Genomic DNA, 283,799 nt, shown 5'->3' with positions numbered 1-283,799 from the left:
TTCCTGATGCTGTGTGTGGACCCCCTCCCATTCTTCTCAGCTGACCCTCTGTGCCTTCTGCCCACACTGGGATCTTAATTGGCCAACTTCCCTTGGCTTTGCTCCTGAATGGAACTCAGGATGGTCTGAATCTTGCTGCCACTGAAACTGTGGCCGGGTCTTCATAGCTAGTGGTTGGGTCAGGACACAGCTGACACACCCTCCCATCTTGGAACCCTGCTGCCTCCCCGTATGGATGCAGGAGGCTGATTCTCTTGTGTCCTCTCCATCCCCAAAGAGACTAACATCGGCCCTCCCAGAATTCAGCAGTAGCTAGGTTACCATGGCAATGCCCATTATCCTTGCCTAACAGAAGATGAATCAGGAGCTAAAAATAGGCCTCCAGAGTGGGTGGGTGGATGGGTGGATGGACGGATGGATAGATGGATGGACGGATGGACGGGTGGATGGATGGATGGATGATTGGATGGACAGGTGAATGGAGGGAGGGAGGGAAGGAGGGAGGGAGGATGGGTGGATGGATGGAAACGTGGATGGGTAGATGGATGTTGGGTGGATAGATGGAGGGCTGGATGGGGAGAGGGAAGTGTGGATGGATGAATGGAAGAGTGGATGGATGGATGGGTGGATGGATAGAATTGTGGATGGATGGATACATTGGTGGATAGAGGGATGGAGGGATGGAGGATGAGCAAGTGGATGGGAGGGACTAGATTCAGGGTCAGAACAGCTTGTTTTTCCCAGACAAGATATTTCCAGGAAAATCTCAATAAGAAGCCCCCCCTTCAACACACACACACACACACCCCACAGGGCTGGGAGGCTTTGGAAGTGTGGTACTTCCTCCCCTGACAGTGTGTAGCATGGTAGGTCCTTGCAAAGCCGAGTTGCAGGCTAAAGGCACCTGCGTCCCTGCCTGGCAGCCTCTCCCCACTGGAGCCTGGCCGATGCTGATTACAGGCAGTGGGTCACAGAAGGCCAAGGGGAGGCCACTCAGGGTGGGGGCAGCCACGGCACCCTCTGGCCCTTCCTTCCATGGAGCACTGCCTCCTGGCACCCTTACATTCCTGAGAGGATCCTTCCTTCAGTCCAGGAAGGACCCTGAGGGCCTGAGGCTAAGAGGCTCCCTGTCCCAGTGTGGGGGATGGGAAGGGGCAAGCTTGCCTTCTCCAGCCCTCCAGAGGGTGCAGTCCTGTGCTGCAGGGGTGGGGAGGCCAGTGTGGGCACAGTAAAGGCTCAAACTGCTTTGAGGATGGACATGACACTTTATTCTGCTTCAGCCCCACCTGCGGACTCCACAGGCCTGGGTGCTGAGTTTGGAGGGAGCAGAGACCTGGGGAGGAAGGCAGGGGGCACAGAGGGATCTTGACCAGGGGCGAGGGCATCTAGGGGCATCTCAGGGTTTCCTCCATAACTGGAACGCAGGACCCTCCTCAGTGAAGATCAGGTGCAAAGCAGGAATACCCCACGCCGAAAGCTTCCCCTCGTTTTGGGGGCTGAGCTGCCAGGCCTCCCCACTCCACCATTCTACACCGCCTGGCTGGAGCAGAGCCAGGCATGGGGGCCATCGTGACACTCCACACCGTCAGCTCCTGTTTCGGGGATCTCCAGGCCTGGATCTGTCCAACCTTCAGCCTTGAGGGTCCCGGAGGCTAGCCCAAGCAACAGGGTCACAGGGGGTCAGAGGTGGGTCCAGGTGGGCACAGGAGGACTCTGGAAGATGGGGTGTCTAAGGGACCTCCAGGGTGCTGGACACAGAGACTGGCTGCACTCCCGGCTGCCCCAGCCTCTGGGGGCAGGCCTCGTGGGTGTGGGTGCTGATGCCTCTCGGAGGTAGCTCCTTGTGGCTGTAGTACTCCACCACCTGCCTGGGCACCTCGGCCAGCACACACTTGGCCAGCGCTGCTGGGGATGCCTGCAGAGCGGGGACAACATGGTTACAGCTGGGGGCTCTCTCGACCCTCTTGCCCCCCAGGTGATTGCATCCCAGCCTCATCCCTGGAGCTGTGGTCACCACCGCCTAGCAGAGCTGGAACCTGTCCCTCAGCTGACCAGCAAGTCTCCTGGTGGCCAGGTGAGACTTTGTAAGGGATATGGACCTAAGAACACGAGGCTGCAGTGCCCCACACCTGTGGGCATGGGGTGGGGGCCTCGCTGGGCTCCAGGCACTGTCCCAAGTGGCACCTGCACCCACGTGGTCGTCGTGCCACCCCTCGGGCACCCAGGGCAAGCCTAAGACAGGAAGGAGGTGGGTTGCCCCCTCCCCTGGCCCCATAAAGCCCCACGAGTATGTCCACAGGCCATGAACGTCCTTTGTGTGTCTCACAGAGGGTCTGAAATTGCCTGGAGAGCCTCGGGGGAGCCCACCAGCTGCCTCCTCTCCTGTGAGTAGGTTCGATATTTTCAAAATGGGCGGGTTCGTAGATGCTGGAAAGCAGCTGAAGTCCTGCTCCTGCCTGGGAGCCTGAGTGGAGGCCCTGACCCCCACTTTCCCCAGCACTCACACTCTTGAGCTCCCGGAAGGGCACAAACTGCACGATGTCACGGAGCGCGGGCTCGCCCCGGGGGGAGCGCAGGACACCATCGTCCCCGTCCAGGGTCTGCATATCCGTGAAGTCAGCATTGCCCACCCCCACGATGATGATGGACATGGGCAGGTGGGAGGCGCGCACGATGGCCTCCCGCGTATCAGCCATGTCGGTCACCACTCCGTCGGTCAGGACCAGCAGAATGTAGTATTGCTGGGGGAACAGGGAGAGAGTGTGCACGGGACCCCACCCCTTCCTCGGGCCCTTAGGGGCTGCCTGGGGGCCCTTCAGGGCCGTACCCACCCCCCAGGCAGCCTCCAGGCCCCAACCAGCTCCCCTCCCCCAGACAGCCTGGGACCCACTGCAGACATCTCTAGCTGGTGGTTTTCAGGCTTTTCTGAAATTGTGTTTTGTTAAAGTGTAATATATCACAACCGTGATACATCAGGAGCTCACGTACTGTGGCACACTCTGTGCTGGGTGCTGAGCTTCCGTCTCCCAACCTGTCCCGCCTCTGCCTCTTAGAGATGGACAGGCTGATGCTGGTGGAGCCTGGGTCTGAAGCCAGGCCTGAGGCCAGAGGACGAACCTGTGGGCTCTTGGTGGACATGGCCTCCCGTACCCCAAAGGGACCCTGGGATCCAAGGAACAATTTAGAGAGGACACACTCTGGTCCAGCCTGGCCAAGTGCTCAGGACATCAGCACAAAGACACATTGGGACTTGTTTCAAAGAAGAGTCCATTTCCTTTGTTGAAAAAAAAAAGAACAGGGGCACCTGGGTGGCTCAGAGGTTGTCTGCCTTCGGCTCAGGGTATGATCCTGGGGTCCTGGGATTGAGTCCTGCATAGGGCTCCCCTCAGGGAGCCTGCTTCTCCCTCTGCCTATGTCTCTGCCTGTCTCTTTGTGTCTCTCATAAATAAATAAATAAATAAATAAATAAATAAATAAATAAATAAATAAAATCTTAAAAAAAAAAAACAATGAGTTTGGGGCTCAGTTGGTTAAGCATCTAACTCTTGATTTTGGGCAGCCCGGGTGGCTCAGTGGTTTGGCGCCGCCTTCGGCCCAGGGCGTAATCCTAGAGACCTGGGATCAAGTCCCACGTCAGGCTCCCTGCATGGAGTCTGCTTCTCCCTCTGCCTGTGTCTCTGCCTCTCTCTCGGTCTCTCATGAATAAATAAATAAAATCTTTAAAAAAAAAAACAAAAACTCTTGATTTTGACTCAGGTCATGACCTGAGATTCAGCCCCATGTTGGGCTCCGCAGTTAGAGTGGAATCTGCTAAAGATTCTCTCTCTTAAAAAAAAAAAAAAAAAAAAAAAAGATTCTCTCTCTTCCTCTGCCCAGCCCCAATGCATTCTCTCTCTCTCTCTCTCTCTCTCTCAAAACACCTTGGGTGGCTGGTTTGGTCGATGGGGCATGCAACTCTTGATCTCAGGGTCGTGAGTCTAAGCCCCACACTGGGTGTAGATTACTTAAAAAATAAAATCTTTACAAAACAAAGCAAGCAACCCCCTCATAAAAACAGAACTACTAAAAATCAGTACTGAAAATCTGGACAAGAGAAAACAAAGAGGAGAAAAAAGAAGCCCCTGGCCCAGTGGGCACCAGCACTGCAACAGCATCTGAGGGCAAGGAGCCAGGGGCAGTCCAGCAGGGTCACCTCTGCCAAGAGGCCCCTGCCACCCCAACCCCACCTCCCCCTTGAGCCCCAGACCCACAGGAGGACTGACAGTCTGGGGACCTCTGGCTGGACCTAGCCCAGCTCTTGGACCTCCTCCTGCCACCCAGACTAGTTCCAGTGCCACGGATACCTCACAGCCCGGAGCTGTGCCCAATATTCAAACACTGGGCTCCCAGACAGAGCATAGGCCTCCCAGGGTCAGGGAGCAGTGGACTGTGGTCCAGTCCCAGGAAGTCACACTGCTTCCCCTCAGGACGGAGAGAGACGGGCAGTGGGTCCCAGGTCACCCAGCACCTCCCCACAGTACCAACGCTGCTCCGGGGGATGTTATTGGACAGCCCACAAAAACCTCCCCAAAAGTGTCTCGGTTAAGACAGAGGCTCCAGGAGGCAGGAAGGACTGAGAGGGACCGGGGGACACGCCCACCACCTCCTGGGAAGTTGGCCCCTGTTTGCAGGAATCAGACCAGAGGGCGCTGAATGCCACTGAAGGGCAGGGTCAGCCAACTCCAGACCAGGAGACCCGATAGGACACACAGCCCAGGTTCCCCTGCGGCTATACACCAATCCCATTGGGGGCCATTTACCCCAGTTCTGCCCGTAAGGACCATCAGCTGGACATGTGCATGCTACCTAAATATTTCATACTCATATTTAAATGCCTCAGAGTTACTGTGGTCTTTCAGGTGTGCTCATGGCGCTGGGGCTTGATTTCACCTCTTCTAGAGTCTTACGGTGATATTCAGAGATGGTTATGTGTCTGGGACTTGCTTCAAAGTCATATGGGAAGGTGCCTGCTATTTCTGATCCTGACTGGATCCTGTGCCAGAAATAATAGTGCTACGGAACTGGGGCACCTGGTGGCTCAGTGGTTGAGGATCTGCCTTTGGCTCAGGTCATGATCCCGGAGTCCAGGGATCTAGTCTCACTTCAGACTCTTTGTGTGGAGCCTGCTTCTCCCTCTGCCTGTGTCTCTGCCTTTCTCTCTGTGTTTGTCATGAATAAATAAAATCTTAAAAAAAATTTTTTTAAATAGTGCTATGGAGTTATTACTGGGAAGGTAATGATATTGGAATATATCCTATAGATTAAAGTACTCTATCTAAATTAAATTTCCTGGGGCAGCCCGGGGGACTCAGCAGTTTAGCACTGTCTTTAGCCCAGGGCCTGATCCTGGAGACCTGGGATCAAGTCCCACATCAGGCTCCCTGCATGGAACCTGCTTTTCTCTCTCTCTGCTTGTGTCTCTGCCTCTCTCTCTCTCTCTCTCTCTCTGCCTCTCATGAATAAATAAATAAAATATTTAAAAAATAATAAAAATAAATTAAATTTCCTGAAATTGGTATTTGTACTATGATTATATAAGAGAACACACAGAAATCAGGAAACACACAGCAAAGCATTAAAGGTCACAGGGCAGGAGGCTGCAACCCTCGGATTCTGGGCCTTCTGGGCCTGGGAGAGAAAGTGAGGATGTATGGCAGCCCCAACACGGGGTGAGAGCCAGTTCAAGCCATGGGAGGATGGTTGGCTGGTGTCTGGCCAATGGCAAGTCACAAGGACAGAGTAAGGCTGAGGGACAGTGTGGGTCAAGAGCCCAGGACCCCAGGCGGATCCAGGGCCACGGGCAAACATGGACACATGGGAAGGGCGAGATAAGAAGGGGTGCCTTCAAGGCCCTGGGCTTGAAAGCAGAGCTGTGCTTGTGCACAGAATGTCCCCGCTGTGGCAAGAGGAGTGTCAGGAGGCCAGCTCCAACTCTCAAATGGTTCAGAAGGAAGTAATGTAGTAACAAACACACATGAAGAGAGGGAGGGACCAGGAGGGAGAAGAGGGGAGGAAGCTTCAGGGCCCTCCTGCATCCCCAGGGCTCCCCAGCTCTGCACCTCAGCCTCCCTGACCTCCCTGCCCCAGCCCACACACCACGGCCCCCATGCCCTGGTCCCCCAGCGGCACACACCACCTTCTGGTACACTGGCTCCCACTGCACCACCTGCCCCAGGTACCTACGGAGGCCTCCCCAGTGTGCTCCTCGGCCGCTGCCATGCGGGCCACCTTGGAGATGATGGGAGCCACATTGGTGGGGCCATAGAGCTGTACCCTGGGCAGGCAGTTCTGGTAGGCTTCCACCACACCCTGGATTCCTGTGGGGGAAGGAGCGTGAGCCGGGTGTGGGTTCACTACCCCACCCCCCCAGGCCCACCTCAGGCCCCTACCTTCACACTCATCGTCTTCGGGATTGAAGTTGATGGCAAAGTCGTGGGACACCTGGGTGGGTACAGACGGGCTTCAGCTAGGCTACCCCTCCAGGACGCCCACCCCATACCTACTGAGGTAGGTAGGTTTGCAGCCCCTGGAGCCCCCGTGTGGACAGAGTCTCATGGAGGGAGTCACCTGGAACAGAGGGCAGGCTGACCTGTCCCTCAGCCCCTGCAGGCCTGAGGCTTCTGAGTAGCACTAAACCAACAGATCCCTCCTGCCACTATGTTTTTCCACTTGAGCCAGTTGAACTGCTCTTTGCAACTGGAAGATTCCAGACTCCTTCCCCTTCTCCTGACAGGGACACAGTTTCTTTTCAGCTCTCCAGGGCCACTAGTGCTAGGTGAGCAAGGTCAGCCTCTCTGGCAGGAAGCACAGAGTCCCTGCAACCTGCCCACTGCCCGTTACATAGGAACCAGTTCCCAGCAGCCAAGGGGTCCCAGGACCCAGGACAGCCTCTGCTGGGGAGAAGCTGCGTGGCCCTGGAGGCCCCAGCAGGTACAAGGGGCTGGGGTCCCACTCCCCAGGCTCTCCTACCTCATACTTGGGAGGGATTCGAGCTCCAAACCCCAAAGCAGAAAATCTCTTGTCGCTGGAAGAGAGGTGGCCCCATCACACAGGGGTCCCTGATTTCCCGGGGGTAGGGACGGGGGTGCTTTGGGGAGGTATCCACCAGGACCAAGAGAGTGGGGCTCGATTCCACCCCTGTGTGACCAGGCCCACCCTGACACTTTCCTGGGCGCCCAGTCCCACTTCGCACCACATGGGGGACACTTAGGCAGTGCACGAAGAAGACAGTGGCCTCCAGTGGTGGGGAGAGCCGCCGCCTCCTTCTCCAAGCCTGTGCTCTGGGACCACAGCCTGACCCTGGAAAGGACCGGCCTCCTGCCTTTGGTACCTCAGCTCTCTGCCACCCACCCTCTCACAGAGGGGTCTACCCCACCATGATCTTAGTTTACCCAACTGTAAAGTGGGCCACAGACCGCTCCCCATGTTTGTGTGAAGGAGAACACGTGAGGGGCAGCCCCACCGTAGCACATGGGGGTTCTGACTCATGCTTCACCTCAGGGGATGGACTACCCATGGGGAGGAGCCACACAAGGACACCAGGGTCCAGCCCATGGAATGAGCCCCACCCACTGTGGCCCAGGCACTGCCAGCCGTCCTTGGGCAGCTTCCTCTGGTCGGTGGATACAGTCATGGTGCCCACCCCCTGGGCTGAAGCCTGTGCTGGAGGCCAGGGAGGCAGGAAGGGGAAGGGGAGAGGCGGGTGGTGGGGGACAAGGAGGGTGGGGGGTACAGAGCAGGTCAGGAGAGAGGGAAGATGGAGGGGGACAGGGCAGGTGGGGGGCACAGGGTGGGTCGGGGGGGACAGGGAGGGTCAGAGGGGAAAGGTGGGTCAGGTGGACGGGATGGGTCAGGGGGACAGGTCAGGTCAGGGGGGCAGGGCAAGGCAGAGGGTAGAGGGCAGGTTGGGGACTGAGGGACAGGCCCCACCTGTCATAGTCCTGGCAGATCTCTCCCACGGCCACCAGGGCCTGCAGGTACTCGTTGGGTTGGAAGGGGTTGATATAGTGCAGGGAGCAGCTGTTGCGGGGGTCACCATTGGAGGCTGTGAAGTCGATGGCCACCTGCAGAGACCCGGGCTCATGAGCTGGGGGCCCCTCTCTCACCTGGGCTGGACTAGGCACCCAGAACCCCCTTCGGCAAGTAGGGGAATGAGCCGTGGGGAGCTGCTTGCCAAGGGGTGCAAACGAGAGCAGTTCCAGGGCCTTCCGAGGGCCCAGCTCTGCTGGGGTGGAGGACAGAGGGGAACCTGGGGACAGCGGGCATCCGTCAGTGCTGACCAATGACCCTGAAGCCTGTATCCTCAGGCAGAAACAAGCACCTCTCCAGGGAACGCCAGCCCATGGCCCACAGTGCCATCACACTGAGCCCTGGGCTCATCCAGCAGTGTCCTGGGCCCGGGGCAGGGGTGGCCAGAAGGGACCCAAGGCCATGACCAGGTCCATCCCGTCTCTGCGGCCACGCTGCCCAGGCAGGGTCTGAGAATACAAGCCCTGGGCTGGGGTCCCCAAGGACTTCCCCTGCTGGGCCACTTCCCTCAGACCATGGTGGCTGCTGCTCAGGGGAGTGACATGACCCCATGCGTCCATGAATGAGCAAAGAGGTGACACACAGGCAGGGACACCAGGCTCTCTAGCTACAGGCCAGCCCCACACCAGCAGGGGCCTGTGGCTTCTGGTGCTGTCCCTGGCAGCAACAGGGGCCACTCTGTTCTCTCCTCACCTGGGTTTCTGTGACTGTGTCTGTCCTGGCTACATCCCCTCCCGAGGGAGACCCTCTGTGCCTGTTTCATCTGCATCGGAAAAGTCGCCCCCTGAAGAACCCAGAGCCTGGGCAGGGGGTGTGCAGGACCTCCAGACCCTGCAGAAGTGCCTACTGTACCCATTTATGCTTGTCCGCCCCATCCAGGATGGGGAGGGCCCCAGGTTCTGCCGGCAGGGCGGGGAGCAGGGTCCTGTGCACTCACTGTGAAGTGGATCTGACAGCCGCCCATGATGTAGTCCAGGAAAGAGTAAACCCTGTAGAACTTCCAGGCAGGGGCGTCAGCAGGGCCCACCCGGGGCACCCCACACCCAGGCACTGAGGCTGGAGCCCCAGGGAGCTGCCCTCTCCCCAGGGTCACCCGACCCCCAGCACCCCCCCACTTCCCTTCTCTGACACCTCCTCTCCTCCATCCCTCCTCACCTCCCTCCCCATTACTGGGGACCACTGGACCTCTGGGATGGGAGGCCTTTGAGGGTCCGTCTGACAATGGGGAGACTTGCAGGGAGGGGCGGTTTCGGTGGGAGCCAGCCCCCAGCCCACTGAGGGTGCGTGGGGTGTCTGCAGGCAGGGGGCGCAGCTCACCTTCAGATCTGCCAGGATGACCACCCCGGAGTTCTTGTAATGACGCTTCTTCTGCTTGTATTTGGCGTTCACGCAGTCCCACTGGGCCTGGGGGGCAGGGATAGGCAGACACCCCCACCCCAGAGTGCCAGGGCCCAACACCCACCCCAAGGGGGCAGGGAGGCCTCAAACCCCAGCCCAGGGGCACCTGGGGGGCTCCGTCGGTGAAGCGTCTGCCTTCAGCTCAGGTCGTGATCCCGGGGTCCTGGGATGGAGCCCTGCTCAGTGGGGAGGGGAGCCTGCCTCTCCCTCTCCCCCTGCCCCTCCCCCTGCTCCTGCTTTATCTCCCTCTCTCTCAAATAAATCGATAAAATCTTTAAAAAAACAAAACCCAAAACCCCCAGCCCTGAACTGCATTTCTGCTGCTGTACCGAGCGGACTACTGTCCCTGCTCTGGCCCCTGGCAGGCGTGGTCACCACCTATCTTCTTTGGGTTTTCCCAGTAGTAAGAGTTTCCAGAGCAAATCCTGCTCCGGCAGGTGCCCTACCTGCCTCCTTGTGGCTCCTCCCAGGGAACCCTTTGCAGAAGGACCAGAGCTAGGCTTTCACCCCGTTTCCACCCTGTTTTCGGGGGAAGGGGGAGAGGGGCCCCAGCTCACCTGGTCCTCCCCGAAAGCTTTTTGCATCTCCTCATAGGTGGTGGAGAACTCCCCGATGAAGTCGTGCTTTCCACGGGAGTCGTAATCCCAGACGAGGCACTGGGGAGCCCAGGCCCCCTCAGCCCGCCTGCCCCTCTGGGACCCCCACCTGGAGTCCCCATCCCCGCCCCCACCGGCCCCCCATGCTGCCCCACCTTCAGAGGCCGTGTCTCTTGGCCGCTGCACAGACTGCTCAGGGTGACCTTGAAAGGCTCCCACGCAGGGCTGAGGTTGTTCTTCACTACCTGGGGGCCAGGAGTAGAGGGGGGTAGTAGGGGGTGGGGGAGTGCTGGCTTGGGCTCCAGGCAGGACCAGGCTTCCGCCCCATTCCTGGACCACTTGGACCCTCTTTCTTTAAATAGCCTTTTTGTTTATTCAGATTAATGCATCTGAAAAGGAAACAGTCTCTCAGTGCTCTCCCTGAGTGTCACCTGCAGTCAGGGACAACAGAACACAGTGGTGGGTTCTAGCGGGTGGACGCAGGGCACCAGGGCTGCTGGATCCTGTGGAAAGGGAGATGGATCCTTTCCCTGTCTTCTCATTCCTGTCCCCAAAGCCCTGTGGGAAATGTCAGGCGCTAGGCAGGGACCCCTCACCTCTGTGCGGTACACCAGCTGTTCACTCTGGTCATCGTTGACGCGGTACAGCTCCAGGAAGGGGTCCGACTTGCTGAAGAGGTCCTGTAGGAGGAGCAGAGGCCATGTTTAGCTAAGTGGAGTGGGAGCAGCCCGCCCAGTTCTGCTGGGTTCAGCCTCCATCTCCTTAGTTATGAAATGAGGGCAAGAGCCTCTTAGAGTGATGCAAGGCCCTGCCCTCCCCTCTAGAGACTTCACTGGCTCCCCAGTACCCTTGTAACTTGCATCCCCAGGCCCACCCTCTCTCCAGCTGTGTCTGCACGCCCTCAGCTAGCACCACTTGCCGACCTCCCAGGCTTCCATCCCCCTGGCCAGGGGGTCAGATCCCTGCTCTCGGTGTCCCCACCCTGTGTGAGGAGCCACAGAACCAGGCTCAGAGTCAGGTCCTCCGCTGTCTGGATGGCCACCTCCCTGAGCACATGTCCCCATCATAAAATGCGGCCGCAAGCACCTCTGCCATAGGGAGCATGACCATCAACAGGTGTTTCAGGAAGGGGCCCAGCACACGGGTCATGGCAGAGGGCAGTGACAGGAGCAGCAGTGACAGGAGCAGCCTGCCTGGGGCACATGGCTCCACGCGCTTCTCACTCAGCCTATCACTTGTCTCCCTGCGGCCAGTCCTGTCTGCGGCCTCAGAGTGGAAGGCTCCAGGGGGAAAGGGCTGCTGTCACTGTCACTGTCAGCACCTTCCCCCCACCCACCCCCCTGCAGACACTGCCCTCACCTTATCATCCAGCTTCTGGGCCCTGAAGGAGAGCTCCACGTAGCCGTTGTTCCCGGAGATGTCCTCGGCTATCACCTGGAGGGGAAGCCACGGCTCCGAGCTCCGCAGGCCGGGCCCAGGGGAGGCACCTGGACGCCCGAAGGCAGCCCCTCTGTCCTCCAGGACGCATGGAGGAAGGGGCGGGGGTCCGCAGGGCGGAGGGGCTGGGCAGGAGGGCAGGCGGCCTCACCGTGATGGTGGACTTGCCGGCGTTCCTGCCAAACTTGAGCAGCAGCGCCCGGGTCATCTTCTTCTGGGCCACGATCTGGGAGTGACAACCGTCAGGGAGGGTCAGCCCCTGTCCCCAGGGACCCCGCCCCTGTCCTCAGTCACCCTGGGCAGCCTGGCTCCTCCAAACCTAGGACCCAGGGCCCCACGGCCTCTCCCTGTCCAGTGCGCTCAGCTCCACAGCCTCCTGGAGCTGCCTGCCCCATGTGTCAGGAGAAGAAACGTCAGAGAGGAAGTGACGCCCGGGGCGGGAGGCAGAGCAGTGCCACAGCCAGGCAGGAGCGAACATGCGGCCAGGTCCCTCAGCAGCCCAGGGCAGCCCCGGCCTAGCCCCAGGGCAGCCAGGTGCCTCGAGCAGCGCCTGCCAGCGTGAGGCCAGCGGTTCTGGGCCCTAGCCTGGACTCCCGGGAGGTGCTGCCGGAGGCAGAGGGGTTGAGACAAGACTGGAGTCACCCGCCCACAGCTGTCCACCGGGCCGTGCAGCCTACGGACCATCATTCACTATACTCACGGGTGCTGCACCCTGCCTGTGCCTCCGTCCTGTTCCCCCACCCACCCCCCGCCTGGCCCCACGGGGATGCTGCCCTCATCTGGCCACAAACCCCTAACTGAGGCCCATGAGTTGACACAGAGAAGCTGTGTGCAGCCAGTGGCCCCTGTTCACCAGAGGGCAGGACTGAGGTGGGGGGCACCTGGTCTATAGAAGAGATGGATGATGACAGTCCCTCACCACTACCAGAGGTTCAATGCCTTCGTAGGGGGACACCTCCCGCTGCTGGCCAAGGAAGACACACACTATTACCATGGAGACAGCAACACTGATGCTCATAAGCACTCACCTAGCCCCACCTCCTCCCAGCTCCTGGAGCTGGGGTGACCATGAGAGGAAGCCAAGTCCACACAGCAGACAGGACATTCCCAACCCACACACCCAGCAGGGGCTGCCTCGCTGACAGAGTCCAAGCACATGGGAACATTCCCTGGTGTCCAGACAGACAGCCCAGGGGTGGGAAAGCTCTCTGCAGGGTGTGAGTGCGAGGGGAGGGAGGCTATGGCCCAAGCCTCCCCAGGTTCCCCCAGCCATAGGCTCCATTTCCGGGGCTCTCCTATCAGGACAAATGGGGTAGCTGGTTTGTGAACCAGTTACAGTCGATAGGTGCTTTCTTCTCTCGATCCCCAGAACCATCCACTGAGGTGGCTGATGCTTGGAGGTTCAGGCAGAGGTGAGGGACTTCTCCATGTCACACGACGGGGATTGGCAGCCAGTGTCCATACCTTGAGCTCTGTCCACAGTTCCCCTGATGGCCACGCAGGCCTGGTGAGCAGCTTAGAGCACGCTTATTGATGGAACTTTTCATTGTCTAAAGTTTCCATGCCTACCTCGACATGCGTGTGCCCATACGTGTTTCTGTAGGTGTCCATGTATCTACACACGCCAGGGACTTGTGCCCATGTGTGCATGTGGGTCTGTGCATGCAGGTCAATACATGTGTGTCTGTGGATTTCTCCATGTGTGTCTACACGTGTGTCCATGGTGCATGCTATCCTTCCAGGCTCGAGATGGGCAGGTGGGAAGCCACCTGGGTGGAATCCTGCTCTGCGCTGTGCCCCTACTTAATCTCAGTGCTGTCATCTGTAAAATGGGGATGACAGAGGGATCCACCCTCCACCAGCTCCAAACCAGACGGCAATGGGGATGAGTCATGCAGACATCATGTCGGGTAAGAGAAACCGGACACAAATGAGAACACACTGTGTGATTCGTGAACAGGAACTTCTAGAACAGGCGAAACTAGCAGGAATTGGCTGGAGAGGAGGGGATATATGGGGTGATAAAATGTTCTGTGTGAGCCGGGAGATGGTCAGGTAGACAGGTACCTAAACTCATCAATATCCACCCTTAAGGTCTACACGTTCTACTGTAAGTAAATTATGTCTCAGTAAATAAGAAGCCCTCCCCTGACATGCTGGGAGGGAAATACGCAGCGTGAACACTCAGCACACCACCTGGCACTGGGCTGTCTGGGTGGCAGTGGGCAAGCGCTCTTGCTATGCTGTGAATGGAAGACCTAATGGACAGGACATCACCTGAGGACCGCAGCCTGGGACGGGGTGGTCAGTCTGCCGCAGGGGAAGCAAGGACACCTCTATGTGCCTAGGTGGAACAGCTCTCTTATGCCATGAAAGTGAAGAAAGCAAGTTGCAGAACAGTGTATGTAGTTTGTGTTTTAAAATATATACACGGAGAAAAAAATATACACTCATTTCATCACATGAGAACACAAAGTCCAGGAAAAGGCCAGAGGCAGACATTCCATGACATGCCTTTCATACTCTCCAAACGCTGAATTATATGAACGCACTACCCCATTCAAAATCACATCTTTTTAAAACTAATAGGAAATTTTTAAGAGAAGTCACTATGGAGACAGACAGAGCAGGATGCTCGTCCCAGAGGGACCTCTGAGGCACTTCTCCATCAGGCCATCCCCACGCCACCCAGGCCATCATGCCAGCACTCAGCGTTAGCCCAGGGGTGCTCTCCTGACCCCTCCCTCCCCAGGGGACCAGATGCCCACCTGCCCCAAGGTACACTCCATGCCCCCGAGGAAGTCATCATCCTGACAGCCGAGGTTGCTGGGTCCATGGGTGTCATATACCTCGAAACGCAGCTTCTGTGCCTCCTCAAAGTAGTAGTCAAGTGTGAAGACCTTGGAGAACACGGGGTGCAGGCTGCTCCGGACCACTTCTGTTCTGTCCACCTGCAAGCAGCCCAGGGTGAGAGGCCCATGGGACAGCAGCTTCCACACTGATGCCCCCCAGGGCCCTGTGCCCTCAGCTCTGGCCCGCAGAGTCCATGCACCTGCCCTCAGGTGCTCCTGGAGGGCTTGCTCCAGGCCGCACCCTGGGAAGGCCCCCCACCTCCCCACCAATCCACATTCCAGGCCTCAGGATTCCAGCTCCCTCCTGCTGCTGGGGGCTTCCAGGAGCCTTGGGCACCTGCCCCCCTGGAGAGAAAGGCCCACAGCCCAGGCTAGCCATAGGCTGCAGCTTCTCTTGTCATGCCCAGAACAGCCCGCTCTATCCCCATCACAACCGGGGAGGCTTGGAGAACAGCGGGGTCCTGTGCAGAAGCAGTCCAAGTCAGGGCAGAGCCAGGTCAGAATTCTGGGCTGGGCAAAGCCAAGTGGAGATCTCCCTGCAGCCAGACAGGCAGGGAGACTGGGTAGGGGTCCAGATTCCTCCTGGGTTCAGCTCTTCCTCCAACATAGGCCAACCCGTGCCCCTAAAGCACAGTCCAGCCTAGGCAGGCAGGTCTGCCACCCTCCAAAGTCCACAAACCCCACATCCTCAGATGGAGGGTCTGTTCCCCCTCGAGGGACATCTGCACCAGACAGAGCTCAGGCCAAGCAGCAGAAGCTAATGGCGGCTTACGGTACAGAGAGCCCTGCTCCAGATCCTCCCAGTGTCCCCACCACCACGCAGACACTGGGCTGCAGTGTCCCCTTTGCCTCTGCGGTCCGTGACCGACAGGGTTCGGCAGCCCAGGAGGCTGGAGGTCAAGAGACCACAAGGAACAGCATGAGGTTGCAACCTGGGGGAGCAGAGCCAGGCTGAAGAAGCTGGAGACTGGGGCTGCCAAGACAGCCCCACAAAGGTCGGGGCCAACGTGTCTGCCTCCCCCGTGTCCTGCCCAACTCCCCAACCCGGGTCCCCAGCAGAGAACATGGTGCAGGGGGGGTTGTCCTCCCCCCACCCACTGCCCCACCCAGAACCCTGCACTGCCACCAAAGCCAGGGGGCGTGCCAGAGCGTGGGGAGGGACCCCTCAATGCCACCATGGCCCCAACCCTAACCTCACTGGCCCACACCAGGCGTTTCTTGGTCTTGCGAGGTGAAGCACACATCTCACAGGAGACAAAGTGCTTTGTCGATGCACAGCCCTCTGAGCTGTCACCCAACTGGCCCACAGGGAGGGTTGGGCCGGGGGTGACAAGGGGCAGCAGGCCACACAGGTACCCCAGTGACCACCCCCCACCAGACCAGAGGGTGTCAAAGGGAGAAACAGGTCCGTGGAGCTGACCCAGCCCAGCCCGGTCACTCTGGCTTGCTGGGGACTCCCAGTGCCACGGCAGAAGAGCAGGCGACAGGCTGGGAGCCCTCCAGGGGGGTTGGGGCCAAATCTCTAGCTCCTCCAGCGCACCGGCCTCACTCAGCCGCTTCCCACTCCCCCGGCAGCCCCACCAGCCCCTTCCTGCTCCCTGCCCGGGATCTCAGGTCTGGTGCCTCTGCCCTCTGGATGAGGACTTGGCAGGCCAGCGGGGGACCCCCAGGCCAGGCCAGCTCTGCATTCCCCCCGGCCACACCACTCTCTCCTGCACCCCCCACTCCCTTCTGCGCTCTTGCCAGCACGGTCAAGCCTGGGTGCCTCACGCAGGCATCGAACCCCCACGTGGGACCCTTCTCGTGCCCCCACTCTGGTGCTCCCTCTCTCTCCCTGGGGCTCTGGTCACCCCCCTTTCTGGACACGGATTCTCTAGACTTGGTCACCCCAGCCTTGAGCCTGCCCTGCACCCTACCCACCTCGGTCTGGGGGTCCTCGTCGCCCCCCTACCTGCACCCACTGGCCCTGGGACTGTAGCAGCAGCACCACGCTGGGGTCGGACTTGGTGAGCGGGTCGCGGTCCAGCAGGTGCCGGCAGCTCAGCCGCAGCTCCACCTTGGAGGCGCAGGGCGCGGGCAGCACTCCGGGGGGCGCCGCCGCCCCGCGCTCCCAGCTCGAGCTCATGCTCCCGGCGCCAGCGCTCGGGGACTCGGCTGGGCACACCACCGGGGGGCCGCTCCCGTGGGCACCGGCACCGCCGCCGCTCGGGAATGATGGCCGGGCCAGGCGTGGCCGCGCTTCCCTGCACGCCCGCCGGGCGCCGACACACGTGGCTCCCGCGGCCGCCACCACGCGGGGAATGCAGAAGGGTGGCCGGGGAGGGGGACCGAGGAGGGGACGGGGAAGGGGCGATGGGGGGAGGGTAGAGGAGGGGGAATCATGCAGGGGCAGGGAGGGGTCTGCGGGAGGCCTGAGCCAGCTCTGCTCCCGCGTCCCCCTGGGGCTCCCAGGGTTCAAGCTCCCTCCTGGGAGGCCAGAGCCCAGAGGTTTGGCGCCCTCCAGACTGGGTGCACTCCCGTGGGCTGTGGGGGCGGCATCCTCTCCTGGCTGTCTCAGGGCCTGGCAGTAAGGGTCCAGAACTTCCAGGTCCCTTGGTGAGGTGAGGGGGGCAGCTGGACCCCCAGTTCAGCGCCACATCCCCATGATCCTCCCCACATCTTGGACCCCATGTCGAGGGCACATGGTGATGCAGCATCTCAATCAACAGGCATTTCACAGGCACCTAATGTGTGCTGGGCGCCCCCACCCCAGGCTGGCGCTGGAAATGAAGGGACAGGTCCCCGCTTCCCCAGAACTTGTAGTCCAAGAGCAGGGATAGCCCCTCGCTGCCCTGGGTGTCAGAACCCAACCTGGCAGTGCATGGGGACCCTGCCACCCATACCTCTGCCCTTCAGCCAGATGGGAGCAGCCCTGAGCTCTGTGGAGACGGGGGGGGGGAACACTCTACTCTGCCCTGGAACACCTGACGGAAGCTCTGCAGAAGAGGAGGTGTTAACAGATGCAGAAACTGCCTCCCAACCCATTCTCTTTGCCAATTTTTTCCTAAAAATAGGGCACAGACCTGGCCAGAAGCCATAGGGGGCAGGGGACAAGAAGAGAGCTCAGGGAGGGCCTGAGGACCAGGGGAGCAGAGACTGGATCTCTGGTGTGCTAGGTTCTGTGTCCTCGGGCTGATCAGGGCTCAGCCTTGGCCTCCAGGACCACAGAAGATTATGGGGTCAGAGGGCCCAATAAGGACCCGACAGGTATACTCCGGGATGGGTCAGGCTGCCTCCGCCAGGGAGTCCCCGTGAGCGGACAGCATCCCTGGCGGTGAGATGGCGGGATTGCAGCCCCGGCACATCTGGAAGGCACAGACCAGGTGCCCAGTTTGCAGAAGGAAAATCCTTGCCGCCTGGCTGAGTGAGCTGGACTCCAGCGCAGGGGCTCACGGTCCAGGCATCTGGCTCCAGAGGCAAGGGACAGTGAGACACAGAGGGATGTGAGGCCAGTCGGCGGCCCCTTATTCTGCTTCCTCCAGCCTCTGTGACACTCCTCAGAAGCTGGCCCAGGTGCACACAGCTGTGGAAAACAGCTGACCAGGGCCAGCTGCTCTGTTGGGACCAGTCTGGAGCTCCTGTGGGCCCTCTAGCCCTGCATCGATCCCAGCCCCAGCCTCCCAGAACTGAGAGGGGTCAAAGGGTTGAGCCTCCCAGCCATGCATGTGGCTTGTGGTGGTGGCTCCCGGGCTTACAGGGCCCCAGGCCTCCCAGCACCCGCTTCTCCAGGACACCTGCCCCAACTGCACCCTGGGAGAGGCTCCTTGGCCTCTGTGAACTTCCATGGGGATAAGGGTGCGAAATAAGGGCAAGGAGCTGGGCTCAGCTGGGCACCTGGCGCCACACAGGAAGGCTCCTTGGTCTCCTCGGGAGGCTTTGCCCAGACGACTGGCTCCCCCAGGCTCAACTTCCAGGCTTGACCACTGCAACTGATGCAAATAGATCTGCCACCGCTGTGCACACTGCATGCTGATTGCAGGGTGTGATGGCACGTGATGCTCACAACAGCCCCATTTCACAGATGAGTAAAAGGCACACCCCGAAACTCAGTGACTTGCCCTAGGGCACACGGCTTGCAGGTGTGGGTGCAGTCCCTACACACGCTACTCCACAGGAAGTAACAGGCAACATTTCCACTGACAGAGAGAGAGGAAAGAGAATTCAGAGTTTGGGAGTTCAAGTATCTGAGGTCCAGAGATTTTTCACGGACCCACTGGGTCTCCAGTTGGAGACTCCCAGGATGTGGCTGCCTCTGCAGTGTGATCCAGGGCAGACGGCGTGCATGGCAAGGAACCGCAGAAAAGCAGATTCCCTGTAACCCTGGTCTGTGATGCCTAGGCCCGTGTGGCCTTCCCAAGTCCCCAGAACAGGCAGCAGGGTGGTAGAGCCATCTATCTCCTCGCTGTTAGCCCACATGGGTCCTGGGATTGATGAGTGGAGCGGGGGGGGGGGGGGGGGGGGGCGGCTCCCGTGGCCAGCCTTGGGAACGAGACCCTCGCTCATACATTTTGTTATTATTGTTCGGCAAAGAAGAGTACAGGTCCTTGTTGGAGTCACACAATGTGGAGGGGCCCGTGGGCAGGAAAGTTCTAGCGCCCAGCCACAGACACGGCTGCTGTGCGGGTAGGTGGCCTTCTATCCCCGTTTCTGTGAGCATCTGTTCGTGAGCCTTCTCCACCATTGCCTCCAGCATCTGAGCCACAGCTTGTTCATTAGGCGGCCCATCCCAGCCGTGTCTGCTGCCCCAGGGCTGTGCCTGGCATCTGGCCCCTGGCACCTGCTCAGGACGCGTTTGCGGGACGAGTAGGGGGTACAAAGTCTTTGCGCTGTGTAACCACTTGCTTTCTTGTGTCATGAGCAAGCCTGTATGGCCTTCTTTCATGCCGACGATGGAATACTTGTGCCCTCTCCAGTCCACATGTGGAGATCCTGCCCCGCACTGTGGAATCATTGCCCTGACCCAGGAGAGCCCCCAGAGCTCCCGTGCCCCTTCCACCTGAGGATGCCGCAGCAGGGTAGGGAGAGGCTCCTGCAGGCACCCTGGTCCTCGGCGTGCAGCCTCCTGGACCGTGAGGAACCAATGTTTGCTGCCGGGAGCCCTATCTAGGGTGTCCTGGTGCTCAGAAGCCCAAGCACACTGACTTTCTACCTCAATAAAAGTAGGCCTACAGTGGGGTGCCAGGGAGCTTCAGCCCTCCAGGCCCCAAGTCTGGCAACTGCCTGTTTGTAAATAAAGTTTAATTGGAACACACCTGGCCATCCATCATGTCCCTCACATATCATCTGCAGTTGGTTTTGCCCCGAGGACAGAGCTCAGTGGCTGGGACACGGAGTCCACATGACTAGGAGGCCTGAAATACTCACTAGCTGTTCCTTTAAGATGTTTGACACGGCCTGGTCTCGCCATCAGTGAGGGGCACCCCACACCCACTGCTTCACCCCTGCAGCTGTTTACCCTGAACCTGCCAGCCCAGGTCACCTGAGGGACGAGCTGACTGAACCAACCATTCCTAATGTGTCAAACTAACTCCCATGTGTCTCTTGCGATGCTTCCAAATCGTGAAGTTTTAGAGCAACAAGGAGGCAGTCTTGCTTCGAACAGCTAGTGTTTCTAGCCACGGGGGGCTCCACCAGCCTCCAGCATCCCTCCGGGAGCTCCTGGGCTCTAGCCTCACAGCACTGGCCTCAAGTAACTTCCAGAACCACTCTGCACCTCTGTCCCGTACCTGGAAAGTGAGGCAAGGCCTGTGCATGAGTGACATGCTGCAGGCCCAGGGCAAGTCCCCGTGTGTGGGCCTCGGGGGTGGGGAGGGTCCACCTGCCACACACCCCACCCCTTGGTCTTGCTCCTCATCGGGACCGAGGATGCAGTTCACCTCCCAGCAAGCCAGGAGGTTGACACTGTAGAAGCAGGGCTGGGGCAGGTGGTGCCAACAGGATTTTCAGGAAGGGAATATGTTCCATATGTCTGGCTAGTGCTTCCTTTTATAAGCTGGTTGCAAACCTACCTTCCTCTTTTATTTCTTTCCTCCCAAGAAAAAGATGAAAAATTTCATCTCAGAACATCTGCAACCTTCTCGATTGTTTTCCTGTAAGATTTGGCATTTATCTTGCTTCAGAAATCAGATAGTCACACCTAGAAGGGCCACCCTGACTGGAGAAGCACACAGGCCTGCGGTCCTGGCTAGGCCTTGGATCTTGGGCCACTCCTTATTTCAGCATTGAGAGCTGGGCCTGAGGCAGGGGTTGGTGGGACATTTCTACACACACCCCCCAAAGACACACACAGGACGTGGACACACAGGCAGACGTGCATGAGCACTAGCATGTTCATGCTCAAGGAGCCCTGACCTCCAAGGGCACCATGGCCCTTACCTTGGTGCCATCTCCTGTTCAGTCCCTGGCTGCTGGAGTCCCTGCCAGGCAGGTGATGTCAACGAGGTGACCACAGCTCAGAGAGGGTGATGGTTTGCCTGAGGTCACACAGTGGGAACAGAGCTAGGATTCTACTTAGATGCCACTCCTGCACTCAGAACGCAGAACTCAAGCCTTCCTGGGCCCGTCCTGACCCCCAGTGTGTCTCAGTGGCTTTGCTATTGCCTCACCCCCTGAAAAGTCACAGCCAACTCGGAGGGCACAGAGCACTTGCTGTGGGCAGGGCCACCTGAGCCCCTTTGCCATCAGTCTGATGGGGCAGCCAGGACACCTGCCCAGGGCCACAGTCCAGGTGCTGTCCAGAACCAGCTGTCCCCCTCCTGAGTTCCCCAGACCCAGGAGACCTTCTGTGTTCAGCGCTTGTCCTGCTTCCCCAGGGCTGGGGAGCTGAAGGCGCGGGAGGACATTGGGAGACGGAGAACCCAGAAGGAGCTATGACAATCTAATGTCTGTGTGACCTAACCTCAGCCTGATGTCCTTCGCTCTGTCCAAGTGGAAGCAAGCACATGTCAGGGGCAGCATTTGACCAGTACATGAGGTCAGCAGTCAGGGACCATAGGGCCAGAGTAGGAGCAGGGGGCCATGAGGACACAGCTGCCCGCAGGTCCCTGAGGCAGTGACGGCAGTGTGGGTCAGGGTGGGAGCAGGGTCCACAGGGCTGATGTCTCCAACTGATGGACGTCCTGGTTTTCTTCCCACCTGACTGATCCGGGGGCTTTTGATGATATTCTTGGTAAGGGCCACCTGGACGGTGCTTTGACACTGCCTCTGTATCCTGTCCCTTTCATCACTGACCCAGTTCTGGGGAACTTTTCAGCAGGGCAGGACTAACCAGGTGCTCAGCTGCCTTCTATCTGTCCCCCAACACTCTGGAATCTGGGGTCCCCCTGCAACAGTGAAAACAGGCATGGAAAGGAGGGGCCAACCACAGCCCTGCAGCTGAGTACTAGGGAGCCGGGTCTGACACACACCTACTTGCTGCCCCACGTGGCCCCCTGGCAGCAGTCGAGTGCCTGTGACCAGGTCCTTCAGAAGTGGACCTCAGCACTCTGGAGGGGCAGCCCCGAGGAGGTGGGTGGAGGCATAGGGGCCTCCACTCCCAGGACAGTGGGTCTGAGACTCTGGAAGGCCAGTCCACTCTTCCAATGCCCATGGCCCTTCTCCAGGGCCTGGACGGCCAGACAGTGCTCCTGTAGCCTGGCAACAGGTCCTTGCTGGCAGCCCTGGGCTGGGCCCTCTATGGCTGTCTGGCCAGCACTCGCTCCCTGCCCCCATCAGCCCTTCCCCATCCCATGGGCTTTGAATCTGCTGTGTTCTGGTTCTAGTTTACCTAAGGGCACCTCCAGGGCCTAGCATGCAGTAGGTGTTCAATAGGTACTCTGTACCCCCTGCTCTACCCTGTCCTAGAACCACATGGAGAAGACACACTTAGGGGAGAGAGAGGAGCTGTTGGCACTGCTGGCAGGCACTGCTGGCAAGGGATTCTGTGCCTGGCCCCTTTCTTTTTTTTTAGACTTTATTTGAGAGAGAGAGGGAGAGAGAGAATGAACTGGGGGAAGGGCAGTCAGAGGGAGAAGCAGAACCTCCCCTCCACCATGCTGAGCAGGGAGCCCAAAGTGCGACTCCATCCCAGGACCCCAGGATCCTGACCTGAGCCCAAGGCAGACTTTCACCCACGGAGACCTGAGGCACCCCCTTATTTTCATTATTGATGTCCCCTCCCAGAGCCCCATGAGGCAGACATGTGTGCAGGACACTACAGCAGGGGATGAGGGGTCCGCCAGAGCCTGTATCTGGGACCCTCTTGAATGAAAGCCCTGTGAAGGCAGGGCTGTGCTATGGCCGGCTTTGCCCTGCAGCCAGGGATCATGCCTGGTGCACAGTAGGAGCTAGATATACTTGAGGGAATGTTCGCCCTTCATGTCACCTTCTGCCTCCCCTGGCGTGCTGCCCATCTGTCTGCCCCATCATCAGGCTCTGCTACCTTTGGGGCCCAACACCCTCCCCCCACTTGGTTGGCACTTGCTGCTTGTTGAAAGTCCCTTGGTCGGTGCCAGGCAGCCCAGATCCAAACCTGGGCCAGCATGCTCATATGTCTGGTCAGTCTGAGCAACTGAAGACTGATTGTGGCTGATGGAGCCACAAATGACCAAACACTGGGAAAGCCCTGGAACTGGTGGGGATGATGCCCACCCCCATGGAGCAGATGCTGAGGCTGCGGCACTAAGGAGACCCGGCCTGCTACAGGAAGTGGAGCAGAGAGTAAGGTGCCTTCAGCTCCTACAAAAGCATGGAATTCTGCTTCTCCCAAGACTAAAAAAAAATTCACAATGTGAATTCTGATGCCAAAGAGTCAAAAGAATAACTAATGTCCGCTACAGGGGCCAAGCAGTGGTCTTCCTACTATACCACATTGTCTCTTAAAAGAGAGCACCTCATTTCAGCTCCAGCCCACATGTTCAAGATACAAGCAAGGCTCAGGGAGCCTGGTTGTCTCAGTTGGCAGAGCATCTGACTCTTCATCAATCACCAGGTCATGAGCTCGAGCCCTATGTTGGGTGCAGAGACTACTTTTCAAAAGAGATTTTTAAAAAGATATAAGCAAGACTCAAAAGGAAAAGAATAAACTGGAAAAAAAATCTGTCAACATATGACAACAGGCAAATTTCCTTAATATGCAAAGAGCTGGTGCAATTCAAGAAAATGACAAACATCACAATAGAAAAATGAACATGACAGATGAACCAAAAAAAAAAAAAAAAAAAGATAATTTAGGGACGCCTGGGTGGCTCAGCAGTTGAGTGTCTGCCTTTGGCTCGGGGCCGGGATCGAGTCCCGCATCAGGCTCCCTGCATGGAGCCTGCTTCTCCCTCTGCCTGTGTCTCTGCCTCTCTGTGTGTCTCTCATGAATAAATAAGATCTTTTAAAAAAAGATAATTTGCCAACAAATATGACATGATAGCCTTAGCTTCTAAACAAATAAAAAAATACAAGTTTAAACAGAGCATTCCAGGGGCACCAGGGTGGCTCAGTCAGTAAAGCGTCTGCCTGCGGTTCTGGTCATGATCTCGGGACCCTGGAATCAAGCCTGGTGTTGAGCTCTCTACTAAGCGGGCAGTCTGCTTCTCCCTTTGCTTGTGTTCTTTCTCTTGTTCACCGTCTCTCTCAAATAAATAAAATCTTTAAAAAATCACATACTCTTCTGACTGAGCCTGCCAGGTGCACCTCCATTTGCTTTCATAAGAACAAAAGGCTCCCCCAAAAAACAACACAAAATACCCCGATGTTTCGTTTTTTTTTTTTTTTTTTTTTTTTTTTTTTAATTTTTATTTATTCATGATAGGCACACAGTGAGAGAGAGAGAGGCAGAGACACAGGCAGAGGGAGAAGCAGGCTCCATGCACCGGGAGCCTGACGTGGGATTCGATCCAGGATCGCGCCCTGGGCCAAAGGCAGGCGCCAAACCGCTGTGCCACCCAGGGATCCCTCATTTGTTCTTTAAAGATTTATTTACTTAGAAAAGGATCCCTGGGTGGCTCAGCAGTTGAGCGTCTGCCTTTGGCTCAGGGCCAGGATCAAGTCCCACATCGGGCTCCCTGCATGGAGCCTGCTTCTCCCTCTGCCTGTATCTCTGCCTCTCTCTCTGTATCTCTCATGAATAAATAAAAACCTTTAAAAACATATATAAAGATTTATTTACGTAGAGCGAGAGCACAAGAGCACATAAAGGGGGGCAGAGGGAGAGAGAATCCCAAGTCTGATGCAGGGCTCGATCTCACAACCCTGAGATTAAAAAAAAAACAAAAAACAAAAAAAAAAACAAAAAAAAACCAAAAAAACCCACAAAAAAGCCCAAAACCAAACACTGAGATTCACTGACAGCATCACCCAGCCACCCCAAGACCCAGGTATCTATATGAGAACATAACTTTATGTAACCTATCATGGTCAGAAGTCATTCTAGGGGTGTGGAAGGTGGGTGGAGGCGGAAAGGGACAACTTTCTCTTCTGTTTATGCTCTTCTCTCTTCTCCGTTTTAAACAAAGAGGACTTTTCTAACTTAGAAAAAATAAAAAATGGGCAGCCCTGCTGGCCCAGCAGTTTGGCACCACCTTCGGCCTGGGGTGTGATCCTGGACACCCAGGATCGAGTCCCACATCAGGCTCCTTGCATGGAGCCTGCTTCTCTCCCTCTGTGTCTCTGGCTCTCTCTCTGTCATGAATAAATAAAATCTTTTAAAAATGTAAAAAAGGAAAGAAAAAATGTAACTAAGTGAACACCTAGAAACCATAGGAGAAAACACGATGGGTACAACTACCTACAAATGAAAATACAAACGTGAGACACAAGAAAGGAACCCTTAGCCCTTTACACGGACCTCTACCTTCTCTCTGGCTCCAACTGAGGTTAAGTGGGAAAAAGCCTAAATAATGTCAAACAATTGAAGTTTTCCTTTAAATTACAACGGTTTCTGTTTTTTTTTTTTTTTTACAACGGTTTCAAGCAAATGGAAATTAATGTTAATTCTTCCTTTAAAAAATACAATTTTATCTATTTTAACAGAGAAATGTGCCCCATGAGCCATCTTGTGGGCAGCGCAAGCCCAAGCACCCCTGCTGGCCGCTGAGGGCATTGCTGGCAACACCCGCGTACCCACTTTGGGAATCTGGCCCCAGAAGGCACCTGTAACCCAGAATATGGTGCTAACAAGTGGAACCACCTGTGTGTCAGATCCTGCCTGCTTCTCCACATAGGAAGCCCACGCCTGTTAATGGACTTCCACCCAGGGGCAGACAGGGATAAAGGGATCGGGGCCTGTATTCATTTTCCAGTCACCGTACACTAGTGCTAAAATCATACTCCCTATCAAAGCAGACCACAGCTGGGCTCCCTGCTCAGGGGCTTCTCAGAGGCCGCCTCGGAACTCAGCTCCTCACCCAGATGGCATAGGGGCCCATCCTCTCACTGCTGTGTCCCTCACAAGTGGCTGCTCCCTCAAGGCTGGCCAAGTTTCTGCCGCCTCAGGAGACACATGGCGGGGTCAGGAGCCACCTCTCCCAGAAACGGTTCTGCCCAGACTCAAGGGGAAATCTTCCAGGAGCCCGAATCCTAATGCCAGGGAATGGCAAGTGGGCAAAGGAACGCCTCCTCCTGGTGGTGCTGCCACGGAGCTGCCACACACACAGAGCAATGCTGGCAGGGCCGGGGACGGCTCCAGCCCCCTAGGGTACCTGAATCCCTACCAGGTGTGGAGTTCACTCTCAATCTGTCTCTAGTGTGGTTCATGGCCCAGGTGCATGGGATCAGGCCTACTTCCTGCCTGGCTTCATCAGATGGCACATCCAGTTCACCTGCTGGGTGCAGGCCCGTCTTGCTTCCCAAACACCCAGGGTGCCGAGCTGAGTGGAAGGAACTCAGGGGATCAGACTAGTCAAGATGATCTAGCACAGCTGCCACCGCCACCGACAACCCAATGAACAGAGTCCTAAAACAGGGGTCCCCCACCCCGCCTTTCTCCAGCACACTCGCACTCACCAACAGCAGGTGCCTGGCCTGTTCCTGATGCTCCGCACACCTGCAGAGGCCTTTTGTCCTGGTGGCACAATGCCAGAAGACGTACAGCGAAGGTGAAGCAACATCTAAGGGCCCCCCGTGTTTCTTCCCTTCACTCCAAGGCTGGAGCACAGGGGCCACTGCCCCAGAGGTGTGGGCTTCCCAGCCCATGTCCAGCTTAGTCGAGCTCACCAGGTTTCTCAACACAAACCAGGCAGGATGGCCACCACTAGCCATCCAGATGCAGCACCAGTTCATTCCCTCTGCACAGGACTGTCAGGGACAGAGCTTAGGCTCCTCAACTCAAATCTCCACCTCTGCTGACCCTCACACAAGAGCGTGGAAGTAAGCAGCTCAACTGTTCGCTTTGGATGTACAAGAAATGAAGAGCCTTTCAAATCATCTATTAGATGAAAACCTACTCCGGCTTTGGTTCCAAACAAGCCCAAGTGACAGCACAGGTCCTGGGTCAGGACACCAGTGATGTGGCTGCTGGGTACAAAGTCACGTCATTCATTAGTGGTCAGGTCAGTGAAGACCTGTACTTGCACAGCTGAAGCATCCAGACACCCTCCCAACTCCTCATCACAGCAGGCCCTGCTGGGAGCTCCCACCTTAGTGTCATTTGTGGAGAAACCAGCTTTGGTTTCAAAGGATCTTGGGCACCATGTGCCACAAGGGATCCAGCTCAAGCCCTGCTCCAGTGCCAGCCTTCCCCTGGGATGGGCACTGAAGCTACCCTGGCTCTGCCTAGCCGCCACGCAGGCACAGTGGCTTGAGGATGGGTTCGGGGCAGCCTGCATGCCTTGCAAACCTGGATGAAGGGACTGCTATTCAGAACAGCAGACGTGCACACCAGTCTGGGAAGATGTAGCCCCAAGTCCTGAGATAGGTAACTGGAAACTACTCTGGTTAACAAGGACTCCTTGCAACACCTGCACGAGATAGGTACTGATGTTATTCAGTCACTGTGCTGCCCTGCAAAGGTGCCATCACCCCTGCCAGGTCTCAGGTCCCCTCAGAGGAGAACGCCATCACATGGAGACAGCAAGCAGCAGGAGTTGCCAATAGCACTTTATTTTTTCTTTTCAACATCCTGTTCTGCAGCTTCCTTGGCCCTTTTTGCCCTGATGCCAAAAAGCCGGGCATTGGCACGGGCCATGCGGAGGCTGGCAAATGCCTTGAAGTTCTTCTCCTCTTCTGTGATGACTCTGGCCTTCTCCTTCTTGTAGACCTGGAGGGGAACACAGGGTGTGTCAAACCTTTGTCTGCAGGAGGATCCATGACTGTCAGCAAAACCTCTGACAAGAGGAGGTAAAGACTACACATGCCCACCCTCAGCTTCAAGACCATTATGAATCCACCAAGGAGACATGACAGTGAGGCTCCCTAGGACATAACCCCACAACCACCTCAGGTGTTTGCAGAAAGTGGAGGCTGGATACCAGGTCACACCACAGAGACCTTGGACAGAGGGAGCCCACCTCCCTTGCCACAGGAACCTCAGGGGCCCAATCAATTGCTGGATCCCCGGACACGTCCAAACAATGCCCCGTGGCCTGGCCTTTCAGAATAGCAGCAGGAGTGAGTATGAGACAATGAAGTCCCCAGAGATAAAAGCAAGACCCTCCCTCCAGGAGCCCATGAAGAAGGAAAGATGCTCCCTCCAGAGTTACAGCAAGGTTCCCACAAACCCAGACATCTCCACACAGCCTGGCTGCCACCCTGCAACCAAGCCCCCCAACCCAAGCATTCATGGTGGATCCCTACTTACATTCCGTATGGGCATGACTGGTCCTGTCAGCTGTGTTGCCAGTTTGAGTTCTTCAGCCTGTTTGTTAAGGGGAAGGGAGTCGGCTGAGTTCAGCTCAAAGGCCCTGGGGCTGCAAGCATGTAACCTAGGACTCCAGTCCCACTTCCTGCTGGGGCCCTGTTCCATCAGCTGACAGCAGATGCACAGGCCTGTGCCACAGCCGCCCATACATGAACCCTAGGTGCAGGCAGGCCCCCAGGCTACTGACCTAGCTCCGAACCATCTATCTCTCTCTGAAATCTTCCCCTAGGAATGCATACTTCATATACAGCATTTTAGAAAACGCTTTCGGTAACAAATGCTTAACTTCTAACTAAACTGAAATGATAGCTCCTGTTAAGACACAAAAGAGGAGTTTCCAGGAGCAGCAGTGCACTTCCTGCCACTCTAGACACTGAGGGAGTGAATTCTCAGGGTCTTTCTCCGCCTCCCGCCCTGCCTGTGACCTCTGGATGTTTGGGGGCACTCACTGAGCTGTCGCCCTTCTTGGGGGCTGAAGGCTTCCTGGGGAAGAGGATGAGCTTGGAGCGGTATTCCTTGAGCCGCTGCACGTTGGCCTGCAGGGACTCCGTGGACTTGTTTCGCCGCCGCGGGTCCACCGAGATGCCAATGGTCCGCGCCACCTTCTTGTGAATGCCGGCCACCTAACCGATAGAGAGGCCCATGAAGCCCCCCCACCCCGCCCCGCCCCGCCCCGAGCCGCCCGCCCCTGCCGCGCTTGGCCGTCAGATGGAAAAGGGTTCGAGTGTACTTTCATCACGTGAGTACAGCGATTCCGGAGACTGTCATCATTGGCCCGCGGGCCCCCCCCACAGCCCCCCGAGCCCCCGCACTCACCCGGAGCTCCTCCAGGCTGAAGCCCCTGCCGGCCCGCACCTTCGTGTGGTACCTCACCGTGGGGCAGCGGACGATCGGCCGGATGGGCCCTGACGCAGGCCGCGGGGCGATGCGGCGGGCCTTGGCCTGGCGGGCCTTGCGTCTGCGCGGGGACAGGGGTGCGGGGGTCAGGGGTGCGGAGTGCGGGGTCAGGGGGCGCCCCTCCCACACCCCGCACGGCCGCTCACCTGCGGATTTTCCGCGCCGGCTGGTTGAACCACGTGGCCACGCGCCGCTGCCAGTCCTTGTGGAAGTGGGGCTTGAGGATCATGCCATTCCGGCTGGGCGCCATGGCGGCTACCTACGGGCCTGCGGGCGCGGGGAGCGAGTCAGGGTCGGGGCTCCGGCCGGCCCGCTCGCCCCCAGAGCCCGGACCACGGCCCTCTCCTGTCGGCAGCGCGGGCCCGAAGCCCCTCTGCGGCCGGGCCTGGAGCAGCCCGACACCGATGGCAGCGGATGGCAGCGGAGGCCGCGGGATAGCACACTCACCTCCTCCTAGGGAGACAGGCCAGCGGAAAAGAACTGGCGGCGCGAAGCATGCTGGGATGGTACTGGGTCCGGCCAATCACAAAAGCGCCAACCGTTCTGGCCAATCAGAATCGGGGATCGCGGAAGTGACGCGCACACCCTCCCAGCCACCCCCGCGGCCCCGCGCAGATATGGCGTTCTCCGGCAGCCGCGCTCTGGTCGCCGGGCCCTGCTGGCGGACGGCGGGCTGTTGTAGGACTCAGTGGCCCTAAGTCAGGACGCCGGGGCCGGAGGAGAGCAGCAGCGCCTTAGCTCCCGCACGCCACGGGACTCGGTACGTGCGCCTAACTCTAGGGCGTCGCCTCCGCGTCCCGTGCGTCCACACAGAGTGGACTACTCCGGAGTGTTAGCTGTACGCGGGGCGTGAGGACTTGACCGGCGTGTTTGCGCAGCTCCGCGCAGCTGCCTTCGCTGGGCGGAGGCGTCGGGAGCCTTCCCCGAGGTCGGGTGCCTTCCCCCGGGGTCGGGAGCCCTGCCCTGCTACCTGGGCGGAGACGAGCGCCCTAACACGTACCGAGAAGCCACATGGACCTCTGTGACCTGGGCGCTGTGCTCCTCTCTACTGCGGGCAGGTCTACACCCAAGTAACCCTGCCGCCTTCCCACCGGCGCCCTAAACACGAGGCTTCTCGCTAATACAATGTAACCGACGTTGGAAGACCGTCGTGACCCAGGATGAGAAGTTTGAAGGCCCGTGTGCTTCCCTGAGTGAATAGCTGCGGACTGAGTTTTCTGCTCTTTTGAGACATCCTGGGATGTTAGAAAAATCGGGTTGAGATTCACTGAGGACTTTAGGGTCTGGCTGGGGACGCAGAACCGTGTAATACAAGGGGCTAGCGGTCTGCACAGGCAGACGCACTGAGCCTGCCTGTTCGGAAGCTAGGACAGGGTAGCCCCTCTGTGGACAGCATCAGCACGTGCAGGCTGGGCCTGAAGGCCCCTCTTGGACTTGGAAGTGGTACCTGTCTGTGAACCTCTCTGGTCTGCCGCTTTCACACACACAGGGGCTAAGCTTGGGGGGGGGGGTCAGCGACAAGCCCCCAAGAACGTGGCTGTGGAGTTGCCTTGGGCTCTACCTTTGTACTAGTTTTGGGATGTTGGGCACCTTATTTGCACTTTTCCCTCTGTGAAATGGAAGGATGGACTGTTGGGGCCACAGAACACAGCTCTACTTCCAGGTATGTGCTTGGAGCCCGGAAAGTAGCAGTGCGGGAGAGGAGGAGGGAGGAGAGTAGATGAACCCTCCTTGAGCCGTCACGCAAACTGTGAGGGATTTTCTAGTGAAACTGGAGCTTGAGCCCACACTCGCTCTATCGCAGCAGCATAACTGCAGCAGAGTGATGCTGGAGAAAACAGTTGTTGTATAAACACTTGCCTTGACCTGCACGGTGTCTTTGTTCTCCTGTCAGATGTTAGGCTGCACCTCCCATGTCTCTCTCAGACACCCTTCACTGGATCATTGTGGATCAGGTAACTTGTTCCTTCTAATCTCACACATTCCTATCCCTGCCCCCAATTTCTCTTTCTGGACAGACCCCCAGACTTGCGCACTTCCATCTGCCCTGACCCACATTTCCACTTAAGTTCCAGCCATGGGTCACTGGTTGGGGGAGAGAGGTCTGAAAATAGAAACGCTGCTCAGAACCAAGTTAGCGGTAAGAAAGTGACGATGTAATTCAAGCATCTTGGTCTCCTGCGCACAGCATTGCAGATGCAGACTCCAGTATCCCATACTTGAATAGTCAACACACTGTTTTCCTTAGAAAAGGGTGCAAAAGGGAACCCTGGGTGGCTCAGCGGTTTAGCTCTGCCTTTGGCACAGGGCGAGATCTTGGAGTCCTGGGATCAAGTCCCACATTGGGCTCCCTGCATGGGTGGTAGAAAAGGGTGCAGAATGATAAGGTCACACTGGTTCTGATGACAAATCCTTCAGGCGACAGGCTCGGCTTTCTTGTTGGGAAAGTCAGAATGAACTGTTGGCAACTATTAAGCAAGAGTCCTTTTTTTTTTTTTTTTTTTTTTTTTTAAGATTTTACTTATTTATTCATGAGAGACAGAGTCAGAGACAGGCAGAGAAGCAGGCTCCCCGTGGGAAGCCCGATGTGGGACTTGACCCTAGAACCCCGGCATCACGCCATGAACTGAAGGTAGACGCTCAACAACTGAGCCACCCAGGCGTCCCAAGCAGGAGTCCTTCTAATACAAAAATGTGTCTGGCTCAAGCATTTTAATAATTGGTAGCATAGGGACAGGCCTTGTCCTCCTGGGCACAGAATTCCACAGCTTGCTCCAGGGCTTTTGTACCAGACTTGGGCATGCCAGGGCCATAGAAGTAGCTAGCTCATGCCTCTGGGAACTGCACTCAAGGTGGCCGGCAATTCCTGGATGAACACCCCCGAAGGTATGGGAGAATGCTCCACACAGCCTCCCAGAATTTCCTTGCAAGACTGAGCCCCAGTTACTCAGCAGAACCTGCGCATTCAGTACCTGGACCTTACTGGTGACCCCTAGCTGCTGCTGTAGGTTTTGGTTTCAAAGAAATTCCACTTAAGACAGTCAACAAGTGTTTGGAGGCCTCTCAGACATACAGTCTTGATTTTGTAAATCAGTTTCATAGCAAAGTGATTTTTATTTTTTTAAAGATTTATGTATTTATTCATGAGAGAGAGAGAAGCAGACTCCTTACAGAGAGCCCGATGCAGGACTCGATCCCAGATCCCAGGATCAGATCCTGAGCCGAAGTCAGACACTCAACCCTGAGATACCCAGGCGTCCCTACAAAGTAATTTTTATAATGGTTTTTGGGGTGTGTGTGTGTGGGGGGGTTATATCCGAAAACACTGTAGAAATGAGTGTGCTATGTCATAAAAATATGGGCTGATGGTTGAATTTGGAAAAGCAGTAGCCCAGTAACAGGACAGGATACGTCATATTCACTACTTAATCACAGAACTCCTAACTTTCTAGTGTCTCAGCTTTCCAGAATCATGGCCTACACAAAAATCAGCTGTAGGATAACTCAGGAGATTCCTATAACCTGAAGGAACACTTGACATCTGTGAAACGTGGCAGAAAGATTAGCATTATAATCATAAATTTTTTATTTAAAAGTTGCTAAGAGGGGATCCCTGGGTGGCGCAGCAGTTTAGCACCTGCCTTTGGCCCAGGGCGCGATCCTGGAGACTCGGGATCGAATCCCACATCAGGCTCCCGGTGCATGGAGCCTGCTTCTCCCTCTGCCTATGTCTCTGCCTCTCTCTCTCTGTGTGACTATCATAAATAAAAAATTAAAAAAAAAATAAAAAAAATAAAAGTTGCATCACAGAAAATATCTGCATGACAGATGTTAACTAGGCTCATTTTGATCGTTTTGCAACACATTCAAACGTTCAATCATATTGTAAATCTGAAACTAATATGCGTATCAGACCAAAACAAACTTTTCATAAGCATAACAATCATGTTGATGAATGTAGATTACAGTGGAGAACAATTTGTATTACTTAAAAACATGGTAATTTTTTAACTTTTCACTCTTCTGTGATGATTGCGTTAAACATACCTGTTTACTTTTAAAAAGCAAAAAGTGTGTCGTTCACTGGGCTCCCAGTTGGCTCAATCAGAAGAGCATGTGACTCTTGATCTCCAGGTCATGAATTCGAGCCCCAAGTTGGGTGTGGAGCTTACTAACAAAACTCTTAGGGAGTTCCAGAAGCTACATTTAGCCCTCTTATACCCACTGTGCTGAGGGGAGGGCAGAGGGTTGAGTACACAGGTGGCCCAGTGTGGTCTGGCTGCTCCACGCTGCAGTTGGAGAAGGCTCTTTAGGGGCAGAGTGAGAGGCAGCCTCAGGCCCTGATGAGGTAGCAAGAGGAGGTTTAACTTCTGGCACTCTTCTTGAGTACCAGATACTCGATCTGGAGGGGATGTCACTTATGACGAGTTGGAGAACCAAAGTTTGCAAACAACTTGCTTCTATAAATCAGCACAGTGAGACTCCCTCACTGCATGGCGGAGCCTGCTCCCATTAGTGAGTGCTAGGGTCGGGCTCCACCTGTCTCCACCATAGTGAGGGGCCACTTTTCCTGCCATTTACATTCGATTCCTAAGTATCTTCTGGTGAACAGCAAACAATTTTCCAAAGGCCACTTTAATGGTAAAGTATATGGGGGATGAGCTTGACCACATTTACAGTCCAGGACAGAGGGTGCCACCCTGGGGCAGAGACCAGAACCCTCCTAACCACATGCTCATCTGTGGAAGTGAACTTGGGGAACTGGGGCAAAGGCAAGAGTGCCCTCTCAGAGCTGCAACCTGTACCTGCCCACATCCTGCCATTTCCTCAGGGCACAGATTGTGGAATGGGCAACAGAACAACCCATTATGTCAGGATGTGCCCATAATCAAACCATGGCTCCCAATGTCAGTGCACAGGATGTGTGTGCTGCATGCCCCTGGGGACAAGGAGCCGAATTCACTGCACTTGTTGCAAGGAGGGTGTGTCCTAGGGCCTTTACCCACCAGATTCCTACAAAAGGGACTCTTCAACAGATTATCATGTGGATGAAATTATAAACTGAAACATGTGACCCTGTGTTGAGATAGAGCTGGCCATGTGGTACAAAGATGGACTCTCCGCCCACAGAATTTACTAGAAAGTACCATAGCAGGTCTCAGAGGTGTCTGTCTCCCCACTACCCATGCCGGGGTGCTGGGGGCCAGAGCAGCAAGGAAAGGCTCTCATGCTCATGTCCACAAAGCAGCAGGTGGCAGTGCTTTAATGCTGTAGAGCCCAGTGCCTGTCCCCAGTGCTGCCCCTGTGGGGGTGTGAGCACGAGAGCAGGGCCCAGCAAGGGAGGACAAGCCAGTCAGCTCAGAGGGGCCTTTCATTGCCAATCCTGTCAGCATTCTGATGAGGCCAGAGGAGCTGAGGACAGAACAAGCTATTGGGAGCCTGAACGCAGTGCTGCCTCTGGTCTGCCCAGCACCCCCAAAATAACAGTGTCACAGACCTGGGACCTGCACACTGGTACCCTCCCCATGGGTGGGGGAAGGCTTTACAAAAAAGCTAAATTGCCTGAAGAAACATTTACTATTCACAAGCAGGGAAACCAATAAATAGATCCCAGAAGCCTTTCAGAGACCAGTGGGGGCTGGGAGAAACGGGCATGGTGGGGTGGGTGGTGGCACTAAGTAAGGAGTTCCTTCCTGCGGCTGGCAGGAACATCACATTCCCGCAGACACAGTTGAGGAGGTCCAACTATTTGGGCCAAGATGGCTCATCCCCTCGAAGTGGGGGCTGCTGAGGTGCCTCCTCCTCCCCAGCGTCTTGCTTCTCCCTCTCGGCCTCACTCCACCTCTGAGGTGCGATCATCTTCTTGGGGCCGTGAGGTGGCGGACCGATGAGGGCCTCGATATCCTCATAGTTGATCACTTCCTTCTCCAACAGAGCATTCGCCAGCTAAGGGAACAAACAGGGCAGTGTATGAGTCCCAGACAGGGACACAGAAGAGCCTTCTGAAAGCAGAGCACCCGGGAGGGGGTGGGTGTCTGTGAGCGGACGCCCGGGGCAGCCCACTTTCCCAGGAAGCTATGAACACAGGCAGCTCGAACACAGAATCCCTCCCTGTCTCAACCTTGGAGATGGTCTCCCAGCTGCCAGCCTCATTAATTCTTCTGCTTCCCTTCCAAATCTGTTTTCTGAGGCAACTTCGATTTCCTTTCCCAAACAAGGTGTATGTGTGCGTGTGTCTGTACACGGGAGAGCGAGTGGAGGCTGGAATATGTGTGTGTGTGTGTGTGGGGGGGTGCTTGTGCTGAAGTGTGAGGAGGGAGCCTCTGCCATCCTGGATGTGGTCGTGTGTGTGTGCGCGCGCGTGCACGCATGCACCCAGCACCGGCAGCCCATCCATCTCTGATGGCTCCATCATGGCCACAAGGAACACTGTCCCAGGCACCTCTGACTAGGGCCACTGCATCCTCCGTGGGGCAGTTCCGGTGCACTGCTAAGCCCTGTAACCTCCCAATAGGGCAAAGGCAGGATGTTCTGGGCCCCACACAGGGAGCCTGAGTCCTGCCAAGCAGCAGCCACAGTGTGGTACCAGGATCTTATTAACAGCAGATTCTGGCTCAGCTCTGCACTGCTCACAAGCCCCAGGAAGCAGGTGCTGCTGGCCTGGGGGCAACATGCTTAATTCCCTGCCTGGTGGAGCAGCTGCCTCCCATGACTGGAGTAAGAGGCAGTGGGGAAACGATGAGCTGCCCAGTTCTACGGGGGACATGGGAAGTGCCCACTTCAGGAGTCCTCTTCCCAGTCTGTCTATGAGAACCACAAATCTCAAGTGTAAGACCTTCTACACACACCAAACCATTGGTCCTACAGCTGACAGAGTGGTCAGCAACAGGTAACAAAGTCCAAGCCCAGGGAAACCTAACAAGAAATCACAAGGAAACATAATATGGGGTCCTGGAACAGGAAAGGACATTGAGTATAAACAGTGTGGGCTTGAGTTAACGAGGTATCAACACTGGTTCAGGAACACCTGAGTGTCTCAGTGGTTAAGCGTCTGCCTTTGGCTCAGATCCCAGAGTCCTAGGATCGAGTCCCTCACTGGGCTCTCTGCATGGAGCCTGCTTCTCCTTCTGCCTGTGTCTCTGCCTCTCCTTCCCTCTCTCTCTCTGCATCTCTCATGAATAAATAAAAAATCTAAAAACAAAACAAAACAAATACTAATTCACTAGGTCGTGGAAAACGCACCATGTTGACAGAAGATTTTAACAATACAGAAAACTGGCATAGGGTAGAAGGAGCTCCGTGCTATGTCTGCAGCTTTGTCTATAAATCTAAAATGATTGTAAACTTTAAAATAATTCAGTTTAAAAATTCCAGGAAAGGGGCACTGGACTGGCTTAGTTGACAGACCGTGCGACTGTTGATCTCAGGGTTGAGAGTTCAAGCCCCACATTTGGCACAGAGATTATTTAAAAATAAAAAATAAATAAATAAAATAAAATTCCAAGGAAAACTTAAGAGCTGGGAAACAGTAAGGGAAGCTGACCACATAGTGATAACCACTGAAACCTGATGTTCCTCTGCCCACATAGAACGGACTGGCTGGTCGTGTTCATAAGCTAAAAAGGAGATATGAGAAATGTCAGAGTTCACTTGTACTGGGTTAGACACAGTGGCCCTGTTCTCTATGGCTCTGTGTATTCCTGTGAGGAGCACTGTGTAGTGATGGCTGCCTGCCCTCTGGGGGGACAGGCTGGTACCCAGAGCCTCACCGCCTGCAGCTTGTCCAGGTTGTCCTGCAGCACCTTCTCTGTGTGCCTATAGGCCTTTGCCACAAGCAGTTTTGCTTCCTGCCAAAGAAAGACAACAGATCTGTAATGGGGAAGGTAGCCAACAAACACAACATCCCCTGTGGCCGACTCTGGCACCAGAGCACATGAGAGAGCCTCAGGGTCAGGGACACAGCCTTTATCTCACCGTGGCCAGGAGGGCTCAGCTGCCAATAACATTTTCTGCCCCTACCCTGTCCCCTGGGAATGCCCCTGCTCAAGGTGCCAGCCCACCAGCTCCTGAAGCTGGGAAGCCTATGTCTGTGCTCCCTGCCTGCAGCCACCTCACACATGCGCCAGCCCAAACACTGCCCTGGTCCAGTCTCATGGGGAGCATGCAGCGTGTCCTGCAGGTGCAGCGACCACTGGGCACTGGCTGTATCATTTGAGGTATTTGTTCTATCTCCTTTCTGGTTTCACATCGCAGACAATGTCACCAAGAGCCATACAAGTCCTCCCCTAAGAACAGACACTCAGCAGGTGAGGATTGGAATGCCTTTGATGTGGACCACACAGCTGGGCCCTCAGCTCAGTGTGGCAGTGGGCATGGCGCCAGCATGTGAGAGACCCACCTCCTAACCCTAGCATACGACAGGATGGAGCTGATGCCCAACACATTGTATAGACTCACATGATCCATCATCTGCTGCAGGCCCTGGCTGAAGGGGCGCCGTCCAATGCCTGTGAGGCCCTCCTGCACCTCAGGAAAGGAGATGGGTCCAATGCTTGGTGCCATCCCAAACTGCTTCACCATAGAGTAGGCAATGCGTGTGACCTTCCTCAGGTCGTCCTGAGCCCCTGGAGCGTGGGGTCAAGAAAGGGGTTGCTTTCCTGACAGTGCTAAATCAGGGCACACTGGGGCCCCCACTGGCGCAGGCCTGGGCCTGACAGCGAGGACCCAGGGTACAGCTGTATCCTGTTACTGTTCCTTGAAAGTCTTCAAACTCTAAGTTACTACCGGGATGCACATCTGGGTTCACTTCCCCAGCAGTTTTGCAGAGGTTCACGTATCACGCTGAACCACAATGTCACTGGGAATGAGAAAGGCACATCTCCACTTCCTGTCTGGGCATCCCAGGGAAGTAATAGCTTGAGAACACTTGTTGACATTCAGAAATACATTTGTATCCTACTATTCAGATTCCCTCTCCCACTACCATGCAAAAGGCACAGTGGGTGTGAAAGTGCTTCGAAAATTCCTGCAGGGGCCAGATTCTCACCAGAAGTGACTTTGTTGAAGGAGATGGTCTCTGACACACGGCCACCCAAGGCCATGCACATGCGCTCAAACAGCTGCTCCTTGGTGAAGAGGTGCTGGTCTCTTGGAAGCATTTGAGCAAAGCCCAGTGCTGCATTTGTCCGTGGTGCAATGGAGACCTGTAGAATGTCATGTGGCTGAGTTAGCAGGCAGGATTCACACTTTAAAGATGCAGGTGGGGGGCAGCCCCGGTGGCGCAGCGGTTTGGCGCTGCCTGCAGCCTGGGGTGTGATCCTGGAGACCCAGGATCGAGTCCCACATCGGGCTCCCTGCATGGAGCCTGCATCTCCCTCTCCCTCTGAATAAATAAATAAAATCTTTAAAAGAAAAAAAAATAAAGATGCAGGTGGGGAAAGGTCAGACACATATTTAACTGGAGGGTTTCAAAGCAGTCAAAGCAAATCGGCACTGGCCCTATTTTGTTAACAGAGACCCTGTCCTTGAGGGAGAATGGCTCATGCATGCTGTTGGGCTATGTCTTCCTTGTGCATCCCTAAAGTACAATAGCAAAGACAGGGCCTCTTGGGTAAAGCCAACCAAGAAGGAGTCGGGGGACAAACATGCCCCCTCCCCATCCTCCTGTCACCCCCTGCTGCTGTGGGTGCATCGCATGGCTTGGGTCCCTTGAGATCCTGGCTTGGGGACACCAAGGACAAGGGGGACTCCCCTTGCCTCCCCACTGGCCCAACACCAAGGTGTGCACACAGGGGTAGGGGGCTGCCCTGGCAGAACAGGACCTGCCCCACGAGCAGCAAGTGGGGCCTCAGGGGCAGCAGGAGGACCAGCTCCCAGCGCCCTGGGCATCTGAGAGGAAACTTCAAATCTAACACTGTAGCAAGTCACAACATAAATGCCTGTCAACAACTGTGGGCCCGGTAAATGGAACTGCCCCATCTTCCCTGCTGAGCAGCAGGTTCTCATCCTGACAGATGTGTCTTTTGGACACTAAATGAAGTGATAATCTTAAGGAAATTTAAAGTTATGACATAAACTTCACTTGGAATTTTTCTATATTAATTTTTATTTTACTTTTTGAGATACTGCATTAAAGCATTTGTCTTGAACCCTGCCTTCTTCAGCCTTGGCTTGACCCAGATCACCAGACCCTGGACTTCCAGCCCTCTGGGGAGTATAGAAAAGGGACTGGCCTGATCAACTGGGTGTCGTCAGATGCAAGCAGACTAACCACCTACATGGCTGCACCTAATTCTCCTGAAAAGAAGTTAAGGACAGGAAACGCTAACATGCAGGCCGGCAATCACCATGTGTCCCCATGTTTGGTGCTGGGGACGTGCGGTGCTGTAGCTCCCCCCCACACTGTGGAACCAGAGCACCTGTGGGGCTCTTCTCCAGGCAGTATGTCAGGTCTGTGTGGAGGGCACAATTACGTCTGCACCCACATCCCGGGGGTAGTTGTTTATGATATTAGCAGTGGGTACAAATAAATTTCCAAGTTCACAAATGCCTACAAGAGTGCTGTCTTTTTATTCATTCATTCATTCATTCATTTATTTATTTATAAGATTTTTATTTATTCATGAGAGACAGAGAGAGAGAGGCAGAGACATAGGCAGAGGGAGAAGCAGGCTCCACACAGGGAGCCCAATGTGGGACTCGATCCTGGGTCTCCAGGATCAGGCCTTGGGAAGAAGGCGGCGCTAAACCGCTGAGCCACCTGGGCTGCCCAAGACTGCTGTTTTTAATGTGAACCAAGCTCACTTATTTTTAAGGTTAGGAGTCATTACATCAACCCTTTTAAAGATGGCAATAAACTTGGCAATTCTTAATTCCAAGATTACCTGTAGATGGCAGAGGGAGACCTCAAGTCATCCAGTGACTTTGCAATGGTCATGCCCCAAACTAGAGCCCACTTAAGATCTCCTGCACTTTGCTTCTGGGCAAAGAGATCCTGTACCATCACCTCCTGTCCACGTCTACCTCACACTGTGCTTTCTCTTCAAGCAAAAACAGGCAGGCAGTCAGCTTTGTGCAAGGGCCAGTAGGGCTCAGAGCTACCGAGACCCCAGACCCTCCTAACACGGACAACCTACCTTCATGACGGCCTCAGTGTGCTCCAGCAACCAGCCCACCAGGGCATGGCCTGACTCATGAAATGCAACCACCTTCTGTTCTTCCTTTGACAGGATCTTGCTCTTTTTGGCAGTCCCTGAAAGAATGCACGAGGATCTGAGTTTGGGCACACAGCTGATCCTTTGTAAGCATGCCAGGTACTCTCTGTGGCCCCACGGAGGTCTACCCTATGTCATCAAAACAGTGTTGTCCCTGATATTCACCTCTTGCATCTCCGCCCCGAGCCAACACCCAGAACTGATCCCCATTAGGGGGAGAGGTGCTGGAGGGCCTCTGTTTGTTTCTACTTCTGTGAATGCTAGGGTGAGCAAACTAGTCCCTGCAGGCTTTACAAGTACCCACCCTCAGGGGCCCACAGGGCCACTGTGTTCACATGAGGTCTCCACTGAGGTCCAGGCTTCGCAGCAGCTTCTCCCCCGACTAGCTGGAAGCTGCAGCCCCCTGCTAGGTGACCGCTTCCCCCTTGTGACTCAATTGTACACTTACCTTGTCTGTGCTACTCGGGAGGCTTCACTCAGCACCCCAGGTTCCCCACACCTCCCCAAATCCCCATTTCATACAGCCTGGATCAGCTCTGGGTTTGGGTGTGTGCTACTAGTCATCTACCTCCATTTACTGCAAGGTTATAAATCAGACCAGAGCTGGTTACGTGAGCATCTAGACATGAGGCCACAGCCCTGCACGGTGGGCTTCACTTGAGCTCAATGTGCTCTAGCTCAGGGAAGCCTGGGTGGCTCAGCGGTTAACCACCTGCCTTCAGCCCAGGGTGTGATCCTGGGGTCCTGGGATCGAGTTCCACATCAGGCTCCCTGCATGGAGGCTGCCTCTCTCTCTATCTCTGTGTCTCTCATGAATAAATAAATAAAAATCTTTTTTTTTTTTTTTTTTTTAATAAATAAAAATCTTAAAAAAAAATAAAAGTGCTCTAGCTCAGGCAGGACACACCAGCAGGGAACAGAAGGTCCCTGGGTCTAAGCACTGCTCTGGCCAGTGCAGCTTGGTCTATACTTTCTTCTTTCTTGCTTTGATTGTTAATGTGAGTTTATCAATTTCCACGTAAAACTCAGTGGCTTATATGAAACCAAATTTGTAGTAAGAAACAGCCACTTTAGTTTCTTCTGTCCACACAGACTCCTAAGCTGCAGCCTGGGTGCCTGGTGGCATCTGTACCAGATTTTAACTCAGCTAGACCATGACAGGGATAAGCCCCTTGCAGGGACGGCTCATGGCTGAGTGCTCCCCACCCACATGCGAGGCTAGTGCCTCTAGACATCTTTTTTGTTGTTGTTGTTAAAGATTTTTTATTTTATTTATTCATAGAGACACAGAGAGAGAGAGAGAGAGAGAGAGAGAGAGAGAGAGGCAGAGACACAGGCAGAGGGAGAAGCAAGCTCCATGCAGGGAGCCCAACGTGGGACTCGATCCTGGTTCTCCAGGATCACGCCCTGGGCTGCAGCCGGCGCTAAACCACTGCGCCACTGGGGCTGCCCTCTAGACATCTTTTAAAAAATTTTTCAGCATCTTGGGTGGAACCCAGCTCAAGGACAAGACATAAGGAGCCACAGAAACTTCTGGAGACTCTTAGTTTCAGTCCCGTTCTCCAGACAGAAACCCAGGGACCTGACTTTGAGTGGTGACAGTTAAACACTGCCAGAAACCCCTGCCCCACTGCCAGGACCCCTCCTGTTGCTGCACCGAGGGGAGCTCTCAGGAGATTGTCCCCAGGCAGCAGCGGCCTTGGCCCCTCAACGGGGATGGTGTGCTGTATGGCCTTCAGCCAGCTCCAAGGCCCTGCCCACGGCTGAGGGGCTGAGCGCCACTCACATCTGGGTGTGCAAGATCCTTCTGTATTTCTACTTGAAGAGTATGTCTGCTCTTCAGCACATTTCTGGTATTTAAACTAAGGAGAAGTCATGTTATAAGGACCTGACTTATAAAAACAGAAATACTTTACCTACTGTGCTCTTGTCCAATAATTCTTGCTGTCCACTTCTATCCTGTGACATGTAGCCCTGGCTCCCTCCACCCCACCGTCTATGTAGGTTCCCCGCTGAAAATATGCCCCTCATACCGGCAATGACCCGTTCCACAGCGTACTCGAAGTTAAATGTGTGGACCGACGTGTGGCCTTCTCTTGCAGCATGTAGCGCGGCCTCGTTACAGATGTTGGCAATGTCAGCACCTGTCCGCAGGGGAGGGGAGTGTGGGCAGGAGGCTGAAGGCACAAGGTGGTGCTTGTGTCCTGGGCTGAAGCCATGCACCCCGCGAACAGACACAAAGCATATCCTCTTTGCACTTTCTCGTCTTTCTGCCACCTCTAAGCTCTTTACTGACCAACTGTTATCAGCTTAGCAGCACCTGCTGTTTCATTCCATCCAGTAATTCATGTGCACTGATGCACAAGAAATTAGCTTCTCCTGTATCCACAGAATTCTAGTTAAGGGCATTAAAAAAAAAAAAAGTCCAAAGGGAAGAAATAATAATCATAAAAGGAATTTTGTTTATATTACCCTTTAAAATGAGAGCCATACAAAAAACATCTTGCTTTATGATGTCTCTACTCAATAATAACAGACTATGAGGAGGGCAGTGGTACACATGCGCAGCCACAAGGCCTCAGAAGGCATCACCTGGCAGGGAGCAGCAGGCACACTAAGCCCAATTTTGGGAAGGCACCAAACAGCCCGTGTGCAGAGTCCTGAAGGCAGCAGTGCCTGGAGTGCCCATGGGGGGCACAGGCACAGGGCCAGTGCAGAACCATGTTGGGTCTAGCAAAAGTTGGGCAGGAAAAGCAAATAGGGATCCCTGGGTGGCGCAGTGGTTTAGCGCCTGCCTTTGGCCCAGGGCGCGATCCTGGAGACCCGGGATCAAATCCCACTTCAGGCTCCCGGTGCATGGAGCCTGCTTCCCCCTCTGCCTATGTCTCTGCCTCTTTCTCTCTCTGTGTGACTATCATAAATAAATAAAAAAATTAAAAAAAAAAAAAAAAAAACCTGAAAAAAAAAAAAAAAAAAAAAAAAAGAAAAGCAAATAAACTCATGGTTACTTTTACTGCTGCTGGCTCTCTGTGCACAACCTCACGCCTACCCGGCTACACTGCTGTGCAGCCCAGAGCAAGGGGTAGAGGGCACTGTGGGGGTGGCCTGCATCCTCAGGACTGACAAAAACCAGCTTCCATACCACTGAATCCCGGCGTCAGCTCCGCCAGACGCTGGGAATAAAAGCTGCTGGCTTGGGTCAGCTTCAGGCTCTTCAGGTGATGCTCAAAAATTTCCCGCCTTTCCTGCAGGGAAAGGACACAGTGTGGGCTCACTCCTGCCCCACAAACAGGAGCCACTGGCTGTTAGATCCCTTTCTTTGTCGTCACTCCCGACCTACAAATAGGAGACCAGTATAGACCTCAAGCAGCATTTCACAAATGAAAGATAAAAGAAAGAAACAGAATGAAGTTCATGATGCATCTAAGGGTTATTCTGTAGAACATTTGCTTCAGATACATTCTCTATTTTCTAGACATTCCATTTCTAGAATGTTTCTTACACAGATAGAAAGCTGTTCCCCAAGCAGAGTCAGAGGGGAGCCCTGTTCTGCTGCTTAGAGAGCAGAAATGGTTTGAGTATCAGACCCAGGAACACTGCTGGCGGTGGCACAGGAACATGAACCATTACACTTAGGCTTCGAATTCTTTCCCCACTCATGTTGGGGTGCACATCACTGCCTGCTGGTTCCTGCTGCCTGGAGCACTACAAAGCCCTGGCCAGCAGAAGGTAGACATCCATTCTGAAGCCTGAGGAAGCTGGTGGTGCTCAGAGACCACCCACCCCATGGTAGCAGCATACCTCATGCTCCAAACCCATGGAGCATCTATAGACTCGAGGGGGTCAGGACGAGAATTCTGAGGTTCTCCAAGGATTCTGCTATAAAACTCAGCCCCAACGTTTAGGGATAAAGAGAAAAATACAGGTGAACAAAACAAGCTGCAAAACCACAGGAAGAGTGGTAAGCCAAAGAAAGTATGGCCAGACAAGTGCCAGAAGGACCATCTCCCAGGAGCACAGACCTGCAGTGTGGGAAGGTCAATGAAGACATGTCGATCCAGTCGGCCAGGCCTCAGCAGAGCATTGTCCAAAATGTCAGCTCGGTTGGTAGATGCCAGGACAATGACATGGTCCGTGGTACCCATTCCTGGAGGGACAGACAGCTTTTCAGGTAGAGCGCCCCTTTCAGGACACAAATGGGACTGAACCCACTGAGATCCGTGAGAAAGGGATAGACAGGTCACTCTGAATGAGTTGTGGACTGACCTAGGACCAAATTCTCCACAAGAGCAAGAATTTGCCTGTCCTCCCCAGGCTGTCAGCCCAGAGGCAGTGACACAGATGGAGGCTCGTACTGCCATCCACACAGCACCCTAGGGGACTGCATTTCTCCTAGGTAACTGCCCAGCAGGCCTGGGGGGTGCACTGCTCTGGGCAAAAGTGATGCGGCAAGAATGTGGCCTGGGTTTGTGGCCCTGGGTTTTTTACAGGAATTTTTTTTTTAAAGATTTTATTTTATTTATTCATGAGAGACACAGAGAGAAAGAGAGGCAGAGACATAGAGGGAGAAGCAGACTCCATGCAGGCGCTAAATTGCCGAGCCACCCAGGCTGCCCATCTTACAGGAATTTAAAAGCAAGTACAAGGGGCACCTGGGTGGCCTGGTGATTGAGCAACTGCCTTCAGCTCAGGGCATGATCCCAGGTTCCTGGGATCGAGTCTCACATCAGGCTCCCTGCAGGGATCCTCCTTCTCCCTCTGTCTGCATCTCTGACAAAGGAAAGGAAAGAGGAAAGGAAAGGAAGGGCAGCCCGGGTGGCTCAGTGGTTTAGCGCCGCCTTCAGTCCAGGGCCTGATCCTGGAGACCTGGGATTGAGTCACCTGGCTGGCTTGGTTGATAGAGCATGCAATGCTCAATCTCAGGGTCTTGAGTTCAAAGCCCCATGTTGGGTGTGAAGCCCACTTAATTAAACAAAGAAAAATGCCACGATCTATCCTTTGCTAATAAAAAAAATTCCCTAGTGAGCTGATGTTGACAAGTACAATTTAAAACTACCTGTAGGGCAGCCCGGGTGGCTCAGTGGTTTGGCGCCGCCTTCAGCCTAGGGTGTGATCCTGGGGACCCCGGATCGAGTCCCACGTCGGGTTCCCTGCGTGGAGCCTGCTTCTCCCTCTGCCTGTGTCTCTGCCTCTCTCTGTGTGTCTCTCTCATGAATAAATAAATAAAATCTTAATAAAATAAAAAAATAAAATAAAATAAAATAAAATAAAATAAAATAAAATAAAATAATAAGACTACCTGTAAAGTCTTAAGTGAAATTTAAAAGAAGTGTTACAGATTTAGGCTGACGGTGTGACCGCCACCTCCCAGCACTGCCATCTACTCCATCCCAGGACCCTGCGACGGCAGAGAGGGGCTTGGCTGAGCGCATACAGCGGTGGGGGGTGGGGATGGGGCACCCACCTCACCTGGGACATGACACCTGAGTTACCAAGCAGCAGTCCCTGGGACACTCAGGCCACACCCCACTCCCAAGGAGATCTTCAGGAACTCTCCTGTGCTTGTGTATTCTTGCTGGAATGTGACAAGCCAGGACACCATGACAGGTCCAGTCCCGTTCATGTGTCAAGTAGAGAGTATAGCAGATAATCCTGACTTTTACAATAACCTGGAAACAAAAACACGCAACATCCAGCACATGCAGTGCTTCTGCTGCTGTGCTCCATATGCCTGCAGTGTGGTTTTAGGAAAAGTCACACTCTGACACAGACACAAAAGGCTGCATGGAAGGAGGGTCCTGGGGTAGACGCAGCTTCACTCCTCTAATGAACCCTGGATGGGGGATGTGCTGAGACTGCCAGCTCAGACTTCCCAAGTGTCCTCCTTCCACATGCCAAGGCTGTGTAAATGCAGACTTCTGGTCACATACACTGAAACCATGTGGACAAAGTAGAAGCCGTGGCTGCAGGACAGCAGCCGGCGGACCAACAGTCTGTTCTCCATCTCTAGGATCTGGTCACTCTGATGGTCTTGTCTAAATGGCATCAGATGACATATAGCCATCTGAGGCTGGCCTTTTGGTCCACCACATCCCGAGACCCATCCAAACAGTTCTGTGTAAGTTGTTCACTGCTTTCCACTCTTTGATGGTAACCATAATAGGACATACCTGAGTTTAAAAACTGCACACACTGGGACATCTGATTGGCTCAGTGGTTGAGCGTCTACCTTTGTTTTTTTTTTTTTTTGTTTTTTTTTTTATTTTTTTAAATTTTTTTTAAAGATTTTATTTATTCATGATAGTCACAGAGAGAGAGAGAGAGAGAGAGAGGCAGAGACACAGGCAGAGGGAGAAGCAGGCTCCATGCACCGGGAGCCCGACGTGGGATTCGATCCCGGGTCTCCAGGATCGCGCCCTGGGCCAAAGGCAGGCGCCAAACCGCTGCGCCACCCAGGGATCCCGAGCGTCTACATTTGGCTTAGGTCGTGGTCCCGGGGTGCTGGGATTAAGTCTCGCATTGGGCTCCTCTCAGAGAGCCTGCTTCTCCCTCTGCCTGTGTGTCTGCCTGTCTCTCATGAATAAATAAATATAATCTTAAAAAAAAAAAAAAACTGCACAAACTGGAGGACTTCTGGTTTGTTTCCAGTTTTTACCTACCACAAATAAGTAAACGTTTTGTGTAAACATTTCTCCAGGATAAGCACGCAGGACTGCTAGGGCTGGGTCAGATGGGAGATGTGTTTGGTTTTGTCTCCCAGAGACACTCTCACCAGCAGTGTGTCTGCTCACATCTCCCTGGATGTTTTATTCAAATCAGAATCATCTAGGTTCTCAGGGAGACCTGGGTCTGACCTCTCCACGCTCTCACTAGCATCCAGCGGTGCCACCATTCTTCATTCTAGCTCTCCTGTGATGTATGTGTGCTTCAAGATATTTTGGTAGATGTGGACAAGCTTATTCTAAAAATTACATGAAAATGCAAAGAAAATGAATAAATAAATAAAATCTTTAAAAAAAAAAGTTGGGGGATGCCTGGGCGGTTCAGCGGTTGAGCGTCTGCCTTCAGCTCAGGGTATGATCCCAGACCAGGGATTAAGTCCCACTTCCGGCTCCCTGTGAGGAGCCTGCCTCTCCCCCTGTCTCTGTCGCCCTTTTTGTGTCTCATGAATAAATAAATAAAATCTTAAAAAAAAAAAAACGCAAAGAAAAATAAAGTATTAAAAAAAAAAAAAGGAATACGTAAAGAAAGCACAATTACTGCAACAGTTTTAGTTGAGAGGAACAAAGTGCAAGGAGCCACCCCACCTTCATCTAAGATTCTGTGCTGAGTGAGGAAGGCAGGGTGGTGTGGTAGAGGGGCAGCCTCGTCAGCCAGGGCAGCAGACCAGGGGGCCCAGACTCTCGGACATGCCCAGCCAAGCGCTGGCAGAGGCACAAAAGCAATTCAGTGCAGGAAGGAACAGCCTTTTCAACACATGGAGCTGGAGCAACCAGACACCCACAGGCAAAAAAATGAGCCATGACTAAACCCTCACATTTTCTACAAAAGTTAACTTAAGACAGATTACAGATTAAAATGGAAAAGGCCGTGTGGATGGCAGCTAGAACTTTCTAATGACTCCACGTGAGACTAGATCTCACGACCCCATAAATTCCTGCTAACACAGAAGCTCAGGTGAAGGCTTCCATCTCTAGGGGTACTTGGTGCAAAGCCTTCTTTTTGCTGCTGAAAATGGAGAAAGGTGACTGTCAATGGATAACTTGCCTGGGAGAACCCCAGCGCTCTCTGCACAGGTGCCCATCCCATGCGGCCTGGCTGTCTGCTAGCGCAGCTTCTCCCTGACCCATGAGTGGGGGGTTTCTCTTCCTGGTGAGCTTTTCCCACAACTGGCACAGTGTCTGCTCCGTGTTCCGCACTTCAATGAACAAGCAGTGCCCTTCCACAAGGACTAACAGAGACTCCTCAGACACATCTAAAGGGCTGAGAATGCCCGGCTGTGTCTGCACACAAAGGGACCTGTTCACTGCTGGCCCAGCCCAACAAGGGCCTTCAGTCAGAAGTTCTGGGGCCCTAGCTAGTGATGGGCCGGAAGCACCCCCATTCATGGCAGCGTGGAGCAGTCTGGCTCAGAGGAAGATGCCAATTAGTAAATGCTTCCTGGTCTCAAGTCTGCCCAAAAATACAGTCTCAGTCTTCAAGGGCAAACAACCAAAATAAGCAGAAGATACGTTACTTCCCGTGAGCTACATGTTCAGAGTGGGAGTGGTGTGGGACCTCCTTCATATCACCCAAGATAACGTGCTGTCACACGCAGAAGGCCACAGAGTTGCAGGTGAGGTCACATACTCTAACATCACTGCACATGTCAGAAAATCAGAGCTTGGAGAAACTGGGGCAGATGTGAACCCCACAGTGCCCTCCCAGTCCAGGAGCATGCCTGATGTCTAGTGCTCAGACTGGCATCGGCAGAAGCCAAAGGACAAATGTGAACTTGAGGACACTTCAAGCTTGGACAGCCAACTGGTCATCTGATGATCTCCAATAGCCTGTTCTCCCTAGCCTACTCAGTTATCACAGAGGCTAGCCATTCTTTTAAACAGACAACCAGAAGCCATCATTAAAATCTGGTATTTCTGATAGCAGAAGCTCATCAAACACACTGTACTGGTCTCAGTGGATGGATGGACCTCAAGCTTGGGCACCCATGGGCTATGAGACTTAGTGATCAGAATCTGAGGGGGGGGGGGCTTACAAATCTCTGCAGGACTCCAGAACCAACTCCAGAAGCAATCACCAAAGCCATAAGAGTGAAGGCACACCATTAAGAGATCGTCTAAAGGAATCCACACTGCCGTGTGGTTTCCTAGAAGTTGGAGACTCTAGAGGATAACTTTAAACCTATGGTACAGTACAGTGCCTGCCCCAGAAGCGGAGGGTGGGGTTGGTGGCTCCCTGGGATCTGGCCTGAAGGTGCTCCCATAGGCTTCTCTTGTGAGGGTCTCCACAGCTGTGTTCAGAACCGGGGCTTCACTCTATTCACATTTCTTTTTTTTTTTTTTTTTTTTTTTTTTTATATTTTTTTATTTATTTATGATAGTCACAGAGAGAGAGAGAGAGGCACAGAGACAGGCAGAGGGAGAAGCAGGCTCCATGCACCGGGAGCCCGATGTGGGATTCGATCCCGGGTCTCCAGGATCGCGCCCTGGGCCAAAGGCAGGCGCCAAACCGCTGCGCCACCCAGGGATCCCTCTATTCACATTTCTAATGACATGGAGTTCTGTGGAAGCTTCCTTCCCTGGAAACTTGCTCTTTACAACAATTCCTAAGCAAACAGTGATAGGCAACAGGGTCAGAGATGGGACAGAGAGGTCTGCAGGACAGCTCAAGAGGCACACTATTCTCCTTACAATGTTACAACACAGTCTTTTCTGCAGACTGATTAGACAAGACACTTTGATTTTAAATCTGTAGAGTTGGGCAGCCCCGGTGGCACAGCGGTTTAGCGCCGCCTGCAGCCCACGGCGTGATCCTGGAGACCCTGGATCAAGTCCCACGTCAGGCTCTCTGTATGATGCCTGCTTCTCCCTCTGCCTGTGTCTCTGCCTCTCTCTCTCGGTCTCTATGAATAAATAAATAAATAAAATCTTAAAAAAATAAATAAATAAATAAAATAAATCTGTAGAGTTTTCGGAGCTTACAAAATTTACCACTGCATCTGATCTGCACATGAAAGTTTGAGGACAGGCCTCGCCCTGCTGCCTGCAGCCACTCCAGTGCAAACCCCAGCACCAGAGATGAGGTGTGCCCATGCAGTACACCATGACAGGTGCGGGACTGCTGAACTCTTCCTGTGCTGGCCTCATGGTGGGGACATCCTCTAATGGGAAAGGCCTGTAAAAGTGTCCCAGTCCCAAAAACAAAGATGTAGAAACATTCTCAGCCTGAAGGACACCAAGGTGACAGGACAATTCAATAGGACGGAAGGCTGCACTGGACCTCAGAGCAGAAAAGGCATGTCTGTGGGACAAGAGGCAATCCTCAAGGACACCCACACCCTGGTCTTGGGCAAGCCAGCCTTCCTGGAAGCTTAGGGGAAGGTATGGAGGGACATATGGACTGCTTCTGCAATGCCTTCCTAAGTCTGAAATGATTTCAAAATGAGAGGTTCAAACAGAGTTCATCATTACTCACACACAATCCAACTCTGCATCTACACACTTGCCAAAAGACCCACCGTCCCAAATGGCAGGAGCACTTCAAAAAGGAAAACAAACACACCTATGTGGTTCTCTTAGAACCAGCAGTACTTTGAAAGAAAATTGTCTCCTTCATCTGCAATACTGAAAACAGAGATAGAATTCTGACTGAAGAAAAGTTAAAAGTGGATCTGACACCCTGGGCCCGCAGGGGACATCTGTGTGCCCACAGTTGAAGGCAGCATCATTCCAAGAGCCGAGGCACTGTTGGCGGGGAATGGAGAGACACAAGGGATCTGGCCACACAGTGGAGTATTATTCAGCCCTGAAAAGGAAGTCCTAGGATGCCTGGGTGGCTCAGTGGTTGAATATCTGCCTTTAGCCCAGGGCATAATCCTGGAGTCCTGGGATTGAGTCCCACATCAGGCTCCCTGCATGGAGCCTGCTTCTCTCTCTGCCTATGTCTCTGCCACTCTCTCTCTCTCTCATGAATAAATAAATAAAATCTTAAAAAAAAAAAAAGGAAGTCCTAACACGTGCTACTGTGTGGAGGAACCCAGAGGACGTTATGCTGCGTGAGGCAGAGAAGGACAAATGTGTAGGAGTCCACCCACATGAGGGTCCTAGAAGACGCAGACCCGGGGAGAGTGTGTGGCTGCCAGGGGCTGGGGAGTTCATGTTTAACGGGAACAGAGTTCCAGTCAGGGAAAATGAGAAGGTTCTAGAGATGGACAGCAGCAGCAGCTGTACAATGAGAATGTACTTAATGTCACCAAAGAGAACATTTACAAATGGTTAAAATGGTAAAATGTTATGTATATTTTACAATAAAAAACAGGGGCACCTGGTAGGCTCAGTCAGTCAAGTGTGGGACTCTTGATCTCAGGGTTGTGAGTTTAAGCCTCATGTTGGGTGCAGACATTACTTAAAGATAAAATCTTTAAAAAAATAAATAAATAGGGATACAGGGGTGGCTGAGTCGGTTAAGCATTGACTCTTAGTTTCAGCTCAGGTCCTGATCTTGGGGTTGTGAGACTGACCCCCGTGTCGGGTTCCATGCTCAGGAGGGAGTCTATTGGAGATTCTCTCTCCCTCTCCCTCTGCCCTCCATCCCTGCTTGTGCCCAATACGTAAATAAAATCTTTAAAATTAATTAATTAATTAAACATGCACTATTAAAAAAAAGATCTTACAAAAGTAAGTGAAAAGAGAAACCATTCAGGGCACCTGGGTGGCTCAGTGAGTTAAGTGTCTGACTCTTGGTTTCGGCTCAGATCATGATCTCAGGGTCCTGAGATCAAGCCATAGGTTGGGCTTTGTGCTCAGCGTGCAGTCTGTTGCAGATACTCTCTAACTCTGCTCCCATCCCACCCCCTCCTCCCATCATGCTCTCTCTCTCGCTAGCTCTATAAATCTTAAAGAAACCATTCCATGTCACTCACAACCCTAAGATCAGGAGTCCACCGACTAGGGCAGCCAGGTGCCCCATGTCACCTTTACTTCACTGTGCAGCAGACACACACACAATACAATCCCCTGGGTGTATCTAAGACTGAGAACAGTGTCATGATCTGCCCTGACCTTTGTGCTTCCAGGTTTTCCTTTCTTTGCTACTATTACCTTGACTCTTTAGCATTAAAACCTGTGTTTCTTGAGTGCAGCAAGGTAACACACACACCTCTGAAACTGGCCTGGTCTCATTACTACCTACTGGAGAGTGCAGAGAACACCCGTGCCTGTGACCAGTGGTATGGTGGAGAAACAGTGACTGTAGGAAAATGAAATGCCTGTGAGCATCACTGCAAGGTTCCAGAACAATACACACCAGTCACATGGTCTATCTAGAAGAAAACTTCCCCTGCCCAGGAGCAGGCTGGGAGTGTGGGGCACCCACCGTCCATTTCCACCAGAAGTTGGTTGAGTGTCTGCTCTTCCTCTGTGTTGGAGAAGCCAGACATGGTGGTAGAGCGCTTCTTGCCCACAGCATCAATCTCGTCAATGTATACAATACAGGGGGCCCGGGCCCGGGCTTCCTTGAAGAGGCTCCGCACACGGGCAGCGCCAAGGCCTAGGGCAACATAGAGGACCAGGAGTTGGACAAGTAATGGGAGATGAGCCCAACTCTTATTCCAGGGGCCAGAGCTGCCCACTGAGGATGACAAAGTCTCACAGGATCATCCTAGTGGATGCTCACCCCCCTGGACTCTCCAGGCAAAGCATGGAAGTGGTTTCAAAGAATATCACTACCCAATTCTCTCCATAAATGTGTCACAGATTTCACGTGTTCTTCTCTGTCCCCCATGTCTTCATCTATCTGGCCGCCTAAGGAAGGGTGTGTGATGACAGAGCCATCCTGCACAAATGGTCGGGCAAACCTGTCCACAGCCCCCCGGGCAATACCAACCTCCAATGACCTCCACAAACTCTGGGCCTGCCATCGCCAAGAAGGGCACCTGGGCCTCTGTTGCCACCGCCTTGGCCAGAAGTGTCTTTCCACAGCCAGGGGGCCCAAGCAATAGCGCACCTTTTGGGACTTTGGCACCAAGCTGAAGAAATCGCTCTGGGCTCTGGAAAAGCAGCAGATAATGACACAAGTCACAGGTGTTTCAGAGAGAATTTTTAAAACAGGACTCACATGGAGATCAGCTCATGTATTGTCATTAATCAGCTATGGTTTGTGTGGTTCTGAGAAAAGCAGGGAGCTACGGCAGTGACCAGGTGTCCCAGATGGCTCATGGTGCAGTCAGTGATGGGCTCTTGGCCCTTCTACTGGTTTAGCTGCACACTCAGCCTGCACTGCTGGCTTAGCAAGCACCATCACACATTGCCTGACTAGTGTAATTCTTCCCTCAAGAATGGAGCTCATGGGCAGCCCCTGTGGCGCAGCGGTTTAGCGCCGCCTGCAGCCTAGGGTGTGATCCTGAAGACCCTGGATTGAGTCCCACGTCAGGCTCTCTGCATGGTGCCTGCTTCTCCCTCTGCCTGTGTCTCTGCCTCTCTCTCTCTCTCTCTCTGTGTGTCTCTATGAACAAATAAATAAAAAATCTTAAAAAAAAAAAGATACATTTAAAAAAAAAAGAATGGAGCTCATGTCTGCCTCCTGCTTGGCACGTGCACCTACCTTCAGATAATCCACAAACTCTTTGACTTCTAGTTTGGCTTCATGCATTCCTGCTACATCTTTGAAGCTGACTCCTTTCCCCATCTTGCCGTCCACAATTGTGAAACGAGCCATTTTAAGCTGATTCTGGGCAGAAAGAACAAACGGCAGGGTGCTGTGCACTCCTAGCACAAAGGGGAAGAAAAGCACCCCCGGGCTGGGCCTGCATCCCTGGGGCCCCGCCTTCCCTTGGCCCAGGCTCTCATCTCCCACAGCTCCTCCCCTTATTCAGACAGATGGGACTTAACATCACCTTTCAGGCTTACAAGGGGAAATGTTTACTGTGCATCATTAACAGAAAATTATCTAGCATCTAGCAATTTGGCTTTAAAAAAAACCCACATAAACCACCCCCTATACAAACTATGTAATTTAACACCTCTTGCACATGAACTATATTTTTCTATACGACTTTTCCCAGTACTGTGGAACTCTGATTATAAAAGTAATGTAATAACACTGAGCTCTGGAAAGGTGTGGTAGAAATGTTAGATGGTAAATTTCTGGAGAGCCATCAGGCAAGATAAAGCGCTCAGTGAGGGGAGCAAACTTGAGCTGAACACTGCCTCAGGAAGCACACCAGGCAATGGTCGGGCACCCAAAGGATGCTTGTGCACTGGATTTATCACAGTACTATTTAAATACAACAATAAAAATAAATAGCCCCAAATATACAAGACTGGTGAAACTGGCTGAGTAAAATACAACACAGTCCCACAATGAAACACCATTAAAAGGGTGTGAGTCTTTAGCTACAGACAGGAAAACCCTCCTGGTCTCAGTAGAAACCTGTCTCGGTTCCCAGGGAGGTGACCTCTGCAGACTTGCTCCAACCAGATTTCAGGTCCCTCCCTGGCACCTCTGCTGATGGGCTAACTGGCCATATCCCACACGCCATGGAGGGAAAGTTCATGTGACAACAAAAGCCACAATAGGAGAATTTTTTTTCTAAGTAATCTGTACCTTCAACTCGAGTCCTGAACTCAAGACCCCAAAATCAAGCATCACATGTTCTTTTGACTGAGCCAGCCAGAAGCCCCAGGAGAATGCTTTTAAAGTATATTAATGTTTGGGGTGCCTGGCTGGCTCATTCAGTAGAGCATGCGATGCTTGGGTTTTGAGTTCAAGCCTCGCATGGGTGTAAAGATTACTTTAAAAAAATAATAAAATCTTTAAATAAAATAAAACATAAAGACAACCTTTAAAAATTTCTGTGTCTTAGCTAGTAGGAGAAACCAAAAAATAAGTCATGCTCAGCTCCTGAAAAACTGCAGAATAAACTGGCCTATACACTTGCTTGGCTCTGCTGTCCCAGGAGTCAGGGAGAGAGAGGCCTCAGGTACATCCCCCAGTTAGCCAAGCAGCCTAGCTGTCCAGGCCACAGCTCCAGGCTGGCCATCATGACAAGATAATTTTCACTGTACACTTACTCTGTGGTATATGTGAGGTGTATTCAGCAAGCACAAGCACAAACCTTAAAACCACAGGTTTGGTGAGACAGGATTTTCATAACTTACAAAAGCACTGAGTCCTCCTTCCCTTCCCGTCATTCCAGCGAGACGGAACACATACCACAGGATGGCCAGGCCCACTGCAGTCATCCCCAGGGCGTAGAGGGCACTAGCGGGAGAGAGAGGCAGTCATGGCAGCTCATAGATGCGACTCACAAAGTCAGGGGTTACCGATACTTCAAAGAGGAGAAAAGCAACTCCCACTCTGAGAAGTATGCAGAACTGGTTGTGAAATGGGTATCCTTATCCAATTCTTTTTTGTATCCTTTTTCCACATTGTCACATGGAGCATGTAAAGGCCAGAGACAGCAGCTCACCATGGTGGAGCCCACACACTGACCCTGTCACCTAGAGCCTTTTAATAATGCCCAACAAGAACGGATTTTCATGTTTGATATATTTTGTTTTCAAAAGTAGGCCATCAGGAACTCCTGGATGGCTCAGTTGGTGAAGCATCTGCCTTCAGCTCAGGTCATGACGCTGGGGTCCTGGGATCGAGTCCCATGTCTGTCTATATGCTCAGCAGGGAGCCTGCTTCTCCCTCTGCCTCTGCCTCTGCCCCTGCCTCTGCCCCTGCCCCTCCCCACCCCCTGCTCATGCAAGCATGCTCTCTCAGTCTCTTTCTCTCAAATACATGAATTAAATAATAATAATTATCATTATAAAGCAGGCCACCAGTTTTGGTTTGTAAGGCAAAATAAGCAGAGCAGTAAAAAAAGTAAACCCTAGGGCACCAGCCATACCTCCTGCCATTCCCTACAGTACACCAGCCCTGGAGCCCTGTGCCTTCAGGAGAGACCTGTCATTTTTCAGGAGTGCCTGCCAGTCACTGGCATCCCACATTTTCTGAGTGTGGGCATATCTCCATGAGTCAACAGTGAACCTCTGCCCATGAGTTCCAGCCAGTTGGCCCCAGCATGCTGTTAAATACCCCTGGGACTCTTGTGAATTACTGTGCTCCACTAAGGGAGACTGGCAGGTCCCAGGGGCCTAACCGGGTCCCCATTTCCATCTGCCACACAGAAGCAAGAATTTCTTTTCCTTTTTTTTATATTTATTTATTCATGAGGGGGGCAGGGCAGAGACACAGGCAGAGGGAGAAGCAGGCTCCATGCAGGGAACCCTATGCAGGACATGATCCCGGGTCTCCAGGATCACGCCCTGAGCTCAAGGTGGCGCTAAACCGCTGAGCCACGGGGGCTGCCCAGAAGCAAGAATTTCTATTGGACGTCCCTGCTACTCCCCTTTCTGTTTCCCCGTTTGTACAAGATGGCAGCCCCACAATGCGCTGAATTAAGAACTGTCAGAGACAACTAAACAAAGTGAAAGACTCACCAACAGGCCCACGGACGCCCCCTCCCCCACCATGTGTGGTCACTGGCTCACACACTTACACTCCCACACGAGGGCTGCTTTACTGTAGGCCAAGCCAGTGTGAGATGTTTGTGGTTTGTTATCACATTACAAAGACAAGCCTGGTTTAGTTCAAGAGCCAAAACAATGACCAACATACTTTCCAAAGAATCCTGTCCGCTTATAGGAAACCGGAATCCTGTCCTTGCCTTCAATATTTAGCATGTCTTCAGCAGCTCGGAGCTTCTCCTCAAATCTGTCGATGTTTGCCACCTGCATCCGGTACATCAAGGCCAGCCGCTGGGGGCAGAGAGCAGAGGCAGTGCAGGTGACAAACAGGTCAGCTGAGGACAGCCTTTAGACACAGTATTCACACCCTGCAGGGCTCCAGAGGGCAGCAACCTCTATCTGCCATTCAGAATCCTTTTCCAGATCACAATGACAACAAATTCTCAACACATGTGCTGGCTCTACTTTCACTAACAGGTGCATTTTAAGAAAATGGAGGGTGGGCCTTATGCTTTAAACTCATCACCCAGCCTCAGCTGTGCATGCAGAGCACAGAGACACATGACAGACATGAGGTACTTGCTGGGTTGTAGGCAACCCACCAAGACAAGAAACATAGGTTTGCTGCTTGACCGTTGGCTAAATCTAAAATTCAGCGGTGGATTTCTCTCTTTCTCAGTAAACCTTTCTCGGGTAGAGAAAGGGCTCAGGGAGAGTGAGCAGGTAAAGTATCTTGAAGTGACATCACTGCCTCCTCCAGGGGTACAGGCTTCACTGAGAGGAGGCTCCATAGCAAGCCAGACATCCACACTGGGTCCCCCAATCCCTTTTCTGTGAGCTGACCTGAGTCACCCAGCAAGGGGCCATTCTGATGATCTCCATTGGCCTGGACAGCATCATACCAGTCCTGTATCATTCTCCTAAGGACCTGGTCCAAATGCTTCTTAGAATTAAGCTGTCCCGGGATCCCTGGGTGGCGCAGCGGTTTGGCGCCCGCCTTTGGCCCAGGGCGCAATCCTGGAGACCCAGGATCGAGTCCCACATCGGGCTCCCGGTGCTTGGAGCCTGCTTCTCCCTCTGCCTGTGTCTCTGCCTCTCTCTCTCTCTCCGTGTGACTATCATGAATAAATAAATTTAAAAAGAAAAAATTAAAAAAAAAAAAAAAAGAATTAAGCTGTCCCATACTCAGCTTCTAAATACACTGTGCAATCTACATGGAGCAACCAGATACTCCTCTTGCTCTTAAGAGCCTCAGAAGATTCCTTGTGGAATGAGCGGCTGGCCAGGCTGCATGTCACAGGGTCACAGGCCAGATGGGAGAAGCAGATGGGGGTACCCACCAGCCAAAACACACTGATCGTAGTCTGCATGGGAACACCTGGTAGCCTCAGTTGCTTAAATAACCTAATAGACCTCTAAACGCCTGATCTGGACTTTACACATGCCTCTGTCACTCAAACACCTGCCTGGCCATGTAAATAGAACAGAAAAAACTAGCAATGATCTTTTTATGCCAGGTGCCAAGAGCAAAATGTCTGATTCCAGAAGCCAAATCAACTCCCATGTCTTTTCTTTGTTGGGGCCTGGACCATCCACTTGCTTCTGCAAGGTCACCCAGGTAACCTAGTACACAGGGCCGGGAGAAGCCTGTCATCCCCAACTAAGTTACAAGCTCTTGTAAACTGACAACCAGCTGCAAACAAGGTGCTTGGCACTCAGCCCTATCCAGAACCCAAGCAGGAGCTGGGGTATTAAAAGGGCATGCTCTGAAGCAACCCTGATGCTGTTGTAAGGGACAGAGCACTACACCCAAGAGTACACCCGTGCTCCACCAGAGCGGAGTAAGTCCACATTGGACATCATTAAAAAAGGAGTCTCCCATCATTTAAAAAAAGGAGACTACAGAAACATGACAACTAAATACAATTCATGGTCCTTGATGGGACCCTGGATTAAAAATACTAATAAGGGTGCCTGGGTGGCTCAGTGGATTAAGCATCCCACTCTTAATTTCAGGGTCATGAGTTCAAGTCCCACACTGGCCTCCACACTGGTGGAGCCTACTTAAAAAAATAATAAAATAAAATACTAATAAAACAGTTCTTAATGTCACTATAGAGATGACTAGGGAAAAGGATCAGGAAAAATGCTTCAAAAGATATTCTCGCATCACTATCTTTCCTGGGCCTCCTAGCAGTGTGGTTACAGGGTAAGGAGGACAGTTTAAAAATCCCACAGCAGGTTTTTAGTCAGCTTCTGGGGCCCAGTGCCCCTACTCCTGATGCCCAGCCCTCTTCCTGGGACCAAATCCTACCTTCCTGACCCCTCCTCTGGTGAGCATTCGGGAGCCTCCCGGGGGACCTGAGGTGGGGAGGTGAAGGGGTCCTGCTAACTTGCTCTTCCCTCCTCTTGAGGGACAGGCCTCTGACCCCACCTCTTAGCCACCCTCACCGTGCCCCAGAGAATCTCCTGGACACTCCCCAGCAGCTCCCAAAGCTGCACTGGGTGCTCATCTACAGCCAGCAACAGACCCAGGTGTCCTCAGGGCCACAGCTGCAGGCCCCCAAGACCCCCCCTCCAATTCCAGCTTGTCTCAGGGCAGTGGGGACAGAATAAAAAGGAGCTCTGCCCTGACTCACAGGCCGCCCGAACACCACAGCTCCAGGGTGCAGATACACTTCCACCACGTCGCTCTCCGGCACCACCTGCACGCGCTGTACCTCACCCTTGGCCAGCATCTCGTGGACAAAATCATTCCAGGAAATGTTGCCTCCGCTGGTGCTGAGTGCGTTCAGCAGGCTCATGACCACAGCGATGACAAACAAAGTGCGCAGCCGCTCGCGGTACATCTGGTCCTCTCTCTCCTTGCGTCTCCTCTCCTCTGCAAGCAGGGCAACCGGGGGAGCATCAGACACAGGCTGCAGGCAGGGCATCAGGACAGCCCAGCCACGAGAAGGCCAACCAAGCCTGCTGGCCAACTTCCAACAGGTGATTCGAGCCACACACCATTGCCTGAGGTCCCGTCTACTCAGAATCAAAAGCTTCCTATCTCCACAGTACGCCCCCCACCACAGGCACACTGGACCCCCTGACCTGGCAGGATCATGAAGGATGTATGTGGCACACATGCAAGTTATTAATAACAATGAAACACATTTTACCACAGTCTGCCATCCCCTGCCCAACAGCCACCTATCCTGAACCTGTTCATTTGAAAATAGTACATTTAAAAAGTTTAGTCTAAAAAAATAATCATAATAATAATAAAAAAATAAAAAGTTTAGTCTGTGGACCTATGGTGGGGACCACTTAATTCAAGATTGTTCCCAAAGACCAAGTGTTTATCCAAACCATTAGCTAAATTCCCACCCCCCCCATCACATTATTCAGTTACTCATGCCCTTCTTAGGGTATAGACTGCATCATGCCCAGTTCTTGGGGAGGGTGGCAGACAGACAGGAAACTCAGCCCCTGACCTTAGGGACAGACACCCAGGGAGGTAGTAGTGCATGGAGGCTGAAGGCTGACATTACAGGCGAGTAGCACCGGGCATACGGAACCGGGAGAAGCAGCAATCAGCATGGCCACCACTGGGAGGGCTGGGGGGACACTGAGGATCACAGGAGTCACCTCCCTCAGGGCCAGAGCACAGACGGGAGGGTCCTGCTTACAGCCACCAAAGGTTGGGCCACAGTCTTCCTCCCAAACCAGCCAGATAAGCCCCTGCCCTGCTGAGGATAGAGAGTGTTCTCTGCATCTCATTTACATGATGTGCCCTATCACCTCACTGACCTGCCCAGCCCAGTCCTTAGAAGCACCAGGTACCTGCAGTGACACACCAAGAGGCCTGGACTACTGTCAGGGCCATCCTCCCAACACTCCATCCAGACCTCATCAGATCTGTCATTATGTACAGTCCCTCACCAGTCCTGCCCAAGACAGCCCTGCCATATCTTAACAACCAAAGCTTCTACCATTTACTTCTCCTGCCTGCACAGACAGAAGCATCCACTCAGGGAAGAGCAGAGACCTGGTTACAGGAGCAGGAGGGCCCCACACAGACATGGGGCTCAGCTCAAGCTATACGTGTGATCACTTCTCCAAAGACAAGATCACAGCTGGAATTCAGTATCCACCCACTTCCCTCGGCCCTACCTACAGGTGTACCATCCACAAACACACTGGCTTCCTCTCTATCAGTTTAGAGGAACTGAAAAGCATTTTAAATCAGCTTAAAAATGCAAAATGAATCTTACAGAGAAACCTGTGTCAGCAATCATTCTGAAAACGTGAAAGCACATTTCACGTGTTACGTGATATGGTACCGGACTATAAGAGCAAATTTAATATTTATAGCACATAGTAACAACAAGCAACGAAATGAAGGTACCATTTGTCTTGGAAAGCAAATTTATGTTCTCAGGTGAGTAGGTAATTATTTAGAAACCATTTAATTTTCTATTAGTCTATTTAACCCTCAGTCTTGTGTTCTAATTAACAAAGTTGACAGTCATCAACTGTCAACTAAAACAAGTTGGCAAGCCACGTGACACTGGATCAGCAGGATGAAAGTCTCTCTGTCAGAAACTCTGCATGATAGATAGGATCCGAGACCCTGAAATTGTGCACACATCCCCAAGCTCCTGGCCAGTGGCTGCAGTCCACAAACCACTGGCAGGCTATGTGGCAACAATGAGTTTCCTCACTGCTCTGCCTGCCACAACATCACATCCATACAGAAAAGGGCTTGCAGCAATTCTACAACTCACACACATCTGTTTGCAGAATGTGAACCAGATCTATGATTTTTAAAAGATATGGCTTGGTTTCATTTATTTAAAAAACGTTTCATCTATTTTTTCAAGTAATCTCTATACCCAATGTGGGGCTTAAAGCCACAAACCTGAGATCAAGAGTCACATGTTCCACCACGTCAGCCAGGAACCCCAGATATGGATTGATTTTTTTTTTTTAAGATTTTATTTATTTGGGACGCCTGGGTGGTTCAGCAGTTAAGCGTCTGCCTTCAGCTCAGGGAGTGATCCTGGAGTCCCAGGATTGAGTCCCACATCAGGCTCCATGCATGGAACCTGCTTCTCCCTCTGCCTGTGTCTCTGCCCCCCGCTCTCTCTCTCTCTGTGTCTCTCATGAATAAATAAAATCTTAAAAAACTATATTTTATTTATTTATTCATGAGAGAGAGAGAGAGAGAGAGAGAGGCGTAGAGACATAGGCATAGAGAGAAGCAGGCTCCATGCAGGGAGCCCGACGTGGGACTCGATTCCAGGTCTCCAGGATCACGCCCTGAGCTGAAGGCAGACGCTCAACCACTGAGCCACCCAGGCGTCCCTGGCTTGGTTTTAAAATAATAGATAGCTCTGCACTTTTTTGTAAGAATTTCAAAATAAAACAACAGCTTGGATTTAGGTTACAATAAACACCTCTTCTTTCTTCACAAAAATCCAACCTTTTTTGGGGCACCTGGGTGGCTTAGTAGGTTAAGCATCTGCCTTTGGCTCAGATCATGATCCCGGGGTCCTGGGATCGAGCTCTCTCTCTCTCTCTCCTCTTTCTCTCTCAAATAAATAAAACCTTTAAAAAATAAATCCAACCCTTTTCAAATAAAAACCAGCCAGACAGGGATGCCTGGGTGGCTCAGTAACTGAGCGACAGCCTTTCAGCTCTGGGCGATCCCAGAGTTCCGGGATTGAGTCCCACATTGAGCTTCCTGCATGGAGCCTGCTTCTCCTCCCTCTGCCTATGTCTCTGCCTCTCTCTCTGTCTCTTGTGAATAAACAAATAAAATCTTAAAAAAAAAAAAAAAATACCAGCCAGATTTCTGACACACATGGAACTGGCCCTGTCGGCCTGTTTCAGGGAAAAGGGTCTGCCTGACCAGGCCCGGAGACTGCATACCTCATTATTAGAGGGCTCTCCAGGCTAAGGAGCAGGGAGGTCCCAACCCAGAGTGGAACCTACTCTGAAGCTCCAGGACGGTTCACTGAGGTCAGGTTATAACTGTTTGCATGTTTCAATATAACTCATATTCTGGCTTCTGAGCCCAAATCACCCTGGGTACCAGGGAGATGGAGCGGCACGCCCCCTCCAGATAGGACCTCACAGAGAGGGCTGTACCAGCAGCAGATATCTGGTCATGTGCTTTGTCCATTTGCGCTAACCCAGGCCCACAAGATGCAGAGAACTGGCCCTGCACACGCTGTCAAGGGGTATGAATGAATAAGCCCTCCTGAAAGCTATTTGGCTGAGTGTGTCAGAAGCCACAGAAAACACCGTTCCCTTAACTCACTAACTGTACTTCTGAAACTTCAGCCCAAGGAAATCCAATGTAAAAACACACCAGGCGGGCTCAGTCAGTGGAACCTGCAACTCTTCATCTCAGACTCATGGATTTGAGCCTCACATTGGGTGTAGAGGTTACTGAAAAACAAATCTTAAAAAAAAAAAGCAGACAAAAACCCCACATATCTGTGGCGTTGGTCAGGAATGAAATTATGAGGGCCAGTCTGAGAAAGACAAAAGAGGACCGGTAAAGGAAGATGCAGGTATGAGACAGAGGATTGGCTACATGAAAGTAAGATGTTTGAGGTCTGAGATAAAACAAAATCTGACCCTCAGATTCTAACCAGAAAATGGTCTCTCATCACTCTCGATGTAGAAGACCTCTCCTGTCCCTGGAAGACCCCCTTCCTCCACTGCATCCGACAGCATCTGTGAAGACAGCCCTCAGGTGCTTTGCTCCCTGTGGTGCACATCTACTTTGGCATCTGACACAAAGAACAGGCTTGGAGAGAGCCAAGGACTAAGCCCAGGAAACACTGCTGCCTCCTGGCCACCCGACTGTCCACCCACTGGACAGAACTCCCAGAAACTCTGGTGCCAAAAATCTCTCTTAGGGGGATGGCATCTATCACTACTAGGGTGCCTTGCATCACCCACCCGTAGATAGGTCAGTAACCAACACGCCTGAGTTCCAGGGAGACAGCTACCAGAGCTGCCCCAGGCTTTCAGTCCAGAAATCCTTCTAGGAGAACTTATTCCCACTAACCCTGAACATATGCACTGCAGTGAGAAGCTTCTAAGGATCACGGTGACAATCCAGTTCTATCCAACAGTCATCTGGTGCTGGTCCTGACCCAGATGGAGAGGCAACTCCACAGCATACTCAGGGTGTTCTCAATTCTCAGGGACATGAGGCACTAACATAAAAGTTGTCTGGAAATTCCAGCAACTGCTTTTTCAGCTAAACTTTTTATTTCGCGATACTGTAGATTTTATGCATATTCATAAGCAGTAATAAAAAACTGGGGGGATCCCTGGGTGGCGCAGCGGTTTGGCGCCTGCCTTTGGCCCAGGGCGCGATCCTGGAGACCCGGGATCGAGTCCCACGTCAGGCTCCCGGTGCATGGAGCCTGCTTCTCCCTCTGCCTATGTCTCTACCTCTCTCTCTCTCTCTGTGACTATCATAAATAAATTAAAAAAAAAAATTAAAAAAAAAAAAAACTATCCTTTGACCGGTTGCTTCCAGCAGTAACTTTTTTTTTTTTTTAAGATTTTATTTATTTATTCATGATAGACATAGAGAAAGAGAGAGAAAGAGAGAAAGAGAAAGAGAGAGAGGCAGAGACACAGGCAGAGGGAGAAGCAGGCTCCATGCCGGGAGCCCGACATGGGACTCGATCCCAGGACTCCAGGATCACACCCTGGACCAAAGGCAGGCGCCAAACCACTGAGCCACCCAGGGAGCCCCAGCAGTAACTTTTTACAAACCGGACAGTGACACAGCTCCTGGCCCTATGCAGACCACTCCAGCTGACACGTGCTCTTATGTGTGTGTTAGTTTTGTGCACTTTTTAAAAAGAGAGTAGGGTAAAATATTTCTTTTTTGTAAGTAACCTCCGACCCCCAGCATGGGGCTTGAACTCACAATCCCGAGATCAAGACTTGCCTGCTCCACAGACTGAGCCAGCCAGGCGCCCTATCCTGTGTACTTTTACCAGATATCCACTGCCAGTGAAGATATACAGGCGTTCCATCCCACGAGGGCTGCCCAGAGCCTAGGCCCTGCCAACATAATCTGCTTGCCACCTCTGCAACTGTCCCTGGAGAATGTTCTATAAATGGGAACCATATCGTAAACAATCTTTCGGGATTGGCTCTTTTCATTCAAGAGTGTCAGCAGGGGCACGTGGGTGGCTCAGTTGGTGAAGTGTCTGCCTTCTGCTCAAGTCATGATCCCAGGGTCCTGGGATGGAGCCCCATGTTGGGCTCCCTGCTCTGAGTCCCTCCCAGACTCCCTGAGGAGTCTGCTTCTGCTTCTGCTTCTCCCTCTCCTCTCCTCACCTCCCCCACTCATGCTTGCTCTCAAGTAAATAAATAAAAATCTTAAAAAAAAAAAAAAAAAAACTCTCAGCAGGTCTGAGGATAAGAAACTGAGCTGTGCCTCCTGTATGCAGTCAGGTTATAGGACCTTCCAGGCGAAACTAATAAATAGACAAATCACAAAAAGAAGGCAGAGGAGACACACACTAAATGTGTGCAACTGTGTGATGCAGCAAGGGAAGGATTGACATTGACTTTTGCTGCTATTATCCCTTGCACATTACTGGCTGATGGTGCTGTGACAGGGAGCACTTGGTAAGCACACAGTCCAGCATCTATGGTGTGCCAAGCAGCCAGTCATTCCTTCAGAAATCAGAATTATCAGCAGAACCAAGCACGTGCCTGAGTAACTGGGTCGCACATGCAAGGCAGGCTGCAAGCCCTCCCTCCACCCACTGCCTCTTCCTTCACAAAACCCTTCATCATTCTTTCTTTCACTTAGGAAGGCCTTTCCCATTTTGAGATACAAAATATTCCCCCAAGTTTTTCCATAATTCTTTTATAGTTCTGCTTTTTAGATTTAATGATTTAATCTATCCAGAATTTATTTTGGTACATGTGATGTAGTCTCTCCCCAAGTAACAGCAACTATTCCAAACCATTTCATACACAATCCTCTTTTCTGCTACTGCGTGAAATGCCACTATAGTGACATATGAATTCTAAGATAAACCACACTCTGCTTCTGGATTTTCTATTTTGTTCCATTAAACTACCTACCTATTACCAGACCAACACATTAATTTGGGGGGAGAAAAAAATTTAAAACAAAAATTTTTTTTAAGATTTAATTTATTTATTCATGAGAGACACTGAGAGAGGCAGAGACATAGGCAAGGGAAGAAGCAAGTTCCCTGCAGGGAGCCCGATGTGGGACTCAATCTCAGGACCCCATGATTACACCCTGAGCCAAAGGCACACGCTCAACCCCTGAGCCACCCAGGTGCCACAGGGGAGAAAAAAAATTTAATATCTATCACTATCACCCTCACTGGCATTTGTTTTTCAAAATCCTATAAATTTTTTGACGTGCCAAACCCTCATCCTCCACCCCTGAAAACCTTTGAACTCAGAAGCCTTCTGAGGAAGAGCCAAGCTCCCCAGGAGCTCTCTTGGCAAGATACGAGTGACTGCCAGAAGGGATGCCCTGTGAAGCCTGAAATCAGGAATGTCTAAACTGAACCCAAACAATGGCCACAGGTTTCCAGGAGCTAAGATCTGTTCCTAAAGAGCTGGAAATTGTGGGGGCACCTGGCTGGCTTAGGCGGTGGAATGTGCAACTCTCGATCTTAGGGTCATGAGTTTGAGCCCCCCTTTGGGCATAGAGATTACTTTAAAAATAATAATAATAAAAATAAAATAAGTAAAGCAAAACAAAATCAGCACCTAAATATGAGGGATTTCCTTGACAAGACAACCATATCTCTACCTGTGTGTCCTTCTGGAGACTCTGCACAGGACAGGCATCTGATATCCTCGTGTATAAAAAGGGGACAATACCAGGGCAATTATGGGGAGAGAATTAATTGAAAAGATGTATTAATCACTTAGTACAGGGGATCCCTGGGTGGCGCAGCAGTTTGGCGCCTGCCTTTGGCCCAGGGCGCGATCCTGGAGACCTGGGATCGAATCTCACGTCGGGCTCCCGGTGCATGGAGCCTGCCTCTCCCTCTGCCTATGTCTCTGCCTCTCTCTCTCTGTGTGACTATAATAAATTTTTAAAAAAAATTTTTAAAAATAAAAAAATAAAAATAAAAAATCACTTAGTACAGTGCTGAGCACACTCCGGACATTGCTGTAGTTGGCAGTTTCCATTGTCATTAGCTCCAAGCAGCCAGCTTTTACTTTAGGGTCAATTTGGTTGAAACTGACCTTTTTTCCCCATCACCCCTTTGCCTGATCAGAGTCCTAATTCTGTAGCAGATGAGACTCAGGATTTTTTTTAAGATTTTTATTTATTTATTCATGAGAGACACAGAAAGAGGCAGAGACAGGAGAAGCAGGCTCCGTGCAAGGAGCCCGATATGGGAGTCAATCCTGAGACTCCAGGATCAAGCCCTGAGCCAAAGGGAGATGCTCAACCACTGAGCCACTCAGGTGTCCCAAGACTCAAGATTTTCAAGTGAGGTTGTTGTGAACTGGGGCTATAGCAGGGGCCAACTGGCACAGAGTGGTCACTCACACAGGATAGCGACATGTCCCACTCCTTGCTCAAGACCACGCACTGAGGGATCCCTGGGTGGCTCAGCGGTTTAGCGCCTGCCTTTGGCCTGGGGTGTGATCCTGGAGTCCTGGGATCAAGTCCCACATCGGGCTCCCTGCATGGAGCCTGCTTCTCCTTCTGCCTGTATCTCTGCCTCTCTCTTTCTCTCTCTGTGTCTCTCAGGAATAAATAAATAAAATCTTAAAAAAAAAAAAAAAAAAAAAAAAAAAGACCATGCACCGTACCAGCCTTTCCTCTGGGGGCTGCTTCTCAAGTCAACACATAATCAGGAGTGTGTGTGGGGTGGGTTCAACTAAGGTGTCCTGGTGCCTTCATCCCAACCCCAGAACACTTGAGTACAACGCAGATGTGAGATTCACTCTTTCCATGCAGAGAACAGTAACTCTGCCTGCCTTTAGATGTCTGGACCTGACAAGGGACACAGGTGCTGATGGAAGCATCTCTAAAAGGACAGGCAGGAAAAGATCCAGTAATCACATTAAAGATTGAGGGTAGGTGTGCTTAGGGTAAGGGAGACACAGGTGCCAGGATTCACTCTACATTTTTAAAAAAATTTTTTGAGAGACAGCCAGGGCAGGGAGAAGGGGCAGAGGGAGAGAGAATCTTAAGCAGACTCCTCACTGAGCATGGAGACTGAAGTGGGGCTTGATCCCAGGACCCTGAGGTCATGACCTCAGCCAAAACCAAAATTTGGATGCCTAACTGAATGAGCCCCCCAGGCGCCCTTGGGTTCACCCTACTTCTTAGATAGATTTCCTGTTGCTGAGACCAGAATACACATGTGAAGACAGCCAAGGTAGCCATTATTTAAGAAAGTCAAATAGGTATACCTTCATCATCTTCAGGGGTCCTCCCCTTAGATTTATCATTGTCCTTAGTCTTTTGCTTCATCCTGGAGGTGTTAAAATAGCGAGTGCCACCTGTAAGGAATAGGGAACATGTCAACAAGATCTGCCACTACAGGGGAGCATCAGGAGAAGAGTGCATTCTTTAATAACCAAACCAAAACAGAAGCCATCTGAAACCTACATGCCTAAGATCTAGAAGTTTGTGGTAATCACTCTTAGTATAGTAACTGCTAATTATAGAATAATAAACTACTTCAACCTACAGAATACCTTTGTAATTCAAATTAGCAATGCAAAGGAAAAAAACTTATGACCATATACTGAGCAAGTCTCATGAGTTTGGTGGAGAACAACCCCTTCTATACACACAGTCACTTTATTTTTTTTTCAGTCACTTTAAATGAATTTAAACAAATGAGCAACATGGTGGTTTGACATGTGCAGCAGCAACAGCAACCCAGTGGCCACCATCACCAAGACACAACACTTCTCACATGAAAGGCTCTGTCTTGTCCACTGTCTAATTAAATTAATGTTTAAAAGGAGAGGAAAGAGGGCAGCCCTGGTGGCGCAGCGGTTTAGTGCCGCCTACAGCCCGGGGTGTGATCCTGGAGACGCGGGATCAAGTCCCACATCAGGGTCCTTGCATGGAGCCTGCTTCTCCCTCTGCCTGTGTCTCTGTCTCTTTCTGTGTGTGCGTGTGTGTCTCTCATGAATAAATAAATAAAATCTTTTAAAAACTAAATAAATAAATAAATAAAAATAAAAGGAGAGGAAAGAGGGACACCTGGGTAGCTCAGTGGTTGAGCATCTGCCTTCGGCTCAGGGCATGATCCTGTGTCCTTGGATCGAGTCCTGCATCAGGCTCCCTGTGAGGAGCCTGCTTCTCCTTCTATGTCTCTGCCTCTCTCTCTCTCTCTCCTGAATAAATAAAATCTTTAAAAACAAGGAAAAGAAAGTGTCTCACCAACTCTGAGAGCTGTAGGTTTCTTCACAACGTTAAAGGCACCACAAATGAGAACATTTTGATGCCCCTTGACAAGGGCTCAGGCTAGCTAAAGAGTGAAGCGTGTGCCACTGGGTGCCTTATGTGGGCAAACACAGAAGATGAGCGAGTTGATGCCGAGTGGCTCTTCCTGACCACATGTGGGCACCAAGCCACTTACCGTCCTCTAAGAGCTGGAAGACTACACTTCTCCCTATTCCAACTGGATAGAGGGGAAGTAAGATCACGGGTGTCAATCCTGAAGGTCCTAAGTCCTTTTGCCCTAAGATCTCTCCTAAGGATGTCATGGTATCTCACTGAATGATGAAACTGTTAAGAATGAATTACTTGTGACCTATTTGTAGTTGCCTACTGGATATAAACATACAGAGCCACTTTGAAGATCCTTACTAGACCTTCTTGCAGCTGGCTAGAGAACACGGAAACCCTTGTAAGCAGCCCAATTATTGCTATACGCCAGAATTTAAAATACAGGGAGGGGGATGACTCAAATAAGCACAAGTGGCCTATTCAGACTTTATCTTTGCAAACTTCACTTTAGAGCATCTAAAGTGCTCACATTACACAGAAGCCAAATTCCTCTGAGTGATTTTGTTTCTCAGTGTCAAACCAGCCATATCACCCTAATTTATTTATAGATGTCACAGGATGTGCCTATCACCTGTTTCAGAAGATACACACCTAAGAGTTTCCAGAGTCTGACTGGATTCTGGACTAGATGCTGTCTCAACAACAATCCAGTGAGCCCTTCAAAGGTAGGGGTTAGCAGGCACAGCTGCAAACTCTGAAAAGAAACAAAAAACACAGAGGATGGATCACACTAATACCACACCAGAGCAATGTGGACCGAAAATCTGGAGTCTGTAGCAAAATCTCCTCTGAGAACTCAAATATTTATAATGTTTACATTGCCCTGATATATGATCTAAGCATTATTTCAAACTTTCAACATCAAAACAAAAGTGATGCAAGGAAGCCAGTCAAAGAAACATAGAAGGAAAGGCAGGGAGTGCAGACTGCCATTCTGTGCCCTGAGGATCACAGCTCCCTGGAAGGGCTAAGTGGAAGAGAGGGCCCAGAGCCCTTACACCTGACCTCTCCAGACAATGCTCCTTGCAGAACATTTTCAGGAACTATAGGGGGTTACTAGTCTGTCTTTTTGAAGTTCTGCTTTCAAGATGAGCATTTTCCCACTTGTGTTTTATGCCAAGGTCAATGATCCAATTTAATTTTTTTATCTCTTTCTTGGCACTTTCTTCATTTGTTTTATTTCTTTGTTTTTAATTTTTTCCTTAGCTCATCTCTGCCCTGCTATCAAGGAAAGTAATACCCCGGGGTGCCTGAGTGGCTCATTCGGTAAAGTGTCTGCCTTCAGCTCAGATCAGGATCCTGGGGTCCTGGGATGGAGCCCCACATCAGGTTCCCTGCTCAGTGGGGAGGTTTCTCCCTATGCTCCCCGCTTGTGCTCGCTCTCACTCTAATAAACAAAATATTAAAAATAAAGTAATATCCTGCTCAATGTTTTTGGGTAGCAAGCACATTCCATGTAATTTCCTGTTAGCAACAGGAAGAACATTCCTCATCTATAGTTATTGTCCCACTTAATTAAAACTACTACACCTGGCTCAGTGATGACTGAGTTCAGGAGTCCTATAAGGAGTAGACACAGAATGTAGACTGGGCCTAATAAACGAGTATCATGAATTTGAAAGATATAAAAATTTAAAAATTGTCATTCTCTAAAGTCAGATCCAAACAGTTTGTTTAACCCAGGTTACTTAAGTTTACTTCTGTTACAGCCACTGGTGAGGGAGCCTGCGGAGATTCCACAATATGTGAATTTCCTACTTCAGCCTTTCCTTTCATAGAATAAGCATGGGGTCAGACTAAAGACAATATTAATTATGATTTTCCTTTTCAATAGAACTAAAAGTAGAAAGGAAAAAAGTGTAATACATCTATATGTCCCTCAGGTTCAGGCTCGGGAGGAACAACCAGTGATCTACAATAGAACTATAATACAGGGATCCCTGGGTGGCGCAGCGGTTTGGCGCCTGCCTTTGGCCCAGGGCGCGATCCTGGAGACCCGGGATCGAATCCCACGTCGGGCTCCCGGTGCATGGAGCCTGCTTCTCCCTCTGCCTGTGTCTCTGCCTCTCTCTCTCTCTGTATGACTATCATAAATAAACAAAAATAAAAATTTAAAAAAAAAAAAAAAAAAAAAAAAGAACTATAATACAAACGGGTCTTCAAGTTACGGTAAAAAAGAACAATAATAAATTATGACCTCAAGTATGTTAAGCTCCTAAGAAAGGACTGGAAGAAAAAGCAGCCAAGATGGCACTAGAGCTTGGGATCCTTGTTTCTAGGTAGAGGTCACTTGAGCAGATCCTGAAGCACAGCCCTCACTTAAGGGTGCTCAATTAGGGGGATCCCTGGGTGGCTCAGCGGTTTGGCGCCTGCCTTTGGCCCAGGGAGCCATCCTGGAGTCCCGGGATCGAGTCCCGAGTCGGGCTCCCGACATGGAGCCTGCTTCTCCCTCCTCCTGTGTCTCTGCCTCTCTCTATCATAATAAATATATCTTTAAAAAAAAAAAAAAGAGTGCTCAATTAATCCAGGTCCATAACGCCCTCCGCTAGGAGACAAACCTAAGACAGCTGAGGGAGATCTGCTCATACAAAACTGTCCTCCCACTTGAGCGATGGCTAGGTACCATCATCCTCACAACGTCTGTATGTGAGCCAATGGTCAAATAGTTCTCGGTCAAACTCTTACTGGATTCGGTTTTTAAACATTTTTTAAAACTTTATTTTTAAGTAATCTCTACAGCCCACGTGGATGGGGCTCGAACTCATAACCCGAGGATCTAGCCGCTTGCTCCACTGATTGGGCCAGGCATCCCTGGATTCAGTTTGAAGACGTTAGGAAAGTAAGCAAATGGGCAGAAAAAAATCAATACACGAGAAAAGGGCTGGAAAGATGCAGGCTGGGGCCTGTGCGGGGTCTCTTCCAGGGCTGCCCTGGGGTGGGGGGAATGGGGGGACCCGCGGCTAGGTGCTGGCTGGGGGTGAGGAGCTGAGGGGTGAGAGAATGAAGGGTGAGGGGATGCGAGCGTGAGGGGACGAGGGGTAAGGAAATGAAGGGGTGAGGGGATAGGGGGTGAGGGGATGGGGGGTGAGGGGTGAGAGGATGCCTGGGTGAGGGGATGGGGTGAGGGGATGAGGGGTAAGGGAATGAAGGGGTGACGAGATGGGGGTGAGGGGATGGGGGGCTGAGGGGTGAGAGAATGAGGGGTGAGGGGGATGCGTGGGTGAGGGGATGAGGGGTAAGGGAATGAAGGGATAAGGAAGGCATGAGGGAATGAAAGGGTGAGGGGAGGGGGGTGAGGGGATGGGGGCTGAGAGGTGAGAGAATGAGGGTGAGGGGATGCGTGGCTGAGGGGCTGAGGGGATGGGGTGAGGGGATAAGAGGTAAGGGAATGAAGGGATGAGGGAATGAAGGGGTGAGGGGATGCGTGGGTGAGGGGCTGAGGGGATGGGGGTGAGGGGTAAGGGAGTGGAGGGGTGAGGGGATGCGTGGGTGAGGGCATGGGAGAGGTGAGGGGATGGGGGGGACGTGAGGAGATGGGGGTGGTGAGGGGATGAGGGGTGAGGCTGCGGGAGGGCCCAGCAGCGTGTGGGGCAGGAATGGGCGGTCCCCGACCCCAGGTCGGCGGTTACCTGCTCGGCGTGGTCTCCGGTCCCCACGAGTCGGGTCGGAGGCCTGTGGACGAAGTGGAGGCACCTCCTTCCCGCCCCGGGGGAGAGGCCTAGGGTCCAGCCAGAGCAGGGGCCCCGCAGTCGCCCAGACCCCACAGCAGGGCCCGGGCGAAGAGCTCGCAGCAGCAGGAGAGCGGCCGCCATGTTGGCCCGGAAGCGGCGCCTGCGCAGTGGAGGCCGCGCGAAAGGCGCCTGCGCAGTCGGGGCTGCCCAAGCCGGTTGCCCGCCGTCCACCCGCTGCCGCGCTCCGCCCGTGTTTCCTAGCCGCCTCCGAGGTGCAGCCAGGTCGCAGGGTCACGGGGCGGAGCGGGAGAGCCCGAGGAAACGAGCCCAGAGAGCCGGGGTTCAGACCCCGACCTCAGACCCCGACCGCCACCGGGGTCCGGGACCCCGGCCTCAGCCACCACCCGGGATCCAAACCCCGGACTCAACCCGGACCCCAGCCTCAGTCTCCATCCCGGACTCGGACTCCGACCCCACGGCCTCAGCCTCCACCGGGGATCCGGACCCCGACCATCTGGGGACCGGGGACCCTGGTCCATCTGTCCGTGTCTTGACCGCAGGGCTTCGCCCTTGCAAGTGCAGCGGTCGGGCCTGGGGTCCAGCCTGGGGCTTAGCGGAGGGAGGGTGGCCTGGAACCCTCGGGTGCCGGGGTCCTTGTCCTAAGAGTGTTTCCTTTCGGATAATCATGGTAACTAGTGACTTTCTGCCAACGGCACGACGAAGTCTGGAAGTGGTGCCCAGCCCCGGTGACTAGGATGGCAGCCTGGAGTCAGTGTGTCGGCGCCCCCGCCCCTCTGCTCCACCTGTGCACCCTTTCCCTGCGGCCTGAGGCCCAGCGCCTGAGGGCTCCGCCTTGACGCTGCTGAAGAGCTGCTGACTGCCAGCCGGAAAGCTCCTTTCCTAGAAAACTGAAAGGTTAGGTGGATGTTCCAGAGTAGGGTTATGGTAACGTTGTATTCCACAAATTCCTACAGGCATCTTAGTAAGAGCTGGTGCCCGGCTCCATAGCAGATACTCTTAAGATTTTAAGAGAGAAAGAGAGAGAGCGCGTGCGCAAGCAAGGCCTGGGTAGGGAGAGAGGGAGCAGCAGACTCCACCCCCACCCCCACCCCCGCCTTAGCGGGAGAGATGGGACTGGATCCCAGGACCCTGGGGTTGTGAAGCGAACCAAGGCAGACGCTTCACCAGGTGCCCCATATCAGGTACCCTTATAGTCACAACTCTGAAGTACTTATTTTTTTAGATTTATTATTTATTTATTTATTCATGAGAGAGGCAGAGATTTAGGCAGAAGGAGAAGCAGGCTCCTTAAGGGGCCCCAATGTGGGACTCCATCCTGGATCACACCCTAAGCTGAAGGCAGACGCTCAACCACTGAGCCAGCCAGGTGTCCCCTCTGAGGTACTTTAATACTTATTTTATGGATGAGGACACAGCCTCAGAAATTAAAAGTAACGCATCGAGGGGCGGCCTGTGTGGCTCAGCGGTTTAGTAACGCATTGAAGGTCGCAGCTAAGAAGTGATGGCACAGAGTCTCTGAGCTGGTCTGACTGGTTTCTGGGCCTGCACCCTCCACCATGATTCCTTTCGTCTTACACAAGTACTGTGATTTGTGTGTCCTTCCTTCCTTTGCTGCAGAAACTGGAAAAGTTTCGGGACATTTTTTACCGTCAGTAACTTGATTACGAGTGTTGAGCTCTTCAGTGGCTGGTGCTTTTGCAGAGGTGGTTACTGGAAGTTGGTTTGCAGAGAGAGTGACCCCTAGGCCCCAGGCTGCCAGTGGCTCACACACCTGGACTCACTGCCTTTCCTCTGTTTCTCCTGTCCTCGTACCATCTTCCTCTTCTCCAGCCCCCCAGCCCCCTCCATACGCTGCTGGTTAAGTCGTCCCATTCACTTTGTGCCTTCCAGCTAGAGCTGTCCTGCCCTCACTCTACCCAGACCAGTCCTGTGACTGTGACCAGACTTCTGAGAGCGTGGTTTCTTGCACCTTATCGAAGCTTGTGCAATGTGCCCTGACAGGAAACAGCCTAGCCCCCCATCCTCAGGCCTATGCCCTCATCATCCAGTCCAGAGGATTTGTGATTCAAAGCCTCCTCGAGGAAATGTGAACATGTTTGGGAAGAGTGTAAGATACTATCCCACTAACACTTGAAGTAAAATTGTTACTGTGGTCTGACTTCTTGGCAACAACTCAGAAGCAGTGCAGTGGCAAAGGGCCAGCCTCTGGTGGAAGAACACTGGCTTCTGCCCTCAGCCTGTGACCTTGAGCAAGTTACTGGGTTCCCAAGCCTCAATTTTCTTGACAGTAAAATGGGGTTATAATTATCTGCAAAATAAGGCTAATAGCAGCCTTGAGTTTCCCACGGGGCTGTCATAACAATAACATGCAATAAAAGAACCTGAGAACAGCCCATGAGGCCAGAACTCTTTTCATCCAGGACTTTCTTCCTGGGATGTCATGGCAAATGAGATTGTGGGAGAAGAGATTATGGATGCATTATTTAGATGCATCTAACAACTGTTCTGGAGCTTGGCTGTGTCCAGGCCCTCAGGTGACTCTGCACCTGCCCTGCTTCAGTCCCCTGGACAATAGGGATCTAGTTTAGGCCTCCAGGTGCCCTGTGACCCAGACCCTAGAAACATCAGGCCTAGGCAGGCTGGTTCACAGGACCTTCCTCAGCCCTCAGCCCTTACCTCAGAGGCGTTCCCCGCCACCACATCCATCCCTGGCAAGATTTCTTCTTTCTCTGAACTCAGTGTACCTCAGGACAGTTCCATGTGGCTTCCCTTAACCATCTGTGGACATCTCCCCATGAACTAAGCAATCCTGAGGAGGTGCATGTGCTCGAGCCTGCGCTATGGGAAGACCCCTGCCCACTCCCACCCCTGGGGTCCTGGCGCTCAGAATCCTGACAAGTCCTCCTTGTCTCTAAAGTAGGAATGACATGCTAGCAGTTGACACAGGAGTTGATCTTTTGGGCCCTTTTTGGTTTTAATGTCTATATTTTCTTTCTTTTTTTAAGATTTTATTTATTTATTAATGAGAGACAGAGAGAGGCAGAGACACAGGCAGAGGGAGAAGCAGGCTCCATGCAGGGAGCCCAATGCGGGACTCGATCCTGGGTATCCAGGATCACACCCTGGGCCAAAGGCAGGCGCTAAACTGCTGAGCCATCCAGGGATCCCCCAGCAACTAAACTTCTAAACTCTTTTCTTTTCTCAAGCACAGTTGCTTCCACACTTAGCCTGTGTTTTGAGGGCCTCAGGTGGCTGTGCCATGTAATTGTGGCTTCCGTAATCCTGCCGGGCAGCTAGCTCATCCTGCTGAGGCCACGTCGCATAGCTTGGAATGACCTGATCCACAATAAGGTAGTTGGCTAATATTAGGACATCTTCTATAAGATATACTCCCTTATAGGACGTCTCAGTAAATTCATTCATTTCTTTGAGTTTGGGTACATTTTGTTTCTGAACTAGAGATCTTTCTTAGGAAATTATTTCTTCTCATATCACTTGTTAGCTGGCTTTCAGTCATCATATGTACAAGATTTTGTAATCATAGATTTTGTTCTTGAAAGGATAAAAAGTCCATTTCTACTAGCAAAATCCTGTACAGAAATTTGTGTGTGACTAAATGTCTGTATCCTCAGTGTTTCTCAAGACAGCCGTGTGTGAGATTTTTTTTTAAGATTTATTTATTCATGAGACACACACACACATACACACACACACAGAGGCAGAGACACAGGCAGAGGGAGAAGCAGGCTCCACACAGAAGCCCAATGCGTAGGGGATCCCTGGGTGGCGCAGCAGTTTGGTACCTGCCTTTGGCCCAGGGCGCAATCCTGGAGACTCGGGATCGAATCCCACGTCGGGCTCCCGGTGCATGGAGCCTGCTTCTCCCTCTGCCTGTGTCTCTGCCTCTCTCTCTCTCTCTCTCTCTCTCTCTCTCTGTGACTATCATAAATTAAAAAAAAAAAAAAGCCCAATGTGGAACTCGATCCCAGGACTCCACGATCATGCCCTGGGCAGACGCCAAACCACTGAGCCACCCAGGGATTCCCAATGTGTGTGAGATTTTTGACTGATGTCCAGGGGGCATCCCGAAAGGGCAGGGGCTGCTTCTCTACATATTAACTCCCATAGCTCTGGAGAGCACATATCAAGTTCATTCATTTAATCTGTTCTGTTGATAGTATCAGCTATCTGTTGATATGGAGCAAATGACCCTAACACTTGGCAAGTTAAAACAATATTCATTGTGTCGCGCAGTTTTCTGGATCGGGAATCTGGGTGTGGTTGACCAGGTGGCTCAGGCTCAGTTTTCCTCAGTTCATCAATGGCTGGGGCTGCAGTCTTTTGAAGCTTTCCTGGTGCTAGTGGCTGGGTTTCCAAGGTGATGCCTTCGCATGGCTATTGGTGGGAGATGTCAGCTCCTCACCACATGGAGTCTCAATGGGGTTTCTCAGGTGACATGGTACCTTTTGGCAGAAACAGCTCAAGAGTGTGGATACCAGGGGGCAGGGGTCATTGAGGGTTTCCTTGGAGGCTACTGACCACAGTGATGATTATGGAAGATGTCAGTTGTTCACATCTGCTTAGCAAAACCCAACCCTTGGATCCTGACTCCCCCTGGCCACATGACCCCAGACGTTCCTAGTGCTGCATTCATCCCAAAATTAATTGGTTCAGAAACAGAGTCAGCCTATGAGGTCCTTCCTTAGAGCTCCTATTTGAAGGTGAAGAAGGGACTCTGCCCCAGTCTGCGCCCTGCACGGGATGGCTGGTGGGGACCCCAGCCTCTGATCGCTGCCCCATGCCAGGGTACCCTGGGAGGAGGAGCTGGACTTCTCACCTGTCCTGCATCCCCTCTTGCATCCCCTCTTCCCACTGCCCTCAAAGAGTTTCTCTCCCAAGAAGAAACTCTATTTCTCTTTCTCTATCCATCTCCATTGTGTCTCTGGAGTCTTCTGTGGGTCTACACAGCAGCCTCTCCGATTGTCTCTCTATCTCTCTTTTATTGTGCTTTCTGATATCTCTCCACATCTCAGTTTCTGTCTCTGGGCTTTCTCAGTATCTCTGTGCCATTTCCACTTTGACATCCCCACACCAGGGCCTGTCAGGCCACCACACACCACACTGCTGGACTCTGGGTAAAAAAAAAAAGAAGAAGAAGAAGAAGAAGGAGGAGGAGGAGGAAGAGGAGGAGGAAGAAGAGGAGGAAGAAGAAGAGGAGGAGGAAGAAGAAAAGAAGAAGAAAAGAAGAAGGAGAAGGAGAAGAAGAAGAAGAAGAAGAAAGAAGAAAGAAGAAAGAAGAAGAAGAGGGATCCCTGGGTGGCGCAGCGGTTTGGTGCCTGCCTTTGGCCCAGGGCGCGATCCTGGAGACCCGGGATCGAATCCCACGTCGGGCTCCTGGTACATGGAGCCTGCTTCTCCCTCTGCCTATGTCTCTGCCTCTCTCTCTCTCTCTCTCTGTGTGACTATCATAAATAAATAAAAATTTTAAAAAAGAGGAAGAAAGAAGAAGAAGGAAGAAGAAGAAAGAAGGGACTCTGCCTTTGGGATCATGGAGTAGAGGTATGGATTGAGTATCCTGTCAGCCCTTTCACACCATGTGGAGAAAGCTGACCATGGTTGGAGAGAAGTTGGCCCACAGATAAAGAAACAAGGGCTGCAGGTGAGGCTTGGGATAAGCCAATTTGTGTCCCTAGTTCCAGTCACAGTAGGTGGGATCCCCCACTTCATTCCTCATTATGAGCCAATCCCTTTCTTTAGATGCAAATGTACATTGGGATTTGGGGCTTTCATTGGTCCAAGTTGGGGTTCACCTGTCCAGGTTCACTAGCTAATGGGGAGTGGTCACTGGCCAGAGCCCTGGGGTTCCTCCTTGACCTTTCACTGTGGGTTCAGAAACCTTGTCTGGTTCAGCTCCCAGAAAAGAGGGACTATGTCTGGATGTTCCTGGAAGTTACTAGCTTGCTATCTCCCTGGCCCCAGGGGTTACTTGTTAGGTGAATGATAAGATGTTCAAAGGAAGAAGGCATTCACTTTTTGTATGTGGTCCCTCAGACAGGAGTGCCACGTAACCAATAGGATCCTCTGCTTGATTGTTTCTGGGATGTGGCTGTGATCAATCAGCTGTGTCTCCACTCTAATCTACAGCCAGCAATTGTCAGCAGGGTGATTCCATTTCTTGGGGTTGGACAGAGCATGTTGTCCCCCAGAAGGAGGACAGTACGAGGTCTCTGTGCCCTTCTGTCCCCACCAGCTGGTTGGGCCTGGACCCTAGAGGTCTGTGACTTTTACAGCCTTTCAGCAGATCAGGGGTGGACGTGTTCTGTAGAAGTTCCCATGAACTGCACTGAATTTGGACAAGGCACAGCGACAAGCAAATGTTCCCACACACCCCTGCCTCTTCTGCCAGCCTGCCTTTGTTCACTTAGAACTTCCAACTCCCTCTTCTCAGAGATTGCTAGCTCATTCCCGGAGGTTCTGTAACACAGAACAAAAAGAGAAAGGACAAAAACAGGTCAAAGAAAGGATGAGATAAAGAAGGGTGAGGGAAAGACCCCCTCAAAGCTGTTACTGGTCCCAAAGCAAAGATGAAGAAAAGAGGGGAGGAGGGGTGCCTTGGGCAGGTGGGGGTAGTTTCTGGGGGAGGTGGTGAGAGGCCCTCAAAGCAGTTGCAGAAAATGAAAGAACTGGAGAAAAAAGTAGATTTTTATGGGATAAAATGGAATTTCCCTTAAGAGACACTCTGGGTCTTTGGTGCTGAGGACACAGCAGTGAACAAATGGATGCTTGTCCTCAGTGAGCATCCATCCTAGTGAGAAACAAGAGTCAACCAAACCAGCAAAGCACATGGCATGTGAGAAGAGGAAAGCATGAGATGAGATGGTCAGGGCAGACTTCCGGGAGCTAAAGTGGAGGGACCAGCACCCTTGTGGGCAACAGTGTGCGGGGGGGGGGGGGGGGGGGGGGGGGGGGGGGGGGGGCGGGGCTGGGCTCTGCCCCTGCTGTGAGGACCCTGCCTCCATGCTCAAGTGGGAGGAGGGTGTAGAGGAGTTTGAGCTGGAGACTGATTGGTCTGTTTTATGAACATCCTTTTGACCAGAAGTGGGGAAGGGGGAGGGCAGGGCTTGTAAGAGCCCAACCAGGAGGATATGCTTGGATGCAGGGGGTGGGGGTGGGGGGTGGGGGGGAATGGGATAGACAGGTTGCAGGGAGCTCATTTCTCAGAGGCACAGGAAAGCTTGGGGTGGCCTCATGTTTATCTTGGTGGCCGAATGATCACGGGGTCAGCAGCACATGACTGCCCTTGCTTAGAGAAGGGCCGAGTACTCAACCAGCCCCCCTGTAGGACAAGCCAGCTGGGGTAGCAGCCACCAGGCACAGGTGTGAGAGGAACAGTTTCAGGCAGGGTCTGTTTCACTGTAATTTACAGGCTGATTTGACAGAGGGCAAGGTGACCACTTCTACAAAGAATTTGAACCGGGTCTCACTTCAGCCCCCTTCCCCCACGGATCATTGGATATTACAGACACATACCAGCAGATTGCAGCGAGGCGCCAGACCCTCCCTGTGGTACACTTAGCTGTTTTCCCCAGAGGATCCTGTGTTTCTGGAATTCACAGCCAGCCCTGGTTGGAGGAGGCCTTAGAGCTGGTCAGGTTAAGTTGGAAATTATCTGTAGAGAGGAGGGTGCTTTGGCTTTAAACTTTCCTGAAATCGAAGCATGCAATTTGGGTTTGGCCACATCTCTGTCCCTGCTGTTTTACGCATATTTTGTTTGACAGTTCATTTGTTACTTGGGCCCTAAGGCAATCCTACATGAGGTTACAGTTTCGTAAACAGAATAAACAAAATGAAACAGAGCCCATAGACTATGTTTATGATCCACCTCTGGGCAGAAGGAAGGGACTAAAGCGTTTCTCTGGGAGGTCTGGGGTGTGTGGGCTCAAGGAGCCATGCTTGCTGGACAGTATAGGTGCTATGTGCAGGCCCACTGCGGGGGGGGGGTGGTGGTGGCGGGGGGTACCTCCAGCATTCAGTGCTGAGACACAGGAGCCGCCCAGTAGCATTTCTTTATTTAACTCCTATGACATCTATCCTTTCATTTTCTGAATACTTTTTAAAGGTGCAAAGCTGAGTTTCAGTGACACAATTTGCTAATTCCTATAATACTGAACATCTCTGCTGTCCCCAGTATGTGTAATCATGTTTTGACAGGTATGTATACCCATAAAGCACCCTCTCCACCCAGAGAGCTGGTGAGGGAGAGTGAGTGAGCATTCCCAGGCTGCCTTCTGCAGGAAAGTGCCGAGTGACTGGCATCTGGGTTCCTGTGGCCTGGTCATACCGCAGAGCAAACCTACCTCCAGAAGTCTCTGTTGCTCACCACCAGGCAGGTGCGTAAGTGACCTGCAGGACAGCTCCAGGGGCCATCCGTTAGCTCCCAAGCTGCTAAAAAGCCTGGTGGTTCTCTCTCTTGGCTCACTGCTTTTCACCATTTGTCCACACTGTGTGCTACTACTCAATGGGACTACTTCTTTCTCCCTTGTTACCTTGTACACCTTCCTTTTTTAAAAATATTTTAAAAATTTTATTTATTTATTCATGAGAGACACACACACACACACAGAGGCAGAGGGAGAAGCAGGCTCCATGCAGGGAGCCCGACATGGGACTCGATCCAGGGTCTCCTGGGCCGAAGGCAGGCGCTAGACCACTGAGCCACCAGGGCTGCCCACCTTGTACACCTTCCAACGAGTCTAGGGACATGTAACTTAATCTTCCAGACCCCAGTGACTTTTATTGCCTTCTTTTTTTTTTTTTAAATCAAGGTTTGTATTTATTTATTTATTTATGAGAGAGAGGGAGAGAGAGAGAGAGAGAGAGAGAGGCAGAGGGAAAAGCAGACTCCATGCAGGGAGCCTGACACGGGACTAATCCTAGGTCTCCAGGATCAGGCCCTGGACTGAAGGCAGCGGTAAACCGCTGAGCCACCCGGGCTGCCCTCTTTATTGCCCTCTTGAGAACAGCTACCTCTGTCAACAGCCTGCAGCCATGCCCTCGAAACTGTCAGACTCTTTGCTGACCCCCACAGAGGGTCTTGGGGGACCCCTGGGGCTCCTGGACCACACTTGGTGAATGAACCCATGGTGTCAATCATGGCTATTCTAACATCATTAGAGTTATTTTAACAAAGATTTGTGAATTTGGGGCTCCTGGGTGGCTCAATCATTTGAGTAACCAACTCTTGATTTAAACTGTCACAATCACTGGGTCCTCTAATGGAGCCCGGTAGGGCATAGGGCTCCCAGTTTAGTGGAAAGTCAGCTTCAGGACTCTCCCTCTGCCCCTCCACCTGCTCAAGCACACATTCTTTCTCTGAAATAAATATTTAAAAAAAAAGATATATATGGGTTTCATTAAATTAAAAAGGGAACATGGGGGCACCTGGCTGACTCAGTTGGCAGTGTGACTCTTGATCTCAGGGTAATAAGTTCGAGTCCCACCTTGGGTATAGAGATTACTGAAAAAAATTTTTTTAAAAGGTTACTCAGATTAGTTTTTTTTTTTTTTAAAGATTTTATTTATTCATAGACACACAGAGAGAGAGGCAGAGACACAGGCAGAGGGAGAAGTAGGCTTCATGCAGAGAGCCCGATGTGGGACTTGATCCTGGGTCTCCAGGATCACACCCCAGGCTGCAGGCGGCGCCAAACTGCTGCACCACCGGGGCTGCCCTCAGATTAGTTTCAAGATTATCCTTTGTGAGTACCTTTTCAGCTAAAGACATCTTGAAGTCTCTGGGGACGACTTGGGGAATTTGTTAGGAAATCTTCACTGGATTCAGCATTAGTGAAAGGTTCTGAATGGACTATCGTGGTTACTCCCAGTGCTGGCACAGGCCAGAGGGCTGTTGTCCCAGGAAAGCTCAACTGTATTCCCAGGGGCTAGTTTCTAGGGATTTCCAAGGGCAAAGTCTCTATGGTAGTAAATCTGTGATTCCCTTCATAAACTGAGAGGGGCTGCAGATGGGTGTAGTGTCATTTACTGACCATGGCCACACACCAAAGCTTCTGGAATGTCATATGCCAGCTGCAGAACCACAGGACCATCTTTGAAATCCTGTCTGGGCCATGAAAGTGTTTCAGAGATTTGTGTTCTGTCCCTGCTGTGACACTGTCCAGAACACAGCAGGGACCCCAGCATTTGTTGAATGAGTACACAATCCACCTCCCAGCTGAGTAAGCTCCTTGCTTTCTGCAAGCTGACATTCATTACATAAAACACATTATGCAATATTATGACACCCTCACTAGGAAAAAGTCTTAGGAAGACTTATTTTTTACTCTCAACCTTTCTAGTTGGATTTGTGAGAAACTGATTGAAGAAAAGAATAGCTCATATATTTAGATTTTAAAATTACATAAAAATTGGTAGACTAGGGGCACCTGGGTGGCTCAGTTCAGTGACTGATGCTTGGTTTCTGCTCAGGTCATGACCTCATGGGCAGTGGGCTCCAAACTCAGTGGGGAGTCTGTCTACCTGGGGATTCTTTCTTCTGTCCCTCCCCTCACTTGCATGAGGGTACACATGATTTTTTTTATTATCATTTTTAAAGATTTTATTTATTCATGAGAGACACACAGAGAGAGGCAGAGACACAGGTAGAGGGAGAAGCAGGCTCTGGGCAGTGAGCCTGATGCTGAACTCAAACCCAGAACCCTAGTATCACCACCTGAGCTGAAGGCAGAAGCTCAACCACTGTGCCACCTAGGCGCCCCACATGCATGCTTTCTTAAAAACAAAACAAAACAAAACAACAACAAAAAACAAAAGAAAAAATCTTTAAAATAAAAGGAAACAAAACAAAACGACCTGGTAGACAATAAAAAGGTTAGGTATACAGTTAAATATTATGGGGTAGTTTTGGTGGTTCTGAGGTCAGGGGTCCAAGGAACATCTGAATCTTGCCTCCTTCCCTTGAGGTTTGGGAGAGCAGTGCATCACAAAGCTATGGTAACTGGAAAGCATGTCATGATTTATTGTAAAGCTGGCTGGGGTTCCAAATTCTAATGCTAAGAATGCTGGCCAGCTGGGGTTGACCACGGGCTGGGGGTGGGCTGGCTGGGCCTAAACCCGGATGAGTTATTTCCCCATCATAATGAGGAAAGAGACAGAGGGAAGGTGTCAGAATGTGGCCCTGCTCTGGCCACTTCTGCACTTGTATAGAAAAGGAAGTAGAAAGCAAACAAGGTGGCTGGGCTGACTCTCTTCTAGCAGTGACCTTTGGCAATTCTGTAAGGTAGAGAAGGGCCCCACCGGTGCCCCATCACTCTCCCAGGCCATAGCAGAAGGGTGGTGTCCAGGGGAGGGGGGAGAGTCATGTCGAGTACCTTGGGCTGGGAGCAAAACATAGGACACAGTATTTCTTCTCTGGGAGGGCATCAAGAATCACCTGGGCACTAGAGTTTTCCAGAGCCACATATGATGGCTCATTTTTTTTGACGGTTTATTTTTTTTTTTTTTTTTGGTATTTTATTGAATTCTGCATGATGGTTTATGTTTAATCAACAATTAGCTTCTTTTGATTTTAGGGGAACAGAGACATACTGCGATGTAACTGCTTTTGGCAGGAACTGGGTTTCCTGCATCAGAATCTCCTGGTGGTCCAGGTAACTGCGCTAAAACAAACAGGCTTCCCTGGGAAGCCCTGCAGAACTCCCTGTGGGAATCAAGAGGAGGAGTCTATGGATCTGATGTGCTTTGTTTGGCCACATGTTTGACAAATGGTTTTTATCGAAATGTCCCGTAAAAATTTAATTCCTAGTTTCCAGGGGAATACTGGAAGGTGTGGCCCTGCTGGCTGTTTGGCTGCCTGGCTCAGGCCACCCAGCCCCTGCTTTCCTAGTCTGCCATCTTTACCACATCCCCAGCCCCCTTCCTGTGTCTCTCTTCTCGGCAACTATTGCTACAGCTTCTCACTTGGCCTCTTGTCATGGTCTCACCCTCCATGCTGTTTTTTTTTTTTTTTTTTTAAGATTTATTTATTTATTCATGAGAGACACAGAGAGAGAGGCAGACACACAGGCCGAGGGAGAAGCAGGCTCCCTGCCAGGAGCCCGATGTGGGACTCGATCCTGGGACTCCAGGATCATGCCCTTGGCCAAAGGCAGGCGCTAAAACGCTGAGCCACCCAGGGATTCCCCCGTGCTGCTCTAAAATAGGATGTTGCTCCTGTGCCTCCTGATGGAAGCCCTGCACTGGCAGGTGTCGCCTGCAGGCTAAACGTCCTGTGTGCATGGGAGGCCCCACCTGCCCCAGTGATCTTTCCACGCTCTGTTGTGACCTGCTTGCCCCCACCTACCTGTCATCCACACTGAGGCCCAAGTATCTTGGACCTAACCGTACGAAACTGAACTCTCAGTATGTGAGCCCAAATGTCTACCTCCATTGGAGTCCTTCAGGCCAGTGCCTACTTCATCCTGGACCCTTCTCTTTCTCTTAGAGCCCACAGAATCTTGCCAACTCTATCTTCAAAACACGCCTCAGACCCAACTGTCTCACGATTGTGGATTGCACTGCTCCTTCACACCGCCCTCTCTGTGCTCTTGTCATCTCCACAGCAAGCCTTCGATGGGAGGCCAGGTCGTGCATGGTTCATCTTCCCGCGACAGTCTGGTGGCTTGCCTTTTCATTCAGTTGGGTGAGATCCCAACTCCACTTCAGGACCTCTGCTCAGGCACGTCCTTTATCTCATTTGCTTGGACTCTGCTCTCTGCTTGTAGGGCTCCTTCCCATCCCATCTGGGGTGCTCTTCCCCAAATCATGCCTTGCTTCTTCACTCCGTGGTTCTCTTCAAAAGTCATTATATCTGAGTTCTTCACCAATTAACTTAAACAGCACCTCCTCCTCTGCCACCATCACCCCATATATAATATAGTTCTTCAAACGGTGGAACTTAAGAGCCTTAGGTATGTGTGTTGAATGCTGGCTCTTGAGCCACCACACCTCTCTTTACCTTAATGACACCAGTTAGGTTGCCCCTTTGTCCAGGACTCAGCATGCAGCTGCGGCATCATTTAAAATTTTCTAGCAGGGGGGCACCTGGGTGGCTCTGCTGGTGAGGTCAGTGAAGCATCTGCCTTCAGCTCAGGTCATGATCTCAGGGTCCTGGGATGGAGCCCGCGGCTGATGGGGTCAGCTCCCTGCTCAGCAGGGAGTCTATTTCTTCCTCTGCCCCCACCCCCTCCCTACCTCGTGCATGCTCTCTCTCAAACTACATAAAATCTTGAAAAAACCTTCCTTGTAGCAATGATTACAAAGAGATAAAATTAATTCCCACACTATATTTAATGCCATTATCCAAACGACTATCCACATGTAATAAATACAAAAAGTACTCATCAGATATCCTATGTTCTCTTCTTCTTCATGCTAAGTCTTTGAAATCTGGTGTGTATTTTGGGGTGCCGGGGTGGCTCAGTGGGCAAGCGTCTGCCTTCGGCTGAGGTCAGGATCTCGGGCTCTCTGCTCTGGGGCGTCTGCTTTTCCCTCTGCACATCCCCCTGCTCGCTCTCTCTCGGATGCATAGGTAAAATGTTTTTTTTTTTTAATTTTTATTTTATTTATGATAGTCACAGAGAGAGAGAGAGAGAGAGGCAGAGACACAGGCAGAGAGAGAAGCAGGCTCCATGCACCGGGAGCCCGACGTGGGATTCAATCCCGGGTCTCCAGGATCGCGCCCTGGGCCAAAGGCAGGCACTAAACCGCTGCGCCACCCAGGAATCCCTGAATAGGTAAAATGTTAAAGGAAAAAAGGAACCTGGGACGCCTGGGTGGCTTAGCGGTTGGCAGGCCGTGATCCCGCATGGATTCCTGCATCGGGCTCCCTACAGGGAGCCTGCTTTTCCCTCTGCCTGTGACTCTGCCTCTCTCTGTGTGTCTCTTATGAATACATAAATAAAATCTTAAAAAAAAAAAAAGGAAAGAAAAAAGGAACCTGGCGTGTATTTTATACTCACAGCACCTGTCATTTCGGACTAGCCACATCTCTGGTGCTTCCTGTGTGGCCATAAGCTATCCTGGGCAGCAGACCTAGAATATTCTCCCACGACTTACTCGCCTCTTCCTCAAGCCACCTCCCCGGGCCCCCCCGGTCCTCGGATCCCGCCCGAGCTCCGCCAACCCGGGCCTTGTCCCCGGCGACACTTCCCCTCTCCCTGCACTTCTTTCCCCGCTGCAGTTCTCACTTGCAGCTGTTTTTGTTACACGGCTTCGTTTTCACCTCGTCCGACTGTTTCCCAGGCAAATTCCCTGTAGGGAGGATGTGACCGGCGAAGGTCAGTGGCTCTCAACCCTTCCCACGGAGGAGCGTGGTCACACTACGTGCTGACCCCTGACTCTCCCGTGCAGGTTGACACGAGCGTGGGGTCGCCAGCCTGCATTTTACCCACTTTGCAGGCCACCCTCCCGAGGAGGTGCCCGGCTCACCCAGGGAGCCACAGCCACTCGCGTCCCCCGGGGACGCGGCTCGGGGACCGTGCATGAGCGCCGCGGCCGCCCTCGGGACACCTCGTCTTCCCGCTCGGTGGATGCCAGACCCCGTCTTTCGGCCGTCCCCCTCGTCGCTTCCGGCATTTGGAGAGACCAATCGTCGCCTCCGAGAACAAAAGGCCCTCCCTCCCCTCGGCGCCAGCAGCCAATCCAGCTGCTCGTTGCCCCAGCGTGCCGTGCGCCCGGGACGCACGACCTTGACCAATCCGTCCCCGGACGTCCTCCTGGCCCCGCCCCCGGCCTGTCACCGCCGCGGCCCCTCTTGCCACCGCCCCTTCACCCCCGCCGGCGCACTTCCTCCCCGACGCCGTGACGTGCGCAGCCCTGTGCCCGGCCGCAGCGGGCCAATGGCGGAGGCGGATACGGCGGGCCAATGGGCGGCGGCGTCTCATGCGGCCGGCGCCCGCCGCAGCCGCCGCCGGGTCCCGGAGCCAGAGGCCGCGGAGCCGGAGCGCGATGGAGCGAGGGCCCCAGGCGGGGAGGCGCCGCCGCCGAGCGCGCGGCCCGACGTCCCTTCAGTGAGCGCCCGCGCCGCCGCGGCGCCGCCCGAGCCTGGCCGCGCCCGAGGGGCGGGCTCGCCTCCCGCCGGCCTCGCCGCTTCGCCGGCGCTCGGAGCCCGCCGCCGCCGCCTTCCCGCTCGGGCCGGGAGACGGGCCGGGGCTGCATGGCCTCGCCCGCGCGCCGCCGCTGAGCCCGCGGAGCCCGCGGAGCCCGCGGAGCAGTGCAGCCGGGAGCCGGTGAGAGCCGCCGCGGGCCGGGCCGGGGGTCGGGGCGGGGGCGGGGGCACGGGGCCGCCGTGCGGCCTGCAGGCCTCCGCTCCGGGCGGAGCAGCGCGACGGGCGCCGGCGGGCCCGGGGGCCTGAGGGGCCGACCTGGGGCTCCGGGGGGTCCGGGCCGCCGTGAGCGGCTGACGCGGGCTCCGGGGGCTCCTGGGGCGCCTGGGCCGCCTGGGCCGCCGTGAGGGCCCGACTGGCGGTTTCGGGCTGGCCTGGGGGGCCCGGGTGGCCGCGAGGGGGGCTCCCGGGGCTCCTGGGGGGCTCGGGGCCGCCGCGAGGGTCTCCCGATGGGCCGGGGGGCCCGGGGGCGGCCGCGAGGGGCTCCGGGTGGGGCTCCGGGTGGGGCTGGGCGCCGGGGGCCGCCGCGAGGGGACAGACGGGGGTCTCCGGGCGGGGCGGGGGGCCCGGCGGCCGTGCAGCGCGCCGGGGGGCCGGGGCGGCCCGGGGCTGCCGCGAGGGCTGGAGGCTGCGCTCGGGGGGCGGGGGCCCCGGGCGCCTGGGGTGCGGGTGCGCCGACCTCTGACCCGGGGCGGGGGCCTCCGCGCTGTGGGTTGTAGTTGTTATTCCCAGCGTCCCTATTATTATCACTGTTTTGAAACGGGAGCAGGCGGCTCTCGGGCTCCGAGCCGGAGGGGGCGGGCGAGCCCGAGTCGTGAAGGGAGAGTGGGGGCGCCGGGGGTGCAGGCGGCGCGCGTGGGCCCGCGGAGGGGCAGGAATGCGGGGCAGCGGCGCGGGGGTGTCGTCTCGGGGGGAGGGGAGGCGGGACCGGGGGGCGGGTGGGAGGGAAGCGGTGGCGGTGGCGGCTGCAACAGCAGTCCTTGGCCTCAAGGAACAATGTGAGACGTTGCCTGAAATGTTAATTTCCGTTCCTCATTTCATCATCCCCTGGCAGGGCGGTAGCTGTGAGTGCGAGTGCGAGTGTGTGTGCGTGCGTGTGTGTGTGTGTGTGTGTGTGGTTGGCCTTGCCACATGGATTCAGTCCCCTCTCAAAGAGGGATTGTGCTGTTGAATCTCTTGTCTTGGCTGTGCGGGGAGGTGGACGGGCCCTCGTTTTTCTTGAGGTCTGCTCTTTTCCTGGTGCCCCAACCAGGTTTTCTGCTTTTGTTGTTCTTTTGGAGAGCTCGTCTTGTCTCCCGGCTCCCAGGGTTTTTTTGGAAGGGACTTTGGAAGACGAAGCTGGCCCAGGAGGACCCTGTTCTTTGAAAACCAGTTAGTATGCAGTATGCCCGGATTTCGTGATTTCCACAGGTTATAGGAGGTTTTATATCCCATTCCAAGAACGGGATGGTTTTGCAGATTTCCCGGTAGAAAAATGAAATTCCGGGCTTTCTTGTAAGGTGAGAGTTTCTAAAGCGATTTGAGTAATACACTTAACATTCCATTTCAACCTAGGAGTGAAAGTGTGCACAGTTGTCGAATGGGAAAACTTAGAATATTTTGGTACCTATGGAGGATTGATGAGAGGCATTCAGCAAAAACGATGTAACATGATATTGCTGGTGGAAAAAGTGCCATTGACACAGTTGCTATTTTTGGTTTGTGCAAACCCAGTCAATGGCATAACTTGAATAGTTCTAAATCAGAGACCCTGAGACGATGTATTTGATGCCTTTGGGACCTTGATTTCTCTTACTAAATGTTGCTGTCTGGGAAGACTTGTTCTGTTTTATGTCTTTTGAGACTGATTGCACAAGTGCTGTGATACTACTTTGAAACTGTAGTTAAAAAAAGAAAAAGGAAAAACATCTTGCTCAACTTTGATTGTGACCCTTGAATTGGATCCCTATGGTGGTGTTTCCTCCCCCACCCTCCATTCAGCTGCTGGTCTCTCTGTAGTTTTGTGTTGAGGAGCCGGATCTCCTGTGATAGGCTGGCCCTCCTGAATGGGATGGGAGGAAACAAAGACCAAGGAACTATGACATTTTTCTGTCCTTTGTGCGTGTCTCTCAGCTGCCCCCAAATATTGCTGAATTTGATCTAAATCTGAAACGTTGAGAGGTTTTTAAATTCTAAATATATTTTTTAATGGCGAAAGAATATCGAGAAGTTTTACCAGAAGTTTGTTTTTAAAGATGTCACATAGTCTTGAGTTCATTTGCAGCTCTCACTTTGTGTCTGCTTTCTTACTTGTGTTGCCCTGTCAGATGTTCTTCTCTAGACCCTCTGTGGACTAGCCATGCTAATCACATTGCCCTGGCAGTGCCTTTCATCTCTCTAAACCAGATGGGCTGCTTATGACTAGTGGCTGTCATGTTAGCTGTAATTACAATGTGGATACTGTGACAAGTAGAACTTTCCACACATTGAGTTAAATTTGTATTGGAGAATATCTTTCAAGCACCTTTGTATGCCTTGGTTTTTTAAGTATATTTGATGTAGTAGGGTTATGTTTTATCTAATATAACAGGGGCGTTATTTTACATATGGGCAATGAGCCCATTATCAATTAAATAACATAATTAGACAGTGTCAGTAAATGCTGGTTCAGAGCATAATCTGCATTTGTTGCCAAAATAAGTGTTTTGATCTGTCCATTACCTCGTGTAAGTCCCTTCATCCCTCACGTGGTAAGTGTAATGGATGAGCTTTCTTTAATAGCAAGATATTTGTTAGTTAATAGGTGAAAATGAGGATGCATTGCTTGTCTGATTGCATGCTGTGTCAGTTTATTACTGCTGTTTAGTCAGTGCTCTGTGGGGGTTGAGCTTGGCCTGCTTGATAAACTTCCTAAAAAAGATTGAACTCAAATGCTAAAAGTTTTTGTCTTAAAAATTTTCAGTATGTGTTTTCTTGATTGTATTTCAAATGAAATTTTTGTGCATTTCACCTTTTCCAGTTTTATCTTAAAGCTATATGAAAGAGAGAGTATCAATCCTCAGCTCCTGGAACTCAGACATTTAGAAATAATCAGCACAGAAGGCCTAAAAGGCTTAGGAAATGATTCACTTTAAAGACAACTTTGTTAATTCTTATGAAGACGTTTCTGTTATGAAGTGGCTCCTTTTCTGTTGGATGGATCTTATTCTTGGTATCTTTTGAGCTAAGTCAGACAGAGCTGTGTTTCCATGTCTGTTTTTGTTATCCTTCTGTGCTTAACTCTGCTCTGCTCCTCCTCCACAGTTAATACTTTTTAAAAATAGTGTTTTATATATGTACCAGAACTACAGATGTTATTTTTATGGTAAGGTCCTAACCCTGGTTGTATGGTCCCTCCCCTGCCAAACCACCTCTGTGATCCACTGCCACTCTATAAACTCCTGATGTTCTGGGTACATTGGCCTACCATTTCCTAGATTGGGACATGGGTGGGCCTTATTCTCCTACGACCTCGACACATGCTGATCCTCTGGACCAGGGTCCTGCTGTGTGTCCATCATTGGTGCCTCTGCAGATCCTCCCCTCTCCAAATCTACAAGGCAATTCCCACTTAGCCTTTGGGTCTTAGTTAAATAATGCTTTCTCTTAACCTTCTTAATCATCATTTCCAAGGAATGTGCCATCCCACCTTGTTAAAGCCACATAGAACTTATAACAAGATTGATCAAATGGGTAACACTTGGTTTTCATCTGTCCCTGTGAAAGAAGGGACTGGATGCTTAATGAAAATAGGGATGGGGCAGCCCCGGTGGCTCAGCCGTTTAGTGCCGACTTCAGCCCAGGGCATGATCCTGGAGACCCGGGATCAACTCCCACATCAGGCTTCCTGCATGGACCCTGTTTCTCCCTCTGCCTGTGTATCTGCCATTCTCTCTCTCTCTCTCTCTCTCTCTTTGTATGTCTCATGAATAAATATATAAAATCTTAAAAAAAAAAAAAAAAAAGGATGGTCTGTGATCACTTAGGGGGCCAGTCTAGGGTATGACAGTAGTCATAGAATTGGCTCCAGAAATATCTGTTGAATTGTTTAAAGACTGTCTTTGGAAGTGTTTCAGTGATTTTGAAAGGATACACTTGGGATCATGAACTTTGATTTATTTGATTGACTAGGAATGATGCTAGGTGATGATTTCAGCCACATTCCCATTTGTCCTCAAAGTAAGGTTTTCTTTATAATCTAGGTCAAGGTGTGGGACATGGCTTTTACAGTTGGCACAAGAGATAAAGGAAAATAATTAATGGAATAGTTGTCTTTGTGGGAAGAAAAAAAAAAAACCTTCGAAGCACTTTAGTAGGACTGCTGCTTTTGGGGCCAAGATGAAGGCTTACTGAGTGTAGTTTTGCTGCTGCTGTATTTCATTTAGAACTTTAAGCACCTTCTGTCCCCTTGTAACATAAGCAGTGGTTTATTTTTTTATTTTTATTTTTTAAAGATTTTATTTATTTATGATAGACATAGAGAGAGGCAGAGACACAGGGAGAGGCAGGCTCCATGCCAGGAGCCCAATGTGGGACTCGATCCCGGGGCTCCAGGATCGCGCCCTGGGCCAAAGGGAGGTGTTAAACCACTGAGCCACCCAGGGATCCCCTAAGCAGTGGTTTATTATGATAGTGGAGTACTTGGAAAATTTAAGCATTTTATCCTACTTTTTTTTTTTTTATTTGAACCTCCCAAGCTATTGTAATAAAAAAGTTCCTGAGCTTTGAGGCCACAGATTCTGTTCAAATATAAATTCTCCAGAATGGAGGTGGCCTCTTAATATCCCTTGGACCCCAATTTTGTTTTTATTTTTATTTTTAGATTTTATTTATTTATTCATCAGAGAGAGAGAGAGGCAGAGACACAGGCAGAGGGAGAAGCAGGCTCCATGCAGGGAGCCCGATGTGGGACTCGATCCCGGGTCTCCAGGATCACACCCTGGGCTGAAGGCAGTGCTAAACCGCTGAGCCACCTGGGCTGCCCTGACCCCAATTTTAGAATTTAAAAATATTTCATTAATTTTGTTTTAGAGATTTTATTTATTTGTGATAGACACACAGAGAGAGAAAGGCAGAGGCACAAGCAGAAAGAGAAGCAGGCCCCATGCAGGAAACCCAATGTGGGACTCAATCCCAGGACTCTAGGATAACCCCTGGGCCGAAGGCAGACACTCTACTGCTGAACCACCCAGGGGTCCCTATTTATTTTATTTTGAGAGAGAATGAGAGATGGACAAGTGGGGGAAGAGGTTGAGAGAAAGGGAGAGAATCTCAAGCCGACTCCCTGCTGAACCCAGAGCCAGAAGAGGGGCTGGATCCCACTTTCCTGAGTTCATGACCTGAGCCCAGATCAAGAGTCGGCTGCCTTATGAAGAAAAAGGTAATCTCTCTGGAGGGAAATACACCAGAATGGAGTTGTGTGTTATTTTCCCCTGCTTATGTCTTGTAATGTTATGTAATTGGCAGAAAGGTTGCCTTTTTTTTTTTTTTTGTAAGATTTTATTCATTTATTCATGAAAGAGAAAGGCAGAGACATAGAGGGAGAAGCAGATTCCCTATGGGGAGCCTGATGTGGGACTTGATTCCAGAACCCCAGGATCATGACCTGAGCCAAAGGTAGACGCTCAACCACTGAGCCACCCAGGTGCCCCAGAAAGGTTGATTTTGAAAAGACTAATTATGGGTATAATTGAGTGATAGACACTTGAGTTTTTGGTTTGGATAGCTGCTGAATTTGTGTGGTTTTAACGTTTTAGGCAGTAAGGGGTAAGGGGAATTGATTGTGGTTGAAAATATTTAGAGACACCATTCTCAAACTTAAGAAATCCCACAGGTTTGAAGTTGGTTCAGTGACTAGAGAGTTAAGTGGGTTTTCAGTGTGAAAATAAAAGAAGTCTGTCCCATTAATACAGCTGAAGTTTTCAAGGGCTGAAAGGACTGGAAATTCTGTTGCTGGGCCGAGGCTTGTTGGACACCACCACCCCCAACCTAGGTTGAGGTGGTTGTGGGAATTACAGTGTCTTTACTGGCTGGCCGAGGGTAAGACCCAGGTTGCCAGCTCTGCCCTTGGCATCTGTGCGGTGAATTATTTATTATCCTGAAAATCTGTAGGCACTCTTTTTCCACTTGTAAAGAGACCAGTATGCATTGGTTCACTATATAAAAATGTTGGCCTTTTCTCAACATAAAACATTTTGAAAATCAGAATTTTTTTGTCAAGGTTAAATAAAAATGATGAAATCCCTCTGCCTTCCAGTTACTTGTTTAACTCTCTAAAACCTTTTTTTAAATTTTATATTTTTTATTTTTTTTTAATTTTATATTTTTTAAAGAATTTATTTATTCATGAGAGATAGAGAGAGAGAGAGAGAGAAGGGCAGAGATTCAGGTAGAGGGAGAAGCAGGCTCCCATGAGGAGTCTGATGTGGGACTCTGTCCCTGGACCCCGGGATCACAAACTGAGCCAAAGGCAGATGCTCAACTGCTGAGCCACCCAGGTGCCCTAAAATGTGACCTTTTAGAATGGCTAGAAGAAATTTAACCTGTAAATGCTTAATAACTTTGTGATATCAGAGGTTAGTTTTCATCTAACGTGTAGCAAATAGTTTTTCTCAGGGCATTGATAGAGAGTGCCCCTTTCCTCCCTCCTCCTGATGGCAGGCGCCAGAGCTAGAATGCTAATGTCCTGGAATAGTGAATATTTCTAAGTAATGAGAAGTTTGCCTAGGGTGCTTGATTTTTAAGTGTTTTTTTTTTTTTTTTTTTGGTAAAGATTCTGATTTATTCATGAGAGACACACAGAGAGGCAGAGACATAGGCAGAGGGAGAAGCAGGCTCCCTGCGGGGAGCCGGATGCAGGACTCAGTCTCAGGACCCCAGAGTCACTGAGCTGAAGGCTGGGATCGTCTGAGCTGAGCTGAAGGCAGACGCTCAACCACAGAGCCACCCAGGTGCCCCTGGTTTTTAAGGTTTTGGCCAGAGTTCTGATTGTTTTATTTTCTACTGCACTCATATGTAGCAAAGTAAGACTTTCACTTAATTCTGGGTGATGATGTCAACTTGAAATCATTATAGCTATAACTGAGTAAACTTATCTTAAATAGAGAAGGTGAGAGAAGTAGTGAAGAACCTTATTACTCTTGAGAGGTGAAGCCTTGCTGGCATGCACCACCGTTTCTAAATGTGGTTTTACATCCTGTAAAACAGGAAGTAAAAATAAAACAACAACAACAAGAAAATCCAAAGCAACACTCTTGAGGGATTTTTTTTTTTTTTTAAAGATTTCTTATTTATTCATGAGAGACACAGAGAGACAGAGATGCAGGCAGTGGGAGAAGCAGGCTCCATGCAGGGAGCCTGACATGGGACTCGATCCTGGGTCTCCAGGATCAAACCCTGGGGTGAAGGCGGTGCTAAACTGCTGAGCCACCCGGGCTTACCCCTTTTTAAAAAAAAAAAAACAAAAAAAACACAAAAATGCCTGGCTGATTATAGAACATGCAGACCACTGAAGAAGAAGAAGAAGAAGAAGAAGAAGAAGAAGAAGAAGAAAAAAAAAACACCTCACCTTTTGGATGATGAAAAAGAAAGCCCAGCCTTATGGGTCTAAACTGCCAAGAAGCTTCAGTGTCTTAAGTGTTCCGTAGTCCTTCAGGTGGTTCTCATTTCAAGGAGTGTGTAGGCTTTGTGAAAAAAAATTTTTTTTTAAGGTTTTACTTATTTACTTAGGAGAGACAGAGAGGGGCAGAGAGAGAGGTAGAGACAGGAGAAGCAGGCTCCATGCAAGGAGCCCAATAGGGGATTCGATCCCAGGACTCTGGGATCACGCTCTGATCTAAGGCAGATGCTCAACCAGAGCCACCCAGGGGTCCCAAGGCTTTGTGAATTTTTTTTCTTTGCTAGAGGTAGAGGATTTGGATTACCTTCATGGGTATTTCCATTACTTTGAGAATAGTTCATCTGAGATTTGAAGTTTCTTAGGTTAGCGATTAATACATTAAATATGCTAACACTTAAAACGTTTTCTTGTAGGAAAATTTTTCTCCAATGCTTGAGTAATCTTTGAATTGTGTCCTTTGTCTTTTAGTATGAAGCTTAGAAAAATGATATGTGCTTTCACTGATAGTTTAATTTTCAGCAGATGCAACCTTAATGGAATTTATGTGGGAACTTTCTCTTTAGTGAAGTGCTTACATCTGATTCTGCTAAACTTGGCTTCTCATCAGATGATTGACTTGTAAAAGACGACTGTGCTGAAGTAGTTTTAATGTTTTGAAAAGAGATATTTAAGTAGAGACGAATGGCACAGTGAAGTATTAGTTGGGGAAAGCATCTTTGTCCTATTTAACCTACTCCTTTCCCCTTTCCTAGGTAGTTTTCTCTGAAGTCCCCAAATGTGTTGGCTCCAGGGAGATGGGGAACAGAAGATGGTGGAAGGTATGTTATGTTAGAGAGGTGACACAAGAGGATGTGAAGGGTGGAGGAAGACAACATGCCCTCAGAATTTGGAGAAACGCTTGTGTTGCTGTATTTCAGTGGTGCCACTGCTCACTTTTACTACAAACTTAGTGCTTTAAAACAATACAGGTTTATTATTTTAAAGCTCTGTAGATTAGAAGCCTGATGTGAATTTCCCTGGGCTAAAATCAGGGTGTCCGCAGGGCTGGTTCCTCCTAAGGGCTCCAGGGGGGAGGCTGTTTCCTATCCTCTTTCATCTTTTAGAGGCTGTTCACATTCCTTGGCCTCTGGCCCCTTTCTCCATCAGCAGTGTTGCATCTCTGACCTTCCAGTGTGACATCTCCTTTTTATTTTTATTTATTTTTTTATTATTTATTTTTTTATTTTATTTATGATAGTCACGAGAGAGAGAGAGAGGCAGAGACATAGGCAGAGGGAGAAGCAGGCTCCATGCACCGGGAGCCCGACGTGGGATTCGATCCCGGGTCTTCAGGATTGTGCCCTGGGCCAAAAAAAGGCAGGCGCCAAACCGCTGCGCCACCCAGGGATCCCTGACATCTCCTTTATACTCTCCTGCACCCTCTTCCACTTTTGAGGACCCTTGTGATTACATTGGGCCCACCCTGATAATCCAGGATACACTCCCTGTCTGCTGATTAGACTACATAATTCCATCTGCAACCTTAATTCCCCTTTGCTGTGTGACCTAAAATACCCACAAGTTCCAGGGATTAGAATAGGGACTCTTTGGGAGCAGTGTTCAGCTGGCCACACTAGATTTTCCATGAATGTGGTCGTAACACCTGAGCTTGGATTAAGTTATTGTGCAGGTGGCTCTGGTGCACTTGCCTCAGTTCACCAGAACTGTCTTGGCCTTGGGAAGACTCTGCATTGATAGGAAGTTAGTGTGGTGGGAATACATGTCCTTCATGAGGTTTTGCTTTTTTTTATTTTATTTTATATTTTATTTTATTTTATTTTATTTTATTTTTTTATTTTATTTTATATTTTATTTTATTTTATTTTATATTTTATTTTATTTTATTTTATTTTTTTATTTTATTTTATTTTATTTTGGAATAACTATATTTACAGAAGTGGTGCACATGGTAGAAGTAATAGAATGGATGAATTCCATTCTATTCTTTATCCAGGTTCTTGAATGGTAAGATTTCACATAACAATGCTGAGGTTGTCAAAGCTGAGAAGTCCACATTGGTACATTATTATTGTTATTTTTAAAAGATTTTATTTATTTATTTTGGGAGAATAGAGAACGTACCAGGGTGTGGTGGGACAGAGGGAGAGGGAAAAGCAGACCCTCTTTGAGCAGGGAGCCTGATGTGGGACTTGATCCCAGGACCCTGAGAACATGACTGAGCTGAAGGCAGATGCCCAACTGAGCTATCCAGGTATCCCTGTACATTACTATTAATTAAATCCCAGTCTTCATTTGGATTTCACTCATTTTTCTTCTAACAGTCTTTTGCTGTTCTAGGATCCTATATTCCATTTAGTTATGTCTCTTTAGTCTCTTCCTGTCTGTAATAGTTTCTCAGGTCTTTCCTTGTTTTTCATGACTTTGGCAGTTTTGAAAAGTACAGTCTTTGTTTTTACATCTTTGTAACCATTCACCCATTTGGCACAGTTACAAAGGGCTGTACGTCTGATTACTTTTCCAGAGGTGGACTGCTGTGTAGTAGGAGAACAATTATGTATCTTTTTGCAAGTGGAGTGAATAACCTGGTTTATGGAGGAGACTTCCGGGACCAGGTGAACCTAGCTTTTCCCATGTTACACTGATGTAGTCACTGTTGCTCACGCTGCTAGGATGTGGCGTGGGATGCCAAGGAGCACTGAGATCTGGCCCTGCCCTGGGCCTGGGGAGGAAGAAGAGGTCCTTGGGTCAGGGGTGGAGGTGAGGGAGCACAGGGGAGAGAAAGCCTGTCAGATTTGGAAGTCTGGATGGGAGATGTCCTGGAGGAAGTGTTATTTAAGAATCAGTGAGCTATCGGTGTGTAGGAAGCAGGGTGAGGCCGTCATGGACTGTGGGAAGCACTGGGAGATAGGCTGTAATGTGGAAATGTCAGCTAGACCTGTTAGAACATGTAGCCCTTAAAAAAATAGTAGCAGATAAAGCTGGGAAAACGGACTGGACTCCAGTTGTGTAAGACTGGGCCTGCTGAGAAGGTGGTATTCCCTGCTCTGTGGCAGGAGGTGGTGTGTCCGAGTGTGACGCTGGTAGACAGGCCCGATGGAGGTCAGACTGGCTCTGGGAGAACCTGTGCCTGAATGTGGGAAGTCACGACACGAGGAAGGATGGTATCTAAGAGTGGGCAGTGCTCCTGGAGGCAGGTGAATGCTAGGTCACCCACGTGTCTTGTTTGTCCTTCACCCCACTGCCCTCCACTTTCGGACAAATAAGCAGGTTTAAAAGAATTCTCACCAGAGGCACTATTGCAGAAAGTAGGAACACTGTTTTCCAGGGAAAAATATAAAACAGCTAATTAGAAATGGATGATGGGATTTAAAATTTGTTGTAGGAATAAAGCTCAAGCTCAAAGGAGTGGCTGAAATGCCTATCACAGAAGTAACTAGGGAGTGAAGTGCAGTGAGGAGAGCCTGGCGGAAGGTCTGTCAATGAGGGGGGAGTGTTGTAGGCAAGAGAAGGAGGTTCTGTCAACAGAGAGGGGGTGGTGTGGTCCAAGACGTTCCTAAGAGGATCTGAGGAGCCTCGTAATGGAGGGGGCTCTTCAGGTGGGCTGGGTAAGCAAGTTGTGAAGACTTAGAGGAGGTGGTGGTTTGCTAATATGTGTTCGTATAGAAATGGTAGAAAATGAGAGATGAGTTGATTCAGAGCAGATGGAATGGGGCATACAAGTGATGGACAGTCTTGTGAAGAGACAGAGGTGATGGAAGAGAGGCAGGAGGGGGCTTGGGTATGGTCTTGTGCCTGTAGCATGGCACACTAGATGCGATGGGACCTCTGCACCTGTGAGAAACCTGTATGCTCCTGTTCTCATGGTGCAGTCTGACGGGCAGAGGCCAGGAGTCTGGACCTCTCATGTTCAAGACAGAGTCTTGGCTAAGACAGTATAAACTGCAGGCCAGGGATAGTAGCTTGGGGTTCATATATAGGAGGGGCCAGAGATTGGGAGGCTGAAGTAGCCTGCTGGTACAGTCAGCATAGAAGGAAGGTATTTGCTATCTTGTTACTTGCTCAAATACTTTGTTAGACTTTTCTTTTAAGATTATATTTTATTTTTTAAAAGGTTTTATTATTTGAGAGAAAGAGCACAAGGAGAGGGAGAGGGAGAAGCAGTCTCCATGCTGAGCATGACACGGGGCTCAATCCCAGGACCCTGAGATCATGACCTGAGCCAAAGTCACACGCTTAACTGATGGAGCCACCCAGGTGCCCCGATTTTATTTTTTGAGTAATCTCTACACCCAGAATGGTGTACAGGGGTTACAACCCTGTACTGTAACATGGGCAGGGTTAAAACCCTGAGGTCAAGAGTCACATGCTCCCCTGACTGAGCCAGCCAGGCACCCTGTACTTTGTTTTTGTTAGACTTATGTTGGACTTGTGTTTGTTTTGTATTTTACATATATCAATACACATATTAATAGGTATTTGATTAATATTTGCATGACAGCTCAATCTTTCAAGTTAATGACTTAAGAAAAGAGGCTTATGGCCAGAGAATAATACCTATCAGGAAATATATTCCATGTAAGAAATACTTAATATGTTAAACATGTGCCAAACATATTTAGTAGTGTGAGAGTATTCCTGAGTTACTTCGAGTCGGTAAAATGTAGGCTTTATCCTGCTCTGTTACAGCACTATTTACTATGTGCTGGGGTAGAAGAGCTTTGTCCTAGTGTCTGTCTTTGGTTTGAGCAATAGTGAATTTCAGGGCATCTGGCTTAGACAGCTTTCTGTTGGGTGGCTGTCTCTGTGGACTGTACTGTTTCTGTCAGGAGTCTAAATTGAATGTAGTTTGATTGCAGATGCAGAAATAAATGGAGAGCAAAAGTAAATGTTTTGGACAGCCTGACCATTGCAGGTGCCCTGGGCGGGGCGCTAATAAAGGGAGTTGCCTCAGGGCCAAGGGTGGCCTGCCTGTGTGTGGTGTGTTTACTTCCTTCTGTTTACTTTTAAACTTGCCTTAGTCCTGCTAAATCCCCTTGATACCAATCCCTCTGTAACTTTGCTGCATTTTACCTTTTCACTGGTTGACAGCTGGAGTTTCTTTGATGGAGAGAAATTTTTTTTTTTATAGTTAACACTGTCACAGAGCTAATTCTGCCACTGGTTCAGTTCTTTCACTCCTCTCCTCTCTTCCCTTCCCCTATTACCTCCCCTCCCCTCTTCTGTCCTCTCCTCTCCTTGGTCTTTCTTGCCACTCGTCCTTTCTTGATTAGCAGACTGCATTTAGAAGCTACAGAGCAATGCAGTCTGGATTTATAAATTACTGGTGTCCCTAGCTCCAGTGTTTGGTGACTGTGCCGGTCACAGCAGGGATGGGGGATGGGATGGAGCACTCTTGAGGTCATGGCTGTTCTTACCCTAGGTGAGGCTGACTTGTTATTGTTTGTCCATGGATACTTTTGAGGGCTATGATTTCAGGTGCATGGTGTAACTGAGTGGTTTTAAGTTTTCATTCCTGTATGGGCCTATTTCTCAAGTGTTATAATCTAATCAAGCAATAAAAATTACTCTTTGGGTTGTAAAATGTAAAAGTCTAGTTTGTTCCAGATGTTAGTGAGTTTATGTTAATGTTTTGTTAGCATCATGTTATATCGCTTGTGTCCTCTCTTGACTCATGGAGCTTTCTTTATTTTTAATTTTTATTTTTTAAAAGATTTTATTTATCCATTCATGAGAGACAGAGAGAGAGGCAGAGACACAGGCAGAGGGAGAAGCAGGCTCCATGCAGGGAGCCTGACGTGGGACTTGATCCCTGGTCTCCAGGTTCACGCCCTGGGCCAAAGGTAGGCGCTAAACTGCTGAGCCACCCAGGCTGCACAATGGAGCTTTCTTCAAAAGAAGTTCATGCACAGCTAAGGGAACCATCAACAAAATGAAAGGGCAGCTTATGGAAAGGGAGAAAATATTTGCAAAGTATATATTTGATGGTGGGTTAATATACAAAAAATAAAAATAAAAACTCCTGTAACTGCATAGCAAAAGAAAAGAAAACAAACTCAAATAATGCAGTTAAAAAATGGGCAAAGAACCTGAGTAGACATTTCTCCAAAGATCTATGAAAGGCCAACAGATACAGGGAAAGACAACAGGGAAATGCAAATCAAAACAATGAGATACTGCCTCGCATCTGCTAAAATGGCTATCATAAAAAAACGTGAGTGATAACACATATTGGTGTGGTTGGGGGGAAGAGAAGACCCTTGTGCACTGCTAGTGGGAATGTAAATTGGTTCAGCCATTATGGAAAATGGTATGGAGGGTCCTCCAAAAATAAAAATAGAATTGCCATATGATCTAGCAATCCCACTTCTAGGAACATATCCAAAGGAAGTGAAAATGCTAACGTGAAAAGATATCTGCACCCTACATGCATTGCAGAATTATTTACATTAGCCAAGAGGGGCAGACAACTTAAGTGTCCCATCGGCGGGTGAATGGATAAAGAAGTTGTGGTTTATATTGTATATGTACAATGAAATATTATCCGTAAAGCAGTTGAGGAAATCTTCCATTTATGGCAACACGGATGGACCTTGAAACCATTGTGCTCAGTGAAGTCAGGCAGAGAAAGAGAAATACTGTATAGTCTCACTTATGTTTGGAATCTAAAAAAACAAAAACAAAAACCAAACTCAGAAAAAGAGACCAGGCTTGTGGTTACCAGAGTACAGGAGGCAGAACTAGAAAAAGGTGGGCAAAAGGTACAAATTTCCAGTTATAAATAAGTTTTAGGGATGTGATGGATGACATGGTGAAGAGAGCAGACACTGCTCTGTGATCTGTAGCACAGTGGTTAAGAGTAAGTCCTGAGTTTTTTCTTTCTCTTTTTGTGATATCTACTTGAACCTCTCCTGTAATATCTCTAAACAAGCCACCATGCTGTATGCCTGAAACTTACACAGAGATGTAAGTCAATTATTTTTCAATAAAGCTGGGGGAAAAAAAAAGATCACTGCAAGACCTCACCAGTGCTTACTTAGTACTAGAAATGCCATCTAAAAACCTCCTAAACAGGGCGAGGCCAGTGGATTTTTCTGACACCTTTGGTTGGAGATCTCTAAAGTCCATATGGCTCACCACCTCTGACCACTTCTGCTTTTTGCCCTGTTGCTGGAGTGTTAGTATATCTGTACATGACTATGCTTTAGAAGGTAAACAGTCAGATATAGTCTGTAAACTGAATTTATACAAAACTGAGCATCAAGTGTTGATTAGGCTAAGGAAGTAGTTTTTTTCAGGCTGCTTAAAATAGTCCTCAGTTTTATGAAAAGTCATTTCTGAGTAGTGAGATATTTTTTATATCAAGTCACATTTGTTTTATACAGGAGACAGACCTGCCTGGTAATACTTGTTCTTCTAGGGACACTACTCTGTCCTGAGGTCAGTTACCTGATACCCAGAACTCCTAAGGACTATGGGAGCAGGTTAATACATTGTCCATATGTTTCTCAAAGATGGGATGTTTACCTGATTTGGGTCATTTCACATAGGGCCCATGTATGTCTGTGGAGGATGGCTCAGTTTGTGCACGTTTAGTTTTCCATCCTACCTCATTGCAGAAAACGTGACAACAATGAAGGTTTCCTTTCCTTGAGGTGTAGTTCTTTGATGTGAGAGTTATGAGAATAAGGATTTTCATTAAGCATAGAGATTCATTTATGAGAAATCCTGATGCAGATTTCCTAGGAAGAAACTGTTGGTTGTTGTTGATGGTGTTAGAAATGTGCTGAGAACTGTTATCCACCAGCCATCAGGTGTGAGGAGAGAGTGTAGTCCCAAGGGGGAAGCCTCCAGCTGGTGTGACTGTTGAGTACAGCAAGGATTCAAGGGTACACGGACACTACTTATGTGAGAAAGACCTCCAGGTTGCTTCTTGGGGGCAGTCTGTGAGGCCTGCCTGAGAGCTGGTCACTTTGGGACATTGTGTCTGCTGACTTGGTGGGCCAAGTGGGAATGTTTTCAGGTGGGATGGAGATGTCAGATTAATGGTGTATTGGTCTTTCTTTTCTGCTAAGATGTTTGGAATAGGATGTCTTAGTTTTATGTAGATTTGAGAGATTTCTTTCTTTCTTTTTTTTTTTTTTTAAACTTTATTTTTTTATTATTTATGATAGTCACAGAGAGAGAGAGAGAGAGGCAGAGACATAGGTAGAGCAAGAAGCAGGCTCCATGCACCGGGAGCCCGACGTGGGATTCGATCCCGGGTCTCCAGGATCGCGCCCTGGGCCAAAGGCAGGTGCTAAACCCGCTGCGCCACCCAGGGTTCCCAAGAGAGATTTCTTTCTTTTTAAAGATTTTATTTATTTACGAGAGGCAGAGAGAGAGGCAGAGACACAGGCAGAGGGAGAAGCAGGCTCCCTGTGGGGAACCTGATGTGGGACTCAATCCCAGGACCTGAGCTTGAGGGAGACGCTCAACCACTGAGCCACCAGGTCCCTGAGAGATTTCAGTAGAAAAATACATCCCAAGAATCTGGCTTTACTTATCCTCTCCTTTTTGTTTTTTTCTTTGTCGTTGTTGCATTCACACTGTTAGGGTGATGGTTCATAGGTGCACTCCTGTTTGTTGGACCCTGGCTATAGAAGCACAGCTCTTGAGTCATGGGGATGTTTCTTGGCTTGTGCCTGCCATCCCTGAGGGCCGCCCTGTGTGCTATTCCCCCACAGTCCCAAGTCCAAGCTGGCTGAGCAGGCCACTGAGCTGTGCCCACTGATGTTTTGTGTCCTGGCAAAGACTGGTTAGGAACCATTCCTGAGAAAGTTAAACTTGGGGTGCCTGAGTGGCTCAGGCAGTTGAGTATCTTGGTTTTGGCTCAGGTCGTGATGTCATGGTTTGTGGGCTGGAGCCCAGAGTTGAGCTCTGCACTCAGCAGGGAGTATGCTTGAAGATTCTGCCCCTCACCCTCTTTCAAATAAACAAACATATCTTTAAAAACAAAGTAAAACTCAAAACCAGCTTATTAAGCACTCTGTATGTTAAACCATTAAATTTTTTTTGAAGCCATAATAAATTGGATATTGCCGAATACATATCAAGAAACAAATGTAAGGTCTAATTTTTGACATTTAAAATGTATCTATTGGGACTCCTGGGTGGCTTAGCGGTTGAGTGTCTGTCTGCCTTTGCCTCTGGAATTCTGGGATCGAGTCCCACATTGGCCTCCTACATGGAAGCCTGCTTCTCCTCCCTCTGGCTATGTCTCTGCCTCTCTCTGTGTCTCTCATGAATAAATAAATAAAATGTTAAAAAAAATTAAAATGTATCTATTGTATTTAATAATTCTAAAACTTTTACTGTGAGCTCTTTTCCATGAAGCACAATTAATTATATCCAAAGGTGTGCAATCACCAGTACTCTGAAAACTGGAAGAAAGAAAGAAAACATGCACACTAGGGACAGAGAAAGGATGATTGGCTCCGTTCTGCCCATAACTTCTCTGCAGCTCTAACATCCAGTGAAGTCAGATTACGATGTGTTGAGAAAAAAGGGTAATGGCGTGACTTAAGTGTTCTAGGTCCGCGTTATCAAGATTTTGATATTTTTTGCTCATAGGTAGGCACTTGATATCCGGTGAGTCAGTTTAATGAAAAAGGTATCTTCAGATGTAGTAGAAATAAACTAGTTAAGAGAAGGGTTGTTCTGGGGGCACCTGGGTGGCTCAGTGGTTGAACATCTGCCTTTGGCTCAGGTCTGATCCCCAGGGTCCTGGGATGGAGTCCTGCATTGGGTTCCCCGCAGGGAGCCTGCTTCTCCCTCTGCCCATGTCTTTGCCTCTCTCTTTGTATCTCTCATGAATCAAAATCTTAAACAGAAAAACAAAAAGAGAAGATTATCCTCATCTTTTTTTTTTTTTTTTTTTAAGAGATTTATTTATTTGACAGCACAAGCAGGGGGCAGAGGGAGAGGGAGAAGCAGGCTGCCCCAGGAGCAAGGAGCCCAGTGTGGGGCCGAGAGCATGACCTGAGCTGAAGGTAGACTGACTGAAGCATCCCTCTTTTTTTTTTTTTAAGATTTATTTATTTATTTGAGAGAATGTGAGCTGGGGTAGGGGAAGAGAGAGAGGGAGAAGGAGACTCCCAGCTCAGCAGAGAGCCCATTGTGGTGGGGCTCAATCCCAGGATCGTGACCCTATCTGAAAACAGATGCTTAACCTACTGAGCCACCCAGACATCCCAAGCATGATCCTCATCTTAAATTCTGTAATACTTAGCCAGGTTTTCAGGGGATATTTCAGAAAGGTTCTGCATCATGGTGTTGATTTTTGCCTTTGACAAGTCTCCCCTCCTGTCTGAAAGCAGAATGCTCCTATGAAGTAAGCTGAAATGATGTAAAGGGAGGAAGTAGTTACCATTAACTTACATGGAAAAATTTTTGAGCATTCCCAGGCTCTGGGAGGCTTTTCTGATATTTCAGGATGCCTCTTGTTAATGGATACACAAAATAAATTGAGATAAAGCACAGATGCTAAAAGATACAGTTCAAAACTCTGAAGGCTTGCTGCTGAGATTTTTTTTTTTTAAAGATTTTATTTATTTATTCACGAGAGACACAGAAGGAGAGAGAGGCAGAGACAGAAGCAGGCTCCATGCAGGAAGCCCGATGTGGGACTTGATCCCGGGTCTCCAGGATCACACCTTAGGCTAACCTGCTGAGCCACCCGGCTGCCCACTGCTGAGATTCTGAGTGTAGTTCCTGGGGAAGGAGCTGGGTGGGGCCCTTCTTGTTTTCTGGGAGTGCTGCTGCTACCTTGGCTTGTGCAAAACCAACGCTGAATTCTGATTTTGCTTTTTGCTTTCTTTGATAAAAGTGAAAATCCTCTTTGGATTTCTTTTGGTTAGTGAAAACTAATACCACTGTAGGTCTTTTGTAAAAGCTGTGGCAGACGATACCTGTATCTGTTTTTAGCTAGAGCTCTCTTCAGGTGCTCTCTGGTGTAGAGTTAGGGGTTGTGACCTTCATCTGTATATTCATAAACTTTCCCCATCTTTCTTTGTATTTTTTTTTACTGTAATAAAATATACATTACATAAGATTTACCCTTTTAACTACTTTTCAGCATCTAATTCAGTGGCAGTGGGTACATTCACATTATTGTGAACCATCACCCCGTCTATGTCCAGAACTTCATCACTCCAAATGGAAACCCTGTCCCATTAAATAGTAACTCCCCATTTCCCCTTCCACCATTTCCTGGTAACCACCATTGTACTTTCTGTGAATTTGGTGACTCTAGGTTCTTGATGTAAGTGGAATCGTCAGTATTTGTCCATTTATGTCTGGCTTATTTCATTCAGCATCATGATTTATTTATTTTTATTTTTGTTTTAAGATTTTATTTATTTATTCATTCATGAGAGACACATGGAGAGAGGCAGAGACACAGGCAGAGGGAGAAGCAGGCTCCATGCGGGGAGCCCGACGTGGGACTCGATCCCAGGTCTCCAGGATCAGGCCCCTGGGCTGAAGGCAGGCGCTTAACCGCTGAGCCACCTGGGCTGCCCCAGCATCATGATTTAAAGGTTCAATGTTGTAGCAGAATTTTCTTCCTTTTTAAGGCCGAATTGTATTCCATTTTGTGTATGTACTGATTTTGTGTATCTGTTGATGAGCACTTGGGTTGTTACTATTGTAAATGGTGCTACCATGGACATGGGTATACAAATATCTCTTCAGGTTCCTGCTTTCAGTTCTTTTGGGGATATACCCAGAAGTGGAATTGCTGGATCATATGGTAATTCTATGTTTAACTTTTTGAGGAACTGCCAAAGTGTTTTCCACAGCAGCTGCACCACTAACACATTTTTTAAAAGGAGCATTCATTTTTGACTTTGTATTATAAAATACAGAAAAGTAGAATAGTAAAATGAACATCCTATGTATATCATTTAGACTTAACAATTAGCATTTCGCTCTATTTGCTTCATTATTATTTTTGTTAAAGTATTTTTTTAAAAGATTTTTAAATTCATTAGGGAGAAAAAATATGTGTGTGTGTGCCCACAGCAAGGAGGAGAGGCAGGAGAAGACTCCCTGCTGAGCAGAGGATCCATCCCAGAACCCCAGGATCATGACCTGAGCTGAAGGCAGATGCTTCACTGACTGAGTGACCCATGCACTGCATTATTATGTTGAAGGATTTTATTTTTTTTAAGGCTTTATTTATTTATGGTATTTTTTTAAGGTTTTATTTATTTATGAGAGAGAGCAGGAGGGGTGGGGAGACTGAGAAGCAGGCTCCCCACTGAGCAGTAGCCTGGCTCCAGGCTGGATCCCAGGACCCTGATACCATGTGAGCCAAATGTAGATGCTTCACCAGCTGAACCCACCTAGGTGCCCCTGTTGGAGTATTTTAAAGCAAACTACAGATCTGAAAAAACGTCATTTAGGCTAATTTCTTACACGATCATACTACCTTTGTCATATTTAACAAAATAAAAAATAATTTTCTATCATTTAATATCTAGCTTATGAAATACTTTTATTAATTGATTTTGTAAGCACCTATTAGTTCAGTAAACTTGAGCAACAAATCAGTGTTTTCTCTCCTGTCCTCACCCTTTTCAGAAATATGGAGAAGTAAAGAGAGTACTGTGAAGCATTTCAGGAATACGGAGAAGCAGTGAGAGTACCCAGTACCCCCATGTCCTATCATCTGGATTCAGGCTTTGTTAACATTTGCCATGTTTGCCTTGCATTCCCATGTGTCCTGTTGCCTGACAGTGAAAGTAAGATATAGGGGCACCTGAGGGGTTCACTGGGGAGTCTGCTTCTCCCTCTGATCCTCTGCCCTCGTGTGCTCGCTCTCTCAAAATAAAAAGTAAAATGTAGACCTCAGGACACTTAACTCTCATAGTCATGTCTATAAAATGACTGCCTCCTGCATACTGTAACACCACATTACACCTCAGAAGTCATTTTTATATTGTGCAGTCCACTAGCTCTGGAATCCTAGCTAACTTATACATGTCTTCTTGCCATTCATTTGCTTGCCTTTAGTGTTTTTAATGTCAAGTAACTCTCCTTGCTTTGTTTTTCTTCATGAGTCCAGACCAGTCATCTCTGTACACGGGAGGGCGTTCTTGAGTTGTCTGGCTTTTTCCTGCTTGTGTGGTTTCACTTATTCTTTGTCCTGTGTTTCCTGTAAACTGGAAGTTTGGTTGAAAGGCTTGATTAAAGTCAGATTAAACATTACCTACATAAGTAAAACTTTTGGATTGTTAATAGTGACGAAGGATCACCCCATAGATTATTTCTTGGTTGCAGAGGGTCATGGGTTTCTTTAGAAGTGGAAAGATTTGGTGGTCCCTACCTTATTAATCAGGTGATCCAACTCATCATTACTAATACTGATTCATAGCATCATCTGTATTCTTACCAAATGTTTAACCTGGGTCTATATTAATGATCAGATGCGATGAGGAAACCTTGCTTGGATCCTGGTTTGGAGGGAGGGAACACAATGGCTTTTAAAAACTGTTTTGGGGATCCCTGGGTGGCGCAGTGGTTTGGTGCCTGCCTTTGGCCCAGGGCGCGATCCTGGAGACCCGGGATCAAATCCCACATTGGGCTCCCGGTGCATGGAGCCTGCTTCTCCCTCTGCCTCTCTCTCTCTCTCTCTCTGTGACTATCATAAATAAATAAAAATTAAAAAAAAATAAAAAATAAAAACTGTTTTGGGTTGTATGTCAGTTATGCCTCAATTAAAAAATGGCAACACTTGTATAATTTTGAACTAGATACAAGATGATATTAGTAATTTAAAAAAAAATTAATGAGAGACACACAGAGAGAGGCAGAGACAGAGGCAGAGGGAGAAGCAGGCTCCATGCAGGGAGCCCAATGTGGGACTCGATCCTGGGATCCCAGGATCACGCCCTGAGCCAAAGGCAGGCGCTTAGCCACCGAGCCACCCAGGCGTCCCGATATTAGTAATTGTTAGTTTACATATGTGTGATAATGATTCTGTGGTTTTGTTGGACATAATTTTGCTTCACATAGATATGTGGATGGAGAGGAGAGGGAGTGTGAGCCCTTGAGTCTGTGTGTGGGCTGGCACATGTGCACTGTGGTAATTTCTCACCTTTTCTACAGTTCACATGTTCTTATAAAAAATATGGGAGAAATACTTTGCAGGTAATGCTTATGTGTTTCATATTGCATCCATTTGCTCAGGTGCATTTAGCAAGCTAAACTACGTCCTTCTAAGGGTAGGTAAGACCAAGCAAGACTAAAGAACTTTTTTCTCTTGGGGCACCTGGGTGGCTCAGTGGTTGAGCATCTGCCTTTGGCTCAGGACACGATCCCGGGATTCTGGGACTGAGTCCCACATTGGGCTCCCTATAGGGGGCCTTGCTTCTCCCTTTGTCTCTGCATGTCTCTCTCTCTCTCTCTCTCTCCTCTCATGAATAAATAAACAAAATCTTAAAATTAAAAAAAAACCCTTTCTCTCTCTCTCTCTCTCTCTCTCTCTCTCTCTCTCTCTTTTTAAGATTTTATTCATTTATTCACAACAACCACAGAGAGAGAGAGGCAGAGGGAGAAGCGGACTCCATGCAGGAAGCCTGACGCGGGACTCGATCCCGGGACTCCAGGATCACACTCTGGGCCGAAGGCAGGCTCTAAACCGCTGACCACCCAGGGATCCCCCTTCTTCTCACATTCCTAAGCTACTTGTTTTCATTAATAGATGCTCAAAGTAGACTTCCACCCATTTTTCCTATTTTACCCTTAATTAGCTCCAAGCTTAGTGAGGTCCTATACATTACATTGCCAGCCAGATCTTGTATGCTAGTCTGTGCATGTTGTGTGTTTCCTGTAGAGTAAGATGGGTCTGCAAAGAGACTCAGAGGTCAAGTCTGGTCTGTGCCCCAGCTTTTCTGATGCCTTTCTGAGTGCCAGATTCCTCGGGAAGTGAGGAGGGGACATGGTACGGGAGGAGGGAGAGGGTGTATTCTATGTCTACTTTCCAGCGAGTGCAATAAACATTAGGATTGTGGTTCTAGACAAAGAGTTCTAGAACCCTTCAAGATGTTTACATCTGGTGACTTAGGTCTGGCCCACTCTTGTTATATAGAGAAGTGTAAGTAACTTGAATAGTAAAAATCTTAAGTTTTGACAGAGGTTGGCTAGAATTTTCAGTAATAGGAGAAAACAGAAGTCTCTGTACCTAGGGTTGTTAATGACTCCATGGTGATGTATGGATTGATTCTGTTTTGAGAACTAAAATTATGCATTTTCTTATCTTAATGCCATTTAATTTTGTTCTGCTTATATCTTTATGCTTACGTTTTCCATTGGGAATAGTGGTTTTCTTTGTGTTGGCTGGCATGGGGAGTTTTGGCCTCAGGTCCCCAGCCTTCGAGCGCTAGCCCAGAGGCAGCTTCTGCACACCTTGGTCATCCTTGCATGTGCATACCTGTGAGTGTATAGAAAGTGGTTGGTGCACCGGACTAGGCGTGTTCTTCTGTACTTTCTCTTGGAGTATATTCTGTATTAATACATACAGAGCTGCAGGGCACCTGGGTGGCTCAGTGGCTGAGCATCTACCTTTGGCTCAGGCCATGATCCCAGGGTCCTGGGATCGAGTCCCGCTCGGGCTCCCTGCAGGGAGCCTGCTTCTCCCTCTGCCTCTCTCTGTCTCTCATGAATAATAATAATAATAACAACAACAACAATAATAATATCTTAAAAAAAAAGAAGTGGCTATTTAAAAAAAAAATCGATACAGAGCTGCCTCCTGTTGTTTCATCATGGTGATAGGAATGTGCCACAACCTACTTTATTTGCCTCTTCCCCCTGTTTTACAGACAGGATAATGTCCTTGTGCATGGGTGTAGGTTACATCCCTAGCATTGCTGGGTCAAGGGTGACAGGTATTTAACATTTTGATTTTGCTAGATTGCTTTCTGCTGAGGTGGTGCTGACTCATGCTCACCAATTATGTATGCATGCTCTTAATTTCTTCCTTCCTTTTTAAAAAAAAATTTATTTATTTATTCATGAGAGAGAGAGAGAGAGGCAGAAACACAGGCAGAGGGAGAAGCAGTCTCCATGTAGGGATCCCAATGTGGGACTTGATCCTGGGACTCTGGGATCACACTCTGGGCTGAAGCCAGGAACTAAACTGCTGAGCCACCCAGGCATCCCATTCTCTTAATTTATTTCTAAAGACCATTTAACTATTTTCTTTCTCCATTCTTTGGGTCAAAAGCAGTAAAATTCTGACCTTTGAGAGAAGTGTCAAACTAGTCATCCTTTCTGAATAGGTTGAAAAGTTTCATTCATTGGGGGACTAGTGTTTAGGGGGTGTTGTATTTTATGGAGATTTCTCTATTTCTGTCTAGAAAAGGCTGAAAAATATTAATGGTTACACAGTTAATTTTATTAAAGTTTGTCATTATTGTAATGTGTAATTGTACACAGTAGTGTTTGCCTGTCTCCATGATGGTGGAAGCCCTTTGGACTCCAAGGAACATGTAACCATGTGAGTGCTGGGAGATCAGTGTCTGCAAAGCCAGTGGATACTTTTTGGCTGAAGGTTGTGGGTCCGGAAGAAGGGGAAGGCATCTCTTGGACAGTCTTCTCTGAAGGCAGAGGAGTTTCTAGAAGCACAAGTGGATTTGGGGAAGGAATACCAACAGAGTCAGGGAAGAAGGTGGGTGGTGGTGGGCCTTTGGGGAAGGGAGGGGCTGGTGGCAAACCCAGTCCCCTCTCCTGTCTGTGCATGGAGTGGCAGTGGTCATAGTGGCATTGGCAGGATCAAGGTGCTAGAGCCTCTTTCTGGAAGAACCAGTTACTCCAGTCGGGTGTGAGAACAGGGAGAAGAGTCTTTCTGGGCAACCCAGTCCCTGCAGCTGGAAGTCTCAGCTGCGTCTGCGGCTGCTGTTTAGAGATCCACACCCTGCTGAGTCAGGATCTGCCTGCTTGCCCGGTCTGGTCAGAAGCAGGTGTGGGCCGGCAAGGTCCAGACACTACTCCCAGTTTGGCCAGGTTTGGTCTGTATTTCTTCCTTATGTTGACATGTAAATAGTCATTTTATCATTACAAAGCAAATCACTTTACTGTTCTATACACAAGCTAAGAACTGAGAATAACGAGATAGTAACACTTTTCCAGTTAAGAGTTCTGATTTTACCTCCTGTTTGTGGCTGGGTTATTAAGGTGTTTTTTTTTTTTTTTTTTTTTTATTAAGGGTTATTAAGTGTTGTGACAAGCAAGAGTTCTAGGGATGTTGAGGACAAGGTCTTTTGAAAAAAAATTTTAAAGAATTTTTATTATTTGAGAGAGCACAACTGAGTGCATGCAGGGGGTGGGGAGGGGCAGAGACAAAATCTTAAGCAGACTCCCCGCTGAGAATGGGGCCAAATGCAGAGGTCAATCTGACGACCCCAAGATCATGACCTGAGCTGAAACCAAGATTTGGATGCTTAACCTACTGAGCTACTCAGGTGCCCCTTAAGATTTTATTTTTTTAAAGTCATCACTACACCTAGTGTGGGGCTGGAATTTGCAACTCCAAGATTGAGTCCCATGCCCCACCAACTGAACCTGCCAGGTACCCCAAGGTCTTTTGAATTTGACTGCATTTTTTTAAAAATACTTTATTTATTTATTTGACAGAGAGCACAAGTAGGCAGAGCAGCAAGCAGAGGGAGAGGGAGAAGCAGGCTTCCCACTGAGCAGAGAGCCCAATGTGGGGCTCAGATCCTAGGACTCCAGGATCATGACCTGAGCTAAAGGCAGATGCCCAACCAAATAAGCCACCCAGGTGCCCCTTGACTGCATTTTTTGACAATAGGTTGACATGACCTGAGTTGGGTTTGTGATTTCATGTTTGCTGTGACAAGGCATTGGCTAAAATTGTTTTCTTAGAATTTGTGTATTTCTATTTTTTTGTCATTGTTTTGCTCAGCTGTTCCCTATCTCTTTCCAGATTTCAGAGGGCATTTCTAGCTTGATGTAGATATTAGAGCAAAGATCAGAATTTTGATTTGGTTGTAATTTTGGTTTTTGATGTAATTGCTTTTGTGATAGCCTTTGCCTCTTCCTGATTTAAAAGTGGAGGACCTGACGTACTTTATTGATAGCAATTTTGGAACTCATAAAATAGCTTTTAGACTTCTGGTGTGAACAATATAAAATTATTTTAAAATAGAAGGAAAAATGGTTTTGTGGATGGTGACTAAATAATTAGCATCATTGTCAGTGTCTATCTAGTTCTTTATCAAAATGCTTTTCCTGACTGTAACATTTTATTGTGATGGAGAATGATTTTCATGTAAAGCTAGTTGCTTTATAGTTTCCTTCTGGTTGCTATGGAAACAGCCAGTGTGGTAGTGAGTGCTAATCAAGTGCTGGGTTAGCCTTTCTGTTAACTGGCTGTAGCCCTCTGCGGCTCCGCAGCCATCCACAGCTGCAGCAGGGCTTGCAGGGGAGGGACTGCGTTGTCTCCTTAGCTCATCCTGTTTAGTACAGGAGTATTGGGATCTGGATGATTAGAATGGTGTGATTTTCTTTCCCTTCAGCTTAAGTGCTGGAGGCTTTTGTTCTTTGGCTGAGTGGTCATGGATTTTCTTCCTGCCTGTGCCTCTTGTCTGTATAACCCCACTGGCTCTTGAAGACCTCTTCAGCCTCTCTGCTTGTCCTATAAGATCCTCTCCCAGGGAGCAGTCAGGAGGGCTTGTTGAAAATCACTACTTAAATAAGACATGCTAAAATTTGTCCTGAATTGTGAACAGGAACATCCTCACTGCCAACCCCTTAATTGAGATCCTCATCTCCCTGCACCAGCAGGGCAGGAAGACAGGGCAGGGATGCCTTGCCCACTGCTGAAGAAGGAGGAAGGCCTTGGCTGCCAGATAAAACCCAGTCCCGGGATCCCTGGGTGGCGCAGCGGTTTAGCGCCTGCCTTTGGCCCAGGGCGTGATCCTGGAGACCCGGGATCAAATCCCACGTCGGGCTCCCGGTGCATGGATCCTGCTTCTCCCTCTGCCTGTGTCTCTGCCTCTCTCTCTCTCTCTCTCTCTCTCTCTCTCTCTGACTATCATAAATAAATAAATAAATAAATAAAAAAACAAAACAAAACAAAAAAAAACCCAGTCCCTTCCTGCTGGGCTGTCAGCATCTTTGGATTTGGAAGTTTAAGTTAGATTTTAAATTAGATTTTTTTTTGTGAACTATTATAGGTCAGTGGGTCTTAGTCTGTTACGCATTGTTTTTGGGTTAGAGTTGGTGGCCGACTTCACCCTGGAGAGCAGCGTTCTGTTAAATTATTGAGAAAACCTTGCATAAAGCAGTTTGGGAAGTGACAAGGTCAGTTAGCTTGGCTGGCAGAATCTGAGTTGTAGGTTGTAAAGAACACTTAGAGTTCTGATGTTCTTCTCTTGAACTTCATGCCTGAGAGGCCTGTGCACACTTTCTGGTGGCCTGGATCCAGTCACTCACTCTCTGTGCCTGGAGGGAGGTGGCAGGCAGAAAAGGGCAGATGGAATATGTGTGTATTGCTGCACAACAAATGACCGCAAATGTGGCGGCTTAAAGCAACACACGTCTATTACCTTGCGGTTTCTGTGGGTCAGGAGTCTGGGCATGCCTGAACTGGGTTCTCTCACTTGGTTACAACCTCAGTGTCAGGTGGGACTGTAGTCTCTGTGGAAGCTAGAGTGGGCAGTGGTTGGCTTCCGTGCTCTCTCAGGTTGCTGGAAGGATTTATTTCCTTGTGGTTGTGAAGTCCCTGTTTTTGTGCTATCATCTGGAGACTGCTCTAGGCCCCTGCACTTCTTGCCCTATAACCCTCTTTCAAGCCCAAAGTGAGAGTGTGGTGCTCCAGTCGGCTAAGACTGAGTCTTATGTAACAGGATGTCATCATGGGAGTACCAACACACTAACTCTGCCACACATGCAACCTAATCACGGAGGAGACATTCTATCCCCTTTGCCATATTCTGTTGTTTAGAAGCAAGTCACAGGTCCCCCCTACTCTCTACTGCAGTGACGGAGGTTAGGGGAAGGTATGGGTCCTCAGAGGTGAGGTCACTGGGATCACGTTAGGGTCTGTCTGCCATGTGGAGTGCCATTGGAATTGGTGCTTCTTAGAACTCTCAGTCCCTAGATTGTGGTGTGCCAGTCTTGGGGTGGCATCCCTCTGAACACTGTCTCCCCCCACCACCCATTCCATTCTCTGTGTGGTTGGGCCCAGTTACGTGGGTGAGAGCAGAAGTGACACTAAGGGCCACAGCTTGGGTGCAAAGAGCATGTGGCCTGCTGCCTAATGATAGGTTTCCCCCATGTCTTCTGTTCTCAGCTGTCCTGCCCGGCTCTCAGGTTTGTGGTGAAGGTGAGACAGTGGGTGTGGTCAGTGAGCCAGCTGGGCAGGACTTGTGGAATGCTGGTTTGAGCCAAGTGAGCCAAATTGCCTCTTCTCCGTTCTCCAGGTTGTGGGTTGGTTCTGTCCAGGCGTACACACAGAATTGTTGGCTTGCTGTAGCCTCTCTGATGTTCTGGTCCTCCAGCCTGGGCTCTGTGGGGTAGATGGGCCCTTTGGTGGGGAGTATTGTCTGAGGCCTTTTGGACAGCATTGGACACTTGTTACTCTAACTCTTTTTTTTTTTTTAAAGATTTTATTTGTTTATTCATGAGAGGCAGAGACATAAGCAGCAGGAGAAGCAAGCCCACTGCAGGGAGCCTGATGTGGGACTCGCTCTCAGGACCCTGGGATCACTCCCTGAGCTGAAGGCAGATGCTCAACTACAGCCACCTGGGTGCCCCTCGTCACTCTCTTTTTTTTTTTTTTTTTTTAAAGATTTTATTTATTTATTCATGAGAATACACAGGAGAGAGAGAAAGAGAGAGAGGCAGAGTCACAGGCAGAGGGAGAAACAGGCTCCATGCAGGGAGCCCGACGTGGGACTCAATCCTGGGTCTCCAGGATCACGTCCTGGGCTGAAGGCAGCGCTAAACCTCTGAGCCAACTGGGCTGCCCACCACTCTAACTCTTGAACGTCTCCCATTGTGTGCAGACTTAGGTCTGTCTCCACTGTCGCCCCCTTACTGCTGGTCCCACTTCTTTCTCTTTTATGACCGTAGCAGCCCTAGCTGGTGCCTGACGTTTCCACACAAATTACCACAGCTATCTTTTATTTTTATTTATTTATTAAGATTTTATTTATCTTTTCATGAGAGACAGAGGCAGAGACACAGGCAGAGGGAGAAGCAGGCTCCCCATGGGGAGCCCGATGTGGGACCTGATCCCAGGATCCTGAGATCATGCCTGGGGCCGAAGGCAGAGGCTCAACCACTGAGCCACCCAGGCGTCCACCACAGTGATTTTTTAAAAAAAATATTAAAACAAACAAACAAACAAAGATCTACTTCTGTTATTCTCTTCTTTGGAGAGAGAACTGCCACCTTCCAGGTTTTAAATGGTGCACTTTCTGCCTGGAACTCCCTTGTCCCCACTTTTCCCTGGCGATGCACACTTACCCTCAGGCCTCAGTGTCCATGTCCACCTTCTCCATCTCCTGGCTCAGTTTCTTTGTGGTGTGTGATTTCTGGCCCCCCCCCCCCCTTTGGCGAGTTTCTCCTTTGTCTCTTGATGCCCTCTGCTCCCCTCTATGGTAATAATTGATGGTTTTGTGTTAGTCATCCTTAGGTGTCTTTGCACTAAATGCAGCTTGTATCTGCAGGCACTGAACACAGGGGTTGGCATACTCCTGGTGGGATGCCTAGTGAAACAGTGTCCCTGCCTAACAAAGGCTTCCAAGTGGAACCGAGAGGGAAAGGGTCTGTGACCCCTGGGTCTCTGGCCATCGTGACCCACCTTGCTTTTCATTTACTTTGAGTATTAGTAAGTCTGCTGACTTTCACTGCTGGGTTTGTTGTGTGAGTCTGAGATTCTCTATTGTAGTAATTGTCCAGATCTCCCAAATATTGTGCTTAACTAGAGATGCTGATACCTTCTTCCATTTTTGTGCAGAAATAAGAGCATAGGTGGTAACTCATTTGGAACATGGAGAATCAAGCTCATGCCCTTGCATGTCTCCCATTGTCAGTTCCTGTAGCTCTTGCTCTCTGCCCCTGGGACTGTTGACATGGTGCTTTCAGTGGTCACAGCTACAGCAGCTTCAGCTTTAGGAAAAGGTTGGTAAATGTCCTCTTGGATGTAGAGCCTTGAAACGTGGTGCCATTTTCTCTTTCTGTCCTTGGTCTTGATGTGCTCCTGCTCCGTTGGGAGTGCCTTTACAAGAAATCACCTGAATGTCAGAGTTGGAGGAGGCCTCACATGGGGGGCCTCTACAGAGATTGGTGTGTTTGTTGACTTGAGTAATGATGTATGCCTGCTAAGGGGGAAGCAGTGGTAATTATAGTAACTTCACTACTCAGGTACCCTTTGGCAGAAAGTGAATATAGTTTTTAAAAAAATTAGGATGGGGCGATTAGGTGGCTCAGTTGGGTGAATGACTTTGGCTCAGGTCATGATCTTGGGGTCCTGGGATCGAGTCCCAGAGGCCCTGTCCATGGCCTGACCTTTTTGCACAGAGCAGCCTCGAATAGAGAATGCCTTTCCTTAGCGTGGTGAGCTGTGTCTTCTGGAGCAGAATTCACGATTTTCCTTGGCCTGCTTTAAATCCCCTGCTTCATGTTTATGTTCCTGGGGCATGAGGTCATGATGCAGGGGTTCACGTGCATAACCCTTTCAGTGTTGTGTTCAGCTGCTCTCAGGCTGTGAGGAAATTTTTGGAATTTCTGAATAGCATCCATTTTGGGGTTCAGTAGTGCTCCTTAAATTTAGAATACAGGAGGAAAAGAATTGGTTTCTATGCTTTCCTGAGATTTCATTTAAAAAAAAAAAAAGATTTTATTTATTCATGAGAGAGAGAAAGAGAGAGGGGTGGGGGGCAGGCAGACACAGGCAGAGGGAGAAGCAGTCTCCTTGCAGGAAGCCTGATGTGGGACTTGATCCTGGGACTCCAGGATTATGCGCCCTGGGCTGAAGGCAGGCGCCAAACTGCTAAGCCACCCAGGGATCCCCTTTCCTGAGATTTCTTGAGGTGGAGTATTCCCTTTTTCATCTCAGTTCCTCAGACTAACCAATTTCCTCACTGTTTAGTCTGGACATAGGACTTCTGTGGCTGTATGTCCTCAGCCTTGTCCCTCACAAACCCTGTCCTCAGACTCCTATGCCACTGACCTTGACTTTAATTGATGTGCACTCTTTTCACTTTGCTGTGTGCATGCTCTGTGGCACATCCCACCTCAGCCTCTTTCCTGTAGGGTAGTGTAGACAGGGTTATAAACCATGACCCATGACCATGGGCAAATTACTTCCAATCCTTTTTCTCTTTTCTTTCATCTCTATACTCGTTGTGGGGCTCAAACTGAGGAGCCCAAGATCAAGAGTCAAATGACTCATTGACTGAGCCAGCCAGATGCCCCTCTCTTGCTTTTATCATAGAACTGGGATTATGTCTGCCTCTCCAGGCTTTTTCTTTTCCCCTGACAAAATATGCTAATGACTATTAAAGTAGCTAGCAAAAAAAAAAAAAAAAAAAAAAAGTAGCTAGCATACTGATTAGTACATAAGCTCTAAATAATAATTTTAATAATTTTATTTATTATTTTCCTCCTGTTTTGTTTTGCCGAGGGTGACATTTGATGCTTGCTGTTTTTTTTTTTTAACTAGCTTTATTCACGTATTGTCCTACAATTAACTACTTATTAAGGTATACAATATGGTAACTTTTGGCATATGTATATACCACAGTGGAGATAATCAGTTATGTATCTATCACCCTAGAAGGTTTCTTGGGACCCCTTCATGATCCCTCCCTTTCACTCTGCCTTACCTTGCCCTAGTCTACTTTCTGTAACTGTAGAATACTTTGTATTTTCTAGAATTTCTTTATAAAATTTATAAAATTTCTAGAAATTTTCTAGTTTTATATTTTTAGAACTCATATAAATGGAATCTTTTCTTTCCCTGTTGCCTTTGTGTCTTTGTCAAAAGTCAGTTGTTCATATACGGATGGGTCTGTTTCTAGAGACTCTTCTATGTCCCATTGATCTCTATGTGTTCTTGCTCCTAGCACATTGTAACCATGATTGTAGCTTTATAATAAGCCTTGAAATCTGGGACTACTAGTCCTTCAAGCTTGGTTTTCCTTTTTTCAGAGTTGTTTTGGTTATCTTAGGTCTTCCAGATTTCCATATGAATATTAGAATCAATATGTCAAAATGCACAAAAAAGCCTCCTGGGATTTTTTTTCCTTTTTTTAATTGAAGTATAGCACATAGTGTTCCATTAATGATTGGACAACCATATAGGTAAGTCTGCTGGGAATTTCATTGGGGTGGCTTTGACTAGTTGTAGGGAGCTGACCTGGTAAGGTTGTTGAGCCTCTGCCCCCATGAACACAACACACCTTCTACTTGATGTAGGTGGATGCAGTCTCCCTGAACAGTGCTTCTGTTTTGAGTGTTGGAATCTTACACGTCTTTTTTCACAACACGGCACTTAAACGCAAAACCCTGAGGTCGAGATCTGAGCTGAGATCAAGAGTCATGCTTAACAGACTGAGCCACCTAGGCACCTCTAGTCACATCCCTAAAGCATTTCATATTATAATGCTGTTGTAAATGGTATTTAAACTTTTTCTGATTATTTTTGTACTAGTATAGGTATCCAATAAAAGAAAAAAAAACAATTAAAAATATTATTTATTTATTTGACAGAGAGCTCGAATACAGGCAGGTGGAGTTGGCAGGCAGAGGGAGAGGGAGAAGCAGGCTCCCCGCTGAACAGGGAGCCTGATGTGGGACTGGATCCCAAAACCTTGGGATCGTGACCTGAGCTGAAGGCAGGTGTTTAACTGACTGAGCCACCCAGGTAACCATTTCTTATTTTATTTTATTTTATTTTATTTTATTTTATTTTATTTTATTTTATTTTATTTTATTTTATTTTATTTTATTTTATTTTATTTTATTATTTTATTTATTTCATTTTATTTTTTAAGTTATTTTAATATTTTAATATTTTATTTATTTTATTTTATTTTATTTTTTATTTTATTAAGATTTTATTTATTCATGAGAGATCCAGAGAGAGAGAGACAGGCAGAGACACAGGCAGAGGGAGAAGCAGGCTCCCCACAAGGAGCCTGATGCAGGACTTGGTGTAGGATCCTGGGATCAGGCCCTGAGCCAAAGGCAGATGCTCAACAACTGAGCCACCCAGATGTCCCTACTTTTTTTTTTTTTTTAAGATTTTATTTTTTCATTCATGAGAGACAGAGAGAAAGAGGGAGAAGGAGGCAGAGACACAGGTAGAGGGAGAAGCAGGCTCCATGCAGGGAGCCTGATGTGGGACTCGATCCTGGATCCACGGGATCATGCCCTGAGCCGAAGGCGATGCTCAATCCCTAAGCCGTCCAGGCATTCCTACTTTTTTGGTTTGTTAATACTGTGAATAACATTGTTTTTCGACTGTTAAACCAAATTTGTCTTCTAGAGTTAGAACCCACTTAGCTGGGATCCCTGGGTGGTGCAGCGGTTTAGCGTCTGCCTTTGGCCCAGGGCGTGATCCTGGAGACCTGGGATCGAGTTCCACGTCGGGCTCCTGGTGCATGGAGCCTGCTTCTCCCTCTGCCTATGTCTCTGCCTCTCTCTCTCTCTCTGTGTGACTATCATAAATTAAAAAAAAAAAAAAAAAGAACCCACTTAGCTGTCTTGATAGCTGGTTGGCTGGTGGGTGATTGGGCCATGTGCCTGCCATCATCTAGCAGAGAGGCCTGAGCTCCCCATGCAGTGGTGGCTGCTGTGTTCCTAGGAACAGTGGAGGAGCAAGAGCAGAAGCCATATGACCTCCAGAGCTTAACTTCTGCCTCGTTCTGCTGCTCCAAACAGGTCCCAAGGCCCGCTGGGATTGTGGGATGTGAAGTAGATTCCAGTACCCACAGGTGTGGATAATAAGTAAGAGCAAGAATTTGTGCCTTGTGTACAGTCTGCTGTGGCTCATGGCCGTCTTAGTGGCTTACACCGAGATCCTCTCATTTTTGCTGTAACTGTCCTAACAAATGTTTAGTTAACTCCATTTTGGTTTTCCTTTTCAGGTTAACATTTACTGAATCAGCAGATCCTCCTTGCTAGGTTTCCTGGTAACAGTGTTGTGAAGTGTTAGAGAACATGAATAGTGGGTAATGCAGTTTTATCTGACGTTCATAAACACTCACTTATCCTGAGATGCTGTGATTGATGGCATATCTGAGTGTGTGCATGTGTGTATGCATGGAGGGATGCACGCCTCAGGTGGGTGTGAACAGGAGCTGTCCATGGCTTTGTGTAAGTGCAGGCACCATTCCTCTAATCTGGTCCCTGCCTTGTGCTGAATTTATTGGTATTAGAATGTTAAGTGAGGACTTGTTCTGGCTTTCCTAATCTTAGAGAGCAGGTAACCCCCACCCTATGTCAGTATGATTTGCTTTAAAAATTTATTTAGTTTTTAACCAATACTATGCTAATGTTTGTCAGATAGTTAATTGTATGCATGCCAGGTACTCTACATCCCCTCCCCCCCCCATGATCTTGTGTGGTCCCGATTTCTGTTTTATTAATGACCAAAGTGAAGCTTAGCAGGGAGGTTAAGAAGTAAGGTTTTCAGGTTTTAGATAAATGAGGGAATAATTTCTTCTTCAGAGAATTGAACTGTCAGCAGAATTGTGCCAGTAGAGAAAGGAGAGTGAATGTGTTCTTCATATATTAACATGATGGGACTGCCTTATGTCCAGTGGGGCAGGTTTTACAAGCATCTTTTTCTAGACACGGTATTGCGTTTATGCTGATACAACCTCATTCTTCTGGTCCCTGTTGTCAGCATCCTGACATTTTTCAGAGTGTGACTGGTGACTCTGCAGCTGAGTAGGCTGCTTTTCTGTAGACGTGAAATCTTGGGAGTAAACAAGAATCATGTGGTTGTTGCCAGATACTTGGGGCAAGGGATTTTCCTTTGTCTTGCTATGGAGTCGTGGAGGAGGAGTTAGGATCACCCACCTGCTAGAGCAGCTGTTCTCCTTGCAAGCTTTCTACTGAGGTGTGTGGGCAGGAATTGGGTTCAGCAGAGGGACACAGCTGCTCTCTTGCCCTTTGCATTAAAATTTTGCCAATCCCTGTTCTGTGACACATGGTATCTGATGTTGAGGGAAGTCTAAGGCCAATCTGATTCATAATCCTTTGTAGGTAATCTTTTAGGATTTTATGGAAACTTACAGGATTTTCTATGTATCTGAGGGAGTCTGAAATTTCACAATTATTTGTTAGGGTTTGGATTGGACATTTTCATACTGCTCAGTATTAAGTAGCTCTTTCAAGATGCAGACTTATCTTTTTGAGTTCATCTTTCAAAAGTTTTCTGTGATGGGTCAGACAGTAAATATTTTAGACTTTGTGGACCACCTGTTCAACTCAGGAAAGGACCATAGACTATATATAAACAAATGAGCTTGGCTGTATTCCAATAAAGCTTTATTTATTGACACTGAAATTTGAATTTCATGTCATTTTCACTTGTTACAAAATATTCCTTTTCAATCAAGTACATATGTAAAACCATTCATAGACTGTGGACCGTATAAAAAAAGGCATTCAGCCAGATTTTTGCCTCCTGGCCCCCATTTGCTGATCCCGGTCTTATGACATGAATTTGGAACTGCTTGAATTAATTGATTTCGGTTTTTGAAGCTTTCTTTTAGCTTTGCAGCAATTTTGACTTTGCTCTTTCTTTTTTTGTATAGTTTGCTCTGCGGTTTCTCTTGGTTTGGGTTATTCGTCCATCTGATCTGGTATATCATTCTGTTTTCCAGTACTGTTATGGGTATATTCTTTCCAAAATATTTCTCACTTTAAGATGAAAAGGATATAGTCCAGCACTGAATCTGATAGCATTGATCTTAGCATAATTGCATTCTGGACAGGAAGCACCTTCCCCTACACATGCATGGATGTGTACAGAAGGGATGAATGATTTCCTTATGGAGAAAGCTGTTACTCCTTAATAACAATCATCATGCACTCAAGCTAACTTCAGGAATTAATTTTGAATTAAATGTGAGCTAAACGCTGCTCTGGAATAACAGGGAGACGAAGTATTTGTGATGGTTGAGCTGGTGCTAATGAGGTTGCTTGTAAAGTGAAGCTTGTGACAGACCCAAGTGTCCCATCAGCTAAAAATACCCTGAGATGGGCTGCCTGGGTGGCTCAGTGGTTGAGCGCCTGCCTTCGGCTCAGGGTGTGATCCTGGGGTCCCGGGATCAAGTCCCACGTTGGGCTCCCTGCACGGAGCCTGCTTCTCTCTCTGCCTCTCTCTCTCTCTGTCTCTTATGAATAAATAAATGGAATTAAAAAAAATCCACTTGGTTGTAAAAGTGTTTTTAATCACAAGGTTAATAGCACCCGAGTGGATGTTTATCCACTTAGATTTCTAATCTTTATTAGATTCTTTTTTTTTTTAAGATTTTATTTATTTATTCAATTCATGAAAGACAGAGAGAGGCAGAGACATAGGCCAAGGGAGAAGCACGCTCCCTGTGGGGAGCTGGATGTGGGACTCGATCCCAGGACCTGGGATCACACCCTGAGCCAAAGGCAGTTGTTTAACCACTGAGCCACCTGGACACCCCTGAACATTAGATTCTTTTTTTTTTTTTTTAAGTTTATTTATTCATGAGACACAGAGAGACAGACAGACAGAGAGAGAGAGAGAGAGAGAGAGGCAGAGACATAGGCAGAGGGAGAAGCAGGCTCCACGCAGGCTGCCTGACACGGGACTCGATCCCTGGTCTCCAGGATCAGGCCCTGGGCTGGAGGTGGCACTAAACCACTGAGCCACCGGGGCTGCCCTGTCTCAAATTTTTACCTCATATACTGTAGTTTTAATTTCAAGAAGTGTGACCTGGGTTCCTTTTAGACCTTCATGTATCTAATTAGTATGCTCACAAGCATTAGCTTCTTGAATATATAGAATGCTCTCATGTCCTTTGTTAATTGTTTTATCTGTGTCACTTCTGGTCTGTGGATTTGTCTTTCTCCTTACTGTTGCTCACATTTTCCTGCTTCTTTGTGTGTTGGATAAGTTTTGATGGCTTGCCAGACATTGTTAATTTTACCTTGTCATTGGATATTTTTATATTGCTGTAAATATCCTTGGGCTTTGTTTTTGGATGTGGTTAAGCCACTTTGAAGCAGTTTGGTTGTTTTAGTTACTCATTTCATGCTTTGTTAGATCTAGAGCAGCTTTTAGTCCAGGGCTGGTTTTACAGATGTCTGTGCAGGTCTCTCCTGCACTCTCACTGCAGAGTTGAGCTGGTCTGGCCTGCCTGGAATCCCAGCGTCATCCCTCTTGGTTAAGGAGGCATGGCCTGCCTGGGTCTCCTCTACCTGTGCAGTGGGCTGTAGCATGGTTTTCATCTCAAGGATGTTGCTTGATGTCAGTGTCTTGAAAATCATTGTTTCCTACTTTTTGTCCAAGTTTAAGGGCAATAGTGGATCTAGTCCCTTTTTACTCCACCTTGGTCAAATTGGAAGCTGGGATAGAAATTTCCTGAAACTTTAATATTTTTGCTTGAAAGCTCAGATTTTATAATTGACAAATATCAACAGTTGTTTACTTGAATAACTGCGGTTTGTCATTTGTTCAAGTAAAATTGGGTTTTCCATAACAAATTGGAGTTCAAACCCAAATACTTTGCCCCTGAGAACTGATGTACTTTGCCCTTCAGCAGGTGTGCTTTATGCTCTCTTTGGTTTTGTCACAGAGTATTAAAAGGATTTGTACTCCTGTGTCAAAATTTAATAAAATTAGTTTTTGCTAATTAATCCAGGGCAGTCTTCAGTGACAGTGGTATTTTATTTGTTGTTATTTTGGGGGGTGGGCTAGGCTTTTATTTATTTGTTTATTTTTAGACAGAGCACAAGAGCACGAGTGGGAGGAAGGGGTAAAGAGAGAGGGACAGGAATCACAAGCAGGTGTTGCAGTGCGGGGCCCAACATAGGGCTCAATCCCACAAGCTCGAAATCATGACCTGCGCTGAAATCAAGAGTCGGGCACTCAACTGACTGAGCCACCCTTGTGCCCTGGCTTGCTTTTATCTATCCACCTACCTACCTACCTACCTATTATCTATCTATCTATCTATCTATCTATCTATCTATCTATCTATCTATCTATCTAGAAAGGGAGAGGGTAGGGGATGGCACAAGGGGAGAGAGAATCTTAAGCAGGCTCCATGCCTAGCATGAAGCCCAATATGGGACCCGTTCCCACCATCCTGAGATCATGACCTGAGCCAAAAGTAACAGTTGGATGCTTAACTGACTGACCACCCAGGCACTTGACGCTGATGTTTTAAAATTATGATTGGATGGTGATGAAGAACATGGTACCTGCTATTCTGGTGGATTGGAGCTTCTGCCTTGACTTGTCTGGAGCACCAGCACTTTTACCCTCCTTGCAAATAAATGTTGACTCCAAGAAGAGGACAGACAGTTTCTCTTAAACCATTATGACGATGGTTTTGGGTCTCAAAGACCCTGCTTTGTTCACTCTGGATTAGAGAAAGTCTAGAGACAGTTATTGGTGCAAATGGGTCAGGGCTGGTGCTGTAGCCATGGTTTTGGATAGATTGGAAGTATTTTTAGGATATAAAAGATACACTCACTTAAAAAAGAAATAAGGTAGGCTTATTTCATTTTTGGAGAATTTAAATCAAGTTTTGTTACCTTAGGTAAGACAAATTTGGATTTTTGTGTTTAAAGACCTGCTGTGTAATGAAGCAGGTTCTTGTAGCCAGCAGCTTTGGAGATGATTAGTGGAAGATGTTTGAACATGCCAGGGTAATGTTTAGCCTTACAGTGGAACTGTAAAGTAAATGAAAGCACTGCAAAAAAAGTTTTTTCATGTACAGTCTGTGCTTCCTAAGAAATGGCACCCACGTATCTGAAGTACATAAAATGTGTGCTAAAGTATTACAAGAAGAAAGAAGAGGACTTTTGAAGAAAATAATGGATTAAATTTTACTTTGATTAATCTTTAAAAATTTAATAATTTCAGAAAACACTTCTTTTATTGTCACTTTCTTCCTTTGGTCACTTCTCAGCAATGGTGCCACACTGAGAGCCCAAGGGTGACTGCACCAACAGACTTGGCACTCACAGGCTCCTAGCTGCACTGGTCACGATAGCTGACGGGCTTTCACCAGGAGGCTCATGGCCTCTGTCCTTTGAAGGTCTCTGTCAAACCTTTATGTGTCGTTTCTCATGGTTCACTGAGCTCCCTGTTCGTGTGTTTCCTATGATTATCACTAAGGTACTTGTGAGTGTGTTGGTGACATTTGTGCAGGTATGCTTCAGACAGTAACAGTGCCCCTGCTAAAATCTGCAGTTAAGTGAGTTTTTAGAGTTGTATTTGTCCATGGCACTGACAGCAAATTTTGATTTAGAACATTTCTGTTACCCCCAAAAGTCCCTTTGTAATACTTAATCACCATCCCCCCAGCTCCAGCCTCACCCTAAGCAATCACCAATTTTTTTTTGTTCTGAGTTAGTTTTGCCTGTTTCAGAATTTTGCATAAATGGAATCACACAGGAGGTACTCTTTTGAGTCTCATTCCCACAGCATGATTTTTTTTTTAAGAAAAAATTGAGGTAAATTTAGCACATGAAATTCACCATGCTAACTATTTTAAAGTGTACAATTCTGTAGCCTTTAGTGCTTTCACATTGTTGTGCAACCATTGCCACCATCTAGTTTGAGAAGATTTTTCACTTCCTGAAGGAGATCCTGTACCCATTAAACAGCCACTGCTTGTGCTCCTGCTCACAGTCACTAAATCTGCTTTCGTTCTGTGTGAATTTGTCTATTCAGGACATTACATGTAAATGGAATCATATGACATTGGTCTTTTTTTTTTTTAAAGGATTTATCTATTTTTTTTAGAGAACACACACAAGTGAGACAGAAGAGGCAAGGGGGTGGGGCAGAGGGATAAGCGGACTCCCTGCTGAGCACAGATCTGGTCTTGGTTGTGTAGCCTGATCCTAGGACCCTGAGATCACAACCTGAGCCGAAATTAAGAGTGATACTTAACCGACTGAACCACCCAGGGCCACCTTAACTGGCTTTAGTATGGTTCTAAGAACTTGCTTTTTCTTATGGTTCTCTTATCTATTGGGTCAGCGTGTAAGATTTGCAAACTGTGAGTCAGGTTCTTACACCTGTAGATGCAGGCCTTGATGCTGGACTAAAGGTTGGCCTCACTGGCTCTTCTGTTGATCTGTGCTCAGCCTTATCTGTTGAGCAGCAGGCCTGCAGAGGTCGTGATCTCTGGCCCCTGCAGGGCAGGACTTTTCACACTCAGTGATTGAAAAAGCAGCTCTTCACATCTCTGATGATCAGAGCACTCTTGTTATCTGCTCCGGTGGTCGGCCTGCAGGCTCTTTGTAAAGCACCCTCCCCATGTGAGTTTAGGGAGTATATCATTTCTACTCACTGTTGCCAACACAGAGTGCAGTGCCAGTGCCGTTCTGTGTGCTTTACCAGATGAACTCATTTGATCTTGGTACCCCCGAGGCACAGGCCTCTTCTCCCTGTTGCACAGGTGAGTACATTGAGGCTCAGGGAAGCTGGGCCACATGCCCAGGGTCACACAGGCCATGAGTGGCAGCACTGGTGTTGGCCCTGGGCAAGCTGGCTCCAGAGCCCCACTCTGGTCACTCAGCAGTGTTGTCCCCAGTCACATGTTCTTTGATTTGGCTCTCTCCACCCCCCTCCCCTTCTTCTTTTGGACAGGTAAATAACTATATGGTAGAGGAACGTGGCTGTATCTCCTGTGATAATTTAATGATGTTCTCTCTACATTGTGTTGTCTTCATGTCTTCCCATTTATATCCATGCTCATGAAAGGACACTTTGTAGTTTTATTTAAAAAACATCTCTATTGCGTCCTTTTGGTTGGCCATACTTTTTGAAGTACCTGGTACCAGTGTTAGTAACACTTTTTCTATGTGGTACCTTAGTGATAGGCAGTCACTGTTTCCAGGAAATGCATTTTGGCTTGTAACAGTTATCTGTAAAATGTATAATTAGTGATTTTTAGTGAAGTTTACTGAATTGTGAAACCAACACCCTTAATCCAGTTTTAGAACATTTTGTCACCCCAGTAAGATCCCTCACACTTGTTAATAGTTAATTTCTGTTCCTGTCCTCAGCCCCAGAGAATCACTAGTCTATTTTCTGCCTCTATAGGTTTTTGGTTTTTAAAAAATATTTATTTACTTGTTTATTTATTTTAGAGAGTGGGGAGGAGCAGAGAGAGAGGGAGAATCTGAGGCAGACTCCACGCTGAGTGCGAACTCCACGTGGGGCTTGATCCCAGGACCCAGAATCAGAACCAGAGCTGAAACCAAGAGTAACATGCGTAACCGACTGTGCCAGCCAGACGCCCCTGGGGGTTTGATTTTTTTTTATAGTTAACTTTTAAAAAAAAATTTTTTTTTTTTTTAGATTTTTATTTATTTATGATAGTCACAGAGAGAGAAAGAGAGAGAGGCAGAGACATAGGCAGAGGGAGAAGCAGGCTCCATGCACCGGGAGCCCGATGTGGGATTCGATCCCGGGTCTCCAGGATCGCGCCCTGGGCCAAAGGCAGGCGCCAAACCGCTGCGCCACCCAGGGATCCCTATAGTTAACTTTTAAAATAAAAATCTTTAAACACATTTAAAAGCAGCAGCACATTATCCAGTGTATAAAGCTTTGGGCTTGCATGTTGGCCAGGGGCTAGCATACTTTCTCTGTAAAGTGCCAGGTAGTAAATATTTTGAACTTTGTGGGCCATATATAGGTCTCTGTTGCGAGTACCCAACTTTGCCATTGAACCATGAAAATAGCCATAGATGGTTGGTGAAATGGTGAATGGGAGCCAGCTGGACTTTGTACAGAAACCAGGACTAGAGATCACAGCAAGTTTATGTTTTCAGCAGTCATGTTTTTTTTTTTTTTTTTCAGTTTTTTTTTTTTTTATTGGTGTTCAATTTACTAACATACAGAATAACACCCAGTGCCCGTCACCCATTCACTCCCACCCCCCGCCCTCCTCCCCTTCTACCACCCCTAGTTCGTTTCCCAGAGTTAGCAGTCTTTACGTTCTGTCTCCCTTTCTGATATTTCCCACACATTTCTTCTCCCTTCCCTTATTTTCCCTTTCACTATTATTTATATTCCCCACATGAATGAGAACATATAATGTTTGTCCTTCTCCGATCAGCAGTCATGTTGATGGCTGATATTAAGCTACTTAATTTATGGGTGATATTTAATTAAGTAAGATGTAATGGTATTTGGGAAGATATTCAAGAATTTAGATTATCCTGACAATTCAGAGAAATTAGGAGTTTAGGAGTACTCATGTAAGTACTAGGTTTTAGAGAGTCTGGGAATGGTAACCATGAGACAGGATTTGAGTTTTGTAGGGTCATGAGTAAGCATTCATCAGCAATAAATATGAAAGTGAGGGGATTTGGTAATTAAAATAAAACTTTAAAAATTTAAATGTGGATCTATTAGATTTAAATGGAAGATCTAAACATTTCTAGACCAGCAGGTGTGGGTTTGGTCCTGGTGGGCTTGGTTGTTACTGTAAAAGTTGTCCTTCTAGCCAGCCATACTCCCTCTGTGTGATTTTTTTCATTATGTCTCTGAGTCTGACGTTTTTGTTTACTTTTTTACAAAATGGAAAAATTCCCTTCTCCAGTTATAAAATTGCTGTGTTCTGAGCAACCTTGAGGTGTTCACAGCAGAAATTGGCAATCCTGTGTTTACTCACCTTATAGAGAGTACCACCGGGGTGGGCTGTTGTGTCCTCTTACAGAATCCGGGGTGCCTGTCCCCAGAGAACAAGATTTTATTCACACACACACACACATACACACACACAAATTTATTTTGTTTTTTTTTTTTAAAGATTTTATTTATTCATGATAGACACACAGAGAGGCAGAGACACAGGCAGAGGGAGAAGCAGGCAGGGAGCCTGATGCAGGACTCGATCCCAGATCCCAGGATCACGACCTGAGCCAAAGGCAGACACTCAACCACTGAGCCACCCAGGTGTCCCAAGATATATATATAGGATATATATATATATCCTATATATATATGTATATATATCATATATATGATATATATAAGATATATATATGAGATATATATAGGATATATATATAAGATATATATGAGATATATAAGATATATATGATATATATAAGATATATATATAAGATACATATATATATCTTATATATATATATAGTCAGGGATTAAAAAATAATAATAAAGTCAAGGATTGCAGCATACATGTATGTGCTCCAGCCCTGTACCATGCCGCCTCTGCTCAGGGTTACTTCCTCCTCACTTACAGATGTGCTCACCACTGCCATCACTCTTGCCCAGCACCCCACTGCTAGATCCCCTGGGGGTGGGTCTGGAGTAAACCACGGGAAACAGCATGTTAACTACAAGTGTAGTGGCCCTTGCTTAGAGGATTACATACCAGGACTTGAGGTAGTCCCTGGCCCTTTCTTCTCCCACCCCTGCCTCACATCCTCTGAGATGCACACATGATGGAAGATGACAGCATGGATGTTCTCCCATGTGGTAGGTGCTCTTTGCAGGTGCTTCCTGTGGGAGTGCAGTGCTGACACACGTTTGCAAGGAAGTTTCAAATGAAAGGCTAAAGAGGAGTGAGATCTGGCTTGGACTCCCCCTGTACCTCTGGGGTTCATCAGCCTTCAGGATATTGCGTGACATTGCGCTTCTGGCCTACAGGCTTTATTTTTCTGTCCTCTGGCATTTGGATCTCAAGAGGACATTCAGAGTATTACTAATAGTGAGGACCTTGCATAAGTCAGCTTCCACTTTTCTGACTAGCGTCATGCAATAATTTCGGATTTATTTATTTATATATTAAATATTTATTTATTCATGAGAGACAGAGAGGGGAGGGGGGCAGAGACATAGGCAGAGGGAGAAGCAGGCTTCTCCCAGGGAGCTCGATATGGGACTCGATCCCGGATCCTGGGATCATGCCCTGAGCCGAAGGCAGATGCTCAACCGCTGAGCCACCCAGGCGTCCCTGATTTCTGATGTATTTTGATTTATTTCTGCTATGTCATGTACTTTGGCCCTTGTGCATTAATGCTTGTTAGGTTTTAGGGCAGTTGGTTGTGTGCTATAGAATTGACACATGCTTTGGAATTTTCTCAGGCTTCTTTGGCACAGAATTATACTTTGGGTCGTTCAGATGTTCTAACTTTTTCTTTCTGATGACTTTTATCTCTGAGATATATAAAGGAACTTTAAGAAGAAGATGAAGTGATTAACTTGATCACCTCTATCTTTTCCAGTTTCTTTAAAAATAAATTTCAAGTTTTCAATACATATACATACCTGTATATATATGTGCACACATATGTACATTGATATGTTTATACATATGGCGGGGGGGGGGGAGAGAATTTCAAACAGACTCTATGTCTAGCATTGAGCCTGACACAGGGCTCAATCTCAAGACCCTGAGATCATGACCTGAGCTGGTATCAAGAGTCAGAGGCTCAACCAGCAGAGCCACCTGGGTGCCCCATTCTACATCAAATTTCTTTTTTCTTTTCTTTTCTTTTCGTTTCGTTTCGTTTCGTTTTCTTTTCTTTTCTTTTTTCTTTTCTCTCTTTTCTTTTCTTTCTTTTCTTTCTCTTCTCTTCTCTTCTCTTCTCTTCTCTTCTCGTCTCGTCTCGTCTCGTCTCTTCTCTTCTCTTTTCTTTTTTCTTCCTTTTCTCTTTTTTCTTTTCTCTTTTCTCCTTTTCCTTTTCCTTTCCTTTCTTCATGAGAGATAGAGAGAGAGAGAGAGAGAGGCAGAGACACAGGCAGAGGGAGAAGCAGGCTCCATGAAGGGAGCCTGACTTGGGACTCGATCCTGGGTCTCCAGGATCACACCCTGGGCTGCAGGCAGTGCTAAACCGCTGCACCACCAGAGGTGCCTACATCAAATTTCTATAAAAATTCGTAAATTGTCCTGGGTAACTTTACTGACTCTCTTGCCCTCAGAGTAGAGCTCTTAATGTGTGCACCGCCTTCTGGTTCTTAAGCATCAACCTTCATCCTTTCTTAGAACCCCTGCTGTTTTCCCTTGGAGAAGAGAGAGAGCACAAGTTAGGATGACTTGTGACTCTTTCAGCACAAGAAGATGGTACTGTCTTCCTGTTCATCAGTGAATTACCAGTAAATTATGTAGAACTAATAACACAAAAATAAAAAGAAAGTGCTTCGTGGAGCTAAAAAATGGGTCTGGCTCTTGGCCCTCTTGTGTTTATGATTAAGTTTAAAAAAGGGATATGTAACGACGTTTTGGGGGAATTTCTTAGTTTATGAAAGTTTTAAAAAAGATTTTTATTTATATGACAAAGAGCCAGAGAGGATAAGTAGGGGGAGGGGCAGGGAGAGAAGGAGAAGCATGCTACCTGTTGTGAGGGGCTTGATCCCAGGACTCCTTGAACCCTAGTGGAAGGCAGATGCTTTACTGACTGAGATGCCTAGGTGCTCCAGTATTTGAATTTTAATGACTAAAAATAACTTATGGCATGTCCTTTAAGTGGAACTGGCTTCCAGAATTTTGGGGACATCTGAGCTGGACTAGGCTGGCTCAGTGCTCGGTCACGCTCTCAGTGAGGGATCGGAGCTAAGCACATGATAGATTCTTTGGGCGTGGGGTAAAAAGGAAAATAGGGATGAAGCCAGAATTGTTCCATTGTATTTCCAGCCATTTACTCTCCCTGTAACATGGAGGGAAATATGACACATTGGGCAGATGCATAAATGTTTACAAATCTTGAAGTCAGATACTCCACACAGAAATGGCTAGACCTCTATGAGAAATCCAAGGGAAAATAATGCACTTTACTAAACATGCAATGAAGACATGTTCCTGTGTCAAGTGGGGAGTGCACCTGTGGTGGAGGGAGGCCCAGCTGGGGGGCCAGGGGGACTGCACTCCTCAGTTTGGCTCTGCCCTGTCTGTGTCACTTGGAACAAGTCATCTGTCCCTCTGTTTCAGTTTGTGACTAACCTTGCTCAGGAGACAGTGCTTAAAAAGATACACATGCTCTTTACAAGGATGGAAGAATGCAACATGGTGTATGTGTATAATTGTAGATCACCAACCTTGTTTACACCGGCCCCATTATAGCTGCATTCTCTCCATTACTGTGTTTCTATTTTTGGATTTTCTCTTTCATTTGCTGATTTGAAATAGCAAAGAACATAACAAGCTAGCTTATCCCGGTTGATAGCTGCTAATAAGAAGTGAATGAAGGGACAGTGGGGCCAGCACACTGGGGCATTAGGTCGGGGAGAGTGGTGCTGCTCGTACGCAGACCATGCCAGAGATGGTGGGTGACGAGTCCTCTCAGCTCGGTGCTGTTTTAGGACTGCAAGGCCAGCACTGTTTGACATTTATCTTTGCTTGCAAATGTTAAATTCACTGAATGTGTGTATGGGTAAATATCTGCTTTTAATATGGGATATATGAATGTTACCTGAAAGGTATTTTTGTACTTACTTACATATAAAGCTTATATATATATATATATTTTTTAATATTTTATTTATTTATTTGAGAGAGTGACAGAGCAAGCATGAACAAGGTGGGGGGATGGACAGAGGGAGAGGCAGACTCCCCTCTGAGCAGGGAGCTGATGCAGGGCTTGATCCCAGGACTCTGGGATCATGACCTGAGCTGAAGGCAGATGCTTAACTACCTGAGCCACCCAGGCGCCCCTAAAGCTTATATTTTAAATTTCGATTTGTGCTTTGAGAGTTTTAGTAATATGACAGTAAGTTTTTTTTTTTTTTTTTTTTTTTTTTAAGGATAATGGAAAGTTGTGTTCAGGTGCCACAATAGGTTTGTTTAGGCCAAGACTTTGAATGCCTTGACAGGATTTGGAACCCATAGTGTGAATTCTGGCAGATCATAGAGAGTGTTTTATTTTTTTGTTTGCTTTTAAAAAATTTTTTTTTTTTATTATTTATTTATGATAGAGAGAGAGAGAGAGAGAGAGAGAGAGAGGCAGGCAGAGACATAGGCAGAGGGAGAAGCAGGCTCCATGTACTGGGAGCCCAATGTGGGATTCGATCCCGGGTCTCCAGGATCGTGCCCTGGGCCAAAGGCAGGCGCTAAACTGCTGCGCCACCCAGGGATCCCAGAGAGTGTTTTATAGAACACTAGCATTCGTATTAATTTAACTTATCCTTTCTATTCAAATTTTATTTTATCTTTTACTATTCAAATTTTAAAGAAAGTATTTGATTTTATTGTTGGACCATGTATGATTGTGGTTGATAATTTCTTTTCTTTCCTTTTTTTTTTTTTTGGAGCGAGCCAGCCATTGCATGCAGAGTCGGGGAGGGGCAGAGGGAAAGAGAATCACTAGCAGACTCCCCGCCTAGGACAGAGCCTGAGCCTGATTGGGGCGCAGTCCCATAACCCTGAGACCATGACCTGAGCCGAAATCAAGGGTTGGATGCTTAACCATCTGAGCCACTCAGGCGCCCCTGCGATTGAATATTTCTGGAGACTTTCCTCCTCCTCCTGCGATTGAATATTTCTGGAGACCCTCCTCCTCCTCCTCCTCCTCCTCCTCCTCCTCCTCCTCCTCCTCCTCCTCCTTTTAAGATTGTATTTATTTATTTGACACAGAGCACAGGCAAGGGGAATGGCAGGGGGGTAGGGAGAAGCAGGTCCCCAACTCAGCTGGGAGCCTGACGTGGGGCCCCATCCCAGGACCCTGGGATCATGACCTGAGCCTGAGGCAGATGCTTCGCCAACTGAGCCACCGAGGTGCCCCAGGAGACTTTCTTCTTTGTGTATTCTACCTAAATGTAGCCTTTTCATCTCAGTTTCTGTGCCTGCTGCTTGCCAGGGTGAATGTGACAGGGTCATTCCCTCTGTCAGGCAGTGTCTAATACTGGTCAGGGAGTAGGCCTGTGCCATGAGCTTGTCCTGCATTCCCTTGGCAGGGTGTCATGCCCACTATGTGTCTGACCCTGTGCTTCGTTATTAGGGCCACCATGAGGAAAGGCAACAGTGCCTGACCTGGAGATGCTGGGTACCTGGGTGTGGACACAGACTTGACACCAGACAGCCAGAAGCCCATTGGAAGGAATAGGAGATGCGCAGGACTGTAATAGGACTCCTAGCCTGGGGTTGAGCTGAGTCTTATAGGTGAGCGTGCACTTGCCACACTTGTGCACACGTGTGCTGTTGTGATTTGAATGGGCTGGGCGTAGAGGCTTGTTGCTCTCCTCGTGTCAAGGTAGCTAGTGAAAGAATGTCCAACCTCCATTCTTCTCTGTATCTCTGTATCTTTCTGTGAGCTCTGCCGAGGTGGGGAGGTGGATGGGGCCAGGCATTCACCTGGAGGAAATAGGGGAGTGCTCATAGGGTTTGCTTCCAGGGAGGGGCTGAGGCACAGAACTTTGAAGGTGGAGCAAATGGTGCATTTCAGGATAGTGTCTATATATGAAAGGTTCTCATTTTCATCATAGTGGTGTTAGGATAGGGAGCTTTTTATTTTTACTTAAACACATGAAGAGTGTTTTTTTTTTTTTTTTTAAAGATTTTATTTATTTATTTGACAGCATAAGTAGGCAGAGAAGCAGGCTCCCCACTGAGCAGGGAGCCTGATCTGTGACTCAATCCCAGAACCCTGAGATGAACCTGAGCTGAAGGCAGACCTTTAACCAACTGAGCCACCCTGGTGCCCCTAAAGAATGCTATTCTGTTTAAAGAAAATATGATATGTGTAGTGAGTACATGAGTATGGCAAAAACTTAGGAATATGGTACCCAGATGGGTGAATTGGGCAGTCATTGGCTGGGTGGGCTAGTGGAGAGCATAGAAGAGTGGGTCTTGCCAGTTCTTTTAATTTAAGGAAATGGAATAGAAAACACTGGTGTGTCACACATACTGTATGGAAATCCCGTCTCTGAATATTTTTGATTTGCTTGGGTGTGGTGTATCCTGATCAGGGTGTGAATTGTATTTCTCACCATGGATTGTGTTTAGAAAAGTATGAGAACTCCTGGCTCAAATGACCTTGAAGGGACTTTTCATCACATCAGATTCTATTTTGCTTTATTTTTTCAGCCACTATTTTTTTTTTTTTTTAAAGATTTTATTTATTTATTCATGATAGTCACACAGAGGGAGACAGAGAGGCAGAGACACAGGCAGAGGGAGAAGCAGGCTCCATGCATCGGGAGCTCGACGTGGGATTCGATCCTGGGTCTCCAGGATCATGCCCCGGGCCAAAGGCAGGCGCCAAACCGCTGCGCCACCCAGGGATCCCAAAGCCACTATTTATTGAATACCTAATTCATGCCAGGGCCTGGGCTAGGATGCTGGGTACAGAAGTAAACAAGACACTCAAGCCCTGCCCTTAAGGAACCTTTTGCCATAAATGAGAAAACAATTTTTATAAATCAGTTATTGCTGTCATTCCCATTGATTCCAAGGGGTATGGTATTTTACAGCTCTGAAGTGGAATGTCTGATGGATGCAGGCAGCAGTCCTAAGGAGTTAGAGCTCCTGGCCCTTGTGTGGTCCTGGTCATTGCTGTTCACACTGTTGTCAGCTTAGGTGAGTTATGTATGTTATTGGTACTAAAAATCTTAAGTGCAATTGATGTTCGAACGTCTTTTGAAAAATTACACTGAGATTGAACCTTGAAATGGAAAGCTCTTGTGTGCACAGTGCTTGATTCCCGTCAGTGAGATACATGGTTGGCCCTGGTCAAATGAAGGCAGTTCTGTATGTCTTTTTTTTTTTTTTTTAATTTTTATTTATTTATGATAGTCACACACACACACACACACAGAGGCAGAGGCACAGGCAGAGGGAGAAGCAGGCTCCGTGCACCAGGAGCCCGATGTGGGATTTGATCCCGGGTCTCCAGGATCGCGCCCTGGGCCAAAGGCAGGCGCTAAACTGCTGTGCCACCCAGGGATCCCCGCAGTTCTGTATTTCTTGCAAAGCAACAACTGGGTGCGTTATGGAGCCTAAAAAGGATGATCCCTGTTAACAAATGCATCTTTGCTTTATAACTGAAGAGTGCCTGTCACAGCTGGGACTGCCACCGAAGCAAGAGGAAATAGCCACTTCCTTCGGAATAGTTGAGAGAAGCAGAGGCTCATGTGACCAGCTTTCACATGACATGGCACTGTCATGGGGGAATGGTAACATTTGTATGATAGATGAAATGTTAGGTGATGTTAGACATGTCACAGAAGTGAACATAAGGCATATAAATAAAATCTTTAAAAAAAAAAAAAGGGCAGCCCCTGTGGCGCAGCGGTTTGGTGCCGCCTGCAGCCCAGGGTGTGATCCTGGAGACTTGGGATCGAGTCCCACGTTGGGCTCCCTGCGTGGAGCCTGCTTCTCCCTCTGCCTGTGTCTCTGCCTCTCTCTCTCTGTGTCTATGGATAAATAAATAAAATCTTTAAAAAAAAAAAAAAGTGAACATAAGGCAGAGTGATGGCCTAAGGAAAGAGTGATCACCTCAGCCCAGGGACAGTCCTCATGCATTATCAGGAAAGGGACTGCTGACATGGATTCTGTGGTGTGTATTAAGAGTTGATCACATGGACAGAATAGTGCCTAAGTGTGCAAGGGAACCAAGGGTCGAGCAGTGCAGGGAGAGACAGTCTGGGTGACTGTTTAGGAGGTGGTAGGGGCTGCAGGGTGCCTCAGTGGGATGGTAGAGAGGCCAGAGAGCCAATTGCAGAATAATTCTCATAGTATGTACTGGTTGGTATGTAATAGGATGTTTTACATGTGAAGATGTACAACTTGTTTTGTGGTACAAGATGTAGAAAGGAGAGCCTGGCAGAGATGGCTGGTGAGGGTCCCACGGTGGCTGGGAGGTGGTGGGCTTTGTCAGGAGAGTTGGCCTTAGGAAGCATACAGTCCATGGAGTCCCAGGAAGGTGTGAGGTGAGCTCCACAGGTTAGCTGTGGAGGATGGCTGAGGGCCTGCATGCAGCTTGTTTAGGAGGAGGAAGAAGAGGCGGCACTTGTGACACAGGGTGGGGCATTACCTCAGAGTTGTAGAGAGTCCAGAGGGAACAGAGGCGTGAAGAGAGATTGTGAGGTTGCACGAACCTCCTGTAATTTGGCTCACCACCTTTGCTCGCACCATGGTCTGCAGCTCAGGTCCTGTTGTTGGCCTTCAGAAATGCTGGCTCAGCTAGCAACATGCAGGGGATCTCCTGGGAGTGAAGACCGGGGAGTTGGCGGACCTGCAGGTGGAGGGCCACCCAAGGATGCTATCTTAGTGAAGTACAGTGAGGGGAGCCACCACAAGGGTGGGAGGTGTGTTTGTTGGTGCTGGATGTATACAGGGGCTGAAGGGGGGAGGTTTGTGTCTGGATGGCTGGACATGCCCTTCATGTGGAGGTGGCACAGGCCGAGCCTGGGGGATAAGAGGGGTGACTCTTGCAGCGTCCTCATCAGTGGGGCCTGGACTGTGGGCTGGGCCTTGTGTTGAGTACTCCCATTCTTTGCTCCACGGAAGCCTAAACTGAGACCCAGCCCAGCAGGGAGAGGCTGCCATCCTTCCCCCGGGTGCAGAGAGGGTGGCTTAGCCAGAGCTCCATGGCTGGTCAGAGGAAAGCCGTGGGCATGGGCAGCAGTCCCTGGACTCTGGAGTGGAGTCAGGGGGAAGTCGACTACATGCAGGAAAGCAGGAAAGTGTTAGTGGGAAGGTGCTCAGTGGGTGCTGTTGGGGCAGGGAACGGAGTGCTTGGAGTGGCTTTACCTGTGCCACGTTTTGAGGGATGTCCAGTGTATATACAGGGGTTCTGTCAGAAGAATTGCAGGATTTCACCTCAAAACTCTCACAGGCCTGGCAGGCAGAGCCTCATCTCTGTTTATGTTGTAAGCTTTTTCCTTCTTGTCAGTGCTCATGATTTTGTCCCAAGCTTTAGGAGTCTGTTCAGGGCTCTTGTGTTAGATGTTTCTAAATCATACTAAGTGCTGTACTAGCCTCCATTAAGGCCTCCCAGTCAGAGAACTGGGCAAGGGGGGGGTGGGGGCAGTGCTCGCCAGGGAGTGTCTGGGCAGCCGGGGATCCTCTGGTGTTTCCCCTCACCTCTCTGTCCCGTTCTTTGAAAACACACCTAGGAGCTGATCGTCGATTTCTTACATCCTGTGTGAAATGCAGTTAGAAAGAGGCTCTTTTGAAATTAGTATAAAATTGTAAAAGACATTGTTCCTTAAGGCAGTGGTTTTAAGTAGATCCTGTTCAGGAACCAAACAAAACTTTATATTCTCTTTGCTGTTTATTAGTTAAAGAACATACATGCTATGCTAGACTTTTAAAAATCTCTTTCATTTTTAATCTTTTAAAAAATCCTTCTGTGCTTAAAAAAATAAACCTGTTCCACGATTTTAGTCAAAAGGGTACTGGGATATCCCAATAAGAAGTCAGATGTAAGGCAGGGAGTTGTGTTTGTCATGGTGGTTCTCTCCTGTGTACAGCAGCTGAAACAGCCTGACAGTTTGAAGGAGGTAGGGGATTATTGGTTGGGGGCACTGGTTCCAGACGGGGTTGGGGGATTAGGGTCTGAGGCCGATAGTGGCGTCCTTGAAGGTAGGAGGTGGCTTCCAGAGGCAGCATCTAGGACTCCATGGACATGGTCTCTGAGTTTCCCCAGAGGGCACAGAGGCTGCCTGGATTTGCTGTCATTGATAGGACTTGAGCTACAATCTCGCTCTCTATTGGAGTCCTCCTCTGCTCTGCTGGCTGCTTCCCCTGGTGACAATACTTGTTACTCTTTTTGGCTTTTCCTGGCTGGAGGAAGAGAATCTGTGGCAGCATCTGTATAGTGCCTTTTCCTACTTCCGGTCCAGTTGGGTCATTGCATGGCCTTGTGTTCTCCCAAAGAGGTTCTTGCCGCTCTGTGTCAGAGGACATGTGTCTTGGGTGGTGGTCTACGTCAGTTTGCACTCTGAGTCTAGTTGCGGGTGCTGCAGACGCATCTGTAGGCTTGCCTGTCCTTCCTGTTGTGAGAAGCAGTCATGAACCTGCCGCTCGTATGGCCGGGAGGTTGCAGAGCAAGACTGTGTCTGGGTCTCCTTATCTGCTGAGAAAGCTGGGCATTGAATGGTGGAATCTCCCATGTGGAGGTGCTGTGAAGGTTCATTGAGGTCAGATTGGTAAAGCACTTCGCACCTGCCTATCACAGGGCTAGCTCTGTGTTTGTGTTACAACAGCTCTGCTGCCTTCTCTGCAGTGAGCCTGTTTGCCTCTTACACAAGCCGCACAGATAAGGCCTGGGAAGGAATCAGCCCATGACTGTTGCGTCCCCTGAGCTGGGCCTGCTGTGGGGAGATACAGGGCTTCAGTAAGTGCATGCCTGTGCACCCATGCCTTGTCCTTTCCCTGGGAGGCCAGCGGGACTAGGTGCTTGTTGCATGGTAGATGCCATGTGACCTGAGTGGCTCAGGGTCTAGCAGTGCTGTGGTGCTGTGTGTGTCCCTGTCAGCCCTGGGACCTTGCCCTCTGTGGGCTCCTTTCCTTCTGAAGATTCTGAGAGGCTCTCTGTAGGCCAGTCGCTGATGCGCTTCATGAAGACAGCACAGAATAGAGTCTGTTGATTGGCTCTTCATAATTGATTTCTATTTGTAAGAGTTTTAATTGGTTTTTTTTTTTTTTTTTTTTAAAGATTTTATTTATTTATTCATGAGAGAGAGAGAGAGGCAGAGGAAGAAGCAGGCTCCATGCAGGGAGCCCGACATGGGACTCTATCCCCGGTCTCCGGGATCACGCCCTGGGCTGAAGGTGGCGCTAGACTGCTGAGCCACCCAGGCTGCCCTGTTTGTAAGTTTTAAAAGTAATCTTACATACGAATAAATCCCCGAAGTGGTCCATAATAGTTTCATTTTTACTGGCCTCATTTTATTTTTCCTGCTTTTGGGAGAAGAGGCAGTAGCTATAGTGTGCTTGCCAAGACCATTTGGCTCTTCTGCTCTTGGTCGAATCAGATTTTAGGTGCAGTGCAGGGATGGACAGGTATTGTGGAAAAGTCTGGGCCTCTGTGGTCGGTGAAGCTGCTGATTCTGACAGCAGATCCCAGCCTGCACCCCTCCCCAAAACAGGTCCTCTGAAGAAAGAATGTATTCAGGTTCAGCTGCTTTGCTCAGCAAAGGTCTTTCATGCACTTGAGCATACTCTGGCTGTGAAACTTATTTTCTTATTGATAAATTCTTTTGCTCACAGCATTTTCTTTTTTTCTTTTTTCTTTTCTTTTTTTTTTTTTTATTTTAAATTCAGTTTGCCAACATATGGTATTACATTCAGGGCTCATTTCATTGTGTGCCCTCTTTAATGCCCATCACCTAGGCTCACTGCTGATGTGGAAGTTTTCAGAACAGTTTGTTGCACAGCAATATTTATCATCCTGAGTCTTTTTACTACTGTATGCAGGAGCACAAAAATTATGTAACTATTTTAGTAAAACATCCACGTGTTATTATCAATTAAAGATATTTACATATTTATGTATTTATTTACTTAATTTTTTAGCAAAAGGGACTTGGGGGAGGTGCAGAGGGGGAGGGAAGAAAATCTTAAGCAGGCTCCATGCCCAGCATGGAGCCAGAAGTGGGGCTCGATCTCATAACTCTGAGATCATGACCTGAGCTGAAATTGAATTGGAAGCTCAATTGACTGAGCCACCCAGGCCACCCCTATTGGATAAATATTTAAAATTTCCATCAACTTCTGTCCCACCCTTGATAGGTTTGAATGTTTTACTAAAACTTTGTGGTTGATCCTCAGATGTATCCCCCTGTCCAGCTTGACAGGTTGCTTTGTCCTTGCACATTTCTCTTACAGGGTGGTTACACATTGGCACAGTTCTGTTCACACTCTCAGAGTGGGTTCACTCTACTCGTTTGGGCCCTTGGGGGGCATTCCTCAGCACAGGTGCAGACTTGCTTCTTAATGTGTCTGGGTAATAGGTCTTTGCTCTTTTCCCCTCAATTCATTCCATTTGTGTATCTTCTCATGTAAAAAGGAATGTTCCCCATAAGCACTCTCCCTAATAAATTTATTTATTTCTCTTGCTTGCAAAACCTGGTTGAAAGTGCTTAACAGGCTTGGTAGCCTCTGGGTGGGGAGGGTATTGCTTAAAGAATTTTCCATGTGAGGTAGGCAGGGAGGGTGTGTGGCAGGCATTCTTCCACACCTGTGTGTTGACTCTCACATAGGGTGGTGCTAGGGGAGGGGTGTTTGTGTGTTTTTCACCTCCTCACTGGCTGCAGGGCACCCGATGCCCTGGAGTACAGGTACCTGTCTGTCTTTGCTGAGTCAGAACAGGTCTCATTTCAAATATTTCATGTTTGACACATTTCCTGGCTAGAGGAAACATTCATATTTGTCTTTCTAATGAAAGAGACAGAGAGACTGGATGTTGTGGTGAAGTGCTCCATAACAGTGGCAGCGACAGTAACAGCCAGTTGGAAGGAGTGCTGGTTACAGCTGGAGGCTGTCCAGAACAGTGGCCTGAGGGGCTGGATGGTAGGGGTGGGGCATGTGGAGGCTGCTGGAAGCAGCTCAGGGATGTCTTGCTGTGAGCATTCCTGTTGTATTGGGAACCAGCCTGGATGTTTGTGCACATCTCCTCCTTGAGACACTTGCACGCTTGTCTAGGAAGTGAGTCTTAGACATGTTAAAATATTCCTGAAAGACACAGGCCAGCTAGGTAAAAAAATGGATTTGTTTTGGCTTAGAACTTAAAGGAATTGAGAGACAAAGATGGAAACAGACAAAAGCAATATGTCTGGATAAGCTGTTTCTAGAGAGAAGGTGACGGAATTTTCTTTACTTGGGATCACTTTCGAGCAAAACTCTGGGGAAATGAAGAATCTTAATCTCTTGTTAATAGGCAGCTTTTTGAGACAGAGCTTCCCAAGTGTGACCTAGATAGGTACTACTCCATCACATCCCAAAACATGTTTTTTAATTATGTTTTAAACGGTGTAGAAGATAGTGTAGAATACCGGGTGCAAGTTCTTGGTGAGGAGGGTATAGACATCACCTGGTGTGTTTCCCAAGGTGCCACACCTGTGGGTGTCACCCCTGCCTTTGCTGGGCTTTCTCCCTCCCCTCATGTGTTAATGCTGGTTTGGCTCCTGTCCTTGGTGATTCCTGCACTTGTACGCACCAAGGACTCTTTAAGACCTGTCCGACTCTCCACATGGTGGTGAGTTAATGTTTCTTACTTTGAGGAAGTGTATTTCTAGGATCTTGGTCACAACTGATCTTGATTTTGCTTCCAGTGCAAGACTTTTTACCTTTTAGACCCTTAATTTTTAGTTGTTTAACTAGAATAGATTGTTTTGAAATCTGCCAACAAATGTACTGTCAGGCTCAGATCTTGGATGACTTGAGGAAAAGGTTTTTACCAAGAACCCAGGAAGGCAGCTTTCTGTGAGTGGCTATAATTGGCTGGTGCCGCTGTGGGGTCACTATGGCAACACTAGGTTACGAAGATTGCAGCATGAGGCCTGTGTTTAATTATGCAGGGTAGGTTTAATTTTTTCAATTCAAGTTTGTACATCTTTGACTTTTTTTTTTTGAAATTGAATTTTTTTTTTTTTTTTTACTGCATCTGTAATTGGATGGCAGAATATATTCTGCCCTTAGATTTGCAGGGTCTGAAAAAAAACGTCTGTGTAATATAGTCTGTTTTGAGAATTTCTTTAGTCTCTTCAGAATGAAAATTCATTTAAATATTTTAGGGCGTCTCCCCCCAGGGAGCTTTAGCACATACATAGTGTAGGAAACTTACTTATTATTTTAACTGTGATCTAAAATAAACTCTTCTCCTTTTGCTTCAACATACATAGGCATACCAAGATGCCTACAGTACACACATTACAACACAGTCGCAAGTGTGCCTATTATTGGGTCATATGGATTTCTTCTCTTTTCTCGCCTGACTGGCTGGGTGCAGCTCTCAGCTCCTGGAGGAGGTTGTCCCCTTGTTCTGCCCCCTGCTGAATGGGGCCAGGAGTGTCTGTAGCCCTCTTGGGGGCTGTGCCCACATGGCTGGGGCGGAGACTTTTTTTGGCCCTCAGTTAGTACTTGGCATTGTCTGGTGGTTCTCTTGTCGTGGCTCTACTGTTATATTTACTCCACCCCTGTGGGAACGCTGACATTTTATACGAATATATTTGTAAGATGTTCATTGTTCAGTAACAGCATGCTGAATTCTTCGCAGGAAGCCTGTTGGTTTGAATCATTGCATTGTTTGTCCCCTTGAAGAACAGAGAGTAAAAAGAGGCAGGGAGAATGGTGTGGGACCCAATGCTAGAAGTGAGGGAGACTGTTGTAGACCTTGCCCATGGCATGCAGTCCTTCCCTCTGCAGTCTCCTCATGAGAGTAAAGTCATGGATCATGGAGTTAAAATGGTAACTGTGGCTCAGCTCCCAGACCGAGGAGAAACAAAATGCCATCTGATGTGGGTAGGGTGTTCAGAAAGCTGTGTATGGAGTGCAGTGGAGCCTTCCTTTCTGGAGGCTGGCCATCCAGTCTAGACCCTAAAAGAGTTCTGTTTGTTAGCATTTAGCTCGCAGCCAGGTCCATATGTGATCATTTAGAATGGAAACATTTTACAGGGGTCTAAGGTTTACAGAGATTTGTTTAGAACACCTTTGGTGTTGCCTGTGAACTGTGTAGGTACAGAATATAACAGGCATTTCTTTGTTGACTGTGCGGTTATATTCACAGTCTTTGTTGCTGAGGCTGTTCCCTGTATTTTTCAGTTTCATCTTAAATATCACGTTGTATTTTCCATTAATTTTTCATGCATATGCCTAAATCCTGTTTTACATGGAGAACTTTGTTACTTGCTTTTTTTTTTTTTTTTTTTCATTCGGTGCAGTTTTTAGGCCATGTTTGATTTTATCCCCTTAGAAGTAAAACTATTAACTGAATGTTGCTGGCTTTTAAGTTTATATATACAGGCATGCTTTGTCTATTGTAGTTGGAGATACTGTGTTTGGTAGAAATTGAAGGTTTTGGCTAACCTGTGTAGAGCACATCTACCAGTGCCATTTTAAAAAAAATTTTTCCTTTTCCTTTCCTAGATTTTATTCATTTATTCATCAGAGACATAGGCAGAGGGAGAGGCAGTGTCCCAGAGGAGCCTGATGTGAGACTATCCCAGGACCCCAGGATCCCACCCTGAGCTGAAGGCAGATGCTCAACCACTGAGCCACTCAGGCTCCCCCTTCCTTTCAAAGATTTTATTTGAGAGAGTGAGCGAGAGAGCAGGAGCAGAGGGAGGGGCAATAGAGGAGAAGCCCACCCCCCCCCCCCGCCCGCCATGTTTCTAACAGCATTTGCCCACTTGTGTCTCTGTCACATTTTGATAATTTTTGCAATATTTCAAAACTTTTTCATGTTTTTTTCTTGTGGTGATCTGTGATCAGTAGTCTTTGATCTTACTGTTGTGATTGTTTTGGGGTGCCAGAAACCGTACCCATAGAAGTTGGTGAACTTAATTGATAAATGCTGTGTGTGTTCTGACAGCTCCACCAACCCCCCTGTCCCCCATCTCTCTCCCTCTCCTTAGGCATTCTTATTTCCTGAGACACAATAATATTGAAATTAGCCCAGTAAATAGCTACAATGGCCCCTAAAGGTTTAAGTGAGAGGAAGAATCTCCTATGTCTCATTTTGGATAAAAAGCTAGAAATGACTAAGCCTAGTTAGAAAGGCATGTCAAAAGACAAGATGGGTCAAAAACAGCTTTTTGCACCAAACAGTTAAGTGTTGAATGCAAAGTAGAAGTTCCTGAAGGAAATTAAAATTGCCACTCTGGTGAACACACAAATGATAGGAAAGCAAAACAGCCTTATTGCTGATAGGAGAACGTTTTAGTGGTCTGGATAAAAGCTTGAATCAGCCACTACATTCCCATAAGGTAGAGCCTAGTCCAGGGCAAGGCCCTGACTCTTGGGTTCCCTGAAGGTGGAGGGAGGTGAGGAAGTTGCAGATGGAGGTAAAGTTTAAACCTAGGAGAGGCTGGTTCATGAGGTCTAAGGAAAGAAGCTGTCTCTGTAACATAAAAGCACATGGTGATGTAGAAGAAAGTGCATATGCTGATGTAGAAGCTACAGCAAGTGATGTAGAAGATCCTGGGGAACATCTCTGTAACAAAAGTGCATGGTGATGTAGAAAGTGCTGATGTAGAAGCTTCAGCAAGTGGTATAGAAGATCCTGGGGGAGATCATTGCTGAAGGTGGCTACACTGAACAGATTTCCACGGTTGACAAAATAGCCTTCTTTGGAAGAAGATGCTATCTAGGACTGTCACAGCTAGAGGGGAGGTCAGTGCCTGGTTTCCAAGCTTCAGAGGACAGGCTGACTTTCTTGTGAGGGGCTAATACAGCTGGTGACTTGAAGTTGAAGCCAGTGCTCATTGACCATTCCCCAAATCCTGGGGCCTTTAGGAGCTGTACTCTATAAATGGAACAGTGAAATCTGGATGACAGCACATCTGTTTACAACATGGTTTACTGAATAGTTTAAGCCCACTGTTGAGACCTGCTGCTCAGAAAAAAAAATTCCTTTCAGAAATATTACTGCTCATTGACAGTACACCTGGTCATCCATGAGCTCTGATGGGGATGGGCAGCAAGATAAATGTTTTCATGGATTTTGAGCGATTCAAGATTTGAGTGGGGGAAGTAGCTGCAGATGTGGTGGAAACAGGAGAACTAGAATTAGAAATGGAGCCTGAAGATGGGCCCGAATTGCTGCAACCTTGTGATAAAACTTGAACAGATGAAAAGTTGCTTCTAATGAGGGAGGAAAGAAAGTGATTTCTTGAGATGGAATCTACTTCTGGTGGTGTCTCTGTGAAGATTGTTGAAATGACAGCATAGGATTTAGAATATTGAATAAACTGAATTGATAAAGCAGCAAGGTTTGAGAGGATGGACTCTAATTTTGTAAGTTCTATGGTGGGTAAAATGTCATAAAACAGCATTGTCTGCCACAGAGAAATCATCTGTGAAAGGAAGAGTCATTTGATGCATTATGATAATATTCTGTTGTGAGGGGCACTTGGGTCGGAAGAGCATGCAGCGCAACTCTTGATCTCGAGGTTGTGGGTTTGAGCCCCACATTGGGAGTAGAGGTTACTAAAATAAATAATAAAAAAAATGTAATCTGTTGTGATACTTACCATTAAGATGACTAGAAAACACTCTTCCACTCGATGAGTGAAATATGAATCCTTTTGAAGGGACTGTGCCAACTTGTAGGACAGTGTCTTCCAAACTGTGCATCGTGACCCATTAGTTCTTGGTTAAGCAATTTTTCCCTATCCTAAGGACATAAAGATAGCTTCCTGTGCTTTCTGAAAGTTATGTACTTTTGCCTTTAATCTATCCCACATTGGTTTTTGTGTATGGTGTGAAATAAGGAGTGTTCACAGTTTCCCAGGTAGGTAGCAGTTGGCCAGTTGGCCAGGCCTCATCTACTGAGTAGAGTGCTCTTTGCTAGCTGACCTGCAGTGCAACCTGTCCTGAACCATGTCTCCTGCTGTGCTTGAAGTGTGTCAGGACTCTTCAGCCCATCCATCCTTGTGACACTGTCACCTGTCTTCATTATATGTTATAACTGATTGTTGCTGGTATCCAGAAATGCAGTTGCATTGTGTATATTCCTTTTACGTGTTGTGTCCAAGAACTTCTTTTTCTACAGATGAGAAAATTAAGGATGTTACAGGCTGTAAAAATGTATGCAAGTCATTGCCAGTAAATACAGTGGCAGGGTTAGAATTTTGGCCCCAGCCATCAGAGTCTGTGGTCTCTGGTCTTAGCTTGCTTTATGTTGACCTTCAGGAAAGTACACAGGCCACAGCACGATGGTGCAGTGCTGTGGCAGATTGCAGGAGGGTACAGAGGGCACAGAGGGGAAGTGAACGTACTGGAGGCATGGAGGTGTGGCCAGGACAGGGAGTTGGGGAGGCCTGGGTCTGAGTGTGTGACCTTGACACGCCAGCTGGATACACCCTTGTTGGAGGTGTGTCGAGGGAGTGGGGATCTCATGAGAGATGCCAGACTTGAGGTACAAGATTTGGGGGGCTGTTTGAGGGTTGGGGAGGAATGAAGAGCAGGAGGAGGAAGAGGTGTAGGTGAAGTCCACAGCATGGAGCAGGGGTGCTGCAGGAGGCCAGTGCCAGCCTCTGTGGCCCTACTGGTTGTTGCAAACGTCAGAGGGAAGGAATCAGGTGTTGAAGGCAAAACTGTGTTCCATTTTTTGGGTGTATAGTTAAAAGATTTTCTGCAGCCTTTCACTTTTATTCTCTGTTGTGGGATAGATTGATAAGCATTTTCTTTAGGTCATGGAATAAGAGTTGTGTCCTGTCTCCCACTCAATTTATAAATGGACAGTTCTTTAGGAAAAAAATATTTGACCAGTGTTTTTTATTTTTCATTTCATTTCATTCCATTCCATTCCATTCCATTCCATTCCATTCCATTTATTTATTTATTTATTTATTTATGATTTTTATTTATTCATGAGAGACAGAGAGGCAGAGACACAGGCAGAGGGAGAAGCAGGCTCCTCGCAGGGAGCCCAATGTGGGACTTGATCAAAGGACCTCGGGATCATGCCCTGAACCGAAGGCAGATGCTCAATGGCTGAGCCGCCCAGGCATCCCTGTATTTTATTTTTTTCTAAAGATTTTATTTACTTAGAAGGAGAGAAAGAGAGAGTGCGCGAGCGTGCACGAGCAGGAGGAGGAACAGACTCCCCACTGAGCAGGACCCGGGATCATGGCCCGAGCTGAAGGCAGACGCTTCACCCACTGAGCCACCCAGGCGCCCCTCTAATTATATTACTGTTTTGAAAATGGTAACACGCAAGTTGAGTTAGGTTTGGGTAGGTGTTCGTTTTGTTGATAGTACTCTTTTCTTGGGAGTCACCTTTCAGGAGATTGGGGGCAAGAACTCAGTTTACCCACTATTACCATCTTTGGTTTAAATGAAATTACTTTGAGCTTCCCCACTTTCCATTCCTCTCCTCCCCATCTCTTTTAAGATATGATTAATAAGGGACATCTGGGTGGCTTGGCGGTTGAGCGTCTGCCTTTGGCTCAGGGCGTGATCTGAGATTGAGTACCACATCGGGCTCCCTGCATGGAGCCTGCCTCTGTCTCTGCCTCTCTCTCTCTCTCTCTCTGTCTCATGAAGAAATAAAATCTTAAAAAAAATTTGATTAATAAATGTGCATTACATTCAGAATTTTGTTCAGTTAGTCCACCTAAGGGTAAAACATAACTTCTTTTTAAAGGAGTACTATTATTTAACTCTTATTTCGGGATGTCACAATTGACAATTTGCTAATTACTTAAGATAATTATAATCATTTCATTGAAACAAATATGTGGTCAGTGTTGTCTCATTTGCAAGTATCCTACACTTAGTTGTCAGTGTTGAAAATAATTCTTTGTTCTACTTCTGAAGGGAGTCCACTGATAGGAATACTCTGATGGTAGTAGCTCTAGAAAGAAGGCTTGGGCTGCCCTGAAGCTCATGCATCTGGGTCTCAATTTCAGTCCCTCCCTTTCAGCTGCTTTAGTTTTAGACTCTTGCTCGGTGACTGTCCTGCTCTGTTCTCTCTTAACACCCAAGGCAGCCATTATCTGAGGTTCCTGTTTAATACTTATTGCTAGAAAGCTGTATCTTTTTCTTTTTTCTTTTTTTAATATTTTATTTATTTATTCATGAGAGACACAGAGAGAGGCAGAGACACAGGCAGAGGGAGAAGCAGGCTCCATGCAGGGAGCCTGATGCAGGACTCAATCCCAAGATCCCTGGATCACGCCCTGGGCCGAAGGCAGATGCTCAACCACTGAGCCACCCAGGTGCCCCGCTGTATCTTTTTCTATTGAAATTTCTCTTGTTAATGAGGATTTATCTAACAGGGAAGAAACTTGAATTTTCATGTTTTAATAGAAGAAAAATTTACTTTTCAAAATGGAAAATTTCCTCCTTTGCTTTCGGTGTCTCCTGTTTATTTGGTGGGAGGGTATGTGTGGATGTGCCAGTGTCTCTCTGCTTGGCAGCAAAACACATCATTGTAACAGTTTAGCTGTGTTAGAACACAGTTGTCCTTCAGGAAATTTGAGGAGATTTGTACATGAAGAGCATTGCTAGTGTATTGAATTAAATATAGAAATTGAAGGGAGACAGACACATTATTCCTTGAACTGACAGCACTGAAAGCATGTTGGTTTTTGGAAGGGGTGATGAACTGTGAGTTGGTTGGTGGACGCTGGGCTCTCAGCAGATGTCCTGTCTTGAACATGAATCGGCACACTTTGTGCACACCTGAGAGTTTACCTGCACCTCCCCTGCAGCTCCTTCATTCTTGCACATTGCTGCAATCTTCAGGATGAGGACCTCCCCAAACCCTGGTAGATAACTCCCACATTAATGATCACCAGAATCTGGAAGATTTTTGATTCTACTCCTCAGAAATCATGTATGTGGTGCAGCCGTATGAGTCTGATTTTGCCTGTTCACGTTCCGACCTTGAATACAGAAGGGTTTGATCCTGTCCTGCAGAGCAGATTTGGGCTGAGGAGACCTCTGTCATGGGATTTGGGGGGCAGCCTGGTCAGTAGACCAGCAGCCTGTGCCTTCACGTTGTCATGTGAACCTGCGGGCACCCCGCTGGGGGAATGCTGGCCCCTCCTACGCCCTGCTACTCCTGCCTTACAGGGCTTCTGTGGGATCTTGTCATTTCTCTGGCCTCTTCCTCAAACGAGGCCTCTTCAACTTATTTTGGAGGGAAGGGTAACAAGAATTCTCAAGTTTAAGGGACAGTGTTTTCTGGTGATTGTTTCCACAACTGCATAATTGGGGGTTTGGGTCAGAAAGTGGGATGAGATCAGTGATTATGTATTAGATGTGCTTGGGATACATTTCACAAAAATAACATTTTACCATCCTCACCCCTGGGCACACGGACTGAAGTATCTCTGGGGTGGAGACACAAAGGAGACAAATAATGGTGGTTTCTGTCTTTGGGACTTAGCAAATGTCTCCTGTGCAGCTGCATTCTGCCTCGGCTGCCTGTTGGCCTGTTTGAAGTTTGGGCTGTTGGTTTCCATCTAGTGAGTAGGACAGGGCAGTGGGGGTCTTAAATCCTGGGAAGCTTCTGTGTTTGGAGGCCAGGTCCTGTGTGGGTCTCTCCCCTCAGCCACTGTGGGTGGAGGAAAAAGAGCCAGGGAGTGGTGCTGCCCCGGGTGTAGCCTGTTCATTTATGGGGCTCTTTCCCCAGTTTGTTCCTGTGCTGTCCTTGCAGGCTGAGCACCTGCCCACCTCACTTGTCTCTGTCTCTTTCCCTCGTGGCTCCTTGAGGGGGCTCTGAACTTGAGAGCTTCATCTCACTTGAACTGGAACTAGTGAGTTGTATTTCTTTTCCATTTAGTAGTAATATATTTTGAGAGCTTTGTAGATAGCAGTAGGGTGGAGGGAACCTTGCACACAGAGGTGTTTCTGCACTGTCAGGAAGTGGTAACTCTGGAAAGGAGAAGATGGAGACATATAGAAGTGAACTGATTTATAGATGATGCAGAATCAGAGAACTCTGAGGAACCAGCTGTGTCAGAATGAATTATCTGGATGTCGGGGTGACCAGGCACGGCCACTCACTCAGCTGGATCTTACAGTGAAATGTTCTGGATGGGAAGCCTTCTTCCTTTTTGTATTCTTAATTTCTCATTGATTTTGTCTGTCAACTGTGTTTATTTGAGATGAATTTTCATGTGTGTCAAAGAATGTGTGTGAGCTGCCTGGAATGGGCACAGATTCTGATGCAAAGGGTAGAAGCCTGTTGTGGCCCTGCTCCCCTGGGAGGCAGCCTTGCTTCCAGCTTAACAGTTTACCAGCAGATTATGTGTCCTGAGAGCTCTGAAGGCAGGCTTTCCTCTACAGTGGGTCTTGGGTTTGTGTATGTGCTGTGAGACCTGAGTGTAGTATTGGGCCTCAGTGCTTAATGGTCATGCTGCAGCATGAATCGGAGGGGCATTTGGGGAAGGTTTCCTAGGATGACAGCATGATATAAAAAGCTGGAACAGTACCTGTCCACTCTAGGAAAGCTGGAGAATACTGGCAGTGTCAGGAAGTCAGGACTAAGGTATGATGCTGAGGGATGAACAGGGACTTGCCCAGGTACAGAGGGGAGGAGGGAGCTTCCTCTGAGTGAAACACTTTGTTTTCCAGAAACTGGGAGGTGTTTGAAATTGCTAAGGAGGCAGCCCAGGACAGCATCATTCAAAGCCTGTGTTCCTGTGGCTTTCCATTAGCGGGTTGCCACACTGATGGGTTGTGAGATCTACTTGGTGGGCGGCACCCACTTTAAAAACCAGCCACAACCAACAGGCAGCCTAGGATGTAGTAGAAAACACTGGGGTACTTTGCACAGAGTGAGGGCAGTGTTGTCTTGGGAAGCCTTACCTTCACTTGTGTATTTGCATGTGTGTGTGTCTTGGATCATGATGTAAAATATCTCTTACTCTGGGTTTGAAATTTGAAGAGTAGCATAGTCCTCGTTAGCCCAGTCCCTCTACCCCATACCAGGCTCGAGAGATGAGAATCAGACATGCCAAGTTCACTTCTCAGCAATATGGTGAATGGGTTGGTTGGTGTGTTTGATTGGAGGTAGAGATAATGAAGTCATGATAACATAAGTGAAAAAATAATGGAGATTCTGCTCATTTAGGAGGAGTTAGGGCAGTAAGGAGGAGAGTGTGTTCAGAAGCTGGAATTGACAGAACTTGTCAGATGGCTTTTGATCATGAGAGAGAAAAGGACAACAGGTTTCTGGCTTGGAGGATTTCTAGACAGTGGTACTCTAAACCAGGGCAGAGAATACAGCAGTCACAATCAAGGTAGAGGTCCACGTGTGCAAGGTATGTGTGGCTGCAGGTGTGTCTCTTACATAGTTGGACTTTGTGAGTTCACTGGGGAACTCTGAGTTGGAGAAATGGGAGGGATCTAACAGCATGGTTATTAGAGGCAGATAAGATTGCCCAGAGCGAGCATGTAGGAAATGCCATTTAAGGAGGAAGTGGAGGAGGGAGATCTAGCTTGTGGAACAAAGTGGAAGTAGAGTCAGCAAGAGAAGCTAAGACTGCCCGAGAGAACCCTGGGGAAGGGGGTCAGTGGTAGGGTGATGCTGCTGAGAGGCTGGGTGGGGTTAGCATCAGCTACATTCTGGAGTAGATGGAGGATGAACAGAAACTGGCCTGGGTGTTGAAGGTGTGAGTGAGGTCCTCATAGGTGCTGGCATGATGTCAATATTTCAGGTTGTGGAGGACTCTCTCCAGGAGCTGTGAAGGCATGGCAGGTGCCTGGTGTGTGTGATAGCACTACAGCCCCAAGTGTGATCCTAATTTTGAGGCATATGATTCAGACTTTCAGAACCTGATTTCTTACCCCTTCCTGTTACGGGAGGGTTGTCATGAGGGTTAGTGAGGTGCTCGGGGGACATCACAGAGGTTAGTGGTGGGGACCTGCAGGGGCTGGTTGGGGCCACCATCCTGTGCCACAACCTTTCCAGACATTGAAATGCCTCAGAGCTCATGCAGACAACACAGAAGTGCAGCTGTCTGTGGGGTCGCATGTCCTCCGGCCAGCTTGCTTTTGTCTTCTGTACTTCATTGTTGCTACTTGAGAATCTGTAAAAACAGTTCCTAACCAGGAAGCAGACTTAAAGTGGGAGTTCCTGGAATTAGAGATTGTGTTGAAGGTGACATGAACTCTGCGGGCCAGGAAGGCTTTGCTGAAAACCTTGGATGGGGCTCTAAGGACTTGCTGGTGTGTGGCTTCTTGTTGCTGTTCCTCACCCACTCCCAGCAGGTGCAGGGCCTCCATTTGTGATGGGAGAGAAAGTCGAGGTGCGTAAGTACAGTCATCACAAACTAACAGGATGGTTTCCAGGGAGGAATTGGAAAAGATATATAAAGAGTAAATTCCCTTTTGTTTGTTTTAAGAAAGCAACTGAGTTGGTTCTGGGGATATTCCTTTCATTCCTGTTGGCTGGGCATCAGGAGATATACTGCTTCAAGGTACTGGACACACCCCACAGGGCTGGGTGGGGTAGGGCTTGCAGTGCAGAGCACCTGATAATAAGTCATTTGTCCCACACACACTTCCTGAGCTTTGTCCTCTTGACAGGACACACTCAGCAGAATGCTGGAATGTCACAGCTCAGACTTGCCTGCTTCTGCTTCAGTTCTTGGGGGCTGGAAGTCCTTCTTTACCGCCCTCCCCCCTTACATTGTTTCATTTTATTTTATTTTATTTTATTTTTTTAAAGATTTTTTATTTACTCATTTATGATAGAGAGAGAGAGAGAGGCAGAGGGAGAAGCAGGCTCCATGCTGGGAGCCCGACATGGGACTCGATCCCGGGACTCCAGGATCGCGCCCTGGGCCAAAGGCAGGCGCCAAACCGTTGAGCCACCCAGGGATCCCCTTCATTGCATTTTAGAGGTTAAACTGTACAAAGTACTGCTGTGGGTTCATATTCTCAATGAAAAGAGTACATTTAGGGAAAAGGGAGTATTTTTAAAAAGATTTTAAGTAATCTGTATACCCAGCGTGCCACTAGAACTCATAACCTGGAGATCAAGAGTGGCATGCTCTACCTTCTGATCTAGCCAGGCACCCTGAAAGGGGTGTATTCTTAAGGGAAACAATGTTATGTTTCACGCTGAGGAATCTTAAACTTTTATAATTTAAAGTGGTTTAGGGATTCTCAAATCTTAATCTCCTTGTTTTATAGGGTGATAGTCTGAGGGATGTTTCTCTAGTACTTGAAAAATCACCCTTTTAGGGAAAAAAAAAAAAGACCCTGGAAAACTTTTGTAGTTCTGTGAGTTGCAGTAGATAGGATGTTGAAAGGAAAGCATTTATAATTCGGTCAGAATCTGTCAATCTCTTTGGGGAGTGCTGCCATCTTAACATTAGGTCCTGGGGTTATGAACATGGGATTTTTTTCCTCTTATGTAGATCTTCTTGAGTTTGTTTCAGCAGTATGTTGTAGTTTTCAATGTGCAAGTTTTCCACCTCTTTCGGGTAAATGTATCCATAAATACTTCATTCTTTTTGATGTTGTTGTAAATGGTGTTGCCCTATTTCCTTTTTAGATTTTTCATTGATAGTGATTAGAAATACAACCAAATTTTGTATATTGATCTTATATCCTGTAACCTTGCTCGCTTTGCTCATTTATTTGCTCCAACAGTGTCTTGTATATCCTTTCGGTTTTATATTCCTTTTTTCAAAGTGAGTTTTCTAGCTGGACAGCCTTCTTGAGTTCAAGCTTACGCTGTGTCTGCTGGAGGGTGGCTTTGGGTTTCCCATCTGTGTACCTGGTGTGGTTGGCTCGTCTCTTCTCTTAAGCTCTGTCACTGCAAAGAGCACTTGTGTGAAATAAGGGGAGCTCTGTCTGATTCTGAGTTGCTGTTTAACAGAAGGGAAGCTGGTACCCAGTGTCCTGTAGTCTGTCCTCAGGTTGTTCATTTTGTAGCAATAGAGCAGATAAGTGTTGTGTGAGATTGCAAATAAATCAGCAATCGTTTTGTTGGAGCTTCACACCAATGAAGTGGAACAGTAACCGCCCTGATTCCTGTTATCTTTGTATTTCCAGTGCCCCTGGCCCCATCATAAAATGGTGAGGTCAGCAATGCATTCCAAAAGACGAGCAGATAACAGCATATTCATGTTTCTTTTGAGTTTTGCCCTTAGAGCATGATGCTGATTTGGAATTCCATGACTTTGCTAAGAGCTGGAGGTACTGGTACTATTTCCTGATGTAGACCCTCAGAAAAGTTGTTTGATGCCCTTGTTAATCAGGATTTCAACGTGTGTGTGTGTGTGTGCGCACACATGTGTGCATCGTCTTGAGGGTGCTGAGGAGCCTGTGGACTTGCTCTTGAGAGTCAGCACTGGGTGATGGGTTGGTGGTGGAATCTGGATTACTTCTGCCGGGGATGAGACAGCTAGTTTGGCCCACCCCAGCCCTGTCCATTTGCTGTGGTTGTGAGGGGCCTATTTTCAAGGCATGTTCCCAGTACTTTCTCTGGTTTGATTTCATGCTTCTATCCTCCTGATTTTCAAGAATTTCCCAGTCTCTGGTCTACAGAATTTCCCTTTCTGATTTCCTTTATGGCTTTGTATCTGTTTATTTAAAAAACTCATTTTCTGTCATTTCCTTGGATTTAGCAGTGTGAGTTTCAGACTGTTCTCCCTGGACCTTGGTGAGTTGGGATGTGGTGTTGATTACTGCCTGCACCATTGTCCAGAGCTGAGGGCGTGGGGGCAAACCACCTACTTTGTTTGCATTCTGCATTGATTCACTTTGCACTTTCTTCTGATAAGGGATGTAAAGAGAATTGTCCTGGGACATCAGTTTTTTTCTGTTTCTTTCTTCCCTTGTTCTGCATCTGAACCGAGGACGGAAGCTCTGTGAGGGGCATTCCTTTTCCTAGTGGTGTCTTGGCCAACCTTACCTTTGTATCTGCCATCTGCTAAGTGCTTTCATTACTTTGAGCTGGCTCTGACTACCAATCTAGCAAATAAGGCAGTAACAAATAGCACCCATCCTAAAGCAAAAAATCCTAGTGGTCCCCCTGCTTGTTTCCTGGAAGGCAGTCAAGGCCAGGCCGATAGCCCCAACCTGAGATGGCAGGTGGCGCTGGCCCCACAGCAGAGTGAAGCGGGAGACGCCATCAGGGGAGTATGTTGGTAGCTCTGAGTATAGGTAGAATTCAGTTTGTCCTACCTGCCCTGAAGGAGAACTTTAAAATAGGTAAGGCCAGATCTGAGGGCTGTGTCCTACTTAAGTTCTCCAAGGTTACATTTTAAGAATGTAATGAATTTTTTTTTTTGGTAAATATATTATTTATGTATTTTAGAGAGAGAGAGAGAGAGAGAACGAGCATGAGGAGAGTGAGGGGCAGAGGGATGAGTAGACTTCCTGCTGAGTGCAGAGTCTGACTCTGGGGCTGAATCCCAAGACCTCAAGATCATGATCTAAGCTGAAGTCAGACGCTTCCCCAACTAAGCCACTCGGGTACCCCCATTTTAAGAAGATTTTTTTAACCTGTAAGGAGAACTCCATGTGCCTTTTAATTCATGTGTCCAACTTCAGGGACAGTGACTGACTCTGGAGCCAGTGCTGGCCCGACCGTTTCACATGGGACCCCTTGCAGGGCCTCAGACCTCTCATCTATAGCCTTGGTTATAAGGATCTCTACTTTAGGGAGTTGTGAGGTTTAAGTGAACTGAGCTAATACTAGGTCAGACCATATGAAATGGCCAATCTTAGACTTAAAAAAAAAATTGAGATCATTGTAGATTCATAATGCTGTAAGAAAATACAGAGCGATCCCTTGTATGCTTTGCCTGGTTTCTTTCCTGGTAACATTTTCAGAACTGCAGTATGCTGTCACAGCCAAGACGTTATAGGGACATGGTCCACAGGTCTGAGACGCCCCCGTTTTCCTGGATGGTGGATGCACATCGCCACCGGGATCCTCCTGCTCTCCATTTATAACCACACCTGCGATCCTGGCAACCCCTGATCTGTCCTTCCCTTCTAGAGTTTTGTCACCTGAGAATGTCCTATAAATGGAGCTGTGTGAATGTAACCTGCGGGGAGTGTCTGTCTGTCTTTGCTCCGCATGGTTCTGTCTGTCCATGTCTGTCCAAGTCCTTGCTGTGTGTCAGTAGCTCTTTCCTTCTCATTGCTGTGTACCTACCATTCTGTGCTGTGCGTGGACCACACTTTAACCCTTCACCCACTGAAGGACATCTGGGCTGACTCTAGATTTTGGTAGTTACGAATAAAACTGCTGTGAACACTTTGGGGAGATTTTGTTGGGCCGTATTTGACCCCCCAGAGATGGTGGTCCTGAATAGCTCAATGTGGTCCCCAGAAGGCACTTGAGGGCTCCACTGTGAGTGCAGCAGGACATTGCCATCTCTGTGAATGTGTTTGAATCAACCTGGAAAGTGTATACTTAATAGGAAAGCCACAGCACCGCATAGGTCCCTGAAGAGCCAGCCTGTGCTCCCCTGCTCACAGCCGTTCATGGGAGGAGCACGCTGCTGCTTGTCTGTGCACAGCAGGCAAGGAAGATATAGGAACCCACCAGGTCCTGCGGCTCTTTAGGGGTGAGCAGCACCCAGGACTCTGGCATCATTAAATTGTTCAATCAACCAGGGCATGTGGGTGCTTGCTCTGTACTGGTTTGAGTTTACACTCTCCTGTTCAGCCTGAGGTCTACATGGACTGTGGTTGATGGTGTGTTTTTGTTGTCGATTGTGTTTTAATCCCATGGGCAAAGGCCTGTGCAGTAAGATGATGCCTTTGCTGATTTGGATTCCTGGGCATTTAGGACATTTGGAAAGGTGGTAAAGGGAGGGGGCTGAAGGAGCCTTCGGCAGTGTGCAGTACTTTAAATCCAGAATGAAAATCAGTAATTTGGAGAAAGGCTGTGTGGGCCAACTGAAGATAGTGGGATTACTTTGGTATTGGTTGGATTGTATCAACATAGGTTTAAAAAAATTTGATCATCTTATGCTAATCAGAAATAATGGTTAGTAATTATAGGTCTTTCATTGATAAAAATTGAAGCAAATTAAATACAGTTCACGTTAAGTAAAATTTTCTAAAACTTGGGGTTACCTTGGAGAAGGATGACTCTCTGTGGTAAAAAAGCATTTAGTAATTTTGGACTCAGAGAAAACTCCTGAAGTAGTAAAATCTGTCCAGGGTCCTTACAAGTTATGACTCTGTGCTGGGGACAGTGATGTAATCCCTGGTTCTTCAGAGGCAGCTTGTCTCTCGTCCCGTAGCAGAGAAAGGAAGGCTGGCCAGTATGATGCAGAGGCAAGAGGAAGTCTGGTTAATGTGAATAGCACAGTATTTCTTGATTGTGTGTGTGTGTGTGTGTGTGTGTGTGTGTGTGTGTGGCTCTAAATACTGTCTATCTACCAGTTAATTAACATACCGTTTACTATTTTCAGATGTAGAACTCAGTGATTCCTTGATCCATATATCACCCAGTGCTCCTCACAACCAGTGTTATCCCTTCATCCCCATCGTCTGTCCGTCCATTGTGCTCCCCACCCCACCTCGACACCGTTAGTAGGTTCTCTACAGTTAAGACTCTTACTGTTGGTCTGCCTCCATCTTTTTACCACCCCCCCCATGATTGTTTTGTTTAGTTTCTTAAATTCCACATATGAATGAAATTCTATGGCATTTGTCTTTCTCTGACTGACTTACTTCACTCAGCATAATGCCCTCTAGCTCCATCACGAGAGCACATGAACAAGGGGGCCGCAATGGGAGAGGGAGATGCAAACTCCCACTGGGCTCCGTCCCAGGACCCGGACCGGTACCTGAGCCAGAGGCAGACACTTACCTGACTGACCACCCATGTGCTCTGCAAGGTTTTGTTTTTCTGTGGTTTTTTATTTTTATTTTTTAATTTTTTAAAAAATATTTTACTTATTTATTCATGAGAGACAGAAAGAGGGAGAGGCAGAGAGAGACACAGGCAGAGGGAGGAGCAGGCCCCACGCAGGGAGCCCAACATGGGACTCGATCCCAGGTCTCCAGGATCACACCCTGGGCTGAAGGCAGGCGCTAAACTGCTGAGCCACCCAGGGATCCCCATCTGTGGTTTTTTAAAAAGCTTTTTCTTGGGCAGCCCCATGGCTCAGAGGTTTAGCACAGCCTTCAGCCCAGAGCGTGATCCTGGAGACCCGGGATCGAGTCCCACGTCGGGCTCCCTGCGTGGAGCCTGCTTCTCCCTCTGCCTGTGTCTCTGCCTCTCTGTCTTTCATGAATAAATAAATAAATAAAATCTTTAAAAAAATAAATAAAAAGCTTTTTCTCTACCCCTCATATAGTACCCAGCTCATTATAGGAATTGGTGAGATATGAAAGAGTAGAAAGATAAATTTAAAATCTTGTACTGCTACCCTATTCAGAGATAACCACCATTAATGTTAAAAGTATTTCCTAGTTTTTCTCAAAAACCTGTGTTGTTTTTCATAATGCATCAGACTTCCTCAGCACTTGTGATTATTGTCCTATCCATATTGCCAGTCCCATTGGTGTGAAAACATCTCCCTGTTGTTTTAGATAGATTCTTGGCAAGGCCATATGTCAGGGTGGCCTTGCCCTCAGATGTGGGTAGGCAGCTGCCCCATCTGTTGATGCTTCCTCTGCCTCTCCTGGTGACTCTCCAGCTGTGCTGGACACTGGCTTTTCATGTCTCCACGGTCTTTGTACTCTGTCTTCACTGATCTCTTTATTTTTTGGCTGGGAACATGCTTTTTGAACTACGGTAACTGTAAAAGATGTGGTCCAGTGCATTTCTGTTTGAAAATGTAGCTTGATAATTGCATCGGTGGTTGTAGTTTTGATGTGAACGTGTATGCCACATGAAGCTTTTTTTGTGTCTTAGAACATTTCTTCAATGTGTATTCTCCAGAAATGAGGTTACTTTGTCAAAAAGCATAAATATTTTGGATGCTCTTAATTTGTCAGAAGTAATTTGGTTAATTACTAAAGTATTTTCCCTTAGAATAAAAAGACCTTTAGACCAGGATTTGGGAGACCTGGGCTCTCTTTCCAACCTGCCTTTAGTTCCTTGCATGACCACAGACAGCTAAACCTGATTTGGTTTCCTTATTTGTCAAGTTGCAGTTGGATTTATAGCACTGGTTCTCTGCCTAGATGGTTTTGCCCTTTGGGGGACTTGTGACAGGGCCTGGAGACGTTCTGGTTGTCACAACCTGCTTGGGGAAGTGTGCTGCTGGCATCTAGGGGGTGCAGGCCCAGGGCTGCTACTCAGCATCCTCTTCCAGGGCCCGGGAGACAGAGGATGGCCTAGTCTTAAGTGTCAGGGCTGTTGAGTGTGAGAAACCTTGGGTTAGGAACAAGTTTTCTTCAAAGTTGTAATGGTGGATAGTATGCTGTATTCCTAGTGTGGACATTCATCATGCATTCTGTATTTTCTCTTACTGTCTTTATAAGAAAATCGAAAAGCTTAACCACATACTTGTTGCTTTTCAATAAAACCAAGTACTGTGTTTTGGAAGCTGCTTTCTTTCTGTGTTGTGTTTAATAATCCTTGAAGTTCATGCTGGCTTTGAAAAATCTAGTACAGGAATACAGGGACAGAAGTACTTTGCTCTGTCTTTGCAAACACACAGCCACCTGCAAGCACAGGTCAGGAGACCAGGTAGATAGATGTTGGGAGAACTGAGGGACCCTGCTTGCTGTGGGCACCGTGTCTGGGAGCCTTCTCCCTGCCTCCTGTCCATGAGTATGATTGCCCTACTGACTGGACCTGTGATGTGCTTGGAGATGGAAGCAAGTCTGATGTTTTGATGGGGTTCTGGGAAAAGGGTCACGAACAAAAAATTTTTTTTTCTTTCTTGTGACTGGCTTGTTATATTCTTGAAAATCTCAGAGCTCTCCTAGGAGGTCACACAGTGTTATTACTCAGCCAGTTTTCTTCGTGATGCTCGTCTTACTGGCAAGGCCACAGTGGCCACTTGGTTTACTTCCTATAGTGGGAGTCTCCAGGTGGGGGCAGAGTGGGGCAAGGGGTGGTGGGTGCTGCCAGAGAGGCAATTGCTGGGCCTTTGGAAGCCTGAGGGAGATTTCGGGCTTTCACGTGGGTGTGATAGAACATCCATGAGGCAGGATGGGTAACTTTGACAAAGGCTTCATAATTGTGAGGTTTCTGTTGAGGTCCGTGGGAGAAGGAAGGTCTGTGAATGACCTCTTCAAGCCCCCAGTCCAGAAGCCTCATCTCCAGGGAGAGAAACAGGCCCACGGAGTGTTCTTTCCTTAGCCTGGCCCTTCTGGGTACTGCTTTCCAGGAAAAATTACCGAAAACTAATTCCCATTTGGATAGTGCCCTAAAGCAAATCATTAGGTGTGAGCCCTTTCATGGGCTTATTTTCCCTTTATAACCCAAATCAGCCAAGCACACATCTTAACAACTTTTTTTTGTTGTCCGTAGTTAAGTGAATTGAAGGAAGGGAGCAGCAGAGTGAATATTTGGTCCAGATGGAGAGACTGGAATTGGACAAAGTGACTGAGGGAAAAATGTATAAGCTAATTGTGCTCTCTCATTTCAGAATGTGCACAGCTCTGCTCTGGGACGCGCCTTGTTGGATGTAACAGTCTTCATCAGCATCGACTTTCAGCTATGGAATCGGTAAATATTTTATTGCACTGCCGTTCATATTTTGTTATATTCACTGCTTTGTGAAAAGGGGTAAGAAGATAATGCTAGACTTCCATGTTGGCTTCCTGGGGCTTGATCGTGCTAGCTGATTGTTCTGGATGTTGTCCTAGACTTCCTTTGGATGCCTGTGTGTCAGAGCAGTGGTGGTGAGCTGTGGGCTATTAAACAGCTCCCTGGTGTTCCAGTGGCAGGGTTCTGTAGAATCTAGGCCAGGAGCCTAGGCTGTGAAGGAAGTTTGTTTCTGCTCAAGCTCTCTATCTGATTGGCTCTACCGTGGAGGAGTCTGGACCCAGTACTATGTTTTGTGCTCTGTGCATATTGCACAAACATTTGGCATGGAGAAGAGATTTTCTAGTCTGAGAATTGTCCTCTTCCTCTGGGGGAAGCAGTGGAGGAGGCCTGGCTGTGCTCTCATCTGGTGTCCCGTGTGTCTGGGCAACTATTCGTGGGATTCTTAGGAGCTTGAGGCCAGCTTGTGTGGTTGGTGGGTAAAGAATGGGATCTTTTGCTAGGTTGCCCTGATTGCTTGCTTCCTCCTGGAAATTACTGGTAAATTTTTTGAGGGGTGGAGGAGCTGCTTCCTTAAGGACCCTGGTCTCAGGTCTCAGCAAGCATCTATTGCTCTAGAACAAAGTCCCTTCCTTGTGGGATATGTTGCATTGGTTGGCAGTTTATTTATTTATTTATTTTTTAAACTTTATGTATTTTTTTTATAAATTTTTATTTATTTATGATAGTCACAGAGAGAGAGAGAGAGAGGCAGAGACACAGGCAGAGGGAGAAGCAGGCTCCATGCACCGGGAGCCTGACGTGGGATTCGATCCCGGGTCTCCAGGATCGCGCCCTGGGCCAAAGGCACTAAACCGCTGCACCACCCAGGGATCCCAGTTTATTTCTTTTAATAAGTACATTGATGATGATAGAAAACTCTTGATTCATTTTAGTTTTTCATACCTTGGTCAGGCATTAGTGTTTTAAAGCAGACAGTCCAAAGATGCATTATCCATTCTGTTTTGTTGTTCCTAGCAGACATGACAGAAACCTTTCCTGCTACATCCTTAGATGAGTGTCCTTAATCTAACAGAACCTGTCCTTTATCTCAGCCATCACTGAATCAAGCCACTTAGAAGGTTCCTCTCGGTCTCTTTGACTTGACTGAAGTATTTCCTTGGGAATGGCGATAAGGTTTGACGGAATAGGAATCTTAGATGTCTCTGACAGTAGGCCTGGAATTGTCTTCTCTTAATCTGCGGGATGGTTAGTGGTTAGAAAGAAGCCAGTGCAGGTGTTGGTGATCAGGTGAGGTCGTTGGTGGGCTTTGTAGAAGAGTGCTCCCCTGTGTGGTTTTCCAGAACGTGCATGTGGATTCAGCTTGGTTGTCCTAGGCAGCGGGTCAGCCGTTGAGAGACTAGGTCCTAAAGAAAAGGACGTAGTGGGGTCAGAGAAAGAACTAAACCCACTCCCCACAGGAAGCTTACCTCTGCATTTGTTTGGAAACTGTAACATTGGTCCTAATTCATAATAAGGAAAAAGGAAGTGCTGCCTGAATTAGGTTCTAGTAAGCATTTGGTGATTCAAAATAATATATTTCCTGATTAAAGGAAAACAAGTTACTAGTGACTCTTTGCTGGCAGATTCTGGGGTCAGCCCAGTTGGTCTGATGGATTGAGAGCAATAAGTGCGTTAATCTTTAGAAGGTTTTCTAACATAGGAAGGACTAGCTTTTTTGACCACATCACAAAAATAACCCAAGGCATCTCATGCCATTTAATAGTTTTGGAAATCATAAATACTCAGATAATATATATTTTTTGAAGAGTTTATTTATTTATTCATGAGTGACCCAGAGAGAGAGGCAGAGACATAGGCAGAGGGAAAAGCAGGCTCCATGCAGGAAGCCTGATAATGGGACTCGATCCCGGGACTCCAGGCTTTTGCCCTGAGCCAAAGGCAGACGCTCAACTGCTGAGCCACCCAGGCATCCCGATACTCACTTAATACTGATTATAATAGTCTTAAAAAAATCTAGTGTTTCGGTTGAATAAATACAAAGATTCTTATTAATGGTGAGGTCTCCTCTTAGGCCAGTGGCCCAAATGTGTTAGCAGGAAACAGGACTGCAGCAGTTGTGGGTGAGGTCTGCCCTTCATGACCGTTCCTGGAATCAAAAGGCAGAATCAATCAATCTATCTGTCTGTCTATCTATCTATTTAAAAGATTTTATTTATTTGAGAGAGAGCACGAGTTGAAGGCAGAGACAGAGGGAGAGGGAGCAGCAGCCTCCTTGCTGAGCAGAGAACCCAATATGGGGCTTGATTCCAAGACTCTGGGATCATGACCTGAACTACCCAGGTGCCCAAAAAGGCAGAATTTTAAAAATAGAATAATTTTGTGGACTCTAATAATTTTTCATTATTATTCACATTATTTTTAATTTTCATTTTGACTGCTTAATATGAGCCATTTAGATCAGATTTGAGACAGAGGTAGGCTTGGTAGGCCCTGTGAGTATTTCATCCTGTGCTCTTGTCTCCATCTTGAGAATTATTTAAGCACCCAGTTTGGATAGATTTTGGGCTGGCCCTGCCCTGAGATATTATTCCAGGTGTGGCTGTGTTACAGTATCCATAACAACCTGTGTGGGTTGGGTTGGCTGACCTGGCTCTCTTCAGTCCTGGGCTTCCCCGCTGTGACGGGGTAATGGTGACACCCATCTTAAAGATTTCTTCCAAGATTAAGTGGCACTGTTGATGGAAATAAAGCTCCATGAAAACCTAAACTTTAAAATTATAAGATTAATTTTAACCTTTCTTTAGCACAAAACTGTTTCATCTGACAGTTGGTGTGATTCTTGCTTTGTCAACATCTTGCTTGGTAGAGGTAGAGGGTCTCGACCTCTTCAGAGGAGTGCTGAGATTGACATGGCTCTTGGCAGGTCCCATCTCACCAGGAGCAGGTGAATGTGTGTACAAGAGAGTAAGAGCTGTCTGTCACCCAGCCCTGACCCCCGGTGGCATGTGAGTGTACACTCATGCTTGCTGGGAGACAGGAATTTTGGTGTTTCTAAAAACAAAACCGTTTCTGAAAGTAACATGTTGTAATGATAAAGGTAGTGTTTATATGAGTGGAGGTATAGATTTTATACTTGGACACCTCTATTTAAAATAGGAAAGTGGAGATGCCTGGGTGGCTCAGTAGTTGAGCATCTGCTTTTGGCTCAGGGCGTGGCTGCAGAGTCCTGGGATCGAGTTCTACATCGGGCTCTCCTCGAGGAGCCTGCTTCTCCCTCTGCCTCTCTCTGTGTCACTCATGAATAAATAAATAAAATCTTAAAAAAAAGAAAAAAGTAAATAAAATAGAAAAGTGGTTGCTTTTTGACCAGCTAAAACATTGAACTTGTAAGGCATAGTCTCAGGGTCCCTGGATATGATGCTGAGCTGGGTGCCCTGAGCAAGTGGTGCTCACTGTAGAGAGGTATACATGGCTGGCACTTGGTCCTGCTTCCCTAAAAGCACAGGGACTGAAAGTCTTCCTGACAACAGAGTCAGGTGTCCCTCTGTCAACTATTGATGTGCTGGCGACACCAGGGATCCCACCTGAGCAGCAAGGTTGGAGGACGCCCCTCCTGACCTTGAATGTTTTTGCTATCTGGTATTGAAACGGAGAATCTCTTCCCAGCTCGTATGTTAGGAGTGGCAGTTCTTCCTGACCCAACCACCAGCCCGATGCTCATTGGCTGTTAGGTGCCGTTCATGGTCACAGCACATGTGGCTGCCAGGTGGGTTCCAGCTCCTGCTACTGCTGCCATACCTGTGGGCAATGCAGACTTGGATTTGCAGATTTTAAGGAACTTGTAGGTCCTGTTGCTGATTCATTTGCCTTTTTAACAAAGAGGTTTTGTAGGGTTCACAAATAGATAACAAAACGTACTTTGCTTCATTCTCAAAGAAATATGCATAGCTAATTGTGCCATAATTTACTGAATTTTTGAGTATAAGTTTTTATTGTATATTTAGAGTTCTAGGGGATATCCTTTGGCTACACCCCCTTAAACTATATAAAAAGTACAGAATGTTAGATCTCAGTAAAATGAGATTTCATTAAGTGTATTTTTTTGGTTAATATGAAAATTAACAGTGTGTTCATACACTTTTCCCCCAGAAACTCTTGCTCTCCCCCAGCAGTGCTGGCCGACTGGTTGAACTTTTGTCTTCTTATTCCAGGGTACTTTGGAATGCTGGGACAATTCATTTACCTGGGACAGGGAGAGGGTTTGGAAAGTAGACAGATCAAAGCAGAAGGGGAAAGTCTGAGTCCACACCCACATCTGCACCCCGGCCAGGACTTCTGGCCGCCAGGGTCATTTCCCTCTGGATATTTCTAGCTGGAATGGGCCTCTGGGCTCAACCACACTGGGAAGGCAGGCATGTAGAGTTACCTGTTTGGGTTCCGGGAAGAGTTTTTGTGGTTCGTGATACCCCATTTATTATCAGTTGCTATCATTTTCCTTCCATTTTTAACTATGGAAATTCTTGTGGAGCCAGTGTTTATTTTTTAATACCATCAAATTTTAAAACCGGCTAAAGAGATTTCCTCTCTGTTTTGTATTTGAGGGTGAGGAGGAGTGCCTGGATCTCTCTTAGAGTGGGTACTCATAAGGTGAGCTGAACTTTTTTTCTGGAACACCACCTGTCTTCCCTTCCTCCTGTGCCTTGTGGAATATAAGGGGGTCCTGTAACACAGAGGGAAGGGGGCTCTGTGCAGCTTAGGGATGTCTGCTACAGGAATTTCCACCTGCAGCTCATCTGGATCTTGGTGAGAGGAAGAAGGAGGCAGGAGGGGCCATATCTGGAGAGGTGTCAGCTTGCTGGGCCTGACAAGAACTTTGTGTCTTCTCCACTCTAGAATAGGTATCTTGATTGTCACTTGCATTGCTGCTGGGGAGAAGGAATTTGGGATATCCTTTGTGTAAAATAAAGGGTGGTGGTGGGGTTTGAAATGTGCACTCTTCTGAGTTCAAGATTGCAGTGTTTGGTTTAGTGGGGTCAGTCTGTCCCTCTTTTTGATGCCACTGAGGGGCTTCCCCCACCCCCCCACCCCAGCAGTGCGAGGGATCCAGAGATGGAACAAAGAAAGTGCCAGCTTGGGCAGCAAGTTTGAAAAGAAAGCACAGCAGAGCAGGGTCCTGTCCCTGGACCTGTGATTGGACCAGCAAGTGCCAGAGGTGGGGGAGGGCAGGATCTGAGCTGCGTGGATGTGTGTGTGCACAGCTGCAGCTGCATTGCCAGCATCTAGTCCTGAGCCTTGGGCCAGGCGAGTCCCCCGTCTTGTTGCATCTCACTTTAAGGAAACTGAATGTGGAGAATAGAACGTGTTGACTTTGGCAATGGGCTCTGCCAGGACTTTGCTCGTCATGTGACCCAGTGTGTAAGGCTCTGCTTGCAAACACAAGTGCACTCTCCACACACGTGCATTTTCTTTCTTGATGCCGACCCGTCCATGTTCTCATCTGTAGCTCTGTGCCCCCTCCCTTTCCCGTTTAAGGTCAGAGTCCCCAGCCTTGGGCCTGGGTTACAGCACCTATGGGCTCAGAGAGCGTTCTGCATGGGCAGGAGCAGGAAAAGGGGGAAAGAAGGAAGGGAGACAATATTTTTCTTTTAAAGCTTTTGACTTTGTTGACCTTTTGTGAATGGATGGTTTGTGTTTTGGAAAATATACACTCTGGGGCCCTTGTCTGCCTCTGAGGGTGTTAGCACATAAAGACGAGAGCAGCAGCTATTTGGACCCTGGGTATTTTTGGAGGAAAGAAGGGTAGAACCAGAGCAGGGAGTGGAGGAAGTGTTTTTCTGCAGCTCTGGGCCTCGTAGGGGTGCATGGCCTGCTGATGGCAGCCCCAGGTGGGCTGGCCCTCTGCACCTGCTCGGTGTGCCTGGGGGAGTCTCTCCGCCGTTGCCTTCCATGAGTCTTTTCCTCTTTTCATCTCCTGCATACAGTTAGCCTCTTTATTCTTGTTCAGCTTTAGTTAGTGGGAACCAGAGTTTTAAACATTGTATCCTAGTGGCTGACAAGATGCTGCCTTGGAGACAAGTGATCCCATGAGAATGTCATGTGGTGCTCAGGTGACCCATCCAGTTTCATGGTGAACCTATTTTATGTTAAACTTGCCCTATAGTATAATAGCAGATGTTATAAAGTTAGATTGAAGCTGAGAATCAAGCGGAAAGATGCCCATTTAGGTGTGACCAGATTTGATTAAAGAAACCTTAGAAAGCTCTAGGGTATTTTGGCCTGCTAATACTGTATTTTAAACCTCAGTGTTATAATTAAAACTTCCATTAACATAAAAACCAATTTTCATTCTTTTGAAAAGTTTACTGTCTAGCTCACCTCCTCCATGCACTGTCCACCCCCACGTTTCTTTGTGCTTTTGTGATTTCATAGGCATAGTGACTTACACAGGTCCATGGGAATGCTGGCTGTAGCTCATGGAGAAGGGATGGAGAAAGTTTAGAGGTGGCTCTCAGAGTGTTTGTGAATTGGGTACCACAGCCTGCTGGCTGGCCTAACCCCGGGACTGCAGAGCCAGTCTTTGGGCCTGAGTCCCCTAGAGACAGATGGATGGGTGGGTGGGGGGCAAACAAAGTTTTGTACTGGAGCCTGGGGTGGTGTAGCCAGAAAAACCATTTTGAGTGGTTTTTATAGGAAAAGCTATGATTGGGTGTATAGGCTCACATAACCTCCTTAAGCTGAAACCTCACTTAAAAAAAAAAAAAAATCGGGATCCCTGGGTTGCGCAGCGGTTTAGCGCCTGCCTTTGGCCCAGGGCGCGATCCTGGAGACCCGGGATAGAATCCCACGTCGGGCTCCCGGTGCATGGAGCCTGCTTCTCCCTCTGCCTATGTCTCTGCCTCTCTCTCTCTCTCTCTCTGTGTGTGTGTGACTATCATAAATAAAAAAAATAAATAAAAATAAAATAAAATAAAAATCTTTGTTCGATGTTGGCTTTTCTTCAGCTGGGACTGCTGCTTTTCTGGGTTTCTGCTCAGAGTCTTTTCTTGGAACCCCCTTACTGGAGGCCCCTGCCCACAGGAGAAGTCATGCTCAAGAATGCCTGCTGCTTTGCATATTCCAGTAACTCTCCAGGCCTATGAGCAGGCACGTACCTTCACGTTACATCCTGTTTTCCCCCCTACGAATAGGTAGCATTTTCCACTTGTTAGTCTGAGAGCCTAGGCCTCAAGGGTGTTAAATAGTAGGGTTTTCATGGTTCCATAGCTGATTGGCAGCAGAGTGAGTGTTGAAATTGCAAGGTCCTTAGACTAACACAAGAGATAGTCACGTTAGTACCTGACTCTGGGCAAGATGGGAGGAAGCAGGTGGGAAGGGACAGGGTGGTGGGAAGCCCAGTAGAGGGAGTAGGCTGTGCGGGTCTACTGTAGCAGCTGGCATTTCCTTGGACCCTCTTTCAGATCTGTCCCATGATTCTGCCACAGGCATATCTGCTGGTCCTTAAGGTCTGAGTGTGTGTGGTAGAGGGTGAGGTTTTCACCCCAGCACTTATAGCCCCAAGGCTCTGCTCCTGGGCAGACATGATGTGCTTAAAATGGGCCAGGTCCAGACTGAGGCCCAGGGAACGAATCTGTGAAACCCGGGTCCAGGGTGAGGCTCATTTCTAAAGGCCTTCTCCCTGTCATCCTTTTCCTTCTATGTTATCCAGGGAACTAGCTGCTGGACCTGGCCTTCCCTGCCTAGTCAGGCCACCTCACTAACATGGTTGGCACTTGGCATGGCTGTCCCCCATTTCCCATTTACATGGCATTCTGAGACAAGTGAACTAGGGAGCCTTGCTATTGGCAGTGGTTTGTTTTGTTGACCCCACGCAGTGGTGTCTTGGGCCTGTGTCCTCATCCTGGGAGCTGCTGCTTTGAGAATCTCTGAGCAGGCCTACACTGGTATGAGGTTTCCTAGCTGGTAACTCAGTCAGAGTTGGTTTGCAGGCTGTCTCTGTGCACGCAGTGCGAGTCCTGCCAGCTGTGCCTATGATCACACGTGTGCCCAGGGCTCCTTGTTCTTGGCGTCTGGGATCCACTTCAGGGGGAGCAGCACCACCATGCTGTGTTTGCAGCTGTGGAGGGACAACCGTGATTTCCCGCACACTGTTCATGAGATCCTGGCTCCTGACCTAGTGGCTCATCAGTCTGGCCTCTGTAATTAATTAATTAATTTTAAAAGTTAAATGGAAGATGGAGTTTTATTGTCTGAACAAAGAAGTTAATTTCCTTGCTCTGTGTTTTTGGTGATCTGGCGCTGGTGAGGTGGGGTTGGAGCAAAGGGCATGGCTGGGCCAATAGGAGAGGCACATTGCAGTGGTCGGTCCCCCTGGGCTCCCTGAACTTCATCCCTGCCTGCCCTCACCCATCCACCCTCTCTGCTTCCTTCCCTCCCGTCTCTGTGGACTGCTGTCTTGGTGGCCTGTCCTGTCTGTCGTCCTCACATCAAGCTCCCTCACCTCACCTCTTTGTGCCCTCTGCTGCTGTCTCTGCTGCTGCCTCTTGGGAGCATCTTCCTCTGGGTTGTGACACACTCCAGCAGGGCACAGCCTTGGGTGGGCGGGGGGGGGGGGGTGCGTTTCTTGTCCTCGGTTGTGCTTGGTGAGCTCAGGGAACACACGTAGGCTTGTCTTCTGGAAGGGAGTCTTTCTCCTGATCCTTTCATGCAGGCACATGCTGCATCTAGCCAACTCCATGTCTGCTCTCCTGCCCTAAGCTCTCCTTGTCTCCTCTGTCCCCCCAGGTCCTGAGACCCAGGGTGCCTCTGTCTCCCTCCTCAGAGCTGTCTTTTTTCCATGGCTCATGTTGGTGTCTTCACCCCTCATGCCTTTCTGGGGGCTGCACATTTCTGTTTTTCCTCCAGGACTGCTTCTAAGTTCAAGAGCACTTTGGGTGGTTTGTGACTGGGTTCCTTCTCTCCACCTGGAGGAGTGCTGGGGAGGTGATGCTCTCCCTTGGTGTAATGAGTGTGTGCCCCTGAGTTGGTATGAAGCCTGGGGACAGTTCTGTGCTCTGGCTGTGGTGTGGGTGTAAAATGTATCTGCCTGGAAGCCATCCTCCAAGTGCTGCCGTCCAGAGTAACTGGGTCTTGAAGGGTTTCCAACTCACAGCACCAACCCCTTGCTGTGTGTTTATAATGAAGAAACAGAAAACAAAGGGCTTAACTGGATTTAGGACGTTGGTGATTTTCTGGTTGAAAGTTTGCTGGAGACCAGTGGAAATTGATGGTAATGCAGGGAGGGGCTCTGAGCCCTGAGTGCCTGGGGGTCTGTGTGGGTTCTGAGGGCACTTGGAATTCCAGTAGCACATTTCTTTCTTTCTTTTTTTTCTTTTTTTAAGATTTTTATTTATTTCTTCACGAGAGACACACAGAGAGAGGCAGAGACATAGGCAGAGGGAGAAGCAGGCTTCATGCAGGGAGCCTGACATGGGACTGGATCCCAGGACTCCGGGATCATGCCCTGAGCTAAAGGCAAACGCTCAGCCACTGAACCACCTAGGCGTCCCAGTAGCACATTTCCTGATACGGAACCAAAAGTACACACCTGCCTTAAACGTAATCACACATGTCCTCAGGAAGTGTGCTGGGCATGACTGCTTGAGGGAGGCTCTGTCCATAGCTGTTTGCAAATATGTACTACAGAATCCTTTATTTTCTCTCCTCTGTTACCTAGTAGGGCATCTTTTATAAGCTAGTGAAGATGATTTGAGGGCACAGGTTCTGGCAGCAGAGCTGCTCTGAGGTTCATTAAAATAACTTTGGGGGAGTGTCTGCCTTGGGCTCAGGTCATGATCCTTGGGCCTTGCTCCACGGGGAGCCTGCTCTCCCCCACCCCCCCAATCCCCTGGCTTGTGTTCTCTTGCTTGCGGTGCTCTCTCTTTCTCAAATAAATGAATAAAGTATTTAAAAAAACATTAGGGATTGGGTTCCTGGCTGGCTCAGTCTGTGGAACATGTGACTCTTGATCTTGGGATTGTGAATTGGAGCCCCACATCAGGTGTAGAGATGACTTAAAATATTTTTTTAAACAATTTGTTATAGTGGATAGTGTGATTCTTTAAAAAAAAATTTTTTTTTTGAGAGCGTGTGCACATGCACACGCTAGCAAGAGAAGGGGCCGAAGGAGAGAGGGACTTTCCAGCAGACTCCACTCTGAGCACTGAGCCTGACCCAGGGCTCCATCTCATGACCCTGAGGTCAGGACCTGGGCTGAAATCAAGACAGATCTTTAACTAACTGAGCCACGCAGACACCCCTTAAAATCTTAGAGCAAGCGAGCGAGTACCGTGAAGGAATGTCTTCCCTCCTGCTCTGCTCAGGTGTCAGCTGGCTGTCAAGTATATGGTGCACAGGGGAGTCTGTGGTCGTGACCTTGGGCCTGCTCTTGATGGTGTGATCTGGGTGCCTTGTGGAAAGAAGAAATCATTAGATGCTTCTTTTCGGAAGTCTGATTTTTATTTAAAACACACTGCATTTCTGGTGGTCTGAGCATACTACTCTCCTGCTTGCTAATGAGCTTGCATCACCCATGCCAGAGAAATGAATGCCAACCAGGGCTCAGCAGTATGTTTATGTGGCGTGAACATTATGAAAGCCGGGTCTGCCTCTGGCCCCGTGGCACCTTCAGCTCCCAGAACAGCCCTGTGAGGTTGGGCGAGGGGCAGCAGCCTCGACCTCAGTGCTTCTGAAAGACCCCAGCATGGGGTGTAGACCTGATGATGCTCAGAGCATCTCCTGCTCGAGGCTCAAGACAGTGGCCATGCAGCTGTGTCCTCTCTGGGCTGGGACTGCCTCTGCCTCAGGACTGAACCGGGCCTCCTATTGCCCTCAGACCCCTTTTCAGCGAATGATTCATGTGTGAGGGGTCCTACAGTGGCCTTCCAAGAACAGCAGAACTCTGCCCTCGGGGGTGGGTACAGCGCAGGCAGGTCTTCCTGCCAGTAGCCAAAGTCTGCAGGCTCACAGGGGTCTCAGAGGCATTTACTAACAGGTCTGCCTGAGCATCACCTGTCCACAGGAGTGTGCTGCTGACCCGCTGACTTGTAGGAGGTCTCCTCTTTTCAGCTGAGCTTGTTCTTGTGGGTCCTGTTGCCCCTCCTTGTGGCCTGGCTGACCGCTTGCCTGGTGGGCTGCCGGAGCTGCTCCTGGCTTTGGATCCTGTGGTGGCCGTGACTTAGTGGGAGCCCGGTGTCATTGCGCAGCTCTGTCCCTGGTGTGCTGCACAGCACACACTCTGGACCTTCCCTAGAAGCGGTGGGCATCTGTGCATGTACACCTGACTTACTTATTGGAGGGAAGTAATTTTTTTTATCTGCAAGATTTTATTAAGCAATAGCTGGACAACTTTTACAATTTCAAATCATCAAGAAAAAAATGAGATTAATCCATCTCAATAATAAGGACAGAAAATAATTTGGACAAAGCATATTGTTTTGATGGGGAAGTACTTTTTAAGCAGCTGCCTAACCCTGGCCGAACATTTGTTAAGTTCATTTGCAGTTTATGTGTAAAACGGCAGGTTTTTGGCTTCTCTGGAGGTGTCTCCCCCTATGGCACAGACCTTCCAGGAGACGAGGCTGCGGTTGACGTGGTCTCAGGCTTGGTTCGGATGGATGCGTTCTTCGTTCTTGTGGGGTCAGCCTGTGACCAGTGAGGGACAGGGCCACAGGTGAGACTGCTCTGGGCCTGCGGGTGGTGGGATTTCACAGTATTCCTAGGTCAGGGAGTGCGAGTGGCTCGGGTGCCAGGGGCTCTGGGGCCTTCCCGTCATGGGGCTTTCTGGGAAGTGTTTCATCTGAGAATGGAAAAACATTTCACATCGTGTACCTCACAGCATTGCTGTGTGTGTTACTGTAAACATGCCCTCAGGTCCCTCCCGGTGTCTGGCATCTAGGTGACCGAGGCAGGGCCCCATCAGAGATGCTCAGGCTCCAGGAGGTTGAGAGGTGCTGCTGCACTTTACACAGCCGCTCAGGAGACTTGGCAGCATCTCTGCGCTGTGCCCAGAACTGCTCCCACCTGCAATGTCACCATCTCCAGAGAGCCTGAGTCACTGTCGTGCTAGTGCTTAGGGCCCTCACAGTTTGCCACATCTGTTTGCTCCAAATTGTTGTAAATTTATAACAAACCAGAAGTCATTTTGTGTTGTTTCTGGGGCCTTGGGGGCGGACAGGGACTGGGGCAGGGACAGGATTTGGGGTGAGCAGGTGGCAAACTCTCTCCTGCCTCCACATTGCTCAGCATGTCCTGCTCAGATGTCTGCCCAGCAGCTGAAAGAGGCGTACATCTCAGGAAACTGTCCCTGTGACGCTGAAACCCACCCAAGGAGGAGGCTGGGCCTCTGAGGCGGTACCTCTTGGTCCAGAGACATGTGAAGCACTTACTGGGCCCCCTTGGGAAGCACACTTAAGTGTGTCTAGCTACTGTGCCTTTGCCCACACCACCTAGCTTTTCTTTCAGAGACTAGACTCATGATTCTTCACCTGGATTTAGAACACTTTGGGTTCACTGGGGTCTTTATTTCAAGATATCACCAAGTTCTCAAAAAACAATTTAATTTTATTCATTTGCTCAACACACAGAGCATCTTGTGGTCCTTTCTGGTCGCTTTTGAGCATAAGCTCTATTGGCTCAGGAACAGGATTGCTGCGTCGTTATATTCTGACGCAGAGTCCTGCCTGGCAGACTGCATGTCCCAGGAAGAAGGACTTCGGGTGCTTGGGGCAACTTGGAACAGGTCAGTTCACTCCACGCTACATCTCCCACTCCCTACCCCCCCCCCCGCCCCCAGGCATGCAGACCTTCATTTACTTGTCTGTAAATTAGGGGACACCTGCAGTAGATGATTCTGGATCCTTTCATCTTGATATTCAGAGGATGTTGCTGGTTTGGGGTTTATAAAAAGGCACTGTAAAATATAAAATAGTATTTTATTCTTGCCGCACATAAAGGACTAAGTCACGGATATGCCAAAGCCAGAGGCAAATGGGCCTCTTGTGTCCCTGACCTGTAGCCAACAAGGCATGCTCTGATGGTCTCCACATATCTTAGTCAGAAGTGACTGCATTTCCTGTTTCTGTAGAAGGATCAAGGACTGCAGCAAGTGGGATCATAGGCACAACTCCATAGTCCTCACGTGGAACAGTGCCATCTGGGGCCACTCCAAGGGGAGTCAGGAAGCCGACATTTCTTTGAAACACTTGGATTTTGTATACTTACACCTTTTCTCTCTTCTTATCCAGTTGAGAGTGTTCACAGTGGGGCACGCAGATTGAACAGGTCTTGTCATGCACGGGTGAGGTCCTGGCAGGGTATGTGGTAGAGGCAGGGCCTGGGTGGCAGTGTCCCCGCCTCCCTTTGTTCCTGGGCCCTGTCCTCATGCTGTTTGTCCCAGAAACTCTCTGTATTGTAAATACAGAGGAATCCAGAAAACTTTTGTCTATATAGATATGTTTATCAGTAAAACATTTATTTACGAATTGTGTTTAAACTCATTGTATAACACATTTTTACTAAAACTATATTTTCCAGAACAAAAAGTTGGTGATTGTCACATTGCCATGGTTAAAGTAAACAAAGAATGTCTATAGTTGGAATAGGGAAGAGTACTTGAATAGTTCCCCTAATTTTGGAGATTTTCTTTGATGGGACACCCTAGCTGCACAAATGGTGAAGGTGTGCAGCAGCACGGAGCCCCTGGTCTTTCTGGCGCTGTGACTGCGTCTTCACTTGTGTTTGGTTTTGTAAGCATTGTGCATTGGTGATTTGGCAAGCTTTGGTTTGCTGAGTTACTTAGATCATCCAGATGCTCACTTCCCACATCATCACTATCAAGCTGTTTGGTGCACAGAAGAGAAGCTTCAGGCACATTTCTCATTTTGTCACATAGGATATGAAATAGACAAGCATGGAGATGTGGGATTTAATGAAATTAATAATTACTACTTTATCTTGGAGGTTCGTAAGCAAATTTAGACCATCACTTTTGCATCAGTACAAATATTACCCTGGCTAAAAATGCAGCATTATTACGGGAAAAATTTTGAAAGGGTTGCAGGGATCTCCAAGGTTTCGGACCACATTTTGGAAATAGCTGTATGAAGCTGTTCAGTCTGTGTGAGATGTAGCTGAACAAATCAAGTCAGCTTAAGTGTTTTTTTTTTTTAAGATTTTATTTATTTATTAGAGAGAGAGTCAGAGAGAGAGGCAGGCAGAGGGAGAAGCAGGCTCCATGCAGGGAGCTTGATGTGGGACTGATCCTTGGTCTCCAGGATCACGCCCTGGGCTGAAGGCGGTGCTAAACCGCTAAGCCACCAGTGCTGCCCAGCTTAAGTGTTTATCCAAAAATTTCACAGCCCTAAAGGGGAGAATCTGACTCTGCCTGTTATCTCCCCAGTTACACACATGAGCGCACACTTTCAGGGACCTCCTAATTCAGTGAACCTCTCCCGAAGTTTTTGTGGAAATGTAATAAGCTCTGCCCGCTTGAGATGAGATGGCACATCTGTTCTTGGGTGTGGGCTCCTGGGTTCAGCATACATCCTCACCTGTGCGTGGCTCACAGCCCACGGCTTACATGGGGCTGTTTTCCTTTCCTCTGACTCGGCCTTTTGTTGTGAACCAGAGTTACCAGTGAGTGCGATGGTGCAGGCTGGGGTGAACAGGGCCTTCCTAGTGCTGATGCAGGCCCCTCACATGGCTCTTCTTGCCTCAGAACTGAACCTGCACTTCCTGTTGCACACTGATTCTATTAGATTTTTTTTGGTTGTTGTTCAAGATTTTATTTATTCATGAGAGAGAGAGAGAGGCAGAGACACAGGCAGAGGGAGAAGCAGGCTCCCTGCAAGGAGCCTGATGCGGGACTTGATCCCAGGACTCCGGGATCATGCCCTGAGCTGAAGTCAGATGCTCAACCACTGAGCCACCCAGGCGTCCCTGATTCTCTTGGATTATTTAGGTCATGTTGCTTACTCTGCTCTATTTATTCCTTTAAAGATATTTATTCAGGAGAGACAAACAGAGGGAGAAGGAGAAGCAGACTCTCCGTGGAACAGGGAGCCCGACGTAGGGCTCCATCCCAGGAACTCGGGATCATGACCTGAGCTGAAGGCAGGCGCTTCACTGACAGACCCCCGCAGGCACCCCTTTCTGCCCATTTTAATCCTAGCTTTTAGTCAGCCTGGTCACTGGATTTAAAAATTTGTTTTTCCACATCTTGTGGATCTTTAAAGATGGTATGGATTTCATTGACTTAAAATATATCATTACATATTTGCCAGTTAGAAGAACTTTTTAAAGTTATGAAGTTCCAAATGCTCAGCCTATAGTAGTCTCTCTAAAAATTGCCATCTCTGAATTGGCTACAATGAGACCGTGAGACAGACTTTCTAATGAGGCTGGAGCTGATTTGCTTTAATTGACAATGAGGACTTTGGATCTTTTTCTTTCTTTTTTTCTTTTTCTTTTTTTTAAAGATTTATTTATTTATTTATTTATTTATTTATTTATTTATTTATTTATGATAGACACACTGAGAGAGAGAGAGAGAGGGGGGGGGGGAGGGGGTGCAGAGACACAGGCAGAGGGAGAAGCAGGCTCCATGCCGGGAGCCCGATGCGGGTCTCGATCCTGGGACTCCAGGATCCCGCCCTGGGCCAAAGGCAGGCGCCAAACTGCTGAGCCACCCAGGGATCCCCTGGATCTTTTTCAACACCTTAGCAACCTCCTGTTTTTTGTTTCTGGGTGGTTTTTTTTTTTTTTTTCTTTTTCTTTTTAAAGCTTTATTTATTTGAGAACGAGAGCACGTACATGCAAGTGCAGTGGGGAAGGGAAGAGGAAGAAACCCAGGCCGACTCTGTGCTGAATGTGGATCCTGACACGGGACTCAGTCTCACGACCCTGAATGAGATCATGACCTTAGCCAAAACCAAGAATTTGGCGCTTAACTGACCAAGCTGCCCAGGCAGCCCAGCAACCTCTTGTTTTTAATTCTTTAGGCCAGTAACTATGAACTATGCTGTAAAATCCTATAGATACCTTTAAAATATAGCTCCCATGTAGGAAATTATATTTTTCAGGTTTTTTTGAGATAAAGAAGGAAAAACCCTCTTTTTTTATACTTTTTTTTACTTTTCAGAGGCATTTTTATGTTAGTAAGAGTGTGTTGGTTGGTGAGAGTTGTAGAGCAGACTTGGCAGGATTGAGGCTCTTTGTTTTCTGTGACCTGGAAGCCCAGTTGGGGTTATAGTCTTAGCCCAGGGCCACATTGTGGGGTGGACTAGGATGGACCCTTGAAATACTCACCTCTACACTGGATTGTGTCCAAGGCTGCTGAATGCTTTGTGGAAGCTTGCTCTGCATTGGGATGTCATGAAAGGGGCCAAGAGGAACATCCCTGTGAGTCACTGGCCTTGCTGGATATGCATAATTGAAACTGTTAGTCAGGACCCACTTCCATTTTTGACAAATGGTAGTGTGATCTTTCTTAGTAGACCTCAGAATTACATCAACCTCTATTAAAGAACTGTCTTTGTATTCTTTTTTGGCATCAATTTTTTTATACAAATAAAAATGGTAATTCTCATTGTCTGACATATTTCCTTCTTCTTTTTTTTTTTTTTTATAAAGATTTTATTTATTCATCAAAGAGAGAGAGGCAGAGACACAGGCAGAGGGAGAAGCATGCTCCATGCAGGGAGGCCGACGTGGAACTCGATTCCGGGTCTCCAGGATCATGCCCTGGGGTGAAGGTGGCACTAAACTGCTGAACCACTGGGGCTGTCCGACATATTTCCTTCTATTGAGTAAATATTTAGCATCTGTTAATGCAAGATGCCAGGTAAAACTGGACTGGGTTTCGAGGTGAAGAGTAATGGCTTACCTGGAATGCTTGTTGATGCCACATCAAGGAGTATCCTGATAGGTGGTGAACAGAAGCATGTGTTAAGAAGAGGGCCGTGGGTCAGGAATCCCTGGGAGTGGGGAACGAGTCTCTGTCTCCTTGGCTTTTCTGGGACCCAGGGCCTGAGAGGACACCCCATGGAATGTGGGTTTGGGAAGCAGAGCAACTGGATCCTAGAGGTGTGGTCACTAGAAGGACAGTGGTGTCCCTGCAGAGATAGGAGACACAGAAATATAGGGGATGGTTGGAGAGGCTGTGGTTTGGGCATGATGGATTTGAAGGTGCTCATGGGAAAAGGGACCATTGCAAGGCGTGTCCAGGGTTTGGGAGACCATTCAGAACAGGAAGTTGAGCCCTGGAGTCCCCCACATCTGTGCATATCTGTGTGCATGTGCTCACATGGCAAAAAGAAGGAAGATTTGTTATGAACAGAACAAACCAACATAAACCACTCTAGCATTACACAGTAATCTTCAGCAGGCATGATTTGATTTTTTTTTTTTAAGAAATTAAAAGATGTATAAATGTAACTTTTCCCACTGTAGTAGATTGTTTGAATCAGTAATGTGTAGGTATACTAGGTCATTTTCCTGTTTTCAGAAATCAGATGCCTGTGTTCTCTTCTGTATGTTATTATATAAAAAAGTGTAGCTCCTATAACCTTCGTGTTATTTTTTCCTACGCAATTTTAGGGCTTTAGAATGGTCTCATGAAGCAATAACTGATGTTTTTCAGATTGAAGTCCACTAAGACCCCAAGAAGTCAAGTTTAATTTCCAGATATTTGTGGTGAGGTTTGATTGATTGATTGATTGATGATTTATTGATTGATTTAAAAGATTTATTTATTTATTTATGAGAAAGAGAGAGAGAGGCAGAGACACAGGCAGAGGGAGAAGCAGGCTTCCATGCCGGGAGTGCGACACGGGACTCGATCCCGGGACTCCAGGATCACGCCTTGGGCCAAAGGCAGGCGCTAAACTGCTGAACCACCCAGGGATCCCCATGTGGTGAGGTTTCAGTCCGAAATCCCATTTAGTAGTTGTGTTTGTTTGTTTCAACTTGAGACAGGCCTTTCTTGTTTGTGAGCCTGATGCCCTACCTCCAGTGAAGCTGACTTCCTTGATTCTGGGGGTCAGAAGGGCTGGGACCCACAACAACAGAAGCAGTGAACATGAAGAATGTGAGGCTCTCCTAGACCTTCCTGGGCTGCTGTAGCAGAGCTGAGTAAACTCATTCTCTGGCCACATAGCTCTGTCCAGGGCTGCTCCAGACCTTAGGGATGTCCCTGTGCTAATGGAGCTGACACATTGATGTGTCACCGTGAATAGAGTTTAGTTTTTCACACACCTGTTTGGATTAAGTTACATCTTTATTGTTCTTTCCCCCCAGTCCCACTCCCTGATTCTCGATTCCTTGGATGAGGAGAGAGAGGGCCAGAGTTGGAGCAGGTATAGGGTGGCAGGGGAAGTTCTTCTGGAGTGGATATGGGCTCGTGCCCGTGGGTGCTTTGAAATAATTGTTTAACAGTTATTCACAATTGATACTGAAGCGTCTTACTGGAGGAAAGAGTATATATCAAAGTGCCTTTGCTAAATGGCATGATGGAGGGTCACTCATTTATTTCAGATGGGAGAGGTAACCAGTGGTGATTAGACATGGGTTCACTCTCAAGAGTGTTTTCTTGCTTAGATAATGAAATTTGTTAAAAGCTATTTCCAGTGGGTTCCCTTCTGCCCCCTAAACTTAGTGTTCAGAAAAAAGCAGCCTTCAAGGGAGTGTTCCGTTTCAGGAGTTTGACACTAAGCATTGCAGGCCCCAAGACTGTTGATGAGCTTGTGGGTGGTGTTGGGTCACCTCTCATCGCCTCTCTTCTAAGACTGTAGATGCAGCCAGGTTCTGCGGTCCAGTCAAGGTGCCCTGCAAGGCTAATGCCCAGTGAAAGTGACAGAATGAGGGACTGTGCTGCCCTGAGAACCTCAGCTTGGGCCTCACTGCTTCCTTTCATTTAGAAAACAGACCAAGAGGTCCATCCTGGGGTTCTCAGAAAAGAAACATTGTTTTTTTCTTTCCTGTTTTCACCTATCATAGAAAGCACAATAAAACATGCAAAAGAGTGGGAGGAACCCAGCTTAAACCCCACCATCCGGGTAATGAGTCTTACTATTATCCTTTAGAGGTGGGCATTCCCAATCCTTACTGATTTTCTGTGTACTTGTCCTATCAGTTATTCAGAAAAGGGTCTTGAAATCTCTGATGACTCTGGTTTTATGTATTTCTCCATGTAGTTCATTCATTTTGAAGCTCAAGTTATTAGAGGCTGTTAGGTCCCCTTGGTGAATCCTGCTCCTTCATCATTATGAGATGCCCTTACTGCTGGTGATAGTCTTTGCTCTGCAGTCTAGTGTGTCTGATACTAAAGCAGCTACTCTCCATGAGTATTGACTAGTATTAGCATCCTTTCCATCTTTTTAGGTTTAAGCTATTTGTCTTTATATTTATTTATTTATTTTTTAAAAATTTTTATTTATTTATGATAGTCACAGAGAGAGAGAGAGAGGCAGAGACACAGGCAGAGGGAGAAGCAGGCTCCATGCACCGGGAGCCCGACATGGGATTCGATCCTGGGTCTCCAGGATCGCGCCCTAGGCCGAAGGCAGGCGCCAAACCGCTGCGCCACCTAGGGTTCCCTGTCTTTATATTTAAAGAGGATTTTTTTTCAGGCAGCCTTGTAGGAGTTGGGTATTGCCTTTTAAAGGAGTCTAACCTGGGCGCCTGGGTGGCTCAGTCAGTGAAGCGTCCAACTCTTGGCTTCATTATCAGGTCCTGATCTTAGGGTCCTGATATTGAGCCCCAAGGGGTACTCCGCATTCAGCAGGAAGTCTGCTTCTTTCCTGCTTCCTCTGGACCCCCTCCCTCTTTTTCTAGAATAAATCTTGAAATCCAGCTGACACTGTTTTTCCTTTTTAAAAACATTTAGACAGATTTTTCCTTATTTATTTAATTTTAATTCCAGTATAGTTAACATATGGTGCTGTATTAGTTTCAAGTGTAGAATCTAGTGATTCAGTTCTATACGTTACTCAGTGCTCCTCATGACATGTGTTCTCCTTCATTCCTATCACCTTTCCACCACTCCCCCTCCCCTCTGGTGACCATCAAGGTGTTCTCTATAGTTGAGAGTCTGTTTCTTGGTTTGCCTTTCTCTTTTTGACCCCCTTTGTTTGTTTTTGTTTGTTTGTTTCTTAAATTCCATATATGAGTGAAACCATGTGGTGTGTGTCTTTCTGTGACTGACTTCCTTTAGCTCCATCCATGTTGAGACTCCATGGACTTGGTCAGCTCCTGGGATAATGACACTTTGTCTTTCAGTGAGAGACAGTGACATTAGTGAAAGAAGTTGGCATGGCACTCCAGCAAAGAAACCTAAGGGTGATTCAAAATTTCTACATGTGTTTTGTTTCAATGGTGAAGGTCTCTGAAGAAGGGCATTCCAAAGATTTTGTGTATTCATGAGAGACACAGAGAGAGGCAGAGACCTAGGCAGAGGGAGAAGCAGGCCTCCCTGTGGGGAGCCCGATGTGGGACTCAATGCGGGTCTTGATCCCTGGATCACGACCTGAGCCAAAGGCAGACACTCAACCACTGAGCCACCCAGGCGCCCCCAGAAGGGCATTTCAGCTATATTCGCAAGTTCTCTTTTGAACTTAACAAGTCCCATCTTAATTTTAAGCCAACTTCACATGCCTTTCCTTCTTATTTTAAGAATTTAAAAAATAATTGGGGGCCCCCCCTGGGTGGTTCAGTCCTGATCTCACAGTCCTGGGAACAAGCCCCACATTGGACTCCTTGCTTCTCCCCCCTGCTCGTGCTCTCTCTCCCTCAAATAGATAAATAAAATCTTTAAAGAAATTGGAGGGCAGGAATAGCATCATGTACATTAAAACAAACAAACTTTATTTTGAAAATTATCAGATATTTTTAAAAAATTGGAAAAGAGTACACCCAACTGGCAATCTTTGCCTTTTAATGAGTATTTAGACCATTCATTTACACCTAGTGTGCTTATTGATGTGATGAAGCTTAAATGTCCTGTCAGGTACCACTTTTATAGCATGAGAACCTTAAAATAGTATCCTTCCATGTCTCCTCCTCCACCTCCATACTGTTGTCTTACCTTTTACTTTTTATGCGGTTGATTGCTATTGTTTTTTTGAAACGAGACCATTTTCAGAAGGAAAGTCTGAGGTATTTGCTGTGTCCTTGCCATTTCTGGTGCTCTTCAGCTCTAGTGAAGATGCCTGTTTCCATCCGGAGTCCTCTCCCTCCCGTGGAAGGACCCTCATCGACACCCTTGTCAGGACCATTCCCTTCCCATCTTCATAGACTTGTGTTTTTGAGAAATTATCAGTGGGTGTCAAATGGAAGGATAATGGATATTTTTCTTTCAGGTCTTCACAGATGCTGCTTGGCCTGTGCTCCCTACGAGGGTCTGCTGCCATCCCATTGCTTCTCTCTGCTTGTTCCCTACGAGGGCCTGCTGCCATCCCATTGCTTCTCTCTGCTTGCTGTTTCCACTCTGGATGCTTTTAAAACTTTCCAATGATGTGGTGTGCCATGATTTGGTGTCTTTCATGTTTCTTTTTCTTTTTTTTTTTTTTTAATTTTTTAAATTTATTTATGATAGTCACACAGAGAGAGAGAGGCAGAGACATAGGCCGAGGGAGAAGCAGGCTCCATGCACCGGGAGCCCGATGTGGGACTCGATCCCGGGTCTCCAGGATCGCGCCCTGGGCCAAAGGCAGGCGCTAAACCGCTGCGCCACCCAGGGATCCCTCTTTCATGTTTCTTTACTTGGGGTTCATTGAGTGCCTTGATCTCCGAGTTGACGGTTTTTCATCAGGATTTGAACTCTGGGTGCTTTATTTCTTCTTCAGAAAGTATCTTTCTGCCCCTCATCCCTGTGGGGCCATCTGTGCACAGCTCTTGAGGTGCTTGCAGCTGCCTGCTTGCTGACCCTAACTTGCACTTTTTTTTTTTTTTTTTTTTGCATCACCTCTGGTCTGTACACAGCATCCCCCATCTTCCCTTCTAATTGCCTCTGCTGCTGGCAGCCCCACCTGGTGTATCTCTCCTCTCTGGGCATAGGCTTCACCCTCTAGAGGCTCCTATCTAGCCTGTCTCTAGTTCACATATATTAACTGACTCATGTCTGTACCGGCTAATTGTGCCATCTGTGTCAACTCTGGGTTGGTTTCAATTGATTGGTTTTTCTTAAGTGCTGTATTTTTCTTTTCTTTTCTTTTCTTTTCTTTTCTTTTCTTTTCTTTTCTTTTCTTTTCTTTTCTTTTCTTTTCTTTTCTTTTCTTTCTTTTCTTTTTTTTTTCTTTGATTCTATTTATTAGAGACACACACACACACAGAGAGGCAAAGACACAGGCAGAGGGAGAAGCAGGTGCCACGCAGGGAACCCGACACGGAACTCGATCCCAGGTCTCTGGGATCATGCCCTGGGGTGAAGGCAGTGCTAAACCGCTGAGCCACCGGGCCTGCCCTGTGCTGTATTTTCTTAATTGCATCCCTGGGGGCATTTTTTTTTTTTCAGTAAACTTTATTTTGGAGAACTTTCAGATTTTCAGAAAAGTTTTAAAGTAATTGAGAATTTCTGTATACCTCTCTTCCAGTTTCTTCTAAGTGCTCACATCTTCTCTTTCCATGTTGCATTCCCTGAGACAGCAACCAGCATCAGTACATTGGCTATTCACACTACTGCAGACTTTATTCAGATTTCCTCTGTTTCTACCTGATGTCCCTTCTCTGTCCCAGGACCGCATCCAGCGCATTGAATTGGCCTATCTTCCCGGTCTCCTCTGGTTTGGGACAGTTTCTCAGTCTTTTCTGGTCCTCGTGACCTTGACGGTCTGTGGGAGCTCCAGCCAGTGTTCTGTAGGATGTCCTCTATTTGGGTTTGTGTGATGTTTTCTTTGTACACTGGGATTTTTGTTTTGGGGGGAGATGACTATAGGGAAGGCATGCCTTCTCCTCATATCTAGTCTGGAGTGTGTCCTCTCACTGTGGCCTGCACGGGCTAGCCTCAGCTGTCTGGTCATAGGGGCGACTGCCAGGTTCCCACACAGTGCAGTCACAGCCCCCCCTCTGTCCTTCAGAGAAAGCAAGCCAGGAGCCTTGTGCACACGAAGGGGAGGGGAACATCTCCTTGTGAGGAAGGTTTGTATCTTCTGCCCACTTCTTTGTTTCTTCAGTCATTTATTTATGTCAGTATGGACTCATGTATATTTATTTTGTACCAGGCTATTTATGTTTTGTTCAGATTGTCCCAGCTTCCATGTCTGGGAGTATCTGGATGCCAGACGCCTGGTTTTGCCTCATTCGGTGCTGCATGGTTTTGTATTCCTGTAAATCTTCCTGGGCTTTGTTCTGGGATCCAGTTAGTTCTTGGAAACAGTTTGCTCCTTTCAGGTCTTGCTTTTAGGATTTGTGGGTCAGGTCAGGGCCTTGCTCAGTTTTGGGCTAGAGCTCTCCCTTGCCCCCCAAGAGTGTTGCACTCTGGCCATTGGAGCCCAGCACTGCCTCTCATCTGTGTATGGTTCCCTTCCTGCTCATGGGTTGTTTCCTGCTCTCCGAAGACCCATGGGGACTTCTGCAGGCCTCTGGAGAATTTCCTTCAAACTACTTCTTCTCTGATTTAAATATTCCCACTAACACACACATGTAGTGTTCTGGCTTTTTAATCCTTTTGAGTTTTTTTTTTTTTTAATAACTGTGCATATTTTACAGACCTTCATGCAAAGCAGAAACTGCTTCCATTCTGTTTGATGTGATTTAAAAGAGTATTGTTTCATTTTATATCATTTAAAAGTAGCAAGGAGAGCAAGGGAACATGACCCTAAGTACAATGTGGGGCCTGGGCTAGAGCAGGACAGTCACATTGGAGTTAGGTCTGTTCTCTCCTTCTTCTTCTTTTAAAGATTTTAAAAATTTATTCATTTGAGAGAGAGACAGCACAAGCAGGGGGAAGGGCAGAGGTAGAGGGAGAAGCAGGCTCCCAGCTGAGCTGGGAGCCTACTGTGGGGCACGATCCCAGGACCATGAGATCGTTTGTGACGTGAGCCAAAGGCAGGCACTTAACCATCTGAGCCACCCAGGCGCCCTCTGTTCCTTTCTTAATAGCACGCTGTGGGTCTTTGGAGTTGGATCCCTTCACCGTGATTGTGTGTGATCCTAACAGTAAGAGAGCCTAGGGAAGGCTAGGGAAGGGTAGATAGGAGCTCTGCATTTTGTTATAAGTTGAAATTATCTCAAAATTGAAAAAAGAACCCAATAGGTGAATAGAGTCCCCCGCCGCCCCCCCCCCCCCCCAAGTGGATGTTTACGGCAGTGTTCTACCAGTAGGGTACAGTTTTAAGAAAAATAGCTCAGAGATGCCTGGGTGTCTCAGTGGTTTGGCTCCTCTTTTCGGCCCAGGGCCTGATCCTGGAGTCCCGGGATCCAATCCCACATTGGGCTCCCTGCATGGAGCCTGCTTTTCCCTCTGCCTGTGTCTCTGCCTCTCTGTCTCTGTCTCTCATGAATAAACAAACAAAATCTTAAAAAAAGAAAAAAAGTGCAGACTCACAAGTGTGTAGTGTGAATCGCAACAGCCCCTCCTTTCTCTCTCACCGTGGTCTCTGCCTGCCCTCTCTTTTCCGGACTGGAGGTCGGGGCCTGTTAGCCAGAAGCACATCCTGCTGACCCTGCCTCCCTGTGTTTACATCCACTGGCATTATTCAGCAGACTGGCTGCGGTTTTGTTTTTGTTTTTGTTTTGTTTTGTTTTTTTAAACATGGTGTCATGTCCTAGAAATCCTGTGGGCCTCTCCGTCCTGCCCTCTTCTGTGATAGGGCTTCACTGCCTGCTTTCACTGTTGCCAGCCGGCATGGTCTATCTCTCCCTGCTCTTGTGTCTGTGTGCCTCACGTGTTGCCATCTGTTTACAGTGCTGTCCACTGGCTTTTCACGGGGCCTTCCGTATAGGGGTCCCTCTGCCTCCAGCCATAGCTGGTGCTACAGACACTGTATTGACACATTAAGCCCTTCCTGCCTTATGACCTGGGCTATTCAGGAGTGATTCCAGTGGCTTTGGTGGTGCCTGGGATGTGCATTTTGGGCTTGCCTGCAGCTTGGCCAGTGATGGGCTGGAGTTTTCAGATTTCCAGCTTATGAACATGCTGTTTAAAAGAAGTCGTTGTATTGTCTGAAAATGACTCTCTGGTTTTTGTTTTGGCTTGATGTAATCTGTGGTCCTCAATGCCATATTTTCTTAAATAAAAATATTAGTAACCTGTGAAAGATCTGCTCTTTCCACCTACCAGAAGGTGAGAGGTGATTTCACTAGGTCAGGATTTGCACTTCCGTCATTACTTATGTCCTGCGGCCTTCTTAAAAAACACTGTTCCTAGCAGGTGACCAGAACTGCAGCTCTGAGGACCCTTCTGGGGAAGTGAAGACCTCCTTTGCCCCAGAGCTGTGCTATGTTCTCTGTTCTCAGCCATCAGAACTGAGCACTGGGTGCCTTGCTGGGCAGCAAGTCCTTGGTGAGTGGTTGTGTCCCCATTCGCTGTTGGCTCTGAGGGACAGGTGATTGTGTGTGTAGGGTCACAGGGAGGAGCATGGGCAGGTTCCCCAGGACCATCTGCCTGCCATGTAAAACCTGGATATGCTGCTGTGAGAAGAAGGGTTACGTGCCTCATCGCTCTTAGTCACCTAACTTTTGAAAATGTGATTCTCTACATGAATTCATTTTTGTATTTAGTTACTGTGTTAATAGAAAACCTTGCAGTGTGGATTTTGTTATTTTTTGGCCCACATTAAAAGTAGATAAGTTGTTTATCTCAAGTCCAGTATTTTTTAATCAGTAACGGCTTTACTTAAAAAGTGAAAATCTGAGCAGTAATAAGGGAACCCTGGCACCTCTTTCAGCTCTGGCAAATATGGCAAAGCCAGTTACTTTCCATGACTTTGTTGAGGTTGTGTTTCTTAACTTTTTAAAGCCAGTTGACAGGGCTTAGAATTTCTTCTCTCCTTTAATGAGATTAGCTAAATTATTAAAGTTTGACCCTCCACAGTTTGTTGTAGAGATTTGGGGATCCTGGGGTAGCTCATTGCATGGGCAATAATGAGAACGAACAGCTGGCACTTGTACTGGAGACCCTTGGCTGTCCTCAGTTTTCCTATGATGTGTCTGGGCATTGGGCCTTCCTGCCTGAGTCCCTGTGTAATTGGATGGAGAGAGGCTCCCCTGGAAGGCAAGTGGTGCCAGCCCAGTGTTAGTGTCTGGGTCCCCTCATCCCCATGTCACCCAGTAGCAGATTCTTCACACCATCATGTCACAACCAGCATGGGGCTTTCTCTTACCAAAAATGAAGAATGGTGCTGAACGGGATTGTTTTCTTTCAAAGGCTGAGGCTGATGGGTTGTAGTAAAATGAATTTATGTTTCTTAAGTCTTAAAAACTTTTGAGTGAAGAAGGAAAACAGGGTCCTTTGATCATCTTTGTTGTTGGGAACAGGACCTCTGGTTTCCCCCTTCTCACTCATTGGGGCTGAGGAGGCCACAGAGAGCAGTTCTTGGCCTAGTCATGATCACGTGTGGGTTCTTGGGGTTCTTCTTGTGCTTCCCCTCTGCACAGCAAGGGGAGAACAGCAGTGCAGGCTGTTGACTTGCAGAATGGACTTTCCTCAGTGTTCTGGGTGGGAGGAGGTTGGTCGATTAGGTGGTCACGTCACAGCCAGAAGCCAAGATCCTCATGCATGTGATGGCCATCTGTCTGGTTGTTGCTGATGCAGAGGATCAGAAAGTTATGTCCTTGTCTGTAAGCAAGCTGTCCATTCATACTTTCTGGTTGTAAACCACTGGAGATCTGTTCTTAGCTATGGAGGATTGGAAGTTTAGAAACTTCTCTTGAAAATTGTTTTCAAAACAGTTATAGCAGAACAGTATCAGAAAAGTTTTGTTTGTAAGGTGGCCTATGAAACATTTAGTTTGTGTTTTCTCAAATAAGTGGTCTGATTAGAGAATAATGAGGAGAATATAAATTTATAAATACCATGAAATATTTGTATTGTTTGTTTAATAGTTGGGAATAAATTGCATTTCTGAAGGCAGAATGAAAAGTAGCTTTGATGCTTCAACTTTGCCTTCTCTGTTTTTATTCGTCTTTTGCTGGCAGCCAGCAGAAACAGCCACCCTCTGGCCCGACTTGCTGTGAGGTGGGTGTTTTTATCATAGCCAGGGCTCTCGTGGGCACATTCTTACCTGAAGTTGAGGATATGAACAGGTGGGTGTTTTATTATTTTGTAAAGACCACAGGGAAAGACAGTCTTGAGTTCTCTTTTTGACTGTTGGTATGATCTGGAAGCTCTCTCTTCTCTCATACAGACTCTGCCATGAAAAGTCACCTCTTAATGTGTTCCCACAGAGGCCCTCGAACAGCTGATGACCTCCCGTGCTTCTGGCTGCTGAGTGTTAGATGTGATTTCTCTAGAGAGTGAGTGTAAGGCCAGAGGCCAGTAGCTTGAGGTGAGAGGCAGCATAACATCATTTTCTCTCCCTTTCCGGTTTGAAAGTTTTGATGATGTTCCCCCCCTCCCAGTTTTATTGAGATATAGTTACATCTGACACTGCATATACTTACGGTGTATAGCATGGTGATTGGATATGTGTGATCCACTGTGGACTGATCCCGCATGCACACCTCATGGACTCACCGTTGTTTTCTTGTGATGAGAGTGGGTAACACCTACTCTGCCCCTTCCCACAGTGAATATTTTTGTCCTCTGCTAACCTCTCCCTGCTCCCTAGGCATCCTCATCTGTGCCAGCTCCCTGTATTTGATCTGGTCAGAGGCACCCTTCTCATTGTTCTACCCCTGATTTCTGGAGTTCAGATTTTGTCATACTGGTGCGTGGAGATGGGTGTTGTGTTCTGGATCTCTGCTGTATTTTGATACCTAGGTGACTGTTTGACTCACACCTTAATCTTGCTGGCTCACAGCAACTTTAGAGCAAGTGACTGCCTGCACAAAAGGGGGGAGTATGTTCCCAGACAGGTTAGCTTTCTTCACAAGCTGTGCTTGGAGTGCTGCTTTTTTTTAAAAAAAGATTTAATTATAGAGAAAGAGAGAGGGTGGGGGAGGGGCAGTGAGAGAAACTCAAGCAGCCTCCTCGCTGAGTGTGGAGGCTGAAGCGGGGCTTGAACCCACAACCCTGAGATCATAATCTGAGCTGAAACTGAGAGTCAGATGCTGAACTCACTGAGCCCCCCTAGGTGCCCCGTGGTGTGCTTGGACATCTGTTCTCACTTGAACACCCACCCATTGCAGAACTCTGGAGGACCATGCTTGGGTAGCTCCATCCACCTCTCAGCAGACTCTCTGGGGTTGGCTGGGGCATAGGGTCGGTCTCTTCCAGAGTGCTCCAGGCCTCAGGGTTTGAGGGTGAGGTCTGAGACAAGCCTGAGCAATTTGGGGAAGCCTTAGAGAATATCCTTTCCTGAGTTCAGAATTCAGGACAGGGAGGGGACCATTTGGATTCTTTATCTTGCCAGCTGGTTTCACTAGAGTGCCTCCTTCAGGGGGAGCTGAAGTTGACAGCTACAAAAGCATGTGAAATACCTGTGTAGTGCTAGGGGGTGTGAAATGCAGTCACCTCCCTGGGAATTCATGGATATTGTAACGAGGACTGGAAGGTGGAAGCGGGGTGCGGGTAGGGCCAGGCCAGGCTCTCCAGGTCTGTGGGATCCACAGATATGCCCATTTGGTGCCATCGTAACCTGGCTCAGATTCTTGGCTTTTGTCTGACTGTCCACTTGTTGCATGTTGATTCCACAGAGCACTTGACCACCTGTGGGGCCTCAGCTGGTCTCTGGCTGTTCCTGCAGCAAGCAGCCTTATTCCAGGGTGACTTCCCTACTATGTCATTGCAGACATGCATAAAATGGCAGGCGTCCACATATATGCGGAGGTTGTTGGTGTCCCGTCATCATCGTCGTCGTGTCTCCCCACCCCCCCACAGCTGGGGAGTCACAGCCAGGAGGATTTTCCTTGGGAAAATCACATCACTCCTGGTAAATTTCTGTTATCCTGCAATTTTTATCCACAAAATAATAATTTCCCTTTATCGTTCTCTCTGTTTATATTCCAGATGACCTTGGTCCCTATACCTTATCTCTGACCTTAATCAGTACCACAGCACCTCTTTTGCCTTGTGTCATAGGCACACATTTCCAGGTGGCAAGAGGCTGCTGGTCACACTCTTTTAGCAGCTACCTGAAGATAAAAGAAGCAGCAGAGCCACAAGGACTGGTCCTGGTTGGGAAGGAGCTTGTAATTACCACTAGGAGTGGTCCAGTGGGGAGTCCATAAATGACTGCCACCACCAAAACCTTCTCCAAGGTCATGGTTATGTGTTAATAACTATGTGGGTCAGTCCCACTGGGTGGCAAGTGACAGAGGAGAGAGCCTGCCCTCTGCTCTGCAAGGCAGGAGGTGCACATTCTACGATGCTTTGGGACATTTCATTCAGGCTCTTCTTCTGTTCAACTGAGCAGTGGGAGCAGGTCAAGATAATGGGTCCTTGCCATTTTATAAAGTAGTGTGGATCCAGGCACAGCGAGTCTGGGTCATGAGTTGTATTTCCATGTTGATGTAGAGAAAGTTGGCTCCTAACACTTGTAATCTTCAGTGGAGAGGTGGGGAGCATTGGTTCAGAAACCTCAGTCCCCAAACAGCAGGTTCAATGTAATCTTGTTGTTTTGGCTTAAAAACACACACACACACACACACAGCAGGGAAGCCTGGGTGGCTCAGTCTGTTCCATGTCAGGCTCCTGATCTCAACTCAGATCTTGGTCTCAGGGTCATGTTGGGCTCCATGTTGGGTGTGGAGCCTACTGCAGAAACAAACAAAAACCGCACAGCACTGTCTTACTGGGAGATATGGGTAGTGGGAATTCATCTTTAATTCTCGTCTGGTGTGCCCATATTATCTAATGTTTTATAGTAAAAATGTATTCCTGTTTTCACATGAAACTGCTGTTGACAGAGACCACACTTCATTTCCTCTTCTTTTCTCCTGACCCTGTGAGCCCAATGGTGGACTGTAGTGCAGAAGGGAGGGGGTACAAGCCTGAGTTAGTGTTGACCATCAGCTGTTTTCAGTAGCTTTTGGTAACTGATAGTGGTATGAAAGTTGTTGAAAATCCAGACAAGAAAGAAGTATTGACATGGCATAGTTAAAACTAAATAAATGGCTTTGTGGATTATTTGTACTCCTTGGTCAGACTGTAAGGTGATGACTTCAGGTGAAGCAGAGGCTGAAGTGACACATTTCTTTCAGCTCTGCTTGGGGGCATCCCTGTAGTGGCTACCGACCTGCAGTGTGTCTGATGGCTTTGAGGACTCCAGGGGAAGGGGAGGGGAGGTGGGTCAGCACACACACACACTCCCCTGTCCCGGGCCTGGGGAATGCTGCCAAAGCATGTACCCTAAGACTAATTCAGGCACCCTGAGTGCCAGGCCAGGCCACGGCCCCAGTAGCTTGAGTGGCTGCACTGTGGTCACCAGGCGAGTGACGCATGGCCCTCAGAGGTCTCATCTGGCTTTCTTCTGCCTCCGTCACATTTGTTCATTCTGCTAAAAATGTTCATTAAACATTTGATGATGAGGTAAGTTTGGTGAACACACACACACACACACAGCAAATACCCTCCAGCCTGAATCTGAGTCACAGAATAGCCTCCGTTTCTTGAGATGAGAATTCTAAAGGTGAGTTCAGCAGACTGCATTCCCTAGCACGGCTGTTGTTGGTGCTACTGCTTTCTGGGTTTGGACAGATGAATGTGGCTGTGTGGAAGCAGACCTGTGTGTGCTGTCCTGGGGGCCCGCATGGTATGTGCTTCAAATCCTGACTCCAGCTAGCTCTTTTCAGGAATGACATACTGGTTCACGGGCCGCGGCAGTCCAGGGCAGTGAGTCTCAGTGCAGGGAGCTTTCTCCTCTGCCTGTAAAGGTTTTTTCCAGAAGAGTCCTGAGGCTCTGCTTCATGGGCCAGCTGAGGACACATGTTCACCTGGAACCAGCTGCCAAGGTGAAGGCACTTGGAAATGGATCTAATGTGGGGCTGTGCTGTCCCCCCAGCTGTCCTGAGCTGCTCCCCATGCAGCAGTCCCTGTGGACAGCCTGCCTGCCCTCTGTGTGCTTTCCCTCGTTTGAGATGAAGATAGTATCCTTCTTGCAGGGAGGGGGGATGCTGTGTCTGTGTCTGTGTGGGTTCCACAGTCTCCATGAACCTGGGGGTCCAGGAGCTTTGTTCCTTTGGGCCTCTGGGCAGGACTAATAACTCCATCCTCCTTTTGGTGTCAGAAGGCGTGTCATCCTGTGTGAGTCGCTTGTTCACATAACTAGAAAATCATGTGTAAACTAGGATTCTTGTCATAGTATGGCTTTTTGTTGACAGTGTGAAGTTGGGGCTTTTACAACAAGGAAAGCTGTTGTTCCTTCAGATGGCATGCCTGACCTGATGGGTGTGGGCATTTGGGGAGTTTCTCAGGTCTACCTTCTTGCTGTCCCCTCTCTGATGCCCACCCCTGCATATATGTTTGGATCGATTATTAACCATCTGCTCAGGGCTTGGGCCCTGGGCCTGCAAGCACCATGGCTGGGGCATATATGCAGTGAACCATCCTCTGGAGCACATGCCAGGAAGCTGTTCTGCCTGTTTGCATCACTGTCTTCCATTGTCACTGTGTTCCTCACCCCAGGCTGACTTGCTGGGTGTGGCTCTCATCATCTTTGAGGCCAGAACCATACGCTTTCTCCCAAGTGAGCTAGTGCCGCTCACTTCAGTGAGGACTTCATTATGTATTTGCCACCAGCTCTCTCCAGCACTCTTACCCCCTCTTCTTCCCTTTCTTCCCTCTTCCTCCCCTTTTCCTCCTCCTCCCCTTCTTCCTCTTCCTCCTCCCTTTTTTCCCTTTCCTCCTCCTCCCCTTTCTCTTCCTCCTCCTCTCTTTCCTCCTCCCCTTTCTCTTCCTCCCCTTTCTCTTCCTCCTCCCCCACCACCCCCACCTACCCCTCAGAAAGCAAACTGATGGGAGAGCTTGTGGCTTTCAGCTCAGCAGCTCAGTCAACTTGCCCTGCATTTTTCTCTAGATTTTTTTTTTTAAGATTTCATTTATTCATGAGAGACACAGAGAGAGGCATAGACACAGGCAGAGTGAGAAGCAGGCTCCCCACAAGGAGCCTGATGTGGGACTTGATCCGGGATCCTAGGACCACACCCTGAGCCAAAGGCAGGTGCTCAACCACTGAGCCACTCAGGTGTCCCTTCTCTAGATTTTTTGCAAATAAACCTGTGTCCTGTTGATTATTATTTTTAAACAAAGACTTATTTGGCCTTACAGCAAAAATATTGACTCTTGAGTGCCCAGGATCCCTCCCTTGTTTGGGCAGGGTCCTCAGTGTGAGTGTGCAAGATGTGCCAGATCCCCGGGGACACAGGTGTAGGTGCATGTTCTCTAGAGTAGCTTGCTAGCTAGATACCTGACATTCATGGTGCCCCACAATTTAGGAGAAAAGGAGTTAATAAAAAAGCATCATCACTTTGCAACTGGGATGCCAGAAATAACATCTTTCACAGTGGCTTTCTTGGTAGAAAGGAGGCGTTTGATATATACTCATTTATATTTGGACCTGAATCAGAGCTTGAGCAGCTCAGAGACGCAGGAAATAGAATGTTTGGTGAATAAAGATGAAGGTGTATGTGTTTAAGAAATGAGGACTGGAAACTGTGAAATAGTTATTAGGTCCTGCAACAAGTTGGTTTTTAAATTTTGGGGGCTTTTTATATTTACAAAGTTTTTAGATGAAAATTCTGTTTCTTAGGAAATTATCAGAAGTAGTCACAGCATGCATGGAGGTGACAACCTATCTGCCCCCACCCTCCGTGCCATCCTCTCTTAGCAAGCAGGCATGAATCTGACGTTTGCTGGGCTGTGTGCACTGCATCTTGAGCTTGCATCCACGAGAGGAGTGCACTGGTACAGAGTGCACTGAGGGAGCAGCTTCTGGAGACCCTGACAAGGTCTGGGTTCATGGGTCTGTTCATGTGGGCTCTGCCTCTCCAGGCTCTTAGCCCCACATCCAGGTTCCAAGGCATATTAAGAGGCCTGTTAATGGTTTATACTTGATTTGAGCTGCTGCTTTTTTTCCTTTTTTATTATCTTATAAATTTTTCATTCTGCTTAGAAACTGGTAGACAGTCTATCTCAGAAATCCTTAGATTTTTAAAATGAGATAAAATGCCCAAGTGTGCCTTGTTTGCTGAGACACATGCCAGCCTCCTTCCATACCCAGCTGACTGCAGACTGCTCCTGGAACTGCTTCGTGGCTTGTGTGGGGCAGGCGTGGGGCTGTCCCCACCTTCTAGGAACCCATCAGAAAAGCTTTCCAGGCATGTCCCAGCTTCACACATTTCAGGGCCAGTTTTTTGCAGAATATTAGTGGGCACGGTTGACTCCCAAGTGCTGAGTCTCCTTTCTGTTGGTTGGCCGCTGTCAGGGAGTAGCAGAGTTAGTACGTCCCAGTGCATGCTTGGGCTTGGCTGTGGCTCTTGGAGACACCTTGATCCTAGACTCCTCGTGTGCTGTCCATACCCTGTACAGTGACATAGGCCTAAAAGGACTTTCACCTTGACAGAATCTCTTCTCACCCCCGCACCTCCACAGAAGCAGTGCCCAAGAGTTTCTCCGCAATCCTCTAGACTCTGTATCTCCTCTTCCCTGCTCTATGCTTCCGGCTGTGGTTGTTGTCACAGAAGTGACTCCTGACCCCAGCAGGGATGCCTGCAGGCCAGGGCCTGTATGTGTGTGTTAAGGGGGACAGTCTTTGCACATGGAGACTCAGACTGTAGGGCATGCTGCTGCTCACCCTTCCTGATGTTCTAGCCACTGCTGAATTCAGACTGCATTTGTATATCACCAAGCTCACAATCAGGCTTATGTTTTTCTTAGACTGTTAATATTCAAGATCTTTTTGTGTACCTGTGTCTTAACGAAAGCCCTGAAAAAATACCATGCTAGTTAATCATGCTTTATAATCCCATTACTCTTGTTTTCCACCTGCATTATCTGTACCCTAATAACATTGAGTTTAGTTTAATATCTTTTTAAGCTCTGTATTTTTGTCATTTTCTGTGGAAATTGTCATAGTGATTAGGTCAGGATCAAGAATTGGGACTAAGCATCACTCACCAGGATGGTGGGCCTCTGTGTTTATCAAGTCGTCATTTATACATGCATACAGACATAGTAATCACATGGTTTTTGAACCTTTTGACTCTTATCTTTTCCAGCCCTTACCTCAACAGAGGTGCTGAAATGTTTTAATCAAGGCTGTGGAGAGGGCCTCCACTCATCTGAACCGAAGTGACTGGAGTAATGGTTTTCCTAGGAGAGGCTGCATAGGTGGTGCAGCCCCAAAGCAATAGGAAAGCCCTCCTTCACCACACGTGCTGTCTCTGACCATCTATCTGACCTCTCTGGGACCTTGCTGGGGAGGGCAGCTCAGAGCAGGGCCAGCTAGTCAGCATGCTGGGCCTGGCTAGTCACAGACGGTGCGGAAATGAGACAGCAGGATTGTTCTAGGAGAAGACAGATGGTGGCCGTGAGTCGCTGAGCCCTGTTCTCTTCCAGTACTTTTTATGAAGAGAGTAACTAAGATCAGTAGGCACAAGATCTGGTTGGTTTCTGTTAAAATACTGCACATTTGCAGGGCGCCTGGGTGGTTCAGTTGGTTGTGTCCAACTCTTGATTTCAGCTCAGATCATGATCTCAGGGTTGTGGGTTCGAGCCCCTTGTTGGGCTCCGTGCTGGGCGTGGAGCCTGCTGGAGATTCTTTCTCCTCTGCCCCTCCCATTCCCTTTCTTTATTTTTTTCTTTTTTTTTTCCCTTTCTTTAAAAAAAAAAAAAACTATACATTTGCAAGTCTGATAGTAATATTTTTAAAAAGAGTTTTTATGCATGAAGGACATATTTAAAGGATATGGGGAGGGGAGAAAGTGAAGGGAATGGCCAGTAAAATAATTATTTAAAAGTTTTGTCTTGTTGCAATATTGAACCCCCTCCCCCCCAGCTTTGTCCCCCTGCAGGTGAGCACAGCTATGTGTCAGTATATGATTGTCCCAGAGCATCTAGGAATTGTCTTCCTTGCCCAAAGGCTGGGTTTTTCTTTTCTTGAGTACTTGTTGTGTCTTAGTGCTGCATTTATTATTTGTAAACCTCAGATTTTCTTTTCTTTTTTTTTTTTTTAAAGATTTTATTTATTTACTCATGAGAGAGAGAGAGAGGGAGAGGCAGAGACACAGGCAGAGGGAGAAGCAGGCTCCACACCAGGTCTCCAGGATCAGGCCCTGGGCTGAAGGCAGCGCTAAACTGCTGAGCCACCCGGACTGCCCCTGTAAACCTCAGATTTTCATAGTTCACCTCAAATATCAGCAGTGCAAGGGAGAATTAGGGAAGGGGAGGCAGCATTTGGGAATTCTTCCAGATCAGAACAAGACTTGGACTGAGTTTAGATCTAGGATCATGGGCATTTGGGAGACTCCGCCAGGCAGAGAGCAGAGCTAAGGCAGAAGGTATGCAGTGCTTTGGTGGGTGAGGAGGGCAGCCAAGGCTCAACAGCAATCCTCTGTGGGTGGTGGAGGATGCTTGGGACTCCCCAGCTCAGAGGCAGACCTGACTGCCTCTCCACTGGGCAGTATGGTTTGGTTCGGAGGGAGGCCTCCTTCCATGCTGGGGAAAAAGAGCCGCTCCTTTGTTAGAGTCCAGATGGTCACTCAGGATGGGGCCCAGGACCCTGACCCTGACCCTGACCCATGGATCTGACCTGCAGAGACTCAAGCCATGGCCTCAGTGTCTGAGGGGCTTAGTTTTCCACCACAAGCAGAATCAATATTCCTAATCACATGTAATTATGCTGATCACAATCATCTCTTAAGTGTGGAAGATATGAGGGTAGGTCAAAGCATGTGTTTGCTCCACACCAGGTTATATTCTCAGAGGCCTCTCAGGGACCCTGGTTAGTGTGTTAGTGGGAGTTACACAGGGTTGTGATTGGCTCTGGAGCATCTTGGGGGAACATGAACTTCACATGTTGATATTAGTTACGTGCTAGCTGTTTTCTTTCTGGAGTAGCTGGTTTCTGGCTGTGTTGTGAGCTGCATTTAGCATCTCATCTATAGGTGTCTACCTTCTAGAATGTCATTTTCCTGTGGCTCAGAAAGTCTGTGCACCGTGACATTAGCCCTGTGCCGAAGTTGGTCTTTCCAGCTCTCTGAAATAAGATATGTGCACTGTGAAGTTGATTTTCCTGACCTGCACTGCAGACTACCCACCTCCCAGTCATAAGAAAGGGGCCGACAGGGAGCCCCCTGCACCTTTACCCTCAAGCCGCTGGGGTTGGGACCTGAATCAAGCCCTGGGGGCCTGCAGGGGGAGCACAGCACAGGGAGGAAGGCTAGCTGCTCTCACTGTGGTCACGGTGCTTAATGGTAGGTACAAGTGTCCCTGGTGTTCTGCATTTTTAGGGACCAGAGTGCCTTACAGCACTTAGCCGTGAGGTGCACACAAGGCCAGAACCCAGTGTGGCTAGGGCAGGTATTGCTTTTTACCCCATAGCTATACTACTTGCTTTGGTATGATTTTGGAAATAACGGCTTTTTTGGTTCAAGCTCAACCATTAGCTTGGTTCAGGATCTTGGGAAAGTGACTTAACTCTTTGAAATTTGACTGGATGATCGTTGAAAGCTTTTTCGTCACCCCATTACTCCCCCAGGTGCTTGGCTGGTGGCTTTGTCTCCTCTCTGTCGGTGATCTAGAACAGTAGGAGAGCTCTTTATGGTCGTAATTATGGGGGGAGACAGACTAATGTTCATTTCTTGTGGTGAAAACACTGACTGTGGTTTCTCTGGCTTTGCTCTGACACGTGCATGTGTGCATAGCAGCCATTCTGTGAATGATGACGCTGTGAAATTGGGTCATGTGGGAACGCTCACAGGGGATCAATGAACACTGATGACTGAGAGGATGGACAGTGTATTGCCAGAGAATGCGTTCCATGAACCACTGAGACACAGCAGCTTTCTGACTTCACATAAAAGTTTTTATTTAACTTTCCATTAGGGATATTTCCAAACAATTCACATAATCTTAGAGAATAGTATCCCATGTACCCAGTTTCAAAAGTCACTAACATTTTGTCAGTCTGGTTATATCTATTCCCTTCCTCTGCTTAGTTGTATCTGTTTTCTTGAAAAATTTGTAATTTTAACATTTTAAAGTAAATCTCAGACATCACATCATTGTCCTTGCACGTGCTCAGCAGTATCTCTAATAGTGAAAGACTTAAAAAAAATCTTGGCCTTTGCTTTTTAGTGGTGCCTGGTTCACACAGCCGGTGCTTATAACTGTCCTTTGAAGACCTGCTGACCGCCTGGCTCCAGAGCAGAGGCTCCCTCTCGTCGGGCCTGTTGCTTGGACTTCCTGCCCACCTCTCTTATAGGTGGCTCCCCTTGACCCTCTTGATAGAGGAAAACATGGGGGTGATACTGTGTAGTTGTGGGTGGCTCCCTCACCCTAACATAGAAGACGACGTTGTGTGGCTTTTCTCTTAGACTTTGAGTATTGTGTATGGTACATCTCGTTACGTATTTGTTCTTTTCCTCCTTAGGGTGTGTATTCTAGTGGTAATGTTTCACAGAATTGAGTATTTAAAATCTTTTATGTGAGAGTCAGGTCTTTGTAGTTCTTGGTTTGAAATGGGAATCAGTGGGAGGACCCTTGGGTTCGGCACAGACCACCCCTCCTGTTGTGCTCTGGAATCCATTGCTCTCTGGTTCCAGTTTAGGAGAGCTTTTGTAGGACTTTTTCAGAAGTGCTTCTTGGGGCGCCTGGACAGCTCAGTTTGTTTGAGTGTCTGAATTTTGATTTTGTCTCGGGTTTGATGGAACCCCACATCAGGCTCTGAGCTGGATGTAGAGCCTGCATGGATTCTCCCTCTGCACCCTTGGCCCCACATGTGTGGATGTACTCATGTGCGCTTTCTCTGTCTCTCTCTCTCTCAAATAAATAAAAAGTGATTCTCGATGAACTGGCCTTTGGTGTTGTATAATGGACCAGATTGTAGGAGACAAGTGTTTGGATGGGCTCCTCTCCTGGCTGTCAGATACCCTGCCTCCCCTGGTCAGCGTGCCTGCTGTCGACATGGTTCTCTGGTTTCTGTGGGAGACCTTGGCCTGTGAGTGTCAGGATGTGCTGACCTTGGGCAGAGGCCTGGAGAGGACAAGGTACACCTGCAGCCCTGCCTTCTTTGTCCTGTGTGGCAATGTTTGGGTGCTGCCAGCATAGCTCTAGCAGATCTGTGCCAGCCTGGTCACCTTAGAGAGCCCCTTCTTGGGGTTGGGGCTCAGATCTGCAGCCTGCACTGCCCTCCCCTTTTCCTGCCTCCAGAGAAGCTCTGCTGGACCTGTGTGCTGACTTCACAGGAACCCATGTGTTCTGCTTTCTGCTGCCTGGGGCCACAGTGTCCCATGTCTGTTGTGAGGGTGGGATGGGCCCAGTTAAAACTACACCAGACTGTGGAGATGGCAGAGTTACTAGTCTTGTTTCTTAGGAACCACTCAGTGAGGTGTCATGTTTCATGCCCCTCCTCTTTGCGAGGTGTTCCTTTTGTATTTGAGAGAGAGTTGGTGGAAATGAAAGTCCGTCAGTCTCCTTCTGGGTTTATCAAGAAAGGGCACAGGCACACATGCTCTGTGCTTCTGTGGCAGTTTTTCATTCTCACTGTCTTATTTGTCATGAGATCTGCTGGTAGGGTCATTTGCCAGACATAGTTTTCTCCATTAGGGACCCTAGAGTGTGCAGAGCTGTGCCAAGCAATACTGGGGGCCTCAGGGTGGGTTCTTCCCTCATCCTGTGTGCACGTATCTGCCAGGTGAGCAGGGGCTGTCTGTGGGCAGTGCTCAGCAGGCTTTCACCAGGGTCACGGAAAACTTGCTCAAGATGACCATCTCCTTGCTTATAGCTCTCTTCTGTATTTGGGTCTTGCAGGGCCAGGATATGAGGTCAGCTGAGGGTGGGCCGGTGAACCCCAATGCGACACTCATCTGGGTGATTGATGGCTTTGGTTGACTCATTCTCATTAGCAGTAGGCAGTTGGAGATGTGTTCAAAGCAGACACTGATCCTGGTCTCTTAGCTAGAAGCATTGGCTCCAAGCCTCTTGAGTATCAGATTGTAAAAGTCTTTTACCATTTTGCTTGACATGATGGAGTGGGAGACTTCAGGTGTCCCTGCCTACATAGTCTATGTTGGGCTCCAGGATAGTGACTAGAGTGGTCCTGGAGAGGTGCTGGCAGGCCACTGCTCCCTCAGTCAGGGACCTGGGACCCGCTGACTGTGGTCTATAGCCCCTTCCGGCAACTTCTCCCCATGGACCCCACACTCAGGTTACACTTCTTTGGAGCTTGTGGCTGCCTCCAGACTGGGGGTCCTCTCAGCCTGAGAGTGTCAAACAGTGAATAGAAGGACCAAGTGTTCTTGGAAAGGAAGAGAAGCTAGCTGTCCTGATTCCATTGCTCTGCAGCTCCGCCCCCTCCATGCCCTCTCCACCACACCTGGTTGACACGGCCCGTGTCTTTCCCCAATGGCTGTTCCTGGACATGAATCCAGAAGAGATTTGCTTTGTGGTCCTAGAAACAGAGTCCTGCCTGGGGGTTAAGCACTCATCTGGGGGCTAGAGGTTGACATGGCCTGGCTCCCCCTGCTTTGTTTTTGGCTATGGGTTTTCTCCAGATTGTTGTCAAGTCACACACAGTTTGCCTGGCTTTTCCAGTGGTAACATTTTGCACACCTGTGAGCAATACCACAGCCAGGACAGGATATCCTCTAATCTTACTCACGCTGTCCTGGACCGGCTGCTTTAGTTGTGTGTGTGTTTACATGGCTGCAGTTCAGCCCAGCTCCCCACCACCAGGATCGCCCTGCTGTTCTGTTCTGTGTCTGTGGATTTGCCTCTTCTGGACGTTTCATGTAACCAAACCACACCATATGGGGCCTTTTGTGGTCAGCGTCTTGCCCAGAGCATCCCATTTGCAAGGTTCCCGCCTGCTGTAGCATGTGTCGGAACCTGACTTGTTTTTGTTTTGTTTTGTTTTTTCCGGAACCTGACTTGTTTTGCCATTGAATCCTGTTTCAGTGTGTCTGTTCACCAGTGATCGGACATCTGCATTGTTTGTTCTTCGTGGTGGTGATGAATAGTGCTGGAGGAACATTCACGGACAAGTTTTCATTTCTCTTGGCCAAGAGCCGGATTGCTGCCCTGCTTTTTTATTTGGATTCAAGCCTTTGGAGATGAGAGAATTTTATGTGTCACCCAGAAGAGCCTGTTGATCTGGGGTGCTGTGCTTATTCTAGACCACATTGCCAGGGTCGAGCTGGGTGTTCCTGGTCCTTGTGGCTTGTGAGGGGACGGATGGGCTTCCTCTTCCTCTGCAGCCTGGCGCCTGTATCATGACGGACATCCTGCCACCACACAGCTATCCACTTTCCTCAGGAAAATAGGAGGGCCTTCTGTTATTGTCCTTTCACCCCCTTCTTCTGTGATCTTTTATTGTCCTGTATTTTCCTTTAAAGCAAGAAATTAATTTGAGAGCAAGAGAAAGTGCTGCACAGAAAAGCCTTGAAAAGATGGGTTTGGACAAAGTGGTTGAAAGCTGGTTGCATTTAGAACTTGCTGTTTGGAAAAAAAAAAAAAAAAAACAGAATTTGCTGTTTGTTAACAAAACCAGAAACCAGGAAGATGCAACCTCTTGAGATGAATAGAGCAGCAGTTTGCTGCAAGTACAGTTTCTTATAAAGCAGATACTTCCATTAAGAACTCACTGTTACGGATCCCTGGGTGGCGCAGCGGTTTGGCACTTGCCTTTGGCCCAGGGCGCGATCCTGGAGACTCAGGATCGAATCCCACATCGGGCTCCCGGTGCATGGAGCCTTTGCTTCTCCCTCTGCCTATGTCTCTGCCTCTCTCTCTCTCTCTCTCTCTCTCTCTCTGTGACTATCATAAGTAAAAAAAATAAAATAAAATAAAAAAAAGAACTCATTGTTAGGGGGATCCCTGGGTGGCTCAGCGGTTTGGCGCCTGCCTTTGGCCCAGGATGCGATTTTGGAGTCCCGGGATCGAGTCCCATGCTGGGCTCCCTGCGAGGAGCCTGCTTCTCCCTCCTCCTGTGTCTCTCATGATGGCTAACACACATGGTAAATCTGCTTGGTTTGGTGTTTAATAAAACAAAAAGGGAATTTAAGAGGGATATTTAGTTTTGAGTTACTGTTTTTTTTCCCCCAGTATTTATTTCAGTGACAAAGAGCACACGCATGTGAGCATGTGCATTGGGGAGGGGAGTGGAAGCGGGGGGCACTCAAGCAGACTCCCTGCTGAGTGCAGAGCCTGATGCGGGGCTCCATCCCACGACCCTGAGCTCTTGACCTGAGTGGAAACCAAGAGTTGGACACGTAACCATCTGCACCGCTCAGAGGCCCATTCAGTTACTGTTTTAGTGTCATTTTCCTCAGATGTAAGTGGTTTTAACCCAAAACACAACGTGTGTATCTGGAAAGCGTTTCTAAGCATGAACCCCTTTCCCAAGCACTTACCTCAGGGCCTTGGGAGGGTGGCCTGTCCACATCAGGACAAGGCTTCTGCCTTTGGGCAGGTAGCTGTGTTGGAGGGGTAGCCGCACACACACACAAGTGGTCACTGGATGTCACAGGGATAACAGGTGTGGAGTCTGTTCTGGCCTGCTGCAGGCTCCAGGGAAGCAGGTGAACAGGTGAGGCTAGGGAGGGACTGGGTCAGAGGAAAGGGCGCTGGAGGGTCCTGTGAGTAACAGCGCAGACACACTTCCAGGCTGTTCCCTCTGCCACAGGTTGCTGTGGGCTGCTGGGCATTTACAGGGATTGTTTAAATGCGAAGGCCATATCGGGGTCCCTTGGGTAGTTTTGGAGCAGTCTCCGGTTTGGCCATGAGCAGCCCAGGCTTGCTCCGAAGGAGATGGGTTGTCTGGTGCTGCCTGGCTGGTGGGACCAGCTGTCAGCAGGAAATAGAACTGTTACCAGGAAGGCTACCCCGCCTGTAAGAGTATCAAGCCCACATGCTCAGGCACTCAAAGTTGTCTTAGGTGTTGGCACAAGGACTGTGTGATTTCACTGTCCCTGCCCCTTGTCGTCGAGGCAGAGGAAGGCCACAGGGAGGGATTGGGGCTGTGCACTGGTTGGGCCACAGGCCAGCTGCTGGCAAACTGCAGACTGTATCTGCATGACCAGAATGCTGGGGGTGGTTCTTACCTTTTTTTGAAGAGTTGTTCACAGTAGCAGAGCCTACAGAGGAGATGCTGTCTGGTCTTTTCCAGGGGCCATCCTCCTGGAGCCAGGAGTGGGTGTGCCCTTCACTGCCAGCTCTGGGGAGTTGCTTTGTTAAATTGAAGTCGTGGTGCTGAAGTGCAGGTAGCAGCACTGACAGCCTATGTCTGGAGTATTCCAGCAGTCAGGAGACACAGGCCGGGGCAGGCGAGAGGCCACTATCTCGCCATTCTTGCACCATTAGCAAGAATCTTTTGGTTGCAGGCACATCGAAGCCAGTTTGTCATGATAGATAGCTTTTGTTGAGAACTTCCCTGAGCACCATCCTCACATTTCTCTCTGGACACCATCCTTCTTTCTGTGAGCCTGCCTACTTCTCTGCTCATAGGGGGTGTGTGTGTGTGTGTGGGGGGGATCAGTTTCAGAAAGCCCTGTAGCCACCTCTGTATTACAAAGTGTCCCGTGCCCCCCCCCCCCGCACAAAAGAGATACCTTCCTACCCCTAAGGCTTAGCCCACCCTGGGGCCACATGTGGATGTTCTCACTCTTCTAAATCAAAGAGTAACACCTAGGTGGCTCATTCAGTTAAGCCTCTGCCTTTGGCTCAGGTTATGTTCCCGGGGTCCTGGGATCCAGCCCCGTATCCCTCTCCTTCTACTGTTCCCCCTGCTTGTGGTCTCTGGTGCGTTCTCTCTCTGTGTCAAATAAATCAAATAGTGGTTGCATATTGTGTGTTTTGAATTTTTCCTATAAGTAATTTAGCTTTATGGCTCTAACATCAAGATTCAACACAGGTCTTTGATGACCTTAGTGAATTAAGATGGAAATGTTACTAAGCAGGCGGTATGGAGAATATATGGAATGTTATGTATATAGTATATATTTTGTATTTATATTGAATTATTTGGCACACTTGTCTGTAATAATTAAGCATACACTAACCAGATTCACAAGGACGTGTTATTATCAAATGGAATCTGAGATTTCTAAAGTTCCATTTACAGATTGTTTTTCCAAAAATCAGTTGTCTTCTCTGGAACTCTTCCTCCCACTGGATCCTTCAGCTACTTCAAGAATTCAGCCCTCAGTCAGCCAACAAAATTGTCATTCATGTGGGGCTGTTCACAGAGAATTGAATTAATAATCTCCTAGAAAGGACTGCACATAGTGTCTGTAATCAGGAAGAGCAGGCAATGGGAAGGAGATTTGTGTCACTTTTATTAAATCTTGATTATTTTGACTTCCAGACTTGTTACTTATTGAAAGAGGTTTCCCAGCATCCTCTAAAAATTTTGGGAAAAAAATATTGAAATGTCATTTCTGTGCTAAAATTTGAAACTTTTATTTTTTAAAGAATTTTTTATTTATTCATGAGAGAGAGGCAGAGACTTGGGCAGAGGGAGAAGCAGGCTCCATGGAGGGAGCACAATGGGGGGGGGGGGGGGACTTGATTCCAGAATCTGGGATCCTGCCCTGAGCCAAAGGCAGACACTCAACTGCTGAGCCACTCAGGCATCCCTAAAATTTGAAAATTAACATGGTAGTTTTCACTTTGGTTCATGCCTAGGGATTTCACATGTGGGGACCGTGCACATGCCCGGCATTTTGAGCGTAACAAGGAAACAGTGTGATGAGGGTAGTGGGTAGTGCTTCAATTCAAGGAGCCAGGACCAACCTGTGCCATGTGGGGACTCTGCAGCCTTGCAGGGAACACGAGGTGCTTTAGGATCTGATTGTACTCCCTCAGTGCCATTTTAGGGGCAATACAGAGGAAGAAGAGATTTGAAAGAAACTTAGACCCAGAGGCAGTGCTGTGTGCAGGGCCAAGTGTGTTTGCATAGCGTCCCATATTTTTCTCCTTATTTCAAAATAGACCCTGTCCTGAATGAGATTTACCAGTTGTCTATTGCTGTTTAACAAAACCACACAAAACCTTATGTCTAAAAACAGCAGTTTTAATGTTCTAATGTGTTTTTCTCTGGTCATGTTGGAGTCATTCATTAGGTGACAGTAAGCTGGTGGCCCAGGATTCCCTGTGGGTGCAGGAGTGCTCATGAGGTGCCAGGGAAAGAGGTTCTCTCTGTGATGAGGTGAGCTGGGAATCTTGTGGCTCGTTATCCAGTCCACATGGTGTGTGTGGTGTGTTAAGTGGTGAGCTGGGTTTGGTACAGAGGCTGCATCTGAATTTAATAGAATGATAAGAAAATTTGGGTCAGTTTTCCTGAATTCTAGATAGAGAATTGTGAACTACTTAAGTTGCTAACTTGAGAGATTTTAAAACTTTGTGAGACTAAATCTTGATCCTTCTCTGGGTTTAAGCATAAATAGCAAATTTATATGTGTTGTTCAGTCATAGGGTGAATTTAGAGAATGCTTTTGGATTATAGAGTGAATAAAAATCTATATATTTCTTTCACTTTAAAAAAAAGATTTTTATTCATTCATGAGGGACACAGAGAGAGGCAGAGACATAGGCAGAGGGAGAAGCAGGCTCCCTGTGGGGAGCTGTATGTGGGACTCCGTCCCTAGACTCCAGGATCATGACCTGAGCCGGAGGCAGGTGCTCAACCGCTGAGCCACCCAGGCATCCTGAAAACCTATATATTTCTGACTAGAATTCTTTAACTTGGAAATATTGTATGTATTTAATAAATATTGGTAGGTGTGTTTTTTCCAACTTCGAGTTGAGTTACATTTATCTAATATTCATTATGTTTCATTCAGGCTTCAGTGTTGCCCACTTCATTTTGTAACTGAATACTTTGGTTTGATGCTCCTGGGCATGCCTTCTTGTGGGTATTTTCTGACTGACACCTTATTGATGATTTCACATTTTACTCTAACCACAGAGACCGTGCATGTTCATGTTTTCAGGGTGAACCTGTGGAGCACAGACAGGATGAGAAAACCCCCAGCTTCAGAACTGAATTGGAACAATGTGGTCCCTGGGCCTGCATGGGCAGTGATCTGCAGCTCACTGCCCTGAGAATTTTGCTGGCTCCCAGAGAAGTGCAGTTGGTGCTTCTCCTGAGGTTTTCCCCAGGCCTGTGTCCCTGAGTCACCTTATTCCCTGCTACCTGGGCATGCTTCCCAGAAGGGAAGGAACAGAAATTTTTGTGGGGGTTCCCGTCGAGAGGGCCAAGGTCGTGGTTTTGGATGGCTGAGAAGATTCCCTACCTGCATCAGGGAGCAGGCTTTCGGACTTTGCAGGAGAAAGGCAAGGCCCAAGAGGGCAGCTGAGGATTGGGACAGAGGGGTCTTGTCTTCCCAGGGTCACTGTGGAGGCTGTAGCAGGACATGCAGGGACAGGACTTGGAGGCACCTGCTGCATGAAGGATGGGGGTGTCTGCCACCTGTGTGACACTGCAGCTTTGTGGGGAGACACCTTGGATTGTGCTTCCCTTTACAGCTGGGAGGTTTCAGGCCAGGACTGACAAAGGTGTTTGATCACTGAGCTCCTTCTCTTGTGCAGTAATAGGTGGTTGTGGTGGATGCCAGACTATCTCTTCTCTGTGTAGCCATCCCCCCGCGCCCCCCGCCCCCGTTGGATGAGAAAGGGACCCCCATAAAGATGACGCTGCTGAATGTCAGTGGCAGCATTCTAGGCTCTGTGCAGTTGATTTCATCTTGAGTGGAGCTATTCCTAACATGCCCCATTTCCTGACATTCCTCCCATGTTGCCAACGTATATAGAGGGGACATTGGTTCCTGAAAACACCAGCACTGGCAGGTAACAAAAATAGATCTATGGGCCTTGAATCTTTTAAATATTTTAAAATTTAAGGTGTATGATCCTTCATAATTTCATCACCTATAACTTAAATACTATTCATCACAAATGTGATATCAACTGATTAAAATATGTGATGCTAATTTTGGTATCTGTGACATTTGTCGTTTTTAAGTTTTGTAGCTTTTACACAAGAGTCTGATGAGTGCTGTCCTCTCTTCCTTTCTGCATCACTTGGAAAGTAGCTTGGACATCTCACGCTGCTGCTAGAAGAGTGAAGTTGCCTCTTAGGAGGTCAGATTCCAGCTGCAGGTTCAGTGTGGAGAGGCAGAGAGGTCCCAAGTGCCAGTAGGAACAGCTGTGGCTGGCAGCCAAGGCTCAGATCATGGAAGTAGCCAGAACAACCGGATGGCCAGACCACAGCAAAGAGGCAGGAGCTGAGCAAGAAGCTCATGGCCACTGCCAGGCACAGGCTTGGGTGTCTGTGCTGAGGCGCAGGGGATTAGCCTCTCACTTGGTACTCACATCAGTTGGATTGTATGGAAAATGGCTTCCATGGAAATCTTACTTGGTCTTTACTAAAAATAAAGATTCCTCTGCCATCTACATCTGGCATTTGTTTTGTGGAGGCACTGATGGTGTGTGGAGGGCAGGGGGCACTTCTGTGGTCTTACTTTGAGATTGTGTTTTCTGGAGCCGTCATTTAGATGAGGACATTGACAGTGATGTATTGAGGTCTGTGGAATCCTCAGTTTTAAAGCAGAAGACAGTTTTGCTCAATAAGTAACTGGTAACATGGATGGATATAGCAGAAATGGTCTCTGGGAGAAGGACCTGGGTCTTGTGGTTGTTGATGCCCTTGCTCCTTCAGGGACCAACTGGTGATGGTCCCAATGGTGCTTTACAACAGAAGAATGACGTCACATCCAGCGGTGGAATTCTCATTTGCCGAGTGGGCGGTGCTAAAGTCCCAGTCTTCTGTGTCACATTTGAGTCCTCTGTGATGAGATATAGTGGATGGCATCTGGATCTTTACCAAACCAGGCATCATCTTCTTTACTAACAGACATTAAAATGGCTGTGAATAGTGTTCCAGAATCTTCAGCCAGAAACCAAAATATTAAAGCTGAAACTGAATCTTTAAGTGAGACTAGTTGGGGTTTACTGGCACGAGGAGAATGATGTCCCATGACTGGCTCATGGCCTTCTCATATCTACCATAAGTGCCATCTTGCTGGAGCTTTTGAACCGTCTTCATGGTGGGCTGCAAGAGCAATCTAAGCTGCACTGAGGCGTGAAGGAGGACAGTTTGGTCCATTGCTTAAGGGCTCCTTTCTTTTCCACCTTCTCTGGCTTGGGAACATAATCCCTGGGACATGTTTTTCAGCATGCGTGAGGGACAAGTGTGCAGTGTTTGGAGAGCTACCTCCCGAGTCCCTAGGCTTGGCCTCCCAGCCTCGGGCCTCCCGGCACAGAAACCTCTAGAACCTCCTGGCTTTTCGCTTTGGAGAACACATGTATAGGTTTCCTGTTGGTCAGATGGCAGTCTGAGAAAGCTCATAAGTTTTGGTTTTGTGTATGTTTTTTATTTTTCTACTCCCATTTTAAACAGAACCTCTGAATAAGGCCCATGTGACAATGAAGGGGAAAGGTCCTCTAGAGTCCTTCCTGTATACATGGTGACTAACCCATTGTGCACATAGGTTCCAGTGACAGAGGCACTTGTCTGCCTTGCTCTTTGCACTGTTGCTAAGCTGCATGTATCTATGAATATGGAGACTCTTGTGTATGTGCCGTGAAAATCCTGCTGGGGAGGCACACTTAGTGGTGGGTTACACCAAGTGGGGTTTGCCCAGTTGCCCTGTGTCCACTGTGCAGGACGAGTGTCGATCAGGGCCATGGGGGATGCACGCCATAGCCCTGGTCCTTAGAATGGTCACACCTGGGGATCCCTGGGTGGCGCAGTGGTTTGGCACCTGCCTTTGGCCCAGGGCGCGATCCTGGAGACCCAGGATCGAGTCCCACGTCGGGCTCCCGGTGCATGGAGCCTGCTTCTCCCTCTGCCTGTGTCTCTGCCTCTCTCTCTCTCTCTCTCTGTGACTATCATAAATAAGTAAAAAAAAAAAAAAAAAGAATGGTCACACCTTTGACCCGTAACATTTGGAGCCTCCGTTTCCCCCTTGTTTGAACCAGTGAGGGAGCTGGTCTTCCTGGAACCTACAGCTATATGTGTGGACATTCCTAGTGGTGGTGGGGGGCGGGGGGTGGTTAGAGGGTTGGAGGGTGGAGGAGTCCTGAGAGCCCCTGTGGTTGTGAGAAGTGGTTTCATGAAAGGAAAAGGACATGCTCACAGCACTGATTTTAAACGTGGGTTTCAGAAAGGGAGTGCATTAATTGCACCTGGTTTGTGTTTTGAAGGACTTAGTATTTTTCATTCCTTTTACCCCGTTGTTGTTTACAAAAAGAGAAGAAGAGAAAAAGAAAGGATAGGTGCCCCTGAATAGAGTGGCCTGTGCTCCGGCCCCTACTACTGAGTAGAAGGTGGCAGAGTCTCTCCCAGCCACCCCTCCACCCCACCTTCTGACCTGCTTACCTGCTACCCCCCAGTCCAGAAGCTGACCTCCCAGGTCCCCACACGGCCACTACAGGCAGAAACAGTTCTGCCCTGTAGAGCTGCCTTGGACACTGCAGAGATTAGTTTGGAAGGGGCTGAGACAGTGGTGTTGCTCCTGTGTGCCAGCGAAGGCCTCCCTGCTTTACTCTGTGATGGGCACAGCCCCTTCCTGGCTTCCTGCAGTGGTCCTCCATGGGGGCCTGGGGCCATAGTGCCCTGGCGAGTGTGCAGAAGGCCTTTGTGTGCTTCTGTTCCTGCACAGATCAGGCTGAGAGGAGGCCAGTAAGGGAGGGCTTGTTTTCACTCCATCCCTGTCACATCTGCAAGTCTGATTCCTCTAGGGGTCTCTCAGAAGTGGAATCACACATTTAGCATTGATGTCCTTAAGGTTTATATGTGTCGGAAGAGGTGTAAGGGTTTCCTTTCTTTTTAAGACTAAATAATATTCCATTGTGCGTAGACATCACATTTTCTTTACGCGTTCGTCTGTGAGTAGATGGTTGGGTTCCTCCCATGTCTTGGCTGTTTTGAGTAACACTGATAGTAGTATGGTGATGCAGACATCTCTTAGAGACCCCACTTTCATTCCTTTTGGGGGTGTATCCAGAAATGGGACCCACTGGTGTAGTTCCAGATTTATTTTTGAGGAGCCACCCTGGGTTCCATGGAAGCTACACCATTTTACGTTCCCGCTGGCGCTACATGGGTCTCCCTTCCTCCACACCCTTGCCTGCTTGCTCAGTACCCCCCAGCCACCAGCCAGTCAGGACACATGGTCAGCAGTTTGTCTTCCTTCCTAGTGTGGTGCTGCCTTCATCAGCAGGCCTCTCTCAATGGGAGATGAATCCTGGGTGTATTTAAAGACAATCCACCCAGGCACCCACCCCCTTTTGAGATGTGCACATACATAGGTTTGTCGAAGCCACCACTCCCGGTGCTTCTTCCCATTGCCTGTCCCCCATTGTCCCTCCAATATGCTCAGCCTCACTCCCATCTCTGCCCTTTGGTTATTTTGTGATAAATTTCTAGAATAAAAGATGCCGTGCCTGGATGTTTGAACTGTTCACAGTGGGATATGTCATCCTGAGGGAGCATCCCGCCACCCCTCCCCACCTCCCTAGGACCATTGGAGTTGGCCAGGAGCTGACCCCTGGCAGGAGCCGGGGTTGCTTTTCCATTATGTGCTCTGTCCTTTTGGGGAGGCATCCCCAGAATTGCCCTGGTACATTCTTGACAGAGTAGGCATTGGAGTCAGCAGTGTGTGGATCCGGCTGCACCCTCCAGCTCCCGAGGCACTTTTCTTGTGAGCAAGGCCAGCTGATGTCCAGTGTCCCTTGTTCAGTGACGACAGAGAAGCCTGTCATCGAGAGAGCTTTTCCCTGTTACTCCCTTGACAAAAGATGTCCCGTTTGGACCATTGAGAACCAGTAATAAATAATTTTATTACTATTTATTAAAATAATAATAAACAGAACAGACTGTTCATTGTTTGCAATCTGTAAATGTTAAATTTGTAAAAAGATAAGGATTATAAATTCAAGAATAGAAATACTGTGCTTCATTGGTAAAAAGCAGCAATTCGTGCTGAGGTTTTCAGGATGCCGACACAGTTACGTGCTTGCTTCCTGCGGGAGTGATGTGAGGTGGCCCAGCACATGATTCACGCTTGCAAGGCCACTCTAGTGCATGGCTCCTGACAGGGACCATCAGATGCCTTTCTTCTCCTCCTTCTGTGTGCTGCTCTTCCTGCTCAGGCCAGCACTTAGCAACTACACCAGTTTTTAGGTGCAGAGCAGTTAAGGACGCATTAAAGGCAGAGGCCTTTGGTTTTTTTTTTTTTTTTTTTATTTATGATAGTCACACAGAGAGAGAGACAGAGACATAGGCAGAGGGAGAAGCAGGCTCCATGCACCGGGAGCCTGACATGGGATTTGATCCCGGGTCTCCAGGATCGCACCATGGGCCAAAGGCAGGCGCTAAACTGCTGTGCCACCCAGGGATCCCCCTTTGGTTTTTCTTGGTTCCATTTCATGTGCCCTTGGGATAAAGGCACTTATAATCCTGAGCCCTGGTGTCCCTAGCTAGGAAATGTTTTCTTTTCCCTTGTTTCATGGGTTTATTGAATAATTCCACGAGAAGTTCCACAGGAGAGCTTCATGTCTTGCTAAGTGAAGCATTAACTCGCACTGTGAATAGGTGGCTGGCTTCACTGTATGTCTGCTTATTCCAAGACTAAATAAAATGAGGCATCTTTGAGGCACCGTGGTTCATTCAGTTAAGCATCTTCATTTTTGATTTTGGCTCAGGTCATGATTTCAGGGTTGTGGGATCGAACCCTGTTGAGCGCACATACACACACACTCATACATAAATAAAATATTTTTTTAAAAAATGGATGCATCTTTGCTTTCTATTTTGTTTATTAATGGAACAAAACCTTAGTTTTTAAAATACCTTGTTATAACACTTGTGATTCGCAGGTCTGGTTCTGAGTTTATTTTGGTGCTCATTGTCATAGCTAGAAAAGATAATTTTCAGAAAGTGGCACATGCACTTTGTACTGAGGTGAAGCTCACCACAGATGATAATTTGAAATTTTTTGCAGAATTCTTGTCAACCTTAATTCAATCTTTTAGGCAGAACAGTCTGGCTGGGAACCCTGGGTGGCGCAGCGGTTTAGCGCCTGCCTTTGGCCCGGGGCGCGATCCTGGAGACCCGGGATCGAATCCCACGTCGGGCTCCCGGTGCATGGAGCCTGCTTCTCCCTCTGCCTGTGTCTCTGCCTCTCTCTCTCTCTGTGTGACTATCATAAATAAATAAAAATTAAAAAAAAAAAAAAAAAAAAAAAAAGAACAGTCTGGCTGATGAGAAGTTAAATCCCAGAAGTGGTGGTTGCCTACAAGGCGGCTCCCGAATCTTTGGTCCTCCCAGGAACTCCTGTTGCCTTCTGAGGACTTACTGGCAAGGCCCCCTGCCCCTTCCCTTCCTCCAACCTGGTTCCGGCCTGGAGCCAGTGTTGTCAAAGAGTTGGCAACATCAAGATTGTGTTCTGATGCTTTTAGTTAAAAACAAACCTCTTGTTTCAATAGTTTCTTCTTAGTACATTGCTCTGAACCCCTCCTTGGGCTCTGAGGGCCTGTCTCCTGCCCTCTCCACCTCTGGGGCTTCTCTTTACTGAAGGAAACAGCAGTGTGTGCTTGCCACATCATCCTCACATGTTTGGACCATTGGTTGTGCGCAGATGAACCACGTCTGGTTGCTGCAGCCTCTCCAGGGTGTGTCTAGAAGGAGCAGAGCGCTGCCCGGCACACCGTGCACTCTGCTGGCCTTCGGGGGTCCTGGCAGTTTGCCTGATGTCGGGGTTACCGGTGGAGGCAACTGGCCGACTTTCCATAGTACTGCTCAACGAGATTCCACTTGCAGAATAGTGATTGTCTTAGAGCTTTATTTATTTATTTATTTATTTATTTATTTATTTATTTATTTATTTATTTTAGAGCTTCCTTTTTTAAATTGAAAGTGAGGAGGAAAAGAAGGCTTTTCATATTCTAGAGTGAGATACTATGCTCCAACAAGGACAGTTTTTTTTCTTGATGCAGCATTTATCACATGTAAAATTATTTTGTAAAGATGCATGCCTTAGAAGATGTGAATGAGCAGAGGTGTGCTTTCAATCCCCTGATGCTGTGAAGTGATGTTGCTGGCAGACACAGACGACAGGGCAGGGGCAGAGCCATCTGGACTCCTGGCTCCCTGAGCCGGTGCTGTGGGGGTAGCATGCCCGCAGAAGATCTTTACTGCCCTAGTGGTCCTGCTGGCCTGGGCAGCACACGGTCAGCCTCCAGGCCTGGGTTTTGGTTTTGGTTTTGGTGTTTCAATTTCAGTGGTGATGGGTATAGTATTGTGTCTGCGTATTAGAAATGTTACATTACATAAATATGTGACCATATTCCACCTGCCTGGGACAGTGTTCATTTGTGATGACTCTTTCTGACAGCCTTTCTTGGAGATGCTCTTTAGAGACAGGTAGAAGCTTCTTGTTCACTTCTCTGGTGTTATAATTTTACATCAGTGTTAGGATAAGTTAAAGAGGCTCTGTGCAGTTTATATTCACATTTAAAATTTATTCCATATGCTTTTCCTTAAATATGTGACTTTAAAAATAATGTTGGTGTACCTGTCCCCTTTGCTCAAACGTGCCACAGAGCAGAAGAAAGGGTGAGTGCAAGAGACAGTGCTGGAGGCACCTGTGCAAGGCTGAGCTGCAGACATTCCCAGAAGCAGGTGGATGCTATGTTGACGAGGGTTGTTAATGTCAGACTGGGTCAGCTGGTACACAAGGGCCAGCGTGGGCTGCTTGGGTACTGAGGGCTGGGAGTGACAGACTGAGTGGCAGCCACAGGCCTCCTGCATGCACGAGAGCTGCACAGAAGGGCGGTGGGGCTGCTACTGGCTCGGTGTCTGCCAGGTGGCCCTGACAGCAGCTCAGAAGCTTCCTTGGTGTGCCCCTCTGTGCCTGGGTGTGCCCTCCTGTCCACTTACTAGCACAAAAAGAGCCCATTTCTCCAGGGCCACACCAAGGGTACTCCCTACCAGCAAGCAGTGAGAAAGGTCTTCGCTGGGCCTTGATGCCTGGCTTTGACCCTGGCCTTGGGTGTAGCACATTCTCCATCATTAGGAGGCTCAGTCCTTTTGACAGACCTTATCATTTGTCTAGCAGTCCATCCCTAGGGCACCTTATTTCAAGTTTTTCAACAAGTTTACATCTTTATTGAGATATTGCCTGCATGCTATGCAGTTCATCCCATTAAAGTGGTCTTCATAGTGTTCACAGAAATTGGTAGCTAACACCACACTCCATTTTAGGAGGCTTTCATCACCTCAGAGAGAAACCCATGCCCTGTGATCATCACTGCTCATCCCCTCCCCACCCTGGAGCAGACCACCGATTTACTTTGTTTCCCTGTGGATTTGCCTGTTGTGGACATTTCCTATCTGGAGTCCTATACTGTGTGGTCCCGAGAGATCTGTGCACTCTTGCCTGTGGACACATGTCAAGAGTGTCTGTGGAAAATTGTTTGTAATGGCAAAACACAGAACCCAGGTGTCTGTGATTTAACTTAGAAACACATTAAAGATGGGGATCCCTGGGTGGCTCAGTGGTTTAGCGCCTGCCTTCAGCCCAGGGCATGATCCTGGAGTCCTGGGATCGAGTCCTGTATCGGGCTCCCTGCATGGAGCCTGCCTCTCCCTCTGCTTGTGTCTCTGCCCACCCGCCCCCCCCGTGTGTGTGTGTGTGTGTGTGTGTGTGTGTGTGTGTCTCCTGAATAAATAAGTAAAATCTTAAAAAAAAAAAAAACACTTTAAAGATACTGTATCAAACACTTCATTTGAAAGTAGGGTATGATCCTGTGTACAGTGTACAGAGTGAGGATCGGCTCTGCTGTGGTCAGCTTCCGGCCCAGCTGAAACAGCCCTGGGAACTGCTCTCACAAATCGTCTAGAGAAGCTAGCTGCATGCAGGTCCCAGAGGTCTTCCACTGTCCCCAGCACCAGAGCTGCCCTTTGCCTGTGCCTGCCACAGCTGCTGCCCCACAGGTCATTGAGCACCTCCCTTCCCAACCCCATCGAGTGCTTTCTCCCAGGATCCAGGAGTTGCCATCCTGTCCCCCAGACTTTCTTTTGGAGGGGTGAGGGTGAGGTGCCCTCATCAGCAGGAAAACTTGCTCTCCTAATCCCTTCTTGACCAAAAAACCCAATCCTACTTTTAGCACCAGCTGCCACCCCCTTTCTTTACTCCCCTTTGTAGCAAAAGCCCTCTTAAAGAGATGGTCATACTTGTCTCTCTAACCTCCCCACCCTCTCTTTCTGAGAGCTTTATTGAGACATAATTTAAATACAGTGAAATTCAACAGTTGAAAGTATACAGTGTGATAAGTTTTGACACTACTGAGTCACACTCCCACTGCCACATTTGTGACCTAGGACATCTCTATTGTCCTGGAAAGTGCCTGTTTGTAGTCAGTACCTTCCTCCTATCCCTGGGCCCAGGACACCACTGATGGACTTTGGTCACTATGTTTTCTTTTTCTAGAGTCTAATATGAATGGTTTCTCTCACTTAACCTGGTCTTCCATTGTACATGTATGTTATTTATCTGATCAACAGCTGATAGACCTTTGCATGGTTTCCAATTTTTAGCTATTAGGAAAAAACTGCTATGAATAGTTATATACAAGATATTCTGTGGCTGCATATTTTACTTTCTCTTTGATAAATACTTAGTATTGGGATTTCTGGTTCATATGGCAGGGCAAAATTTAATGTTTTAGGAATCTGCCAAACTTTTTCATAGTGACTATACAATTTCATGTTCCCACCAAGAGTGAATAAGAGTTCAGTTGCTCTCTTTACTTACCATCACTTGATATGGTTAGTCTTTTTTACCTGGTCATTCTAGTGGTATCCCAATCATTGTGGACTTAACTTCCATTTCCCTAATGACACATGATGTAGATTATTTTTTATGATTTTTTGGGGGGGGGCATGTCACCCATGTATCTTGTTTGGTAAAGTATCTCTTCCTGTATATTTATTTATTTTTGTCTGTTTAAAAAAAATAGTTCTTTATAAATTTTAGGCACAAATCCATTATCAGATTTCTCTTGTGCAAATATTTTCTTCCCATCTGTGGCTTTCTTTTCATTTTCTTAAAGTGTCTTTTGAAGAGCAAAAGTGTGTAATGAAGTCCAGCCTAACAATTTTTTTCTTAGATGCTTCATGCTTTTTTATGTCTTTTTTTAAAAAAAGATTTATTTATTTATTTATTTATTTATTTATTTATTTATTTATTTATGATAGACATAGAGGCAGAGACACAGGAGGAAGGAGAAACAGGCTCCATGCTGGGAGCCCGATGTGGGACTCAATCCCGGGACTCCAGGATCGCACCCTGGGCCAAAGGCAGGCGCTAAACTGCTGAGCCACCCAGGGATCCCCTGCTTTTTTATGCCTTAAGAAACCTCTGTCTAACTTAATGTTGCAAAAATTTTCTCTTATGTTTTCTTGTAGAAGTTATGTAGTTCTGGCTTTTGTATTCATTGCTGTAATCTATTTTGAGACCCATTTTTGTGTAAGGTATGGTTAAAGCACCTCCCCCCATTCTGCAGAAGAATGTCTAGTTATTCTAGCATAATCGCTGATGAGACGATTGTTTCCCATTTAGTTGTTTTACTGTTATTGAAAATCACTTGAGTGTGTGTATGCAGGGCTGTTTCTGGACTGTGTTCTGTTCTGTTGGTCTACATGTCACTGTTACACTATCTTGATTATTGTAGCTTTATTGTAAGTCTTGAAACATAGTGTATACCTTTTCATTTCCACATAAATATTTCAGAATCCCTTCCTCCTTATGACAAAAAGAGTTTGCTGGGATTTTGACTGAGATTGTGTTGAATCTATAAATCAGTTCAGAAAGAACTGCCATCTTAACAGCATAGAACGTTATGTTTATTTAGAGAGGTTGCACATATTTTGTACCTAAGTAATTCATTATGGGGATGCTATTGTGACTTTATTGTTATTTATTTTTTAAATGACAGTGTTATATTAGTTTCAGGTATACAATATAGTGATTAAACAACTTTACACATTAATGTATTATTTAAATTTTAGTGTCTGCTTGTTTATTTGTAATGCATAGAAATATAATTGATATTTTAAAATAGGGACATAACTTGCAACTTTGCTAATAATAAACTCACTGTAATTTCTTTGAGAAAATAGATTTCGTAGAATGTTCTACATAGATGTTAATACCAAATGTGCATAAAGACACTTCTCCTTTTTTCAGTCTGTATACCCTGCATTTCCTTTTATGGTCTCAGTGTACTGTCCAGGTCCTGCCATGCTGGACAGAGTGTTGGGAGTAGCTGTTCTTGCCTAGTCCCGTTTGGGAGGGATGGTTCTGGCTTTTCACTGTGAAGTCCTCACCTCCTGAGTTCTGCTAGATTCCCTTTATTAGGTTGGCAAAGTCTCCCTGTCTTACTTTGCTCTGTAAATGTCATGCTTTATTCATTTATCAGAATGATAGTTTTTTTTTTTTTTAAGATTTTATTTATTTATTCATGAGAGGCACGGAGAGAGAGAGGCAGAGACACAGGCAGAGGGAGAAGCAGGCTCCATGCTGGGAACCCAACGTGGGACTCGATCCTGGGTCTCCAGGATCACACCCTGGGCTGAAGGCGGCACTAAACCACTGAAGCACTGGGGCTACCCAGAATGATAGTTTTTAAAAGCAGTAGAGAAAAATGGACTCCAAAGTTGGTTCTTTGAAAAGATAAATAAAACTTATAGACCTTTAGCCAAACAAATCATGAAAAAAAGATACATATTTTTCAGTCTCAAGCATGAGAGAGGGAATGTCACTATGATCCTATAGCCATTAAAAGGATAAAAGAATTTTATTAACTTAATGTCAATAAATTTGACAGTTGAGATGAAATGAATAAATTATTTAAAAGACACAAATTACCTAAGCTTACTCAAGAAGAAATAGATCACCTGAGTGGTCCTGTATCTGTTAAAGAAGTTGAATATTTAATTACAGTTATTGACACAAAAAAACCTTTAGTCCCACATGGGCTCACTTTTGACTTATACCATCCATTAAAGAATAAACCATGCCCAGTTGTTCACAGACTTCTCCATAGCAGAGAGTGCCCACCCCACCTCACACCATAATCAGAGGCAAGATGAGAGTGGAAGTCTATAATCTTACATCCACATCAGTATAGCTGTAAAAATCCTTTTATTTTCATTGCCTAGAAATCTTTTTTCTGAGTGTGTTGACGTGTGCACGTATATGTGTGTGTGTGTACATATGTGTGAGCTCGTTGGATAGGTTGACTGGGTTAGGCTGCGGTGCATTAGTGTAGCTGTTGCTGGGAAGCTATTTGTGGGTGTGGACAGCCCACCATCAGTTGCCTGGAGGACAGCAGATGAGCTTGGGAAACATAGGCAGAGGGAGAAACAGGCTCCCTGTGGGGAGCCCAATGGGGGACTTGATCACAGGACCTCGGGATCATCACTTGAGCCAAAGGCAGACACTCAACCACTGAGCCACCCAGGCATCCCAGGTATATTCTTATTTTTAAACCTCTTTTGGGATGCCTTCTGGAAATAAGTACATTTCCCTCTAAAAACTGCTTTACCTGGATTTCCTGATGTACTGTGTAGCATTGTGTCATTCCCTGTTTTAAAGATTTTTAATTGCCACTCTGAGTTTGGCCCTGGCTCTTTCCTTGGAAGCAATTTCTTAATTGCCAGATATTTCAGCCTTGCTCAGTGGGTCTGTGTGTGGTTGGTCAGTGCTCACGACTGCCTGCTGTGTCTTTGGAAGCAATCGACCTTGTGTGGTTATTGGTCCAAACGTGTTGTGTATGCTCATTGGGCCAGGCTTGCTATTGTGCTGGAATCTTCTGTAGTCCTAATTTTTCGTTGAAGTTGTCTGCTCAAATGCCGACAGTTATTTTGAAGTCTCCTTCCCTGATCGGGGTTGCTCCGTGGCTCCCTTGGTACTGGGAACCGCCTCCCCTGGGGAAGGAGCCTCCTGCTGTGTTTAGAAGCTAATTTTGTCTCAGGACTTGTGCTTTGACCTCAAGCCTGTGTCCAGCATGAAGGAGCAACCTCTGCCCTTCTGCTCAGTGTTTACCTGATTTATTGTTCCTCTCTTCTTGGAATCTTTCCAGATTTTAATGTTTTAGATTTCCTTCACTTGTTCTCAGCTTCTCAGTCCAGTCTGACAGACTTTGTCTTTTAGGTGGATTTCCTAGCCCTCTTACCTTTGTACTTAGGAGCATTCAGTTTGCTCACCTAGATTAGACTGTTTTCACTTGTTTATTTTTTTCTCTGTTTTTTTCCCTGTTCATTTTTTTTTTCCTTACAAATTTGACACTTACACACCTTCTTTTCATGGTCACTTTGGAAGTTAGAGTGTTATGTTGGCAAGCCAGCCTCTCCGTCTCCTGGTGGATGCTCCCAGGTGTCGACCCCTGCGTATGCTTCAGACTGGTCTTTAAATGCCAGTCACTGGGCAGGCGGCCTAGGCCGACCTCTGCAGCCTCCTTGTCCACTCTTCCTTTGATTATATTGTGTATGTGCTCTTGGTTTTCCTTTTCCCTCTGTCATTTTTTTAGTGGTATTTTCTATGAGAGGCCTTTTGATAAAACCAAAGAAAATGCAATTTTGTGTATACCTGAAGATGATGACAGAAACTTTCAAGATTGCTCAGACTTCCCACCTGTTCATTTGTTGTCCTTTTTATGGTGCTCCTCAAATCATCTTTCCTGTCCTTTGAATCCTGACGCTTGTGAACTCTATGTGGCAGTCCCTGCAGGCTTTTCCTCCTGGCCTATTTATAGATCTCATTGACTCTCGTTAGGCCTGTTCTCCAAGAAACACCCAGGGTTATCCTCAAGACAGAGGCAGCTTTTACACAGACAGGACTCCTTAATTCATAGGTGATTGTGAAACATTCTTTATCCCCAAGGGGATAAGATCTGTCTGTCCTTCCCTGGGAGCTTGCTGACCGACAGCCTGGCCATGGCCCGGAGGGACCATCCCCCGTCTGAGGTCCTGCCTGTCTGAGGTCCTGCCTGTCGGGCACTCCCACTGAGGGTGTGTCTTGGATTATCTCAGCTCCTGCCTTGTTTGTAAAGTGGAAATAATACCATCTGTTCAACTGAAACTACTTAGGGGCTCTAAATAACAGAGGAAAGTGCTGTGCAGATGTAACTTGAAATGGATCATTCAATCTCAGCAGAGGGTGGGATGCTGTCATTAATTACAGTTGCCAGTGTGTATGGAGCACTCTCCTGTGCTCCCGAGGCCCTGATGGACAGTGGTTCCTCCCAGTGACAGGCAGAGAGGCCTAGGCACACAGTCCACAGCTGGCTCATGACTTGGGGTGTTTGGTGCCTGCACTCCCACCTGTGGCTTCCTGGACCCAGAGCAGCCCCCGGGGCCTCCAGAGCACGGAACACAGTCTTGTGTGGCCAGGGAGAGCCCAAAGCAGTGGGGCAGGAGGCTGAGGAGGAGTGGGGCGGCATTCACGGCATGTGGATTTCTTTCGGCTCAAGATATGTCCTTGAAGAAGAAGAGCAGTGACTCTTCGGGAATAAAGATTTTCTGTCCATTTTTCTCTGCAGGAGTACCACGTAGGCCTTCTAAAGTGCCTCTCATCAGGCAGCTGCTGGCTAACTCCAGACTCCTTGGTATTTGTGTGTTCTCAGCAGAGTGATATTCCCAGCCAGGGTCCTTCTCTAGAGGTTGTCCATCCAGGACCACCTGGTGGGTTGGCATGTACCCTTCCCTCCACTGCCAGGGTCTCTCTTCCCCATCACCCCTACACACAGAGTGATGGTCACCTAAAAAGATAAATCTAAGTTGTTTTTACTTGGAAGGAATTTGCCACAGGTGCAGTTTAATAGCTGGACCTCCACCAGGAAGTGTTGTAGCTTGTCGGTGTTGGTTTATATGTGTTTAGGAACTGAGATTCTGCTTCAACAAAATGCACTTAGAGCTGCCTACAAACATGAGGACACTGAGTTCAGGCCTCTGAGGCACATAAGTGGCACCTGTCTCAGGATATGTCACAGGGGCCTTCTCTGACTTCACCTCTTTCCTCCACCCCTTTACCATTTGGGGGTACATCTCTGCACAAAGACAGTTATTTCAGTTCTCAACAAACAAAAGTTTGATTATTCTGTAAAAACAGTTCATAAGAACATTTTAACATCTCGGTTTTAACATGTGGTTGGGTGTTTCCTTGCAATATTGAGTGTTTAGATTCTGTAATGGTTATACTGAGAAGTGTATCTGTACAGCCCATGGTGGGTTTTTGCAGCCTGAAATATCAAGTTTGTCTTTTCTCTGAAAAATGTTAGTCCATGCGTGGGGATTTATTTGCTAGTTTTCTGTCTTAATGTTTTAAAAACACAGTAGAAAGGGAATGAGGAAAAAGCATTTTATTCTTTACCACATCATAATCTGGAGGAAGATGGAAGGGGATGGGATGGGTATTTATGACCTGAACAGAGTTAGTATGAAACTAAGCCAGTTGCTGTTCTGTTCAGCCCTGCCTCACTCTGTGTGTTCCTTTTGGGCCCTCTGCAGTCCTGGTCCCTGGCACACCTGCTTATACTATGGTTTTATCCTGGACCGAATGGTTGAGTTCCAAGTTCTTAAAATTTCCAGGAAATTCTTTGTTTTCTTCCCCCAAGATGGAATGGACTGTTTTCCAAACCAAGACAGAAATGGGTTCTGAGTCTCATACCTTGGGCTTCACCAGGAGCCTCTCCCAGGCTGATGTCCCTCGGCTGTAGGCCGACTTTACCTTTCCTCTGTTCTGTTGTGACTTCTGGTTTGTCACAAGAACCTTGGGGATAGGGGCCTCTAGAGAGGGGGCCCTGGAGGAGACCTGTGGTCAGCCCGGCTTTACTCTGCCTTCTGGAGGCACATAATTATTCAGTGTTCCACATGCTTGGAGATTAAAAGCACCTGTGCATACTCAGAATGAGACGGTGCTCTCAGAGGGATTGCAGGCTTGAGAAGGGTAGAGAGGGCAGGGGGTGAATGGTCCTTGCCTTAAGTTGGAATTTTTACGCTATTGTCCTCTATTTACAGCTTTCAGAAATCAGCTGGTGTTGGGTGCACATATGTTTGGAGCTGTTGCTAAGGTGATGAGCCTCACTCTCACCCACACAGTCTTTCTGGAAGGTGGGGATGCTCAATGGGGTCCATGCATACAATGGCATTGTCGGTGTACTCGGGGAGTTTACGGGGTGCCCTGTCCAGCTTATGTTGTCTGTTCCCTTTTAGCTTGATTGCCTGATTACCTCACAGCTTGCACAGAAAAGTCCTGAGATGTATTTACTGCCAAAAGAAATAACACGGCCTTGCTTTCATGTCTTGTCGCTGTTCCACTGTGTGGCCAGCCTTCAGGTCTGCCATTAGCCTCACCTCTCACTCCTCTTGAAACAGGACTATGACCTTGGCTTTACAGGTTTCTCAGTGGAAATCTCAATTTTTAAAAACGTTACAATATTACACACAAACAGCATTAGTCATAGGACTTGGGTAATGATTTGTGAATTTTTTCTGGGTTAAAGAAGTTTGAAGTTATTTATAACAGAATTATGTTCCTCTGTGTATGTTGGTAAATTTTTAGTCATTTGGAAGTTGGATTCGGGAAATAGAGTGTCCTTCTAGCCCTTCATTTGGGTGCTAATACCTGCCACGGTGTTGGACACTTTGAGAAAGAAAAAACAACTGTCAAGACCTTTTTTGGGTCATGGACTCTGTGAGAGTTGGGCAGAAGCTCTGGATCCTTCCTAAGGAACCTACGTGTATTGCACTTTGTTCATGTGATTTCTGGGGTTTCGAAACTCTCTGGACTGTGATTCTCTGAGCTCTGCTGTCCCTATACTTTGTCTGAGATGCTTTGTCCAGGGACAGCCTCACATGATCTCTTGACTTCACAATTTCTCTTTAAGTAAAAGTTGATTATTGACTATTTTTGTACAACCTCATCTTGTTCCTTGAGAGTCTCTTACATGAAATGTACCGTTTCCCCTTTCCAAACCAAAATTTCTTGATAATTTTACAATGCAAGAGAAGGTATGTTTGTGAATGACTGTGTAGTTTGATCAGATTTTTTAAAACATTTACAGTTAGTGTCTTGTAGATCCATTTCTGCCTGTAAACTTTAAAGGGAATTCTTAGGTGTGTAAAAAAGTGCACTGGCAGATGTTTATTGTAGCATGAGGAGCAGGGAACCACAAGTGCCATTGCACTGGAGAGGGAGTATTTCTGGAAGGAGGCTGTCCCACCACTGTTACAGTGCAGAGAGTAGAACTGCGTGTAACAAAAGCACAAATAGATGCCCAAAGCCTGACCTGGAGGAGACAGGGGCATGAAGATCTGTACAGTGTTTCCTGTAAAAATACTATGTACTGTATTTATAGGGTTACATGTGAGTATAAAGACATATATATGAATAATGAGCATCTAAATCCGATTAGCATCAAAATCCAAAAATCTGTGGAGAGAAAGGGAAATAAGGGTCAGATGAGGTTACACAGGGGCTTCAGGTATCTATATAATATTTTCTATATTTAAAAAATTCCAAGGCAAACATGGCAAAATGAACAGATGGTGGATATATGAGTGTTTGTTGCATTATTTCTCATCCTTTTCTGTGTGCTTGAAACATTTTAGTGAAAATCATAGCCCTTGTTACTTTATTGTAGAACGATGAGGATTGAAAATACATTTCTTTTATTATATTTAAGTTCAATTTGCTAATATATATAGTATAACACCTAGTGCTCATCTCATTGTGTGCCCTCCTTAATGCCCAACACTCAGTTACCCCATCCCCCCACCTTCCTCCCCCCTGCAACCCTTTGTCCTTTTTTTGTTTTTTTTTTTTTAAGATTTTATTTGTTTATTTGAGAGAGAGAGAGAGAGTGCACGAATTGGGGGCAGAGGAAGAAGCAGGTACCTGCTCAGCAAGGAGCCTGACGTGGGACTTGATCCCAGGACTCTGCAGATCATGACCTGAGCTGAAACCCAGGTGTCCCTAGGATTGAAAATATTTCTGAGGAAATCCTAAAATATAACAACCCCTCTTGAACACATCTAGTGACACTCTAAATTCCTGGGGTTGTTTGAAAAAGAACTTTTTACCTTCTACGCTCTGTAAATGCAAGTCATGCTTGGTGCCGAGGAGGTGCTGTGGGCTCGGGCTGCAGTGTCACCCAAGGGTGCTGCTTGGCCAGCGCACTGAGGGTACAGCTTTAGGTTTCATAATTGATTTTTTTCCTTTGTAATTGGCGGGTGAAAATTTACTTAATAGCGAAACTTGCCCTTTTAATATGCTTGTGGACTACAGGGACCACGGCTGGTGGCAGTGTCTGTGTGGCTGTAGTCTTACCTCCTCTCCTTTCCCACTGTGTGCATGTCCTACTTTTCACCTGTGGAATGTATGCCCTGGGACAAAACTCATAGGACTTTGTCCAGATCATGTAGGGAAGATGATGAGTAAAACTTGAATAAGTATTGTTCATGCACATTGAGATTCAGTCTGTCTTTTCTTGAAGTCAGATTCTAGAAACAATGCATGTGCTTGGTAGAAAAGCAGAAAATACAAATAGGTAATACTTTCTGGAAAATGCATCCCTCCTGCCTGGACGGCTAATGTTAGGAGCTTCGGGGTTCTTGTCTCATAAAGAAATGATCTTTTATATTGTGTGTTACATTTTTACCAGAACTTTGAGTGTCCTCTTTTGTGACTTGTCTCTCCCCATCAGGCTCTCTTCTTTACCTGTTTCCCTAGGTCTTAGAGCTGTTCTTTGGAAACTGTTCTGTGGTTCTGTTCTCCTCTTTACCTTTCTGTTTCCCTAGGTCTTAGAGCTGTTCTGTGGAACTGAGTTCTTAAGTTACATGCTATTGGGAGGAAACTGGTGTTCTTTCTTGTTTTATTTATTTATTTGAGAGAGAGATGTGAGTCTCTGAATTCAGAGTCTGCCCACACAGTCCAGTACACCTGCACCAATAAGGTAACATTAACAGGTTCTGTGTGGATATATTTTTTGGGGTAAGTGCTACAATTCAGCACACTACTGATGCTTTCATGAGATAAATGTAGTTTTTATTTTTTTCTCCTTTTAGATTTAGACATGAATAAGATGCACAGGTTTGAAGTGTACAGTTTTAAGTGTGCACCACTGTGTAAACCTCCCCCACCCCTGTAAGGTACAGATTGGGTCCAGTACCCTGTGGGTACCACGAGCCCCCCTGCAGTGGCCTGGTGTTGCCTGTTTGGGGCCTTCGTGTAAACAGAATGACACTATTTGGAGCATGTTTGTGTCCCTCATCTTTGTCTGCCCTTGGCACAGTCTCTTTGGGGGTCATCCACAGTGCTGTGTAGTGAGTCATTTCATCCTTATTGTCATCCCATGGCATGACCCCCACATCTCCCTCATCCATTCACCTGGTAATGGACATTTGTGTTGTTTGCAGTTGGGCTCTCATGCGTATAGCTGGATTTGCTCCCTTGTATTGAAAGTAGGACATTTGGGTAAATGTATTTTAAATGTGTTCTCTCAGCTAATGCCATCTTAATAAAGAAAAAATCTTAATTTCTCTGGACATTTTGCTGCCTTACCCAGAAGCATTCTTCTTCTTCTTTCTTCTTCCTTCTTCCTTCCTTCCTTCCTTCCTTCCTTCCTTCCTTCCTTCCTTCCTTCCTTCCTTCCTTCCTTCCCTCCCTCCCTCCCTCCCTCCCTCCCTCCCTCCCTCCCTCCCTCCCTCCCTCCCTCCCTTCCTTCCCCTCCCTCCCTCCCTCCCTCCCTCCCTCCCTCCCTCCCTCCCTTCCTTCCTTCCTTCCTTCCTTCCTTCCTTCCTTCCTTCCTTCCTTCCTTCCTTCCCCTCTCCTCCTCCTCCTCCTCCTTCTCTTCTCATTCTCTTTCTTCTCCTCCTTCTCCTTCTCTTCATTTATTTGAGAGAGCATGAGTGGGCAAAAGGAGAAGCAGACTCCCCATTGAGCAGGGGGCCTGATGTGGGACTCTCCTGGGATCATGACCTGAGCCACCCAGGCACCCCTCCCAGAAGCTTTCTTTAAAAAATTTTATTTAGGGACAGCTGGGTGGCTCAGCGGTTGAGCATCTGTCTTTGGCTCAGGGCATGATCCTGGGTCCAGGGATTGAGTCCCATATCAGGATCCCTGTGAGGAGCCTGCTTCTCCCTCTGCCTCTGTCTCTGCTCCTCTGTGTTTCTCATGAATAAATAAAATCTTTAAAAATGTATTTTTTATTTATTTTTCAAGTAGGCTCTATGCCCAACATTGGGCTTGAACTCACAACCTTGAGATCAAGAGTCAGATGCTCTACTAACCGAGCCAGCCAGGCACCCCTTCCCCAGAAGCTTTTTATTTGGTTTTGCAAAGATAGGCAGTCCTGGACTGAGAAGGAGAGAGGTCCAGGGCAAGCTGTCCTGGGGGAGCAGGATTTCTCTTCTGTCAGGCTACAGTAGGTGCCAGAGAGCCAGGAGAACCCAGAGGTCCCTGTGTAACATTCGCAAGGAAATGCAGGACAAAGTGTGTGCACCATGTGCTACAACCACCCCGCTAGCCATGCTGACAGATTAGAGGCAGTGGGGCCGTGGCTTCTTCTGTAAGCAGCTTCTGTGGCCATCCAGCTTGCCAGCCTTGGTGTGCCCTAGGTATTGAGTCACATTCATGCCAAGCCCCATCCTGGTGAGGTGGCACAGGGCAAGTGTGGAATTGTCACTACTTCTGCGGCCACACCACTCTGAACCTGCCCCTCCTGTTCCCACAAAGGCAAATGCAGTTGTACCCTCTTTTAACCAGGAGAACAAGGAACGAAGTTCTTGCTGTCCATCCTTATGAACAGATCTTCAGACTGAGTTCTTCTAAGTTACATGCTATTGGGAGGCCTGCCCCTGGAGCAGCCTTCTGGTTTCAAGTACAGAGGTTATACACTGGGGCGCACTGGACGCTGCATACCTTCCTGGCTTTTACATTTCTGAGTCTGGTGAGACCAGTTAACAATGACTTTGAGGGGAAAGGAGGTGGCTTCATTATGGGTTTATTTCTGGAAGATTTAGTTGTTACTAATTAGGCTTGTTTTGCTCCCAGCATTCACTTGGCAAACGTTGCAGTTACAGGAGGGAAATTATTGTTTAACCCAGCCGATTATCTAATCTATGAAAGCAAAGATGATCTTTTGTTTTTTTGTTTTTTTTTTTTTGGGGGGGGGTAGCCTTTTTTCTGCAGAAGGTCTTCTGTTTTAGGAAACTAGAGTGCATTGTGAATACAGTATTTCTAATACAGACAGGTCCTTTGCAGACTGATATTTTGGTTTGGCAGCAGGTGTGCACTGATCAGTACCCTCTGTAAGCAGATGGCTGTCCTGGGCAGCATTACTGTGTGGTACTGAAGGAAAGTCACAGCACGTGCACAGGGCGAGCATCTTCTGTAATGTTGGACAGATGGACATGAAGGGCTACAGGAGAGAGGTTGTCACTGTGGAGGTACAGTGGGGGCATGCCCCACATGATGGCAGCTGGACAGCCCATCACATCCTATGGTGACACCAGTGTGCCCTGCCATCACTTTGATAGCTGCATTTAGTGTGTCTTCCATGTAACAATGAGCTTGGGAAGGCAGGACTCTGGTGCTCAGCAGGTGTGCCCATAAGCTCAGTTTCAGCATGGGGTCAAGTGCAGGTCTAGGCTTGCACGGGTGGGGTGAGGACACAGGAGGGTGGGGGAGAAGGGGGAGAGCAGGGCCACTCCTTTGGCCCTGATGATTCTTGTCCACCTGCACAGTCATGGTTTCGTACCATGTATCCCATGATGCCCTTGCTCGCAGTCGCCCGCCCTGCTTGCCTTGTTCTGAGCAAGTTGTTTTCCTGAGACATTCTGGAATGAAGAAACACATGCCAAACGCACACAGGGCAGTGCAGTCAGTACAAGCAGAGCAGGTGGTTCACTGAAGGGTGCAGGCAGTTGGGAAGAGACCCAAATGGACAGGCAGCCACCAGCACCAACAAGATTGTGTGGGCCCTGGAGGCTGGTGTTAACCCATCTTTTTGTTGTTAAAAGTGGTTTTGGCAAGGGTGAGGACTGGGCACCCCGTGTGTTCTTGGCAAGGCCATGCATGGGACAGCCTTTTTCCAGACCACTTGGCAGTATCTCATGAATGTGTCACCTGACTGCCTGCCCATGTATGCCATGGGCTGGTGTAGGAATGTGGGCTTGTGAATGAGGGGTGATGGCATGGATGGGATGCCACAGCGGGAATGTCAATGTGTGGGGGATACAGGCCTTGAGACAGGAAACCCGGAGTCCCAGAGTTCCCAGAATGCCCACATGCTCAGAGCTGCCTGTGTGTGCACACCCAGGTGAGCTGAACAAGGGAGGAGACACACATATCATCTCTGTTGTTGGAATGGCCTGAACATGCTCTGTTTATTGTGCAGCAGAATCCCGTGTGGGTGAATGTCTAGTTACGTGTCCTCCTTTCAACACTACCATGAATGTAGGGTGTCCATCTCAGAGGCTGTTGTGTCTGCCTTTATTTCCAATGGGAAGAGTCTCTCTTTCTTTCTTTTCTTTCTTTTTCTTTTCTTTTCTTTTCTTTTCTTTTCTTTTCTTTTCTTTCTCTCTCTTCTTTCTTCTTTTCTTTTCTTTTCTTTCTTTCTTTCTTTCTTTCTTTCTTTCTTTCTTTCTTTCTTTCTTTCTTTCTTTCTTTCTTTCTTTCTTTCTTTCTTTCTTCTTTCTTTCTTTCGAAGAGTCCCTTTCAATCTAAAATGTTACATTTACATGAAAATCATTGTCCTGTGGGTGCCATGAAAGTGCTGAGAGCTACACAGAGGGGCCCTAGGACAGGGACCTGCCAGCCATACTCCCAGAAGACCTGCTTTGGCCGGTGGCTTCCCTCTCCTTTCTCCAGAGGTTCCTCTTGTAATCAGGGTGCCTCGTGTCTCAAGCATGTTCTGGATTCCCACCCATGTGGCAAAGACAGCGGCTATAACCTGAACTTTGTTAGGAAGGTACAAGGGAATGTGGGCAGGGGTCCCAGGATCCAGTCTTTAAAAGGTGTCTTTATTGTATTGACTTTCCTGTGATGTCAGCCATCACTTCTTAATTTAGGAATTCTTTTTTTTTTTTTTTTTAAGATACTATTTATTACCTGGCCTATGTACTGGATCCTGTTTTGAGTCCCACGGGCCATTCCAAGGATTTTGGGGAGGCTCTAATCACATCCCCCAGACCACCTCAGATAAATGTCATTTAAATTAAAAAAAGGGATCCCTGGGTGGTTGGTGCCTGCCTTTGGCCCGGGGTGTGATTCTGGAGTCCTGGGATCGAGTCCCACATCAGGCTCCCGGTGTGGAGCCTGCTTCTCCCTCTGCCTGTGTCTCTGCCTCTCTCTCTCTCTTTCTGTGTGTGTTTCATGAATAAATAAATAAAATCTTTAAAAAAAAAAAAAAAAAGAACTCTAACCTTTTGGGATCCCTGGGTGGCACAGCGGTTTGGCGCCTGCCTTTGGCCCAGGGTGCGATCCTGGAGACCCGGGATCGAATCCCACGTCGGGCTCCCAGTGCATGGAGCCTGCTTCTCCCTCTGCCTGTATCTCTGCCTCTCTCTCTCTGTGTGTGTGTGACTATCATAAATAAATAAAAAATTTAAAAAATAAATTAAAAAAAAGATATTATTTATTTATTCATGAGCGATACAGAGAGAGGCAGAGGGAGAAGCGGGCTGCGGGACTTGATCCTAGGACCCCCGGATCACAATATGAACCAAAGGCAGATGCTCAACTGCTGAGCCACCCAGTTGCTCCTAATTTAGGAATTCTAATCAGAGACCTACTTGAGAGTGTTATCGGGCAGATTGAAGCACGCCTCATGGCTTTGTCAGCAGCACATCAGCACAGGCAGTGTTCCAGTCTTATCAGGGAAGGTTGGAGGCTCACAACTGATGGCTCCTGATAGAGCCAGGCTTCATCAATTTCAGGGCTCCCAGCATTAGGGACACACGTCCTGGGGCCCTCAAGCCTGAGAAGCAGGTCCTTAAGGAGCATTGAGTGAGCACTGGGCCAGGTGTCAGACATTGTCCTAACCTCTTAATAGGAGAAGGTTTTATTTTCTTATTTTATAGATGGAGAAACTTAGACATATCTGACCATCTTAAGCAGCTCAGCTGGTGTTTCTGAAATGTCCTTACAGCTTCCTGTCATGAGAAACATAGTCTGTGGCTCTGCCCTGCACACACGCCCTCTCCACACACCCCAGAAACATGTTTACAGAGCATCTTCTTTCATGAGATGGTGTGTGTTATTTCACTTTCTAAACAGTGTCTGTTCTGGAAATGCCTTGCCAGGTGATCTCCATCTCACCCTAACATGACTCCTAAGCCACGGTACATTGTTTCTGTCTCTTCTTTGGTGAAATGTGTCTTCTGTCCTATGTCCATCTTCTAATTGGATTGCTTGCTGTTTACTGCTGTTTTGATTGTGGTTTATTAATAAATGCGCCCTTTGTCTGACTGGTGATTCTCAAATCGGCAACTTATCTTTTCACTTGGGAGCTGAGTTCTTCACAGAGCAAAGGCTTTCATCTTGTGGAGGTGTGCTTTACCAAAATTTTCCTTCTCTGGTGGGTGTCCCGTCTAAAAAACTTTCTGTCCCGGGGGTGCCTGGCTGGCTCAGTCAGTGGAACTTGTGACTCCTGATCGATCTGGGGGTTATGGGTTCGAGCCTCACATTGGGTGTAGTGATCACTTAAAAATAAAAGCTTTTTGCCTCACCCTAGATCTTAAAGATTTTCTGATATATTTTTTTCTTCTAAAAATTTTATAGGTTTCTATAGTTTTTCTTTCATAAGTTTATAACTGTTTCATTTTTATTTAGTGCAATTGTAGGTGTTGTATTTCCACACACTCATTGCTAGTTTGTAGAAATACTGTTGGCCCTTAAACAATGTGGGGTGAGAAGCACCAACCCCCACACACTTGAAAATCTCTGTATAAATTTGAGTCCTTCAGAACTCTTCTAATTAGCCCACTGTTGACCAGAAGCCTTAACAATAGCATAAACAACACACATGTTGAATGTTGTACGTATTATATATATATATATATATACACACATTTATATATATTTAAAGATTCTATTTATTTGAGAGAGAGAGAGTACAAGTAGGTGGGAGGGGCAGAGGGAGGGAGCAGATGCCCCACTGAGCAGAGAGCCCGATGCAGGGTGAGGTCATGACTTGAGCTAAAGGCAGATGCTCAACAACAGAGCTGCCCAGGTGCCCCTCCACATTGTATATTCTTAACCATAAAGTAAACTAGAGAAGAGAAGATGTTTACTAAGAAAATCATAAGGAAGAAAAAATAAATTTACAGGACTATGCTGTATTTATCAAAAAAAATCTGCATGTAAGTGGATCTTTGCAATTCAAACTTGTGTTGTTCTGGGGTCACCTCTGTATGGATTTTGTGTGTTGACCTGGTATTCTGCACCCTTGCTGAACTCATTTCTAGGAGTTTTTGGAGATTCCTTGTAATTTTCTAGGTTAGATGATCATGTTGTCATCAAACAATGTTTTCTTTCTTCCTTTCCAATTTGTATACTTTTTATTATCTCTTCTTGCATTACTGCACAGGCTAGTATTTCCATTATGATGTCCAAAAAGTGTGGTGAGAGGAGACATCCTTCTCTTCTTCCTGATCCTGGAAAGCAAGCATTCAGGTTTTCACAGGAATGATGTTAGCTGTAGGCTGTTGTGAATGCTTGTTATCACATTGAGGCTGTTCCTCTGTGCCCTGATTGTGCTATGAGTTTTTATCAGGAGTATTTTGTTAAATACTTTATCTGTATCGGTTGTTATGATTTGTGATTTTTTTCTTTAGCCTGTTACTATGGGGAGATTTTCAAGGTAGACCCAGCCTCGCACAGTCTGTATTCTTTACCAAAAACACACCTACATCTCCACCTGACAAGACTGTGAAATCACCCCAGAGTAATAGATCTTGCCCCTTTTTGTCCTGCTCCGTGGTGTAGATATGCCTCATGCTCTAAGCAGCCACCTGGCACATGGGCTTTGTTTCTGAGTGGTACTGCCTCTCCTTGTCCTTGCCCCTGCATCTCGGGACAGCTCCAGCCATGGGGCAGCTGGCTTGTAGGATGATGCATGTTTGACTCCGCAGGGTGTGCCTGGTCCTCTTTCCGATCTTCTCTCTGTATTTGTTCTTCTACTGGGCACCTCCATCACTTTGTGTCCACGCATATCAACCTTAGAGTATGTCTGGAACTCAGTCCTCCTCCAGTCTGCTGCTGTTCTTTGTCAGGTGGTTGTGGAGTCCACATGACTCCTCCTCCTTCCCCTCCTCCTCCTTCCCCTCCTCCTCCTTCCTTCTCCTCTTTGATTTTATTTATTTGAGAGCAAGAGAGAGCGCTCATGTGTGAGTGTGAGCAGGGGGAGGGGCAGAGGGAGAGGGAGGCTCCCCGCTGAGCTGAGCAGAGAGCCTCATGCAGGGCTTGATCCCAGAACCCTGGGATCATGACCCAAGCCAAAGGCACTCTTTGCCCCTGAGCCCTTCAGGTGCCCCACGTTGCCCTCTTGTTTCATCACATTCAGTGTGGATTTTAGCTCCTTCTGTGGAAGGCAGTGTTTTCGCTGTGCTATTTTTTGAGTCCCTCTTCATCTCCTACCCTTGAATGTCTGAAGGTTTTGTTTTCCATTCTATTTAGTGTCAGTTTTATGCCTTGTGCATAGGTTAGGTTCATGCCATGTGTTGGGAAGCTTTGAAATGTTACTCTTATGTCTGCGTAGTTACACTGTCCCTTCCTAGGAACCAGGGCCACAGGAGGGGAGGCTGGTCTGCAGAGAGGTCTTGTTTCTAAATTCCTGCCAGGTTATTGTTCATACTATGTTTTAATCATACCCAGCTTCTTAAACTTCATTTATTGTGAAATGTAACATGACACACAATGTCCACAAAGTAAAGATGTACTTCACGCAGCCCCTCAAGCCAACCTCCAGCCCCCACTGGTCTCTAGACTCCCTGGGCAACCACATCCTCACCTCTAAATAGTCTTGATGCCCAGGCATGCATCTGCAAGCACTGTAGTCTACTGTTGGGAGAAATTTATGTAAATACACAGTGTATTTTTTCCCAGCATTATTTGGGAGACTGATCAGGTCATTTTTGTGTTGTCACTGCCATGTACTGTTCCATGCCAGCGGGGCCTCTTAGGCATGTGGCTCCAGGGCACATTCTTGTGCAGGTCCTGGTACGTTTGTGCTTGCATTTCTTTTGGATATGAGCCCAGGCTTGCTGCAGTTGCATGATTCACACTCTCATAAGAATGAATCTGCTCTCTTCGCTCTACATCTTCATTGATATTTGATACCTTATTTTGACTTTTGTTTACATTTCCTGGATTGCTAAAGCAGTTAAGTTTTTCATCTACATATTGGCCTTTTGGATTCCTCTTTTGTGATATGTGTTAGTGTCCATTTTTGTTTTGGGTATTTTGTCTTTCTCTTAATGATTTGTAGGAGCTCTTTATTCTGGATAAAAGCTTTTTGTCAGTTATATGCGTGGAAAGTATCCTCTTTTCCTTTGTGGGAAGGCACCTTTAATGGACAAAACTTGTTATTTAAATTGTCAGAATTTTCAGACTTTTTTGGTTAACGTTTCTGGTTAAAAGATCTGTCTTCACGACGCAGTTGTGATGGTCTTTTCTGTACTATTGTGTAGTAGCTTTGTGACTGTACCTTTTACATTTACATCTGTGATCTGTACAGAATTGATTTCTGCATATGGTGTAAGTTGGAAATTGTCACATTTTGCCATAGATGTGTCCAGTTGTCCCTTCACCACCGGTGGGCAGAGCTGTCTCTCACCCCTGCCCTGCCCTCTGCAGCCCGCAAGGTCCCACATCAGTGTCCACAGTGGGCAAGGGCTTCTTTCCCCCCCACTCTGTTAGTCAGCACATGATGCTGCTTTGACACTGTTTCTTCAACTATTTGACGTTGACTTTATTTAATTTTATTAATATGTATTTATGTAATCTGAGGTTCTTTCCTTTCAATTTCAAATTTATTTGTATGAATTGTCTTTATTTTTTTTAGAGATCTTTTCTAGATCTGTCTTTTTTTCTCAGGACAGTTTGGGCTTCTTCTCCATAGTTGTTTTATGGCTTCATGGCAGTCCCTCCTGGTTTGAGTTTATTTCCTGATAGCAGGTCTTTGCAGGGTTTACTCTGGCCTTGTGCTTCTGCAGAGGTTCTCAGACTTGTTGGGCTGATTCTCTTACAAGGCTTGAGGATTGGTAAAGACCCCACTCAATTTTTATTGTATAGGTTACAGCTCTCATCACAGTAACATATTGTCTTTAAAAGTAACACTGTAAAAAAAAAATAGATAAAAGTAACACTGTAAAAATTTTTAAATATTTAATTCACTTAAAATAATAAAGTGGTACAGGGCACCTGGCTGGCTCAGAGGCATGTGACTCTTGGTCTTGGAGTTATGAGTACAAGCCCCATCGTTGGGTCTAGTAGAGATTACTTTAAAGAAAATAAAACTTTAAAAAGTAGTAAAATAGTACATAAAAATATAAAATTTTCCGTAAAATAACTATTTTACAAAAGAAATCAAATTTAATGAGAGGAATGGCATTGTCTTCTCTATCTGCCTTAAATAACAGATAACTGGATACTGCTACCTATGGTCTGCACTCCATCTATGGCATTCTGCTATTTTTTCTAATTGTAAAAATAATCCAGCCTCTCATGGACATGTGGTATGGAAAGACATATTTGGGGGCTGTGTCCTGTGTGTTAGCAGGTCTTCCCTTGTGGGTATCCCATATTGGTTATTTGGAAAATGTTGGTTCATTGATTTATGCATATCTTCCTAATGTTAATGTGTTTATTTTAAAAATCACCTTTTTAGAGGCTCATGGGACGCTCAGTAGGTGAAGTGTCAGACTCGATCTCAGCTCAGGTCTTGATCTCAGGATTGTGAGTGTAAGCCCCACATTGGAATCTACTGTAAATAAATATTTACATACATATACCTTTTAAGGTCACCAACATTCTCATTAAAATGTCTTCAAGCACTGCGATGCTGTTGGCCTAATGGATGCGAATAAAATTTTCCTAAGCTCAAGTTGCACTTGGAAGCTTAAATTTTATTATTAACCACAGCTACTATTAATTTTCCTTGAAGTGATAGCTCCAGTTAATTGATTTTTTTTCTTTTAAAGATTTTATTTATTTATTTATGAGAGACAGAGAGAGAGAGAGAGAGAGAGAGAGAGAGAGAGAGGTAGAGACACAGGCAGAGGGAGAAGCAGGCTCCATGTGGGGAACCTGATGTGGGACTCGATCCTGAGACTCCAGGATCATGCCTTGGGCTGAAGGCAGGCGCTAAACTGCTGAGCCAGCCAGGGATCCCCCAGTTCATTGATTATTGAGGAGATAACTGCTGGATACTCAGTTCTTAATAATAACAGTTTGCCTGAGAGTCTTTCAGGTGAAACCTGTGTCCTGTGAAAATGCAACTGGGTCAGCTGGTCACGTCCAGAGATTCTCTTGGGGGCTAACACTGCCCGCCATGCACCCTTGAGTCTTGTCAGAGTACCAGAAGGACAGGGACTCAAGGTTTGTAATTTAATAAGATTTAAAATTGTTGCTTCTTTCCCAAGGACAGTTGTTAGATGATGCTGGGGCTTTTTACTGGGCATGTGTGAGGGTCTCTTCTTGTGGGGCACACCAGCATTTCTGCACCAGTCCTGTGGGAAAGGCATGTTGTCACGAAAACAGTGTTGGCCTGGGGCACCTGGGCGGCTCAGTGGTTGAGTATCTGCCTTTGGCTCAGGTTGTGATCCCAGGGTCCTGGGATCGAGTCTCATGTTGGGCTCCCCACAGGGAGCCTGCTTCTCCCTCTGCCTCTCTCTGTGCGTCTCTCAAAATAAATAAATAAAATCTTAAAAAAAAAAAAAAAAACAGTGTTGGCCCTAAAAGCCCCCCCCCCCCCCCCGAATGGTTATGGGACCCTCTGCGCCTACAGACAACATAATCACTGCGTCATGGTGGGGGTCAGTAGCTAATGCAGCGGGATCGTGGGCCAGGAAAGCATTTGGGTTGTGGCTGTAGTCTAGTAATACTATTTATGGACATGGAAATTCTAATTTATGTAATTTTCATATGTCACAAATACTAGTCTTAAATTTCTTTGTCCCTCAAAGGTATAAAATATGAAATCCGGGGCATGTCACATTGGAGCAGGAAACTCTCGATCTTGGGGTTCTGAGTTTGAGCCCCATGTTGGGTGTAGAGATTGTTTAAAAATAAAATAAACTAGGAAACTCATTAGTAGCTCTCAGTTTTTACCTAAGCAGGGAGAGAGCTGATTTTGGCCTTGGGCTGTAGTTTGTCACCTTTGTAAGCTCTCATCCTCCTTTCAGGAAGGGTAGAGGGGCCGGTAGCTTGGCTTTTCTGTGTACTTGAAGCTTTCTTCTGTGTGCTTACCCTGGTTGACCATGTAGCTGAAATGTATTTGTGTCTCTGGACCATCGTTCCATTGTCCGGCACTCCGAGAATGGAGGGAGTCCTTTGCCAAGGACCTTGGCGCTTCGCCAGGCTCTTGTCCTTGGTGGGCGCACCTCTGGAGGCTTGGCAAAGTGAAGTCACAATCAGTGCTGGTGATTTGCTCTCGGTCAGATTCCTCCGGTTGAAAGAGTTGTATCCTAGGCTGTTATTATGTCTTTGCCCTTATAGGACAGTGGGCATTTTGTATTGATTCTCCAGTACTTAGCCTTTTCTCTCATTTTTAAAGTTTTGAATCTTTTATTCTCTCTCCTTGAATTATTCTACTCTCCTAAAACCAGGATTGCTTCTAAGTCATCGTTTCTCTTTTGTTTTGCAATCTGTGTCTCTGAGTAGACTAAGGAGGGGTTCTTGGTGTCCTTGGAGTTCTCCGAACTCCCTCATGAGTGTGAGCTTGTTCATGTTGAGTGTCTTTTCAGGCTTCCTCTCTCCTTACTGAGCTAACTGCCAAGTTGGACAAGACCCCTGGGGGCTGGTGGGCCTTCCTTGATGGCTGTGGCATGATGCCTGCTTGGAGTGGCAGTGGCTCTCAACCCTACATCCAGGGCCACTGCACTTTTCCCACAGGAGCTGCTCTGCCCTGGCCTCGCTGGGTGGAGCCCTCCTGGTCCTGTGGACGTGGGGCCTGTGGGCCTGTGTGAGCTTTCATGGGCGATGGCTTTGTCCATTTGGGTTCCACCTCTGATCCACATGAATCCAGTACCAGTGCCTTCCAGTTTCCCTTAGTTTATTGCTGTTAGCATGTCAGTTGAAAAGGTGACTAACTCCTTGGATTTTTGCTAACCTGGGTTCAGGTTAGCAAAATCCCTGTGTTCAGGCCCTGCAGTAGAGTCAGCTACCGCTCTTGTATCAGGTTCAATCTGGGAGGGAGCCTCTGTTGTGCGTTGTGTCTCCTACCCATGGAGAGGGACCGGCCGTGTGATTCTGTGTTGTGAGAAGGGAAGATAGTATGGTATGTCAGGTGTCAGCCTAGATGAAGCCCTGTGTGTGCTTGTGGAGGTGTGGGTGGGGGCTGGCTCTGGTGGCAGCTCTCACACAAGAACACTGCTCCAGGCACCTTTGGGAGGGAATGCACCTGGTCATGATCCTTGTTGGAGGGCTCTTAGCATGTCTGTTCTGCCAGCCCTTTGAATCAGGCTCTCTCTCTAAGCCCACAGTGCAGGGTCCTGGGGGCAAGCAGGAAAGATACCCCACCAGCCAGATAGCACCTGGAGCTTCCATGGGCTGTGTGCCACTTGTGATGCAGACAGGTGCAGGGCTAGATGACCTTTCCCAGCCCATATGTGACCCTGGGTCAGACATGACCCTGGCTGCAGACAGCTGTTGGATCCCTTCCAGGCTACGAGATGTTTTGCTTGGGCTTTGCATGTGGCTGCCAAATTATTGGCAAATTCCCTGCACCAGCAGTGTGGGCATTGTACCTTGGTTTCAGGAAACGGGCTGGGGTCTCTATTCAGAGAACTCGTCTAACTCCAGACACTGTTGAGTGCGTTCCTGCGTGGTCTCTGTGCCTCCCAACAGCTTCTGATGCTAGAGCAGCTGCCTTTCAGTTTGGAGGCACAGGAGAGAACCTGCACCCTGTAGCACATCCCGATCAGGGACTGGTTAGCAGCCAAAGCACACCCCATACCGGCCATTCTCTCTTTGTCCGTGTTCATCCTGCTCTGCAGATGTCTCCCCCACGTGCTGCTGCTTTGGTGCTGTGTGTCAAGTTGCATGTGTCCCCAAGTGCTCTGACGTGGACCAGAACATCCCTGTGTTCAGAGCAGGCATCTTCTGACACTAGAAGTGAGAGGATTTAGATCCCCGTTACAGTATATCTGAGCAGGGACAGCCTGCTTGTCTCTGGGGCCTGAGGCTTGGGTTGTTTGGTAAGAAAGCCCCAGAGCTCAGATTGAGGTAGCCTTGTAGCTGGTTAGAAGGGAAGACTCCCCCCAACCTCTGCCACGAAGATTGCCTCCACTGTGATGGCTCTATAGGGTGTGGCGGTGGTGTCCCATCCTCTTTTTTGGGTTGAGCAGTGAATGCCCAGCAGTCAGCAGGAAGGCCTGTGGCACCCTGACAGCTTCTGCTCGCTCTCAGAGAGGACCCGTGGAAGAAACAGCAAGCCCAGCTTCTGACGTGTAGAAGTCGTGGGTGGTGATGAGAGTTGCTGGGTTCTCTGTGTCTGCGTCCTTCCCTTTGCTGGCATGGCCATTTCCCTAAGCCGAAGGAAAGGCTGAATGGATACAGGGGGGTGAAATGGCATTCAGCCCTAGAGCCTGGACAGCTTATGAGGGGGTTGGAAAGACAAGGTAGATGGGAGAAGATGAAGGTGCATTTGAGATTTGTCCTTAGCTGATTTGTTATTGAAAAAGTAACAGGGAGGACTCCGGTCCCCTTGGCCCTACAGCTTGCCAGACGGGTCCTGAGAGGCACTGGATGGTTCACCCAGTGTGCCCAGCTCTCCAAGAAAGTCAACTGGAATGCATCAGTGGCAATCTGAGCCCTGGAGCTGAAAGCTCCATCAGTGACGGTCCCTAAAAAAATGAGTCCAATGTCCCAGACCCTGATGGGACCATGCTCCTTGTGGTTGTCCTCCTGTTTCTGACTAGTTCAGAATACTGAGCTGTTTGTAACCAAGAGGAGTGAGATGGCTCTGGTGGTCTCAGCTGTGTTGTGAATGTGGGCTGAAGAAAAATGTCTTAAGAAAAAGAAGATAGAACATCTGGGATGACACTCCTAACCTACTAGCTAATGGCATTCCTAGCCCTTGGGGGAGGGGAAGGGTGGTGCCCTGAGGACCTGACCTTCGGGAGTGAGTGAGGCCCACTGGTGGGTACAGAACACTGCAAGCTTGGCCAGTGGCTGGCACAGATTGTCCCTTGGGCCATTGTGGTAAGGTTTGGGCATGCCCTCACTCTGCAACAGATTGCATGGAATCTGGTTGTTCACAAAATGAAATGTGAAAATTAATAAAGGGAAATCTCATTGACAGTGGAGTAGGGAGGCGACACAAACATGGGAAGCTCTGATGCCCAGCACTAGCTGTCAGTTACAGATCCAACAGGAGGAGACCTTGTGGAGGGATGCTACCTGCTGCAGCTCCTGCTTTCCTAATCCAGGAGGAGAAAGGAAGGTTTTCTCCTGTCCCAGCAACAACCCAGCCAGTGAACAGCCACTACACTTCCAGCTCCCAGTTTACTCCAATAGACTTGTAGTTTACAACAGCCTCACCCACTCTTCCCATCCCTACCCCTTTCTGCTATAAAAGAGCCACCTCTGTGTTGTTCCCTGGAGTTGTCTATGGTTTGGGGCTGGTGTGTTAGGCATGGCTTGCCATTGTCTGCTATTCCGGAATAAAGCCATTTTTGCTATTAAAATAACTAGCAGTTTCATTTTGAACATTAACAGAACATGCTGGCAGGTAGGTGTCCACTGGTAGCAAGGAACAGCTGTCTGTGGCAGAAGAGTTGAATGTCAGAGGCATTGGGCCCAAAGACTTGCACCCAGGGCCTCAGTAGTTTAATTTTAATACTGATAAAAGGTTCGTTAACGGGGCACACTGGTTTAGTACCTGATGGTTTGTAGAGCACTCTGAGAGCAGCCAGGTGCACACAGAGGGCCACTGTGGGTGGCCTTCAGGTGGCACTGTGCAGTTCAGGCTGTTCCAGTCCTGGGCAGAGATCCTTCCCACTGATGCCTAGCATCCACGTCAGAACTGGGACCAGGGCACCGTGAAGGTCTAAGGTCCTGGAGGAGCAAGCTCAGAACTCGCTTCACTCCTTCCTCTTGCCCTGTGGCTACTGGGGCGGTTTTTAAAGATCCTTAGGCTTTGGAGGTTGAAGTGGTTGTTCTGGAACTATACTCTGTTCTCTTCATGCTGTTGTGTAGCTGTCATGCCATCTTTCCAGGGAGGGCAGGTGGGAGGAGGAGGCAGGTCTTTCAGCTCTGGGGTCTCACGACTCTACTCTGAATAGAGAGACCACCTAGCAGACATGTAGTGAAATCACTGGGTGAAAGAGTGAGGTGGCCACCTGTGCCCATCTATTGGTGTGGGCACTGTGGAGTAGGCTGGAAGATTGTGTTTAGACATCATGGGGCAGCGCTGTGGCCATGTGCTGGTCTAGGTGTATCCTACATGGTCACGGACTCTTGTGTTTCACGTTCAAGAGCAGGAGGGTTGGACATCCCATGATGACTATGCTCGATTTCCCATCATGACAGCAGGCAGTCAGGAATTTTTAAAAATTTAACTTCTGTACTCTTTTTTAAACTTCTACTGAAACATTACCAATGAGTTCTAGCAGCTGTCTCTGAGTCAGGCTCTGAGAGGTTACTTCTCTAGGCTGAGATGTTCTAGTTTCCCAGTGCAAAATTGGAGAGGAATGTTGAATTCATAGTTTCAAGAGGAGATGGGAGATGTTGTTTTGGCCTCAGCCACTGGAGCGTGTGGATAGAAACGCCCTGTCCACCTGCTTTGAGTGTGCTGGGGAAGGAAGTGTCAGGAAGTAGATAAAGCAGTCAGCCTTGTCCATCTTCCCAAAATAAATTTTAGATGTAGTCTTAGGTCAGTTAAGTATCAAGAGAATACTTTGTGAAATTTTATCAGTTAATGTGGAAAAATAAGAGGATCTGTAGAAAAAAACATGGTAAAGGGCAGGTTTAGTTTTCAGCGCACAGAGAGCTACACAAACTACGGATTAGAGCTCCTCTTATAGATTACATTGAACATAGTATTTCAGAAGCCACACTTCATGTATAGAGGCTGTTTAATTCCAGGTGATTTAGTTTAAAAAAACTACTTATCCAAAATGGCAAAGGTGTATCACCAAGGGAAGTAGAGAAGAAATAGTACACGTGGTTTGTTTGTATAAAATGTTCTCTAATTCTGATGATGAAAATTTGAAAGTAGGAGCAAGTAGGAGCACCCAGGTAGCTCAGTCGGGGAGGCGTCTGTCTGCCTTTGGTTCCAGTTGTGATCGCAGGGGTCCTGGGATGCAGCCCCAGGTCAGGCTCCAGGCTCCCTGCTCAGCGGGAACCTGATTCTCCCTCTGCTGCTCCGCCCACTGCCCCCCCCCCCCCCCCCCCCCGGCTTGCACTCCCTCTCCCTAGCTCTTTCTCTCTCAAATAAATAAGTAAAATCTTAAGAATATATAAAAAGGAAGGCAGTGGCTTTTGGGAAGATGGAATCGATGCATGGAGCAAACCGGAGGCTGAAAGGTGTAGAAGAGGCCATGGTCTGGTCAGGTCAGTGTGGCCATGGGCAGAACCTGAAGGAGGCTGATTCTTCTCCCAGGTCCCAGAGGGAGCCCTCACAGGCCAGAAGATAGGACCAAGGACAAAGCTGGCCAGAGCTTTTGCTGGGTTTTCTGCTGGGAGAGCGGGTAGGCAGGGTGGACAGCTCAGGACTGGCTAGTTTGAATAATGCGGTGGTCTCTTGTTGCCTGGTGACTGGCTTGTGTGTGTTAGATAAAGAAATGGTTGGTGGTTTTATGCAAGAAGGATTTTCTGTCTCTAATAAAGGGCTAGCTCTGGGAGGGAGTCTCTCCCCAGAGAGCAGGCGTTGGTTGGTTGGTTGGTTGGTTGGTTGGTTGGTTGGTTGGTTTGACATGCCTAAACATCATAAAATACAGAATTGATACAGCGTATGTCCTGGGATTTCCTGGGAAATGCAGGGGCTGGGCCTCAGGCCCCTTTGTAAGGTCTGGCTCAGTGGGCACAGATCAGCACACCAAAGCTGCCTGGACCTTAGGGGATGGTGAGGACTCCCCTACCTTCTGCTCATTTATTTGAGAGAGGTTAGGGATTGGGTCTGAGCTCATCCTGACCTTCCTTCTGTCTGGGGGCAGTGTGGGAAGGGAGCTGCTTTCCTGGGGTGAGGGGGTGCAGGTGATGCTGGGGTGGAGGCCATGTCTAGGAGGGGGGTGAGTGTGGTGTACTGCCCCTGGGCTTTGATCTTGCCCGTGGTGCAGGCAGAGGGCACTGGGGGAAGAGGGGAGGACAGGGCCAAACTTTTCATCCTGGAGTGGCCTACTGGGCTATGGGTCCTGAGGTCCCTGTCAGAGCAGTGGGTGACATTCAGTCCATTCTGGGGCATGAATTTGAGATTGCCTGGGCTTCATGTGCATTGGTCCTGATTAACGCTGTGTGTCCTCTCTTTTGAAGCAGACTGTCGATGACGAAGCGATGGCAGTATAGATGAAGATCAGGTGAGGGGAGAAGAACGATGCCCAAGGGTGGGTGTTCTAGAACACCACAGCACGAAGACTTTTCCCTCAGCAACGACATGGTGGAGAAACAGACGGGGAAAAAGGTAACATCCGAGCTGCCCTCCCCTTGCTGCCTCACCATCACTGAGCTCTGGCTGGCTGCCCCTGTCTTTGTAGATGTCCCTCTGTGGCTACAGTGACAGAGAGGGCCAGAGAGGACCTGCTGTATCTTAAGGATGTGTTCATTTTTCAGGAACCACAATTAGGGCCCACATTCCTGGCCACAGATGTCTGTTGGTTTCAGTGAGCAGATCTGACATTTAACCATGTTTGCCTTGCCCTAACCAGAAACATGGCTGAGGTGGGTAGCCCAATGTAGCCCATTGTCCATGTAATTTGGAAAAGGCCCTGTGCTATCGCCTCTGGGCTCCGGGGTGCATGCCCCGCCCAGAAGCCTAGGGGCACTGGTGGATGTGGACTTTAATCAGATGGGAGCAGGGAGCAGGTCCGGGCTTTGCCTCTTCTCTTTGTGCCCCGACCGTGTCTGTGGTAAGAGCAAGAGCAACACGTGCTGGTGCAGGCGAGCTGAGGTGCCTGTGCCGGCTGGTCCACAGCCTTGATGTGTCCCTGTCCCCCCTGGATGCCCATGTGGCAGGCCATCCATGCTGTGACCTGTATGATTTGTGACCCCGGGGCCGGTCTTCTGTCTCAGCACTTGGGTGTGCATGGAAGTTCTCTGTACTGAGCCTGCTGGCTCTGCCGACACCCTGGTTGGATGGGGCATGAGGTTAGCCTGTTTTCCACACGAGGAGGTAAGCAAGCAGAGCCGTGTGGTTCCTTTGGTTTAGGTGAAACATGGAGCAGATTGTGAACATAGGCATGCTTCAGTGCTCATCAGAATGACCAGGCCTCAGAGGCTCTGGTATATGGGCATCTGTGGCCACACATTGTCTCCCACACACCGTCCCCCAGGACCCCATGCCATGTACAGGAATGGGTCAGAGCCACAGCATGGAACTGTGGGGAGGCTGAGGCTTGAGCTTGGTCTGGACTTGGGAGAGGTGTGCTTGTCCAGGAGGCCTGTGGAGGGTCTCGTTACAACTTGGGATGGACGTGTGCTGGTGTGCCCAGGAGGAGCTGGAGCCAGTGGGGTCAAATGTGCCCTGGGGGAGCAGGTAACTCCCACTCTGGGACACTCACACTAAATGGCCAGACTGTTGTTGGTAATCATAGTTCCCAGGTCTCTGGATTTTCCTGGGACGGGATTACACGATCACAGGACAAGGGAGAGGCCACATGCATCCCTGTTGGGGTTGCCTTCTCTGCCTCTCCACTGGCTCCCCGGTGCAGGTGGGCAGCTAGAGCTTCAGACTGCTGTGCCTACCAGCTCAGGTGTTCTCTGTCCATGTGGCCTGCCCCACTAAGGCAGATATCAGAAAAGGCCCCCAAGAGCTCAGCACCTGCCAGGGGCAGTGGGGATGGGGACAGTTATGTGGGTCTCATGCACTCCTGGCCTCCTTTGGACACAGGGCTTGGTCTGGGCTGGTTCCAGCTGCTTTCTTTTCCTTGATGAGAGCAGTCACTGGATGGAACCGGCTCCGGTGTGGGCAGCATGAGCAGCACACACGTTTGCCACAGGTGATGTATGGATCTGGCTTTGTTTTGTTTTGTTTTGTTTTTCAAGTAAGATAACTTTATACTTTGCCCAGTACCACCTAAGACAGACACTCTCTTGGCTTCTGTGGCAATCCCTGTTGTGCTAGTGAGGGATCAGTGGCAGCCTCGAGTGAGCTCCCTGCCCTGGTGGAGCTGCTCAGTAAGGTTCTGCATCCTGTCTGCCATGAGTACCTCATTGGAGCCCCAGGGCTCACTCTGGACCACTCTGGTTACATCACCAGTGTTCACTTTCCCAGCACAGCTCATGAGATGAGGAGCTGGACTCAAGACCTGTCAGCTTTCTAGTAAGATATGTCACATCTTACAGTTCACGTTTAAAACCTGGGATAGGGATCCCTGGGTGGCGCAGCGGTTTAGCGCCTGCCTTTGGCCCAGGGCGCGATCCTGGAGACCCGGGATCGAATCCCACATCGGGCTCCCGGTGCATGGAGCCTGCTTCTCCCTCTGCCTGTGTCTCTGCCTCTCTCTCTCTCTCTGTGTGACTATCATAAATAAATAAAAATTAAAAAAAATAAAAATAAAAAAATAAAACCTGGGATAAATCTCCCTCCAGATAAGAACACACGGCATTACCTGCCTTGGGGAGGCCTCCTTACCGCCCCTCCCAACATCCATCACCATGGAGGGACCGCCCCTGTTGGGACTTATAAGAGGGGACTAGCTGTTCAGTGTTACGTCCCATTCACAGGACATTTCCTGTGAGCAGCAGCCCCTTCTGTATGCATTGTACTGCTGACGAATATCCAGGCTGCTCCATTTGGGGGTGTAACAGAGTGATGGCACAAATGTGTGCACATTGGCAGATATGGTGTAATGGCTTGTCATGGTGATTGCCCCAGTTCTGGATCCTAGGTGCTGAGAGAGTTGAGGCTGTCCTTGTCACACAGGTGGTGTGGCTGACCTTTTGTCCCTTGGGTATAGTGGCACCTTGTGGTTTTGCCTGTTTTTCTGTTGTGTGCTGGTCATGAGGACATGCGCCTATCTTTGCTGTCTGGCATTCATCTGGGATTGATAATTGCCATGGAAGGCAGGGGTCAGTATGTATTTCCTTCCCTGGGAATGTTCACAAGGTCACCGTTGCTGATGGAGCAGGGCCCCTCCTCTGCTGTGTCACAGCATCGCCTGACCCCAGGCACATAGGGCTGCAGCCTCTGCTCGGAAACTTTGGGCCTCAGCCCCAGACCACCGGGCAGGACTGCTCTCATTTTGTAGTCTGGGTGTCTGTGGTTCTTTAGCATTCTCTTTCTGATTTTGACCCTTGGCATTACTCAGACCTTTTGGAGGAAGCTGGTTGGTTTCCACAGAAGGCCTGCTGGTATTTTGATGGGATCACTTTGAACGGAAAGTGCAGTTTGCAGGGAGTCGTCCTGCTAACGGTTGTGCCCTTTCTGTCCCGTGAACAGGAACATGTCTCCCATTTTTCTAAGCCTTTGTTTTCTCAGTAATGCTTTGTAATTGTGTTGATGGCTTAAATTATTGTCATTTGTTAGGTTTATTCCTGTGTATTTGATGATTTTTGATACTAACTGAAGTGATATTTAACATCATTTCCTAATTGTTTCGAGTTGATAGAAATCAGCTACTTTTCTGTATCCAGCAACGTCTCGTTCACTTATTAATCTGAATGGCTTAATATTCATGGATATACTCATAACATCTTCACATTAAGGCTTTGTTATTGCTCAGGAGACAAGTGGGGGAGGAATGGAGGCAGATCTGATTCCAGAGGAGCCTGCCTGTGTCTCCATTGGCAGCTGAGCACACGGGTCCTGTCTGCCCCTTGGAGACATTCTGTGAGCTTGTGTGTGCTGGTGCCTTTCTGACACTCTGGAACCTTCTGTGTGTGTTTGTCTTTGGTGAGCAGTTGTGAGGTTTCTTTTTTATTTTTGGGAACAGTAGTGCCAGTTGTGAGCACAGGGGCATGTTGCATTAATGTTAGAAGCTGCTGACAGCAGTAACTCGAGTTGTGCCTACTCTGCCACATTCTTGTCAACATTTGATACCCTGTGTCTCTGGTTTTAGCCATTCTGGTGGAAGCATTGGTGTCTCCTCTTGGCTTTAATTCACTTTATCTTTATACGGAGCATCTTCCCAAATGTGAATTGGTTACATGCTTATTTCCTTTTCCAAAATGTATATTCACATCTTTGCTCTCTTAAAAACAATTGTTTCGTTCTTTAGTAGCTGTGACAATTAGGCCTTCCTGCCTCCCACTCTTTGGGGAAGCACCCCTTGTCAGCATCAGCACTGGGGGCTCTTGGTCAGGTGGAGGACTGTCCCCATTCCCGTGTGCTGAGAGCTCTTGTCAGGACCAGTATTGAACTCTCTCACAGGCTTATTTGCAAATATTGGGTGATTGTAAGATTTTCTTTCTTTTATTTTCTTTAGGTGGTGTGTTACATTGGTTTTTTTAATGTCTTGCATTCCTGAATACTTTGTTATTGCTCTTATCTATATTATCTCTTTTATATAAACCTGTGGGTCAGATTCACCAATGGGTCAGGAGTGTTCTTGGTGGATAGGTGTTTATTACATTTTGGGGATTTTCCTGATGGGCAGCATGCAGGTAATGACAGGCGTCCTGGTGGACGTCTCTGGAGGTGTGGTGCACCTAGCATCTGTGCAGCCCCCTCTTCCCGCAGTGTCTCATGGCTTAGGCCCTACCCAGGGCCACTCTTTGCATTCCAGACACCCTTAAAGCTGGCCATGTGTTCTGGCAGAAATCACCCTGGTCTATTGAGGGGTGTCTGTCATTAACTGCCGTGGCATGGCTGGCTGTTCAAGGTGGAAGATTGTCGGGACCACAGGTGTTGGGGACTGTGGCCATGTTCTGCGCTGGCAGGTGGCTCCTCTCAGGAGCACCTCAAGGACCCCTGCTGCTGGGAGGGGGGCATGGGGGTGTGGCTGTGACTGTACGGTGTTTGTTGACAGCTTCCCTGGGGAAAATTAGTCAGCAAGCACCCTGGCAGAGAAGGGAGCCGTGTATTGGTAGAGCAATCCTTTTTACCATGTCATACCCCAGTATGCAGATCATACCCCAGTGTGCAGACCAGTGTGGCAGGCTGTGCATGTTCTGCCTGTGTGGGGCTCTCTACATGCTCCCTAGAGCCTCTTGCTATACTGTGGACAGGGTGGGGATGCTGAGGCACTACTGTGAGCAAACAGAGCCAGGGTGTTAGTTAGAATTTGGAAATCTCTGTGAGCAGCCCCCATCCAGGACAGTGTCATCAGCCAGGAGCTTTTAGGGGTCTAGGGTGTTTAGCTACTGCAGGCAGCAAGGCAGGGGCTTCTGCTTCTGCTCAGTGCTGGGTCCTTCATCATTTTGGAATGGGGCTGCCCCATTCCTGCCCTTCAGGGATCTGTGCACTTACATTTCCACATGGGCCCTCTTCCCTTGTGCAGACAGCATTGCAGAAGGAGTAGATGCTATTTAGCATTGTACAGTTGCTGGTACCCAGACAGGCACAGGGCTGGCCCGCTGGTCAGGATGGGCCTGGGATATGGGCTTCTTGATCCTTATCCTACAGGAGGGACCAGCCCTGAGACACAGGAAGGGGGTGATGGTGATGTGCACCACCCACTCTCCTGCATCGGGGGTTGATCTGTTCCCACAACAATCCCACCGTGTCACTGGCTGGTGGTGATGTCAGCTGGGGAAGAGGGAGGTCCAGGCAAGTGGGAGCATTTGCGGGCTCCTTCCCTGAATCATGCATAGGACTCTCCACTTGGCAACGTGGCCTTTTTAAGGCCAGCTCTTATTTTTCTCATTATTTAATCCCTCTGTGGGAAAGCTGTGTTGGAGACAACTTGTATCTCTCCTCTCTTCACACTCATGGGAAAACTTGGGATTCAGGACAAGAAGGGGTGGGTGTGGGGCCAGAATACAGTGGAGGAAGCCGTGCATGCTCGTGTGAGCCTGGCGAGTGGGAGGTGCTGCTCATTGCCCAAGTAAAAGATTTGCTTTTCCTGGTACCTGAAATGAAATCGCAGTAAATGTGAGGATTCCGAGAACTTAATTTGGGAATGATGTCTGAAAGCGTCACTTTCTTTTCTAGGATAAAGATAAAGTTTCTCTGACCAAGACCCCAAAGCTGGACCGCAGTGATGGAGGAAAGGAGGTGAGGGAGCGAGCAACCAAACGGAAGCTGCCCTTCACTGTGGGGGCCAATGGAGAGCAGAAGGACTCGGACACAGGTATAGGTGCCGCCCCTCACTCCCTGCTGACCACCCAAGGCCATCTCACCTGCCACGCTTTTCTCTTCTACAGAAAGTGTCCTTGACAGCCCCAGCCTCTCTTCATCTTTTGGCTTTGCACCAGGACTCTTTGAGGAGTCCTGTTGGAGGCCTGGGTGGGGTCATCTAGAGTGAGGTCTAAGAGCATCTGCTCTGTTCTTGATGTTGAGGGTGACTTGGTGCTGATAGGAAAGGTTCACAGAGAATTCTCCACAAGAGTGCCAAGCAGGAACATACCCCCAGCCCCCAGCACACCCAGGGAGGTTCCCATTGTGTGCCCAGCTGTGTAGGCATGAGTATGAGCTCCTCTCCCCGGAGGCTCCAGCCTCCTGCTCCCCACCGTGCTCTATGCAGTCCCCTGAAAGTCTTGGGTAAACGTGTTTTCCCTTAGGGCTACAACAGCACATAAATTAAACCCAGTTGTTTGAAATAAAAGCCAAAAGGACCACTGAGAGTGGGCCAGAGCCAGTGCAGTTTCCTGTGGGTGTGTGGGGGAGCCTGGGGTTGCAGAGCAGGGGTGTATGTGCATGTGTGTGTGTGTGCGCGCGCGCACGTGTCTGCACATGAGCGTGCATGTGTTTCTCTGTGTATGTGTGTGCATGGGGGATTCATACTTGGCACGTCCACTTTGAAGTTGATGCCATCTTGAGCAGACATCCTGGGGCCCACCCTGGGTCTAGGCAAGAGCCCAGCCTTTCTCATACCAGCCCAGACTCTCTCTTTTGCTTAACCCTGGTGCTCAGGGGCCTTCCCGGCCTGCTGGTCATCTGAGCAGCAGACATGTATGCCAGTCACAGGCAGGGGTGAATATGGGCACAATACCCAGAGAGCCATGGAACCTGGGGTGAACCCATAAAAACACAAATGCAGCCATTAGGAGAAGGAGCTGAGGCCCTGCCAGGATGGGGGTGTGGGTGGGGCTTCCTGCATCTTCGGGTTTGTGTCAGTGGGAAAGTGCTGGGTACTAAAACAGAATAAACGTGAGAAAATTGGGAGAAATGGCAGAGGGAGCAGCATGAAAATGTGTGTGTGCCTTGGCTGTTACTCACAGGGCCATGGGGCCCTCCCCCAATACCCTGTGCAGGTGCTCCCTGAGCATACATGTGATTAGTTGAAAGCCAGAGAAGTAGATTTTGTTTTTCCGACTAGGATATGAGGAAGGTATCATGGGCCCACAGCAATCCTTCACGGAGGTGTGGTAGAGCCCACGGCACCTGTGTCTGGGCTGGGCTGGCACAGTAGGGATAGGACTGGGTGGGTGGGCAGGTAGAGGGGCTGATGCTCCACAAAAGAGCAGAGGTGCCTGTGGATACCTCTGGACGCTGGGCTCCTGCCAGAATGCAAAAGCTTGCAGAGATGCTGTTACTTAGGCTTTAGGTCTGGAGGAAATCAGACCAGGCCTGGAAATCCTCCCTCCTGTCGCTGGTGCCTATTCCAGTTTTGGGTGTGGAGGGCCTGATATCTCTATTTGGTTGTTAGCTCTCTGCATGGTCAGAGTTGGAGATGGATGTCCAGCCTCTGGGACATTCCTATAAATTCCCCAGCAGCCTTGCTGTGAGTTAAGGAGACAGTGTTAGAGCTTCTGCTTCCTGGGGGAGTATGTTGCCTGAGCTGAGCATGCCTGAGTAGGCTGCCCATTCTGCTCTGGTTGGTAGGATTTCTTTGCAGTGCCCATTTTATTGTGATGTTGACTTCTCGGGTTCATGTGTTTCCAGCAGGCCATATGGATCTGTCTACTGATGGTTAGCATTTCAGCAAGAGGCTGACATGTGGGTTCACCTGAATCCACGTGGCTTCTCAGGTGTCTAGGACAGTCTTGGGGCAGGCAGGAAGTGTTGACATTTATTCTCTGCAACTTGTAGGTCTGGGTGAGGGCAGGGAGGGATTCACCATGAAGTAGAAAAATAGTGAACATTTAAAAAACAGTATTTTACAGGCAAGGACTGTGTTACAAACATCTGAATACATATGAGATATAATACTTGCCCTCATTATTCTGGGGGACGATTTTATATCTTGTACATCCGCTTTGTTAACATAACAAAGCTAGATTTTCCACTAAGAAGATTCTTACATGGGTGTGCTGTGCATGACTTATATCAGGAGCCTTCCAAATATGAATCTGTGGGTCATGCGCAGCATCAGGAGGTGGGCTTCTGGGGCCCCTGGCTGGTCAAACTGTAGCTCTGATGAGCCTGGCCTGACTCTGAAAGACGTACACCTCTGGCCAGGTGCCTCCCAGCTGCTGGACTGTGCCTCCCACAGGGTCAGGAGGAAGTGTCCTCAGGAGTGGCAGACTGGGAGGGGCCAAGCAGGTCCTGAAGGTCTGATGCATCCCCACCCCGCCCAGTGCCGGCTCCTGCTGCGTCCCTCCGGCGCCCTCTGCTGGGAAGATGCAGGCCTGTGCTCACCCCGAGGGGAACTTGGTAGAAGGCTCCAGAACTCAGGGTTTTGAGAGGCAAATAGTGAGTTTGCTTAGTTGTGTCTCTCAAGTGGGAAGAGGCTAATGATCCTCTGCCCAAGGACCACCGAACTGCCAGCGCTGTCCTGCCTCCTCACCTCCCAGGAGGCGACCTCTGTCTACAGTGCTTTGTCAGGCCTGGAGGCTGCCTGCCAGGAGCAGTACAGCTTGTCTGCATCCGAGCCTATCGAAGGCCAGCCACCACATGTGGTATGTCACTGTATCTATCCTTCCAGAAGCTATGGCCAGAGCATGCCCCAGAGCCATATATGTCCCAGGTGGGCACCAGAGGAGCCGGCGGCGTGTGCTCACTGCGTTGTAACCCTGCCAGCCCAGACCCAAAGCAGGGCTAGGTCAAACCAGCCCAGCAACAGCTCCTCCTGTTGCTGCTGAGGGAGGCAGCCCCTCCGCTGAAGAAGAGGCACGCTTCTTGAGGTGGCCTCTTCCAGGCAGGCCACATGAGGCCCTGCTGCCTGGCCCCCAGCGTGATGCTAGTCTCCAAGTACAATGCTTTACCACCTACCAAACTTACAATGAAATTATATGATGTCTGCACTTAAATTATACAAATCTACTTTTTGTATGTTTAAATTTCCTCTCAACTTAAAGAAAAACCTGTCAGGAAATGTTTAGGTTGGCTTATATGCTTACTTACCCTTTGCAGGCTCCTTCATAAACCTCCTGCTCTGTTACAGTGTTCTGTCCCTTAGTCTGAATGTAGGCTGTGTGCCCCTGGGGTGGGCCCTGCCTGTCCCCAGAGGCCAGATCCCCTCACAGAGGGCTGCCCTGTCAGAAGCATCATGAGCTGGCAACTGCCTGTTCTACCTGAAAGTTTTTTTGGAGTAGTGAAAAATTCAGGTTTTCTTATTTTGCTTTTATCTTATGATTAAGACTTGTGTCTTGTGTTTATTCAGGAATGCTGACATGTAGACAACTTGTTCACTCCATTTTACGGGTGTGGAGGCACTCATGTATTTACTGAAATGGTGGTCATCCCTTTTCTATAAGATGGGAAGGGATGGGACTTACCCTCGGGGGGCTGTCCCCGTTTGAGGAAGAACTCTGGCTCCGCCGCCACTATCTGCAGGACTCCAAGGAACTCTGAACCCCATGTGCTGCTGCATGCCGCAGGTGACATGTGCATGACAATGAAGGGCTTCTCTGCTCACTTGCTTACTCGCCAGGTGATGGTAGTGAGCAGGGCAGTGCTGCTGCTGCTGTGGGGGGTCTCTGGCTGGAGAGGGCACGTGCCACCCACAGTGACACCACTTCTCCATCATTTTTCTTCCCTAAACTTGAGTAGTTTTTTCCTTTTTGTACGGAGAGCGAGTGGACTAGCCAAGGAAGGTCTTTCTGCTGAGAATCCCCAGTGTCCCCTGTTTACAGGATCATGGCCTCCCTCAGGGGCCCTGCTGTCCATACACAGTGTAGGTGAGCCAGGCCCTCACAAGCATCTTGGGTCTGTGACTCGCAGGGAGGACTTCTGGACCATGGCTGGTGACCCAACAATGTGCAGAACAAAATCTGCACAGAGAAGGGCACGTGGGGCCTCATCCAGGGAAGCTGGCTGCAGCTTCGGGAGTCCTCTTGAGAGGAGCCTGGGTCACGACGTGGCCATTCCACCTGGTAGTGCTCCCAGGGCCTGGGGCAGGGGCTAAGAGGTGGTTAGAGGCTTTTGCAGACAGGCCTGGAGGGTTAGCATGATTGATGGCATGGTTCACAAGCTGGTGTGGGTTTGGAGTATGATTTACTTCATTTTATTTAAAAAAGTTCTCACTGTGCTTTGGTGCCATGAAAGGAGGGTCAGTGGTTGGGAGGTTGTATCATGTGGGCCGTTTATGCCAACAGCACTTCCTAATACCCTGGCTTCCTCATCATGGCCATTGCAGCCCTCACTGAATTCCTGAGCCCCTGTGGAAAGAGGACTATGGTTACTCTTGTCTAGAGAAGAAGAAACACAGCTGTAGAGGCCACAGCTGTGACCTGGGAGAAGAAGGCAGGTGGCAGAGAGGGACCCCAGCCCCTCCCTTCTTGGACCAGAGAAGGAGGGGGTTGCTGGAGACCCTCTCTGTCTGTGATCAGTGGTGGTCATTTTCAGAAAGAGGAAAGAAAGAAGTGGACACACATGAGGAAAACAAAAGGAAAAGCCAGTCACAAGTCCAGCCCGAACGTCAGAGCTGGGTTGGGTGGGCCCTCGGGTCCTGGTCTTGCCGCACTTAGAAAACCTGAGCAGGGGGCTTGTGACAGAGACCAGCCCCATTGCAGCTCCTGCATCACCTCCAGCTTGGGGACCATCCCACCCAGAGTGGTTCTTTCATAACTCCTACCACCGGGCGCGGGCCATGCGTCTGGTGTAGAAGGCGTGTTCCTGATGATGGTGTGTCCCTGGTTCCCTAGCACCCTGCCCACCATCAGATGTCCCTGCACTCTGCCTGGCATCTTAGTGAGTGCTGTGATTCCAGAGCAGCACTACCAGATGCTCTCCTGTGGAGTGGAATCAAAGCGGTGTTGACATCATAGGATTTTACGGTGGAACGTAAAGGTTTCAGATTTCCCTTTAAGGCGACGTAGAAGACTGTGTCTCCTGACAAAGCCCTCAGCTAGAACACTCCAGAAGTCAGAGATGGTGAGTGGTGAACATAATGCCTTGTGGAGCGCTCGAAGTCCTCAGGAGCCAGGAACAGTGCAGGAGTCAGGCTGCTGGCCTCAGGGTGTCAGGGCCGCAATGGACATGCGCGTGAGAGCCACACCTGGGACACTTCAGGCAGGAAGAAGACCCCCATCTCTGTCTTCTCTTGGGGGCATCCTGACGGGGCAGAGGGCTTTGAGAGGTGGCCCCAGAGACTAACCCCAGCTTCCCTGTGACCTGGACTTGAGCCACACCCTGTGTTGCTGGGAATGCCTCTCCCTCTCTCTAGTCTCAGATCAGAGGAAAAGCCAATCCTCTCTGGAGAGATGAGCTTCCATGCAACTTCTGGGCCCCAGGGTTCAGACAAATACGAGTGCCGGGTCAGAACCACAGAGCATGAGGAGGAGTCCCATCCTGAGGCGGGACCCAGCCCTGGAGACCTCATGTGGGGATGTCTGGATACAAAGCACAAATCAGTAGATGTACTAAAGGAGAAAATGAAAGCACAGCCAAGGAACAAGATGCAGCCAGAGACTGCATCCATGTAGACTTTTTTCAAATATGAAATGGGATACATGGAAATGAAAATTAGCAATTAAAAAACTTCAGTGGACAGATTAAACAGCTCATTACATAGGGCATATGAATTGGCAGGTTGGTGGTTATAGCCAAGGAGATTGCCTGGACTGCGGTAGAGAAAAAGGAAGAGACAGGAGGCAGCAAAGAGGTTCCAGGTGTTGAGAGAAGACGGCTGGGCGGCACCGGGAAGGCAGAGCCCTCAGCCTTTGTGCAACGGGTCCTCCAGTGTAGGGGTACAATGTGTTATGGGCAGAACACAGGTGGGTATACACAGCACTGTGTGGTGACAAGATGGTGGAGCAGGTGCTGAGGTGGCCACCGAGGCCAGAGGGCCAGGAACACTCCCACCTGCTTCCAGGGAGGAAAACTGCCTTGCAGGCACACCTTGCTTCCTTGCTGCCAGAATCTACTGGGGTTTGGCAGCCTTTCCTGCAGTGGGACATCCAGGTTCTGCTGGGGAGGGAAGTGCAGCGGCAGGACGTGGAGTCTGGAAGCCAAGGTCCCTCAGAACCACTCCAGCCCCGTACCCTCTATGCTGTGTCCCAGAAGGCCCAGGTGAGAAGGAGGGCTTCGTGGGTTGGGCTGTGGAGGACAGAGACCCCTGCTTTCACAAGCTTGGGGAAGGGGGCTGCACTGAGAAGAGGTGACACGGTGTGGCACCAGTGTCACAGGCCACAGTGCGCTCACGCCATAAACACATAAAGTGGTGTCCCATCAGCGTGTGTTCCTGAGAGTGATGCAGGGGGACTGTCCAGGCTCAGGGAAACCATCATCTCCCACTGGCTGGGTCCAGGAAGGAAGGAGCCAGCAGAAAGATGCAGCCCTGCACAGCCTTTGGGACTGGGGCCCTATGTTTCCCAAGCACTCTCTGGGCTGCCTTCCCTGGCCTGTGCAGAGCCCATGCGTCACACCTATGCCTGCAGCTGACCACGGGGACATTCCACAGTTGGGCTTGTTGGGGTCCTTCGACCTCTCTCCATCACCAGTGTACCTGCCAGTTTCTGCTCTGGGAAGTTGTGTAAGTTCCACTTGGCTTCCAGTCGGCTATTAGAAACAAAAACTAGCAGATTTCAGTGGGGACCCCCCCACCAAATTGTCTGAGAGGCCGCTCTGGGTCATGGCACCTCATCTGGCCAGTGGGGGTGCAGAGGCAGGCTATGTGTCCTCCTCCCCCTCCTGATGCGTTCACCCCATCACGGTCAAGGCAGCACAGTGGTTGGCAAGAGGGGCAGGCTGGACCAACCCCACGTGGCTTGGCTCCTCTGGCCAGAAGTCAGTGCTTCTTGTGGGTGCTGCTTCCCTGGGCTCCCTCACCCAAGGCCACATGGCCTGGCTGGACTCAGGCCCTCTGGGTACTGGTAGCTGCAGGTGCTGCTGGAGAACCACATTTCCCCATCAAGCAATGGGTGTCTTAGAAGATGTGATTACAGTTGGGTTTCTTCCTCTGCATTAAGACACGTAGAGGGAAAAAACAGACACGTAGGGTGTCCTGTTTAAGCCCTAGGAGACCCATCAGGAGGGAGTGTCCCTGAGCATTGTCCCATGTTATCCAGGGCTCCTGGCCTCAGGTGAGGGGGCAGGGAAGGAGGCCTGGTGGGGCAGAGGCCTCCTTGCATACCTTGTCCCCCCACAGCCTACATGTGTCTTGGTGTCGTCTGAGGCCACAGGTCTGGTGCTGTCATGTCTTCCTCTGGTGTGGGAGGCAAGCTCTGTTACTGCAGAAAACCCTTTGGGCAAAAGGCCACGGGTTTGGAGCTGTCACCTCCGGGAAGTGCCTCTCCTGGCTTCCCAACTTATAAGGAGTCTGCAGCCTGTACCATCGCTTGCACCCTGGCGCAGGCCCTGCCTTGCCCCTCCCTGGGCCGACTGCAGTGGAGAGCAGGGCTGGGCCACTGGCTTCGTCCTCTGTCCCCTGACCAGGAATCCTCGGCACTGCAGGAATCCTGTTTGAGCTCTGCCGTCTCCCTCCCCTTCCTGGCTGTATGTCTCCACTACACCCGAGGGAGGCAGCAGAGGCCTCCTGAACGCCTAGTGGGAGCACCTTGGGCTCCAGTGGTCTGAGACTAAGTGGTAACTCCTGGGAGACTGCAGAGCATGGGCGTGTGCGCATGCCTTCCTCCTGCTCTTCTGGCACCCAGAGCCCTGTGCTGGACGCACTGTGCTGGACGCACTGTGCTGGCAGGGCCAGCCTGTGGGATGTGGGTCTTATTCCTGTCATTGTTTATACATCAGAACGTGTATAAACATTTCTGCCGGTGGCAGAATGGTAAACAGAGAAGGCAGGTAGAGGCAGGGCGCATCCAGGGACAGATCAGTGGAGCACTCAGCTGTGGGAGCACTTGTAAACCAAATGCCCTGATTTGGGCTCTGTGGCCCCAAGTCCCTGTGGAAGTGTAGCATAACTTCTTGGGACCTGGGGGGCCACTGGGCAGGGCTGCTATGGTATACTGTTCACCCTGCACAGAGGCTCATCCCTGCCTCTGCCAGCATGAGTAGAACAGGACAGAGGGGATGAGCTGGGGTTCTGTGGTCACTGTGAGGAGCGTTCTGGAATTTACTTTTTTCTTGGGCCTGTGCTTGGTGGGCTGGTTAGAAACTCATTGTTGCTGATGGGGAGCTGCCACTCGCAGCACAGGGACCTACATTCCAGCAGGTCATAGCCGTAGTTTATGACAGGCAGACCAAAATACCTTCTTGGGAAACAGCTCCAGAAAACTCTTGTTAAGAGAATGGAAGATGTTGTATCTGTGGGGCTGGGCATGTTGTCCTGGAGTCTGTCTGGTCGTCTCTCACAGACAGCACCCACCTCCCTCAGGCAGGCCCCAGCCAGCGAACCTGCCGAGGGCCTGGAGGGGTCTCCCATTGCACTGGGTGGAAAGCAGGACAATACTCCCCTCAGCCCACCTGGAGAAGTTTCAGGGACCTGAGTTTCCCATGGTGCCCCTCCTTCCCCAGCTACAGCTTGCACCCTGTGACCTAGAACACACCCTAACCACCCCGGTTCCCAAACAAGCCTCCCCGCTCCCCCCCGCACACATGGGGCAGTGTGGGGAGGGCTCCAGGCTTCCCGTGGACCCCTAATCCCCAGTTGGAGGGTGAGGGTGAAGGACAAAAGCGAGCTTTGGCTCCTGGCTCATGGAGTTTGGGGTGTATTTTCTCTCCCTTACACCTGCCTCTTCTAGAAGAAACAGCACAACGTGTTTGTGTTCAGGGTTGGCAGGGTGTTTTGTAACGGGTCAGACAAGTGGAGGATATGCGCGTCCCGAGGAGGCTGACACGGAACGGCTGAGCTGTTCCATCGTATCTGGTTAGTGCTCTGTGTTGATGCCTTTAGATGCCTCCAGCTCAGTCCATGTCGTGGTACTGCAAGGCTGGTTCGCTCCTCGAAGGGCCATGGCATGAAATGGAGGTCCCTAGAAGCAAGAAGAAAGGTACAGTACTGACGAGTCGGCCTTGATCTATTTATGTATTTCTAAACTATGTTTGCCAATTATATCTGCACTGTTTGGAGGCGGGACGGGGAAGGAGGAATCAGAGTGTGGACACAGTATTTAATAGACGGAGACCTGTCCTGTGTGAGCCAGGACACCGGTGAGAGGCTGTCCCACCGCCTGGCGCACGGTGGTCAGTATGGGGAGGCGCCTGAGCGGACTGAACGGTCGGTGGGGGCAGAGGCGGAGCAGGCTTCATTGGCTCATAACACGGTGTCGAAACTGTCTCTGTTACTGCTGGAGGTGATGACAGGCGGCACGGTGCTGCCACCTTTGCTCTTGCCCTTTCCCTGTGAGCTGTGAGGAGGGAGGCAGGGGCTCCATGGTGCCAGGTAAGGCTCTGGGTTCTGAGGACTGCGTGGCATGAAATCTCCCCCTGTCTCCTCCACCGCCTCACAGAGAAGCAGGGTCCTGAGCGGAAGAGGATTAAGAAGGAGCCTGTCACCCGAAAGGCTGGACTGCTGTTTGGCATGGGGCTCTCTGGGATCCGAGCCGGCTACCCCCTCTCCGAGCGCCAGCAGGTGGCTCTCCTCATGCAGATGACTGCCGAGGAGTCTGCCAACAGCCCAGGTGAGCCCCTGGGTTTGGGGTCATCCTAGGGATGGGTGCCCATGTGAAGGTGTCCCCTTTCCCATGTGGAAATGACCAAGATCCTAGAAGCTTCTGTGACCAGGGACACCACCCCTCACTGACGTCCCTGCTTGTCCTCTCTTTGGCCTGCAGTAGACACAACACCAAAGCACCCCTCCCAGTCGACAGTGTGTCAGAAGGGGACGCCTAACTCTGCCTCAAAAACCAAAGACAAAGTGAACAAGCGAAACGAGCGTGGAGAGACCCGCCTGCACCGCGCAGCCATCCGCGGGGATGCCCGGCGCATCAAAGAGCTGATTGGAGAGGGCGCAGACGTCAACGTCAAGGATTTTGCAGGTGAGCACTCATGAAAGGACGGGAGGCTTTGCTCTGGCCCCCGTGTGCTGGAGCCCTCTGGCCAAGTGAGCACCAGGTCTCAGAAGGCACAATTCCAACCTGGGAGTCAGCATGATGGGAATCAAAGCATGTGCACAGGACTGGGGGGGCAGACCTCGCTCTTACACCAGCATAACTTGCTGCTTCTATGGCATCAGTGTTTTGGGAAATATTTCAAAGTAAGATTGTTTTCTTATTTTTCATTATTTTTAAGAATAATGAGGCTTGGGGAATTTTTAGATACCACCCTGCAGTGTTATGGAAACCCCAGTTCTGTGGCAGAGGAATCCTCCTCCCTGGCTACTGGAGGAGGTCTGCCTCTGGCATACTTGGGGAGAAGCTGCCTGGCCTGAGACGGCGGAGCCGAACTGACCTGAGGGAGTCTGTGCAGCAGCTGGGCACTACCTTGTATGCACAGGATATTTGGCGCAAGGCTCTGCTGTGGATTCCAGCCCTGTGTTCTGAGTGTGGGGAGAACAGAAAACGAGCAAAGCAGTCTTCATGACAGACCCATCTAGATTTTTCCCACTGCCCTAGTTGGTGGTTGTCTGACCCAAAACTAATCTAGCCCTCTTTTTTTTTAAAAAAAAGATTTTATTTATTTACTCGTTAGAGACACAGAGAGGCAGAGACATAAGCAGAGGGAGAAGCAGGCTCCCTGTGGGGAGCCTGCTGTGGGACTCGATCTCAGGACCCCAGGATCACACCCTGAGCCCGCCATCCAGGGAGCCCAGCACCTTTTCTTAAAAAGCCATTTTCCTAAGTCAGGATTTTCCGAAGTCCTGGAATTTGTGTCTATGGGGGTGGGCCTCTTTGCACACTGACATTTGAGGCCATGCTTCCTGGTGGCCTGTTGAGGCTCTGGCAGAAGCAGCCACCAGGGGAGGCCTCCGTGTGTGGCCTCAGCCTCATGCTCACAGAGGGTGCACTTCCAGGCCTGCAGCCATGGCGACAGGCTCTGTCATCCTCCCCAAGTCCCTCCTCAGCCTCCCCAGTATTCTCCTCATGTTTCTGGCTCCTTTGGGCCAAGGCTGCTGCCTGTTACCCTATGTTCACCGGTCCTCCATCCCAGGTGATCCTTGCAAGTTGTTAATGTTCAGAGTTAACTAGCTACACATCTTGGAGCGAATGAGGTACTGCAGTAAAGGACACACAGGGCCTCCCAGGGCTTGCGGCCCTCCCTTGCAGGCACCACCACCAATGCACTGGAGGGTGTGGCCTCAGGACAGGAGTGGTGTTCTCGAGGATTAAATAACATAGGTCCTAAGTGTCTGTTTCCAGGCTGGACAGCACTGCACGAGGCGTGTAACCGGGGCTACTACGATGTCGCCAAGCAGCTGCTGGCCGCAGGCGCGGAAGTGAACACCAAGGGCCTGGATGATGACACGCCCCTGCACGACGCTGCCAACAATGGGCACTATAAGGTGAGCGCCGCCCCACATGTTCCCTGGCTTGGGCCTCCTCCCATCATCCCTGTTGGCTTGCATGTTACCTGCCTACCCCTCCCCTAGCAGAGCGATCCTCTGCATGGCTCACTCTGCTCATCCTGGTTCAGCACCTGGTGGCCTCTTAACCACTCATGGCCTGTGTGACAGGGCCCTGCTCTGGCCGTGCAGGTGTGGTTGTGTTTGAGCAGGTGAATGATTGTACCCATAGGGAGGGGGTTCAGGGGCTACTGCCTGCCCATCCTCATCCCTGTCCTACTCACTGTTAGCGTAGCCAGTACATGGGAGGACTATTGTAACCAGCCTGGGAGCAGCAAGCACCCAAGTGTGCCATCTCCCCAAGAGGACTCAGCCCCCCTGGGGGACACAGCTCTCTCTAGATCTGAAGCAGCAGATGCACAGAGAGGGCAAGGCTCTCACTGCAGTCACTACCAGACCATCGTGATGAGGCCCTGACCAGAGATGGACATTGGGGCATGGTGAGGACAGCACCTATAGACCAGAATGCACTTCTAACACTCCTTTGTAGCTGCCCTGCCTGGCCGCTGTTGGCTGATGCCAGGGAACTAGAAGCACTGAGCGTGTGATGAGAGGTTGGAAGGTGACAGGTCACCACGGTGGGAGGAGGGATTCTGAATGAAAAGATGCCCACAGTGACTGGAGAAATCTGCACGTGGGTTCTGTGCTTGATGTTAGGGATTATAGATGACTTTTTAGGTAAGATAAAGGCATCATAGTTGTTTTTTTTTTTTTTTTTTAAGGGTCTTTTTAGAGAAATCTACTGATAAAGCTTATGAAATGCTTGAGATCTGCTAAAAATAGCCAGGGCAGGGGGACTATATGGGTGACATGAGGCTGCTGTGAGCTGGTAGCTGATAGAGTGGAGAGGAAGGGGATTTCCCTTTGAATCTCTATTCTTTCATAATTATTGTGAAACCATCTCATGAGATAGACTGTGGAAGTGTTGTGAGGGATGGGGTAATGGCCCTCAGAGAAACCCCTGCCCAGGTCCTGGGACCTGTGACCTCATGTGGGTAAGGGGACTCCACAGATGGGAGGAAGCAAAGGATCAGGAAGTGGTGGCCTTGGATTATCACATGGGCCTGTAGCCTTAGGGTCTGTATGACAGACCTCCTTTCCTGGCCAGGTCATGGTTCCCAGCAGTGGCAGGAGGGAGGAGAGCATGAGGGTGGCTTGCCCCACGTTGTTGGCCTTAGTGGAAGGAGCCAAGGGACATGGTGGCCTCCAGCGGTTGGGATAGCCCTTGGCGGGCAAACAGCAGGGACACAGCACCAGGATCCCAGCACCACCAGGGCCCCACGCGCAGGGAAAGGAAGGAGCAAACACCACCCACACTGTAGGGTCAACAAGATCAGTTTCAGTCTTGGTGAGTTGGAGGGCATGCTGAATCGCTAGAGTAGGTGTCTGGCCCGGTCAGGGAGGCCACGGCATCCTAAGCGAGAAACGGGTGTGTGAGCGACCTCCTGCCCTTGTTATGGGTTCTTTTCATGCTATGTTCTCCAGAACAAAGCTGTGATTAGATTTGGGATTTGCACTTGAGTCCAGGGAGTGGCTGTCCCCCACGTGTAAAGCACAGGTGTAGACAGTTGGACAGAGCTGCTGAAATGTCACCCTGCATGTTTATTATTCACAGGACCGTCCTTACTCAATGTAACACAAAGCATGGAAGAGGCGATCTTTTCTAAAATAAATGAAAACCCAAAATAAACCTGCTTACGGAAGCTTGGTCTTTGTTTCCTCTATTCTGTCACACCTTTCCCTCCCCCAAAACTTTCAGAACGTGCCCACTCCCCGTCAACCCTGCCGGATGGCAGCTCATCATTGGCGGGAAGGGAGTGCACATATGAGGAGATTCTGGGGGTGTGGGGACCCCATGGAGAGCGGGGAGGACTTCTGCAGTGGAGAGCTTGAAATGGGGTGGGACACCGCTAGGGTCTTTCCTGCAGGAGAGGCTCCGGCTCAGAGACCCCGCCGGATTGTGTAGTGTACACAGACGGCTTCTGGTCCTCAGCCATGGGGACGGAGCGCTGCTCTCTGGTTCAGCACAAGGCTCTCTGAATGGGCTGCAGTTTCACCCAGATGGTGGTGTGCTTTGTGTCTGTCAGAAAGCTCCCTGATATGCCTGTTGCTGTTTTGTAGGTGGTGAAGCTGTTGTTACGCTATGGAGGAAACCCTCAGCAGAGCAACAGAAAAGGCGAGACGCCACTAAAGGTGGCCAACTCCCCAACCATGGTGAATCTCCTGCTGGGCAAGGGAACCTACACGTCCAGTGAGGAGAGCTCAACCGGTCAGTGACTTGGGTGCCATGCTATGTGTGTCAGCTGGGGTGGGGGTGCAGGGCATGGGCCTCCCAGTGCCACAGGGCGCCAGAAACCATATGGGCACAGTGGGCCTCCCTGCCTCTGTAGACACCTGTGCTTATAAAGGAGCTTCTGGACTGCCCAGACCCTGTCTCTGGGGTTTCCTTGCCAACAGTACTATGGGCTGGCTCTGTATATGCCGGCCCTGCCTTCACACAAGCCTCTCTCTGACTTCCTGCTGCCTGGGGTCAGCCTTCCACATCACTAAATCTACTAAATCTGGTGAAGAGCTCTCCTTCCCCCGGCCAAGGGCAGCCCAGGCCTCACACACAAAGCACTCTCCCTGCGCATGTCCTGCGCAGTTGCTGTGAATCTGCCTCTGACCATTTCCTCCCTGTTCCCAGCAGAGAGCTCAGAGGAGGAGGACGCCCCGTCATTCGCACCTTCTAGCTCCGTTGATGGCAATAACACAGACTCTGAATTTGAGAAAGGCCTGAAGCACAAGGCTAAGAACCCGGAGCCCCAGAAAACTGTGACACCTGTCAAGGACGAGTACGAGTTTGATGAGGATGATGAGCAAGACAGAGTCCCTCCAGTAGATGACAAACACTTACTGAAAAAGGATTACAGAAAAGAAACTAAATCAAATAGTTTTATTTCTATACCCAAAATGGAAGTGAAAAGTTACACTAAAAATAACACAATAGCACCAAAGAAAGCGGCTCATCGCATCTTGTCAGACACGTCGGATGAGGAGGACGTTGGTGTCACTGTGGGGACAGGAGAGAAGCTGAGGCTTTCGGCACACACGATCCTGCCCAGTAACAAAACACGGGAACCTTCCAACTCCAAGCAGCAGAAGGAAAAAAATAAAGTGAAAAAGAAGCGAAAGAAAGAAACAAAAGGCAAAGAAGTGCGATTTGGGAAGAGGAATGACAAGTTCTGTTCATCAGAGTCAGAGAGCGAGTCCTCAGAGAGCGGCGAGGACGACGGGGACTCGGTGGGGAGCTCCGGCTGCCTCAAGGAGTCCCCGCTGGTGCTGAAGGACCCCTCCCTGTTCAGCTCCCTGTCTGCCTCCTCCACCTCGTCTCACGGGAGCTCTGCTGCCCAGAAGCATAACCCCAGCCATGCAGACCCACACGCCAAGCACTGGCGGACAGACAATTGGAAAACCATTTCCTCTCCTGCCTGGTCGGAGGTCAGCTCTTTATCAGACTCCACAAGGACGAGACTGACGAGCGAGTCTGATTGCTCCTCTGACGGCTCCAGTGTGGAGTCGCTGAAGCCCGTGAGGAAGAAGCAGGAGCATAGGAAGAGGGGTGGCCTGCAGAGCACGCTGTCAGAGAAGAAGAACTCTTTTCACACCAGCGTGGATGGTGCCATTCCCAAGCTGGACAAGGAGGGCAAAGTTGTCAAGAAACACAAAACGAAACACAAACACAAAAACAAGGAGAAGGGGCTGTGCTCGGCTGGTCAGGAGCTTAAGCTGAAGAGCTTCACGTATGAGTATGAGGACTCAAAGCAGAGGTCGGATAAGGCCATCCTTCTGGACAACGACGTTTCCAACGACAACAAGCTGAAAGCCCTGAAGCACGACCGGGAGCATCTCAAGAAGGAGGAGAGACTTGGCAAAGTAAAGGCAGAGGAGAAGGAGTGGCTCTTCAAAGACGAGATGCTCAAGGTTTCCAAGGATGAAAAATCCCTGAGAAGAATCAAAGATATGAGCAGGTCTTTCCGAGAAGAGAAGGAGCGCTTGAATAAAGCAGAAAAGGAGAAATTAGTGAAGGAAAAGTCTCCAAAAGAGGAAAAACTGCGACTGTACAAAGAGGAAAGGAAGAAAAAGTCCAAAGACAGGCCCTCAAAGTTAGAGAAAAAGAATGACTTTAAGGAGGACAGACTTTCAAAGGAGAAGGAGAAGACTTTCAAAGAAGAGAAAGAAAAACTCAAAAAAGAAAAGGTTTATAAGGAAGACTCGTCCGCCTTTGATGAATACTGTAACAAAAGTCAGTTTCTGGAGAACGAAGACACCAAGTTCAGCCTCTCTGATGACCAACAGGACAGGTGGTTTTCTGACTTGTCCGACTCCTCCTTCGACTTCAAAGGGGATGACAGCTGGGACTCTCCAGTGACGGACTACAGGGATGTGAAGAGTGACCCTGTGGCCAGGCTAATCCTGGAGACAGTCAAAGAGGACAGCAAGGATAAGAAGCGAGAGAACAGGGGCCGCGAGAAGCGAGACTATGGGGACAAGCGGAATGACAGGGATGCCTTCTTCAGGAAGAAGGACAGGGAATGTCTGGACAAGAGCTGCGAGAGGAGGAAGGAGCCAATGGAGAAGCACAAAGGCGTCACCAGCTGCCTCCCCGAGAAGGACAAGAAGAGGAGGGAATCTGCCGAGGGTGGACGGGACAGGAAGGACCCCCTTGAGAGTATCAAGGAGCGGAGGGATGGCCGGGCTAAGCCCGATGAGGCATACCGCGAGGAGCTCAAGGAGCTGGCGGGTGAGGCTGGCTTCAAGGACAGGCCTGACTGCGACTTTGGAAAGGGCCTAGAGCCCTGGGAAAGGCTCCATCCAGCCCGAGAGAAGGAGAAGAAGGACAGAGGGAAGGGGGATAAATACAGAGACAAGTCCGGCGACAAAGATAAAAGTGAAAAGTCTATCCTTGAGAAATGTCCGAAGGACAAGGAATTTGATAAATGTTTCAAAGAGAAAAAAGATGCCAAGGAGAAGCATAAAGATACACACGGCAAAGACAAGGAGAGGAAAGCATCTCTCGACCAAGTTAAGGAGAAAAGGGAGAAGACTTTCCCTGGGCTGCTCTCCGAGGACTTCCCTGAGAAGAAAGACGAGAAGAAGGGTAAGGAGAAGAGCTGGTATATCGCAGACATCTTCACTGACGAGAGTGAGGACGAGAAAGATGAGTACGCGGCCAGCGCACTCAGGCTCGGAGAGGCCGGTGATGTGGCGCGGGCAGATGGCCCCACAGACACTGAGCGGCCCCGGAAGCACTCTGCTGAGCGGCAGCACACAGACAAGAAGGACCGGGAACTCCGAGAGAAGAAAAAGGAGAAGGGAGCTCCAGATGGGGCCAGGGACAAGAGAGAGAAAGTTCCCGAGAAGCACAAGGACAAAAAGGAGAAAGAGCCTGCAGAGAAGTACAAGGACAGGAAGGACCGCACATCGGTGGACTCCACACAGGAGAAGAAGAACAAACAGAAGCCCCCGGAGAAGGTGGAGAGGAGGCCTGTTGCCGAGGACAAGACCAAGGGCCGGCACCGGGAGAGGCCGGACAAGGAGCACTGCCGTGACAGGAAGGCATCAAGGAGTGCCGAGGCTGAGAAAAGCCTGCTGGAGAAGCTGGAAGAGGAGGCCCTGCACGCCTACAGGGAGGACTCCAATGATAAGGCCAGTGAGGTGTCCTCGGACAGCTTCACTGACCGTGGGCAGGAGCCTGGCCTCAGCGCCCTCCTAGAGGTGTCCTTCACGGAGCCCACCGAGGACAAGGTCAAGGACAAGGAGAGGCACAGACACTCTTCATCTTCGTCCAAGAAAAGCCACGATCGAGAGAGAGTCAAGAAAGACAAATCTGAGAAGAGAGAAAAGAGCGATGACTACAAGGACTCCGGTGGCAGGAAGGACCCCATCCAGTATGATAAGGACTTCTCTGATGCTGATGCTTACGGGCTCCCTTATGGCGCAAAAGCTGACACAGAGGACGGGTTAGAGAAAGCCCTTGAGCTCTTCTCCACAGAGAAGAAGGAGAAAAATGATTCTGAAAGAGAGCCGTCCAAGAAAATAGAGAAGGAGCTGAAGCCCTATGGGTCGAGTGCTGCCAGTGCCCTCAAGGAGAAGAGGAGGAGAGAGAAGCACCGGGAGAAGTGGAGGGACGAGCGGGAGAAGCACAGGGACAGGCACGGGGATGGGCTCCTGCGGCATCACAAGGACGAGCAGAGGCCTGCGGCGAGAGACAAGGATGCACCCCCAAACCCGCTCCGAGACAGGTCCAGGGAGGACAGCCTGAAACTCAGCGAGGCCAGACTGAAGGAGAAGTTCAAGGACAATCCGGAGAAAGAGAAGGGTGACCCGGCAAAAGTCAGCAACGGCGAGAAATTGCCAGTGTCCAGAGACCCGGGCAAGAGAGACGCCCGGCCCAGAGAAAAGCTGCTGGGTGATGGCGACCTGATGATGACCAGTTTCGAGCGCATGCTTTCCCAGAAGGACCTGGAGGTCGAGGAGCGCCACAAGCGGCATAAGGAGAGGATGAAGCAGATGGAGAAGATGAGGCACAGGTCTGGAGACCCAAAGCTCAAGGAGAGGATGAAGCCAGCTGAGGACGCACGGAAGAAGAGCCTGGATGTCCCTCCAAAGAAGCCGCTGGCGCTGGACCCCGCCCTGAAGGACAAGAAGCTCAGGGAGTCTGCTCCCGCTCCAGCAGCTCCCGAGAACAAGCCCCACCCAGGGCCAGCTGTGGACACCAGGGACTGGTTGGCAGGGCCACACATGAAAGAGGTTCTGCCTGCATCTCCCAGGCCTGACCAAGGCCGGCCCACTGGGGTCCCCACGCCTGCCTCCGTGGTGTCATGCCCCAGCTATGAGGAGGCCATGCACACGCCCAGGACGCCGTCCTGCAGTGCTGATGACTACTCTGACCTCATGTTCGACTGCACAGACCCTCAGCCTGTGTCCAGTACATCCACCAGCGCCTGCTCCCCATCCTTCTTCGACAGGTTCTCAGTGGCAGCAAGCGGGATCTCAGAGACCGCAAGCCAGACGCCCACAAGGCCGTTGTGCACGAGCCTTTATCGTTCGGTCTCTGTCGATATCAGGAGAACCCCTGAGGAAGAGTTCAGCACTGGGGACAAGCTGTTCAGACAGCAGAGCGTGCCCACGGCATCCAGTTATGACTCACCAGGCCAACACCTGGAGGACAAGGCCCCTGGGCCCCCGGGTCCTGCCGAGAAGTTCGCCTGCTTGTCTCCGGGGTACTACTCCCCAGACTATGGCATCCCCTCCCCCAAAGCAGATGCTCTGCACTGCCCACCCGCAGCTGTGGTCAACGTCACCCCCTCCCCAGAGGGTGCCTTCTCTGGTTTACAAGCAAAGTCCCCCCCTCCGCACAGAGATGAACTGTTGGCCCCATCCATGGAGGGAGCCCTTCCCCCTGATTTGGGCATTCCCCTGGATGCCACAGAGGACCAGCAGGCCACTGCCGCCATCATCCCCCCAGAGCCCAGCTACCTGGAGCCACTGGATGAGGGCCCCTTCAGCACGGTCATCACGGAGGAACCCGTCGAGTGGGCACATCCGGCGGCCTCAGAGCAGGGCCTCTCCTGCAGTCTGATTGGGGGCGCCCCTGAGAACCCTGTCAGCTGGCCTGTTGGGCCGGACCTTCTGCTCAAGTCCCCACAGCGGCTCCCAGAGTCCCCGCAGCATTTCTGCCCCACTGAGGCCCTCCACCCTGCTGCCCCAGGGCCCTTTGGCACCACAGAGCCCCCTTACCCAGGCTCCCCTGACGCGTACCCTCTGTCAGCCACTGAGCCTGGACTTGAGGGCGCCAAGGGTGATGAGGTAGAGGCTGTCCCAGCCTCCGTCTCCACCCCAGAGGAGCCAGCCCCCTTTGCCGCTGCTTCCAGGCTGGAACCTTTCTTTACCAATTGCAAACCGCTTCCAGAAGCACCTGCCGATGTGGCCGCGGAGCCTTCGTGTTTGACCACGGTGACTCAGGTGGAGGCTCTGGGGCCCATAGAAAGTAACTTCCTGGAAAATGGGCATGACCTGTCGGCGCTCAGCCAGGTGGAGCCAGTGCCCTGGCCTGATGGATTCCCCAACTCTGAAGACGACTTAGATCTTGGGCCTTTTTCGTTGCCAGAGCTCCCCCCTCTTCAAGCTAAAGATGTTTCTGATGTTGAAACAGAACCTGTAGAAGAGACTGCCCTGGCTCCTCCTGAAGATGCCCCTGCAGGGCCCCCTGTAGTCCCCAGTGGTGGAGACATCCCTGCATCAGCTGCCGAGGAACAGCCTGTGCTGCCTCCTGACTCGGTGGCCCCCCGGCTCCCCACTGAGCCCGAGCCCCCTGAGGAGCCCCAGCCAGATGCAATGTTGGAAGCCACGGTAGAAGCAGGCACCGTGTCAGAGGGTAGGGTCCCCGAGGACTCAGACTCCAGCCTGGGGCCCGCGGCAGCACCGTTGGAGCAGCCTCCACCAGGGAGTGGAGAGGAGGAGGCCGAGGGCCAGGATCTCACAGCCGCATCCCACAGTGTGCCTGACACCCCTGTGGATGGTATGGCCCAGGCACATGCAGTGGATGGGGCAGGCCCCCTGGATAGTGCCAGTCTCGAGGGGCCTCTGGGCAGCGTCCAGCCTGAAGTGACAGAACCAGAACCCAAACCTGCAGCTGAAGCCCCAAAGGCGCCCAAAGTAGAGGAGATCCCCCAGCGCATGACCAGGAACCGGGCTCAGATGCTAGCCAATCAGAACAAGCAGAGCTCACCTCCCTCGGAGAAGGAGCCCGCCCCTGCCCCTGCCCCCAGAGCAAAGGGCCGCTGCTGTGAGGAGGATGACCCCCAGGCCCAGCACCCACGCAAGCGCCGCTTCCAGCGCTCCAGTCAGCAGCTGCAGCAGCAGATGAACACGTCCACGCAGCAGACACGGGAAGTGATTCAGCAGACCCTGGCTGCCATCGTGGACGCCATCAAGCTGGACGACATCGAGCCCTACCACAGCGACAGGTCCAACCCGTACTTTGAATACCTGCAGATCAGAAAGAAGATCGAGGAGAAGCGCAAGATCCTCTGCTACATCACCCCTCAGGCACCCCAGTGCTACGCCGAGTACGTCACCTACACGGGCTCCTACCTCCTGGACGGCAAGCCACTCAGCAAGCTGCACATCCCCGTGGTGAGTAGCAGGGCTGGGGCGCCTGGGCTGCTGCCTCCTGGGACCAGCCTCCCGCTCAGTGGTCCTTGCTGGCAGAGCCCCTCTGGCTCAGGAGACCTGCTCGCTCGGCTCTGTCACTCATCATTTGTCCTGCGTCTGCTCCGCGAGGTCCTCAGTTGGTGCCTGTGTGCTGTCCACCTCCACCCAGCTCTCTGCCTGCTGTGACTGCACCCTGTGCACTGCACCCCCCCCTACCCCCCCAGTGTCCTCTCTCCTCACCCTGGATGGCCCTCCTCCTTCGTCAGGCACACCTATGCAGCAGTACTGCTTCTTGACCCTCGAGGGTCTGTCTCACCCCTTTACCACCCCAGGGACATAAGGGCCTGGCCCCTCTGAGCCCTGCCACACTTCTGTGCTGGTTCCCAGTAGCCCCACATTGCTGCCTCAAAGCCAGACCTCTCCTTCCACGAGGGCCCTTCCCACCTCCCCGAGGTGTACCCTCCGTGGGTCTCCCAGGCTTCTCCATGCAGAGGGCTATCCTCAGGCCTCCCAAGCCCACCTGTAGGCACTGCACCCAGAGCCCTCTTCTCCCTCTCTGCATTCCCCTGGCGTCTGATTGTCCTCCACTGGTACCTGGTGACCCCGTGTCTGTGCAGACGTGACCCATCCACGCCCTACCATGCACACCACCTCCTAACCCCTTCAAGTCCACATCTGAGCCATTAATCACACATCTTGCCCCTCACGGCTTCCCCTGCGTGGGCTCCTGCCTCCTCTTTGCACAACACAGCCAGACTTCAGCCTTCCTCTGTTCTGCTTTCCAGGATCTCAGCCCAGGTGGCTGTTCTCACCCTGCACCCGTGAACTGCTGCTTTTTTGGGGGGGAGAGGGGAGCCAGCACACTTTGAAGAAAGGCTGAAACTTCTTTATGCCATGAGGCCCTCCTAAAGAAGGCCCAGGCACACAGCCCACAGGGCTAGTCTGAGTGGGAACCCCCCAGAGGGGGTCACGTTGGACGAGGGTGCTTTCAAAGCTGCTGAGCTGGCTCCCCTCTAAGCACAAAGCACAGCTGACCAGGACTGACATCCAGGGCCTTCTGATCCAGGACAAGTGGCTCTGAGTGTCAGGTTCACAGGGTGAGGCAGTGGGAGGTGTGGCACCTGGGCCACCCCTCTCCCTGCACAGCTCAGGCCAGCTCTTGGGGTAGCTGGGGGTGGGTAGTGGGAACAGCTAGATTTGACCCCAGTAGGACGTCCCAGCATGACTCTTCCCTATTCCAGGATACCCTGGGCAAGAGACCGAGGCTGTTTGTCCTGAGGGGCTGCTTAATCCCCTGGGTTACTAGATTTGGAAAAATCTGGCCTGAGATTTCTGTTCAGTGAGATGTTTGGTTGTTTTTTGTTTAAACTTTAGTTTTCAAAACAGTACCATGATCATCATGGGAAGTTTGGGAAACGGAGAACAGGAGGGGTCCCTGTAGTTTGTGTAATCTCTGCTTATTTTCCACTGGGATTCACATCTTTCTTCCTAGAAGAAAGCTAAGTTTCCCCTGCCTGTCACCATGGTGCAGGGCACCCAGGCTGTACAGAGAGGGCGGCAGAGCATGGGTTGGGTGTTCCTGGTTCACAGCCCCACCAACCCCCTGCCCCCATGATTGCAGATTGCGCCCCCTCCCTCCCTGGCGGAGCCCCTGAAGGAGTTGTTCAAGCAGCAGGAGGCTGTGCGGGGGAAGCTGCGTCTGCAGCACAGCATCGAGCGGGTAAGAGGTGGGCATGGGGCCTGGGGTCGGGGCACATCTGGCCCACATGAGTCCTAGCTCATCCAGCTCCTCTCCTATAGGAGAAGCTCATTGTCTCCTGCGAGCAGGAGATCCTGCGGGTTCACTGCCGGGCGGCGAGGACCATCGCGAACCAGGCAGTGCCATTCAGCGCCTGCACCATGCTGCTCGACTCTGAGGTCTATAACATGCCTCTGGAAAGTCAGGTTGGTGGCCACCTGGGCTGGGCACTCCTCTCCTGTTTCCCACCTGGTCTCATTCAGTCTCGGCCCTAGGGCCACCAGACAGCAGTACGCATGACTCCATTCCACAGTCCTCGTGGGCCTCAGTGAGTACAGTCTGTCACTTAAAGTCACTAATATTTTCCTCTCAAACGAACAATTAGGGTGAGTTGTACCTAGACCTGCTGCTTCAGGGGTCTGCCCCAGGGAAGGCCTGTCCTGTGTGGCCAGGGGCACAGCACAATCCTGCAGCTGAGGGCCAAGGAGCGTCAGAGCCCATGGTTGTGCTTCTGCCTTGGTGACACCCAGGCCCCAGTGCAGTCCTGCTCTGTCCACTCCAGGTGGCCAGCCTTCCTCCCACTGCCCCTGCCATGGTTGTAGGACTGTGCCTGCGCCAGCGTGCCTATGCCGTCAGGAGCCTGGCGAGCTCACTCCCAGTGCTGAGCTGTCCACAGACATGTGTGAGATCAAACCGCATAGAGCAGACTCTGGTGTCCCTCCCCCTCCTCCATCCCAAGCCCACTGCTTCTCCACATCCTGCTGCAACCCGCACTCACACTGGAGGTCAGACTATTTCTTTTCCCCAGCAACCATCGTGACTTCTTATAATCCACCCAGCGTGTGTCACTTAGGGCCGAGTCCACATGAATATGGTGTGGGGGCAGACCCAAACACTGCTGTGCACCTTCATAACCCCCGGTGCCCCATGAGCCAGCGTGAGCTCCCGCTGCACCCCAGGCTTGTGAGCAGCATTCTCGGGTTGGCTGTGTGTAGATGTTGGTGGGTTTGTTTTTTTTTTTTAATTAGAGATTAGGATTTTCCATTTACTTATGTACAGTCTTTAAGGATAGATCTTAAAAATTTCTGCCCCCCAGGGAAGCCTGGCTGGCTCAGTCGGTAGAACGTGCCACCCTTCCTGTCAGGATCGTGAGTTCAAGCCCCGCATTGGCCATGGAACCTACTTTAAATAAAGTTTCCCCATTTAACATACCATGTAATAGGACAAGTTTTGCCTGGAGCAAAGCAGTAGTCCATCAACCATAAAATCACGAGGTCAGGGGCTGAAGGATACTTCAGGGATTAGCAAGGATCCTGGTGACCCTGGGAGCTGATCCTGGTGACCCTAGGAGCTGCTTCTGAGCGTAAGGGAGGAGTCCAGCCACAGCAGGCCTGCCCACACATCTGGTACAGGGCCTGCGCTCAGCTCCCAGGGGCTGCATGGGGCCGCAGGGAGAGACTCTGACAAGTGCTGGTCACACAGAAGGCCCCGACTGCAGGGGCCGGTGAAACCACCAAGCTGGCTGCCCCTCTGGCCTAAGGCTTACCTGCTTGTAGACTCTTCCCAGGGCACAGGTGCCACTGTACATGAGGACTGTGACATCAAGTTGGCACTGTCTGCTGTGTGGAGCCAACTCGGGCCGTTCACAGTCCTTTTCAAAGACAGTTACAAAGAAGTGAAAATATGTGCTCCTTGAGGCCTTAGGGTGTCCCTCCGGATGGCCCCCAAGGGAGATGGTGCCCATGTCTGTGCCAAGCCTGTACTCCCACCCGCCCATGTAGCAGCCTCCTGCGGGGGAGCACAGGGAGGGTCATGCTGGTCAGTCCTGAACAGGATTGCCCATGGGGACCCTGAAAGACCCAGTGAAAGCTGTGGCTTTCACTCTCCACCTGAGAGACGGTTTGAGGTGCCAGCATGGGTGCCCTCTCCTGGCTCTTCCCAACCCAGTGTCCACATTTCTCTCTCCTGTAGGGGGACGAGAACAAGTCTGTGCGTGACCGGTTCAATGCCCGCCAGTTCATCTCCTGGCTGCAGGACGTGGACGACAAGTATGACCGCATGAAGGTGAGGGCCTCTGGCCCCTGAGCTGCGCCTGGGCTGGGGGTCCCAGCAGGTGTAGGGGGTGGGGGGCGGGTGGGCTGCTGCTGGGTTCCCTGTTTGGAAGTGACAGTGTCGGACCCTCTGAGCCCAGCTGATACTTTCAGGGAGCTGAGGTCTCCCCGCCCCCATGTTGCTTCCTTAGAGTGTCTTCCCTCCTGTCCAGGTGTGCGGGGAGCAGCTCCTGTCACCAGCTGGCGGTCAGACCTCTGTGGGACCCCACCTTGAGCCCTCCTCAAAGGTCACAGCATGCACCCAGCACCACTGCTCTGGATGTGCTGACCAGTGCAGCAGGCCAGAGGATGGGTGGGAGATAGAGAAAGATTAGCAAGTAAGAAGCCCGTCCTCACCTGCAGGTGCTAGGGTCACCAGCCAAGGAACTGAACTGCCATTTCCAGAACTAATACTAGGGTCAGCGCCACCCCCAGAAAGCTCCAGGAGGCAGGGCCTGGAGGGCCGCACTTGCTCTTCTCATTAAAGCTCTGGGGCTCCATCCCCACCCCCTGGGGGTACCTGTTCTTGGAGAGGAAGAGTGTTTCCAGGATGCCAGCCTTAACCTGTGTCCCTTCCCTCCTGGACCTGTGACCACGACAGCGCCACAGCAGTGCACACGGGGAGGTGCTTGTGCGGAGTAGACAGAGCCCAGAGCAGAGAGAAAGGAGCCCTTGTGGCGTCCATGGCCCTGGGCTGGTCCCTGGGAAGCTCCAGGGTGATGGCGCACAGTTGGGCCGGCCTGGGCTGCAGGGCTGCGCAGGGAAGGCTTTCCTGTAGCCGGAGACGGTCGTCTTGACCACGTTTGAGTTAGACGTTATACATTAAGAGCCCAGGAGTCCAGTGCCCTTAACATGAGGCACTTACAAAACCGTAAGAAAAGAGTGAACAGAAGAAATGGAGGAGCGCCGCGGGGGGAGGGGCGGCGCAGTCAGTAGAGCATCCAATTCTTGGTTTCGGCTAAGGTCCTGATCTCAGGGTCGTGGGATCGAGCCCTGCCTGCATCGGGCTCCACGCTCAGCACAGAGTCTGCGTGGGAGTCTGTCTCCCTCTGCCCCTCCTCCCACTGGTGCATGCACTCTCAACAAACACCTTTTAAAAAAAGAAAAAGAAACGGATGAAATACACTGAGTCTGCACAGATTTGGAGAGTTGGCCACCACGCTGCAGCGCACAGTGATTTGTTTCCAGAAGGCTACAGATGGAGGAGGGCTTATGCCTTGATCCCCTCAACACACTTTAACTGAATTATTTTAAGGGAAACTAGACATTGTGATACTCCACCACCCTCAGTGCTTTTGCACACATCTGAGAAACAAGACGAGCCACACGGTGACGTCAGACTGCTCACAGCCACCCTCTGCTCAAACCGCGTCCGACCCAGGTCCATTTGTGCCGCATCCCGTCCTGTCCCTGCTCAGTGAATCCCGTCAGAGACATTATTTCAGGTTTCAGTTTTCTTCCTACTTGACACGGGATACTTAGTATCACACCCTGATGGTACCACCACCATTATTTAGGACCTGAGAGGATACCCCCAAATACTAAATGCTTGAAACCCCCTTTTTTTTTAATGTTCACTTTTAAAAGACGTGATTTCAGGGCATCTGGCTGGCTCGGCGGGTGGAGCACGCAACTCGATCTTGGGGTCATGAGTTCAAGCCCCACAATGGGTGTGGAGCCTTCTTAAAAATACATTTTTAAAATGGCATAATTTCTACTGCAAGTGAAACAGAAATCACCAGCCCTAAGTAATTGTAAAATGAAACGGAAAAGAACAGCAGCTAGAATTCATAGTCAGATGCTGCTGTGAAGCTGGGGCGGGGCATGGGAGCCGCGGGGGGTGGCCGGGGTCTGGCCTCAGCTCCCCTCACCTGCTGTGTTTCCCGCGCAGACGTGTCTCCTGATGCGGCAACAGCACGAGGCCGCAGCCCTCAACGCTGTGCAGAGGATGGAGTGGCAGCTGAAGGTCCAGGAGCTGGACCCTGCAGGGCACAAATCCCTGTGCGTGAACGAGGTGCCCTCCTTCTACGTGCCCATGGTCGATGTCAATGACGACTTCGTGCTTCTGCCAGCCTGACGCACCGCAGGACGGCCACACAGGACACAGGCGAGGGCCACACATGTCTGCCCGGCGCTGCTGCCACATCCGGGGCTGGGGAAGGAGACCTCGTCCCTCAGGTGGGGACACCCAGGGAGAGACCCCGCACTTTGCTCCCTGGAGCAAGTCTCTTTTCTAACAGCTGCCGCGGGAGGCCGAGAAGACCGCGGGGACGCACAGGCGGACACAGCGGCCCGGGGGTCTGCTCTCCAGCCGTCTGCACAGGCATTTCAGGAGCTGCAGAACCGAGTGTTTTTAAAATTTCTTGTTCCATTCTGATCAACTAAAAAATAAAATTAAGGCGTCCACCCCTCATAAACAGTGCCCTCCAGGTCGGAGGGCAGGGAGAGCACCGCCCCAGCGGCCCTCCTGCTGCCATGGGCGCCAGTCCCGCTGGGACACTGTGCTGGGGACAGGGCCCGGCCGCGCCGCCCTCCCGCCACAGATGGACACAGAGCCAGGACAGGACTTGGGTTGTGTTTTTAATGGAGTCAAATCCACGTGGTTTGTATATTTTTTCCTTTAATCTTGGGCATTTTGTTTCTCTTTCTGAGAACATAACTTGAAACACTACAGAGCCAATAATCATATAAAAAGTGTACCCGTAAACGCTGTACAGTTTTATACACATTCACAATGTACTTTTGCTGCCTTCTAGATAATTTATTTTGCAACACATTACTGCACAGTTGTAAATAACTTATGTACTGTAACATCACTTCAGTTATGTGTAAAGAAATAAATAAATTAATTAAATGCTCTTTGTACACGACCGGCCCTCTCCAGGAGGGGCCGCACACAGGACTGAGCTGAGGGGTCGCTCTGCGTCTTCAACTTTTTCCTCGCCAATTAAGACCTTTTAATTTGGAAACTAATTGTCTCCTCCTTTCCCCAGACTGACCCACCCCCTGCCATCTGCTCCCAGGGCCTGGGCAGGAGTGGGAGGGAAAGCAGAGTGACTCACGACTGGGACAGGAGGTCCTGTGCTGCGTGGCCTCAGGGAGACCACTGTCTGGCTCTATGTCCAGAACGGGAGCCACTTCCCTGAGCTTCCACTTGGGACCAGCAGAGTCCCTTGGAGGCTGCTGATGTTGGTGGCGGGGGCCGGGCGTGCGAGCCAGAGCAAAGGAGGAGCGTGTGCCCACAGAGCACAGACCCTGTGCTCCTCAGAGACGCTGCAGGGATGGGACACAGCTGGCCTGGGGCCACCTTCTCAACAAGGACCTCACCCCATCCAATGCCTGATTCATGCTGTCAGCAACCCCCCTCCCCCAAGCAGGGCACTGGGGACACGTGGGGGTGGAGGGGCTGAGGTCCAGGCAGGGTCAAAGGTGAGCCTTTCCCTCCTGTCCTGGAACACCTGTCCCCTGTGCTTCCTCTGCCTCATGCAGGCATGAGACCCAGCTCCACAGGACCCCCATCCGCAGGCAGGACTCCCAGTGTAGGGGTATGCAGGGTGCTGCATGGGAGATGTGGTACCCCTGCACCGGAGGACTCCTGTCTCCTGACCCCTGTTTTCTGCCTTGTGCAGATTCCCTCCAGGCAGATTCTATGCCCCCTGCCCCCTGCACCCCTCCACTCCATGCTTGCTTGCCTGGGGAGAGGCACAGAGCACAGTGCTCCAGTGTTTTCTGGGCATGAATCGGTGATTTTTCTCATCATGGAGCAGTTATCACAGTAACCCATCTTTTTAAGATTTATTTGAGAAAGTGACCCCGATGTGGGGCTTCATCCAGGACCCCGGGATTACGACCTGAGCCGAAGGCAGACACTTCACCAACTGAAAACCCCCTAGACATCCCCACGGAAACAAATCTTTTAAGTCCCACTTTATTTTTTTTTAGATATTTTATTTATTCATGAGAGACACAGAGGTACAAACACAGGCAGAGGGAGAAGCAGGCTCCATGCAGGGAGCCCGACATGGGACTCCATCCCAGGACCCCAGGATCAGGCCGTGGGCTGAAGGTGGCACTAAACCGCTGAGCCACCCAGGCTGCTCCAAGTCCCACTTCTTTTTCTTTTCTTTTCTTTTTTTTTTTTTTTTTAATTTTTTATTTATCTACGATAGTCACAGAGAGAGAGAGAGGCAGAGACACAGGCAGAGGGAGAAGCAGGCTCCATGCACCGGGAGCCCGACGTGGGATTCAACCCCGGGTCTCCAGGATCACGCCCTGGGCCAAAGGCAGGCGCTAAACCGCTGCGCCACCCAGGGATCTCCCCCACTTCTTTTTCAAGCAACAAACTAACCTGCATTCATCTGCATGGAGTCGGCATCGCCAACCTTAGGCCCCCACAGCAAAGTCCTGAACTTGCCACCTGTGTGCTGGGAGAGGGGGGTGTGGATGGCTCAGGGACCCCCCTCTCAACTGTGTGGTACAGAAGTTGGCCCTGCAGGCAGTAAGCCCACCGCTTACACCACAAAGCTTGAGCATGTCTACACCACATTGTTGCCATGAGGCCCCATTTTGGGGTCTGTCTACACTGGGGGTGCTGCGTATCATACAGCCTGCTGCACATGCACAGGACACAGATGCTCTCATCTATACTGCGGGTGTGGAGGTGCTGACCCCCACCCCCCACCCAAAAACACTCCTGAGTGAACTCTTTAAGAACAAAGGCATTCCGTGGTTGTTCCCAGGGTCTCCTCTCTGGATTGCAAGGAGCCAGTGCACATATTTCTAGAACTGCATGTGGTCTGGAGACTGCCCCTGAGGCCCACAGCTGCAGGTGTTAGCAGCTATAGGTGTTAGCCGAGGAAGGTAGTAGGAAGGCAACTCTGTCCCAGGCTACAGTGTCCTGCCCTCGACTCCCTACTCCACGCCTCCACGTGGGCACTACCTGACTACTGCCCAGGCTCTGGGCTCTAGCACAGAGGGATGCTGACCCCGCAACTGTGAGAAGGCCTCTGCGGACACCTCCTGACCTGTGTCCTCCAGAGGCTCTCAGAACCTAATGAGCATCAAAACGAGGTGAACAGCCAGCCCCCAGGGGCCATGGGCCACAGGCCTGCGCAGGCACACAGTCCTGCTGGGTGAGTACCTTGCCAAAGGTTGCCCCTGGTTTAGATGGAATAAAAGAAATCTAAGCCTTTTTCCAGCCCTGAGAAGAGACACAGAACAGCAGATTCTGCAACACAGAAGCAGCTGAGAGGCTTTGGTGAAATGCCATGAGCAGCTCTCCTCTTTTCCTGGGAAAGCAGCTGAGGATAGGCATTCCGGAGGTATGGAAGCCTGCAGGTAGGCCTGACCAGGTGACCCTGCAGTGTCCAGGGCCAGCGCAAGATGGCAGGACAGGGTCTCCAGGAAGGGGCCAGGTGCCCACAGAGCGGCTGGACACTTGAGGTCAGGTGACAACTGGTGACCTTGGCAGGAAGAAAGCCAGCACACAGGCTCCTGTGCCATGTAGGCGGCCAACAGCTTGCTTGAATCCTCCCCCAAATAGAGCAAGGAGGGACAGGGACCTGTTTTCTTCATCTTCAGGGACTTAATGACAGGCACACAAGACAACGCAAAGAACAGGCTAAGGTTCCCATTTTTTAGGAAACTGAAATAGGCCAGAGGGGGAGCTCTACATGTGATGAGGGATAGCAGGTGCTCAGGGCGTCCACATCACATGCCACAGCTGGGGCTTCAAGCTACTTGCTCTTCGGGTGGGGAGTAAACTGGCACTGACCCAACAAACGCACTCGGCACAGAACCAAGAGAAACCCACCCCTACAGGTACCACATAACTTAGAAACATAAACGCACCTGAATTATTTGCAATAGTAAAAAGAAAAAGGATAATAAATTGCTGTATATACAGCAATGCTTCTCAACCTTGGTACTACTTGTATTTGGCCAGTGAGTCGGTTTTGTATTTTCCTATACATTGCAGGTGTTCAGCAGCACGTGTGACCTCTACCTACTAGGGCCAGGAGCACTCCACCAAGCTGTGACAACCTACAGCTCTAAGCATTGCCAAAGGTTCTGGGGGTTGGGAAAAATCACCCCCACTGAGAGCTGTTTACATAAAACAATGAAGATGAACAAAATCCAGCTACACACAGAGTTTGTATTATATGGCTCTGTTTATATAAAATGCAAAAAACAAAAGACTGCCACGTGAGTGGTCACTTTGTGACCACATGGATTCCAGGAGCTGCTAGTGATACTCTATTTCTTGACCTTTGTATTGACTATATGGGTTAGGCCTTATCATAACTTAATGGGTTGTAAAGATGTTTTGGCATCTTTTTGTTATATTTCACAACTTTAAAAAATGTAAACAGAAGACTTTTCTACATTTCCCTGTGGAAGCCAGGATGATATTCAAGGACATATTTTAGAAAATAGGATGCCAGATGCCAAGTTAAGACAATAATCTGAGCTCTCTCCCTCCCAATCCAAATCACTCAGAAAAGGTAGAGAACTACAAATTCAAAGTAGTCCTGTAAAGAGACTGTTTCTATCACAGATGAGAACCTCGGAGAAATGGAAAAGATAAGTAGGTGAAATCATTTGCTGGAAAATGAAGCAGGACTTAGAGCATAGCAAAGTGTAAAGATCTTTAAAAATCTCCATAACAGCAATGAGAACATTGGAGGGTGGGGGGGAACCTTAAAAACTTCATTTTCAGAACTTTGGACATTAACCAAGGCTTGCTACAATCCAAGGAGTGATTTTTCCAGAAAAACGGCTGAATCTCTGTAGTAAGCTGTATGTTAAGTTTACATATTTCCATTCTTCTCTCTCTAGTTCCATGTTAGTCTTGAAAACCAGCAGCCATCAGAAGGGTCAGACTGAATGCGAGCCTCTTCAGGTGTCCTCCCATCTCTAGGGCACTATCACCATTTGACTTGTCTGGCAGCTCCCTGGAAAAGCCCCATTCCTAGGACTTGTTATTTGACCTGACTTGGAGTTCATTCAGTGGGTAAAGCCCTTTACCCCAAAGGGTTTGTCAAAAACAACCAATGACAACTGTTTAACATCACAGCTGCCTGAGGTGCTGTACCAGTAAGAGCAAACAACGGCCTGGCCACAAAACTTAAAAGGAAGATCTGGGGAATGAAATGTCCATGAGTACACTTTTAAATGCTCTGATATACTCCTAAGGATATCGATGGCCATGTGCATGTTCAGGTCTGTGTGCATGCTGAGAAAATAATCTAGAACATCTTATTTTCTCACTTAGCCTTGTGGAAACAGGAAATGAAGGCTAATGTAGAGCTGTGACCTGCCAGAGTACTGAAGAGCCTGTGGGCAAATGTGGAAGACTTATTGGATCAAGACTTTTAAGGAAATCTCTGTTCAATCATTAGCTTAGCAGCAAGCTAACACACAAAGATGTCATGGCCCACACACAACAGAGAATTTAGACTTCATAGGATTAGTTCAGGAAAGTCACTAAACACAGCAGCAGCTGCAACCAACAAAAAAAATAAATAAATCTGGAAAATGGGGAACTGATTTCCAGAATCACCTTGTTATATTATTTAAAATGTTTACTTTTAAACAGAAAATTAGGAGACATGCAAAGAAACAAAGTGTGACCCACCAACAGGAAAAAATAAACAACAATAGATGTTGTCTTTGAGGAAACCCAGATGTTAAACCTAATACTTAAAGTCCACTTTGGGGCAGCCCTTCGTGGCTCAGTGGTTTAGCACCGCCTTCAGCCCAGGGTGTGATCCTGGAGACCCTGGATCGGGTCCCACGTCAGGCTCCCTGCATGGAGCCTGCTTCTCCCTCTGCCTGTGTCTCTGCCTCCAATCTCTATCTCTCTCTCTCTCTCTCTCTCTCTCTCTCTCGTGAATAAATAAATAAAATCTTAAAAAAAAATAAAGTCCACTTTGATCAATTATTTTCAAAGAA

At 48.9% G+C, this 283,799-nt stretch overlaps 4 protein-coding genes, 1 long non-coding RNA gene and 1 other non-coding gene across 23 annotated transcripts; 2 read left to right on the top strand and 4 right to left on the bottom strand.

The window, feature by feature from the left end:
- Positions 1-402: 402 nt before the first annotated feature.
- LOC144310354 (uncharacterized) lies at positions 403-3,462 on the top strand. Of its 2 annotated transcripts, none has more exons than XR_013376062.1 (4): positions 403-474; positions 1,976-2,074; positions 2,329-2,384; positions 3,054-3,462. It is a non-coding gene; the product is annotated as an uncharacterized LOC144310354 (long non-coding RNA). The 2 variants fall into 2 exon arrangements; XR_013376061.1 differs by lacking the exon at positions 403-474 and adding an exon at positions 508-1,686.
- On the bottom strand, positions 1,246-27,352 carry CPNE7 (copine 7). 8 transcript variants are annotated; one of them, XM_077891171.1, is made up of 15 exons: positions 26,360-27,352; positions 14,267-14,449; positions 11,650-11,724; positions 11,421-11,495; positions 10,658-10,741; positions 10,217-10,306; positions 10,023-10,121; positions 9,385-9,471; positions 9,005-9,064; positions 7,969-8,102; positions 7,009-7,063; positions 6,429-6,480; positions 6,223-6,356; positions 2,505-2,741; positions 1,246-1,915 (listed from the first exon to the last, which is right to left on the bottom strand). In XM_077891171.1, the coding sequence occupies exons 1-15, from the start codon at positions 26,633-26,635 to the stop codon at positions 1,730-1,732; spliced, it is 1,827 nt and encodes a 608-aa protein (XP_077747297.1). In that variant the 5' UTR covers positions 26,636-27,352; the 3' UTR covers positions 1,246-1,729. The 8 variants fall into 8 exon arrangements, with proteins under 8 accessions (XP_077747297.1, XP_077747298.1, XP_077747300.1 ...); XM_077891172.1 differs by having other exon boundaries at positions 14,348-14,449; XM_077891174.1 differs by lacking the exon at positions 26,360-27,352 and adding an exon at positions 16,302-16,577.
- An 83-nt stretch (positions 27,353-27,435) lies between these two features.
- On the bottom strand, positions 27,436-29,708 carry RPL13 (ribosomal protein L13). Its single transcript, XM_077891180.1, has 6 exons — positions 29,556-29,708; positions 29,255-29,375; positions 29,028-29,169; positions 28,661-28,834; positions 28,152-28,208; positions 27,436-27,611 (listed from the first exon to the last, which is right to left on the bottom strand). The coding sequence occupies exons 2-6, from the start codon at positions 29,356-29,358 to the stop codon at positions 27,453-27,455; spliced, it is 636 nt and encodes a 211-aa protein (XP_077747306.1). The 5' UTR covers positions 29,359-29,375; positions 29,556-29,708; the 3' UTR covers positions 27,436-27,452.
- On the bottom strand, positions 28,902-28,981 carry LOC144311618 (small nucleolar RNA MBII-202). The gene has a single exon (XR_013377215.1). It is a non-coding gene; the product is annotated as a small nucleolar RNA MBII-202 (small nucleolar RNA).
- Positions 29,709-33,724: 4,016 nt separating the features above from the next.
- On the bottom strand, positions 33,725-72,968 carry SPG7 (SPG7 matrix AAA peptidase subunit, paraplegin). The gene is made up of 17 exons (XM_077891170.1): positions 72,751-72,968; positions 69,713-69,815; positions 68,008-68,097; positions 59,193-59,434; positions 56,705-56,844; positions 55,198-55,300; positions 53,642-53,767; positions 52,925-53,087; positions 52,415-52,588; positions 44,344-44,468; positions 43,464-43,566; positions 42,355-42,465; positions 40,244-40,359; positions 38,155-38,311; positions 37,566-37,732; positions 36,878-36,955; positions 33,725-35,054 (listed from the first exon to the last, which is right to left on the bottom strand). Exons 1-17 carry the CDS (start codon positions 72,931-72,933, stop codon positions 34,854-34,856), a joined length of 2,382 nt encoding a protein of 793 aa, XP_077747296.1. The 5' UTR covers positions 72,934-72,968; the 3' UTR covers positions 33,725-34,853.
- Positions 72,969-87,945: 14,977 nt separating this feature from the next.
- ANKRD11 (ankyrin repeat domain 11) lies at positions 87,946-278,700 on the top strand. 10 transcript variants are annotated; one of them, XM_077891167.1, is made up of 14 exons: positions 87,946-88,097; positions 163,028-163,107; positions 245,257-245,404; positions 251,033-251,171; positions 260,770-260,940; positions 261,094-261,297; positions 262,618-262,760; positions 264,942-265,089; positions 265,507-272,000; positions 273,640-273,738; positions 273,819-273,962; positions 275,728-275,820; positions 276,020-276,184; positions 277,738-277,878. In XM_077891167.1, exons 3-13 carry the CDS (start codon positions 245,318-245,320, stop codon positions 276,179-276,181), a joined length of 7,884 nt encoding a protein of 2,627 aa, XP_077747293.1. In that variant the 5' UTR covers positions 87,946-88,097; positions 163,028-163,107; positions 245,257-245,317; the 3' UTR covers positions 276,182-276,184; positions 277,738-277,878. The 10 variants fall into 10 exon arrangements, with proteins under 10 accessions (XP_077747293.1, XP_077747295.1, XP_077747294.1 ...); XM_077891169.1 differs by lacking the exon at positions 276,020-276,184 and adding an exon at positions 260,214-260,310 and having other exon boundaries at positions 87,947-88,097; positions 265,510-272,000; positions 277,738-278,700; XM_077891168.1 differs by lacking the exon at positions 276,020-276,184 and adding an exon at positions 260,214-260,310 and having other exon boundaries at positions 87,947-88,097; positions 277,738-278,700.
- Positions 278,701-283,799: the final 5,099 nt, after the last annotated feature.

Source organism: Canis aureus, chromosome 3 (assembly GCF_053574225.1).
Source record: "Canis aureus isolate CA01 chromosome 3, VMU_Caureus_v.1.0, whole genome shotgun sequence".
NCBI lineage: Eukaryota > Metazoa > Chordata > Mammalia > Carnivora > Canidae > Canis > Canis aureus.
This window is presented reverse-complemented; position numbering and strand designations above follow the sequence as displayed.

Bases quoted from the DNA above. Each gene is read 5' to 3' on its own strand.
- SPG7 (XM_077891170.1), bottom strand. From the start codon at position 72,933: ATGGCGGCCGCTCTCCTGCTGCTGCGAGCTCTTCGCCCGGGCCCTGCT. The intron at 55,301-56,704 runs GTATGTTGGTCA...CTCTCCCGCTAG, and splicing joins CGGACAGGATTCTTTGGAAA to TGCCCTCTACGCCCTGGGGA. The intron at 53,088-53,641 runs GTAGGTGCACGT...CTGCTTTTCCAG, and splicing joins AGTTTGTGGATTATCTGAAG to AGCCCAGAGCGATTTCTTCA.
- ANKRD11 (XM_077891162.1), top strand. From the start codon at position 245,318: ATGCCCAAGGGTGGGTGTTCTAGAACACCACAGCACGAAGACTTTTCC. The intron at 251,172-260,769 runs GTATAGGTGCCG...ACCGCCTCACAG, and splicing joins GCAGAAGGACTCGGACACAG to AGAAGCAGGGTCCTGAGCGG. The intron at 261,298-262,617 runs GTGAGCACTCAT...GTCTGTTTCCAG, and splicing joins CAACGTCAAGGATTTTGCAG to GCTGGACAGCACTGCACGAG.
- RPL13 (XM_077891180.1), bottom strand. From the start codon at position 29,358: ATGGCGCCCAGCCGGAATGGCATGATCCTCAAGCCCCACTTCCACAAG. The intron at 28,209-28,660 runs GTGAGTGCCCCC...CTTAACAAACAG, and splicing joins CCAAGAAGGGCGACAGCTCA to GCTGAAGAACTCAAACTGGC. The intron at 27,612-28,151 runs GTAAGTAGGGAT...GTTCCCCTCCAG, and splicing joins CAGTCATGCCCATACGGAAT to GTCTACAAGAAGGAGAAGGC.
- CPNE7 (XM_077891171.1), bottom strand. From the start codon at position 26,635: ATGAACTGGTGCTGCATCTGGATGGCTAGTGGTGGCCATCCTGCCTGG. The intron at 11,725-14,266 runs GTGGGCATCTGG...TGTCACTCCCAG, and splicing joins TGGAGTGTACCTTGGGGCAG to ATCGTGGCCCAGAAGAAGAT. The intron at 6,481-7,008 runs GTAGGAGAGCCT...GTACCCACCCAG, and splicing joins GAATCCCTCCCAAGTATGAG to GTGTCCCACGACTTTGCCAT.